The sequence below is a fragment of the Gadus morhua genome, chromosome 21, assembly GCF_902167405.1.
Source record: "Gadus morhua chromosome 21, gadMor3.0, whole genome shotgun sequence".
NCBI lineage: Eukaryota > Metazoa > Chordata > Actinopteri > Gadiformes > Gadidae > Gadus > Gadus morhua.
In genome coordinates this window covers 21619327-21879137 of record NC_044068.1, presented here as the reverse complement: position 1 = coordinate 21879137, position 259811 = coordinate 21619327, and the positions used below count along the sequence as shown (strand labels likewise).

General features: G+C 45.5%; 6 protein-coding genes and 1 non-coding gene across 13 annotated transcripts; 3 read left to right on the top strand and 4 right to left on the bottom strand.

Moving 5' to 3' along the window:
- The first annotated feature begins 26481 nt into the window (after window positions 1-26481).
- Window positions 26482-30362, top strand: LOC115534568 (12-(S)-hydroxy-5,8,10,14-eicosatetraenoic acid receptor). The gene is made up of 3 exons (XM_030345636.1): window positions 26482-26840; window positions 27427-27832; window positions 28272-30362. The coding sequence occupies exons 1-3, from the start codon at window positions 26695-26697 to the stop codon at window positions 28728-28730; spliced, it is 1011 nt and encodes a 336-aa protein (XP_030201496.1). The 5' UTR covers window positions 26482-26694; the 3' UTR covers window positions 28731-30362.
- Window positions 30363-46610: 16248 nt separating this feature from the next.
- msraa (methionine sulfoxide reductase Aa) lies at window positions 46611-59818 on the bottom strand. Its single transcript, XM_030345469.1, has 6 exons — window positions 59529-59818; window positions 51506-51574; window positions 50952-51071; window positions 49891-49989; window positions 48242-48348; window positions 46611-47382 (listed from the first exon to the last, which is right to left on the bottom strand). The coding sequence occupies exons 1-6, from the start codon at window positions 59656-59658 to the stop codon at window positions 47218-47220; spliced, it is 690 nt and encodes a 229-aa protein (XP_030201329.1). The 5' UTR covers window positions 59659-59818; the 3' UTR covers window positions 46611-47217.
- A 7765-nt stretch (window positions 59819-67583) lies between these two features.
- Window positions 67584-165867, bottom strand: ift172 (intraflagellar transport 172). 2 transcript variants are annotated; one of them, XM_030344742.1, is made up of 49 exons: window positions 165670-165867; window positions 165051-165194; window positions 164590-164702; window positions 164466-164505; window positions 164310-164375; window positions 164094-164173; window positions 163477-163555; window positions 162868-163094; window positions 162630-162753; window positions 161906-162001; window positions 148169-148330; window positions 147134-147187; window positions 146239-146342; window positions 144966-145051; window positions 140815-140927; window positions 127012-127179; window positions 125443-125579; window positions 125061-125168; window positions 123307-123391; window positions 122968-123060; window positions 122048-122125; window positions 121509-121757; window positions 114917-114995; window positions 114691-114811; window positions 114144-114288; window positions 112043-112132; window positions 111627-111724; window positions 110570-110705; window positions 109747-109863; window positions 109258-109400; window positions 108689-108782; window positions 108166-108230; window positions 107625-107805; window positions 106417-106526; window positions 103469-103598; window positions 101080-101178; window positions 100764-100873; window positions 100113-100176; window positions 99374-99460; window positions 98886-99002; window positions 96345-96449; window positions 95807-95926; window positions 95520-95615; window positions 94218-94277; window positions 93859-93957; window positions 93442-93595; window positions 91605-91696; window positions 90216-90305; window positions 67584-67602 (listed from the first exon to the last, which is right to left on the bottom strand). In XM_030344742.1, exons 1-48 carry the CDS (start codon window positions 165706-165708, stop codon window positions 90216-90218), a joined length of 5247 nt encoding a protein of 1748 aa, XP_030200602.1. In that variant the 5' UTR covers window positions 165709-165867; the 3' UTR covers window positions 67584-67602. The 2 variants fall into 2 exon arrangements, with proteins under 2 accessions (XP_030200602.1, XP_030200601.1); XM_030344741.1 differs by lacking the exon at window positions 67584-67602 and adding an exon at window positions 89498-89852.
- Window positions 165868-166041: 174 nt separating this feature from the next.
- Window positions 166042-166113, bottom strand: trnaa-ugc (transfer RNA alanine (anticodon UGC)). Its single transcript has one exon. It is a non-coding gene; the product is annotated as a tRNA-Ala (tRNA).
- A 7669-nt stretch (window positions 166114-173782) lies between these two features.
- Window positions 173783-220526, top strand: cad (carbamoyl-phosphate synthetase 2, aspartate transcarbamylase, and dihydroorotase). 2 transcript variants are annotated; one of them, XM_030345301.1, is made up of 45 exons: window positions 173784-174195; window positions 175246-175385; window positions 175571-175700; window positions 189472-189614; window positions 189696-189837; window positions 190056-190227; window positions 192756-192941; window positions 193902-194011; window positions 194455-194597; window positions 194912-195043; window positions 195178-195411; window positions 196293-196514; window positions 196695-196883; window positions 197095-197219; window positions 197302-197435; window positions 197781-197893; window positions 198333-198497; window positions 198640-198725; window positions 198870-199116; window positions 199263-199361; window positions 199463-199687; window positions 199926-200108; window positions 200661-200879; window positions 201188-201355; window positions 201663-201845; window positions 202843-202947; window positions 203041-203286; window positions 204470-204551; window positions 206596-206762; window positions 206988-207152; window positions 208095-208226; window positions 208503-208707; window positions 209017-209207; window positions 209769-209909; window positions 210003-210098; window positions 210841-210976; window positions 215680-215724; window positions 215982-216163; window positions 216519-216593; window positions 216714-216926; window positions 217051-217176; window positions 218356-218511; window positions 218831-218932; window positions 219471-219565; window positions 219711-220526. In XM_030345301.1, exons 1-45 carry the CDS (start codon window positions 174114-174116, stop codon window positions 219808-219810), a joined length of 6732 nt encoding a protein of 2243 aa, XP_030201161.1. In that variant the 5' UTR covers window positions 173784-174113; the 3' UTR covers window positions 219811-220526. The 2 variants fall into 2 exon arrangements, with proteins under 2 accessions (XP_030201162.1, XP_030201161.1); XM_030345302.1 differs by lacking the exon at window positions 215680-215724 and having other exon boundaries at window positions 173783-174195.
- Window positions 220527-221173: 647 nt separating this feature from the next.
- Window positions 221174-244577, top strand: dnajc5ga (DnaJ (Hsp40) homolog, subfamily C, member 5 gamma a). Of its 5 annotated transcripts, XM_030345481.1 has the most exons (7): window positions 221174-221422; window positions 234268-234406; window positions 234747-234960; window positions 235416-235572; window positions 237491-237654; window positions 240916-240943; window positions 241998-244577. In XM_030345481.1, the coding sequence occupies exons 2-5, from the start codon at window positions 234288-234290 to the stop codon at window positions 237649-237651; spliced, it is 651 nt and encodes a 216-aa protein (XP_030201341.1). In that variant the 5' UTR covers window positions 221174-221422; window positions 234268-234287; the 3' UTR covers window positions 237652-237654; window positions 240916-240943; window positions 241998-244577. The 5 variants fall into 5 exon arrangements, with proteins under 5 accessions (XP_030201341.1, XP_030201345.1, XP_030201342.1 ...); XM_030345485.1 differs by lacking the exon at window positions 237491-237654; XM_030345482.1 differs by lacking the exon at window positions 240916-240943.
- Window positions 244578-253180: 8603 nt separating this feature from the next.
- Window positions 253181-255774, bottom strand: uts1 (urotensin 1). The gene is made up of 2 exons (XM_030345507.1): window positions 255179-255774; window positions 253181-254817 (listed from the first exon to the last, which is right to left on the bottom strand). Exon 2 carries the CDS (start codon window positions 254801-254803, stop codon window positions 254324-254326), a length of 480 nt encoding a protein of 159 aa, XP_030201367.1. The 5' UTR covers window positions 254804-254817; window positions 255179-255774; the 3' UTR covers window positions 253181-254323.
- Between the last annotated feature and the right edge of the window lie 4037 nt (window positions 255775-259811).

The window sequence follows — 259811 nt, the reverse complement described above, 5'->3', positions numbered from 1 at the left end:
TTTTTATGTTTTTTAGTGTGGTTAATCTTAAATACTGATTGAAAATGTTGACAATAATTAATATATCTGGGTGCATTTCTCACTTTTTTAAGGTTTCAAACCTATGGTGGCGTCATACCTTCAGTGTGTCTTGAACAGCCACAAAGGTTGCACATATTATATTCATTTTATCGTGTTTGTCTAAATGCATACTTGACAGTAGATAGATTTGAGTGAAGTTACCAACACAATAGATTGCTGAGTTTTAGTAGCCCATATATTGATTTAACATAAATAACATGAATACCTTGTGCATGTGTGTATTTATTGCACCTATCTGTTCTGTTTGATGTTCATTTCATATGAAAACACATGGTTATAATTACATAAATACATCTCTGTACAGGGTGGGGATTTCAACATGCAGCCTTTCTTGATGTATATTTGTAAAGGGAAATCTTGTACCTATATTAGAACATTATTCTATTTTTCTTAGAACCTAACAATTATTCATAAGTATGTACTGTCATACCTACATCTCTGACGTTTATAACAAACCAAACCGTTTGAAAATCGGTTGGAAATTTAGCAAGTTATGGTTATTTAAAAAGTACATGAATCACTACCGACACAATGTTATGGGTGAGCAGCTTACTGTGGTAAGATGAAAGCCAGGGATGACGTTCGACTCCATTGGCCAGCACCGCAGACGAGGCATCTAGTTAATATATATTTTGTCACGCACGATCATTCAAAACCCCCATGTTATTTTCCATAGACATTTAAACATGGAACCAAGAGCCTCGGAAGCGGGACTTATTCTTCAGAGGTCTCTGAACTATAGTGATCAGTAATGCTTTGATAACACTACCTGACAGGTGAATTTGAAAGAAATACAAAGTGAATACTTTTCAGTAAGATTTAAGACTTAACTCCAAAAAGCTGTTTTAAAGCAAAATGGCCCATAGACCTTTGCTAGTCTAACAGCAGTGGTACCTACCGGCTCAGAGGTGGCCCTGTGGGGCGCTAGACCAGGGACAGACCACGGAGGGAGGGAGGGGACGTGGAGCATCCTACATGTGTAGCATAGGGGATGTAAGAAACACGGTAACCCTACCTCGTACAGTCCCCTTATTGTACGATTATCCAAGGTTTATGTTGGTAACAGGCCAAGTTATGTGATTGTTGCCTCTGCTCCTGCAGTGATGGCTAAAGACTGGAGCGCCAAATAGATGTTTTGATATGCTGAGAAAAGTAGTTCCCTTAGTTAGACTATATATATATCAGTGGAGGCTTCTCCATTGAGGAGAGGGAGGAAGATCCTCCCTAAAATTGTTGAGAATAAAAAATGTAGATTGCCCCGACTATTGTAATGAATTAATGCCCTTAAATATGACTACTTTATTGCCTTTGAATATATAATGTTCGTTTCCCTAGGTAAAGGGACATTAGCACCCCCTATCGCCTATTGACAATTACTTCAGGGAGGAACGTCCTCCCTTCGCCGCCGTCCACTCCCATTCATTTTCTCGAAAGTACTGGCGGCCGGTGGATAACATGGGTTTCAATGGGAGAGAGGAGGAAAATCCTCCTCTGAGTGGGTGGGACCTTAAGGAGTCTGATTCGCGCAAAAATCTATCCGTCTGCGCTATGAACCAATAAGCAGGATCCCTGGATGTTGAGCAGTGTTGCCAGATTGGTCCGATTTCCCACCCAATTGGGCTACTTTTAACCATGTTAGGCTGGAAAAATTATCATTGGGCGGGAAATCTGCCCAATCTGGCAACGCTGTCGATAACAAACCCGGTCTGCATTGCCGCGGTGCTCAGTCTGAGAGACGCAGAGCAAGTGAAATCTGCGATAGCGAGATCCTAAATGCACAATGGAAACATTGGAAACGGAGGACATTGTTAACGTCTTATTACAAAAACCATTCCATTCATTCAGAAAGAGGTAGACCACTTCCCAAAATCAAGGTCATCAGAAATAATGGCAACGTCAGTGTTGTGAGTGCTACATGGTTTGCTAGGTACGCATGACTTACTGGTAGCATTACAAGCAATTGTAACTGAAAATAAACACAGCTAAATAACTTCAGTCAGTGAGGGCAAAAATAGGCCCAATAATAGGCCCAGATTTTTTTATTTACTTTTACAAATCAATAGTAGGCCTGATTTGACTAATATGCTTTGCATCCTTTCCTTCTCAAATTACAGTGATGCCACTGGTGGCTTTGTATACATTTTGTTCACATAACTCCCTCCCTGCTATTTTGTAGTTCACCAAAACACCCTGAAACAACTTGAGTCTCACATTATTATGCCACCATACACCAACAGTGCAAGCAGGCCAATGGCAACCAAGCGCGCAGTCCTTCCTCCCTCACTTTAAAAACCACCAGCCGCCACTGATATATATATATATATATATACATATATTGTAGCGGGCCAGTGGGTGTGGGGTTTCCACGCCACCAAGTCAAATGATACACACAACACAGAGAGCAGTTCAATAAGGTGATATATTCAAAATAGACTAATAATTGTCACCAGGGTGGGGAAAAGGGTAATCCGTAGTCCGTAGTCCAGGGGTCGTCACCGGGAGGGTTCTCACGCAAAGCGGTCGGTACACAAATAATCCGTCAATGTTCAGGTTTCCTGCACTCTTTGGCCACACACAGTTCACAGAGGCTCACGCAGAGGCACTCCGTAGTAGGCTTCCCTCCATGTGGTTGCATGCTCCCTTTTATCCCCAAGCACTCCTGCCTAATGCACCTCAGGCTTGCATCCTTAAGGGAGGCAGTCCCTGTAAAGCTTGGGGGTGGAGCCAGCATGCTGCCACATACCTCCCCCATAGACGGATTATGACATATCGGGCCCCTGGGCACGTGGACTCCGCAGGCCCCCCCCCCCCCCTTCCAACATAAACACACGCACCCAGAATACACGCACACTTATTGGCGATAATAAGTCATTGGCCTATACCTGCAACTCAGCAGGATTTGTAGCCCAGAAAAGGCAACCTCACAATAATTATTACAAATAAATGCATCTTTATTTAACCAAAACATGATAAAAAAAATACATAATTGATGCAATTTTTGGCGATTTGAACGAATTTCGAATGCACCGCTTTCAACCACAAATAAAAACGACTTAAAACCACTCAATACGAACAGTTCCTTACATTAATTGACAGTAATGCATTTCACCTATGAAATGCATTTTTTCCGGGCTCTGTTCCGTGCAAAATCCTCCACGATATCATCAAACTCCAGTGCATTGGTAAGGTCGCTCTCAATTGCCATGAGAGAAAGTGCCTTGAGGCGTTTTTGTGACATTTTCGTCCTCAGTTCATTTTTTATCCTGGACAGAGGAGAGAATGACCGCTCCCCTTCGCAATTACTGACGGGCAGAGTCAGAAAAAGCCGTAGCGCTACATACACATTTGGAAACATAGATTGCAGTCCACAATCGAGTATAATTCGTAGCAGTCCTTTTGGGGTTGCATCATCTCCAGGCTTGTTAAATGATCTGAACTGAATAAATTCATTGCTTCAACGCTCCACTTAGAGTTCGCCGTTGCTCCATGTTTAAATGACAGTGACTTGTTTGTGAATGGTCTCAAATTCACAAACTGAAATAGTGCCCCCTATTGATCTTTTTATTAATTTATTTACTCAGTAGTAATAAGCCTACTATTGCTGTTTTCGCTTGAATTTTTGTATTTCTCTACTGATTGCTTCGACAATGCAACATTAAAAGTTACTAACGCTGGGGCCCAGGGCCCCACTGTTAGTAAGTTGTGGGGCCCTGGGCCCCACTGTTAGTAAGTTGTGGGGCCCTGGGCCCCACTGTTAGTAAGTTGTGGGGCCCTGGACCCCACTGTTAGTTACTTGTGGGGCGGCTCAGGGGGGCATGTGCCCGGTGTGCCCGTGCAGTAATCCACCCATTGACTTCCGGTTGTACATGTGGTGAGCGGACGCACGTGAGAAGGCTCCCAGTCAACTTTTTGCTATATTCGTTTTTTTACCAAGCTTTCTTCCCAGTGTTTTTGACAAACTATCAGTAGTGGGTTTATTCAAGTGTTTCCATTTGAAATGAGCAATTCGAAGCTTGTTAAATCGGATTGCAGTGCACAAACCCCAGCTACACGTGCTGCTACTAGCGCCGCAAGTAAGCTAGCACCGTTCTCAGCTAACAGCCCTCTGACAGCGACAAAAACTTCAGAACCTGGAGCAACCATGGATGCCGCTGTCATTTCTCAGGATCAACTGGGCGCAGAATTTGCGAAGCAAAGAACCACACTAAGGGAGGATGTCTCTCTCCTGATTCAAGAATCTATAAAGCCGTTACAAGCCTTGCTGGACTCACTCCAAACAACAGTGAACACATTTCAACAGCGCCTCACCTCAGTGGAGTCTGTGACCGGTGATAACTTTGAACGTGTATGCGCTGTGGAGTCTACCATTAAGACGCTCCAAACCCAAAACCAATCTCTCTTGACTCGACTCGATGACCTAGAAAACCGATCGCGGAGAGCCAATCTCCGTATATTGCACATACCAGAAGGCAGCGAGGACGGCAAGGACCCGGTTAAATTCATATCGGAGCTGCTGACGCAGGTGATGGGTCCCGAGGTCTTCACTTCGCCGCCCGAACTGGATAACGCATACTCTACTGTGTACGTGCGTCACTGCCTTTGCAACTATTCTGACATACGCCCTGGATTTTAAGGTACTGTGCTTTCACCCACGCTACGTTTGGGATAACGTGTTTAGAAGGAGGAAAAAAAAAAAAAAAAAAAGTGGCCCGGATCTTGTGTTACTGTGTGCTTACGTTCATGTTATGTATGGGCTAATATATACTTAGGGGGAACAAAATAGAAGGGGACACATAGCTTTCCCATTACATGGATGTGCATATATATATATATATATATATATATATATATATATATATATATATATATATATTTTTTTTTTAACGTCTAACTATTATTTTATAATATTTTTGTCCCCTTAGCCCTGCTTTTGCCTTCATGGCCTTTGTGTTAAGCTTGTTAATATAATATACATTACTGGGAGCCTTCTTAGCTAGAAGCAAGAAGATGTTGTTCTACCAGAAGTTTTTGGAAATAGTGTTATGCCTGCAGCTTGCCTCAGGGAGAGGAACAAGTATAGGCTTAGTGTTAGTTATGTCTATGTCTGGGGTATGGGACAGGGTTATGGGATGGTACACCACTAGATTTATTTATTATTAGGGGTCCAAGCCAACAGGTTGGATCCCTATTGTTTTTGTAAGGATTTTTTTCCTATTATACTTACCTCCCTAAAAGTGGGACCACAGCCCAAACCGTAAATGGTGCCGACACGCCAATTGCATGACTAGATCCAGATCTCTTCGGACTATGCAGACGACAAAATCCAGACACGCCGGTCACTAGGTGGCGCTATACCAAGGAATACGCGTTTGGGGCTATAACTCCCACACCGAACCTCCCACATTCAAAACCTTGTACACACAGATTCACTGGAGTCTGCTGCATCTTTTGGCATAGGCCACGCCCATTTGCGTCTAGAATTTTTTTTCGCAAAATCGCGAAAACCGCAAAACTGTTTTTTCGCTTCTCCTCCCACATTTCTCGACCAATCAACACCAAACTTTGCACACGGCATCTTCAGACGCACACGCAAAGAAACCCTCAGACAGTTTTTTGATCCGACTTTCGACGACGAAACGGTAGCGTTTTGAATATTGGTTTATTAGCTAAATTTGACGTGGAAAATCAAAAATCAAAAAAAAAAATAAATTAGACATCGGATCGAGTCCACATTTTACACACATGTCGGGGCTAGCCTTAATGTCATTCGATAAAAAATTCGGAAGATTTCGCCATTAGGGGGCGCAATAAACGAGGAAATTGTATATCTTCTACAAAATTTCGCCGCGAAAACGCGTCACTGACTTCTCGCTACTCCTACCACAGTCAAATCCTTTGTATCCACAGGTTCAGGGTAGCGTTTTGAACACATGCTTCGCGTTGTGCCGGCGAAATGCACATTTCTTGTCGCGTTGTGCCGGCGAAATGCACACTTCTTGGACCCCTGCATAACTGCTTGCAGTTCTAGTTTTTATTATTTCTTTATCCCACTCTTTCTTAGTGAGGTCATTCATGAAGCTGTACACTTTTTTGTTGCGACCATTTATTTGCTTTACAGTTACTATTGCAATTCTATCCTTTTTCTGATTAACCATGGAACAAAGAACTAATGCAAGAAAGACTGATGTAAGATTTATTAGCTGGAACGTAAAAGGCTTGAATGGACCTGTAAAAACAGCTAGAATATTCAATCACCTTAAATATTTAAAATGTGAAATTGCATTTCTTCAAGAAACTCATTTGTTGTTAAAAGATCAAATTAGACTCAGAAAAGCTTGGGTCGGACATATGTTCCACTCAAGTTTTAATTCCAAAACACGTGGGACAGCTATATTGATACATAAAAAAATTCAGTTCAGTGCTACCACTGTTATCTCTGACCCACAGGGGCGCTTTGTCATAGTTTCTGGGCTACTTTTCAAACAAACCTGTCGTTTTGGTTAATATATATGCCCCAAACCGGGATGATGATAAATTCATGGGCAAAGTTCTCTCATTAATACCAGACATAAACTCTCAACAATTAATTTTAGGGGGTGATCTGAATTGCACAATTAACCCAATATTGGACCACTCCAATCCTAAATCTACAGATGTCTTCAAAAATGTCCAAATCTTTAGCTTTTTTTATGGATGAAATAGGAGGTGTTGACCCCTGGCGCTCTCTTTTTCCACTTGGTCAATCCTTCTCCTTCTTTTCCCCAGTCCACCACTCATACAGCAGAATAGACTATTTTTTTATTGATAGAAACCTTCTTCCCTTTGTCACAAATGCAGATTATTCAACCATAGTTGAATCTGATCACGCCCCAGTTTTACTAGACCTTGTGTTTCCTCCTAACAACTGGGAACGGCCTCCTTGGAAACTAGACAAAACCTTACTGGCTGACAGTTCATTCTGTGATTTGATAAACAAAGAAATTGATAACTTTATAGAATCCAATAAAAAAGATAACATCTCCTCCTCATTGCTGTGGGAGACACTGAAGGCTGTGATCAGAGGTGTGATTATATCATACTCAGCAAGAATCAATAAGATGCGTAGACTTGAACAAGACCAGCTTATTCAATCAATAAGCACAGTAGACTCTCAGTACTCAACGTCTCCATCCCCTGAACTCTATAAAAAAAAGCTTGACCTTGCGTTGTGCCGGCGAAATGCACACTTCTTGGACCCCTGCATAACTGCTTGCAGTTCTAGTTTTTATTATTTCTTTATCCCACTCTTTCTTAGTGAGGTCATTCATGAAGCTGTACACTTTTTTGTTGCGACCATTTATTTGCTTTACAGTTACTATTGCAATTCTATCCTTTTTCTGATTAACCATGGAACAAAGAACTAATGCAAGAAAGACTGATGTAAGATTTATTAGCTGGAACGTAAAAGGCTTGAATGGACCTGTAAAAACAGCTAGAATATTCAATCACCTTAAATATTTAAAATGTGAAATTGCATTTCTTCAAGAAACTCATTTGTTGTTAAAAGATCAAATTAGACTCAGAAAAGCTTGGGTCGGACATATGTTCCACTCAAGTTTTAATTCCAAAACACGTGGGACAGCTATATTGATACATAAAAAAATTCAGTTCAGTGCTACCACTGTTATCTCTGACCCACAGGGGCGCTTTGTCATAGTTTCTGGGCTACTTTTCAAACAAACCTGTCGTTTTGGTTAATATATATGCCCCAAACCGGGATGATGATAAATTCATGGGCAAAGTTCTCTCATTAATACCAGACATAAACTCTCAACAATTAATTTTAGGGGGTGATCTGAATTGCACAATTAACCCAATATTGGACCACTCCAATCCTAAATCTACAGATGTCTTCAAAAATGTCCAAATCTTTAGCTTTTTTTATGGATGAAATAGGAGGTGTTGACCCCTGGCGCTCTCTTTTTCCACTTGGTCAATCCTTCTCCTTCTTTTCCCCAGTCCACCACTCATACAGCAGAATAGACTATTTTTTTATTGATAGAAACCTTCTTCCCTTTGTCACAAATGCAGATTATTCAACCATAGTTGAATCTGATCACGCCCCAGTTTTACTAGACCTTGTGTTTCCTCCTAACAACTGGGAACGCCCTCCTTGGAAACTAGACAAAACCTTACTGGCTGACAGTTCATTCTGTGATTTGATAAACAAAGAAATTGATAACTTTATAGAATCCAATAAAAAAGATAACATCTCCTCCTCATTGCTGTGGGAGACACTGAAGGCTGTGATCAGAGGTGTGATTATATCATACTCAGCAAGAATCAATAAGATGCGTAGACTTGAACAAGACCAGCTTATTCAATCAATAAGCACAGTAGACTCTCAGTACTCAACGTCTCCATCCCCTGAACTCTATAAAAAAAAGCTTGACCTTGCGTTGTGCCGGCGAAATGCACACTTCTTGGACCCCTGCATAACTGCTTGCAGTTCTAGTTTTTATTATTTCTTTATCCCACTCTTTCTTAGTGAGGTCATTCATGAAGCTGTACACTTTTTTGTTGCGACCATTTATTTGCTTTACAGTTACTATTGCAATTCTATCCTTTTTCTGATTAACCATGGAACAAAGAACTAATGCAAGAAAGACTGATGTAAGATTTATTAGCTGGAACGTAAAAGGCTTGAATGGACCTGTAAAAACAGCTAGAATATTCAATCACCTTAAATATTTAAAATGTGAAATTGCATTTCTTCAAGAAACTCATTTGTTGTTAAAAGATCAAATTAGACTCAGAAAAGCTTGGGTCGGACATATGTTCCACTCAAGTTTTAATTCCAAAACACGTGGGACAGCTATATTGATACATAAAAAAATTCAGTTCAGTGCTACCACTGTTATCTCTGACCCACAGGGGCGCTTTGTCATAGTTTCTGGGCTACTTTTCAAACAAACCTGTCGTTTTGGTTAATATATATGCCCCAAACCGGGATGATGATAAATTCATGGGCAAAGTTCTCTCATTAATACCAGACATAAACTCTCAACAATTAATTTTAGGGGGTGATCTGAATTGCACAATTAACCCAATATTGGACCACTCCAATCCTAAATCTACAGATGTCTTCAAAAATGTCCAAATCTTTAGCTTTTTTTATGGATGAAATAGGAGGTGTTGACCCCTGGCGCTCTCTTTTTCCACTTGGTCAATCCTTCTCCTTCTTTTCCCCAGTCCACCACTCATACAGCAGAATAGACTATTTTTTTATTGATAGAAACCTTCTTCCCTTTGTCACAAATGCAGATTATTCAACCATAGTTGAATCTGATCACGCCCCAGTTTTACTAGACCTTGTGTTTCCTCCTAACAACTGGGAACGGCCTCCTTGGAAACTAGACAAAACCTTACTGGCTGACAGTTCATTCTGTGATTTGATAAACAAAGAAATTGATAACTTTATAGAATCCAATAAAAAAGATAACATCTCCTCCTCATTGCTGTGGGAGACACTGAAGGCTGTGATCAGAGGTGTGATTATATCATACTCAGCAAGAATCAATAAGATGCGTAGACTTGAACAAGACCAGCTTATTCAATCAATAAGCACAGTAGACTCTCAGTACTCAACGTCTCCATCCCCTGAACTCTATAAAAAAAAGCTTGACCTTCAAACTCAATACAACCTGTTGTCAACCGGTAAAACAGAAAAAATGTTGTTAAAATCACGTGGATATGCCTATGAGCATGGAGAAAAAGCTGGCCGTCTTTTAGCACACCAACTTAAGTCCCAATCTGTTTCTCAACAAATCTCACAAATAAGGAAACCAAATGGTGATTTAACTATTGACCCGGGAGAAATTAATGAAACATTCACCTCATTTTATTCTAACCTGTATACATCAGAGGCGACCAGTGATAGAACTGATATGGAACATTTCTTTTGCGATCTCGAGGCTCCTTCCATAAAGGTAACGGATAAGACAAAGACCGAACTCCCATTGCAACTGTCTGAAATTATTAACGCAATAATGGCAATGCAAAGTGGTAAGACACCTGGCCCCGACGGCTATCCAATAGAATTTTTTAAGACTTTTTCTAAGAAACTATCCCCAATTCTTCTTGAAATGTTTATGGATTCTATATCCCGTGGGTCATTACCACAAACACTCACTGAGGCATCGATTATTCTCCTGCTTAAGCGAGGTAAAGAGAATACAGAATGTGGTTCATATCGACCCATCTCCCTCCTAAACAGTGACGTGAAGATCCTAGCTAAAACTCTTGCCCTACGCCTAGAAACCACAATGACTGATGTGATCTCTGCTGACCAAACCGGTTTCATTTTGGGTCGACACTCATTTACAAATATCAGACGGCTTTTGAATATTATTCACTCCCCTGCGTCCACTGAGGTACCTGAGGTGGTCATCTCGCTGGACGCAGAGAAAGCTTTTGACAGGGTTGAGTGGGAATATTTATTCACGTGTTTAAGGAAATTTGGGTATGGTCCAAATTTTATCTCATGGATTAAACTTCTTTACAGCTCACCCAAGGCCTCTGTGATTACAAACGGCAGGCAATCGCAGTACTTCACCCTGTCGAGAGCGACCCGTCAGGGATGTCCAATTAGTCCACTGTTATTTGCCTTGGCCATAGAGCCCTTATCCATCTCACTCAAATCATTGCCATCAATAAGTGGAATTTTTAGAGGAGGAGAAGAGCATAGACTAAGCTTATATGCCGATGATTTACTATTATTTGTCTCGGACCCTATTCTTAGTGTACCTCATATCCTCCATGCTCTGTTAAGATTTGGTAAATTCTCCGGGTATAAACTGAACTTTAGTAAAAGTGAATGCTACCCTGTTAACAACTTGGCTCTTCAAATTCAGGAGAATGTTCTACCGTTTAAAACATCTTGAAACGGCTTTAAATATCTGGGCATTAACATAACTAGAGATATGAAAAACCTCTATCGGGAAAATTTTGCTCCTCTACTTGATAAAGTCAAATTAGATCTAAAAAAATGGAGAACACTCCACTTGTCCTTGGCAGGTAAAGTGAATTGCATCAAGATGAGTGTGCTCCCCAAATTCCTCTACCTGTTTCAATGTATCCCACTTTACCTTCCTAGGTCTTTCTTTAAAGGTATTGATAGCGCTTTTATTTCTTTTATTTGGAATGGCAAGAACCCTAGGGTACGTTTAGAGCTTCTACAGAGGCCTAAATTACAGGGAGGCCTAGCTCTTCCTAATCTGTTCTACTACTACTGGGCTGCAAATGTTCAAAAAATAATGTTTTGGCTTCATACTCCAGATACAGACTGGTGCCACTATGAGGCTACATCATGCATCTCAACATCTCTCACGGCTCTGGTCACTTCCAGTCTCCCCGTTTCTATGTCCCAGTTCACAAACAACCCAATTGTCATCAACACTTTGAAGATCTGGTTTCAACTGAGACGGTACTTTGGTTTCAAACAAATTCTTAGCTTAAGCCCTATATGCAATAATCACCTCTTCCCCCCAGCTAAAATAGACGCTACATTCTCTTTTTGGCGAAGACAAGGCATTTCTAAATTTAAAGATATGTACATAAATTGTGTATTTGCCAGCTTTAACGACTTATCACAAAAATTTGGCCTTCCTCGATCTAGCCTATTTCGATATTTTCAAGCACGCCACTTCCTTACGAGCCATGACCCCAACTTTCCAATTCTCTCTTCAATGTCTGGCTTAGATGATATGCTAGAATCCCCGTTTAATTCAAAAAGGCTCATTTCTAGAATATATGATTGTATAGCTTCTCTTAAAACCATAACCATCGCAAAGATAAGGGCGGACTGGGCAGATGAATTGGGGGAAGACATGGAAGATGACATGTGGAACGGTGCTTTACAAAGAGTGAATGACAGCACTTCTTGTGCAAAATTAAATATAATACAATTTAAAGTTCTACACCGGACTCACTTTTCCAAAGCAAGATTAGTTAAAATATATCCTAATTCAGATGCTAGTTGTAACAGATGCCATCACACCCCTGCCAACTTAACCCATATGTTTTGGTCATGCCCTGCCCTGGTCACTTACTGGTCTATGATCTTTAAAACAATATCTGAGGCGCTCAATACTGATTTCCTACCGAATGCAGCAGTAGCTATATTTGGTATCACAGACCGAAGACACTCTATAGTAAGGAAAAGTTATAAAAACATTTTGGCCTTTGTGACTCTGCTTGCACGCAGAAGAATATTATTACATTGGAAATCAAAAAACCCTCCCAAAGCGTCTTTGTGGATGTGTGACCTGATGCACTTTATACAATTAGAGAAAATTAAATACTCACTTAGGGGGGCAAGGGACAAATTCTACTCCACCTGGGATCCGGTTTTGAAATACATAGGGAAACTCAAAACTATACCTGATACCCCATAGCAATATTTCTTGCACTAGGACCCTATAACAAGTAGCGTACAGCTTTATATATTTTTTTTTATTATTATTATTTTTTTTTTTTCTTCCTTTTTATTTATTTTTATTATTATTATTATTATTATTATTATTATTTTTTTTTTTATTTTTTTTTTTTTTGCTATTCTAGGTGTGTGTACTACATGTTCAAGTGGGTGGGGTGGGTGGGATGTTGTTTGTATGTGTATGTAAAAAAAAAAAAAAAACTATGGATATGTCTGTTAAAATGTATGCTCAGTGTACTCTGTGTTCATATACATTTCCAAATAAAAAAATTATCAGAATTGAGTAACCCATCCATGACCTCCCCTCAATCACCACCCCTCCCTGGCGTCTGCCACACACCCTCCCCCTCAGCTCCGACCGGGAGGGAGGGGCGGTCCAGCTCCCCAGAGCATCCCTCCTGGATAGGGCATCCGCATTCCCATGGGCTGCCCCTGACCTGTGAACAACGGAGAAGGCAAAAGGTTGTAATGATAGGAACCAGCGGATGACCCTGGCGTTACTGTCCTTATTCCTTGACATCCAAACCAGTGGTGCATGATCTGTGACCAGGGTGAAGTGGCGCCCCAACAGGTAGTACTTCAGGGTTTCCAGGGCCCACTTGATGGCAAGACATTCCTTCTCCACCGTGGAGTATTTTTGCAACAACTTCCGGCTGATATAAATAATCAGGTGTTCCTCACCTTCATTTATTTGTGACAACACTGCCCCCACCCCTGATTCCGACGCATCCGTCTGCACCACCATTGGCTTGGTGAAGTCCGGGGTTACCAGCACGGGTCCTGAACACTGAAAGGCTTTCTCCGTCTCCTCGGTCCATGTGACTTGGGCGGGCAGCCGGTCCCTGGTCAGATCTGTCAGGGGGCTGGCTATTGATGCAAAGTGGGGATTAAACCTCCGGTAGTAGCTGGTAAGCCCCACAAACGTGCGTACCTGTTTCTTGGTCAGGGGCCGTGGCCAGTCCTGTATCGCCTCCACCTTCTTCATCTGGGATTTCACACATCCCCTCGCCAATGGTGTAGTGCAGGTACTCCGCCTCCTGCAGACCGAGCTGGCACTTCTTTGGGTTAGCCGTTAGCCCCGCCTCCCGTAAAGCCTGCAACACTGCGCTAACATGCTTCACATGAGTGTCCCACTCACTCCCATGGATGACTATATCGTCAATATAGGCCGCCGCGTACCCCCGATGGGGACGGAGTACCCGATCTATCAACCTCTGGAAGGTGGGCGGGGCCCCATGCAATCCGAAGGGTAGCTTCCTGTAGTGGAACAGCCCGTCAGGAGTGGCAAAAGCGGTTTTCTCCCGCGCCTCGGGAGCTAAGGGTACCTGCCAATAACCTTTTGTCAGGTCGAGCGTGCTGATATACCGGGCGATCCCTAGCTGTTCTATGAGTTCATCTATTTGGGGCATGGGGTAGGCGTCAAATTTAGAAATCTCATTTTGCTTCCTAAAGTCGTTGCAGAAGCGTATGGTGCCATCGGGTTTCGGCACCAACACTATGGGGCTGCACCACTCACTGTTTGACTCCTCAATGACTCCTGCTTCCAATATAGTCTTTACCTCGGTCCTGACGGCCTCTCTCCTGGCCTCCGGTATGCAGTAGGGTCTCAATTTCACCTTTTTCCCGGGCTCAGTGATGATGTGGTGCTGTACCAGATTGGTGTGGCCCGGTTCACTGGAGAACACATCCTGGTTCTGGTCGACCAACTCCATGAGCTCCTGCCTCTGTGATGGGCTCAGCTGTTCCCCTAGGGGCACCTTGGCCGGCCCGGTTTCACTGGTAGCCTTTGGAGGAATAGAGCAGAGTACATCCCGGGCATTCCATTTCTTTAACAGGTTCACATGGTAAATTTGAGTCGGGCTCCTACGTCCCGGCTGTCGGACTCTATAATTCACCTCCCCTACCTTTTCAAGTACTTCGTATGGCCCGTTCCAACGGGCCAGAAACGTACACTCTGTTGTGGGGACAAGTACCAGCACTTTATCTCCGGGCTGGAAGTCTCGCTGTTGGGCCCCTCTGTTGTAGACCCGTGCTTGGGCAACCTGGGCCTCCTGCATGTGTTCCCGCACCAGGGGCCACAGGGTGGCCATCCGGTCCCTCATGTCTCCCACGTGTTCCACCATGGTTCGATGGGGCGACGGTTGCTTTTCCCCGGCTTCCTTCGCTTTGTCCAGCAGCCCCCGGGGTCGTCTCCCATAGAGGAGTTCAAATGGAGAGTGGCCGGTCGACGATTGGGGCACTTCTCTGATCGAGAACATGAGATAGGGAAGCAGCTGGTCCCAATTCCGTCCGTCCGCCTCCATCACCTTCTTCAGAATCTGCTTCAGGGTCCGGTTCAACCTTTCCACTAGTCCATCGGTCTGCGGGTGATATACTGAGGTGCGCAACTGTTTTATTTGCATTAATTTGCAGAGGTCTTTCATGATTCGTGGCATGAACGGGGTTCCCTGGTCTGTCAAGATCTCCTCGGGAATGCCCACCCGGGAGAACATCAGGACCAACTCACGTGCAATTCCTTTTGAGGCCATGGTGCGCAGTGGAATGGCTTCAGGGTACCTAGTAGCATAATCCAGTATCACCAGGCTGTACTGGTGCCCCCGGCTGCTTTTGGGTAGTGGTCCCAACAGGTCCATGGCAATTAATGGGCCACGGAAATGTGGTTTTGGTGCCACCTGTTGGCACTCCGGGCAACTGCGGCAGTAATCCTCCACTGCCCTCTTTACCCCCGGCCAGTGGAATCTTGCCTTGATCCGGTCCAGGGTCTTCTCCACCCCTAGATGAGCCCCAAGAAGGTGGGAGTGTGCCAGCTGCAGGACTGATTGAACAAAGGGACGGGGCACCAATAACAACTCCACACATTCATCATTCCTCTTTACGACCTGATACAACAACTTGTTCTTGATGGCAAAATGAGGGTATGTGATCAGACCTACCCCCTCGATGGCCTTCCCGTCCACCACGGTCACCTGCTGGAGAGCACTGGTCAGGTTGGGATCCTCCAGTTGGGCTGTTCCGAACCGTCCCGATAATGAGGCAGGCTCTGGCGTTGCTTCATGGTCGGGAACAGATTGTCCATACTCGCCTCCCCTGCCTCCTGTCCTGTGTCCCCTGCAGTGGCGAACTTAGCCCTTTGGGGGCTCCAGGCGAACAGTCATTTGGGGGCCCCTGCATCTACCGGTCTCAGTACCTTATATCGCATAATGAGATACTCCATACAAGGGATGAACAAAAGTCACTATCCTTCTTTCATGCAAATGTTAATTATCTATTTACAAATTGAGAATAACATACAAAACAATAAGATTAGTTATGTTGACACATTACACTGACTGTTAACCATAAGTCCTCATTTACCTGAGGGTTTCCAGTAGCTCACAGCAGCTATCTGCTTTGAGCTACTGGAAACCACTACTGGAAACCCACTGATAGCTGCGTCCAGCTATCACTATATTTCCTGTGCTCTTCAGACCTTTCATGGTTGATTAGATGCATTGCAAGGTTATTCTAGTCTTTAAATCCTTCCTCACTCAGTTGTTTTTGTTTTCCAGAAAGGCAACAACAAAAGCAAAAAACACGGTCTGCACTTTCACTGTAGACTAACCAAGACCTGTTCACCCTCTCACCATTTTTCATTACTATGTAATAGTATGCTTTTGTGAATCTGCGGCCCTTGGGCCAGAGTGCTGGGTCATCCACAAGAATATGTGTGCACCTGCCCAAGACACAGCAGCTTGGGCCAGAGTGCTGGGTCATCCACAGGAATATGTGTCTCGCAGTCATTGTTATCGTTATTGTCATAAATTTCAATAACCAAAGTGGAAGAAGGAGAGTGAGAAATATTCACTACCAGTTGTGCATCATCTCCGTCAGTTTGTTGACACACGTCATTAGCATCGCTGCTGGCTGAGCCAGAGCCACTTGGAATGAAAGGAGCAGTAACGTGACAGCAAACGACGTTGACGGCTGCTCTTGATCCGCCGATGATCCCGCTGCCACTGCGGTGGCTGTAAAACAGCTGGATAGCTTTGGCAGCTTTGAAAGAAAGTCCTGCCTTTGGTCTTTATTTTTATGTGACCCGCTTTCGTACGATCGCTTCATGTTTCACTCGATTTATGTCTCACTCGATTTCTCTCTCTCTCTCTCTTACCGCTTACTGTTTTGAATTTGACATAATTTCCGCATACGCATGATGAGCTTGATGCGCGTAACATGGAATAGTCCATGTAGTGCAGACTGAAGGGGGGTGCACACGGAAAGATCGTCAAAACATGAGTAATAATTAGACATCCCGATGCTACTATTGTGAAGAGATTTTTATAAAAATAATAAATATGGGGACAAAATATATGCATTGGGGCCCTCTTGACCAGATCAATATTGTAAATAAGAAACTGTTCTTAATGTTTTATCGGGAAAAATAAAGGTAAAAAAAAAAAAAAAAAAAATTTTTGGGGGGCCCCAAAAACCTTCTATGGGGCCCGGGGCTCCAGGCAAATGCCTGGTTTGCCTAATAGTACGGCCCGCCCCTGGTCCCCTGCGTCACTTCCCGATAGAGGTTCAGTTGACCCCTGTGGGTCCACCTTGTGTAGGCCACACATCCGGACCTCCCTCATATCGGCCCTGGCCCTTCTCCAGTGTCCTCTTTGCTTTAGGTTCCCCCGATCTCCCCCCTCTCCGGCCAAACTGGCCCACAGTTGGCTGAACAGTGGGGAGTCCCTCCCAATAAGAACCGGCACCGGCAGGTTTGGGACGACTCCCACCGGTCCTGTGTATTTCCCCTTTGTGGTCTGTAGGTGAAGGAGGGTAGTGGGGCAGTTCTTAGTCTCCCCGTGTATGCATGTTACTGCCACAGTGTCCCTCAAGCTCGGGGACCGGGCGAAGTCCAGTCGGATCAGGGTCACCATACTCCCGGAATCCAACATAGCTGTCGTGTCCCTTCCGTTGGCCTTCACCGGAGTGACTGGAGAAGGACCACTTTCCTCCCCCCAGCAAACCGTCAGCAATCTGCAGGGACGCCCGGTTGTTAACTCACCAGCTGATGCCGACGGCATCGAGACATCACGACTCGGACAGGTCCATGAGATGTGTCCCGGCTCGCCACACTCGTAGCACTTTCTGCTGTCTGGGTTCAGGAAGGGCCGTCGTCTCGGGGGGCTGGCTCTTGGCGTCTCCCTGGCCGGGATCCTGCCGTGGTCCTCCGTCCTTATCCGCTCCCGCTCCTGCTCCTTTGGGCGAGGGTTGGGTTCACCCCTCAGTGGACGTCCACTGCGTAGGACTTCCACAGCCGCCTGGTGACCTTCCACCAACTCCACCAACTGATCTGCGCTCTGCAGGTTAGCTTGGCTGGCTAACTTTTTAGCCTTGTATGGGAGGGATCGCAAGAATTTGTCCATGACAACCTTCTCTGTGGCCGTAAGCGTCAGTGGGGCAGCCGTCAGCCTGCCTTTGGCCAACCTAATTAGATTGTGCATTTGTGAGCGCGGCGACGCCGTTGCATCATAAGTCCAATCATGAAACCTCTGTGAACTACTTATCAACGTGTATCCATACCGGCGTAGTATTTCCTTCTTCAGCCCTTCGTAGTTAGACGCCTGAACGTCCGTCAGGTCCTGATACGCCTTCTGTGCTGTGCCTGACAGGAACGTTGATAGTAGGCTGGCCCATTATGCTGGATCCCAATTCTCCCAAACCGCCGTCCTCTCAAAGGTATTGAGGTATGCCTCTATATCATCAGTCTCTGTCTGCTTTAAAAGAAACCTGCTGGGGGCAGGACGGGAAGCTGTAGCGCCTGCAGCCACGCCGCCATGTCCGGCTGCTAGCGCTCCCACCAGCTCCCGGGTCGTAGCCTGATGCGCCATGCTCACTTCCACTAGCTGTTTCATCAACGCTTCCATTATTGTCCCTGTGTTGGTCTATCTATTTAACTTGGTTTTGGCTACAAGCGTGCATTCTCCACCACGTGTAGCGGGCCAGTGGGTGTGGGGTTTCCACGCCACCAAGTCAAATGATACACACAACACAGAGAGCAGTTCAATAAGGTGATTTATTCAAAATAGACGAATTATTGTCACCAGGGTGGGGAAAAGGGTAATCCAGAGTCCGTAGTACGTAGTCCGTAGTCCAAGGGTCGTAACCGGGAGGGTTCTCACGCAAAGCGGTCGGTACACAAATAATTTGTCAATGTTCAGGTTTCCTGCACTCTTTGGCCACACACAGTTCACAGAGGCTCACGCAGAGGCACTCCGTAGTAGGCTCTCCTCCATGTGGTTGCATGCTCCCTTTTATCCCCAAGCACTCCTGCCTAATGCACCTCAGGCTTGCATCGTTAAGGGAGGCAGTCCCTGTAAAGCTTGGGGGTGGAGCCAGCATGCTGCCACATACCTCCCCTCAATCACCACCCCTCCCTGGCGTCTGCCACAATATATATATATATATATATATTAGAGCTGTCAGTTAAACGCGTTATTAACGGCGTTAACGCAAACCAAATTTAACGGCGTTAAATTTTTTATCGCGCGATTAACGAAATTATTTTATAAAAAAAAAAAAAAAAAAATTTTTTTTTTTTTCTTTGGCTCAAAACAAAGAAGCAGTAGCCTGACTGCTATGTTCAAATGACATTTGTTCAAAGCAGTCGTTTAATTGCACTATAGGCTCTTTTTTTGTATCGTCCGGTTTTGATCAGTGTATATGCCAATGTTGTTATCAATAAAAAATCATTTGCACAAGGCAAGCCGATGCACTTCACCATGTTAATAAGAGAATTAAAATGAGAAGAATTATGGGACAAAAAAATCAAGGGATATTTAGCATAGAAAAAGAATTTGCGATTAATCGCGATTAATTAGAGTTAACTATGACATTAATGCGATTAATCACGATTAAATATTTTAATCGCTTGACAGCTCTAATATATATATATACAGGTGCTGGTCAAATTATTAGAATATCATGAAAAAGTTGATTTATTTCAGTAATTATATTCAGAACGTGAAACTTACATATTATATCAATTCATTACACATAGAGTGATATATTTGAAATGTTTATTTCTTTTAATTTGGATGATTAGTACTGACAATTACTGAAAATCCCAAATTCAGTATCTCAGAAAATTAGAATATTAGTTACGACTAGTACAAAAAATGATTTTTTAGAAATGTGGGCCAACTGAAAAGTATGAACATGGAAAGTTTCAGCATGTATGGCAATCAATACTTAGTTGCAGCTCCTTTTGCCTGAATTGCTGCAGCAATACGGCGTGGCATGGAGTCGACCAGTCTGTTGCACTCCTCAGGTGTTATGAGAGCCCAGGTTGCTTTAATAGTGGCCTTCAGCTCTTCAGCATTGTTGGGTCTGGCATCTCGCATCTTCCGCTTCACAATACCCCATAGGTTTTCTATGGGGTTAAGGTCAGGTGAGTTTGCAGGCCAATCAAGAAGAGGGATGCCATGGTCCTTAAACCAGGTACTGGTAGATTTGGCACTGTGTGCAGGTGCCAAGTCATGTTGGAAAATGAAATCGTCACCTCCATAAAGTTGGTCCGCGGCAGGCAGCATAAAGTGTTCTAAAACTTCCTGGTAGACTGCTGCATTGACCCTGGACCTCAGGAAACACAGTGGACCAACAGCAGCAGATGACATGGCACCCCAGACCATTACTGACTGTGGAAATTTTACACTGGACTTCAGGCAACGTGGATTCTGTGCCTCTCCTGTCTTCCTCCAGACTCTGGGACCTTGATTTCCAAAGGAGATACAAAATTTACTTTCATCTGAAAACATAACTTTGGACCACTCAGCAGCAGTCCAGTCCTTTTTGTCTTGAGCCCAGGCGAGACGCTTTTGACGTTGTCTCTTATTCAAGAGTGGCTTTACACGAGGAATGCGACAGCTGAAGCCCATATCTTGCATACGTCGGTGTGTGGTGCTTCTTGAAGCACTGACTCCAGCTACAGTCCACTCTTTGTGGATCTCCCCCACATTTTTGAATCGGTTTTGTTTGACAATCCTCTCCAGGGCGCGTTTATCCCTCTTGCTTGTACACTCTTTTCTACCACATCTTTTTCTTCCCTTCGCCTCTCTATTAATGTGCTTGGACACAGAGCTCTGGGAACATCCAACCTCTTTGGCAATGACCTTTTGTGTCTTGCCCTCCTTCTTTAAAGTATCAATGGTCATCTTTTGGACAGTTGTCAAGTCAGCAGTCTTCCCTATGATTGTGTGTCATACAGAATCAAAACGAGAGACCATTTAAAGGCTTTTCCAGGTGTTTTGAGCTGGTTAGCTAATTAGAGTGTGGCACCAGGTGTCTTCAATATCTGACCTTTTCACCATATTCTAATTTTCTGAGATGTTGAATTTAGGGTTTTCATTGGTTGTCAGCTATAATCATCTTCTTTTTGGCAAAAAACACTTATAATGTATCAGTCTGTTTGGAATGAATGTATACATTCTACAGGTTTGACTTTCTAAATGGAATTAATGAAATAAATCAACTTTTTCATGATATTCTAATAATATGACCAGCACCTGTATATATAGGCAATAGGAAATAGGGGCTGCTAATGTCCCTTTACCCAGGGGAACGAACATTACATATACAAAGGCATTAAAGTGGTCATATTTAAGGCCTATATGACCACTTTAATGCCTTTGTATATGCAATGTTCGTTCACCTGGGTAAAGGGACATTAGCAACCCCTATTGCCTATTGCCAATTACTTCAGGGAGGACGTTCCACCCTCAGCCTCCATTGCCTCCTATTCATTTCCCCGAAAGTGTTGGCGGCCGGTGAATAACAAGGGGTTCAATGGGAGAGAGGAGGAAAGTCCTCCTCTGAGTGGGTGAGACTAGCTAAGGGATCTGGATCCCGCCTACGTCTATTCACGAATAGGCTGAAGCCCTGGTTGCGCTATGAACCAATAAGCAGGAGTCCTGGCTGTGGAGCAGCCCGGAGGGAGGGGTTATCTCCTGAAGTCCAGGCTACGAGAACCAAGGAACCCGCTCAGTCTAATGCCTCGTTTCCACTGAGCAGTGCGCTACTGTTCGTTGTGGTACAGTGCTGCTCTGTTCGTTTATTTTGGAGTTTCCGACGAGCAGTGTGGTTCGGTCCGGCTCGGTTAGCTTATATTGACCACCAAAAGTTGGGCAAGGTCCCGAAATAAACGCGCTGAGCCTACATATATTTTGACACTCCTCCGTTACCAAGCCGTCTGAATGGGTGGTGAAAACGTGGAGCTACACAAGCCGTTATTCTGAAATCACTTTAAAAAATATCCTGTGTGGTATGTACAGGTCACTGATCCCTCAATCATAATTGGCTTACCAACATGACCAACATTCTGAAACACCCATTAACATCAACATTTGCTACAAAACAATGTTAGGCTTACAGCCCATGTAAATAGTTGTGAAATAATGTTCTTGTTGTTCATTTGATTGTTTTGATCCTCTGACCGTTATGTTTGATATTGCAGAAAGGATGTTGATGATTCAGAGCATGATGCATTTTAAATGGCATCACTTTTGGTCTTGTGTCTTCATTTTTCTTAATACAATTTTAGCTGAAAATAAACATAGCCAAATTACAACCAATATCTTCAGTCATTGAGGGCAAAAATAGGCCCAATGATAGGCCTTTTTTATTTAGTTTTACCAATCAAGAGTAGGCCTGATTGGACTAATTGGCATTGCATCCTTTCCATCTGCCCTTGTAGTCCAAGACATGCTGGCCACCTGCTTTCAAAGTACAATGCTGCCACTGGTGGATTGTATACATTTTATTCACATAATTATCCCTCCCTGCTATTTTGTCATGCCACCATACGCCACTAATAGTGCAAGCAGGCCAATGTCAACCAATTTCTCACAAGAATGTTAAACAATATATCGCTTTGTTACAGTAAACATGTTCATAGAACCAAGGGCAAGCACACGCGGCGGCCGGACGGCTTCGAAGGCGGCCAGACGGCAGTCCGGCGGGGGTAGCTCGGCGGCAGTCCGGCAGCTCCGCTCCGGGAGGTCAATCCCATTCTCCTCCATGTCTCCACCTCCGGACTGCCGCCGAAGCTTCGGCGGCAGTGCGGCCGAGAAAGGTATTGTACTCCCGGAGCTTAGCTGCAGGGCTAGCGCCGAGTTCCCCCCGCCGGAGCTGCTCGTCCGCCGGTCCACAAAATCTAAGCTATGCTCTGAGTGGAGGTAATTGGGGAAGTGGGAGGTAATATTCAACTGTGCTCCCTTCCTACGTAGGAGGGGGCGCCAAAACTGACTCGCTTGTTTGGTAACTGCAGGTGGGGTACTTTCAGAAATGCATATCTCACTCAAAAATTGTTCAAAGTTTGTATGCGTGTGGGAGCACCAGAGACCCAAAACCACTACCCAATTCCAGGAAAAGTGTTGTTTTCATAATATGTCCCCTTAAGGTAAACATTGCTTATACTTATTATCTAAGTGAACTGAGAAAGAGACTGATGTCATTGACTGCAGATGTCTGTCTGAGTGTTTGCCGGTCAACTCCGGACCCTCTGAGGTGTTGAATAACAACGGAACAGGGACTGGAGCCCGCCCCTCCCCCCCTGCTGTTACATTTCTCTCCACTGATATATTCCAAGGTTTGTCAGTGATGTCCTTTTAAACCTTCATTATTTTCTACCATAACTTCAAGGGGAGTGAAATAGCAACAAAGTGATGGTCAGACAGAGGGAGAGGGGTAACAGAGAGAGCAGAGGTAGGTATCGCAGGACCTTGTGAATATCAGGTCAGGTTGGTTCCCACACTCCTCTGTAGTAATCCAAGTCTTTGTAAGGGCCAGGAAGTTGTCATGAGGGATGCGTAGGCCGAGATTGAGTCTGCCTTCTTGACCGCTGATTGCCATTTCCAGAGTCCTCCCATCACTTCAAGGTCAGCGTGGCACAGATTGTACGGGGTGCTGAGGGATCTGGGCTGGCTTCTTCTCCGGGTGGATATCCTGACGATGATTGAAGTACGTCATCGTCTCCGTCCCAACTATTTCTGGGGCATCTCGAACACACCATAATTGTTTGTTCTGGAGTGTGAAATCTCCCTGTTTTCTTGCGGCATTTCACCGAGGTGCGCCCCCTTTTGGTCGAGCCACATTTTGGCAAATTGCGGGTCGAATAGGTCATGTTATAATATGACATTCATTTAATGTCTACCTTGAACTGACTAAATGTTTGTTGGTGTGATTATTTTACTGTAAAACTGAAACATATATTGTCCCAATACAAATTGTATATTGATTCAACAAACGGTTGATTTCTGTTGCAAATTAGTGATGGGAGGTTTGGATCTTTCTTCGGACTCAGATCTTCGGATCATTAATTTCCAAAGAACGAGATAAATGAACCCTTCACAGATACGGATCGAGCATACCGGACCATGGAAGTAATGCGCATTGTGTCCATAATAACTACACAGTGCAGTTGAGATTAAACCGGCCTTGAGGGGGCTGTCTTTGGCTGTCTTGTCCTCCAGGGCCTTGATTGAGGTTTCTAAGCAGACAGGGAGACAAACTGTACAAGGTATAGCCAACATTCCAGTATTCATTATCAATAATCCTAATTAGGTTTGTTTTGGCACATGGAAAAGCAAAGCACACTTTGTCTGAGGATTTACTTTCGTAAAGATATTTAAACACCAATTAAAGAATGGTTGGAATCGTGAGTCATAAATATTTGTGAGTCCCTATAAAGTGATTTGCAAAAACCAGAACGACAGGACAAAATTAACGATCCACTCGCAGATGGGAATCATATGTACCAGACTACACAAAAGGTGTTCAAAAAAGAACAAATCCAACATTAATTGCCCCTGAGACGTTGTCTCAGACACATTCATTTTACAATATCTATATGTATAATATGTACATAATGTTCACAATATAATTTTGCGTCAAAAATTGGTCATGCCAGTTTTCATCCTGACGTGGTCCAGAAGATTGAGGTTTCTAAGCAGACAACCCATTTTTACAAATGATTGTTTGGCCTTGATTTGACAATATTGGTCTAATTTATATATAAACTAGTTTGATTTATTTAACATACGGCCAAATAGGAGTTGGTCGAAAATGGTTCAAGATATGAACAATATCGATAAGACCTGGAAAGCGACCAAGGTCCCCATCCCAAACAAGGCTTCCTTTAAGACCACAGTTTCCTCTTACCTACTGAGTATATTTTCATGTTGCGGAAGAGTTGCGGAAAATAAATGGTACAAGTTACATTTTATTGTATTGACTATGGAATATCTATTTCAAGATACATGTTAAAAATATGGCAATATTAATTAATACCACCAAAGGTAATCAAACAAGCCTTCCTTTTATGGTACAGTTTCGTCGTACTTACTGAGTAGATGGTAAAAAAATCTACAAGAACGTACCCAGTATGGAATGTAACTAGTATGACACTGAGAACACACTTCCTGTGGAGGTTGATACCAGGTTAGCGTGGATGTCATTTGTCAATTTACATCGAAACAATTATAGGGTAAATCTAAAAAAACCTTTATTAATGGGGCAAGCCATGAGAATAACTATTTATGAAAAATCTGTACACAAGTACAAAATGAAATCTGAGTTCTAACCAAATTTAAATGGTTAAATGAGTAATGGGTAAAAGTGGAGGTTTTTCTTAGTATTTCAGCTGTCATTTCTCAGAATTTCCCTTATTATTTACCAGTTCAAAGAACAATATTATGTATTATAATTAACCACATGTTGACCAGGTATAAAATGCCCTATGCAGAGTTAGATACAGTGTTACATCTGCTTATACTTACTGTTGTTAAGTGACGTACTAAGTGCCTCTAAGCTCAACAAGCCTAAATGTGTGCAACAGCCAAGTCATAAATGGTGGTAACAGTTACCTATTGAGCATGAAGACACCATGTATTGTCAAACCTCTACGGTCGGATCAATGAGTATAAAGGGGATGACATATACCTCAGTCACATTTACCAAAAGTCATGGCCTAGCCCCGAATTGAGCAATATTTTTTCAATGTGTCCACAATTTAGTGATAAGCAATCTAGCTTACGATCATAGCCTGGTCCAGTCACAGCCTGGTGTTTGGGGGAATTTGTTGAAGACGTGCTGCAGGGGAAATTTGGTTATCTACACAATGGAAATTTCTTGTTTTGATCCATAGATTTGAGAATGCAAAACCCAACACATTGTAATGGTGTCTTTCTTGTGTGTGAATATCCCTGCAAATTTTCTTTTTACTTTAGTTAACAACCAAACCTACCGCTCTGCAGATTCACTTCAATGATGTCAATGATTCACTTAAAAAAGTTAGATTTAGGGGAACTTGGGTTGTGATACAAAACAAATTTTACGCATATAGTATTAAGTAGCACACAACCCCCAATCTTATGTTCTGGAAAATTCTGCATTATGTTTGAGTCAGGGTCTCAGCCAGTGCACATGTTTGTCCTAGCTAAATAGTTTATATTTCAACCATTATGATCCTCTAGTTACACATCAAGCCAGTCTCTGTGTTGTGCTCTGCAGTTATGTGAAACTGAAGGTGAATGTGAAAGCCTATTTGAAGAGGATTCATAAAATACATTTACGGCATTTGGCAGATGCACATTGGTTTGCATGCAAGAGCACAATGTTTTCTTGTAGACACTGTACATTTTTCCATGGTGATGTTGTTGATGTTGATGTTTGTTTGGACCCCACTGTTTTGATCCTACCATACGCTGTTGTCATATATGTTTTCCTGATAATCTAGTCCCCTAGTCATTCTCATCTTCGGGCATGTGTCATCTTGAGTTCTGATGTTTTTTTCTCTTCTGTAGAAACCTGAGACAAGCATTCTTCATGTTTGCGGCTTCCTACACAGATCAGCCTTCCTCTTTTAAACCACACCTCTAAACAATCTATAATCTGTTCCCCTCTGAACCAGCAGCCACACCACTAAGAGAAACACAGAGTGAGATAATACTAGGAGGGAGCATCAGCAGGACGTTATAGCACTGTTTGAAGAGGTTTCTGGATGTTTCTGTGGGTTGTGATGACCCTGCCAGTTGGAAGCCTGTGCTCTGGTGTTAGTTGGGGGACGGACCGCAGTTTTTTCTTCTGGAATTTATTTGTTGAAGACTTATTTTGACATGACCAACTATAACGGCAGCATGAATTTGGACCACTGCAACACCGTCAACGACCTCACGTACCAGGTCCTGTCCTGGCTTATGGTTGGAGTGTTTGTGTTTGGTCTGCCTCTCAACATCTCAGTCCTATACATCTTCCTTTTCAGGTAACATACACATTGACACTAATCTAGTTAACCTATTATTCATTATCATCATCATTATAGATACTATAGCACAACCGCTTACACATATTATATGAAAACATGTTCCACAGGCACAAATTATTAAAAGAGCACAAACACACATATAATGCAAGACAGATCTACTTAATTTATTCTTCTCCAGTGGTACCAATCACAAAGTGATGGTATCTTTCTTGCCAGGCATGAAATCAATGTTTTCACTCCGTGCAGTACATACCTCTTACAAATTTTATATTAGGATTGTTTGAGGTGTAACACCTGCTATTTCTCACAAAATCAACAGAAAACATAATAGTCCAAATAAGGCCTGTGTGCTGCCGTCTCAGATCTCGATCCAGGGCCACTGCCAACAAGAGTAGGCCAATCACACTTAAGAATCAGTCAACTGAACACACCCTTAATCCAACTGAACATAGCATCGTTATCTGATATTACCAATATACTTTGAAAATTGTGTTTATTCGTGAGTTCCAATGTTTTTTGGGGGATCGCCCCCGGTCAAGGCTGAGAAGCACTGCTAATACACTTCTGTACAACTCGTATCAAGGTTCAAGTTCTGGAAGACCAACAGCGTGTTCCTCTTCAACATCGTAGTGGCCGACTTCCTGCTCATGGTGTGCCTGCCAGCCAAGGCCTACAACTACCAGAACGGCCTCCGGCGCAGCAAGGATAGGCCCCTATGCCAGGTCATGCTCTTCATGCTCTTCATAAACCGCGGGGCGAGCATCGCCTTCCTCACCACACTGTCCATCGACCGCTACTTCAATGTGGTGCACCTGGGCAAGAGGAACTGCGTCAAATTCCTCCGGAAGTCACCGTTGATTTCGCTGCTCATTTGGCTCCTCCTCCTGCCGCTCACCATCCCCACCATGGTCAACAGCTTCGAGTGCTGCAACAGCTATGGGCGCGACGTCACTGACGTCTCCCACAACGTCACAGACACTTTTAGAGAGGTATTGCAAATCATATCCATTAAGGCTTAGAAATTATCGTCTTGTTTCCGCTGAGTTGAAAAACTACAGAAAGTCTTTCAAATGTAGTGTAATGACTGATGATCGACCTACCATTGCCATTTAAATAAATTAATCATTATCAAGCTACTGCCTTCCCTGAGTAAGAAATCCAATCTAGAATATAAATGTTCCACAAGAACCAAACAAATCTTTGATCGATGACTAAATTATAAAACATTACGTTATTTGATGCATGTCTTATCATAACATAAACATAAAATGGATGTCACCTCACTGTCCTGTCTGACATCACAATTGTATCAATCAACAAGACACAAGGCAGTCTTCATAATGATTTATAATTTTATTATTTCTTTATGTCAAAGAATATCAGCAATTTGTCATCTCTGAGGTAAAACATTTCCCCTTTCCTTTGAAGTTAGTCTTCTTCACCCAGATCCTCATCCCCTTCGTCATCCTGGTGTACTGCACGGTGCGCATCGTCCAGCGGCTGAGGAAGAAGACGGTGGGGGACAAGACCAAGCTGAGGAGGGCGGTGTTCCTGGTCACGTCAGTGGTCATCGTCTTCTCCGTTTGCTTCCTGCCCTGCACCTTCGCGAGGGCAGTACTGCTGGCCATACGTCTGCTGGATATGCAGAAGGTAGAACCCCAGGTGGCGCAGGTCTATGACGGTCTCATGGTCCTGTCCTACATCGACTGTCTGTTGGACCCTCTGCTCTACTGCTTCTGCTGCTCAGGCTTTAGGGACGCCTATATGGAGGCCTTCTGTCCAGCTGTGCTCATGAGGAGAATGCCCTCCTTTGGCAACAGCACGAGAACCACCACAACAACAAACTCTGTTGGGCGGATTGTCAATGTGCCGCTGGTGCAAAAGTGAGGGCATTCATTCTATTTCTATTTGGTTTTCTGTTTTAGTACTACTCGTAAACATCCATTACAACACAGTCAGGCAGTCAGTCCCAACACAGTCATTCACAACAAGGTCAGTCCCTAAACAGTCCTTATACTGTCAGTCCAAACACAGTCAGTCCTAACAGTCAGTCGTAACACAGTCAGTCGTAACACAGTCAGTCCCAACCCAGTCAGCCCAAGGGCATATTCACACCAGGAAAGACCTTTAGCTCGCTCGCTTTGGTCCGGACCAAATTACAATGTTTATCTTTTGGTTTGGTGCGGTTCCTTTTCACGTTCCAATTTTCGCAGAATTTGTCAACAAACCCGTATGTCAAGAAAAAAAAGGGGGGAAAGTAAGTAATCAATCATGGATATCCAGCGTGATATACATTGATCCGTGGACCGGTCGAACTCACACACCCTCATCCTGATGCTGAATGTGCTAAATGCATCGGCATCTTTATGTGTGTTTTCAAGTATTTTTATGTGGGCGTCTGCCCAAATATCCAATAGTCATTCCGTCTCCTCTTTGCTCCATGTTTAGCCGTGACTCATTTTCAACCAACAGTCCGAAGATGTGCTGCTAATCTTAGAGGTACCACTAATCGAACAGTAATTCCAAAGAGGAATATAATTTTTAGAACAGGATCGGACTGAGGTGCAGTCGCTTTAACGTCTCAAGCTAACCGCACCAGGGTTCGTTTGGAAGCGAACCGAGACCACCGGCTGGGTCTCGGAAAGGCTGTTTGGTCCACTCCCGAGTTAGATGGTCGGTATTCACACCAGCCCAAAAGGTCCACACCAGGGATTATTTTGCTTTAGTGCGAACCAGGTGTGAATACGCCCTAACACAGTCAGTCGTAACACAGTCAGTAAGTTCCAATACAATCAGTCGTAACACAGTCAGTCCTAACACAGGCAGTGGTAAATAAACAGTCAATCATAACATAGTCAGTCACATTACCATCAGTCACAACACATTGAGTCGTAACACAGTCAGTTCTAACCCGCTGCTCTAAAGAGACACTTTATTATGCACACATAATGATACCATAGGAAGTGCCCCAGAATGCGAGTAGAGTTGTGGGTAAGATAAGAAGTTACTTTAGATTAGATAAGTCAAAACACGAGAAAGGCACTCTCTTGTGCTACTCACTCTGTCACTCTCTTAAGCTGCAGAGCAAGATATTTTAGGGCAATATAGACCACCTTCAATTACCTTACAAATAATGTATTGTTTGTGTGTGTTTTTGTATTTGTTTTTAAATTTTGTTTCAACAGATTATAATTGATGCAAACCAGTATTGTGCAATGTGACAAAATGCACACTCTGCAATTAAGCGGGCTTTTGGAAGCTGTCATAATTTGATTGTTCTTTTTTGCTTGAATATAGATTCTATGAATATGTTTATTTGGAGGATCTGACTTGCTGATTTGCTGTGGATTGTTTGGTTGTACATTATCTATCCAAACCGGAGGAAATGCTTTTGAACTCTTTTAAAATAAATATAAGAACGGCAAGTACTCTTTTCCTCTTCATTTTCTCTGTAAGCTCTTTTAAAACGGTAACAACAATAACCCGACATTAGGGTACAATAAAGGCTTTGAAGATATATGCAATGACTTTTATTTGTTGGTACTTTATAAACTTAGTTTGTTTGTTGACTCAGATACATAGATCCAAGCCCTTCCAACAACAGTATAAGCAGAAGTAAGCTGGGCACATTGCCATTGCTCTGGATTTAACGAGCAGGAATAGTTCTAGTTCTATGCATGACAAGTTGCACACAAAAGCGCAAAATTGACCTCTGTTCACTGTTGATTCTGTAGAATGATGAAGGAATGCTTTATTTTATAATCGGTCAGCGTTTGCTTCAGTCAGAAGTCTACTTTGCTGAAGAATCATTAACACTACATTAGCCTGTAGGCCTGTTTTATTATAGCAAAGCTCTGCTCTGTGTACATCTTATGTGAGGTCACCAGACAGTGATGTCATGATGGTAAGATAAAAGCCCTGATTCAAAACTTGAATTCATCATTTATTGGACAATGTGGCCTATCTATGTCTGTTGATACAATGGTTAGTTCAAACGTTGAAATAATCAATTTAATTTGTGTTCAAGATATCTTGATTTGGGCCAATTATGGTTTGAGGCTTGTTAGGGCCAAGTGATTTGGCCGCTAAATAATAACATGTGATTGGGTTAATTTATGGTATTTGGCTAGTTTTATTCTCCACAAATTAATGATTTGAAAAGGGCGAACAACTATGGTAGGCTATATAATAAAAATAATAATGAGTAAGAAAATGTGTATGCGTTACAAAACATATTTGTATATTAGAGTATGAACATAATTTATGGAACGTTATTTGTTCTGGGAATAAAAATATATATATATTGTTAATGATAAAGGCTAGGTGTCACCGGTGGCAGGCAGGCAGGCAGGTAGGCAGGTAGGACCCAAACGCAGACAGTTCGAGTAAAAGGATAATTTATTAACTCCAAAAGGCAAGGAACACGGGTGACGCAGGTGACACAGGGAACACCGGGAACACAGGTAACACACAGGACAGAACTCACCGCAAACTAAAACGATCCGACAAGGAACAAAGGAAAGACAAGGTCTTAAATACCAAACACACACAGGGCACGCAACGAGTAACAGCTGAAACACGTTAGGGAGGGAGCAGTAATCACACAGGAGGGAAACCTGACATGGGGAGAAACAAGACCGATACAGGTAGTAAAACAGGTAACACACCAAAACAAGACAAGGAAACAAACAGACCATGACAGTACCCCCCCCCCCTCAAGGGTCGACTACCAGGCAACCAACGACATGCAAAAAAAAGAAAGTCAAATCCAAATAGGGTGGGTGGAGGGGAGCCAGGAGGAGGGAACAAAAAATATTTTCTGGAGGCCTGCAATCCTGGAGGCCTGTAACGGCGAAGACCTACAGGTGGCCGGCATCGGCGAAGACGAAGGCGAGGTAGATGGCGGGCCCCTTCTGGAAGGTCTGGAAGGTTTGGAAGGCGGCACCCCTCTGGAAGGCAAGGTAGAGGGCGGGCCCCTTCTGGAAGGTTTAGAAGGTGGCACCCCTCTGGAAGTCAAGGTAGAGGGCGGACCCCTTCTGGAAGGTTTAGAAGGCGGCACCCCTCTCGAAGTCAAGGTAGGGTTCAGGAACCGGACAGGGCTCGGGGACCGGAGTCAGCTCAGGGGCTGGAGAGAAATGTAGAACCGGATGGCACTCCACACCCCCACTCTGATGGTCCATAAGGCACCCTCCAATTCAGGCCTTGAAGCAACAGCGCTGCACATACACCCCAACACAGCCTCCAACAAAAAAACGTCCGCTGGGCCCAATGATGGTCGGATCATTCTGTCACAGGTAGCGGGTGGCAGGCAGGCAGGTAGGTAGGACCCAAACGCAGACAGTTCGAGTAAAAGGATAATTTATTAACTCCAAAAGGCAAGGAACACGGGTGACGCGGGTAACACAAGGAACACCGGGAACACAGGTTACACACAGGACAGAACTCACCACAAACTAAAATGATCCGACAAGGAACAAAGGAAAGACAAGGGCTGAATCCGAATACTCATACTTGCATACTATATAGTATGCATTTTATAGTATGCGAAAAAAATAGCGCGTCCGAATACTCAGTACGCATTCTGTAGTACGGAAGACGTTTCCGAATGCGTACTACCGCCAAAGTAAACCACGGACCTCACTACGCTATCCCACAATGCAACCGGAGTCTGGTAACAAACGAAGAAGAGATGGCTGACCCGACACCACCAACAGCGGCTTTTTATTTGTGTGTGTGTGTGTGTGTGTGTGTGTGTGTGTGTGTGTGTGTGTGTGTGTGTGTGTGTGTGTGTGTGTGTTCAATAAAAAAGGAAAAATTAACTTCAATCGTCTTTTTCAGTAACAAATAACTGTAAATGTATTATTATTCCAAAAAAATGACTTACCAAATGTCCAGATATATACATCATAACCTGCCGGTAAGTCGCTCTACAAGATGACCGACGACGACGCCTTCTAGCAGCGATTTCAAGAGCCATTCGCGTAGAAAGAGACATTTTTTATTTAATAGCAACGATAAAAAGACGGAAAACAGGTAAATTTTGCCGCCATCTGGGGGGAGATACGTCATCTCCAAACATCCGGTGGAGTTTCGGCGGTGTTCGGAAGCGTTCGGAGGCGTTCTACGCATAGCTGTAGACCGTACTACACAGTCAAGTGTAGTATGGTCAAGTAGTAGACACTGGACAGAAATAGTATGTACTAAGTATTCGGATGCAGCTGTCATGCCAAATTTGTACCGGCTGCCAAATTTGTACCGGGTGCGTCATCCATACGTAATCCATTCCAAACCTGCCTGGCAACAGATGATCGCGTCATCCGTTGCCTGGCAACGGACGATCGCGTCGAATGACGTGAAAGGTTCACGGACATTCGTGAACCTTCTATCTAGCGATCCGTTATCTGTATTGTGCTATTTCGTCCTTGACCTGCTTTAAACACTCAGTTTACTTGCTAAATTTGATTAAACAATTGAATACAATACAAAGTAAAAACAAGTGTTATCTAGCGATCCGTTTTCTGTATTATGTTATTTCGTCTTTGGCAAGATGAGCACAAATGTTTTTTGAAACCCGCTTTAAACACTCAGTTTACTAGCTAAATTTTATTAAACAATTGAATACAATACAAATATAAAGTAAAAACAAGTGTTATCTAGCGATCCGTTAACTGTATTATGTTATTTTGTCTTTGGCAACATGAGCGTGAATGTTTTTTGAAACCTGCCCGGCAACGGACGACGCGATCATCTGCTGCCAGGCAGGTTTGGAATGGATTACGTATGGATGACGCGCCCGGTATAAATTTGGCAGCCGGTACAAATTTGGCAGCCGGTACAAATTTGGCATGACACAGCCCATGACAATAAGTCAGGTCAAGTCAAGTCAAGTTTATTTATATAGCACATTTTAAAACAACAGTAGTTGACCAAAGTGCTGTACACAAATACAATTTAAAAAACAAACAAAGAACAAGAAGGCTTAATATTGCATATTAGCAACAACAATGAATAAGATAAAATAAAATCGTAATCTGTATTAAAAGCCAATGTAAAAAAGTGAGTCTTTAGTTGCGTTTTGAACTGGTCTATAGACTGGGCAGATCTCAGACTCCGGGGGGAGACTGTTCCAAAGATTAGGAGCGGCCACAGCGAAGGCTCTGTCGCCTTTTGTTTTTTGTCTGCACCTGGGTACATCCAGCAGCATCTGCTGAGCTGACCGAATTTCTCTAGATGGAGCATGGATGCAGACCAGCTCTGACATATATTTAGGTGCCAGCCCATGTAGAGATTTAAAAGTAAACAACAGAATTTTGAATTTAATTCTAAAAACCACAGGAAGCCAGTGGAGAGGCCAGGACAGGGGTAATGTGGTCATATCGCCTTTTTCCAGTGAGGAGACGTGCAGCAGCATTTTGGACCAGTTGCAGGCGACGGAGCAGACATTGGTCGACATTGGTCCAAGCAGTGGAACGAAATGTTGTGTTTTTTAAAAATGGAACCTATAGCGCAAAAAGAATTGGAGATAAAATAGAGCCTTGGGGGACCCCACAGACTAGTGGGGCTGCAGCTGAGGAGTACTGGCCTAGATGAACAGAGAAGGTTCTCTTTGACAGACTTGAACCATTTTAGGACATTTCCAGTAATACCAACACAGAGTTCCAGGCGGGATAAAAGAATCTGGTGGTCGACTGTGTCAAAGGCAGAAGTCTAAAAGCACGAGCGCAGCAGAGCTCCCCGAGTCAACAGTTAAAAGAAGATCATTAAAGATTTTTAAAAGTGCCGTTTCTGTGCTGTGGCATGATTTAAAACCAGACTGAAACTTTTCTGTTATGTCATTAAGATCCAGGTGTACCTGCAGCACTTTTTCTAACACTTTAGAGAGGAAGGGAAGCTTAGAGATAGGCCTAAAGCTGGAGAGAACAGAGGGGTCGAGGTTGTTTTTTTTTATAATTGGCTGGACGTTGCATGTTTAAAAACAGATGGAACACAGCCTGAGGAAAGGCAGGTGTTTATTAACGTTAAAATGTATGGGCCAACAGTGTTAGACACGTCTTTCAGTAATCTGGCAGGAATACTGTCTAGCGGATATTGTGAAGGTCTCAATTTTGTAACCACCTGCGATGGCTCAGAGAGCGACAGTGGGTAGAACTGCTCGAAGACAGTAGGGCATACAGGAGATGCCGCTGGATCTACGGTGGACAGAGGAGGTGAAGGCAGAGATTTTATCGATAAAGAACGCAAGAAATTGTTCACATAAAGGGAGTGTTGCGTGTGGCCATAACTCATTCAATCACTGTGCTGTGCCTAAACCCCCATGTCTTTGCTTTCCCATCAGGCTGACACACCTGCAGCAAAGTTGAGATCCCCACGCCCAATTACCAGCCTGCTGCATAAAGCCAGCAAGTCAGTTGCTTGAGGAGGACAGACCCGGCAACACCTTTGTCCCACAGTGCGAGTTGTTAAATAGCCTTTTCTTTCTGTAATCTTTGATCTAGGCCTGGGGATGGCCGGCGGTCCTACTTTTCAGTTTAGTTCTTAGATTATGATTTGGTTTTGTCAGGCAGGGAGGGGGGCCAGCCTCGACGTCCCTATAGGGGGTGGCCTGGTCCCCCCTCCATTTTGCTGAGTTTGTCCGGCATCCCCAGGTCCCTTTTGGTTTGCAGACTTCTTTATTTGGTAAAGTATTCATACTGCATTTCAGCTATGGTTTCATTTGGTTAATAAATCCCGTTAAAACATCTTATTTCATGGTGTCCTTCCTTTATGTTGGGGTCTCCAATTCGAGCCACTGGGTATCTTATTCAGTTATGTGGAGGCCGTAACAGGGATTGATGGCACAACAGCAGGAGATTTGCAGGGATTAATGAGATTTTTTAGAGTGGCAAAAATAACCTGGGGCCTATGGCTGTTTTTGGACACAAGGTTGGATATGAATTGGGTTTTCGCAGATTTAACGGCTTTCTGGTATTTTGCTAAGCTTTCTCTTAAAATCCCAAGGGAGATATAGAGTTTGTCCCTCTTCCATTTTCTCTCGGCACGCCTACATGTGCGTCTGAGAGTACGAGTGTAGTCATTGAGCCACGGCTCAGTGACAGGTTTGGGGCGTCTATCTTTAAAAGGTGCAATCAAGTCCAGAATATTAGAGAAGGTAGAATTAAAAGAACTGAGTATCTCCTCCGCAGATATATTTTCTTAGTCACTTGTGGGAGGCATAGAGTCAATAAAAGCGACGGAAAACTGTGACGCGGTCAACGGATTCAGCGCACGCAGGCGGCGCGCCAGGGCGCGCGTTGAAGCCTGAGCGCCAGGCAGAGTCAGAGTGAACATCACCGGTAAATGGTCTGAAATCGGCACATCACAAATTTCACTAATACACACATTTAAGCCATGGGACAGAACAAGGTCTAGTGTATGACCCTTTTCATGCGTCGGGCAGTAACGGCCTGTTTGAGGTTAAAAGAGTCAATGAGATTCAAGAAGTCTTTAACTAAGGGCCGGGAGTCGCAACACACATGGATATTCAAATCGCCTATGATTAATAAGCGATCTGTGTTCAAGACAATTCCCGCCACAAAGTCATAGAAATCCTGGATAAAATCCTTATTAAACTTCGGGGGACTGTAGATCACAGCACATAGAACAGGAGGTTGAACATGTATCTCGAAGAGTTGCAGTTCAAAGCTAGAGAAGCTGTTTGACGGAGTTTGGCGGCAGCGGAAGCTGGATTTAAAAACTGACGCCAGCCCTCCACCTTTCCCTGTAATTCGGGGGGTGTTAATGAAGGTACAGTCAGGCGGAAGAAGTTCAGCAAATGCTGTAAGCTCGCCAGCGCGAAGCCATGTCTCAGTTAAAAACATAAAATCTAAGTTCCTGGACGTGAAGAAATCGTTTAAGATGAAGGTTTTATTAGTTATTGATCTGGCATTGATAAGTGCCAATCGCAGGGTGGGCTCCGCGGTGGAAGATGTAGTGTGCTTGCGGGTCATTTTGAGGCGCCGCAGCAGACTAGGATCCACTCCGCATCTTCCTCCCCTCCTAGTGTGCAGGCTAGATGTGCGAGGTGGATTGCAGGCGCTGTAGGTAATAATGGTCTGTATAGGGAATGTGTCATTTGAAAACAGTCAACTATGAGGACCATTATGTGGAGCAGATTGTACGGCATGCTGTATGTTTGCAGCTAACACCGAGCTGCCCAAAGTGTTTGGGTGGATTCCATCAGTGCTATAGAGAGAAGTGCGGTTCCAGAACAGATTGAAGTTATCGATAAAAGCGAAGTTATGAATTTTGCAAGTGGACTGGAGCCATGTATTGAGATTTAGGAGTCTGCTAAACCGCTCTGGGCGTTGGGACATGATTGGCAGGGGACCACTGATAAAAACAGACTTTCCGCAGCGTTTTAAGAAAGAGAAGAGGTCGTTAAAATCCCGCTTTGTCAGCTCGGTTTGTCGACGGACCATATCATTGTAGCCTGTGTGGACTATCACTCGATGTATGGAGGACGGAAGGGAATGAATAAGCTCTGGAAGTTTGTCCAGGATGGATGTGACTTTGGCTCAAGGAAAGCAACGTGTAGTGGCATTGAAAAAACGGATATTCCTGGTGATGCTGTCACCCACTATCAAGGTGGTGGGGGAAACCAGAGGATGTGGTGAATGTAAAGGCTCATGGGTCTCCACCCGGCTGGGCATGGGATCCACACTGCGGGACCGGGCGGACGAGTGGGGAGGAGAGCCAGCAGCGTCGGGACCAGGGGGATGGGTCACCGCCAGGGCCGAAGTGGGATGTCTACCGGAGCGTCTCAGCACGGCCTCCTTTACGATCCTGCGGCGGGAGGCGGAGGTCTCCGTACGCGGTTCAGAGCGTAGAGTTGGACCCACATCTGTGTGACAGGTCTCCCCTGCACTGTTTGCCACCTGTGGCTGTAGAGTAGAGGCATCGACTGGTGTGGAAGGAGTGTCGCCTGGGAGGGCCGCGTAGTGGTTGGAGAGGCTCAGGCGAGGAGGTGAGGCCCTGACCGGGCCTCTCTTTCGCCCTCGGACGACCACTTCTGTCCATGAGGGATGATGGTCGGGAGTTGAGTAGGAGGAAGGTCGAGGATGGGCAGAGGAGTCCCAGCTAACAGTGTCCTGGTTAGCTGCATTCAAGGAAGCGATCCTCTGGTTCTGGTCGGCAGCCAAGTCAATAAAGCTGGCCAACAGAGACTCTTTGCTTATCAGCTCGGCGGAGAGCCTTCTGATGTCCGCCTTCAGGTTAGTAATCTCGTTATTTGCTATAGTAAGTCGTGAGTCTTCATCGTCTTTCATGGTGTTAAGTCAAAGGTAAGTCGTAATTCGTAATGCTAACAATGAGCTAATGCTACTGATATCGTAGGTGTGCGTAGCCTGTTGCTGGAATTAATACAAAGCCATGACATAAGCAAAAGTACACCGTTAAGGTTAGTGGTGGTTAAGGTTAGTGTTAGTTAAGGTTACCGACCTGATTCGCGTTTCTATTCCTGGGACGCCTCGCTGTTGTCGTGGAGACGGTGGTAGTGTCCGTCCGTCCGTCCGTCCGTCCGTCCGTCTGTCTGTCATGTGACCGGACGTAGCGTATAGGCTTGGCTGAATGAACGTGCACGGGCTCGGGCCGGGCTTGATTTTCTGGGCCCGATCAAAGCTCTAATTCACAGGGCTGTCCTTACAGGTGACGGGATCTGCAGATAGCCCCGCATTTATATTTGCATCTGTATTTGCAGGCAGCAAAACCTTTTTTTTCATTCATCATATTTTATGATATTAAAAAGCCATTGAACCCAAAACCACTTTTTTAAACATGATAATTTAGTATTCTAGGCCGTTACTAAAACAAGTCCCCAAATCAGAGAAAAAAGGGGTAAATCCAATGTTTTTCTCAATACACACACACACACACACGTGTGTGTGTGTTTGTTTGTTTAGCTCTGTCTGGGCAGTGGTTGACTCCCGTTTCTGCATGACTGTTGGTCTTTTCGGACACTTCATATAGCGGCATGTTTTGTGTTGGTTAAGCTGCCCGGACACCTATAGTATAACATATAGTATAACATAGCAGAACTATGTGCCATATTTCATATCCAACAGTTAACAGTTACACAACAACAGTTCTAAAGAAATACTCCCTTTTGGCTCCACCCCTTCTCCCTATTGGCTCCAACCCTACCCCCTATATCAGTCATACTCAAGTAGCGTCCCGCGGGCCTTTTGTGGCCCGCGGGGTGTCTATTAATGGCCCTCGAGCTGTTTTGAAAAGTTTTTTTAATTATTAAAAAAAAAAAAAAAAAAAATCGTGCTGGGCGCTCTTATTTTGAAACCGCGCGCCGCGATCTCAATACGAGGCTGGGGGTTGCAACGATAAACAGATAGCACTCCAGCCCACAGACCGCTCCAGCCCTCCCAAACTCGAGGCAGACAGTCCATCTCAGCAGCAGTCAAGGCCGATTTAGGGTCGTTTTAGACGCAGAGACGTAAGCACGTAATTTACACAAGGGACTTGTTTTAGACAAGTTTTGATTTACGGTTCCTGTAAGGTTCCTTAAGGATTGCGCGTGTTGCAAGGGGATTCTCCACCAGAACAGTAGGGAGAGTAACGAACGAATCTGTGGGCGTGGAAGTGGAAATCGCTGGCTTGTTTATATTTATAATTATCATAATTCGTCCTTGTGTTTTCTTCTTCTCCTTCTTCAAAATTCTTCATTCGCTTCTGTCACGGCCTTTTAAAAATGGCGCTATTATGCTGTAAAACCGGAAATGTGAGACTCCTGAAAGGATGTGGTTAGCTGGCCAATCACAGTCTTTGCGAGCTGCGTAGAGCCATAGTGTTTCAGTCGCATAGTCAGGAATTTTGGCCGACGCACTTAAGCACGTAAGGGGGGATATTTTACCGCGCAAGGGGGGGTTATGTATCTTACGTGCTTACGTGTTACGTCTAAAACAGAGCATATATCGTCCTCAGTCACACGTATACCGACCGGCCCCTTGAGTGACTGAAAACATTTTTTGTGGCCCCTCATCATTTCTACTTGAGTACCCCTGCCCTATATAATGAATGGGAGTTCATCTTAAATGCATGAATGTGTTCATAAAGTTCTAAAAGCTGATTCAGATACCGCCGGGTTCAGGAACACATGATCATCAAATGCTCACCTTGATCCAACAACACAGTGAATAATGGAAAGAAAAATAGTGACAGAGCAAACAGGCAAAGCCACCGAGATAACTTATTATGGCTCCCTCTCTCAGTCACACACACACACACACACACAGATAACTTATTATGGCTCCCTCTCTCAGTCACACACACACACACACACACACACACACACACACACACACACACACACACACACACACACACACACACAGATAACTTATTATGGCTCTCTCTCTCAGTCACACACACACACACACACACTCACAGATAACTTATTATGTCTCTCTCTGTCAATCACACACACACATACACACTATAGTCCAGGGGGCACCTGTTCCCAGGAGTGTGAGCAGCCGGCTCTGGTGGTGCAGAACTCTCTGGATCTGCACCACCTGCTGCTTAGACAACACCTCCTCTGGAACCAGACAACATGTTGAATGTTTAAATACAGAAATACATACAACTGTGTGCATATGATTTCACAACTATCTTTGTCTTTTCTATCTATATTGGAAAGAAAGTGGATAAACTAGCTAGATATGTTGATAACATTTCAGTTCAATATGCATATGAGGAAATGTAGGAGATAATGGTATATATGTAGCCATGAGTACAATATGAATGAATGAATTACAAATATTGTCGATGGATTTAAAAATAAATCAACCAGCTAATATTTACATGCAGTTGAGCCATCTGCTGGCCAGTTAGTTGTACTGCAGGGCGGAACGGAGGCTCTCGATGCCTCGTGCCCACTACCTCCGTCCGTTGACTGATCCCCATTGACTTTGAATGGGGACGGACGCGCAATGCATTGTGGATCCGTCCGTTCCGTTGGAGCCTCCCGCTACATGCCCACTGCACCGTCAGTCAACGGACGTGGGGAGGCGTGGCTGACTGATGGGGGAGTAGTCTTTGCAGAGGCATCCGTCAGCCAATCAAATCGCTCCGCCGGGTTCTTCCCGCTTCTTCCTGCTTGTTGCGAGGCAAGATTACCCGATTTCCCGCTTTCCAGTATCGTCGGAGCCCGAGTCGCGTCACAGTGCTTAAATTTGCATACGTGATCTGATTGGATGACGGATCCGTTGCTGCCGAAAAAGTTGAACATTTTTCAACTTCTTGACGGAGCCGAAGGCTCCAACGGAACGGACGGATCCACAATGCATTGCGCGTCCGTCCCCATTCAAAGTCAATGGGGATCAGTCAACGGACGGAGGTAGTGGGCACGGGGCGTTCGGCTCCGTCAAAAAGTTGAAATTTTTTTAACTTTTCGGCAGCGACGGATCCGTCATCCAATCAGATCGCGTATGCAAATGTAAGCACTGTGACGCGACTCGGGCTCTGACGATACTGGAAAGCGGGAAAGCAGGTCATCTTGCATCGCAACAAGCAGGAAGAAGCGGGAAGAACGCGGCGAAGCGATTTGATTGGCTGACGGATGCCTCTGCAAAGACTACTCCCCCATCCGTCAGCCACGCCTTCCCACGTCCGTTGACTGACGGTGCAGTTGGCATGTAAGGTAGTCCACATCTGTAATCACCTTCTGACAGCCTCGGTACTCAGGCATCGCGCCTGTTCTGACCACTTTTCCTCATTTGGAACAGGACCAGTTATTCTGTTACCAATGTTCATTTTAAGCTGACCCACGCTACAATCACTTCTAATTTCTCATTTGCGGTGAGTCCAGTCATGCAACGGTTAAATATCGCTCGAACACCACCGTCACTACGCACTGCCCACGGTTCGATGGCCCTCGGTCACCACAGTCACTACACACTGTGTTCAATGGCCCTCGGTCACCTCCGTCACCATAGGTTGCATCCGGCCCCCCTCCTCCCTAGGCTTACTGGTTGAAACATGGTTCTGATTCACTGGCTCATTAGTGTGTGTGGCGTCTGGTGTATGGTCTGGTCAAAGCCATGAGGAGGGATTACTCATCAATACGAGATTGGTTGGAAAATATGCACACCATGATGGGTATCGCACAGAAATAAATAATGTTTAATAAATTATAAATGATTAGAGAACGGGTAATAAAAACAATTATTTATTACTTTTTATGGATTGAGGAAGAAAATGTTAAATTTAACATTAAAAGTATAATTAAAGTTTGATTTACAAAAACATTAATTAAACTGCTTGCAGTAGCGACAATATAAAAACGGTTTATAAAACAATGCATTTATTGAAGGATAAACCCACCATCGGCCCATCCCCCCTAGTGTAACAGAGGGACACACACACTGAGGACACTTCTGAGGTCATACCGTCACAACGTAAGCATTATTGTGCTTTAATAGGATAGGCTATATATAGGCTTCCTAAATACAAGGCCTGCTATCCCATCATGGCATTGTTATACTCCGTTTAAGGGTGGATACAAGGCCCAGTCTCTTGCTCCTATAGGGAAAAGCGACCATGCTGCTATCTTCCTCTGGCCATCGTATTTCAACAAACTACGAAGGGAATCCCCGACGACGAGACAGGTGCGTCGGTGGACGGACCAATCAGAGGACAGCATGCGAGTAGCACTCCTCTAAGCACTTTGAGGTGCGTTCAAGAACTGCACTGTAGATATTAACACTGACATTGATGTGCTCACTGAGAATGTCGTTGATATTATCTCCACAACCACAGACATGCAGGTGCCCAAAGTGACTGTTAAAATATATGCAAATCAGAAACCATGGATAAATAAAAATACCCGGAATGCCTTGAAACAACGCACGGCTGCATATAAATCAAGATTGGAGACTGGCAATATGGATGATTACAAAGCAGCAGCATACAATGTTAGAATGGTAGTGAAGGATGCCAAGAGGGAATATGGGGAGAAGATGGAGTCCAAATTCCAGGAAGGAGACCTCAGGAGCGGAGGCTTTGTGAATCCGGCCCCTGGACACCGTGGTAAGGAAAGCCAGACTGAGACTGTTCCATCTCAGGAGGCTGAAGAAATTCAGAGCATCCAAACCAGTCCTGCAGAGCTTCTACACCTGCACCATCGAGAGCATGCTGACTGGGAACATCACCGCTTGGTATTGGAACACCACCATGCAGGACCCTAAGGCTCTGCAGAGAGTAGTGCGTTCAGCTGAGCGTACCATAGGGGGGCAACTCCCTAATCTAGGAGACATTTATATCAAGCGGTGCAAGGGCAGGAGCACCAGCATACTGAAAGACCCCAGCCATCCAGGCTACGGACTATTCTCTCTGCTCCGCTCAGGGAGCAGATACCGCTCACTGGCGGCAAAGACTGAGAGACTCAGGAAGAGTTTCTACCCCCAAGCTGTCAGGTATCTAAATGGTACTGATTAAGCCCTTTATAGAAACTGCACTTATATATATATTTATTTAAGTAACCCCCTTCTTTTTTTTATTCCTATGTGCAATAACCCTCTGACATCTTGAATGTATTTACTGTTTTGTTATGTTTGTCATGTGACTATTTAGCATGGAGCCGACTGAGAACATTTCACTGCAATGTATTGTGTATGTGACGAATAAAATCAGAATCATTGCATCTTATGGCCACCTATAAAATAAAGTGTTAAATTAAAGAATGTCAATAAAAGCCCTATACAAGACCTAAATATAATTTCATAGGCCTTAAATATGATTTCCTACTGTCAGGAGATGAAACATAATAAAGATGTAACCAATAGATGGGCTTTATTATTGTTAGTGAAATAGATCTTTGCCTCCCGCAGCATGCAGTGTGCTGACTGCCAGAACTCGGGATGAACGCAGAAGACCTGCCAGCTTGGAGCACGAAACATGATTGATTAGCCAATACCATGCTAAATAATAGTGATAAATTTAACGATGAATTACAAAAGTAGAATCAAATAAATATACAAAGGTATTGGCGCTTAATGGATTATGGAGTTGAGATCTCTAAATGTCGTTTTTTATAAATGAGAAGCCTATTAGTTCAGATAAAAATAAAACCGCACATCAAAGTGCATTCACACTTGATTTCATTATTCCCCTAAAAGGAATTATTAGCATGCACTCAAACAATGCAATCCAGGTCTTTATGAAAATATGAAACACCAGACTCTTGTTTAGCCAACAGCATTTCCACAGTGCTCTTGCTTTGTGTCTCTTTCCCCCTTCGTTTTCCTTTGATGAGTTTCAGGAATATCTCCGTAAAGACGGACTCATTGCCAAAACGCATCAAGTTTTAGAAACGCTGTAGAAAAAGAGCGCAACAAGCCTGCGCGCATACAGCCTGCGCGCTGTATACAAACAATCAGTCGAGGAGGAGATAAAACCTTTTAAATTGAGAAGAAAAACTTTTTAATGTAGTTAGAAATTACATTTACCAAGAGGCAGCCACAAAAATAATAATAAATAATACAAATAAAAAGCTCAAAAGGCGCGTTCACTCTCTGGTGACAACGAGACGGCTTGCCAGTGATGACGCTCCCGCTTACGCGTTTTCCCGACAGCGACCGTTCATGGGCACTTGGGAAACTTCCGGTAAGAAATCTAAAAGTTCTTCTGCTGGGTTTTATTATCCGATAAAAAAACGGAACTAAAGTACCGGTGTGATGTGTCCAGAGTATGTCATGATTGTGTAGGTTGTTTATTACTCACTGTGTTTCCAGTTCGGACTCATTGGAACTTGTGCAGCTCCGCAATGTCTCTGACAGGGCCGGCCCGAGGCATAAGCGATACAAGCGGGCGCTATTTTTGGCATGAGAGCAACTGAATGAGCCTTCCAGGCCCAAGAGGTCAAGGGGCACTGAAGCCCAAGCCCAAGTCACCATCTCAATAAGTCAAAAAGCAAAATGCTATGAATATGCTTAAATTTAGGTATTTCCCTTCTCCAGCTGGCCATATAAAAAATACAGGAAATCACATCTACGTAATTCAGTATTAATACAATTGATAATGTCAATTAATTCATTGTCAAATCATTGTAGTGTGACATTTTTGTCAATAATCGTAGAGCGCAAATGACTCCGCTAGGTGGGAGGGGGGGCCCCAATATCAAATTCTGCTTAGGGCCCCCGAAAGGCTTGGGCCGGCCCTGGTCTCTGATGACCATCACTTTTACCTCGGGTGAACCATTTAGTTTAATTAAGATTTTGCAATTTGCAGTCCAAGTGTTCTGAATTGTTCCCTGCTTTTTTATGTTGCGAGCCATTCTGGCAATGTCGGCGTTTTGTTTTGTCAGATGCTCGTTTAGGAACACATTGTCTGCAGGAAAGCAGCCACCTGTTGCTCCGTTGAGCTGCCATCCCTTTCACCGGGCTCCCCCCCGTTGGCATCGGTCACCGCCCGAGCGTATGACCGGGGTTTAACGTGGGGCCCGGTAACGATGACGTTGTTTATCCTCGTGTAATTGCTCCAGTTCAGACACTGCCTTCAAGGTGGATAATTTTTTTGGATTTTATCCTTTTCCTCGCTCTGCAACCGCAACACTTTGATTTCCCCAGCCAGGTCTAGGATGTCTCGTTGCTGCTTCCTCATTGCGGCAACTTCTTCAGAAAGGAAGTCGAGAGATCTTTTAATTTCCTCGGCTTCTTCGGCCGTGAAAGCCTTCTTCGGCCCCATTCTTCCCGGTGTCAAACTGTCTCCTGCAAAGCGCGAGCGAGCGAAACAGGAACGAAGGTGAAGGTGGTGAAGTTAGAAAAAGGACTGGAAACCAAACTAATCTGCAAGCTCATGTTTTTCTTTTGCTCTTGCATACGTCTGGCCCCCTCCATATCCACCTGATCTGGACCAGAACACAAAATCACTACCGTTCATCAATTCATACTTTGCATTCACGTGACTACCATGGCTACCTGGAGGGCAACAGACGCCGACAAAATGACGACGAACAACGGCCATACAGGGGAATTGCAGCCTTGCAGATTTCCAATACTACAATCAAACAACTATTCAGACCATAATTGTTCAAATTAGATATCAAGAAAAGATAAACATACTCGGAACTTGTGATCCATACACAGCTCCCGCTGATGTGTTCATTGCTTTGAGGTTGGCAACGTCTCGAGCAGACTTGGAGTTTGGAGATATTTACATTTATCGTAGGCCCTATAGAGAATCCGTCACCTTATACCGCACAAAAAATTAAAGCCTACAAAAGTATGGATAGCAAACTTTTTTTCATGACTCTACGGTTAGGAAGAGTGGAGTCGAATTCCTATTTAACAGTGCTGTCTTTTCCTATGTTCGAAAGGAAGCACCTTTTCATCTCTCCTGGACCCGATGACGTTTTCCTCAAAGGTAAAGGAAAGGAGGCATAAAGGTTAGGAGATTTGACTATTCGTAGAGGCCCTGAGACTATTTGGACAAGCTCAACCAAATGTTAATTCAACTAACATCTGTCTGTCCATACCATTTAAAGATGATTAAATATGTTATATCGTTCACAATATTGAGCATTATTTTCTTTATGCAATACAACTATAGGCATAGCATCAATCAATACGGTATGTATATTTATCAAATACCAGTTTTATGGTCTTAACTTGTGTTCGTACAAAACCTTGCTAAAAATTTCAAAGAATTTGTTGCTATTTAGAATATTGTGGGGACGACTGTTTGTAAACCTCTTCCTCACTCTTGGCATACTGAAAACCATCGGAATACAATAAGTGATTTATTCACTGTATGACAAACAATAATGGCTTACTTTTTGCTAGTGGGCGAGAACAACAATGAATGAAGATGATGTTAGTAAAAATTAAGGAAATGATTGCATTAACTTCAATGATTATATACCTCACAATGACGTGCATCTAAAAATGTATACATTATAACGCGATCTTGAACTATAACGTGATTGATGAAGTATCCTTATATGTACCCCACAATGACTTGTTTATGTTGTTTATGTCAACACTACGATTTAAGAAATGAATAGTAAACCAAACTGTGTTTGGAATCAACAACAGAAATACCCTGCAGGTTAAGATGTTGAAGTATATGTGTTGCGAATAAACTCTTTAAATATCTGGACTTATATTCACTTAAAAGGCCCCATGACATGCCACCAGGTGTGAGTGTGATTAGCCGTGACCACTTTTGATGTCATAAGAGCCAGAGTTTCAAAACGGCTCCCCATGACATACCTAGTCGTATGTCATGGGACCTTTAACACAAAAGATTTCGTGCATCTCAAAGAAATTGAATCAAGGTCCAACAACGCTGCCCCTAGTGTTCAGGGTGGCCATGGTACGCAGAGGGTTCTTCATCTCTGGGTTCCCATTGGGCAGGAGACACCAGTGCCCTTCAGGCCGCAGTACCCCCTGGGGTTCTTATGGAGGTACTGCTGGTGGTCGTCCTCTGCGTAGAAGAAGGTCTTGGCCTCCGCGATCTCTGTGGTGATCTGACCGAGACCTTCTTCATCAAGTTCCTGACAAAACAACATGAAGGACATCGTAGTTCTGAGTATCTACACACTAGACCATTTCGCAATCATGGAGCATTGTACAATTCAGAGTTCCTAGGCTATTATTATTACCAAGACTATGGCTGCCCGCCATAGTGCTTTTTTTCCCCTGCAATAGTTTAATAATGAACCACAACTATCATTACATTTTCTTTACAAACGTTTACACTTGCACGTCTGCGTTTCCAACACGGTCTAAAAGACAGGCGAAGGTAAGGCAAATTAAGGTCCTTTTATACAGGCACACGAATAAAGGACATTGTTTCAACTATTTACATGTTTGATGTTCCCTGTTTGATAGATAAAGTAGGCTCAACAATCGAATGGGCCAACAGACACAACACAATCAAAGAAAGAACGAAAGAACAAGAGAAAGACACAAAGAAAGAAAGAAAGAAAGAAAGAAAGAAAGAAAGAAAGATGACAGAGAGAGAGCTGAAGAAATACCTCAAGACAGATTAAGGAAGAGGAAAAGAGAGAGAAGAGAGCAAGAGATGACCTGAGGACAGCCAGTCGTGAAAGCAGGTATACAATGTTGTCTTGTTTCATGCCTCGATATTGGATTTGGATCTGTATGGAAATGTACATGGATGGATAGTAACATTAACCCGTTCCTCCTGTACCTGTTGACTGTGGGCCGTGCTCCAGCATGCGGTGCATTTTGGGATCAGTTCAATATAAGTTTTAGCAGCCTTAGAATGAGGGCTTAAACCATGAATCAGGATGGCTTTATGTTTTTAATATTTGTAACTGAGTACAATAAACGGACGGGTTCCATACGTGTTACTTTGGGAGCTGCCCTCTGGCTGAATAGGACCATTACCTTCTGGTACTGATCCCTGGAGGCCTGGGCCTGCTCCAGCTGCTCCGGGGAGTAGGTGTAGATCGCCGAGCGGTATGTCGTCCCCACATCGTTTCCCTGACGCATGCCTGCAGAAACACAGTCAAACCCTCGGGGAGGAGCCTAACCACCAGGGGAGGAGCCCGCCCACCAGGGGAGGAGCCCGCCCACCAGGGGAGGAGCCCGCCCACCAGGGGAGGAGCCTAACCACCAGGGGAGGAGCCTGACCACCGGGGGAGGGGTCCGCCCATCAGGGGAGGAGCCTAACCACCAGGGGAGGAGCCTGACCACCAGGGGAGCAGCCTAACCACCAGGGGAGGAGCCTAACCACCAGGGGAGGAGCCTAACCACCAGGGGAGGAGCCTAACCACCAGGTTTAGACTGCTGTACAATACCCTGACAACACAATGTGGACTGGAGGCTATATTGCATTTAATCTATGTTCAATTCCGTAATACACTGTCGGCTCAACGTTATTTTCAAGTAGTCCACCACGCTGTATCTTACAAGAGGCTCAATGACAATTGTGAATAGTAAAGGTGAAATTGGGCACCCTAACCGGGCCCAGCGTTGTAATATAATGGTATCCGGTGACCATTTATTTTAATCCAAGCTGTTGGTTTGTTATATAGTCTACGAAGGCTCTTAATACAATGTTCATGCATGCCAAATTTTTCAAGAACTGGAAAATCCAGATAATAGATGCAGGTTTACATAACAGTCATTCAATTCACATTGAACAAGGTCATAGCAGGCGAAATATGGATTCATACTCAAGCTATTTAATGCATAACAAAGCAGTCCATTATGCAGTCTTTTAAGCTGTTGTACAATCGAGGGGGCGTTGCGTTTGAACCACGAAAATAGCCACATTTATTGTAAAATAAAATACAACGCCGTAAAATGTGGCATTATTAATGAGGTGTATTGTTTACCCTTTTGGCCTTCCAGTTTATGAGCTCCAATGCAGGATGCAAATTATGTTTGTGTTCAATGTTTATAAACACCTGGTGCAATCAGACCTGTTTGTGCCGCCTCCGCATTCTGAAAGTGTTTAAAATGCCACCATTGGTCCTGAAAGGTGTTTTTAGTGAATGTCTGCAATCAGGTGTGGTAGTGACCCTTTTGCCTTCCATAGTTTATCAGAGCCACCGCACGTTCTGTAGTGGTTCTGCGTTATGAACGGTGATTACAAAAAAAAAATCATATCCAAGTGCTTCTCAACCTTTAACTTGACCATATGCAAACGTATAAAATAGATATTTTATAATAACTATTTTTAAGTAATTATTAAAATACTTATTATCATTTCATTAGCTACATTATTTGTTTTATTATTATTGTGCGCACCAAGAATAAAAATGTTGATTTAGTATTCTAGTAACAAATATGCTTCCTCGCAGTACTCGGTTTAATACTGCCTTTTCGTATCTGTTTAATCAAACAGACATGCCAATGTGCCTTACACCAACAGTAGCCAACTATTTTAGAGAGTTGCTACTTGTGCTAGGTTTATGGAACAAATAATTCATTATTTCTGATTTCCAACCCTTTAGGAATGGGTCTTAAGGTACAAGCCTCTAAGAACAGGTACAAACGGATACAACCCCGGGCGCAAGGCCACCATGTACCTTGAGTAGGGTTGTGGTTTTCCCAGAAGACCTTGAGCAGCTCGGAAAAGGAGTTTGGAGAGAAGACAACCCGCACCACCTCGGTGTGTCCCGTCCGACCTGTGGGGGAATAGCTGGGTGAACATTTCTTAAAATGTATCTAGAAGAACACTTCCAGGATTCACCACCTCCCCGCCTCCAGACATCACTACCTCCATGAGTCACTACCCCCCTGCCTCCAGACGTCACTACCTCCATACGTCACTACCTCCATGAGTCACTACCCCCCTGCCTCCAGACGTCACTACCTCCATACGTCACTACCTCCATGAGTCACTACCCCCCTGCCTCCAGACGTCACTACCTCCATACGTCACTACCTCCATGAGTCACTACCCCCCTGCCTCCAGACCTCACTACCTCCATGAGTCACTACCCCCCTGCCTCCAGACCTCACTACCTCCATGAGTCACTACCCCCCTGCCTCCAGACCTCACTACCTCCATGAGTCACTACCTCCATGAGTCACTACCCCCCTGCCTCCAGGATTCACCACCTCCCCGCCTCCAGACGTCACTACCTCCATGAGTTACTACCTCCCTGCCTCAATGAGTCACTACCTCCCCTCCTCCAGGAGTCCCTACCTCCAGGCAGGAGTAACTACCTCCCCGCCTCCATGAGTCCTTACCTACCTGCCTCACTACCTCCCCTCCTCCAGGAGTCACTACCTCCAGGCAGGAGTCCCTACCTCCAGGCAGGAGTAACTACCTCCCCGCCTCCATGAGTCCTTACCTACCTGCCTCACTACCTCCCCTCCTCCAGGAGTCCATACCTCCAGGCAGGAGTCACTACCTCCCCGCCTCCATGAGTCCTTACCTACCTACCTCACGACCTCCAGGAATCACTACCTCCTTGAGTCCTTGATATTAGCATAATTAGAGATAACAAAACAACTTGTAGATTAAATGAAATAGAAGTGACCTATAATTGGTGTGGCCAGAATTGAACCCCTTGTTTTTCTGTAAAATGGACCCAATGAATTATGTGTGCGAACATGTGTGTGGATACCAGATGTTAGCTACCTGTGCAGACTTCCTGGTAGGTGGGGTTAGCAGTGTAACCTCCAGCGTAGCCCACTTGGGTGGAGTAAACCCCTTTTTGTTTCCAGAACTTTCTCTCTGCACCCCAGAAACAGCCCATTCCTATCAACGTTACGATAACACATAGCAGAAATAAATCAATGTAAGGGGCATTGACATATTACTGTATTTTCGAAAACAAAGCAACATTTTCTATAAGCCGAAGGAGCGGTTAATGGGGATGCGTTTCAAAATACCACAAATAAGCCGCTCCGTTTTTTACCTGATATTTTGTCTTATTGCGATATGGCAAAATAGCTTTTTGCTTTGGCTTTGCATGGAATTCCGATTTGTCTTTTCACTCGTTATACAGAGTTTCATGGTGGCGAATTAAAGGGGAAAATACATGCCTTTTGTTTAAAAGGCACTCTCGACAAATTAACTATTTTTGGTCAAACTAATTTCAATTGAATGATGCCTCACATATATTATTTGGGTTTTATTTACCCTCATTTCTGAAAATGATTTTCTAAAAAAAAAATCCTTGAAAACCTTACCAAAAAGGACCATTTGGGTTCCATCAGGAAAGGGTGGAATAGTCGTGTTTCCATTAGCTTCATGTTTATCTGTGGAAGAGAATGATAGGATATTAAGCGCTGCACTTAAACACACACACACACACACACACACACACACACACACACACACACACACACACACACACACACACACACACACACACACACACACACACACACACACACACACACACACACACACACCTTTTTCCCGGCATGGACCACATGTTTACACTGACCGAGGTAATACACCGGCTTGAGTTGGCACACAAATTTATAGACGGAATGTTTGATTTGAGCGTGACCAACTTAGTGGCTGTTGGGGACAGAAGTTCCAACTGCTCAAGTAAAATAAACTCAATTGACAAAACAACATGGCCACCAGAGGCTCAAAATCGTCCAAATTTAACCTAACACCAAAAGGCGGGGGAATCATCGGTCCAAGGACTGATCGGTGTTTCGAGATATACGGCTACTCGAATTCTGAGCTACCCTGGGCGGGATTTAGCGTGAATATTCATTACGGAGGTTGTACCACACCATACAATGGGAAGTTTTCAAATGATTGCTTATCTAAATAGCCCTATGTTATTAGAAATTACTAACTTTATGCAAGGTCTACGTTCATGCAGTAGTACTCGGCGTTGACCCGGTGTTACACCGAATTCTGCGACCCACCGAAAAGTGTGACCCCAGGGGGGCGCTGTTGCATATTTTCTGCAATATGCACGAGTTTGAAGCGTAGACAGGCATGACAAAAACATAATATCTCCCCCCAACCAATTACCTTTTTATTAAAGGTGCTTAATAAATACATTTGATTGATTTCATTAGCACTTTACAGACCCATACAAGGATAGGGCGTTTAGTACGGTCCTTCACCGTTGCTTCTTTACCCATAAAAAGCCACAGTCAGTGTTAAATTACGCTGATTTACCTTTGAGCATTTCCTATTATAGGCTAGTGTAAAATGCTTTTTAGAATTAATGTTAGTATCAAGAAAGGAAGACCCACCGGTGGGGGGAGATCTTTTGTTTTATTTATAATGCACACGTGCATGTTGCAGAATATGTACAACAGCGCCCCCTGGGGTCACACTTTTTGGTGGGTCACAGAATTCGGTGTAACACCGGTCCTAAAAATGCAATATTATTTTAAATTATATCACATCAAAAAAGCGGTAGCTAAATTTAATTGAATCAAGCAAGCAAACATAGCTGTTTTTTTGCTCCAAAAAGCTTGACTTACCTCGAATTTAACATAAGATAGATCCAATTTAGGGTTGTAAGGTATGGACTAAAATGTATATCACGGTATGATTTGAGGTATAGACTGTAACGGTATAGCATGGTATGTTAATTCTATCTTCTAATTTCGATATAAATGCTTCTGAAAGGGTAAAATACTGGTTAGGCAGCAAACAAAAAAAATGCAAAATATTTTCTCAAGTTACTTTCATCTCTGAAAAACACTAATGTTTAATGGTATGGATTTCTTTCTCCACTTGCTCGCGGACCTTGCCATAGGCATAGTTTTGGAATCTCAATTTGGCTTAAGTGTGTGCAGGCAGGTAAGGCGTAAGCCCTTTCTATCGACATTTGGAAGGGAACCGTACACACATTTGGAACGTTAGCTCGTTCCAACGCTGGCATTTTGTCTTAAGGACTGGCTTTGGAAAATGGGGCCTCTATGAATAGTCAAATCTTAACCTTTATGTCTCCTTTCCTATACCTTTGTGGAAAACGTCATTGGGTCAAGGAGAGATGATACCAGGTGCTTCCTTTCGAACATAGGAAAAGACAGCACTGTTTAAAATGAATTAGACTCCACTTTTCCTAACCGACTTCATCGCGTTACGGGGAGTATTGCTGACCTTTAGCGGCTCTAGCGTGGAACTACAGTTTTCCGAAGTTGTACTACAACAAGTGCTCTTCGATCCATGCGTTATTGTCGTATTGATTACAATCAGGTTGTCGCCAATGCATCAGTGAGAATCACTTAGGTCGGAATTGGCCATCGGGAATATTTTAGGCCACTTGAATCCCATGTGAAAAAAAAGGAGCTAAATATATGTTGATGTTGGGATTAACTGCCCCCGGTAGTCTTTCTTAAATTTGAAATCGACATTTTATTTTCTTACAGTGTATATTGTGTGCTAAATAACCAGCAATAAATGAATTCATTTTGATGCAAATAATATGTTTCTGGAATTGGTTCCGTTATTATCAATTGTTTTTCTTCTCTTCCCTTCTTCTGCTTTCCCGCGTCTCTCATGCGTCTTCGCGTAGAGTCGGTGGCATATTGCTTTAAATATTGCCGCCGTAATGGCTTACGGGATACCACTATCTCCTTTCCTTTCGTTAAGGTTGCTCAGGAGTTACCTATGCTATAGGCAGCACTCGAGATGAGGGGGAATGGCATCCCCCTTTGGAATTAAGGGGGAACAGCCATCCCCCCTTCCCATCCCATTATTTTATCAATTAATGTGCAAATATTACTGCTATTTCATTATAGCGGTTTCCTTTTTCAATGCGGCGCAACGTAGGGTTGCCGCGGTGGAGCCGTTTTCACACCGAGTAATACACTTGTGTCAACACCGGTATTACAGACTACAAACGGTATAAACTTTGAAACTAGGTCAACCGACATCTTCTCCGTCAACTCTCCTCTCACACTCGGTGACAGCTTCTGGCAGCGCGCCAATTCTCGGTGACAGCGTCTTATAACGTTCTATATATAATAGTATAATATAATTGTATAATATCACAGCCAAAAGCTCTGTGCGCCTCCGGATGGCCGTAGCGCGGGGAGCTCTCGTAGGGATTGGGCTTTGCGGGGTCTGTTTACCGGCGATGATATGGTTACCGTTCTTTTGTGTTCCAAAGGTTTATTAGGTAGCCTATCTATTATTATCTATAACTATTATTATTACATTTTTATTTTCTTAATTATATTATAAATTTCTACTGAATTTTTTCTTTTATTACTGAAAAAAATAAATAAACTGTTGCCGGTGTCCTCAACACCGGTAACACCGGTAACACCGGTAATACCGCATACCACGGCAACCCTAGCGCAACGTTACTTTTCCCAGGGACAGATTTGACAGCGATACTGCATTCTCGGGCAGTATGCTATTCCGGTGTACTTGCGCAATAGTGCCTTCACGAGCTCTCATTCCACACCGTACGAGACAGACACTGGTAGCGTGAAGCTGTCTCTGCATCTCAGACATCGCCTGTGCAGGGAACTCTGTCCCCTTTTCTCCCTTTCATTCCAACCCGTGAGCAACGCTAGTCTCCATTCTCTGCCAATGCATTCTTGAAAAATAAGAATCCTTAAAGGGCAACTTCACCCATTTCACTTAAGCTTTGTATCGTTAGAAACCCACTCATATTTTTGAATGGTCGAGCATCATTCCCTTATTTTCTGGAGAGACTGGAGAGATCCGTATCAATCTCCAACACTTCCTGTTTACAATGACGCAATATGACGATTTTTGCGTACAAGAAAATAGGAAGTGTAAGAGGGGAGGATTCTCGTAAGACTACAACCACTCTAGGGGGTGGGACCCACTGACGCTACAGACCTATTCGAGCAGTGCCAGTGGGTGGGACTTCACCAGCATCCACAGCGTCTGAAGCTAAGCTAACAGTGGCTGTTGATAAAACCGAAGTACAATGGCGGAGGGTACTGGATCTGACATAGAAGATGGCACCATGCAAAAGTTCACGATTTCAATGAATGGCCTATTTTATAACTGTTTTCATATATAGGGCGCACCGGATTATAAGGCGCATAGAATAGAAGATACTGCAGTCAAACGTTTGACTGGGGTTGCATTATGCATCGACTAGATGGAGTTGTGCTAAAGGGAATGTCAACACAAAAGTCAGATAAAGTCAAACTTTATTAAGCGTTCTGACCACTCCGTTCACTCCCATGGTAACGATGTTCAAACGTTAATGTGCATATTAACAATATCTCCCAGCCTTGTTCAGTTGTAAACACGTAAAAGAAACACAGTCTGATACTGCTAATTCAAACGTTAGTGCATAACTCAACATTGTTCAGTTACGTATAACACGTAAAGCTCACTTCTTCAGTTCATTCCCCTTCCACGAATCCCTCGAATTCTTCTTCTTCAGTGACCGAGTTGAACAGTTGGGCGAGTACGGCATCCAACATGCCCGGCTCCCTCTCGTCATTATCCGAGTCAGTGTCGCTGCTGTTGCCTGGCAGTTCAGTGATATTCCTGCCTTCGTGAAAGCTTGGACCACAGTTGAGACTGTTATATCAGCACAGGCATCCACGATCCATTGGCAGATAGTGGCGTAAGTCGCCCGGCGCTGTCTCCCCGTCTTGGTGAACGTGTGTTCGCCTTCTAAGGCCCCGTCCACACGAAGCCGATTTTTTGGTGAAACCACATAACACCGGGATTCCACCGGACGCGTACGCTCCGCGGAACGGCTGCGTCCTCTGCCCTGCGTCCATTCCTACCGGGCGCGTAACGGCCACCGGTCATGACGTAATAATGTTGATGTGAAGTTACATGAGCTGAGTATTACGTTTATTTAGAAAATTGACCGGATGCTCTATGGCTTTTACTTTTCACTTCCTGCCCGGCTCGACCTGCTCTGTCGAAATTGACGCGGTTTAGCAGCGGCTCGCGGCAAAAATAGAATTGGACGGAAAGATAGCGCCGCGGCGCAGCACGCCGCTCCTGGGACGCTGCTGAAACGTTCCGCGGCGCGCCCGGTGGAAATGGTCTCATTGATTAGAGTGGAAGCGATCAGCAGCGGTGACCGCGGCGCAGCCGTCCCACGGCGCGTACGCCTCCGGTGGAATCAGGCCTTAAGTCTTGTCCATTCGGCCGACCGGCCAGACGGAGCCGGCGAATCCGGTGCCTGAAACCGCCCTCGGCGGTGGTTTCAAATCTATCCGGACCTTTGCGGTTTCGTGTTAGGATTCGTGTGGACGTCTGAAACGCTTGATGGCAGTGGCTCCCCACCAGCTGGGGGACGTCAGAGTTGCGTTTAATTTTTTATTTATTATTTTATTTGTATTCTTTTTGTAGCTTTAAATAAAGCCCCTTGATTAATGTAATTACTAACTGTACATTAAAAAGTATTTCTGCTCAATTTAAAAGGTTGAATCTCCTCGTGACTGAATGTTTGTATACAGCGTGCAGGCTTGATGCGCTCCACTTTTCTGTGGAGAACCAGCGCCTTGAATATTTACTACAGCGTTTCTACAGCTCCATGCGGTTTCGAAATGACTCCGTCTTTACGGAGTGTGCCTTATAGTCTTTACGAAGTGCGCTTTATAGTGTGGAAAATACGGTATTTCACTGAGTTCACCAATTAATGCCCCTCACTAGAAATGTTGTGTGAAATGATTTTCAAGCAGTCTTGCGGTATCAGCTTGGTAGATGGAACAGCGAGGTGTCCGATAGGCGGAGATCTAGATCAGCGGGAGTGGCCAGCGAAGCTGTGCATCGTGGTGCATGGTGGGAGTTGTTGTCTCCAATCCACAAGTGCCAAAAAGTCACTTTCTGCCTTTTCTCGGTCAAGACGGCACCAAACTAGAATTTTATTTTAATATTCGACTACATATAGGACCCAATTTCAATACATATTCATGCCTCCACCGGTGAAATGCTCCTTTAAATGTGATGCATGCCTCCGAATCGTGTGATGCGTCTGATCAGCTGTGTTTTTGGGGATAAAATAAGAGCGATGACATGACAGTAGTCATCGCTCTTATTTTATCCCCGAAAATAAATAATAATATCACAATAATAATAATAATAATAATAATAATAATAATAATAATAATGTAGCAGGTAGGACGGTTATGATGGGAAGTGCGGCTTGGCCCCGCCCACTGGCACTGAATATCTAGATCAGGTGGCACAGGTGGCGCTTCCTTTAAAAAGAGTTGTGAGCCGTGGACGGGAGAACACTATTGTGGTGTAGATTGAAGCGAGAGCCCCTCGATGTCTCAGCTGTGCAAACAGGAGAACGTGAGTCTTGTTGGGTTGGCTGGTCGTTTGCGCTGACTCTTTCTTATGGATTAGCACCTAAGGGTGCACTCACACTAGCCCTTCTGGCCGTGGCCGTTGGCCGTTTTCACACCTAACCGTGCTCAACTGGCCCCATCGTTCTCTGGCCTGCACTCACACTAGGCCATCTGGCCGTGGCCGTTGCAACTGTGGCCTGGCCACGGTAGGCTCTTGTACATACGTCATCACGTCGTAACACGTCATCATCAAGCGTCCGCTGCATGGACCATAATAAAGTCTGCCGCCGCCAGTCAGAGTTTTAACAACAATGGACAACAACACAGAGAACACAGTTCGCACTTTGCTGAGCCTGTTGCTTATCGTCTGCCCAAATGGCTAACAGACACTCGACTTCTCTATGGGACCAACGTGAACCAACAGTTGAACCGCTTGACGCCATGTTTACCGTTTAATGGGAAAGAAGGCTCGTCGCCTTTATTATGTCCATGGTCGTCGCATGGACTATACGTCATCCAGCTCAGGTTGCGTAGCCGTGCGTGTGCGCATGTCGGCTCATTAGCATCTGTACCGTGGCGGCCCGTACCGTAGCAGCACACCTCTCCCAAGTGGCCAAATTGGCTTGGCCTGGCCAGACTCACACTGGCAGATTTGATCTCGGTTAGGTGTGAAAACGGCCACGGCCAGATGGCCTAGTGTGAGTGCACCCTAACACGGTCCACTGTTTGTTTGTAGCCTCCGCTTGGTGTCTGTGTGTATGGTGACCAGTAAATGGTACACGCAAGCTACCGTTGCTTTACTTGCATAATAGTGAGTAGTCTACACGGGTCTGCAATAACGTAAGTTTATGCATTCCATTTCCATAGACAGTCTTTTCATTCAGAGATCTAATCATGTCTAAATTATCACTAGGATTCAGAAGCAGTTCAGAAGTATAATCGGCTGACTGCAGCCCTCTGAACGACTTGAGGAGGATCGTCTTCGTCTGTTTAATCTGCCACTGTTTTTCCTGAGCTTAATTAATTGTTTGTTTTTATTTACTCTGATGTACGAGTGCCTTGAATATTTGCCACAATTGTCTTTGGCTGACCTGACGTAAGCGGGTCTAGGCCGTGAAGGTCTGCTAGCCTGTTCGCCTAACTGTTTTGTCTGTGTCTTTGTCTGTTTCTTTTGGTCACTATCAGTATATCTTGGGTGGCCTATGGGCATTGTGCAATATTTCTTGTAGGAGCAGCATCCCGTTTGCAGTGTTCATTAGTGTATGTGTGTGTGAGTGATAAATAATTGTGTCCGTGTGTGTGTACGGCCTATTTGATGTGAAGTCTTTCTTTTCTGTGCATGCTAATCGTAATCATTCAACATTATTTACTGTGACTTTTGTATTGTGGGATCTCATCTGCTGCTGCCTATATATGACCTTTGCTTGCCCTGGTGGCCAGCCAACAGGCTCCTTTCCTAACCGTTTTTAGCACTTCCGGGTCATCTCGTTAGGAAAGGAAATGTCCTATGCAAAAAAGAGAATTCGTAGAGGCTCCTAGCATGGTCGTACGATGGACCTATTAAATAAGTCGTACGTACCGGCGTACCATACAAATGGATTACACCGTAACCCTTACCCCTTTCATAAGTAGAGTTACACTGCCCCACTGAACGTTTCGATTGGCTGTGAGCTGACCACTGAACGTTCCCATTGGCTGTGAGCTGACCAGCCAAAGTCGGAGCAACGTTCTACGCGTGCGCAGTAAGCCTAATGAGAGGCTCGTAAACATGTTATATATGCGGGTCACAACGCTTTTACTGCTACGATGACTGAATTCAAAGGACGCCGAATTTAGTTCTAGAGCGACTGAAACATTGTATATACGTATCGTTATTCAACGTAACCAGTATTTTAATAACGACAGTACAGCTGTAATAGTTCATTCTAAGTGCTAGAGGTAACAAGGAAGTCCTCAAAATATGGTCAGAACTAGATCTTACCCGAAATTTTCATACTCTCGCACCTGCCGGGTAGGGCCGCCTCCGCCGTGGGCATCTGGGTCTTCGAGAACATTTCTCCCATGTGTAAGCGACGACGCCAAATGAATCGCAGCCAAGTGGTGCCAACCATCGATGGAGAAGGTCTGTCTGCGGACTGAAGATAAACGTTACGCCCCCCTCTACACGTTACGCCCCGTTCTACACGTTACGCACCCTTATTTCTTATGGTTCGTTTCTGACAATGACCTATTCTGATGGTGTGTCCCGGATTCTTCGGGAGCCAACTTACCGAGTTGCACCTTTGACGTAATTTCCGGTCTCGGAGCATTTTTAGCGTTCCAGTGCAACTTTGTTATTGTGTCATGAAATTTCTCCTTTATAAAGAAGATAAATATCCATTAATAGCACAATCACACAGCTAAGTTACTGGCTTTTGCAGTGTTTACCTACCTGTGGGCTTTAACAATAAATATACTGCACTTAATGAATAAATGTTCAATTAGTCCATGTCAATATTGGCAATATTTAAACCATATAACAAGTATGCTCTTCCTGGTATGTTGTCAAAATTCTGCAGAAAAGCTCAGAAGGTGTAAAACCGAGAATAACAGATCCAAGAGAACCCTTTAGCTTCAAATTAGAGGAACAGGACTGCCAAATAACTGTAGTTCAAACAGTTTGAGTTAAAACATTAACTTGAACCAATAATTTCCTCTCTGTCCAAATCCCCTGTAGCCTTTACAGTCTGTGTAAAGACACACAATCTAATGGGAGATCCGATACAGGGTAGGTCGTCCTAAAATCTCCCCACACCTTATGACAAAACAACAGAACGGTTTATGTGTAAAACATACATTCAGGTTATTATTATTATTTATGGGAAATTTTCTTGCAGCACTTCTACCTTGAAGCCACACACACACACACATTTATTTAATTATAACCGTCAATTAAATTCATGGTGTAATGCGATTACCATTTGATATAGATGGTAATTAATGTGTGAAGAATCATAGCATGAAGGTACAACTTTGAGGCCTCTGTATTTAAATAATTCCTGGGGCCTCATTTATGAACCGTGCGTAGAAAAGGCTCTCATTCTTTCTTACAAATTAAATTTAGGATGTGCTTAAGTAAAGAAAAATCTGTATTTATCAAATGCTCGCAAGGCAATCGTACTCACAACAGCAAGTCAACTATCTTGATAAATCCCACCTGTTCCATGTACCATGCTGGTGCGAGCTCAGCCTATTGCATTCAGAAACGCTTCACTGTAAAACCTAACAGTACATCTTACTAAAAGAACTAAGTAGACGTAACTTAAATCTCAAAAATCGTTGGGGTTACTCATTCACCTGAATGAACAGAACTTAAGAATCAATAATTGATGTAATAACTCATTTGTTTTGAGTGCTGCTAAAATATGGAACATTTTAAGTCTAACTTATTTATTCAAGTGTGTTCCATTGACTTATTTAACTTAAGTGTAGCTATATCATTTTCATTAGACTATATAAGCTACACTTTGTGTAATTAGTTTTTATTGCTATCTCTATTATTTATAATTATTTCTGATGATTATGCAATGCCCAATTAAAACAAATAATTACTGTGACATAATTTCAATGATCACAGTGTAAAGATTTAAAGTTAATCACAGAATATTGGCCTAAATAAATAAGCTTATGACACACATTTTCGTTCAACGTTTTTTGATTGTGTCTCAAACAGCTTGTGTGTCTTTTAACAGGCGCTAGCTCTTTATATTTGGGAAACCCATTTATCAAAAACGGCTGAATCCGAATACTCATATTTGACTACTATATAGTAGACATTTTTCAGTACACCAAAAAATATAGCGCGTCGGAATGCTCAGTACGCATTGTGTAGTACGGAAGACGTTTCCGAATGCGTGCTACCGCCAAAGTAAACCACAGAGTTCACTACGCTATCCCACAATGCAATGCGGAGTCTGGTAACGAACGAAGAAGAGATGGATGACCCGACACCAACAGAAAGACGTCGTAGAAAGCTGCTCAAACCAAAATGGCAGGCATTGAGAAATGAGCTGAAGTAAATTATCAAAAATCTTTGTTGTTTTTTTATTGTTCCTGATAAGTAGTTCTTAAAAAAATCACAACCTTTCGGTCAAGGTTCAGAGGGACTGAAGCTTTGTGATTTTTTTCTAATTAGTGATACTTAGCAAGCGTGCAGGAAGTTTTATTGTCTGCTCGAGTCCCGCTGGCTGTACTGTTGTTGAGCCGTGTTAACATGTTTCGATGGACGGGACGGCCTTGAGTATAAAGCTGTTTTGCCTAACATTCTTCCTTTCAAGGGACTATGTGTTTAGTTTAGTGTGTTTCTTGTGTTATATTGCCATAAAGAGATGGCATGTTTAAAAATAATAATAATTAGTAAAGCTGTTTAAAGGCCCACTATGCAACTTTTTTAGCCAAAATTACATTAAGTATGCAGGTTGAGAGTTATGCTGATGGTTCTGCATCCATTTCTGGGTCGATTGGTGGGTGTGTCATTTACCCATGTCGCCTCTCCAGTGAAAAAGCGCATATGCAACTTGCTCTGTTCGGACCGACACAATCCGGATGTGACGCAACGGAAGTATCCTCGAAAATGTAGTCAGATTGTAGTTTCGAAAATGCTTTACGGCACAGACACACACCCAAACATGGCACCGGCTAGATATAAACAGCCAGTTGCGAGGCAATTGTTGCATTCATCATGGATCAATCGACTAATGGTACGGCCACACCAAACGCGTTACTCGCGTTCGATAACGCGAGTAACCTGACGCTTGATCATTGTGTGGTGGTTACTCGGTTCAACGCTTCCAACGCGTCAACGCAGCTAGATGAGTCCATGTCCATGCAAGTGAACGGAGCGTTCCCTCTTCGTCATAACTATCAAACCAAACATCCTTCACATTCACCGAGCGAGTATTATGAAAGTAAAATGCACATTTCTCGCTAAAAATGTTTCCATAAACGCATTTAATGGCGTAACTATGTTACTATTTCCACCCTGAATAAAGATAGTTGTCGGCCGTGGCTGCGCTGGAGTCCGAGGTAGGAAACACAAACGCCGCCGTGTTTGGGTGATAGAGCTTAGATCGGGTTAGATTAAATAATCTCTGATATAAATAACAATAATCGGGTTGAATAACTTCACATGGTGTGTCTGGTGTGTTTCCAGCATTCGTAGTGTTGATCAGGAGAGAAATAGTCCGCCAAGACGTTGAGGTTGCTTAGCATCCAGAGACTCTGTCCATGCAAGTGAACGGAGCGTTCCCTCTCCGTCATAACTATCAAACCAAACATCCTTCACATTCACCGAGCGAACATAATGAAAGTAAAATGCACATTTCTCGCTAAAAATGTTTCCATAAACGCATTTAATGGCGTAACTATGTTACTATTTCCACCCCCAGAATAAAGAAAGATGTCGGCCGTATGCTTCTGTGCAAGGGTCACTACTCTCTGTCGGTGATGTCGGGTCAAGCTCCACGCTGATTGGCTATCATGGCTAAGCGTCACGCGTTGGAGCGTTGAAAGTTCTGAACTCCGGGCGTTGGTGCTTTACGGCACAGACCCCCAAACGCGGAACCGGCTCGATATAAACACAAGTAACTAAGGGATTGTTATATTCATCATAGATCAGCCGACTAAAAAGAGACAGAGAAACCCAATGTCGGAGGAACAGAAGAAGAGAAAAGGGAGACTGACCGACAGAGAGGCCAGACACGAGTAAACGTTGAGCAAGCTTTTCAGGAATAGCGTGAACTGAAAGAAAAAGAAGACTGCAAATCAGACGCCGACTCGGCCGTGTTGCTTTTGAAATTGAAAGTACCTTTGGGTGATCTTTGTCTTCGTGGTATTCTTGATGTTGATAGTCTCTGTACAAATGTGTTTGCTCAACCATTTTGTTGTGAGCCCTGTAAAAATTGTTTTCTCGACCGTTTTGTTGAGCCCTGTATGTTTCTAGCTTGCTTGGTTGCAACCATATAAACACCTTTGTTTCCATGGGTGTTTTGCTGTTCGTCCGTCTCGTCCCCCAGATACAGACTGAATCCCCGAATCCAGGTTCTTGTTTATTTAGATTATGTTGGCCAAACCTCTTACACTGATTGTTCTGTTCAACCTAAGATATAACAATTATAATCTAGGATATACATTCTCCCCGTCAACTATAAAAAAGGATGGATTTATGTTTATTGCAATACAAATACACCTTTTTAAAAATGTATAACCTTGCCTACACTTTATGAACATCTACTTCGGACATGGCTCCACGCATTCGCCGGCTTCTTTGAAAACAAATGCACATGGCTCGCGTAGAAGTGCATGGGGAAGGGTCGTCAACGAGTTGTTACGACAGTGTTGTGAAATATCTACTACGAAGCTGTAGGGGGCGCTGTGTAGAGAAATGTGCGTGCCAAAATCAAGAAAACAGCCAAGAAATGCCCGAAGTTGCATAGTGGGCCTTTAAATGACTACTTGAAATGAACATGGAAATGTTATGAATGTTCAGCATTCAGCTTAATAAATAATGTGGCGACTCCTACCCCCGGGGAGTCTGGGTATTCATAATGTTTGGGGAAAAGGGGTTTTATTGTCTTTGTATAACTTGTTGTGTTATTAGGTTAAGTGGGGTTAACGGGTTTGGGTTCTTTATTGTTTGTGTGTTAATTGTGATGTGCAGTGTAATCGGGACCATTAGTGAGAGTGTTGTGTGTGTGTTCGTCAGCTGTGCCGTGTGTGTGTTTGTTTGACTAAAGGCAGCTCTCGTGGTCGTGCGGTGTACTGAGGCACGAGAGTTGCGCCGCCATTTAAACCTGGGCTCCCGTCTCGTCCTTCCCGCGCTGCTCGCCACAGTAATTTAAGTTGGATCAGAGATTGGTGAATTCATTGTGTTCATTTAACTTGATTGGTTTAAGGCAATCGGTTTCCTCAATTGAATTGAGTAGACGAAATGTAATTTTAAGTTGTCACAACTAGAATGTAATAAGTTATTTCAGTTGGAAGTCAAAGTTTATTATACTTAAGTAAGAAGATTTAGCAATACAAGAGGCACTTAAGTTAGTATTACTTAATTCACATACATTTAATGAACACATGTTATATACGTTGAATGAATTGCTGCATTTAAGTGTAAAAAGCTCATTCTTTACATTTCACTTCAGTAAATGGAATTAGTAATGCTAACTCATAATACACATGTCACAATAACTCTAGATATAAGAGTTATCTTTACTTACATAAAATAATTGCTGGTACTTAATTTATTTGAGTTAGTAAACTTAAATAGTTCAAGGCAATCGGTTTCCTCAAATAGTTTAAGTTGAACTAACTTGTCAGGTTTTACAGTGTTCCCATTAAACATATTTGCATTAAGAAACGCCTCCCATTAACTGTATTGTCACAGACTTCCCATTCCTTACAAAGGAAAGGGGAGTCAGATGGAACAGTCAGGTGCTGCAACTGCAACTGGCCCCGCCTCGTTTCCAGTCTGAATTGTAGCGCCTTCAAAGCATTAACACTTTAATGCACAACATTCCGTTTGGTTCGTATAGTAGCCTATCTCATACTGTGACAGGCATTACGTTTGCATTGATTTATCATCATTATGGAAGCATATAGGAAGAGAGGTCGTTCTGACATGTGGGAACACTTTATTCTGATCGCTCCTGATAAGATGTGCTGGCTGTTAAATATTTAGGCTAATTTAGGAAAAGTAGAGCTATAGAACTGTGACCATCAGTAGGCCTAAAGTAAAAAGTATCTATCTATCTATCTATCTATCTATCTATCTATCTATCTATCTATCTATCTATCTATCTATCTATCTATCTATAGGCCTATGATTAGTGTTGCCATTTAGGCAAGGCAAGGAAAGGCTACTTTATTTATATAGCACTTTTCATACACGAGTCAGACTCAAAGGGCTTCACATATAAACATTGTCATATAATAAAAGAAAAATAATAGATAAGGTAAAAGAAGAAAAAAATAACAAAATAGATAGAAAGTAATGGCAAAGTCAAACAAGCCTTTTAGAAAGTGCAATGTATTAAAGATCTGGGGTCTTATTTATAACCGTTGCGTACGCACAAAACGGGGCTGAAATTGGCATACGTGACTTTCCACGCCAAGGTTGTGATCTATAAAAAACCAACTTGACGGGAAAATGTGCGCAGCCCTAAGCAAACTCTGACCCATGCATACGCATGGTTTGGAGGAAAAGGGGAATTTGCGACACAGATGGTGTGGTGGTGAACTGAAGTCAGACCGAAGAATTGTAGAGTGAGAAGAACGATTATGTTTTATCATCGCCCTTCATAAATTGGTAACCCTTCCTTTTACAGTCCCCTAATTACTAGGTATTTACCCGGTACATACATGGTCAATCATAGTGTATTACTGGGTAATTACCACTGGTAATGAGAAGGTAAATACAGAGGTAGTTACCCGGTAAATACATGGTAAATCATAGTGTATTACTGGGTAATTACCACTGGTAATAAGAAGGTAAATACAGAGGAATTATCCGGTAAATTATAGTGTATTACCACTGGTAATAAGAAGGTAAATACAGAGGAATTACAGCTGAAGTACTAAGCAAAAGAAAAAAAAAAAAAAGTACTACCCATCAACTCAACTAAGTAGCGTGTAATTGAAACTGTTTTAGGTTGGTAATAACTCTGATATTGTGTACTTCCTAGGAAATTAGGCAACCAATTCATAGAAACACCTATTATCTAAGGTTTATGTTGGTAACAGCCCAAATTTAATGATGTACTATCTAGAAATTAGCATAGTACTTTCCAATAAAATACTTTTTCTTAGTTATTATTCATGGCTACACCCATTTAGAAAGGGTTTATTCGATTTACCACTAAGGAATTACTTACCTGGTACCAACCTCTGCAGGAACAGTTTTCCTCTAGTGTCATGGTAAATCTTCTTAAATACTGGGTACAAAGCTGTTTGTTACCATGGTATTACCAGGTTCTTACCATATCATTTATAAGCTAAATTCCATTGTCCATGCAGTCAACACAAACTTGTACCATGTACGTTCTGCAACGTTACCAAGTAAAACACACCAATTTACCCAGTAAGTAAGCTGAAACTGTACTGTAAAAGGAAGCCTTGTTTATTTCCATGGTATTACCAGGTTCTTGCCATATAATTTGCGATACATTATTCCCTTTTCCATGCAGTCAACACAAACTTGTACCATGTACGTTCTGCGACGTTACCAAGTAGAACACGACAATTTACCAAGTAATTAAGCTGAAACAGTACTGTAAAAGGAAGCCTTGTTTGTTTCCATGGTATTACCAGGTTCTTACCATATAATTTGTAATACATTATTCCCTTTTCCATGCAGTCAACACAAACTTGTCCCATGTACGTTCTGCGACGTTCCCATGTAAAACACGACGATTTACCCAGTAATTAAGCTGAAACTGTACTGTAAAAGGAAGCCTTGTTTGTTTCCATGGTATTACCAGGTTCTTACCATATAAGTTGTAACGGGTTATTCCCTTTTCCATGCAATGAACACAGACCATATATGTTCTGCAACATCGTTCACCAGTAGTTAAGCACTTTAATTGTTGTTATAAAACCCCAAACCACTGATGATGAAAGGCATATTAAAATTAAACAAAATCAAAGGCTTATCTTTCAAACAATGCATATCTCACAAACAGGCACTGAACACTGAAAAAAAATCAGACAAAAAAAAAGAGCCGTCCACATCAACTCAATTAAAATGTTACTGATGGTGTTTTGATAAATCACATGACAGTGTTATGGCAAGTGACCACAAGGAAGACTGCTTCAACCTCTACAATTTGAATAAGTGTTGAATACCATGCAGCAATCTGCCTATGGGAGCATCTTTGTGGTCATTCGCAAACCAATGAGTCCACTCGATGAATGAGAGATGACTCTTTAGTGTCTTCTCTGTGAGGTATCCCTGCAGTCTCCACATCTGGGATTTGAAGGCTGACCAAGACCTGACCAGGTACCTCCAATTCTCCCCTTCCATACTGTAATAAAGAATCAGAAGACAAGAAAATAAACATTAGGACTGTCAATTAATGAACATTTCTAGAACATGTAGAACTCAAAGATTATTTTGTTTATCAGTTAAGAAAGGATGCTGGTCCACTGGCCATTGTGTTTGGTCATATTGAAAAGAGAAAAAGGCATTGCCATAAATACAGTTAATAGGACGGGAGGAGACAGGCCGTTAGCTCCGGTTAGCACTTTAGCATCGAGCTAGCGGAGCTTCTGTCATTCAAACAACTCGGACATGTTGTTTAAAACCTATAACACCCAATGTATTAAAATATCCGGATTTAATCGGGCTCTCTCCCATAAGTACAGTTAATAGGACGGGAAGAGACAGGCTCTGTTACACCGGGAACCCACCGGACGCGTATGCGCCGCGGAACGGCTGCGCCGCGGAACGGCTGCGTCCTCTGCCCTGCGTCCATTCCTACCGGGCGCGTAACGGCAGCGTAGCGCTGCCTTGCGAGCCAGCCGTATTCACGCGAGATCACGAGATCACGCGATAATCCTAAACCTAATGTACTCACCTTCCACTCCCAAAACTATTGAAATTAAATGCCACGCTTTGTCCTTTCTGACATTTTCCTTATAAAAAGGATGATTTGGTACATAAATGACTTCATGTTGCTGAACTTCGACAATGAGTCTTTCGTCGTACATGTTGCCGACCCTCTGAGACCCTTTGATTGATTGACTGCTGACCTGGTGCCACCGGTCATGACGTAATAATGTTGATGTTGTAGTGCCAAGAGACGGGAGTCGGAGGCGGAGTATCCAGTACAAGGTTTTAATGAACACAATACAAAAAGACGTTCATTCGTAAAGTCAAAACCGGACTAAACTGGACGGTCGTTCCATCCGCTAAACCGGTCCGTGCTAAACACCCCCCCCACCCATAGTTCCGTGGATGAATTATGTCAACCACCACACAAGCCCCCCCAGAATTCACCCATAGTCAAAGTCCTCATGACGGAAAGGGGCGACGACCCGACCCCGTCTCGAGCAGATGACAGGGGCCGAGGAAGAGGAAGCAGCAGGCACGTCGGCGCCGTCCGCCACCCCGGAGGTCCCAGGGGTCAACAAGGTCGCTGGAGTCTCAACGGCCAGCGCAGGGCGCGGCGCAGGCGGACGTCCCCGGCGTGGGGGGTTGCGCCACCTCCACCAGTCTGGAAATGTCCACGTTAGCCGGCTTAACCCTATCCCAGGAAACGGTCTCAGGCCTACCCCCGACGTCCACCACCAGGCACTTGTCTCCATGGCTCAAAAGTAAACCCTGAAGGGGCCATTGTAAGGAGGGCGTAGGGGACCACGGTGGGCGTCGTGGCGAATGAAAACATAGTCCACCCTGCGCAGATCGGGGGGCATGCGGAAAGTGGGAGTGCCGTGTTGCGACGTGGGAACAGGCGCGAAAACCTTAGTGGTTTCCAGCAGGGAGGAACGTTGTTCGGCCGCCGACCAGGGGACCGAGGCGTCAGGAATAAGATCGCCTGGCACAAGTAGGGCCTGCCCGTTGACCAGCTCCGCCGAAGAGGACCGCAGGTCCTCCTTAGGTGCGCACCTGAGGCCGAGCATCACCCATGGCAGCCTATCCACCCAGTCGCCGTCCTTCAAGCTGGCCCGTAGGGCTGCCTTCATGGAACGGTGGAAACGTTCGCCTGGGGATGATAGGCGGTAGTGCGGTGCAGCTTGACCCCCAACCCCTCAGCCACCGCGTTCCAGAGTTCCGAGGTGAACTGCGAGCCCCGGTCCGAGGAGAGATCTGAAGGAGTTCCAAAGCGCGCGACCCAAGTGCCGATGAACGCGCGTGCCACGTCGAGGAGAGGGGAACAGCTTCAGGCCAGAGGGTCGTCCTGTCGACCATGGTGAAGAGGTAGGTGAACCCGTGAGAGGAGGGAAGCGGTCCCACCAGGTCGACGTTGACGTGGTCGAACCTCCTCTCGGGAACAGTAAACTCTCCAAGGGGGGCCTTAATATGGCGGTGCACTTTGGACCGTTGACAGTCAACGCAAGAGCTGACCCAAGCACTAACGTCCTTTCTCAGTACCTGCCATACAAACCTCTGGGAAACCAATTTCACAGACGGCTTCCTGCCGGGGTGGGAAAGGCCATGCAACGCCTCAAAAACGGGCCGGCGCCAGGACAACGGGACCAGCGGTCGAGGCTGGCCTGTGGAGACGTCGCACCATAGCCTCACGTCCGAGCCGTCAACCGCGACCTCCTCCAGGCGCAATCCCGTGTCCGAATCCCTCAGGGCCTGGACCCCATGGTCGGAGGCCTGGTCCACGCTCATGCGGACATAATCAAGGCCCAGTTGGACGGCCCGATGACCGTTCTCGAGAGGCAGTCTGCGACCACGTTAGACTTGCCAGCAATGTGTCGGATGTCCGTGGTGTACTCAGAGATGTACGCCAGCTGACGCTGCTGGCGGGCCGACGTCAGAGGCTTGTGATCCACGAAAGCCGCAAACTCCCGCCCTTCCAGGAGGAATCGGAAATGGCGGATCGCCAGCCAGAGTCCAAGTAGTTCCCTGTCGAAAGCGCTGTATTTGCGCTCCCAGGGGGTCAACTGGCGACTGAAAAAGGCGAGCGGCTGCCAGGCACCATCGACCCATTGCTTGTGCACCGCGCCGACGGCGTAGTTAGACGGGTCGGTGGTGATGGCGATGGGGGCATCATGCGACGGATGGGCCAACATGGCGGCTTCGCCCAAGGCGGCCTTCATGGCCTCGAACGCCTTCTCCCTCTCCGCCGTCCAGTCGACAGCCTGGTTAGGGGACTTGTCCTTGAGAGCCCCGTACAGTGGGCGCATGACGTGAGCCGCCTGGCGGATGAACTGGTTGTAAAACGTCACCATCCCCAGGAATTCCCGGAGCGCCCGAGCCGTGTGTGGGCGGGGGTAAGCAGAAATTGCCTCCACCTTCGACGGAAGAGGGGCGGCCCCCTCTTTGTTGACGAGATGCCCCAGGAAGTGGATGGAGGACAACCCGAACAGGCACTTCGCCGCGTTGACGATCAGCCCGTGCTGGTCGAGCCTCATGAAGAGGTCGTGTAGGTGACCCTGGTGCTCCTTTTCGGAGGAGCTGGCGACCAGGATGTCGTCCAAATACACGAAAAGTAAGGGCATCTCCCTGAGCGCCGAGTCCATTAACCGCTGAAAGGTCTGAGCCGTGTTCCTGAGCCCGAACGGCATACGCAGGAACTCGAACAACCCGAACGGCGTCACCACCGCTGTCTTGGCGATGTCCGAGGGATGCACCGGCACCTGGTGGTAACCGCGCACCAGGTCCTCCTTCGAGAAGACCCGCTTGCCCGCCAGGTGTGCTGAGAAGTCCTGGATGTGCGGGATTGGGTAGCGGTCGGGCGTGGTAGCGTCGTTCAGGCGGCGGTAATCCCCACAAGGTCGCCACCCGCCGTCTGGCTTGGGAACGATGTGGAGTGGTGAGGCCCAGGGGCTGTCCGAGCGGCGGATGATGCCCAGGCGCTCCATGTTGGCGAACTCCGACTTAGCGACTTTCAGCCTGTCGGGGTTGAGTCGTCGGGCCCTAGCATAGACGGGTGGGCCCTTGGTGTCTATATGATGCTCAACACCATGTTTCGCCGTGACCGCGGAAAAGGTAGGTCGGGTTATACCGGGGAACTCCCTGAGCAGGCGTTGATATTCGTCCCCCTCTGAGAGGGAGCTGGAGAGCCCGCCGTAAGCCGCCCGACCGCGGGCACATTCAAACGATGAGAACGTCCGTGTGTCCACCAGGCGGTTGTTTTTCACGTCTACAAGCAGATTGTGCGTACAAAGGAAATCCGCGCCGAGGAGGGGAAAGGAGATGTCGGCCGTGACAAAATCCCACCTGAATCGCTGGCCTCCAAAGCACAGGTCCGCGGCCTTTGTACCATACGTGCGGATGGGTGTGTCATTAGCGGACCTCAACTGTGGACCGTGGACGCCAGGGGCGGTGTCCTCCACCGTAGCCGGCAGGACGCTCCTCTGAGCCCCGGTGTCGCAAAGAAACTCGCGGCCGGAGAGGGCGTCCCTGATGAACAATAGCCGGGTTGACGTGCCTGCACTCACGGCTACTAAAGAGCGCAAGCCTTGGCGTTTCCCGTCGGCTTGAAGTTGCACGGGGACCGGCACCTCTTTGCCTTAGCGCCGAAACGTGCGTGGAAATAGCACATACCATTGCTGGCAATGCCATCGGCGGCTACTGGGGCTCTGTTGGTCAGCCTGTCCCAGTCCGGTGGGTAGGCACTGCGTGTTGGGGCTAGCACTTCGGGTGCGAAACACTGAGCAGCCAGGAAAAAAAGGTTGGCTTCCTCCGCCAACGCGCGTGGCTCAGTAATCCTCGTGCCCGCGAGCGCCGTCCGGACCTGTGGTGGCATGTGTTGGAGGAACAGCTCCATGAAGAGGAAGTTAGGTTCTTCAGCACCCAGTAGGTTGAGCATCATCTCCATATGTTCAGAGGGTTTGCTGTCCCCAAGGCCCCGAATAGCCAACAAGTTGTGGGGCCCGCTCTGACTGTGACAGCCCAAAAGTCTTCAATAGGAAGGCTTTGAGGTCCCTGTACTTGCCGTGGTCCGGGGGATTCGCTATGAAATTCGCTTATATTGGCTTCCTCCGCCAACGCGCGTGGCTCAGTAATCCTCGTGCCCGCGAGCGCCGTCCGGACCTGTGGTGGCATGTGTTGGAGGAACAGCTCCATGAAGAGGAAGTTAGGTTCTTCAGCACCCAGTAGGTTGAGCATCATCTCCATATGTTCAGAGGGTTTGCTGTCCCCGAGGCCCCGAATAGCCAACAAGCGTTGGGCCCGCTCTGACTGTGACAGCCCAAAAGTCTTCAATAGGAAGGCTTTGAGGTCCCTGTACTTGCCGTGGTCCGGGGGATTCGCTATGAAATTCGCCGCCCGGGTCGCAGTGGATCTCCCCAGCGCCGACACGACGTGGTAGTAGCGTGTGGTGTCGTCCGTGACGTCACGGATGGCAAACTGCGCCTCTGTCTGCGCGAACCACGCCGTCGGTGAGAACTCCCAGAACTCCGGCAACTTAATAAAAGCATTATTCGCCATGTTCGTTTTGGTCTCTGAAGCTTCAGCGAGACCTTCGTCGGGGTCACCAGTGTAGTGCCGAGAGACGGGAGTCGGAGGCGGAGTATCCAGCACAAAGTTTTAATGAACACAATACAAAAAGACGTTTATCCGTAAAGTCAAAACCGGACTAAACTGGACGGTCGTTCCGTCCGCTAAACCGGTCCGTGCTAAACACCCCCCCCACCCATAGTTCCGTGGGTGAATTATGTCAACCACCACAATGTGAAGTTACATGAGCTGAGTATTGTGTTTTATTTTGAAAATTGACCGGATGCTCGATGGCTTTTACTTTTCACTTCCTGCCCGGCTCGACCTGCTCTGTCGAAATTGACGCGGTTTAGCAGCGGCTCGCGGTAAAAATAGAAGTGGACGGAAAGATAGCGCCGCGGCGCGGCCCGCCGCACCTGGGACGCTGCTGAAACGTTCCGCGGCGCGCCCGGTGGAAATGGTCTCATTGATTAGAGTGGAAGCGATCAGCAGCGGTGATATTTGCCAGATATTCGGTTTACCACCCAATCGGATTCATCAAAATAAGTGCGATACATTACGGGCTTAGTATGTTGAGGACGGTTTAGGACACCGTATCGCGAAAAATCACAAACACATGTTGTCGCCATCGATGTCATTTACATCATTTACGTTCTGGCTGCTGCCTGTTTCAGGGACCGTCAGCAAATAACACTCACCGACTGGTGGCAGAGACGTTCGCTCCCATTCGATTAATAAAGAAAATCAAGCCCGAGCCCGTGCACGTTCTGCCCGGCCCGCCCCGACACATTAACTGTAATTATGAGCCCGAGCCCGATTTCAACCCGACATTTTTTTTTTATACATATGTAACTTTGTACACATTTGTTACTAGGTCTACTCTGCTAAATATATATGTAAGGGATAATGCATAGAATGCCGGTCATTATCGGGAAAATAAGCCCCACCAGGGCGAACAGTACACCGACGCGCAGCGAAGGTGTCTTGCTTCGCCCTGAAGGGTCCTATTTTCAATAATGACCGGCGACGTTCTATTCATTAGCCCGCTTATTACACGGCTACTTGCCAAAACGAAAAAATAACTTCACATGCTGTGTCTTTTTTACAATTTATTCGTTACCAGCATTCGTAGTGTTGATTAGCAGAGAAATAATTTGTCCGCAAAGACGGTGACGTCGCTAAGCAACGGAAGACGCTGGGGTTGACAAGTCACCGGACTAATACCCATGCAAGTGAACGGAGCGTTCAACGGCATTGAGAAGACCCATTTAATTAAGACCTATAATATGTCTGTTTATGGCATAGATTTCTCATCAGATTAGGCCAATAAACCAATGATAAAATAAAAACTAGAACTGCAAGCAGTTATGCAGGGGTCCAAGAAGTGTGCATTTTGCCGGCACAACGTGACAAGAAATGTGCATTTCGCCGGCACAACGCGAAGCATGTGTTCAAAACGCTACCCTGAACCTGTGGATACAAAGGATTTGACTGTGGTAGGAGTAGCGAGAAGTCAGTGTTGCGTTTTCGCGGCGAAATCTTGTAGAAGATATACAATTTCCTCGTTTATTGCGCCCCCTAATGGCGAAATATTCCGAAATTTTTATTGAACGTCATTAAGGTTAGCACCGACATGTCTGTACAATTTGGACTCGATCCGATGTCTAATTCTGGATTTCTTTGGATTTTTGATTTTTCACGTCTAATTTAGCTAATAAACAAACATTCAAAACGCTACCGTTTCGTCGTCGAAGGTCGGATCAAAAAAGTGTCTATCATTTCTTGGCGTGTGCGTCTGAAGATGCCGTGTGCAAAGTTTTGTGTCAATTGGTCAAGAAATGTGGGAGGAGTAGCGAAAGAACAGTTTTGCGGTTTTCGCGATTTTGCGAAAAAAAATTATGGACGCAAATGGGCGTGGCCTAGGCCAAAAGATGCAACAGACTCCAGTGAATATGTGGGTACAAGTTTCTGACTGTGGGAGGTTCGGTGTGGGAGTTATAGCCCCAAACGCGTATTCCTTGGTATAGCGCCACCTAGTGACCGGCGTGTCTGGATTTTGTCGTCTGCATAGTCCGAAGAGACCTGGATCTAGTCATGCAATTGGCGTGTCGGCACCATTTACGGTTTGGGCTGTGGGCACACTTTTAGGGAGGTAAGTATAAAAAGAAAAAGAATCCTTACAAAAACAATAGGGATCCAACCTGTTGGCTTGGACCCCTAATAAAAACGCTTGATCAAAGGCCCGGCCCGAGGATAGTGGTGGGAAATTTCGGCCCAACCCGGCCCGCGGGTCGGGTCGGGTCGGGCTCGGGCTCGGGCAGAGAATCTAAACACACCTACTTAGCAGGTGTCTGTAGGCCTATATCAGGAGTTAATACACACCCTGCAGCCAATCAGAATACGAGTATTCCCCCAGACTGTGGTATAAACAATATTATTCACGAGTTATAATCAACCCCTACACATCAATATTAATGATAACCCATTAAATATGGTATGATTTCTAGACGTCATGGCAACATCCGCTCGTGACACTGGACTTGCGAGGCATCGACGCGGACTTCCATTCACATCCAAGAACAATACAAAAGATCTATGGCTAGACCAAAAAACATCAAGACATACAATTCTAAAAAGAACAGATGAAGCAGCCACCCTTTTTCCCCTCGCGGTTTGCCTACAGAGCAGCGCACCTGCATTTAATGTATCCGTGAATTGTCACAATTTCTCAGAATCAAAGGTGAAAGTAGAAACGGGTGGCCTAAAGCTGTCATATTGTTAGTTATCACAGACAAGTTTAAGTAGAAACGGGTGGCCAAAAGCTGTCTTATTGTTAGTTATCACAGACAATTTTTAACAATAAATGTTCTGTACGGAGCTCCTTAAGGGACATTAGGGAGAACGCTCCCGGACAGAACCTTAGTTTGGAAGTCGTGCTTTGTGACACGACAAATACTTCCAATTGAAATACATGTGTTTGAAATTTGTGCTTTTTGACACGATTTTTTTTAAAATACGTGTCCCTGATCACGTTTCAATAGATTAAATAACGTCTATTGATCCCCCGGTGTCACGTATTTTCGTGAGACCGGGTTGGCTGATAACATCTCATCTGCAAAGACGTTGCTCATTGAGGAATGAGGCATTGAAGGCAAAGTCACCTCCATTGTTATTGTATGATATGTATATATACTCCAGCATGAGTTTTCCCCCTGCTCTTTAGAGACTCTCCTTTTGTTCATACTGATGTTCTGCCTGAAATCCCGCAAACCCTGTTGGCCGATGGCCAGCTAGAACACCTTGAACCCCAGTGGACAGCCGCCGCTGACCCACAGCCAGACCATCCGTCGGCCATGTCCGCCGACCGTCAGTCAGCCATCTCTCCAGACCCACAGCCAAACCTCAAGGCCCCCGTCACCAGTCCAGTGGTCGTTCCGGTCCACAAGCCTCGGCTCCTCCTTCTGGAGTGGTTTACTTTATGTAAGGGTGTTTAGAGGAGATCATATATGTTCACATGTTCATATATGTGGGCTTTATAAGTGTACTTTTTACAGTCCCAGCTCAAAACCCAGGATACGTGAATGAAGGTAAACGGATATAATTACAAAACAGGGAATAACAGGAATTTACGCTGGGCAGAAAGTTTGGCAACCAGATAAGCCTCAAATCCGATCAGTCCAAAAAACGAACAAACGGCTTGAGTTCGACCCTTAGCTGCCATCGTTCAGCCACTTATAAAGAAGCCACGGCTGGATCCCTGTACCCCAAACTATTTTAACGCCCTCAAAACTTTATCAAATGCTTTTTAAATCAAAATGCCACCCTGGAGAAATCTCAATATGTTTTTGCCTAAGCACCACAGTACCGAGAACACCTTATTAAAAGTAACCTTGATCTTCTCCAGGCTGCAGATGATGGAAACTGCTCAATTCGAATGCTGCTAGATTTGACACGGTCGATCACTACCTCTTGATTGGCCGTTTGAGAGACTGGGTGTGGCAAATCTGTTTCAGCCCTGGATCGATTCCACTCTTACATCAGAAATAGGAGTTGTGTCCAAAAGTAGCTCATCGTCCACTTACGCCAGCATACCGTCAGGCGTCCAACAAGGCTCCATCCTCTGACCCATCTGCTTCTCATTGTACATGCTATCACTGGGCAGATGATCCACAACCAGAATATCCTGTTTCATTTTAATGCTGACAACACGCAAATGTACCAACCTTTGCAAGGTTGGTCGGTATTGTAATATGGAATTGGTATGCCTTAAAAACTTTATTATTTTTATTTATTTTTTTGTTCATTTGCTTAAATGATTATAGTTTGTTCATTATGAGCCACCGGAGCCACCGTACTGTGTGGCCTCATTCAATCAGAAGGTTAGTTCCCCTTTGCTTCCGGTTTGTATCGCAGTTGATTGAAGGCTTGGATTAAATGCAGTCGTTTGATCTCGGTGTGATCCTTCACTCATACCAACCAGTAGGAACGTTCTATATGGTGTCAGAAGCGAGTACGGACTCCTCGCCAGTGTTTTCTTTTTCCTTTTTTTTTGCCGGTCGTCGTTGAACAACCTGTTGGATTTAACCGTGCTAGCGTAGCTATCACCATTTAAGAACGCTGTTTTCCTTTCCCCGACGTGATGGCGGATGGATTTCGCAGACCGGACCTCTCGTTTTTTATGAAAATATCGCCGAGAATTGGCGTATTTTTGAGCGGGAGTACGACATTTTTATTGCTGCCGCACACTCAGAAAAGTCAGCAAAGACTCAAGCTTATATCCTTCTCAACATTGCTGGCCCAGACGCCATCGAACGAGAGCGGTCTTTTGTCTACTCTGCTGAAGTGTGCGCGCCAGGAGATGATGGAGGGATCATCAACCCAGCTGAGTCTCGAGAGGACTCCGAATGTTTGAGTGGAAAGATTCGGGAAATCTGCAATCCTCAAAACAACAGGACTATGGAAAGGCACAAATGTCATACCAGAAGTCAGAAACAAGGTGAGAGCATTGAATCATTCACAAGTGATTTAAGGGTTAAGGCTAAATGCTGCCAGATAAGCTTGCTGCCATTTTGGAGACCAAAATGGCAGCAAGCTTATCTGTGGCCGCATCGTGTGCGGCGTTACCAGCGAGCTAAAACTAGCCAAAGCCATTTCTATCTGTCGAATACACGAGATGACAGAGGAAAGCAGCAAGACGTTAGCATCACAGAGCAATGCAACCAGTGTTAATGCAGTTAGGTTAGTTTCAAATAAAATGTATTGGCCAAAGCCCCAGCCCCCCGCACAGACCGTCATGAGGTGCAATAATTGTGGAGGGAGCCACGCAGCCAAGCGGGAAAGGTGTCCAGCATTCGGACAACAGTGTCACAGTTGCCAAAAGTTCAACCACTACAAAAGTTGCTGTAAGTCTAAAGCGTGCAGCAAAAATAGGCAACATCCCAGACAGAATGGCAGACATGCGGTTAACGAGCTAGAAATGGAGGAACACACATGTGACGATGGAACGTTCTATGTGGATGGAGTTGAAGTTGACAGTCATGTTGATTGTGTGAATCTAAAAGCCATTGAAACGGATGAAGGATTTGTCACAATGCACATAAAGACACCAATCAGCACCAATCAGACTTTGTATCAATCCCAAAGACCTCAACACCGCATTGAAAAGACCCCACCACCCAATGCGCATCGTGGAAGAGGTGGCAGCGCCGATGTCCGGGGCAACAGTTTTTTCTGTTCTGGATGCGAAGAACTCTTTCTGGCAGATACGTCTCAACAAGAGATCATCACTGCTGACCACATTCAGCACCCCATTTGGGCGCTACAGATTCCTTCGGATGCTCTTTGGCATTAATTCCGCCAGTGAAGTATTTCAGCGCTCCATGGAAAAACTGTTTGCGGGTTACCCCTGCTCAGTCATCGTCGATGACATCATCATAGGAGGCCGCGTAGTGGCTGAACACGATGCCAACTTGAGAAAACTGCTCGAAAACTGCTCGAAAGGGCACGGGAGATCAATCTCAAGCTAAACCCAGACAAATGTAAATTTCGCCTGGACCAAGTAGCATACTTAGGCCACATCTTCACAAGCAATGGCCTAAAAGTGGACCCGTCTAAAACTGCAGCGATCAATGACATGCCAGTCCCCACGGATGTGACCTCACTACAACGCTTCCTGGGCATGGTCAACTACCTTAGAAAGTACATTCCAAATCTCAGCGACATTGCAGCGCCCCTTAGGCAACTCACCCGCAAAGAGACAGCATGGTGCTGGTTCCAACAGCATCAGGAAGCCTTCGAGCGCCTCAAGTCATGCCTGGCCAGCCCACCAGTACTGGCGTATTACAATGTCAAAGACCCAGTTACACTGACCTGCGACGCGTCAGGTTATGGACTAGGAGCAGCATGCTTACAGAACGGCAGACCTGTAGCCTTTGCGTCGCGTGCTCTCAAAGACACTGAGACACGATACGCTCAAATAGAAAAGGAGCTTCTAGCTGTTGTGTTTGCCTGCACAAAATTCAAAGACTATGTCTACTGTGGCAGCCCGGTTCGCGGATGTTTCTGTCGCACACGGAATGCACCACACTCAGGGTCCAAGGTAAGCCGTAGTCGGCGTTTATTCAATGAAGGTACAGGGTAAAGCAGACACTATCGATCGTGGCCTCCGCGAGGCTCTCTCCTCTCGACTCGCCGGATGTCGTGTTGGATCACCGAGGTCCGCCCCGGGAGCTCGGAGAAGACGTCCTGGTGTTGCAGGACCAGGTCAGCGAGGTCTTGCTTCTGGTCTGGGCTGAGGTCCTCTCCTACCGGAACCACCGGGACCCCTCGACGAGCCACCAGCCCCAGGGGTGCCGGACCGGGCGGATTCCCCCCCTCCTTCCACTGTTTCAGAATGTTCACATGGTAGAGTTGGGTAGGCTTACGCCTCCCGGGTTGCCGCACTCGGTAGTTTACCTCCCCAACTCTCTCGACCACCTCGTATGGCCCCTGCCATTTGGCCAAGAACTTGCACTCCGCCGTCGGGACCAGGACCAGCACCAGCTCCCCAGGCCGGAAGACGCGCAGCTGGGCTCCCCGATTGTAAATCCTCGCCTGGGCCTGCTGGGCACGCCCGAGATGTTCCCGGACGATGGGCCAGACTTGGGCCATGCGGTCCCTCACCTGTTCCACGTGCTCCACCACGGTGCGGTGGGGTGACGGTTGGCTCTCCCAGGTCTCCTTGGCGAGGTCCAGGATTCCGCGAGGCCTCCTCCCGTACAGGAGCTCGAACGGGGAGAAGCCCGTAGAGGCCTGGGGTACCTCCCGCACCGCGAACAGGACATGGGGCAACAGCTGGTCCCAGTTCTTCCCGTCTGTGTCCATGGCCTTTTTCAGCATCTGTTTTAGGGTTTTGTTAAACCGTTCCACCAGGCCGTCCGTCTGGGGGTGGTACACCGACGTCCGGAGCTGTTTGACCTGGAGGAGTCTAAGCAGTTCTTTCAGGACACGAGACATAAAGCACGACCCCTGGTCCGTCAGTACTTCCCGTGCTATCCCCACCCGGCTAAACAGAAGCATAAGCTCCCTCGCTACCGCCTTAGCGGTGGCCGCGCGCAGGGGTCAGGCTTCGGGGTACCGGGTTGCATAGTCCACCAGCACCAGGATGTAGCGGTGTCCCCGGCTGGTCTTGGGGAGAGGTCCCACAATGTCCAGAGCTATCCTATCAAAGGGCGTCTCTATGATGGGCATGGGGATGAGCGGATTCCTCGCCGAGGGGCGAGGAGCTACCCGCTGGCACACCGGGCACGATTGACAGTAACGTTCAACATCCCTTTTTACCCCCGGCCAGTAAAACCGCGCCAAGACCCGATCCCGGGTTTTGTCCATGCCCAAGTGGGCTCCCAGGAGGTGCGTGTGGGCCATGTACAGCACCTTGCTGACATACGGGCGAGGGATCACTAATTGTTCGGTCACCGCCCCGTCCCGTTCCACCACCCGGTACAGCAGGGCCCCCCTGGTGCTAAAGTGTGGGTGTGGTAGGCTACTCACCGAGTCCCGGGTCTGTCCATCGTGTGCGAGGACGTGGCTCCAGGTGTGCTTGAGGGCGTCGTCCCGCAGCTGGGCGCTAGCGAACTGACCCGGCCGTGAGGTTCCTACCCCCCCCTCCGGCAGGAAGTCCGAAAACTCGGTGAGAGGGGAGCTCTCGGCGTCCTCGGGTGGGTCGTTCAGGTCTGGCGCCGTCAGGGTATCCGACGTGTCGGGTCCGGACCGCGGTGGTCCAGCAGCACAGCCTCTCGAGGAGGTTGGAGTCCCCGGTGGCGAGGGACCGTCCCCTTCCGGCCCGGTGTCCTCTGCCGATGCCTCCTCCTGGGTCGCCGGGATCCGGGTGGCCCCATACGCCGGTCGCGTCTTCCTCCCCGCTCGGGGAGGCGGCTCTCTCGTTACCCGATTTTCCCGCTCCGGATCCCAGAGTCTATGGAAAATCGGGCAATCCCTCCCGATAAGGAGGGGTACCGGTAGGTGGGGTACGATCCCTGCCCGGGCCGTGAACACCCCGTAGGGGGTCCGGATGACCACATGGCAAGACCCGTAGGTCCGGGTATCCCCGTGTACACAGGCCACCTCCATAGGCTCCCCACCCTTCCCCCCAGCTAGTTCGGGACGAAGGAGGGTCACTGCACTACCCGTGTCCAGGAGGGCCTGTGTGTCCTGGGTCATAACCCGTGCTGGGACAGTCGGGGACCCGGCTAACCCCTGTGCCCAACAGGTGGCCAGCATACAGGGCCGGTGCGTGTCTCCGTCCGCGTAGGCCGACGGCATCGACACGTCTCTGTCCCCGGGACAGTCTCGTGCCAGATGTCCCGGCTGTCCGCAGGCGTAGCACCACCTCGTGTCTCGAGCCTCCCGGGACACGACCGGCGGCTCCGGTGGTGGTGTCCGCGACGCCGTCAGGGGCCCCCTCCGGTCACGTCGGGTCTCCGTCGGTCGCAGGTTGGTCCGGGGACTGGCGCTGAGTTGCTGGGCCACTTGCCAGTTCTCTAATTGCCGGATCAGGTCGTCTACCGACTCGGGATGGTGGTGGGCTAGGACCCTCCGGGCGTCGGCTGGCAGCTGGCGGACGGTGTTGTCGATAAGCACCCGATCCAGCGAGCAGGGTCCCTCACCCGTGGCCAACCACCTCCTCACTAGCCGCCCCTGCTGGGCGATCTGGGTCCGCACCGCACCATGGATGTCGAACCGCCAGTCGTGAAATCGTTGGGCGCGGGCGGCGAGGTTGTGCCCGTAGTAGGCCATTATGGCCTGTTTGAGCACCGGATACTGGTCGGCGTCCTCGGGTGGTAGATCCTGGCTTGCCTGCTGCGCAGGTCCGGTGAGGAAGGGCGAGATGATGTGGGCCCACTGTTCGGCCGGCCAGCTCTCCCTCCGGGCGGTCCTCTCAAACACCTCCAGGTACGCCTCGACATCGTTGTCCGGCCCGAGTTTAGTGAGCCGGCTGGTCGGATCGGCTGTCGGCGCGGCTGGCGGCGTGTTGTGGACGGCATGCTGCGTGAGACGGAGCACCGCTTCGCGGAGCAGAGCGAGACTCTCCGCCGTCTCCCGCTGTGACGCGGCCGCCTGCGCCAGGATCTGTTGTTGTCTCTGAGCCACCGTGGGAGCGGCGGCGCCGTCGGGGTTCTGCATGCTGGATTGAGTGGGTACGTTACCGCGTGAGGTAGTGGCGTCGGGCTGCCTGCATTCTCCACCATATGTGGCAGCCCGGTTCGCGGATGTTTCTGTCGCACACGGAATGCACCACACTCAGGGTCCAAGGTAAGCCGTAGTCGGCGTTTATTCAATGAAGGTACAGGGTAAAGCAGACACTATCGATCGTGGCCTCCGCGAGGCTCTCTCCTCTCGACTCGTCGTTGGCTGCTCCTACTAGTTCCCCCGGTGTGCGTCCGTGACCGTCTTTTAAGCCGGCTCTCCCCTCCTCCGGCCGGGTGCGTTGCATCCCGGTGATTGCGCCGGATGCCGGCTCATGCTCTGCTGCCGACTGGTGGGTGAAGGCGGTACACCCCGTCGACCACTACCCCGCGGTTCCCCCGGGTAGGGAGCGGGTTGTCACACTACGGAAAGCCCACAATCGTAGAAACCGACCACCAGCCCTTGGTGACCATCATAAAAAAGCCCATTCATGCCGCTCCTGCCCGTCTCCAGAGAATGCTGCTTCGCCTGCAAAGTTACGACATCGACCTGATCTACAAAAAGGGCAAGCACATGTACCTGGCAGACACCCTCTCCAGAGCTCCCAGCTCACATGCACCACAGAGCTCTTTTGAAAACGGTGACTACGAAGTCATGACTGTGAGCTACATATCCTCAGCCCGCCTCGAGGAACTCCGTTAAAGTGCGTATTGGAAGTTAGATACTGCAGTGAAGAATCATATAGGAAGAAAATTCAAATACACGATTTTTTAGTTTTTATTAATAAATCTACACTACAAGTGGCATCTTGAGCCGTTTTTGTGATACAATATTACTTCCGCGTCTCAAACGCTTGTTTTCGAGCGTGACGTAGGAATTGTTAGACGGATGTTCTAATCATCATAGACTACATGGGCAACATAACAGCAATGGATAACAGTTTCGGACCACTTCCGTACAATTTTGAGCCAGCTAGCCGTGAGGGAGAACAGCAACCAACTAATAGGGGGAGACACCATGGCAATAGGAGGGAGATAGAGTTGTGGTGTCAGGAGAATTATGGTGAACCAGGAGCGGCTGAACATCAACACGGCCACGGAGAAAGAGCTCATGACCCTGCCCGGGTCAACCGACCCATGGCGCGGAGCATCGTGGAGTACCGGGACTGCATCGGGGGCTTCAAGAAGGTGGAGGACCTAGCGCTGGTGAATGGGATAGGCGCCACCAAACTGGAGATTATTAAAGTGGAGATCTGCGTGTCGAGTAGGACCAGTTCGTCGCAGCACTCCCCGTCCTCCCTGCGGAGAGACCCGGAGCATATGTCCTCCTGCAGCGGCATGAACATCAACACCGCCACCCCGCCGCAGCTCATGAGCATCCGCGGCATCACGGAGAAAATCGCCCGGAACATTGTCGCCTATCGGACCCAACACGGCCCGTTCAAGAGCATCGAGGACCTGGTTCGGGTCGATCACATAAACTGCTCCCTACCGGACAAGATCCGTTTCCAGGTGTTTGTGGAGCGCTCAAGAACTCCGTCCACCAATACCAACGGCGGGCTGACCTACACGGGTCGGTCCCATCCGAGCCCAACCTCGTTCAGCCTCCGGAGCGACGACCTCGACCTCCCGCCGGGAGGACCCACGCAGATGGTGTCCCTGCGGCCCCGCGTGGCACCGGCCCCGGGCCCGCGGGACGGCCGGGCCGCGGTGCCCCTGGCCACCTGGGACCTTCAGCGCTGCTCCAGTGAAAAGGCCAACAACCCTGGCGTCAAAGAGGTCGTGTGTATGACCCTACTGGAGAACGAGTGAGTACAACTAACGTGAGGGTTTGCGCTGAACACATTGTGTCTTCTTGGGATACGTTGTTTCCTGTGTGTAAACACGTTGGTGTCAGGGGATTTCATGTAAGATAACTAAACCGGCTAGGCAACGCAAACTAACATTCTGAGCCAAACTGAACACAGAGCCCCAGACCTGCATGTCTACCCTGGGTCTGGACCCCCAGACCTGCATGTTGGTCTAGACCCCCCCAGGCCTGCATGTCTCCCCTGGATCTAGACCCCCCCAAGACCATATGTCTCCAGCCCATCTCCAGTGAGTGCCGCCGTTTGACTTCCAGGCGACCGGCCCAGCAGCCTGTAAAGGTTGCGTGGAGGCGTGTGTGTTTGCACAGCACTAGCTTGCGATCAATCACAAGATCCCATGATGGTTGTGTTGAGAGAGGGAGACGTTCTACACGGACACGCCCACCCGTCTGCAGGCTGTCGGAGGAAGCCCAGATCCGTGCTGGCGGTGTGAAGCAGCGGGGTTATTACAGGCTATCAGCTCAGACTGGGTCCACTCATGACAATGCAAAACAAACACACGCAGAGGCAGCAGAGGAGCCGCGCAAATGAACGTGTATTTGGTGACAGAGGCGAAAAAAATGTCCTTTCTCTTCACCTGTACAAAATGCACCCAGGCTCGAAAGCCTGCTCCATCCTTTCTCCGATCGGGGAAACTGTGAAATCGGAGATGGTCGGACAGGAGGTCGGAGTTGGAACAACCCCCACAGATACAAAACCTCATCTCGTCGATTAGAAAAACCCAAAAACCACAGGGGGGGGAAATACAAGACCGCTCACCGCGGTAACTACTCACAACTACGCATAGAGCTGAGGCAGCAACAGCGACCGCGTCTACCAATTCCTACGTAATATGACGCGTTCGCCTTGCTCAAAATAGTCACTTTAAAACTGGATTTTTTGCCGATATACTTTTTTAAACTGATAAAATCCTGCATTTTAATTTCAAAGGGCAATTTTCAGAGAATGTTATGTATAAATATTAGAGCTGTCAAGCGATTAAAATATTTAATCGTGATTAATCGCATTAATGTCATAGTTAACTCTAATTAATCGCGATTAATCGCAAATTCTTTTTCTATGCTAAATATCCCTTGATTTTTTTGTCCCATAATTCTTCTCATTTTAATTCTCTTATCAACATGGTGAAGTGCATCGGCTTGCCTTGTGCAAATGATTTTTTATTGATAACAACATTGGCATATACACTGATCAAAACAGGACGATACAAAGAAAGAGCCTATAGTGCAATTAAACGACTGCTTTGAACAAATGTCATTTGAACATAGCAGTCAGGCTACTGCTTCTTAGTAATTGCGTTAATCGCGCGATAATTTTTTTAACGCCGTTAAATTTGGTTTGCGTTAACGCCGTTAATAACGCGTTTAACTGACAGCTCTTTTAAAAACATTAACTTCCAATACGCACTTTAACATACAGCGGAAGACAAGGTGCTACAGACTCTTACCACAATCATTCAACGCGGATGGCCCACCAGAGAAAGCCAACTCCAGCCTGCCATCAGCCATTTCTTTCCATACAGAGATGAGCTGATAGTGGAAGATGGCATCGTCATGAAAGGCCATAAAGCGGTCATCCCCCAATCACTGCACAGGGAGTACATCAACATTGTGCACAAAGGCCACCCAGGTATTGAGGCAACCAAACGTAGAGCTAGAGGTGTAATCTTCTGGCCTGCTATGTCTAAGAACATTACAGCAGAGGTGCTCTCATGTGCAGTGTGCAATAGCACAAAGTTGCATCAGCGAAAAGAGCCCCTCCAACTCCACCCTGTTCCAGATCTGCCATGGTCCACAGTGGCTGCAGACATTCTTGATTGGCATGGCAAACATTATCAAGTTCTCGTGGATTCATACCCCGGCTGGTTCGAACTCGACCTGCTCCGAGATTTGACCTCATCAGCCGTCATATACAAATTGAAAAGACACTTTTCGGTACACGGTACACCTCACATACTCATCACAGACAATGCTAGACAGTTCACCAGCCAGCACTTCAAGGATTTTGCTAAACAATGGGATTTTACTCATACCACAAGCAGCCCGGAGTTTCCCCAGTCAAACGGACTCGCGGAAAGAGCAGTCCGCAGTGCCAGGCAACTCATGGAGAAATCGCACAGAGAAGGATCTGATGTGTTTCTCAATATCCTGATCCTCAGAAACATTCCCCGTGACCCAACATTAGGCTCTGCTGCTGAGCGTCTTATGTCACGCCAAACTCGAGCAGCCATTCCAGTGAGCACTATACTGCTGGAGCCTGCCACGAGGAATGTCAAGCAAGTTGCCGCCCAACTTCTCAACAAAAGGCTCACCCTGAAGCGCTGCTATGACAAGTCGAGCCACCCACACTACAGTCCTACATAGTTCAAGCAGATGGGAAGAATTATAGGAGAAATCGCCACAATATGCTTCCTGTCGCAGAGCCACCATCGCCGCAGCTCGTTGATGACCCAGACCAACAGGACAACAGCCCCCCTACAGTGGACAGTTCTCCCCCACCACAAATGCAAGCATCACAAACGGTGCAACCACAACAACCATCCTCTCCCCAGCCCCAGTCCACAACACCCTCACACATTGAGAATCAAGACACACAATACACCACACGCTCAGGTCGCACCTGCAAACCAAATCCCAAATACATGTGAAAAAAAAAAGAAGAAGAAAAGAAGAAGGAACAATCCCATCTATCCAGCGAGTTTAATATTGGGACATTTGATGTACTTAAACTCTCAAAGTGTTTAGTAGGCTATGAAGAGGCCTAAACGTCAAAAGTGAAATAAGAAGTGTTCAATTAACCTTATTTGTTTGATTTAAGTTGCAATTTTTACCAGTGCTATTTTGTTGACGGTGCTAAAGACGAAAAGGAGAGGATGTAGATCATTTGCTTAAATTATTATAGTTTGTTCATTATGAGCCACCGGAGCCGCCGCTGTGTGGCCTCATCCAATCAGAATGTTTGTTCCCCTTTGCTTCCGGTTTGTATCGCAGTTGATTGAAGGCTTGGATTAAATGCAGTCGTTTAATCTCGGTGTGATCCTTGACTCATACCAACCAGTAGGAACGTTCTACACCTGAAGTTAATATATCAAAACAATCAGCAACCCTGTTTCTAAAGCATACAGTGTCAAAATTCACTGTCAAATGGACGTTGGCGAAATGATGTGTATACCGCTTTAAGTCCCAGCCTGCATTGTAGAGAGGCCACGGTTCAAAAAGGCAACTTCAATCAAATGCATCCAATTAATTTTTTTTCTAGCATGGGTATACTAGGGAATCTCCTCTTAGTAGCCTACGCGTTTTTGACGCAATGTGAGAGCCGTTTAAATATTGGAGATATTCTGTAGTGGCGAAAAACCGTGGTCGGGTTTTTCCTATAACGCCAAGTTCCAAGGTTTTTATCCTTTTGCCACACGGAGAAAGCAGCTGATGCCATTGTTTGACGCGCAGTTTGTGTCCGAGAAAATAGTGAGAGCTTGACTGTCCAAGGCCGTCATTAATTGTAAATAAAATATAACAAATAAGGATGCAAAGCAAGTATCTATATCAATGTGTTTCACAAACAGAACGTTCAATAACTGTATCTGCTCGTCCGCCTTCTCCCCGTCATGCACTCCGTCACCTATTTAAAGGGTGCACCATCAGCACCTGTCGCAGGTGTTCAGTCATCACAGGTGGGAAAGAAGGAGAAATTAGTGGGTCAATCAAAACATCAAAAACTTAAATGTGGCTCCTACATATTCAATTATATCACTTTAAAATGTATATGCCGTCTTTAGCCTTATTGCTATGAATGTAACACCATATAGTCCCACAGTCACCTGGTACATGTGTGACGAGTTTGCAATTGTTATAACTTTTGGAGCCAAAAAGTCAGTTTAAAAAGAATAATAGTAACGAATACAATGGGAATCCTACGTTTCTCGTAGGATACCTAATACTAACGATTACAATAGGGTCCCTAGGGTTTCGTAGGACCCCTAATAATACCAATGATTACAATAGGGTTCCTACGGTATAGGAACCCTAATAATACCAACGATTACCATAGGGTTCCTACATCATTCGTAGGACCCCTGATAAATTCTAAGGACATGCAGGCATCTCATGTTCTCAGAACAATACCTACTAGCAATCATTTCCTTATTAAACCAGAAGGCCCCTCAGGTCCTCAGAACAAGAACTTCTAACCATTCCAAGGGCCTGCCTGAAGTCTTTCTTCCATTTCTGCAGCAACCCTTTGAAAGAATGTGCTGGCTGCTATCGCATCCACTGAATCCTTTGGTGTTTTTAAATCAAGTTCAAATTGATTGAATGAAATGGAGCACTTGATGCATTGTTTTCATTATCATGCGCCTATGCACTCCTTTCCTTAACATGCTCCTAAATTAGACTGTTGGTTTGTGTAGTGGCTTTGCATACACTGTAAATATTCGGTACAGCACTGGTACCAACCTGGTCTGTTTTTTAAGGAGCTCTATATATATATATATATATATATATATAGAATAAACTAACTTAAACAAAGAAAAAAATATATTTTATGTATTTTCTATGGTTCTTATCGTTAACATAAAACACCACAATCTTTCCCCAAAACAAGGGAACATCTAGTGTTAGGCGTCAAGAGGTGATCGGTTGAGAGTGTGGAACGCTTTAATAGGCCTAGTGCATAATGTCACAATACATATAGCACACAAATCCCCATAAGTGCATGGGTAAATTGGCCATGGACTCATTTTGACAACAGTTCGCCAGAGCGTCCATTGCGCGATACCAATCAGCACAATGGAGAACACCTGCGACGGAGGAAAAGGAAGACCAGGTAACATTTAAAAGCTGTGCCACGTTTCTTCGGAGGGGAAGCTGGAAGCACGTGAGAACCAGGAAACCTCCAGGACCCGATTTGGACCTGTCGACGACTGGATCTAGCGGACCCTATCCCAGCAGGTCCTAGGGAGCACGCACGCCGGACGAGGTTGGCAGCCACGGAACGGAGCGCCAGACGGGAGCGACCTCCCTTTTCAGGGCCGTGACCAACCAGCCCGGAGAGACAAGAACGCTGACTCTTCCGTGGCTCAGGGAGCCATAGTATTCATTTGGTTTTCCCCGTGTTGGGCACAGACCCACGCGGTTTCCGTTGTGCAATGAATAAATGCCCCACATTGGGCTTTGAATGGACCTTGGCGTGTGGTAATTCCTGAATGATAGAGACATTCCTGGGGCCGGGTCGCCACATTAGATAAACACTTATGCCTATAATGGAAAACACTGGATACATTTTGAACACATTTTATTTCAATTTAACAAGAGAACATTAGTTAGCAGTCACCTGTCTCCTTTGTCGATATTTCAGAGTTTTGGTGAGATGCAGCCAAAATATCAATATGTTCATGATGATGTAGAGAGAAAGATTAACAATGCTCAATATAACGTGAATGTAATGTGGAGGAACACAAAGAGGCAGACACATCATTTCCAAGAGACCCTGAGAAGCCCTGGTGCCTTGTTACTCAGCTGACAAATAGCAGGACAGCAAGACAGCAATGCTGGTGGCTGGGTTAGCATTGTAGCAAGGACCTGGTCAACAGAGGCATGTAGCTCAGGGGTTAGTACGGGCCCGTTTCCTGCCTGGAAGAAGCATTACAAAATAGGGAAGCATAATCCCACACATTTTATTTGTCAGATGAATTAATTTAAAATAAAACGTAATTATGCTCAGAGAGGTAGACCAAAACAGTAAAAAAATAAAAGTAGTAAAAAGTATATTTTGCACACCGGCATAAAGAAAAGCTTTTCCTTTGGATTTCAGAAAGTCGAGCATGTGTGACACTTTATGGCTAAACTGTACAAGCAAAACCAAGCAGTCAAGATAGTAGAATGAAGTGGGCTTACAGAGCTGGACAGAAACAGGTTTGATATTTGCATTATGTAAAGCCTTTTAACGCTATGTACAGCCTGTATAACTGTGTACTTGTGGAAGTGTGTTAGTACTCAGTGGAAGGAGAAGCTGGAAGCAGGGAGGCCTCCACACCACTGGCTGATGAAGGTCAGCACATCCTGGCACTCTGGGCTGTGCGTTGTCTGCAGGGCGCGCACACACACACACACACACACACACACACACACACACACACACACACACACACACACACACACACACACACACACACACACACACACATTACAATAAACAAATGTTGTCTTTCCATCTCCGTTGTGCACGTTGCTATTATCAGGGATGTTCAAGTTACCCAAAGTCGGACAATCTAAAATTGGACCGGTGAATAAATGGTTAATAGACTCATTTTTTACAGCACTTTTCAGACCTATGGCCACTCAAAGTTCTCTACAATTCGTCGATCAAATTCATCCATTCATACACAACAACTTGCTATTCATTCAGCCATTCATACACTCATACATGCACAACGGCTTGCTTCTCATTCTGCCATTCACACATGTTCATGCACCAACGGCGGTGACCCCCATGCTAGGCAGCAGCCCCCCCTGCATGGCCACAACCAGGCATGGAAGCTCACTTAGCATCACTCACAAGTAGCAGTGGATGTCAGAGTGGAAGGGCACCCTTTTCAGGTCATTTTTACACTACAACGTTTTTATTCATTCATTTTGGAAGAGTTAATTTTAAGAGTTCTAGGAAGGATACGTAGGTACATTTGTCAGAATAAAGAAAAACAACAATAAATCGCTGTCGGTAAAGTAAGGATTTTCATTGAACCAAGTGCCAAGCACTAACAATCACTTGGTTTACCAATTCCCTATATACAACAAAGATGTTACATAAGATGCTTCACAATGCTAAGTACTAAGTGCAATGACGTACAACATACAATAAGTGTGATGTTGTATATAGCATGCTTATTTCACTGTGTGGTGTTAGTGTGCCCTCTCGCCGTCCGTTTCGCTTTGTCATCTGGTCCTGATAAGGACTAGTCTGGCTGTACCCAGACCAAGCTCAATCTACGATTGAATCTACGGACCAAGCTCAATCTATGATTGAGCTTGGTCCGGGGAGGCTGCCGTAATTTTCTTCAGCGCAAGAGGCGTGATCAACGGGCCTAGTTCAAATGACTTTGTACGCAATTGGATAGTCCTTCAACCAATCAGACCAACGATCCGGATGACGTACTATGCAGAGGGACAGAGAAACTCCAGGCAGGTGTCAACAAACGTGACCTGTATCTCAACGACCTATGCATGGTTACTTACTCACTGCCTCGTTTTGATAATTTGTCGCAAATCAAAGTTGTGTATGTTGAATGTAAATAAAGGAAGTCTGAACATACTTTAATTTAGTTTAACTAAAGTATGTTTTTACAAATGTCAATGAAGTGTGGGGGAGGAAAATGTGTGTCTCACCTTGGTGGCCATCAGGAACTTGTTCCAGTCATCCTTGTTGGAGGCCTTCCCTGGAGCTTTGAAGTCCATCTTGTTCCTCAGCACGGGGTAACCTGCAGCAGGTTAGACATCGTTCTGTACTACCAGTTATCATACATCAAACATGTTTAATGCACTGCTGCTCGAAGTTTCTATACCTGATTTAAGCAAAGAAAAAAGAAGTACAAAATAACCAAAGCCTTCAACCTATGACCTAAAATAACATTGAAGGTCATGGCATGGGAATGAAGGGCACATCAATGCACAATACGCTGGTTGACACTAAGGACGTCACCACCAGGACACATGGGGGGTGTTCCATTACTACAAGGACTGCGTGAGGCTGAGTGACTGCATAGTGACTACCTTAGTCTGAAAGATGGGAAGAAAGAAAAGGATGGAGAATTGTGGTTAAAGTAAAAGGTAGAGCCATATTCCACGTTTTACGGTTATATCATAGGGTATGTGTGTATTTGGTACCAGTGATGTCATATCATAGGGTATATGTGTATGCTACCAGTGATGTCATATCATAGTGTCTGTGTGTATGTTACCAGTGATGTAATATCATAGTGTATGTGTGTATGTGGTACCAGTGATGTCATATCATAGTGTCTGTGTGTATGTTACCAGTGATGTCATATCATAGTGTATGTGTGTATGTGATACCAGTGATGTCATATCATAGTGTCTGTGTGTATGTTACCAGTGATGTCATATCATAGTGTATGTGTGTATGTGGTACCAGTGATGTCATATCATAGTGTCTGTGTGTATGTTACCAGTGATGTCATATCATAGTGTATGTGGTACCAGTGATGTCATATCACAGTGTATGTGTGTATGTTACCAGTGATGTCATATCATAGTGCATGTGTGTATGTTACCAGTGATGTCATATCATAGTGTATGTGTGTATGTGGTACCAGTGATGTCATATCACAGTGTATGTGTGTATGTTACCAGTGATGTCATATCATAGTGTATGTGTGTATGTTACCAGTGATGTCATATCATAGTGTATGTGGTACCAGTGATGTCATATCATAGTGTCTGTGTGTATGTTACCAGTGATGTCATATCATAGTGTATGTGTGTATGTGGTACCAGTGATGTCATATCACAGTGTATGTGTGTATGTTACCAGTGATGTCATATCATAGTGTATGTGTGTGTGTATGTTACCAGTGATGTCATATCAGAGTGTATGTGTGTATGTGGTACCAGTGATGTCAAACACAGTGTATGTTTGTATGTTACCAGTGATTTCATATTATTGTGTATGTGGTACCAGTGATGTCAAACACAGTGTATGTGTGTATGTTACCAGTGATGTCATATCACAGTGTATGTGTGTATGTTGAAAGTGATGTCATAGTGTATGTGTGTATGTGGTACCAGTGATGTCATATCATAGTGTATGTGTGTATGTGGTACCAGTGATGTCATATCATTGTGTATGTGGTACCAGTGATGTCATATCATAGTGTCTGTGTGTATGTAGTACCAGTGATGTCATATCATAGTGTCTGTGTGTATGTGGTACCAGTGATGTCATATCATAGTGTCTGTGTGTATGTGGTACCAGTGATGTCATATCATAGTGTCTGTGTGTATGTGGTACCAGTGATGTCATATCATAGTGTCTGTGTGTATGTGGTACCAGTGATGTCATATCATAGTGTCTGTGTTTATATGGTACCAGTGATGTCATATCATAGTGTCTGTGTGTATGTGGTACCAGTGATGTCATATCATAGTGTCTGTGTGTATGTGGTACCAGTGATGTCATATCATAGTGTCAGTGTGTATGTGGTACCAGTGATGACGCAGGGCAGGGACCGGATGCCAGTGCTGGTGGCCAGCAGTGAAGCTTCGTAGGTGTCTCTCTCGTCCCTGGGTAGAACTTGCTCCACACGCTGGTCCATGGAGACGGCCAGGACCCAGTCCCTGATCTCCTCCCGCTGGGCCTCCTACAAACAGACACATAACAGTCAGACACACAACAGTCAGACACACAGGCAAAGGCACTTCTATCTTTAGTGTCAAGTTCTGAGTCTATCCTGATATTCACAACATCTTTAAACATCATTATTCAGACTCTATTGGATCACAACATCTTAAACATCGTTATTCAGTCTATATTGGATCAAAACATATATATTACATATATAAAGATAACTATATATTAAAGTCTGCTAGCTGGATAGAGCTGAGGATGAATTAAGGTCCTTACGCTGACATGCAGCTTGGAAGGCACTGGAACCTCGAAGGGAATGTCCGTCTCCTGGAAGTCTGAGTGGTCCAGAGTGTCCAGAGTACCCTCATCAATCCCCTGGACACACACACACACACACACACACACACACACACACACACACACACACACACACACACACACACACACACACACACACACACACACACACACACACACACACACACACAGTTGGAAAACAATCAAATCAAAGGTAACAGCAAAGTTTGCAGGTCATGCAATTCATGAATTATTCAGCACATCACTGGGCCAACACCAATGACAACCAATCAGAAACATTTGTGGCTGTGGTTTAAGTCACGCTGGGATTTGCTCACATCAGCCAGATCCAGAAAGTGGTTGAGGAAGATGAAGGCCATGTTCTCCCAGCCTACGGCCTATCAGAAAGGAACAAAGAAACCAGTTCTGAAAAGAGCATGTTATATTCCAGTTGAAGATGGTCTTTTATTTCCCTGTCATGGAGCTCCAGGTGAACATGTTGTCTTTTGCTGTCTGTACAGTAGTTAGGAACACATCTCTAATAGCACCATAACAGCTTTGTTCTGCTTGCGTCACATCTCTTAATCTCCTGAGTTGAAGTTTATTGCTGTAAACGGGTGTTTACCTTCCCTTTAATCTCTAAACTGAAGGCAGAATATTTTATGATCATTTGTGTACTTCCATATTAAAGCATGATATCTGCCGTATGGATGCAGCAGGTAGGGTCTTGTCCCAAACAAGACAGCGGAAAATATCATATAGCTTGCCTCAATAAAGAGTATCTAGTACAGGGGTCAGCAACCTTTTCAACATGCAGTGCCAGTTTGACATTTTCTCGTTAATGAGTGTGCCTTAAGCAACAATATATTAAATATGAAGCTGAATTATGATACAGCGACCAAAAACATTTCAAGAAGAACTGGAATTGTATTACTTCCATATAGTCCACTATCATGCATCAAGATTTTAAATGTTTTTTTTGTTGCTATATTTACTACATGGGCTTACAAATTATGATTACATATGTCCCATCTTAAAACACCATTTTCAGAAACTCATTCAAAAACATATTTGCACTGTGAGAAATGTAAAAAACAAAAATAGATGAGAATGTTCAAAACCATCCACATCAATATCTTTAAGACATGTACAGCTTTGCAAAAGCGATGCATACAGGCCACTTGCAGCTATATTGTAAATATTTTCTCCTCAATTGATCCCATTTCAGAACACTGCTTTCAGTAACTCATTTAATCATATTTGGACTGGGAGGAAATGTCCAAAACAGAATAAAGTGCAAAAAAAATCAGTAGTAATAATTATGCTGCCGTATTGTGCGGTGTAATTTAAATAATAATAATAAAATATAATTAATAATATTTTTTTTAGTGTGCCAATGATTCTGCTGTCCCGTGCCAGTGGTGGCACGCGTGCCTAGGGTTGCCGACCCCCGATCTAGTAGACTAAAGTTTCATTACAGTAACCTAACCTATCAATAACCTTGTGCTGCCATTCCAACAGCCACTCTCAAGTTGCCTATTCAGATCTTGTTCTGAGTCTCAGCTGTCACTCTGGATATAGGGGACTTTATTAACAATCTGGCCATGGAGCCAGCGGGTTAATGGCTCCCTGGGTCTCACCCTGCAGGCCAGACCCGCCTCATAGAAGGCCTTGTCCGCAGCCAGCAGCTCAGTGTGGCGCAGCAGAGAGATCGACAGCTTGGTGGAAATGCTCACCTGAAAACAAAATAATACAGATTCAATTTGTTAAAATAAATAGTACCCCAATATCAATACCACATTCCTGAACTTCACTACGTGCTTACAATCTGGACACATGTCTTATTGGTGTGTGTGTGTGTGTGTGTGTGTGTGTGTGTGTGTGTGTGTGTGTGTGTGCGTGTGCGTGCGTGCGTGCGTGCGTGTACCAGCTGGTCCATTCCTTTAGCAGCACATCGCGTGGCGCAGTAGTGAGCTATCAGCAGCATCGTCTCAAACTCCTCATGGCTCGGGCTGTTGGCCTCTGAAGACTTGGAGATATTCTCACACTATACACAGGTAACAGAATTATGGACCATAATTAACACACAGAAACAAGCTCAAGTAGAACATAAACAGTGTCCTCTTGGCTGGTATTGTCTTAGTTCCTTTATTTAAAATGGTAGCATTAAATAGTAGATCAGAAAGGCCAAATCGTACATCAATCTATGTCGAAGATGCACCAGTGATCATCAGTACTAGCACATAGCTCAATAGGTGTACCAAGGTTCTGAGCTAATTAAACACATTTAATTTACATTAAAGTCGTAAAAATAATCTAAAATGTAATTTCTATAAATGAAATGTAAAAAGTAATGGCTAAACCAAACCATGTCCTTTTCTGTTGTAGTTTTTGGGTACAGCTTGTCATCAACACTGCTATTCTGTCCCTATGTCGGTCCTGACCAGCTGCTCTGTTCCACTCACCAGAAGCAGCAGAAGGTTGCGGAGGTCTGCCCACATGCGGTACCCCTCCGGCCCCCCGCTCAGGTTCAGAAGGTCAAGGAACAGGCGCTTATAGATGTTGAAGTTCTAAGGGCCCAGAAGGGAGGGAGATACAGTTAACAATATACTCTCACATTTAAGGTGCAGTGTGAAGAATTTAGTGGCATCCAGTGGAAATTAATAGAAGCTATATTTTGAATATCTTATCGCCCCTTAAACCTTTAACCTTGGAATGAGCCTTTCTATCTACATTGGCAGTGTAGTGTATCTTCTTCTTTTCCAAAGGAAACCAGAATGAACTAACTAACGCGCTACAGGGTGCTGAAGAACTTAGTTCAAATCAGGGTGTAGAGCGGGAGGCAGTGCCTGTTCAATCCTTTATGGGCAAACTCCTGCAGGATACCACCAACCAACTCCACCCTGCTCCACGATCGACTCTCTCCTGGTCTCAACTACTCTGTGTTGCACTGTGTCTCATTATGTGCTGCTCACCCATTGTGCGTTCCTGTCCCACCTTTTTGTCTCTTATTCAACACAAACAACATTATATCAAAACACAAGACAAGGGCGGGGATATCAACCTCCCAATCATTACCTGCTAACATACTAAAGGTCTGTGGGGATCTGTTGTTGGATTCTAACATGAAAGAAGGGCCATTTGGGGCTAATGCCAACCCCTCAGTCACTCTTTGATCAAATCCTTAAGGACGGTAGGGGCTTAGAGACAGGGGAGGGGGACGGGAACAAGGTGAGGTGAAACATGTTTACTGTGATCAGCTGATAGTGGGGTCAGAGACAGGGGAGGGGGACGGGAACAAGGTGAGGTGAAACATGTTTACTGTGATCAGCTGATAGTGGGGTCAGAGACAGGGGAGGCAGGGAGAACAGGAACAGGATGAGGTGAACCATACCTAACTTAGGGCCCTATGAAATCCGCGATAACGAAAACGCGGACGGAATCACGGAATTGGACAATAAAAACGGAATCAACTGATAATTTTTTTTTTATTATTTCTTTTTATTTATTTTATTAAGCAGGAAAGTATTAAAAGTAACAAAGTTACAATTTAAAACGGGCCTGTCTTAGTAAAATAACTGATTTCCAGCAGGTTCCTGTTCTTCAGCACATATAACATGCAACAGGGACAAGGCACATCAGACGTCACATTTACAATATGCAGCGGAATGCAGCGGAATTCGCCATTATTTTGGTGAAATTCAGTTTCGAGGGAAAAGGGAAACAACACAGGTGACATTAACGTCACTGAATGTTTAGCAGTCACTCGCACAACAATGTTAAAAAAAAATCCCCGGTCCACCACGCAAACAATAGGTCCCGCTCCTAACAAGAAGCCGAAGAAGAAGTTGAAGCGCCCGTAATTCGGTTCTAACCCCAAATTCAGAGCCGAACAATATCCAAAACACTTCTATCACTCAGGTGTTTTGTAGAATATGTCAACATACTATCGATTGGAAACGCAAAGATACGTGCGATGACCACTTGAAGTCCAAAATCCATATGAAAAACAATGAACGCCGTAGCCAGGGCACGCCCCTTCAAACAACACTTTGAGTTTATAAAAAAATAGTTTATAAGCACTTTAATATTTATGTTATGTTTTTATTTGAAGCACTAAAAACAGTGCAATGTTGTGATGTTTTAATAAATGTAGTCTTCTATCTGATTAAATTGTATTCGTTCGCACTTATTTGACACTCGTTCTGATGATTTTAAGTGTAAAAACGGAATTAATGAAAATTAAAACGGAAAAAACGGAATTTGGAAAAAAACTAAACGGAATTTGGAAAAAAATAAAACGGATTTCATATGGCCCTACTAACTCTTTAGCCATTAATAATACATTCCTCTTCAATGGGTTTATAGTTGTAATAATAATCTATATCTTACTTGTAAGCTATGACCTTGAGTATTACAGGTATTCAATTACTAAAGACATTTTATAAATCAATCTAGAAACCTCATCAATTAACACTTGGCGATGTGATAAGAGTAATAATGTGATATATATATATATATATATATATATATATATATATATATATATATATATATATATATATACACACACACACACCGGTATATATATATATATATTCATTCTTTTTTTTTGTTTACTATGATAGCATGTTTATCAACTCTTTTTTTTTACTAAAATGCCAATACTCCCAAATCAATGTAACATGTTGGTTGATGACCTTGATGCCAACACGACTGGAGTCTAGCAGTAGTCTTTTTTTTTTCTTCCCAATTTGATTGAAGCTCTAAATTACTCTTGTATATATGATTATTGTCAGGTTTATGTTACTCGATTGTATTTACATAATTGTAAATGATATGCTTGAAGCTCAGCATTCATGTGAGAGGACTCCCATTGAGAGAATAGATTTGAATCGCAATATGCTAAGAATCGCAATAATATTGAATCGTGGCCCAAATATCGCCATACTATGGAATCGTCCCATTGTTGCCCATTCCCGGTCCTATAGTGTGGCCGGACCTACCTGGGGGTTGGGCGGGGCTCCATGGGTGACATACAGGCTCAATGCACTCTGGGCGTCGCCCTCTCTGATCAGGTGAGTGGCATACAGGGCTACATATTTATGGAGGATCTTAAAGTTCTACTCCCACACACACACACACAAACACCGGCAAGCACGCACGCACGCACGCACACGCACACACACACACACACACACACACACACACAAATGATTTTCATCCTTTGTATTACAGTGTATAAGCATTCTAAAAAGCAGATTGTGTCCTCCAGACAATATTAACTATTCTTTAAGGCAAAAATAATATTGTGCAACATTCTCTGTGTTCATGCTAACATTTGGAAAGCATGAATTGGAACGGTTGCGAGATGGCGATGCAAAGCAAATGTTGTCATAAGCCCTTCGGGTGGTACACTCCATCTAGATTGATGAGGCATCGTTTGTCCTCTGATAGAACTGTTGTCAGATGCTATGCTGTGAGCTAACCTTACCTGTTTGGAGGCTGTTTCAACACATTTCTCCCACTGGCCCCGCTCTACATACATGTCCAGTGCTGCCATCACGTCCACACCGACCAGCTACACACGCACACCCACACGCACACGCACACGCACACACACAAAAATATATGAAATTATTAGATGGTTATTGCTTACTCCTGATAAGCTTTTCTGTGGCTTCTATCCATCTATACATAAAGGACTTGGTCTAAGACACTGTTTGGTACCAGGACACACACCAATCTATGTCTAACACAATGTTCGGAACCAGGACAAAGACAAAGACTAGGTCGAGGACACTGTTTGGTACCAGTAAACAGACTCTAGGTTTACGAAACTTACTAGGACATAGACTAGGTCTAACACACTGGTACCAGGTTATTGACTAGCCTAACACACTGTTTGGTACCAGGAGATAGAGTAGGTCTAACACACTTTTTGGTACCAGGACATAGACTAGGCCTAACACACTGTTTGGTACACGCCACAGACCTAGACTAGGTCTAACACACTGCTTGGTACCAGGACATAGACTAGGTCTAACACACTGTTTGGTACCAGGACATAGACTAGGTCTAACACACTGTTTGGTACCAGGACATAGACTAGGTCTAACACACTGTTTGGTATTTGTCGAATAAAAAAAGAGAATGATAATGCTAATGCTAATTGAATACATTGAAATGGAAAAGGAGTCCATCAATGATGCAGAAGTAGAAATGGTACCCACAGAGTCCACCTTGCCATGGTTCTTCAAGTGCTCCTTGTACTTCTGGTCTACATAAGCCTCATACCTGCAAAGCACCATATTATAGCTAGATCATATTGGGATTGAGACATCATTATAAGGCAATGAAAGTAAGAAATGGAAAAACAATGTGTTGAGGAAATGGACTACACACCAGTGGCATGCAAGATTTAACACTAACTTACTAACCGACTAACAACGACAAAAAAGGTTGATGATGGCTTAGCTTATTAGTGGAGCTGAATATCCAGCGATCTCAATAGCCATGGTCAAGGATTTTGACAGAAAGAAAGCTCTACTCAAGTCTCACAGGAATTGAACATAAAAGTATTTTGTGGTTTCCTTTGTTTTCGCTAGTCACTCCTCGTCATGTTAGCTGCTCTTTTGATGCTTTGAATGATTTTACAATTTATTTGTTGGCGTTTTTGTATTAAGCGTTTTTCTTTCTTACTGCTAGGTAGGTAAGTTGGATAGGATCTTTCACTGCAGAGAAAGCTCCTGTTGCACAAAGTTCCCTGCAGCAAATTATCGACAGCTAGAGGAGTGTCAAACAATAATCTAACAATATCTCTACTTAAACTCAAGTATGTCTTTCTAGTACTCTACACGACTGTTGCCTCCATTCCCGCACACCTTGGTTCCAGCTCCTTTGCAACTCTCTTGGCCTTGTTCCACTCCTCCCCCTCCATGAAGACGTCGATGGCCTCTTTCACCAGCTCCACGTTGAGGTACAACTCTGCTGCCTGCCTCCCCCAGGAATCATCCAGACATAAGGAGAGGATCGATGGATGGAGAGGAGAGCAAGGGGTGAGGCGGATCAGTGCGGTGGAGTTCGCAAGGACGACGTGTGTGTGTGTGTGTGTGTGTGTGTGTGTGTGTGTGTGTGTGTGTGTGTGTGTGTGTGTGTGTGTGTGTGTGTGTGTGTGTGTGTGTGTGGGTGTGGACTCACAGTGCTGTATTTCCTGAGCTTGGCCAGACAGGGTCCCACATCACGGACCACCTCAGCAGCCCGCTCTCTGCTCAGGAATTTGATTGACAGCTCAGCAGCCTGGGAAGACACGTGTGTACATGATATCATCATGTCTTAGTGTTTCATCTGCAGAATTGTGTAGCTCAGTGCCACAACAATACATAGTATACCATACTAATGTAATGGTTAAACTTAAACCAGTACTCTTACTCAAGTAGCAAGTAAGGATATGTTGACGCTAAGACCAGCACTCTGATTCAAACAGGTCAGGTTACGTTAAACCCAGACCAGCACTCTGAGTCAAGCAGGTCAGGTTATGTTAAAGCTCAGTCCAGCACTTTGCCTCAAGCAGGTCAGGTTATGTTAAAGCTCAGACCAGCACTTTGCCTCAAGCAGGTCAGGTTATGTTTCCTGCCTAAAGAGAGTGCTTCCCTACAATGGCGGTTCTACACGGGGGCCTACGGGAGCCCGAGCCCCTGTAGACAGGTCCCTGGCCCCCCCCAGTGGCCCCCCGTGCTGACCAAATAAAACAATTAGGATTTTACTGATTTTACGGACCTAATGCGACGCAGCGTTCTACAGGGGTAACTAAGACATCGCACCCCAACACAGAGGTGCTGCTGCTGGGTCAGTGAGAGCTCAGCGACTGCTCTGGGAGAAAGAGCCACGGTTTCTCCAAGGTAAGATTCCAAGGTAAGCAAAAGGACTTTCGTAAGTGACTTGTACTGTGTGTTGTTCTTGCATATAACCGTGTTACTGTAGTTCCTCACACTGATGATGAAATTAAGTTTGTAAATGTCTGGTGTCTATATATTTAGAAACTTAATCATATCCAAGCAAACTCATCGAAGCAGAAGCGAGTATCCAAATGTCAATATCCTTGGCAATTTCTATGTCATTGCTTCTATTGGTTGAGCCAAGTCATTTCATTTTCACCAATATCTAGCGTTCGCCAAACCTTTTTCTTAACTTGGTGATCAAACAAACAATACGTGTATTTCCTATTTATCTATCTTTAAAAAAAGGGTAAGGGTTAGCTAAAGTTAACTATACCACTTACTGTATTGAAATACTTTGTACCTTTCAATTCCCACTACAAAACAATGTTAATATTGCTATGCAATTTATTCTGTCTAATCTAGGGTTGGTTTGTCGCAGAGCACAATAAGAAATACTATAAACCCCAACCCCAAAACCAATCGCCTCTGCCATACCGCCAGACCCCGCCGCTGGAGTATGATACCTCTAGACCCCCTGGCTCCGTACCCCTAGACCCCCTGGCTCAGTACCCCTAGACCCCCTGGCTCAGTACCCCTCAACCCCCTGGCTCAGTACCCCTAGACCCCCTGGCTCCGTACCCCTAGACCCCCTGGCTCAGTACCTCTAGACCCCCTGGCTCAGTACCCCTAGAGCCCCTGGCTCAGTACCCCTAGACCCCCTGGCTCAGTACCCCTAGACCCCCTGGCTCAGCTACAGTACCCCTAGACCCCCTGGCTCAGTACCCCTAGACCCCCTGTCCAAGCTACGGTACCGCCGCATTGGTCTTCATTTAATTTGATGTGATAGATAAGTATAAGATAAGATAATTCAGCTGTTCAGCACCCAGGCTCTGGAACTCCCTCCCCCCACACATAAAACAGACAGACACCATTACAACCTTCAAGTCACAACTCAAAACTCACCTGTTCAAACTCGCACACAACGTCTAACTGATCACTGTTTTGATTGGTTGTTTGTTTTGTTGTTTTGTTATTTTTTCCACAATGTCTTGTTTTTTTTTAAACGATTTAACTATATGCTCTGTAAGGTGACCTTGGGTGTCTTGAAAGGCGCCTCTAAATTAAATGTATTATTATTATTATTATTATAATAGTTTGTTACGAAGTTGCCTTTACAGCTGCGGGCGGAGTTCCCGTATTTGCATGTTTGGGTCACAGCATTTGTTGCCATGGTAACTTAACTGACAATAGTTTTAGCAACTTTAGCAACAGGACCCTGATCTATACGTAAATATATAAGTAATATATGTAAAACTAGTTATGATAAACCAATGATGATGGTTGCTTTTTGTTGCTTTGCATCATATCCAAGATATGGATTTAACTATTAGCCACCTGGCAATGTAAAGTCATTAATTAACATGCGTTAAAAACAAGATCTGAATAATTAAGCTAAACTCAACAATATATCCCAATGTATTACAATCTAGTGGAATGTGGGGTGAACTACACACAACAAACAAAACACAAAATGTGGTATAGTAAAAACGATCTAACTAAAGAAACAATAACCACAGACAATATATATATATATATGTACCCATTATGAGTATAAGCCATGCGCATCGAGCCCCCTGGTTCTAAATTACCTTCATCCAGCACTTCTCCGTCAGGGCCGCGTTGGAGCTTTCCTTCACCCTGAGGTAACACTCCACCGCGCGGGTGAACTCTCCAGACTGCTCCCACTTCTGAGCCTGCTCCACCAACCCCTCAGTACCTCTACACACACACACACACACACACACACACACACACACACACACACACACACACACACACACACACACACACACACACACACACACACACACACACACACACACACACACACACACACACGTGAAGTTACAGTCTTAAGATCCTGTTCAGACCCCGAATAAATCCCATTCCCCACCCTTATTGGATTTGATTAACCAATGATATCCAGTTCCATATTCACTTTTCCTATGAACTACAACACACACAGCTGAGCAAATGTTGTGAAGGAGATGAACAAGTGCCTGCGTGGCCGTTCTCAGACAGCACCCAAACCAGTAAGCAGTACCAACAGGTAACAAGCTGTTTGATACCACCTGTCTATGAAGCCTCACCAGATAACCAGCCGTTTGATACCACTGGAGGCCCTCCTACGACCCCCATTTGGCAAATCAGACCACAGCTCAGTACTGCTTCTGCCTTCCTATAGGCACAGACTCAAACTTGACAGTTACGCGGACCATTCAGCGTTGGTCCGACCAATCAGACTCTGCATTACGGGACTGTTTCAGCACTACAGAGTGGGATGTGTTTAAGGACGATAATTTAAACACACACACAGACTCTGTGTTTTGCTACATTGGCAAATGCATTGATGACGTCGTGCCGCCCTGGGTTAATGGAGAAGTTCGAGCCAAACTTAAGGCACGGACTGCCGCCTACAACTCAGGTGATTTGGAGTACAAATCAAGTACAGCAAGTCCAGGTATGCGCTCCAGAGAAATATTAACAGTGCTAAGAGACAATACAGGGACAAAATGGAGTCCAACTTTGAGGGCTCCAACTCAAGACACATGTGGTCCGGACTCAGAACAATAACAGACTGTCAAGGGACAAGGAGTGTGACTGAGGAAGTGTCTCCATCTCTCCTCCAGATGACCTTAACACAGCTTTGCATGTTTTGAGAGCTACTCTCCGGCTCAGGAAGTACAGATGGACCAGGACCCCTGCACACTAGCAATAACAAGGGCAGATGTGTGCAAATCCTTCAAAAGGATCAATCCACACAAGGCCCCTGGTCCTGATGGCACCCCTGGCCAGGCTCTCAAGGTGTGTTTACAGACATTTTCAACAAGTCACTGCTCCAGTCTGTGGTCCCCACATGTGTCAAAAAGTCCACCATCATTCCAATCCCCAAGAAGTCAAAAGCGTCCTGCCTCAACGACCACCGCCCAGTAGCACTCACCTCCATCGTCATGAAGTGCTTTGAGCGGTTAGTCAAATCATTCATCACCTCCTCCCTCCCTGACTCACTGGACCCCCTGCAGTTTGCATACAGGGCAAACAGGTACACAGACGACGCCATCGCCCTCACCCTCCACACTGAGTGCTGTTCATTGACTACAGTTCAACATTCAACCCCATTGTGCCCTCCAAGCTCACTGTGAAGCTCAGGGACCTCGGGCTCAACACCGCCCTTTGTGACTGGATCCTGAGCTTCCTGACGGGCAGACCCCAGGCAGTGCGGATAGGAAACGCCACATCATCCACCCGAACTCTGAACACCGGCGCACCCCAGGGTTGCGTGCTCAGCCCTCTCCTCTTCTCTCTGTTCACCCATGACTGCGTGGCCACACACAGCTCCAACACCATCGTCAAGTTTGCTGAGTGACGACACAACCGTCATCGGCCTGATCACCGACGGCGACAAGACGGCGTACAGAGAGGAGGTGAGAGCCCTGACATCTTGGTGCCAGGACAACAACCTCCAGCTCAATCTCAGCAAAACTAAGGAGCTGATTGAGAACTACAGGTAGCGACAGGGACCCGGGCACGCCCCCAATCACCATCAACGGGACGACAGTAGAGAGGGTTAGCAGTCTCAAGTTCCTCGGGGTCCACATCAGCGAGGACCTGACCTGGACTCACCACACCGACGCCATCACAAAGACGGCAAGACAGCGGCTCTTCTTCCTCCACAGGCTGAGGAGGTTCAACAAGGACACCAGGATACTCAACTACTACAGGTGCACCACAGAGAGTATTTTGACCGGCTGCATCACCGCCTGGTACGGCAGTTGCTCCGCCCTCAACCGTAAGCCCTTGCAGAGGGTGGTGAAAGCTGCCCAGCCCATCACCAGGACGGAGCTCCAATCCATGGAGGACCTCTACACTCAGCGCTGCAGGAAGAAGACTAACCAGATTATTAAAGATCCTCATCACCCCAGTAACAAACTGTTTCAGCTGCTCCCGTCTGGTAGATGCTACCGCAGCATCTGGTCTCGAACCCCCCAGACTCAAGGACAGTTTCATCCCACGGGCCATAAGACGGCTGAACTCCTGCGCTACTTAGCTCACCACTATGACACTTATAACTTGCCACTTTATAACTTGCCACTTTATACCAGTCGACATCTGGATAAACACGTCTGTTTATTTTTACGTTTATTTTTACATTTATTTAGTTTTGCATTTAGGTCTCTGCTCTCCTAATTGTGTTCCGCTTATACACTTACTTTTTATTATTATTATTATTATAGATTTTTTATTATTTAAGTCTCAGCTTTCCTACTTGTGTTTCTCTTATATTTTTTCTTATATTGCATTGTTGAAGGAGCCCAAGACTAAAGAATTTCATTGCCAGCGACTGCTCTGTAATTGTTGTGCATATGACAATAAAACCATCTTGAAAATCTTAAATGAGTCTGATATTATGACATAAGTATTGGTGGACTGACAATCAACTTCCTTTTGGGACATGGTGGAGGCCGGCTCCTTATGAGGTTGTAGCCTGGTTGTGTAGTGTAGTGCACCCGATCCCAACACTCCCCTGGGGTCTCACCGCGGGCCCTGCTTGGCAGCCTCTGAATCGTACTCCTCCTGCAGGAGGGCCAGCTTACTGGGCAAGTACTCCTTACACAGCCGCATGGCATCGCTCCACATCCCTGCATCCTGGGGACGACAAACACCACAGACTGGAGGAACATCCTGGGGACAACACATACCACAGACTGGAGGAACACCCTGGGGACAACACACACCACAGACTGGAGAAACACCCTGGGGACAACACACACCACAGACTGTCTGGAGGAACATCCTGGGGACAACACACCACAGACTGGAGGAACATCCTGGGGACAACACACACCACATACTGTCTGGAGGAACATCCTGGGGACAACACACACCACAGACTGGAGGAACACCCTGGGGACAACACACACCACAGACTGGAGAAACACCCTCTGGACAACACACAACAGACTGGAGGAACATCCTGGGGACAACACACACCACAGAATGGAGGAACACCCTGGGGACAACACACACCACAGACTGGAGGAACATCGACATCAAAAATGTACACAAAAAGAGTTTGTATGCATTCAAAACCTAAGGTTGTGTCCACACTTCTGTCAAGGTCTATTGTGGCAACCCAGCCGTTGCCAATTAAGGAGATTCAGAGCACCTGAGGAACAGGTGGAGAAGCAGGGCTTAAATAGCCCGCTTCTCCACTCATTCGGGGCTCTCCCACCCATGTGGCTCCTTACCGAGACCGGTCCTCGTGGGTGACGGGATTCCACCCACGATGGATGGGACCGTTGATTCCTCCCAGGTTTTTACGTTCTTTTGTAATTTGAGAGACTTTGTGTTATGTTTTGGATTAAACATGCCTTTTTGGCTTTACCCCACAAAATTGTGTCCTGTTTGGGAGGAGGTGGTTCGCTCACCGTGCCAGGTTGCCACACTATGCACCAGCAGACCAAAAATAATAATAATAATAATAATAATAATAAATAACACTGTTCAGACATGTGACATTTACATACTGTGTTGTAGTATTAAACAGCCAGATGGGGCCTTTCTACCTTGTAGTCTTAAACAGCCAGCCAGGGTCTTTCTACCTTGTAGTCTTAAACAGCCAGCCGGGGCCTTCTACCTTGTAGTATTGACAGCGGGCCGGGGTCTTTCTACCTTGTAGTATTGAACAGCGGGCGGGGGTCTTTCTACCTTGTAGTATTGAACAGCGGGCGGGGGTCTTTCTACCTTGTAGTATTGAACAGCCAGCTGGGGCCTCTGGGCCCGGAGTAGGAAGGCCTCGGCCTTCTGAAAGTCCTTCTGGTCAAAGCAGGACTTTGCCTGGCCCACCAGAACCTCTCCCACACTGTCCGGGTCATGACACTCAGCTACACGCTGCGCACCGGCCCAGTCCTGGTTGTGTTCGTACCTATAGGACGGACACACACACACACACACGAATGAATAGGAATATATATAATATGAATAAGTGTTCTGTGTTTGTGGGGTGGGACTGGAAGCACAGAATTGCAGATTAATTGCTTCAAAACGTCATAATAGCATAAAACTGTTTTTGAAAATGGCATTAGCTTTGCAGGCACATGTTGTACAAATGGTCAGATACATAGCGTGTAAGCAACACTTAGCATATTGTTAATGTGTGGTGCTGGTATTATACCTGAACTCAGCATGTTACCAATGTGTGGTGCTTCTATTATACCTGAACTTAAAATGTTGGCAATGTGTCGTTCCAGGCTTACAGCTGACAGACAATTGAATGTGGACTTACATCAGCACCGCTTCCTTGGGCTTCCCGGCCTTGATGAACTCCGACTCCGCTTCTTGAAACTTGCCCTTTAAATAAAAATATGGATAGCACGCAAGAATAGCATGAAACATTTGACTTTTAGTGGAAGGCGGGTTTCCAGAGGGTGAAAACCACGAAAATAGGTTCAGAACAGACTGAGGGATTACTACTTGACCTAGAGTTAATGGAAGGAGGTTATTCAGAGTGGGCCTGAAGTGTGAATGAAAATGATCTATAAGCATAAGTAGCCTGAGAAAGATTAGACTAAATATTCAGTAGTGGTAAATAAATGGGGGTCTCCCACAATGCTGACAAACCCAAAATGGTTAAAAATCTATTTTCATCTTTTTTGAATGAGGTTGAAATGTACATGTATTTAATCTATATTAATAAAAGGCCTATGGGTAGGCCATAGATCCTCATGATAAAGAACATCTTTATTGAATGAACGGAGTAAGAGTCTAAGGAAGGTAAGACAAAGGGGTGGTTCACTGCGGGGGTCCACCTCGTCTTCCAGATACATGGCGTGCTTCAGGTGGATCTCTGGGACCTTCTGTTTGTTCGCCAGACGGGCTAACTCAAAGGCAAAGTCGAAGGAGCTGAGGATGGGAACCATACCACCAAATGCATGACATTAGGTTAAGTCATTTATGAGCAAGTAATCAATTTCAACCGTGTGTTATTCTGAGTAGCCGTCAAGGGGACATTATTAACACGACAAAAAAGTCACAATCAATTAAAAGGAGAAGGCGCAATAAGGGGATGGACAGAAATCTGTCATTAACTTCACATTAACTTACTAATTATGTTCTGTTCTTTAAAGAGCTGACCCTGTTAGCCTGCTGTCCATGTAGCCCAGCATGTGACCAAAGAACATACACCTACATTACAGCGCAGCGGAGTGCATAAAACTATACATGACTTTGATATGTTTATTCTTATACAATCCCATGTTTTCCTGACAAGATATTCTGTATGTTTGTAGTGGTTACATCCCTCTAGCGGTATAGTAAGGTGTAGTAACCACCGCTATGTGGGCTGGTAGACCCCCAGCTGGTTCTTCCCGGTACACACCAGTTGTCTGAAGCAAAGTCGATGGCGTAGTCGGTGAGGCTGAACTTGTTGAGCAGCTTGACTGCAGCCTCTCCCCCAAGGCTCCGGGCCCACAGGTAGGCCACCTGCTTCTGGGCCCCGGGGCCCCCATGGCCCTTAGCCACCTGACCACACACAGGAACAGGTTATGAGCCAAACACACACACTGAGAAATACAGAACCACACACACACACACATCAAGAAGTATAGAGCCACACACAAATGCACACACATAGAAGTACAGACACTCTGAATGAAGATGTGCAGACCCACATACACACACACACACACACACACACACACAGAAGTACAGAGCCACATACACAGACAAAAACAAGTACAGACCCCCACACACACACAGAAGTACAGAGCCACAAACACACAGATCTGCAGACACCCCCCACACACACACACACACACACACACACACACACACACACACACACACACACACACACACACACACACACCCTGTATGCCTCCTCCCACATGTCTCCGGCGCGGTACATGTGCACTGCAGCTTTCCACTCCTCGGCCTCCAGGTAGTGGTGCTCTGCTTCCACCATCCTCGCCTCACCTTCCAGCTCCTGGAGGAGATACAGTCACCAGGCCTCAACTTCCTGGTGCACTACACTAGAGGAGATACCGTCACCAGGCCTCAACTTCCTGGTGCATTACACTAGAGGAGATACAGTCACCAGGCCTCAACATCAACCTGGTACATCAAGCTAGAGGAGATACAGTTACCAGGCCTCAACATCCTCCCGGTACATTACCCTAGAAGAGATACAGTCACCAGGCCTCAACATCAACCTGGTACATTACGCTAGAAGAGATACAGTCACCAGGCCTCAACATCAACCTGGTACATCACGCCAGAGGAAATACAGTCACCAGGCCTCAACATCCTCCTGTTACATTACGCTAGAAGAGATACATTCACCAAGCCTCAACATCAACCTGGTACATTACGCTAGAAGAGATACAGTCACCAGGCCTCAACATCAGTCTGGTGCATTACACTAGACGAGATACAGTCACCAGGCCTCAACATCATTCTGGTGCATTACACTAGAGGAGATACAGTCACCAGGCCTCAACATCCTGGTACATTAAGCTAGAGGAGATACAGTCACCAGGCCTCAACATCCTGGTGCAAGTTTGTCTGAGACCAACGACGCATACAATCACATTGGAGTAATAGTGCTGCCCAGCAGCCTAATAAAACAGTCCCAGTAGATGTCCCATATCAAAGTGCTCCCAAAAGGTTTCCCATCAGTCTTCTGACCTTACCTTGGCCAGGTGGAGGTGGGTTTCCTTCAGCAGGTCGGGATGGTGCCTGGCAACAAGGCGGATCATGTCCTCGAAAAGCCTCTTCTTCTTATACATGGTGATGGACAGGTCGGGCTGTTTCACAGCTGCAAACAGCCTGTCCAGACACACACACACACACACACACACACACACACACACACACACACACACACACACACACACACACACACACACACACACACACACACACACACACACACACACACACAGTTTTTGTCTTAATTTGTAGCTTTTACATCCCAACCATCAATAAATCAATTGCTCCAAACAAAAATAAATCTGATATCTGTGACCGCAGATAAAAATGATTGGATTTCTCACCAGCCTGTATACCTACCTACAAGGCTACCTTCATTGGGCAGGATCTCAGTCTGCACAAGGCTAGGTAGACCTATAGCTAAAGCCAGCAAGCTAGTCACCTACTATTGGGGAATGGCTATGGAGGGAGGTCTGAATGCAGGGGTGGGATTCAATTGTTGGATACTCTGAAATGCCAGCTTACTCTGGCTGGTTAGACAAAGAGCTGGTTTCACATTGAGTTTATTTGATATAGTATTGTCCTTTTGATCGGTTGGTCAACACTAATCTGTTTACACTTAATGTACAAGATATGCTACGCAAACAGAGGCAGTAAACACAGAACCTCCAAGGGCCCCATTGTGGTTCCTAAAGGGAGGATATAAAGGAAGCAGCCCTCAGTGTCCTGCGACGAAAACCTCTTCTCTAATCGGTTTGAGGGTTCATTACAGCGTTAGCAGACTCTAGCCCGTGTGGGCAGTGTTGGACACGGAGCATCCCTAGAGTCTTTATTGGGCTTGGGAAGTAAAAAGAAGAAAAAAAAGGACTGGCACAGGTGAGCCATTTAAACAGCTAACATCGCAGCTTTTGTGTTTCAATTCACAAAAGCTGCACAAAGTTACTGTTTCAGTTCAAGCTTTTAGTGAATGAATGGGCTTCAGCGTAGATTAAAACAACACTAGATCGCTACGTGCTGAACACTCAACATAAGAGTTACCTCTCTGCCTCCTTGTATTTCCCCTCTCTCTCCAGGTCCTGAGCTCGGCTCAGATACAGGGCCGACACTTGGTCAGCACTCATGCACTCCTCTGCCAGCTGTGGACACACACACACAGTCCAGTGAGCTGCAGACACCGGAAGTGTTGGGCGAAAATGGTTTGCATTTTAATGCCAGTAGATGTTACGTTACAATATCACTTTGGGTCTGAGGTCAAATATTATAACTTGTTACTTTTACGTTATTTTACGTGTGCTGTTAATACATGTTGTAAATGATAAAACAGGAATTAAAAACATTAAACACGTTCGGCTTACTTGATGATAACGCGTTACTTGACACAAGTGTAATAATAATATCAAAATTATATTCTATCATTTGACACTGACTTATTTTTCTTCTGTGTGTGCACTGACCTTATGAGCCTCCTCCCAGCGCCCGCACAACGTGTACATGTCTATAGCGTCTTTAATGTGACCTCCCTTCACAAACAGCCTCTCAGCCACCTGCAGAGGTTAACAAAACACTATGATGAAGAATAATACGTAATGATACTCATTAAAATAACCCACTATGATACATCTGATAATAACATTATCATTTACACTATGATACATCTTCTTACAACATATAATAATAAAATGCATATGATAATAATACATTATCATAAACATCCTGATGCATCTTCTACTAACACATTATAATAACACACTATGGTACATCTAATAACATATTATGAATACATTATGATACATCTGATAATAACCTTATCATTCACAATATGATACATCTTCTTATAACATATAATAATAAAATACATATGATAATAATACATTATCTTACACATCATGATGCATCTTCTACAACACATTATAATAACACACTATGATACATCTAATAACATATTATTAATACACTTTGATAAATCTGATAATAAGATATTATAATAACAAACTCTGACACAAATTCTAAGACATATTATGATACATAATCTAATAACACATGATCATACACGATGATATATCTGATAATATACATTATGATTATCTTACACTTAATTATGATATATAATATGCTAATATATAAAAATTGGAGCTGTCAGTTAAACGCGTTATTAACGGCGTTAACGCAAACCAAATTTAACAGCGTTAATTTTTTTATCGCGCGATTAACGCAATTATTTTATAAAAAAAACAAAAAAAAAACAAAGAAGCAGTAGCCTGACTGCTATGTTCAAATGACATTTGTTCAAAGCAGTCGTTTAATTGCACTATAGGCTCTTTTTTTGTATCGTCCTGCTTTGATCAGTGTATATGCCAATGTTGTTATCAATAAAAAATCATTTGCACAAGGCAAGCCGATGCACTTCACCATGTTGATAAGAGAATTAAAATGAGAAGAATTATGGGACAAAAAAATCAAGGGATATTTAGCATAGAAAAATAATTTGCGATTAATCGCGATTAATTAGAGTTAACTATGACATTAATGCGATTAATCACGATTAAATATTTTAATCGCTTGACAGCTCTAATAAAAATACATTGTTATCTAATAGATTATAAAATATAGTTAGCTTATGGAGTATAGATTATGACAATACATTGTGAAATATAATAATAATAGATTATGATAAATATTAAAATCATATAAGATGTTATACATTGTAATAATAATTTATGATATTTATGATCATAATATCTGATGATATATTTGATGTATATGTGTGTGTGCGAATGGTTTAAGTGCTGGGAGAGAGAATTGAGGATGGGCCGGTTAAAGATGCAGTTGTTCTTTATAATAACTGGGCAGTAACTGGACCGCCATTGGAAACAAACCACAGAGTGAGACCAGACAGAACGGACTGAGAGGGGAAACAAACCACAGAGTGAGACCAGACAGAACGGACTGAGAGGGGAAACAAACCACAGAGTGAGACCAGACAGAACGGACTGAGAGGGGAAACAAACCACAGAGTGAGACCAGACAGAACGGACTGAGAGGGGAAACAAACCACAGAGTGAGACCAGACAGAACGGACTGAGAGGGGAAACAAACCACAGAGTGAGACCAGACAGAACGGACTGAGAGGGGAAACAAACCACAGAGTGAGACCAGACAGAACGGACTGAGAGGGGAAACAAACCACAGAGTGAGACTAGACAGAGCAGATTGCCAGGGGAAAGCATGTTTTTATCATGTGCGAAGGGGCTCTCCCATCCTGCGATTCGTTTTTTGCACGATAGGGGTGGATTGGTTTTCTTTCATCTTTGTGTGGTTAGTAAAGCGATAACCATTTCCTGTAATTAACCAAGGTGATTGCTGTATAGTTGATCTTTAAAGAGTGGGGGAAAGTATTTCGGAAAGTAAGTACTTAGGATTTAGGATTACTGATGGACATCATTTTGCAGGTTTTACAGTATGTGCAGACCAAGGAAGGAACTGAACGCAACAAAACGTGTGGCAAGACAAAAACTAGAGCTAAGTGGAGGCACGTAGAAGCTCACTGCCCTCTACCTGATAGTCCTGTACAGAGGCGTAGTGCTGAGCGATCTTCAAGTAGTACTTCCCAAACGACTGGTCCTCCTGGAGCTCCAGCAGGTGGACAGCCTTCTTCCACTGGCGCGCTGCGATGGCTGCCTCCATGGCCTTCATGGAGGAGCTGAACAGTGGAAGGGAAACATCGGCTATCATAAGACATTCTGGAAGGAAAGCATTTGGTTTATGCATCTGATCTTTGGAGGACAGACTGTCTGTCTGTCTGTCTGTCTGTCTGTCTGTCTTCCCAAGATCAGATCCGTCTCTTTTTTGGTCTCTTTTTATTATCAATATATGTGTATGCAAATATAGTCGGGGTCATAACATTACCAATTGAACAACTAATATGTATGCTAGGAAAAGGTGTAGCATGACTCCTGAACTAAGCTAGGTGTCGTACCCAGCGATGGACATGATTCCTGAACTAAGCTAGGTGTCGTACCCAGCGATGGACATGACTCCTGAACTAGGCTAGTCGTCGTACCCAGCGATGGACATGACTCCTGAACTAGGCTAGGTGTCGTACCCTGCTTCGATGAAGTGGTTGATGGCGGCGTCCATTTGCTTCTGTTGCACCAGGTGGTCACCCCACGCCTCCTCCAGCCTCACCACCTCACTTGGGAAGGAAACACGAGACAGTTCCACCGCTGATGGGAGTGGGAGAGAGGGAGAGTGTAATGAATCTAAAAATCTCCTTTTTATATACACCCCCATTAGAAACAAGCGCCCTCTGCGGAGGTCTAGACACATACCTTTCCTGAAGGTGTTCCCTTTGCGGTAACACTCCAGAGCTCTCTGTTTATTGCCGATCATGTCATACAGGTCACCCGCCTAGAAAAAGGATTGTTCAGAGGAATTCATTTCATGAGTGCTGCATGCAGCGCTCAACTATTGTTCTTCTTAAGTTCTATTTCATGTAGGCTACGCCGTCTAGGCTTCGCCTTATGGGCTTGTCCCGTGCACCTATCAGCGTGGGCACCGCCCACATTTCCCACGGTATCGTGTATATAGCGCCATGAATACTGTCGCTCATCCTCCCTTTTCTTTCAGCACTTGTGCTTATCAGCGAGAAATTGAGAACTACTATTAAGAAGAAGATGAAGACTTAAACACGGATCTCCCGAGCCGGTGGCAGCGGCTCGGGCGAGGCCGCGGACAAACGGCCCCTTTTCAGGGCCACCTGAGAGCGCTCCTGGAGCTAGGTCCTTTTCAGGACTCCTATGCGCCTCCTGTCCCGCCTCCCTGGCACTGGGTGACGGGCACTTGGCGTGCTCTGTGTGCCTCGGCACCGACCACGCCGAGGCTGCTATGGCGGCCCCCGTCTCCTGTGTCGCCTGCCGGGAGCTGCCTGAAGAGGGGATCCTCTCCAGGCATCTCTTCTTTTCCCCTGCGGTGGACCTGACGCGATGGCATCATCGACGCCGACGACGACGCCTCCATGGACGGCGACTCGGCGTCCGGTTTTTCCCGCTCTCGGGTTACAACCGCCACCGTCGCGGGGAGATCATGGGTGAGGCGGCGGCCATCAAAGGGATTCCCATGCCGGCCCCGCCTCTCGCCCCCGTATCTGACAATATGCAGGGCGAGTGCTTTCGCACCCCGATCTGCTTCCCGGCGGGTTACCCCTTGTTCCCGCCTGTGCAGCACTGCTGCAGGTGGGGACCCTTCTACCCTGAAGGCTCCGGTAAGCGAGGGGATCCCTCGCCTGGAGCCTCCACTGGCAGCGCTTCTCTGTCCGGGCGCCGGATGGCGCCCTAACGAAAAGCCACTGCCCCCCGACCGCCTCCAGAAGCAGATTGTCGGCGGTCAACAACATCGCCCTGCTCTCCTCTGCCATGGTCTCCTTGTTGGCTGACAGGGAGGCCTACGGCCCGGAGGAAGCCGCGAGATAGCTGGCGGTTTCCCGTTTTTTCCAGCGCCATCCTCCAGCAATGCCAGCCGATAGCCGTTTCGGCCGGCCGGCATATGGCGTGGGCTACCATGATTCAAAGGGTCATATGGCTCTCCCACACTGCGGTGCAGGAACGAGAGCGGGCCAGCCTCGTCCAGGGTCCACTCGCGCCTGATGGCCTATTTGGTCCCCGGTTCTCCGAGGTGCTCGCGCACCAGCAGTCATTCCGTGAGAATCGTTCCCGGCTCGGGGCGATTCTCACTGGCTCCTCCCACCAGCAGGCTGGGAGGAGGCGGGGTCCGGGCCGGTCCCAGCGTTCCAGGGGGCCGCCTCCGACCCCAGCCCCGGTTGCGCAGCAGCCGCCGCAGACGGGTAGAGCAGCGCCACGGACCGGTAAGTTCCGGAAGCTTGCTCCTACTTTTTCTTTCCCTATTAAAGAAAAAGTAAAGACCGTTCGGTCGAACAGCGGTACATGGTACCTAAGAGCGATATTCCTCAGGCCACCTAGGTCCTACGCTTGTGGTGCGTTCCTCCATGTTGCCTCTTCCCCCCTCTCAGCCCTGTGGCTGTAGGGTGGCGACCGTCGGACGGCGTGTTCACATGGCCTCTGGTTCACCTGCTTCTAAGAAGCGGCGTCCCTTGGAGCCTCGTGGACGGATCAGAGACTCGTTGCACGAGCCCGTGGATACGGCCGCTTGTACCGGTCTCCCAGTTCCCCACATTATAGGTGAGGAGACGGGTCCGCGCGCTGTGGCTACAGCCTGCGGACAGCGCATGCGCACAGGTGCGGCGGCCGGACGGCTAGCTCCCTGTTCAGCGGGCACGAGCGCGACGTCTAGACAGCTCGTTGTTTTTACAGCGGCTGGATCTGGTACGTCTCCTACGCTCGCTGAGCCTCCTCCCGTTCATGGGAAGCCCCCCTTGGCTCACACGCAGTGTGGAGGCAGTAGGGGCAGAGGAATACGGGTTATTCCTGGACGGTCTTCCTCAGCTGTCGGCTCGCCCTCTCTCCGACCGCTATGCGTGTTGGCAAGAGCGGTGCGTTCTGCCATCGTGGTTGGACACCACGTTGAGATGGGGCCATCCCATACAGTTCAAGCGTCGTCCCCCACCCTTTATGGGGTTGGTGGAGACCACGCTACGGGACCCGGCTGCGAGCAGGGCTCTGGCAGCAGAGGTGACACGTCTCTTGGTAAAGGGGGCCATCACTGTCATTCCCCCCCACGAGTCTCACCTAGGGTTTTATTCCCGCTACTTCCTGGTTTCCAAGAAGCCAGGGGAAAAGATACCTATTCTGGATCTTTGCGTGTTCAACAGATCCGTTGCCACGAGGAAGTTCAGAATGCTCACTGTCGGATTGTTCCGGTGTGTGAGAGAGGGCGATTGGTTCACATCCCTGGATCTCAAGGATGATTACTTCCACGTCCCTGTTCGGCAGGCGCACAGGAAGTTTCTCCGCTTTGCCTTTATGGGATGGCATACGAGTACCAGTGTCTGCCGTTCGGCTATTCCCTGGCTCCGCGCACCTTCTCGAAGTGTGTGGAGACGGCGTTGGAACCGCTCAGGCGTCAGGAAAAGAGGATTCTCTTATACCTAGATGACCTGCTTATTCTGAGCAACTCAGAAGAGACCGCGAGAAGGGACACCATGTTGGTGATAAACCATCTCGCCTTCCTGGGTTTTGCCATCAACTGGGAGAAGAGCTCCCTGCTCCCCAGCTGGCAGACAGTCTACTTGGGGCTTTGCCTAGACTCAGCCACCATGACTGCGATGCTTTCGCCTCCTCGGCGAGACGCCATCCTGTCGTTTCGACGCTCTCTCGTTTTCGCGTTCGCAGAAACGTGACCGCACTGTCCACCATGCGCCTGTTAGGGCTGATGGCAGCTGCCCACCCCGTGGTCCCCCTGGTTCTGCTTTTTATGCGCAGACCCCAGCGGTGGTTTGCTCGCCAACGGTTAGACTCCAGGCGACACAAGCTCAGGGTGCTCCTCGTTTCCCGTTCGGTGTCGCCAGACCTGGAATATTGGAAAAGACCCTCCGCCCTTCTCAGGGGTGTTCCCCTGGGCAGGGCGGCGTCCTACGTAGTGGTCTTCACGGACGCCTCATTGACGGGTTGGGGAGGAACGTGCCTCTCTTACTCGGTCGGGGACGAGTGGCGCACGCCCCCTACAGCACACTTAAATGTGTTGGAGCTCGACGCTGTGAGGAAAATGCTGTTGCATTTCTTTCACCTGGTGCGCGGCCACCTCCCCTGCTCTCCACCGAAAGGCGGTCGAGCTCTGGCTTTGGGCTCATCAGTATCTCCTCAGTCTGAGAGCCCTGCATATCGTGGGCGCTCAGAACTTTGGGGCGGACCTCATGTCTCAAGGCGGTCCCCGCCGAGACGAGTGGCGGTTACATCCCGACATTGTCAGACTGATCTGGCAGAAGTTCGGGACAGCACAGGTGGACCTCTTCGCGTCCAGGGAGAACACGCACTGCAGGTGGTGGTTCTCCCTCAGCCCTCGGGATCTTCCCCCGTTGGGGGTAGATGCGTTGGCACACACACCTTGGCCGCGGGCTCTCTTGTATGCGTTTCCCCCGCTCCAGCTGATCCTTCCTCTTCTGGAACGGGTCAGACAGGAGAGTCTGTCCCTGATATTAGTGGCCCCGGAGAACCGTTCAGCTCTGTGATTTCCAGAGCTGGCCGCGCTCTCGCGGTCAGCGCCGTGGCCAGTACCGTTCAGGCGGATGCGCTCTCACAGGCCCACGAGGGATATTGTGCTCAAGGCTTTTCACCCCCCGCCTCATTCTGATGAGGCGGAGTTGCATCTCCTATGCCCGGTTCGGGCGTTGGCTATGTACGTGAATCGCTCGGCCGCGTTCCGCTCCACACAACAGTTGTTTGTGTGTTATAGCGACGCTAGCAGGGGCCGCGCTCTTTCTAAGCAGCGGTTTTCTCGCTGGGTATGTGAGGGTGTTTGCTTAGCCTACTCTCGGCAGGGCTTGGCGCCACCGTTGGGCGTTAAAGCTCACTCCACACGGAGCGTGGCCGCTTCAACGGCTCTACTCAAGGGCGTTTCGGTGGAAGACATCTGCGCGGCTGCGTCTTGGTCTTCCCCCGGCCCCTTTGTCCGTTTGTAAATGACATGTCCAGGGGCTCACTCTGCAACTCTGTGCTAGAGTCCGGGACCCCTTTTACGGCTTAAGAATATAGACATGTTCTTTAAAGCGGCGTGGTTGGATTTCCTCTCGCCGGCTGGCGAGTTGGACTTGATTACCAGTCTCACTCTCCCACCTTTTTTCAAATGAAAAACAGGCTAGGGAGGTTTTTCTATTGGCTCGCCAATTGTCAGGTGGCTTTGTTTGCCAGTGTGGCACTCCCGCCGTTTTTTTCTTCTAAAAACGGCCGAGAGAGTCCCCTTATTGGAGAGCCGGATTCTGTGGCTCCGCCCCCGGTAGTAGCGGACCTAATGGAAACCGTGTTGCTCTGGTTTTTCTTTTCCTTTTCATGGGTTCCATGAAGCACGGATTATAGCCGGAGTCTTTACAGACTCACTTCTTTCTCCCTTGATCATTGCCTTGCTTGATCTAGGAGGAATTCGTTTTTTATTAAGCTGTTGTGTTTTACACTTCCTTGGCTTTTTTGAGTCTTAATGTGTTCTGGTGACTTAGGTCGTTTTGACTGGGGTCCAGCAGGAGTACATTGATCGGGCTCCGCTCGCAGCTTCACCTTAGCCCATAAGGCGAAGCCTAGACGGCGTAGCCTACATGAAATAGAACGATAGTTATGTTATTATAACTCTAGTTCTATGATTGTAGGCGTAGCCGTCTAGTTTCCCACCTGCTGTACCCTCCAAATGCTGAAAGAAAAGCGTGGAGGATGAGCGACGGTATTCACCGCGCTATATACACGATACCGTGGGAAATGTGGGCGGTGCCCACGCTGATAGGTGCATAGTTTGAATTTTCAGGGGACAAGCCCATAAGGCGAAGCCTAGACGGCTACGCCTACAATCATAGAACTAGAGTTATAATAACATAACTATCGTTTTATTCTTTCTTTCTTTATTGTTCTCTAAAAACTTTGGGACCTATCTCCTTCCTAAATTTTTACCTAGAGATTCCAATCCATTCCAATTTTGAAATGTTCATATTAGCTTGGAATTACAATGGAAGTCAATGGGAGGACAGCGGAGCCGTCCGCCCATTCTCTGACACTTACTACTTCAGACTTTGTAACGTGGTCAATATTGTTAACCTTCGTTCAAAGGTTTAGCAAATCAACACACTTGTATCTTCAAAAATCTGAAAACAGAATTTCGATTACCTTTATCGAGGGATTATCAGTCTACCTCACTTCTACGTCACTCCCCGCTCTATGCGCATGTCATTGGCAGAAAGAGACGAGAGCGACAAGAGCCGCAATCATGTCTTGTTGTGCGGTTGGTTGCACAAACCCTTTTAATAAGACTGATTATCCCATTTATTCTACTTCTTGCTTGCCAACATAATAAAAAAATTCAAATACTTTAATAATTATGGTTATCCTTATTCGTATTGCATGCTTATTAAATGTATACTCTGTTTGACTTCATCTCCCTCAAAAAGTAGCCCCCTTTAATTACGATCGATCAAACATGTTTTCGACGCCTCGAAGGGCATTATCCCGCCTATACCATGGTCACTTGCCAAGGAAAAGAAAACAAGATAATTAATTTATATTTTCATGCGTTTAACAATCCAAATATAAAGTTTTTCACATAAATGGGACGGACCGTAGCTACGACTTGTCAACGGGAGGTATTCTAGTCCGCTGAGCTACGAGCCAGAGAACTAACGTTATCGATTGTACATATCTATAATTCGAAATTCGTTACAGCCTTTATACCACAGATACTCTAGGGTCTATAGCATATAACGGCGTTGTCTGATTACAGTATAATTCATTTTTCACAATTTACCAGCTCTCGTTTTGAAGAATAATCACCTCGCCATTCGAAATTCGTCCTAGCCTTTATACCACAGATACTATAGGGTATATAGCATCTAACCACATTTTCTCATTACAGTTTAATGTAACAGTAAGCTTACAAAATCGCTAATTAACACCGCAACTGCAAATTAACCACACAGAGATAATGTGTTGATAAACAAATAATCCCCCTATACTTTTTTCAAAATCTTTTAAATCTGTTCAATTTCCATGTCGGCTTGTTTTCAGTTGGTCTCATTGTTTACGCTGAGGTTAGAGCGTGAGGTTAGTGCATGTGTACATTGTTTACTCCATTTAGACTTTTGAACTTTTGTTCCAATGCCTTCACTGGATTTAAGCCATTTAACATTTCTTCATGTCACCCCTGCCCTGTATCTACACTACATTCTAAAAAGTCCAAAGCTAGGATGGTATCTGTTGTAACAGAAAAGGTAATGCTAAGATCACATCACATTAGGTAGCGGTCAGCAACACCTACCCTCTCAAAGAACTCCCCCTTGATGAGTGCGGCTGTGATGCGGTTCACCACGTCGCTGCTGCTCGTGATGTCCGGCTGGCTGATGGCTAGCCGGGCGGCCTTGGCTGGGAGGCCTGCCTTAAGGTACAGACTGATGGCTCCCTGGTAGTCGCCCTCCCTCTCCTTCATCTCCCCGGCCATCTCGTCCTGGGACGTCTCTGTCAGCCAGCGGTAGTAGTTCAGACGGAGAGCGTCCAGCTCTGGATGGGCCTGAGAAGTATTGGCTTGGTATTCATAGGCAGGCGTCTTTAGAACGGGGTCACTCATTTATTAAAGGGGGCTGGCGTCTTTTCATTGTGCCATTTCCCCCGATTTAAAGGCAAATTATTTTCCTATGCTAATATTTCCACCTCAGCACCAATTGCTCTCCAATGACGGTTGTAGGATGTCAGAAGGGGTCCCTACGCTTCTCTGAGAGTCCCTGCCTGTTTGAGGGCTGAGCTACTGGATGTGGCTCTACTAGATCTAGTCTCACCTTGACTAGCTTGGTGTATTATTACCTTAGCCTCAGCCACAGCAATGCACTCCTCCCACATGTGCAGCTGCTGGTACATCTCAATGGCTTCATCAGTGGCGTTCTGGAGAAAGGCACAGGGACAAGGGCTTCAAAATCAGTTATATACCTCGACCTAAATACCAATAAATCATACATTTTAATGCAACGATCAATGTCAATCAATCCAACAACTATTTAGCACTGAACTGGACGGTCACATTCAATTGTTTGAAATGTTTACCAGTGTTGTTCTTTTAAAGATGATGATTCATTTTCAAAAACTGGGTTAGGCTGAAATTTTCTTTGATGCAATGATATTCATTTAATTTGCACACACATGAACGGAAACTACAGAGCTAGGCCTACGCAATTTCAATTAAAAAACCTGTAAGTTGATTTTTCCTGCTTTCCTCCCGCATGTCTTGTTAGATATAACATCCACTAAAATATTTTAAAAAATCGTGTTTTGTAGCCTATGTATTATTGCAACTGTGTGTATTAATTGCATCAATTCAAATGGTTGAATATGCCTATACAGGTTATTCAATTGCTAAACTAGCAAAATGGCCTATAACAAAAAAATATATATGCGGCCCAAGACAGCTATCAAAACCCCATTTCTAACCAAAAATGGTTCCTTACAAAGAAAGGGTTGCCGACCTAACCAAACATGTACACAAAATAAAGCATTTTAAATATCCTTCCTTAGTGAATGGATCATGATGTGTCTGAACCTCTCTCACTACAAGAATAGCAGAATGCCAACGAATGTTGCTTTAGTAAATACAACCATCACTATTGAGTCTTAAATACAAGAATGTTGCCAGTCACCACTGTCAATTAAGCCCAGGCACATCGGAGAACATTGCTACTATTTTAAAGGGTGGTTTAAGAAGCAGGTTCCAGGTCTGACGCCACACCGACCTGTTCCAGGTAGTACATCTCAGCCAGTTTAAAGTTCTTGTCCAGCAGAGCCAGGCGGGCTTGTACCTGGTAGTGGCCGGAGCCATCCCCTCCCTGCACACAACAAAACAGAAGCTTCCTTATTAGACTATGGTAGCTGTATAAGTGTCATAATTATGGATTCTAAACGTACTTCAGCTTAAAAAGCTGGATTTGTGAGGTAATTAGTTTAATATAATGGCAGAAGAAGAAGTGGATACCACACCTTTTTGTGGGGAATTAAATGTCCTTGTGTGAAGGGATGTCTAATGTCCTGCTAGGTGTACTGTGTAAGGAAGAGGTCTGTAAGGGAATACGCACGGTATCCTGGGACACCTGGTCAGCAATGGTATTGGTTTGGTGGAGGAAGCGCACGGTGGAGACATCGCCCAAGGCAGCAAAACATCTAGGCGTGACACAGAAGGAAGGAAAATATAAAAATGAGGAAGTCAGGGAAAGGAAGAGCAAGCAAATACAGAGCAAATAGAAAAAAAATGAAAGCAAAATAAAAAGTCAAGGACAAAGCTAAACATATATATCAACTTCAAATTCATAACCTCCAATCAATCTTAAATGAGAACAAGATACACAAAAATACTATATCTTATACTTTACCAATAGCATTCATAATTGGCAAGGAATTGGACTATTGATAGGCAGACCTCTTATTATAGACCAACTTTACGTGTCGCATCATGTGCATTTTCTGAAGTAAATGTGTGTGGTTGCATGAGCCAACTCATCATTTGAGCAACATTCTGTGAGTATGCTAGCGAAACTAACGTGCTAGCACGACAATTTGGAAGTCCCTGGGCCCCTCTGAAGCAGACTAGTGATTGGTTGAATAATGGGGGTTATCATTTTCGTTTGATTGCAAGTTGTAGCCTCCTATTGCCAAAGCAGTTCTTTCTTTTTTGGAGACATGCTAACACGCTGTTTCTACACATGTAACAACTTTGACAACCCTGATTTGTTCACCTTCTGAATGGTTGAAGCCTTTATCACAGAAACTGTATCACATGGAGATTTAGCTTGACCATGGAGGAGGGGATTCACTAGCGGGGAAATATACCCTTCGACCTTGAACTGCTCCATAGGATAAATTGCCGGCGAACCGCTCCATCGGAGCCTTCTCTCGGAGGGACGCTAAAGTGTGTTGCATAGCGACCGTCGATGCATAGCGGCAGCCAGGAGGGACTACATTTTTGTATTCTTTAACAAAACGGCTACTTTGACTTTCTTTGTTTCTTTTTAAATGTAGTGTGTCTATGACTTTCGTTTCGCCATAACAGACCATTGTATAAAAGCAATAGATCACTTCAGTCAGTGGTATGTGCCCACATTATACCACTGTGAAGGGGGTCGCCGGCCCTCCGCTGCGCGTCGGGGCCGGACAACGCCCCTTAACAGTGGTATAATGAGCACATACCACAGCCTGGCGGGATCTATTGCTTAAATATAATATATAAATTCAGGGCCAAAAGCTGTGCGCGCCTCCGGATGGCCGTAGCGGGGAGAGCCTTCGTGGGGATTGAGCTCTGCAGGGTTTGTTTGAGTTTACAATTGATTACAATTAGGAGACAATGGATTGGATCACAGTGGTTAATTGGTATCATAATATTTGTGCATAACCTGGCCAAACCCGGCCTTTAAGGGGCATTTGTACCAACTTCTGGGTTTACGGGTCAAGTTTCAGGATTTTTTTTTATATTTTTCAAAATGTTCAAGGTACAGCCAAATCTATCTGCCTGACCCCATTGGTCCTTGAGGCCAAATATAACTAATGTAAAATAAGGCCTAAATACCAAGATTCAAAAATTGTTGAGGTTTGACTGCGAGTTATAGCTCTCCCTATGGTGAGAGCGCTGAAGAACCTTTGGGAGACTTCCTCACTTCCGGTTTACACATGCCTATTTAATAAAACAATAGCCAGGGGTTCAGGTTCGGAGGGGTTCATTGTAGTGTTTTTGCCCATTCAATATCAGAATTAAAAGAGAAAGATAGTAAAATGAAACTCAACTCTGCTCTATGTTCAAGATAGAAACACTTTTTTTGCTTCCCCTTTGTGTGTGTACCTCTCAGCGATGTGCAGTTGGCCTGCCTCCAGCGACAGTTTGCTCAAAGTCTTCCACATGGCCTCCGTCTCTGGCAACAAGTCTAGAGTCTCCAGGAATGCTGTAGCTCTTCACACACGCACACGCACGCACGCACGCACGCACGCACGCACGCACGCACGCACGCACGCACGCACGCACGCACGCACGCACACACACACACACACACACACACACACACACACACACACACACACACACACACACACACACACACACACACACACACACACACACACACACACACACACACACACACACACACACACACAGTAAGCTCATGCCCACTGGTCAATCATCATGCATTTAGCTAATATCCAAGAAAACCAATGTGAAGTGACACCTGTCGTAGTCCCCATCGTCCACCGCTGTGCCAAACTCTATGAGGCCCTCGTCCAGCGTGTAGCTGGACGTCCCAATGCCTTCCGATACAGTCACGTCTGTCTTACCGTCGGCTCTTACCAGGTCCACAACGTCTCCCTGTGTGCAAACAAACCATCAACGCATGTAGAATGCATGTCTAAAAAAACACCACTTTAAATAAACACCAGTAGAATGAATCTTTAGATAAACACCAATATAATTCATCTTCAGATAAACAACAATATAATTCATCTGCAGATAAACACCAAAAGAATGAATCTTTAGATAAACACCAATATAATGCATCTTCAGATAAACACTAATATAATGCATCTTTAGATAAACACCATTAGAATTAATCCAGTGTTTCCCCTAGAATTTTTTTTAGGCCCGGTGGTAAGAGCTGATAGTGTGATTTGTTATACATTTTTCACGGGATGCTAGAGTATTTGTTGGTTATTTCCATATAAAACACTTGCTTAGCCATCACAGGTTGATAATGATTCAACACTGACAAGTGTTGGGAGGAGATAATGATCTCCTCCCTCTGCCCCTCTGACTTGTTCCTCCACACCTGTCACTCGCCCTTCTTCCCCACCTGTACTCTCATTTGGCACCGTGTTTAGGAAGAACCTTGAAATACCTTTTTGTCCTTCATCCCTTTTACGTTTTTTTGGTGGTGCCATGCTAATGATGATATTACTTAATGCTGTCAGATTGTCCGTTATGATGGGGCATCATCTGCGCACGCGCAACACCGCATTTTTTTTTTATTTCTTTTTTTTTTTCTTTTTTTTTAATTTTTAAATGTTCTTTTTTTTTTTGGCCTGTTGTTGGCCTGGCGGGGGCGCTCGTTGGCCTGGCGGCCCGCCAGGCCTGAACAATGGTAGGGGAAACACTGATTAATCTTTAGATAAACACCAATATAATGCATCTTCAGATAAACACCAATATAATGCATCTTTAAATAAACACCAATAGAATTAATCTTCAGATAACACCAATATAATGCATCTTTAAATAAACACCAATAGAATGAATCTTTAGATAAACACCAATAGAATGCATCTTCAGATCAACACCAATATAATGTATCTTTAAATAAACACCAATAGAATGAATCTTTAGATAAACACCAATAGAATGCATCTTCAGATCAACACCAATAAAAAGCGTCTTCAGATAAACAGAAAAAGAATGCATCGCCAGATTAATCGCCCTAACACTATAATGCATCTCTAGATGAATCTTCAGGTAAACAACAATATAATGTATCTCCAAATGATCCATCACCAGTCAATTGTACATTGTCTATGCAAAGTTTGGTTATCTACACATGGAAAAATAAATAATTTAAGTATTCAAATTAAAAACAAGTTTCATATAATTGCGTTTGCATTTGCTTGAATATCTAAGAGGCGGTTTGTTTTTTTCCTTAAAGTAAAATAATAATAATAATAATAATAATAATAATAATAGACTGAAGATCATCATGATGAAACATGTTTGAGTTATTGATAAACCCAACATGAAGCCGCCCATCACTCACCCTGAGGGGGAACATGGTGGTGCTCTCGGGGCTGTCGATGTTGTACCAGACACAGAGGTTGGCCCGGTTCTGGGCCACCACCACGTCACTGCCTGGCACCCATTGGACGTAGGAGCAGAAAGAAAGGAGCGTGGTCTTTATGGCGCTTTCTATGTCGTACAGGTGGAGCTGGAGAAGGAAGGAGAGAAGAAAGGTGTCAGCAGAGTGGCCTTCAAGAAGCTCTCTAGGTCGTACATGGGGAGCTGGGTAGAAGAGTTTAGAGCCTTCTCTAATGGTGCTGTCACGTTAAAATTGTACCGGGGGCGAAAATTGTACCGGCCTACGTCATCGTTTGTTTACATCCTGACAACCTGACAACCTGCCCGGCAACAGACGACGCGATGCAGAAAACATGTTTCCAAACGACGAAATAACATAATAAAGATAGCGGATCGCTATCTGTATTATGATAGATAGCGATAACACTTGTTTTTACTTTATATTTGTATTGTATTTAAATGTTTAATCGAAACAATAAAAAAATGTGCCCGCAAAACGGGCGATCGCGTCAAATGACGCGTCAAATCACGTAGGAAGGTTCTTGAACATTCTAGACTATGAAACCTGCTTAAAACACTCAGTTTACTAGCTAAATTCGATTAAACAATTCAATACAATACAAATATAAAGTAAAAACAAGTGTTATCTAGCGATCCGTTATCTGTATTATGTTTCAAGAACCCTCCTACGTCATTTGACGCGATCGCCCGTTTCATGGGCAAAACATTTGTCATTTGACGCGATCACCCGTTTCGCGGGCAATTTTTTTTATTGTTTTGATTAAACAATTAAATACAATACAAATATAAAGTAAAAACAATTGTTATCGCCATCTATCATAATACAGATAGCGATCCGCTATCTGTATTATGTTATTTCGTCGTTTGGAAACATGTTTTCTGTATCGCGTCGTCTGTTGCCGGGCAGGTTGTCAGGATGTAAACAAACGATGACGTAGGCCGGTACAAATTTTGCCCCCGGTACAATTTTAACGTGACAGTGCCCTTTGCTCCCACTACCTCATCCTCATCGATAAGTAACTCCATTGGAGGATATTTGGAGATTAACATCTTACATTTGGATTGCAAATGAAACCTGAGGGTATATATGGTTTGACTTCTGCTGCAAACCTTTTTAATGAAAAATAATGGATAATTGTATTCACTTTAAAAGGAGAATACTGTACAATATTAATGAAGTCATTATTGTCCTAGTCAAAATAAACATATATATATACAAATCTACAGGTAGGGATGGGGATGTTTATTTTATTGTTATTGGTTCCATTAGACTGCTAAAGAATCCTAGTTTTTATCGATACCACTATCCATACAAGGACAGGTATTCCGGTATTTTGAATATTGAGCCCCCTTTCTGATTTGAACCCTAAACGTATGTCTTCAGAAATGTGAAACTTATAGAGTGGTTAGTGGTGTTCGTTGATGTTCCTAATCAAGTATTGTAGCGAAATACAGTTTTGGTCGTGTTTTATTTGGCATTTTGTAAATCCATTGAAACGGAAACCGGACCGGAACCAGAAACGGAGAGTTGTAGTCTTTTCGCTCGGTTTTCCGTATCAACAGTAGGGGCCTCTACGAATAGTCAAATCTCCTAACCTTTACGCCTCCTTTCCTTAACCTTTGAGGAAAACGTCATCGGGTCAAGGAGAGATGAAAAGGTGCTTCCTTTCGAACATAGGACAAGACAGCACTGTTTAAAATGAATTACCGGTAGACTCCCCTCTTGCTAACGGACGTCATTGCGCGACGGCGGGTATTGCCGACCTCTAGCGTGAAACTAAATTTTTCTGAAGATTGACTTAAACAAGCGCTCTTTGAGCCATGCGTTCTTGTCGTATTGATTTCAATCAGGTTATCGCCAACAGTGAGAATCACTTAGGTCGGACGTGGCCAACGGGAATATTTTAGGCCAATTGAATTCCAATTCACTTGTGAGAAAAAAAGAGGCTAAAATTTTGTTGATGTTGAAATTAACTGCCCCCAGTAGTCTTTCTTAAATGTGAAGTTGGCATTTTCTTTTATTTTGGTGTATTTTATGTGCTTACTAACCAGCAATAAATTAATTAGTTTATATTAAAATAATTATGTTTCTGGAATTGGTATCCATTATTATCAATTGTATTTTCTTCTCTTCTATCCTTCTGCTTTACCGCTTCTCTCATGCGTCTTCGCGTAGTGTCGGTAAACTTCGTCGGTGGCATGTTGCTTTAAAGGGACTCTCACCTTTATTGCATTTTTACACTTTTTTTGGATAAGGTTAAATTGGTATTAATAAGGTAATAACACTATAATATGCAAGACAGACCCACCAGGAGTAAAAACAAACAATTATTTTACTCTCATAATATTTAGTGAAAACTTCAACCAATAAAATTCTTCAGACCGAAGGACCTTATTGGCCGACAGACCTGTCTGTTTGCTGCATGGATATATAAGGTTTTCCGTCTGCTTCTTGTGGCGCATTCCGGCCCGCGTCATCAAGGCGCGTCCTCAACTAGAGGGTTTGTTTTGATTCCACGGCAGAGAGTAGCGAGTAGCGACCGTAGCGACCGTAGCGACTGACGATGGCAGACCAAAGTGGTCCACGGCGTACTGAAACTGCACCATTCAGTCCGATTAGGGGACTCATCTCGGACTCAGACTCACAGAGTTACCCTCCTCTGGAGCCTCAGGAAGACCTCCAGACTGTTGGCCACCAACTGCACCATTCAGTCCGATTAGGGGACTCATCTCGGACTCGGACTCACAGAGTTACCCTCCTCTGGAGCCTCAGGAAGACCTCCAGACTGTTGGCCACCAACTGCACCATTCAGTCCGATTAGGGGACTCATCTCGGACTCAGACTCACAGAGTTACCCTCCTCTGGAGCCTCAGGAAGACCTCCAGACTGTTGGCCACCAACTGCACCATTCAGTCCGACAAGGGGACCCGATTCGGCCTCAGAAGCCAAGTGGTCCCGCTCCCCTGGATGATTCTCAGGACCTCCAGACCGTTGGCAACCAACCGCCACACTCAGTCCGATTACGGGACCCATTTCGGGCTCAGACGCGACGTTGTCCCGCTAATCTGGAGCTCCAGGAAGACCTCTAGACCGTTGGCAAACAACCGCACCATTCAGTCCGATTAGGGGACCCATTTCGGCCTCAGACGCTACGTTGTCCCGCTACTCTGCTTGTAATGCTCATACACCTTTCTTATACTCAGTGGGACCACTGTCCTTCAACATGGGGCCTCAAAACGGTATCACACGAAGCCCATAAAATTACAGTGAGCCACCTGCTAAATTTCTTGTTTACTAGACCCGTGGTAGATATTATGACCCCTGGGAGTCTAAACACAACCCATAGGAGTCTAAACATAACCCATGGGAGTCTAGAACTTTTGTACTCTAAAAAATAACGCTTAGTTTTGTACGCTTAGGGGGTGGGGCATTGGAGGAAGGCGGGATGATTTGAATGTGCTGTAATTCTCAAATGCAACAAAGGTGAGAGTCCCTTTAAATATTGCCGCCGTAAAAGATGATGGGATACCACTATTTCCTTTCCTTTCGCAAAGGAAGCTCAGGAGTAACCTATGCTAAAGAAGGGTTAAAGGAAGCATCGAGGCTCCTTTCCTAAGCATTTTTAGAATTCAAACCAACCCCCCCTTTCCGTTTCCGGTTCCCATTTCAATGGATTTACAAAATGCCAAATAAAACACGACAGAAACTGTATTTCGCTATGATACTTCATTAGGAACATCAATGAACACCACTAACAGCTCGATGAGTTTCACATTTCTGAAAACGAACGTTTAGGGGTGTTCTAAGGACAGGTTTGTGAATGCCCATAGCCAGCCATTGTGAAGCAGGCAGGGGCGATTCGAAATTAGTCAAATACCAAGCCCCAACCACAGCGAGTTCTACCAGCATCTAATGCGGAATTGACAAACATTGCAGTAGCACCGGGTGGCCACTACGAGGTGGAACCAAAAGTGAGCAATTCTTCGTTGACTCACTTCGTTGTTAAACAGGCCGTTTTCACAGTCTTATTAAACCTATTTACAGCCTGGTCCAAAAAAACATTCTAGTCAGTATGTTTACTTCATATCTCCATGACAACACTGAAGGTCGTGAATCTTTTTTTTAGCAGGCTAGTTTTTATTTTATGGAGGTTAAAATGTATGAATAATTAGGGACGCGGCCTCTTGAGTGACAGCTAGCCACTGACCCTCACCTCGCCTCGGAGGCTAGTTTTGCTATCTCCATCATCTTGACCTCGACTGCGTTCATTCCTATTGTTCATTCCGGTGCCAAGATGCCTTAATCTGCGGTCAACTGTACCAACCGATCGCTTAGAAACTAATGAACTACCAGCAAATTTGGTGTACGTCACCTAGATGGGAGTATCTCCCTCCCCCCGACGTCACATCAATGCCCTTTTTTGGTTAGAGGAAATGAGGCATGAGTCAAACTATGACAAGATGGCGACGCTCATAAGCCAAGAGAATTGGATGCAGTTGGAATAACTGAGGTCTTCCCGGATGCTACATCCATTTTATATACTATCTATGCCAAATACCCGAGACAGGCCAATATTCAAAATTTCGGTGATAACCACTCTATTTCATCCTAGACAGTGGACAGTTACATTTATATTTGTCTTTAAGAAGGTTGTCTCATATCTGGCTGTAGGTCTTGAAACTAAGAACTCTAGTGTTTAGCATTACAATTGGTTGTACTAACTTTAACCCTATTGCCGCTGTGTTAGTTTTGGCTGCCATCCTTTTTTAGTTATAGGTTGTTGAGACTAGTTTCAGCCACAAGGTGACAACAATAGGCTTGATTGGTGTGCGGAGCTACGGCTGCCTGAGCTACCTTGTGCATTTAAAGGCTAGCTATTATAAGCGTCAGGACCCTGCAAACGAAGACCCGGGAAACAAAGACTAAGGGAGTCTCTCTGTGGGAGTCAAGACTCAACCCTCCCTCCCCTACACCTCCCTGCTGATGACTTTGTTACCTACCTTACCCAGAAGGTAAAGGACATTATCTCCTCTTTTATCCCTGCCTCCATCCTCCCTCCTCCCATCCCCACCACTGTCTTTACCCAATTTATCCCTCTCAACTCCGACGAAGTCAACAGAATAATAACATCTAACCTGCCCCCTTGACACTATCCCTTCCTCTCTCCTCCAGGCTGTCTCAAGCGACATCCTGCCATTTCTCACCACACTTTTCAACTCCTCCTTCACTTCAGGCATTGATCCAGCGTCTTTCAAGACTGCCAGAATAAAGCCTCTCCTCAAAAAACCAACCCTTGATACCAACGACATCCAGAACTACAGACCGGTATCTCTCCTTTCATTCCTCTCTAAAATACTGGAACGTGCCATCGCTAACCAACTGTCCTCCTATCTCTCATCTAACAACCTCCTTGACCCTCACCAGTCAGGCTTCAAGAAGGCACACTTCACTGAGACGGCTCTCCTTGCGGTGAGTGAGTCCCTCCGTGCTGCCAGAGCCTCGTCCCTCTCATCGGTTCTCATTTTCCTCGACCTGTCCGCAGCATTTGACATGGTGAACCACCAGATCCTCCTTGCCACTCTCTCTGAACTTGGCATTGCTGAATCTGCCCTTCCCTGGTTCACATTCTACCTGACGAATCGCACTTATCAGGTAACATGGAATGGCTCCTTGCACACTTGAAACTGGTGTCCCTCAAGGATTGGTACTGGGGCCTCTTCGGTTCTCCCACTATACCAGATCCCTGGGCTCTGTAATAACATCACACAGCTTTTCCTATTACTGCTATGCTGGCGACTAGGGATGTAACAATCTGACATTTTTAGTACGATACGATACAATACAATATCAAAATTAATATCATGATATCACGATACGATGTAAACTTTTTTTGGGGGTGGCTAAATTTAGATTGTGCCCAAAACACCCTAACCACACCCAAGGATGTTGGTCATCTTCAAATGCCTTCCTCATGTTGGAGGCATTATCTGTTGTGTTACGGCTGCGGATTGACGCCCCGCACTCATGGGCAAAATCCTCAGTTACAATCCTCAGTTATGCTAATGGTCATGTGTTTGCCCCGCGTGTGATTGGCTGTCAATTATGTTAATTCGAATGTGCCTTTCCCCGGACGTGATTGGCTGCCGCACCGGAGGGCCGAGGATCCGGGAGGATAAAGAACAGCCGAGCTCAACATTCAAGGCGGCTGGCCTCGGAGATGCAGCTTGCCACGTTGGGTCTTGGAACGAGCGTTGTTATATTGAGGCTCAAGTTTGCTGCACGGGAACTGGGCCAGAGTTTTGTTTAGGGGTTATCGTACACGGACTTGCAGTTATACTTTGTTATACACACTAGACGTAGGGGTGCTGTTCCACCCTTGTATTTTGTGAGCTTCTTCTTGGTTGTATTCGTTTCTTTGATTTGGACAGCACCCAACGGTCCTTTTCCTTTTGTAGTTTTGCCTCCTATGTTTGTTAAATTGATTATCACTGGCACTGGGCTAAATAAACGCTTTCAGTTAAACCAACCACATCTGGTTTTATGTTGCCACCCCCTTCCCCTAGCAGGGGGACGTAACATAAATGGGGGCTCGTCCGGGATCCCTTTAAAACGGATCCCTTAACTGAACTGAAAGTTGCACATAGCTTGGTGGTAGGACGTAAGTCAATTGGAATGTCGCTGTTCGATTTGGAGTCCTTCTTGGCCGGTCCCTCGATTGGGCAACTAGACCGCTGTCGGAAGGATGATTTGGCCCAGATAGCAGATTATTTCGGTTTGTTCTATTCTAGACAAATACTAAAAAGGGACCTAAAAGCTATCGTGATTAGCAAATTGGTGGAGTTGGCGTTGGTAGTATTGCCAGCGCAAGCGGACTCTGCTGTGCCTGAGGATGGCACCGTGGTTAAGGAGGTGGGTCGCCAAAAGGTAGAGGTTGAACTTCACGGCGGTGCTCGAGCAGACTTTGGAATCGACGTTGAGGTAGATGATCTGACCAAAACTCTGTATACTCTGCCTCGCTATGATCCCCTCTCTTCGGCTGGTACTGGATCCAGGGATGTTGCTCGGCTAAAAGTCCGCCTTGCCCGCCTCCAACTAGAAGCTCAGGAAAAGGCCGAGAATAGGCAAGCACAGTTCCAGCTGGAAATTAAGAAGCTGGAAATTGAAGCTGACAAAGCGGTCCAGTTGAGACGACTTGAGCTCGAGTCCCAGAAGGAGGTGCATGCGCTGAGGGCATCTGCCAAGGCTATCTCATCGTCACCAACTCCGGCACTCGGTAAAGCGTTTGATATCGGCAAGCATATTGTTTTAGTACCCACGTTTCGTGAAACTGAGGTCGATTCCTATTTTAGTGCATTCGAACGCATTGCTTCCGCTCTGCAGTGGCCGACTGAGGTCTGGCCCCTTCTGTTGCAATGCAAAATTCATGGGAAAGCACAGGAAGCTGTCGCTGCACTCCCCTTGGAGGACAGCCTAAAGTATGACTCTGTTAAAGCTGCCATCTTGCGAGCATATGAATTAGTACCGGAGGCGTACAGGCAAAAATTCCGGAATCACAAAAGAGCCCCGACCCAGAACTTCGTTGAGTTTGCCAGGGAGAAGGGGGTCTTGTTCGACAAATGGAGCACCACCTGTAAGGCCAATGATTTTAATTCCTTGAGGGAGTTAATATTGCTGGAGGAATTCAAGAAATGTTTGCCTGAGCGGATAGTGGTGTACCTAAGTGAACAAAAGGTTAACTCACTTTCCTCTGCTGCGGTGTTAGCCGATGAGTATGTTTTAACGCACAAGGTTATGTTGCCATCGGAGAGTGTTGAGAGGCCGCGTTATATACCGGCTTCACAACATAGTTTGCCGAAGCCGCAAAGCCCAAGGAGGGAGGACAGGGAATGCTATTACTGTCACAAACCTGGTCACGTCATAGCCAATTGTATTACCCGAAAACGTAGGGAACAACAATCGTCTTCTAGTGGGGCACAGCCTAAAGGCATTGGAGTAATTAAAACAGATCCAGGCACCAAACATGGGGTTGGTGATAGAAAACCGGTTGATGATTGTTTTAAACCCTTCGTATTCGATGGGCTAGTGTCGTTAACGGGCGACGCTGTTGATCAACGCCCGGTACAAATCTTGAGAGACACCGCATGCTCTCAGTCGGTGATTCTCGCCTCTGCGCTGCCGTTTTCCGATCTTTCTGGGTGTGGATATGGTTCTGTGTTGCGTGGCATTGAGATGGGGTATAGCCCCCGTCCAGTACACAGAGTACACATACAGACCAAACTAATAACTGGTTTCTTTCCCGTTGCTGTCTGTCACGCGTTGCCGATTGAAGGTGTTGCATTTTTAATGGGTAACGATATAGCCGGCGGTAAAGTGATTCCTGCACTGGAAGTATTGGACCTTCCGCACCGCACGGAGATTGATCTAGTACAGGCACCTTCGGGGTTGTTTCCTACTTGCGTGATAACCCGTGCAGAAGCAAGAAAAGGGTACGATGGTTCTCTGTTTGATAGTGTGCTTAAGCCGGTGTTGCTAGAAGAAGCTGGCATGGAAATAGTGACGGGAGTCTCTGCTGCGTCCCCCTGTGAGAGTGCCGCCGAGCCGGTGCGTTTCCCCAGCCCCGAAATGCCACCACCTGACGGCAAATACCTCCCGGTAACCCGAGAACGCCTTTGCGTTGCTCAGAAGGCGGATCCGACAATAACGAAATGCTTCAATAATGTGGTGGGTGCCGACGAAGCCAGGGAACAGAAGGTGTGTTATCTGCTTGATAAAGACGTTTTGGTGCGTAGGTGGTCTTCTCCTCTAGCTGTCGACGCGGAGTGGAGTGTTACACATCAGGTAGTGGTACCCTCGGTGTACCGTCAGCACGTTCTATCTGTAGCTCATGAAAGTCACTGGTCAGGACATCTAGGGGTAACGAAAACCTATCAGCTAATCCTCAAACACTTCTTTTGGCCCGGGCTTAAATCTGATGTTGCTGTGTATTGCCGATGTTGCCATGTATGCCAGATCGCGGGTAAGCCCAATCAAGTTATCTCTCCGGCGCCACTGCACCCGATACCTGCAATAGGAGAGCCGTTCGAGCGGGTAATAGTTGATTGTGTTGGTCCCTTACCCCGGACTAAAAGTGGAAACCAGTATTTACTCACCATCATGTGCGCTGCCACTCGGTACCCCGAAGCTATCCCGCTGCGGACGATTACAGCTAGTTCTGTAGTAAAGGCGTTAACAAAGTTTTTTCCCACGTTTGGCCTTCCCCGTGTGCTCCAAACTGACCAGGGCACAAATTTCCTGTCTAACCTTTTTAATCAGGTACTCAAAACCTTGAATGTAGATCATGCCGTTTCCAGCGCGTATCACCCAGAGTCTCAAGGTGCGCTAGAACGGTGGCATCAGACCCTAAAGTCAATGCTCCGCAAATACTGCCTGGAAACAGAGAAAGGTTGGGACGAGGGAATACCCTTCGTGTTGTTTGCGGCCCGTGAAGCCGTCCAGGAATCCCTAGGATTCAGTCCGGCAGAGCTCGTTTTTGGTCACACGCTCCGCGGACCTCTAAAGTCATTACAGGGGGCGTTTCTGTCGCAGGACCCCTCGCCAGAAAAGGACGTATTAGATTACGTCAGCCGTTTCCGTGAACCCGGTTAAGCGCGGGCTAATGAAGGTAGAGGCAGAGTACCTCTTAGAACATGGTTTAGCCATTCCCAGCTCCAGTCCGTGGAGTTCCCCGTGCCTTCTAGAGGCTAAATCCGATGGTTCACCTCGATTCATCACGGATTACCGTAAAGTGAACGCCGTCACCATTCTCGATTCATATCCCCTTCCGCGGATGGAGGACTGCGTGGATAACTTGGGTACAGCTAAATATGTTAGTAAGCTAGATTTACTTAAAGGCTATTGGCAAGTACCACTGACGGGTCGCGCATCCGAAATCTCGGCCTTCGTAACTCCAGATCATTTCTTGCAGTACACCATCATGGCGTTCGGCATGTGTAACGCCCCAGCAACCTTTCAGAGGTTAGTGAACTCGGTTTTGGCTGGGGTGGCTAACTGTAACGCATATCTGGATGATCTGATTGTGTACACTACCACTTGGGAGGAGCACATGCAGATCCTTGACCAGGTGTTCACACGTCTCGCCAAAGCTTCCCTCACGTTGAACTTGGCGAAATGTGAATTTGGGAAGGCCACCGTCACCTACTTGGGGAGACAGGTTGGTCAAGGCCAAGTCCGCCCGGTAGACGCAAAGGTGCAAGCAATAACTGAGTGCCCCATTCCATCAACAAGAAGAGCACTTCGTAGGTTCTTAGGTATGGCAGGTTATTACCGGAGTTTCTGCCGTAACTTCTCGACTATTACCCATCCACTAACCAGTCTGCTCAGTCCAAAGGTGGACTTCGTGTGGACCCCTGAGTGCCAACATGCTTTTGAAAGCGCCAAGGCTCTCCTAAGCAGCACTCCGGTGCTCGCCGCTCCTGATCTCACCAGACCCTTTAAGCTAGAGGTGGATGCTAGCGCCGTTGGAGCTGGTGCGGTACTGATGCAGGAAGATGCCGATGGGGTCGACCACCCGGTTTGTTATTTTTCGCGGAAGTTTAACAAGCATCAGGTCAGATATTCCACTATTGAAAAGGAAACCCTTGCTTTGCTGTTGGCACTCCAGCATTTCGAAGTGTATGTCGGGTCCAGCCCATTACCAGTCGTAATATTCACCGACCATAACCCTCTTGTTTTTCTATCTCGCATGTACAATCACAACCAGCGGCTCATGCGGTGGGCGTTGATCGTCCAAGAGTACAACTTGGTAATATGTCACAAGAAGGGATCAGAGAACGTGTTGGCAGATGCTCTGTCTAGGTTGTAGTTTGATAACTGCTGTAATTTGTAATTAATTATGTTATCAAAGCCAAATGTTTTTTGTTTTAAGGGGGGGGGGTGTTACGGCTGCGGATTGACGCCCCGCACTCATGGGCAAAATCCTCAGTTACAATCCTCAGTTATGCTAATGGTCATGTGTTTGCCCCGCGTGTGATTGGCTGTCAATTATGTTAATTCGAATGTGCCTTTCCCCGGACGTGATTGGCTGCCGCACCGGAGGGCCGAGGATCCGGGAGGATAAAGAACAGCCGAGCTCAACATTCAAGGCGGCTGGCCTCGGAGATGCAGCTTGCCACGTTGGGTCTTGGAACGAGCGTTGTTATATTGAGGCTCTAGTTTGCTGCACGGGAACTGGGCCAGAGTTTTGTTTAGGGGTTATCGTACACGGACTTGCAGTTATACTTTGTTATACACACTAGACGTAGGGGTGCTGTTCCACCCTTGTATTTTGTGAGCTTCTTCTTGGTTGTATTCGTTTCTTTGATTTGGACAGCACCCAACGGTCCTTTTCCTTTTGTAGTTTTGCCTCCTATGTTTGTTAAATTGATTATCACTGGCACTGGGCTAAATAAACGCTTTCAGTTAAACCAACCACATCTGGTTTTATGTTGCCACCCCTTCCCCTAGCAGGGGGACGTAACAGTTGTGAAACAGACAATCTTCTCTTTTGGTATTTTCCAAGCCTGGAGAATACTGTTGATCATTTCTAAAATGTGGGCGTGGGTGTGGTATTCCGGGAAATACATTGTTTCCAAGCAGTGGGACATCAGCTTCCAATCCGGGGAGATGTAGTGGATGGTTAAACTGATGTAGGGGTTCTGCTCGTCAACAGGTCTCCCTCAGACACCTTTTTCTGAACAGTCGCACGCACCTTTTCAGACATCTGGGAAATCTCTGAATCAGAAAAGTAAACCCGAGATGGCAGCTTGTAGCGTGGGGCCGTCTTCTGCATCAAATCCTTAAATCCAGACTTTTCAACCACTTGGAAAAGCATGTCCTTTGCAATAGAAAATGCCACTGCATCATCTAATTCCTTCGCCTCTTTTGATTTGGGAGCATATTTTGCTCCCTTGGCAAAGGATTATTTTATATTAGGCTGGTTGCTTGATGGCGCACTTGAAGGACTATCAAATCTTTTTTTATTGAACACAGTTTTTATCTCAATACATTCTGACTTAATTAAATAAAAAAAGAATTACAATATTTGTATTTGTTAATTATTCTCAAAATGTATGTTTTTACTGTGCACTCTTCTCACCCCTCCCTCCCTCTCACTATCGGAGGTGGGAAACGGCACCTAAGTGTGACCTAGTAATGATTCCACATTTGTGCGCAACATGCCGGTAGTACACAAGCTAACGTAAAGTTATGGTGAACATATTAAGGATCATTGGACATATTTATATCATCTGTCAAGGATGTTCGCCAACCTTACCGTGGATTTGACGATATTGGCATGGTCTTGTGGATGTTTCTCACGGAGATGATGTGCCATGTTGGACGTGTTTGCCGCTATCCTAAAGATAGCCGAAAAATTCCCTCACTGCCGACCTGGTCCGTTTTGGTGGCCTAAATAGCGGAGATGCGTCATCTCCTTCTGCAATTTCTTGTTCGCCTGGATTCATAATTACTGACCCGTGATGAACCACTTTCTGCTCCAACAGGTACGCTAGTTTCAATCGCTATTCTTTCTCTTTTTATCTGCTAGCGTTTTCTCTTCTTGGATGCTGTGTGCATAATGTTGTTGTAATGGACAGTGCAACACTGAGCTGGTTAGTGTTTACAAACAAAGGTCCACGTGAGAGGGGACCGTTGATTTTCAAGTTAGGAGTCATATTTCAGTGGTGTTGTGTCCATGCTTTATTATTTTGTGTGGTGTGGGCCGCCTGGGCATACCGTGTTAAGTTGAGCGCAACGTTTTAATGACAATGTCGCTCACCATACTCCCCACAATGACAGTGCGCATTTACCATGCAATCTCGCGGCCATACCGCGACACGGTATTACATGAAAAAATGTACGGATGACATTCGTGGCCTTTCATATCGCGATATACCGTTTTACGGTATATCATTACATCCCTACTGGCGAAACTCAGCTATTTCTCCCTTTCCCCTCATCTGACAAAGCCCTGATAGCAACACACATATCTGAATGTCTGGCAGACGTCAGCACTTGGACAACTGCCCATCACCTGAGGCTTAACCTCAACAAGACTGAGCTCCTCCTAATGCCAGGGAAAGATTGCCCACACATGGACTTACTGGTCACCGTTGAGAAAATCACTGTATCTTCTTCCAACTGCCAGAAACCTCGGTGTGGTACTGGACAATCAGTTATGCTGCACCGCAAACATCACTGCGGTGGCTCAATCCTGCAGATTTGCACTTTACAACATCCCTTGCTTTAATAGCAGTTGTGGGATGCTTACTTAAAAGACAAGGGCAGAGACTACTGCGAGGTGAAGTGAACCTGAGGGTATGTAGAGAGGGCAGCGTGGGACGTGGACTACAGAGACTGCCCAAAAACAGGATCCAACAACATTTTCTAATGAATTACGGTATCATTTTAGTTAAGTTAACAAAGTGGAATAGTTTACAATGGTCAACATCATAGAAGATATATACTCACACCTAAAAATACGATTTTGGGTTCAGTGGCTCTGGAAATAAAAATCCAAGTAAAATAAATGCACGGTCAAACTCTACTATCCATTTCAACTATCTCATGTCCTACTGCCTCTTTTCCAGTTGCTTTGAAAGTTTTGTAAATGTGCCATGTTTCCTTGCCCTTTGTGTCTCCAGATCCCCGCCTAGTTCAGGTTAATACTATATATCATTCTAGCCCCCCGGGGTCGACGTGGTTCACCTGCAGCTTCTTGTCCCGGTAGAGCAGCTTGCGGCCCGTCTCGTTCAGCTCCAGCCAGTCGATTCTAGAGTCATGGTTGAGGGTTCCAAGGTTGTATCCTCCAGATAAGTCCACTGGGAGAAAGAGAGAGACTTTTAGAGAGAATGATATCTGGGTAGCAGGGTTCGAACTCATGCTACAAAGAAGACAGATATCCATCATGCGCATTGTGGGGGGGCACAATAATTACTAGCACCCTGTTATTATTTACAATGATAAAAAACAGATTTTGCCCTGACTCGGTCCTCTCTGGACGAGGGAACTGTTACAGGCATGTTCCACTAGTAATGGTACCTGCTGCATCCATACCACCAATTTATGAACAAATCCCTTTATCAATGGCAAGGGATGAAATAAAATCAGTCAGGGCATATATGCATTTGCTGTATCCATGGAATCATTAAAGGGATTATTCACCGATTCATAACCAGAGTTCTATCATTATAAAATCGCTATTGAGATATATTAAAAAAAAAAATCCCACAGACTAACCCAGTCGTCCCTTAGCACAGCTTTCCTGATCTAAATTTCTCCTGACTTAATGTCAAATGACGCGTTTGACGTCATCTCAATAAAACTTTGCTTGCTAGAAGGGCCGAGGACTACAAAACACTGCTTCCGCAAATTTGTAAGCCAACTAATAAGGAATGAGGGGTAATAAGGTGTAAACACAATGTCCGCCATGTTTCTTCCCCGCTTAGCTCGAGAACTAGACCGACACAAACCTCTGAACATGGCAGAAGCAAATTTGCAATGGGAAACAGCCGATTGGATTTTGAAAATCTATTGCTGGATTCTGACATTCAGGGCTATTTGTACGAGCCAGAATACAGCCAGGAAGAATTGAGACGAATAGAGGAGGAGGCTAATGCGGCTGCAGCTGAACAAGCCTTGCCTGTTGCTGTGGACGAGGAGCCGGATTGCGCTGGAGTGAACTGGTGGTGTACCTGTTTGCTCTGGTCGCCTATAGACACTAACACAGAGTCCCTGTGCTGCAGCGAATTTCAGCTATGCCAGTTTCTTCTAGAATAAATGTCTGAATCTGGCGAGGACGGGGCCATGTGTGTAACCTCTCAGCCAGGCTTTCCGCCTCATCTGAACAGTTGGGTATAGGATACATATTTCCGGACCCAGAAAGTGAACTGTAAACGCCAGCCAAAGCCCGCTGTGAGAAAGAGACGTCTGAGCATAGCATAGAGTAAGTGTTAGATTTTTTTTTACTAACACATTGGGTACAATAGTTTTGAGTCCCGGGGAACGTGACAATGTAGTTATCCGAAAGTAGCAGATCTTATTGTAAAGCATAGGATACGTTACGTTAGCTTGAAGTCTGTGTAATGCTGTATAACCTACTCAAGGCATAATTTATCTTGCTTTGCTAATATTGTTCTCTTTATCTTTCTTAGACAGTATCGCCTTCCTGTGTTGTCCAGACCATCAGAGCTAATTACCAAGCACAAGATGCGCAGTACCGTGGCTACCAGGAGACAGTAGATGCTCAAGATGAGCTGTGACTATTTTGAATCTACTCGCCCTATACGATTTATTTATGTAAATAGTTCATATTTTTCATGAATAAAACTTCAAATTTATGTTAGTTGTTGTGATTTGTTTACTAACCCAAGTGCTGTTATACTAAAGTAGGCCGATTCTCCGGCCAATCTCATGCTCCATCGTACCCTCACTCGCGAACAAGACCCCAAGGTACTTGAACTCCTTCACTTGGGCTAAGGACTCATGTCCTACCCGGAGTAGGCAATCCACCGGTTCCTGATACGAGTCATGGTCTCAGATTTAGCGGTGCTGATCCTCATCCCAGCCGCCTCACACAGGTAGCCAATCCAGTGAGTGCTGAAGGTCTCAGGACGATGATGCCATCAGGACCAAATCATCTGCATAAAGCAGTGATGAGCTCCTTAGACCACCGTACTGCAACCCATCCCCACCCAAAACCCCAAGGGAACAAAACTGACTTGCTGCTGAGAACGCGGACACAGCTCTCACTTTGGGAGGACGGAGATTGTATGGCCCCGAGAAGTGATCCCCTCACCCCATACTCCCCGCAGCACCTCCCAGTTTCTCCAGGTGGACCCGGTCATACGCCTACTCCAGATCCACAAAACACATGTAGGCCGCATGGACATACTCACAGGTCAGACGAACAACCATCAACCTCGAACTCTGCCTCCATCATACATCTCCTTTCCACTGCCACGGGGCCGGGCCGGGGCCGGGTCTAACCCCAGTTCTGTGCATTCCGACTACAATACGCCAGGTGCCCTAAAGCCTAGGGGCTATGTTTGTTTTATTTACTATGATTACTCTATATAATAATATAATAATAATAAGACAATATATATTATAATGTATAATATAATAATAATACAGAATATTCAGAGTCCAAATGTTATGAGTACCAAGTCAAATAGAGCACCATCTCCACTGACTGACAATTCATGATATTGTCGGTTTTTAAATACTTGACTTTTAATACTGAGCAAACTTAATGAGTTTTATCTTAAGTAAGACTTACCAAAATAATTGTAACCAAATTGAAATTAAGTTACCGGTATTCTTTTTTTTTGGAAGTAACAGGATCTGCTGTAGCACATGGAGAGGACGAAAGAAGGGATAGATTGTTCCTTGAGCAGAACCAACAATCTTACAAATAATGGAGACCACAAGCAATTCTGGTGGGCTTCATGGGACAAATTGTGGCTGCAATTGAAAAAGAGCAATAATATGGGATAATGATAATAATAATAATAATAATAATGATGGGAGGGCCAGCCCGCCCATCAGGGGAGGATGCTGCTCCTCCGATTTCCGGCTTCCAAATAAAATAAATATTTATATGTGTGTTTGTGTTTATTCTTCTTGCGTATTGAAATAGCGCATTAATGCAGCCCTGACATCAGCTCCTTCCTGCTGGCCCCGATCAGGTAGAGCTTGTACAGGGGGTTGCAAGGTAACACGTATGTCTGCAATATCTTCGAAAAAGCGGTCACCATCTCCTCCCAAATGTTGTGTAACACACAGCACAATATCAAACGACGGCTCCTCCCCACCACGCCTCTCCAGATGTCTCCATCGTCTCCCAGCAGAACTACGGAGTCCCCTACTGGAGCCCCGTACAGGAGTCCATTCAGGGGCTCCAAGAGGCCGAGTACTCTGAACTGCTGTTCGGTGCATACACACAAACAACAGTTAGAGTTTACCCCCCCCACCACCCTTGAATATCCCCACACCCGTCCGGCGCCTCACGCCCCTGGCACCTCCGCAGAAGAACAGAGTCCAAGCCCTATCCAGGAAGACGGTCCCAGATTGTGTGTAGAGGTAAGCCCCACCAGATCTAACTGATAGCGCTCCACCTCCCTCACAAGCTCCGGTTCCTTTCATCACAGTGAGATGATGTTCCACGTCCCCAGAGCCAGCTTCTGCCGCTCGGGTCTGGTCCGTCGAGACCCCTGACCTTCACTGCCACCCATGTGCCAGCGCAGCCACCCCCAGCGGGTAACACTGCAGGTGGTGGGCCCACGGGACGGATGGGGGGGCTGCCACGTTACGTTCTTCGGGCTGTGCGCGGCCGGGCTCCGACAGGGCCCCGGGCTGCCTCCGGGCCGGGACTCTCCTCCTCTATCTTGGTTGTTCATTGGGGTCTATGTGAACCGCTCTTAGTCTGGCTCCTCACCTGAGAACACTCTGCCCTGGGTGACCCTACCAGGAAAACCAGGCTCTAGACAACACGGCCGCAGGTTCACAGGGACACACAAACCTCTCCCCACGATAGGTCACGCTCCAGGAGAGGCTGGCAGCAATCAATAAATTAAATGCTCTGACAAAAGAAATAAAAAAACATCGCCCTTGGCCTTTAAATAAATCTGACTGTCAGCCTTCTCCCTACAGATGTATACATCTGATCACTAGGTTTAATATGACTGTCAGCCTTCTCCCTACAGATGTATACATCTGATCACTAGGTTTCATTTGGAATGCATAATGGTTCTCAAATGTACAAATGTGATTTAGCATTTAGGACAGTTATCCATTGATCAATGCCATTCCAATGAAAACAAAACATTCACTGCCCAGACCAATGGCACTCTCCTTACCAATGGCAATAGTCTTCAGGTCAATCAGGTATGCAAGCTTCTTGTTATCTTCCACTCCTTTCTGCTTTCTCTCATTCAAACGGACACTGTGAATACACAGATAGACAAACAGAGAGGTAAGGAGAGAGAGAGAGAAAGAGAAAGAGAGAGAGAGAGAGAGAGAGAGAGAGAGAGAGAGAGAGAGAGAGAGAGAGAGAGAGAGAGAGATAGAGACTAGCCTAAATTAAACAGCAGCCAGTGTAGGTAAGTTAATTATGTACAAATAGTTACGTAACTTGGACTCAATTTGAGCATACCGTTTTATTTTCTCTTTACGGCTGTTAAAATTGGTTTCCTGTTTATGATGACAATAGGCATGAACCTCCATCAACAACCCTAGACTATTTGACAATAAATGGACTATATTACCACCTTACTGTATGAGTTGTATTCAATAAATGGACTATATTACTGCCTTACTGCATGAGTTGTATTCAATAAATGGACTATATTGCTGCCTTACTGTATGAGTTGTATTCAATAAATGGACTACATTATTGAGTTACAGTCTGAGTTGTATTCAATAAATGGACTATATTACTGAGTTACAGTCTCGGTTTTCTACAATAAATGACTATATTACTGAGTTAGAGCTAGTTTATAAATAATAGGACTTTAATACCATGTTAACATGTGTGTTTTCTTCAATAACAGGACCTTAATACTATGTAAACAAACATGTCAGCTTTTTTTTAATAATAGTACCGTACTTTAATACTATGTTAACATGTGGGTTTTCTTCAATGATAGTTCTTTAATACTATGTTAACATGTGGGTTTTTTTCAATAATAGGACTTTAATACTATGTAAACAAGTGTCTTCTTCAATAATAGGACCCATGTCAACATGTGGGTTTTCTTGAATAATAGGACTTCAATACTATGTTAACATGTGCGATGTCTTCAATAATAGTACAAAGCTAGCCTTATTTGTTGCTTTGAAAATAATCTCCTTTGGATATCTTGGTTGTTCGATATCTAAATTGTTCAGGAAAGTCATTCTACCGAGATGTGGTACTAGTTGATAAGCTTGTAGTTATGTAATATGTCTTTTGCCAAAATTCTTGACAGGGCTGTGTTATTATGATATGCCACATACAAATATTATTTCTCATCTTCTCCTGACATCATATGGACCAGAAGTGAACGTGTCATGATCTAGTGAATGGTGACACACTATTCTATGTTCAGGCCAAGCTGGTTTGGTGCCATGGTGTTCTCCTCCCACACCAACCTGATGAGATGAGGGTTCATGAACTCTGTCCTGACTGATCCCAGGATCTGGTTGTTTTCATACTCCACCAGGCTGAGTTCCCCTGCGTTAAATATCATGCAAACCTGAAACACAAAAACAACAGGTCAATTGAATAGAAAAACAATGATATCACACACACCTGAAAAACATGTCACTAGAGAGAGGAAAGTAAATAATTATGTTGATGTAAAGAATAAACATCAACAATATTATATTCTATCAATTGAATTCTAATTCCTTTTTAAGTATATTTCAAACACACTGGTGATATAATGCAATAGTACTGCAAGTGTGTTTCGAATGCTAGTAATCATACTTTTCACTGGTGTACTTCAGTACACTTAAAGGTTGTCAAAAGTTGTGCCATTTTAGTATACTATTTACACTTGGAGCAAATTGAAGTATATCTATAGTAGTAGTTAAGGTATACCTTAGTACATTTTGGTATAATTGAATGCGACGAAATTAATACAGAATACAGTTACAGACTAAAAGTGTACTTATTACATCCTTTCAAAAGTATAATATTGTGTGTGTGTGTTTGTGTGTTTGTGTGTGTGTGTGTTTCCGTGTGTGTGTGTGTGTTTCCGTGTGTGTGTGTGTGTTTCCGTGTGTGTGTGTGTTTCCGTGTGTATGCGTTTCCGTGTATGTGTGTCTGTGTTTCCGTGTGTGCGTGTGTGTGTGTTTGTGTGTGTCTGTCTCCTTGTTTGTTTCCGTGTATGTGTGTTTCCGTGTGTGTGTGTGTGTGTTTCTCTGTGTGTGTGTGTGTGTGTGTGTGTTTCCGTGTGTGTGCGTGTGTGTTTCTGTGTATCTGTGTGTGTGTTTCCGTGTGTGTGTGTGTGTTTCCGTGTGTGTTTCTGTGTGTTTTAGTTACCGTTTCATTTTCAAAGAAGAATTTTTCATTCCCCCCGGAGCCTGGCCATGCCACCTGAGCCAGTCAAAACATTCACATTAAATATGAGTGTTTCATATGTACACGCATGTAGGGGAAACAAATATCAGTGTTTCCCCTACATGCATTTGGATTGTAAGCGCCACTGCAAAAAAAAAGTTGGTATAGATGGGAATCACAACAAAATGTGACACTGATTTTGAAACGGCATATTGTAATTTCTGCATCTATTATCTAAATATTTATTAGTAGTAGTACACAGGGAAAAAAAATGAGAATATCACATTGGCAGGTTGATTTACGGTGTGTGCCCCTAAAATGTTCAGTTAGGGGCCACAGTGCTCCTAGTGAAAAAAGTTAAGTTGAAGTTCAAGGCACATTTGCACAATGATCTGGTCTCAGCAGATACCGTGTCTCTGTTGGTTGTTATGTCATATTTGGAGGCTCAATCTGTACATTTTCCCCCAAAAAATCTCACCAGAAGTAACCATTTAAAGGGCTATATTTCAAAATGTTCTTCCGCGGGGCATGCCCCACGGACCCTCCTAATGTTGCTAGGTTACCTACTCACAGCACCACTGCTACAAAAAAATATAGGGGAAACACTGACAGTGCATCCAAACCTTGTGGCAGATATACATGCAAAGAGACAGTTATACAGAACGCCACTTAAGATCGGTCAAAGAGGGGTATAGCAGAGTGGTAGAGGACACTGAGGGGTACAGAGTGGTAGGGGTACACTGAGGGGTACAGAGTGGTAGAAGACACTGAGGGGTACAGAGTGGTAGAGGACACTGAGGGGTACAGAGTGGTAGAGGACACTGAGGGGTACAGAGTGGTAGAGGACACTGAGGGGTACAGAGTGGTAGAGGACACTGAGGGGTACACTGAGGGGTACAGAGTGGTAGAGGACACTGAGGGGTACAGAGTGGTAGAGGACAGTGAGGGGTACACTGAGGGGTACAGAGTGGTAGAGGACACTGAGGGGTACACTGAGGGGTACACTGAGGGGCTGACCTCACTGAGCTTGTTGGTGAGCAGGTCTCCCAGCAGCAGGGTGTCTGACGTGTGAGCCACGAGGTAGCGGTCTGACCCCATGATCTTCACTTCCTCGATCTCATAGCCGTACTGAGACTTGAGAACCACCCGCGTCCCGCTGGACAGGTTCCTCACGATCACCTAGATGGTGTGGTGGGGGGGTGGGGGGGAGACATGGATCTGAATGAGCATGGAAAGTAAGAAGAAAATCTGGGATCACGACATCCTACCGTGTTAGAGCAGGGGCGTTGCTTGGATTTGAGGACATCCTGGGCTCAGCCTGGACCAGGGATTCTTTTTGACTAACAAGCTGGATTCTAAGGCTTTTTCTTCACTCTGGAATAGGGCTGAACGAATTTCAGAACTCAAACTGCAGTGCGATGTAGTAGATTGCGATTTGCAAAATAATTGCTTTTCCTTTCACAATTCAATAGTTAAATAAAGATGTTATAATATAAATTTGTGCATCAATTCATCTCAACACATAGGCCTGTCCTAAAGGAAAGAGCAGTTTATATGTTGACTGCTTCCAATGTTGTGTTGGTCATACTATAGAAGGATTAACTGCTTGTTTACTGAATAATACAGAACATAAGACTTTAAAAAAGAAAAATCGCATAATAAATCGCAATCACAACATTGGTCGAAATAATCGCAATTGGATTATTTCCCCAATCATTCAGACCTAGAGCCGATTCATTTCATATTTGTCCTGTTAACACATTGGACAATGTTTCACACATGTTTCCCTGACTGCCAAACCATGTCCTTGATATTAGGAAAAAACCTGTTGAATGACGATATCAGCGACCTAATAGTGGGAAAAATTGTTTTTAGACCAAGACTAATCTGAAAGAATTCTGACCTATTTCAACAGGCTTTTAAATTTTGCAAGAGTATATCGTCAATCTAACGTTACTGCAGTGAGCCTCAAGTGTGAATGGTAAATCTCCATCAGGCGCTTATGGAACCCAACCTACAGCATCATGATTGGTCGAAACAAATATGAGGCCAAAGAATTTGAGCTTGTCTCTAGTCTGATTTGTAAAGGTGCGAACACACCAAGCGCGTACCTCGCTTACCATGTACGCGCGTAACGCAGCTAAAATGTTGCTTGACCATTTTGTGTCAAAAATGGTCAGATACGCGCGTACACATACGCGCGTAGATGAGACCGCCCAAAACTTCCCCCCCCCAGCCTGTGGCTGCGCTGGATTTAGGAGTCCGAGGAAGGAAACCCAAACGCCGCCGTGTTTGGGTGGATGATAGAGCTTGGATCGGGTTAGATTAAATAATCTCGGATATAAATAACAATAATCGGGTTAAATAACTTCACATGGTGTGTCTGGTGTGTTTCCAGCATTCGTAGTGTTGATCAGCAGAGAAATAGTCCGCCAAGACGTTGAGGTTGCTTAGCAATCAGAGACTCTGTCCATGCAAGTGAACGGAGCGTTCACTCTTCGTCATAACTATCAAACCAAACATCAATCACATTCACCGAGCGAACATTATGAAAGTAAAATGCACATTTCTCGCTAGAAATGTTTCCATAAACGCATTTAATGGCGTAACTATGTTACTATTTCCACCCAGAATAAAGAAAGTTGCCGGCCGTGGCTGCCATGGACATGGCTGCGCTGGAGTCCGAGGTAGGAAACCCAAACGCCGCCGTGTTTGGGTGATAGAGTTTAGATCGGGTTAGATTAAATAATCTCGGATATAAATAACAATAATCGGGTTCAATAACTTCACATGGTGTGTCTGGTGTGTTTCCAGCATTCGTAGTGTTGATCAGCAGATATATAGTCCGCCAAGACGTTGAGGTTGCTTAGTAACCAGAGACTCTGTCCATGCAAGTGAACGGAGCGTTCCCTCTTCGTCATAACTATCAAACCAAACATCCTTCACATTCACCGAGCGAACATTATGAAAGTAAAATGCACATTTCTCGCTAAAAATGTTTCCATAAACGCATTTAATGGCGTAACTATGTTACTATTTCCACCCAGAATAAAGATAGTTGTCGGACGTGGCTGCGCTGGAGTCCGAGCCGAGGTAGGAAACCCAAACGCCGCCGTATTTGGGTGATAGAGTTTAGATCGGGTTAGATTAAATAATCTCTGATATAAATAACAATAATCGGGTTAAATAACTTCACATGGTGTGTCTGGTGTGTTTCCAGCATTCGTAGTGTTGATCAGCAGAGAAATAGTCCGCCAAGACGTTGAGGTTGCTTAGCATCCAGAGACTCTGTCCATGCAAGTGAACGGAGCGTTCCCTCTCCGTCATAACTATCAAAGCAAACATCCTTCACATTCACCGAGCGAACATTATGAAAGTAAAATGCACATTTCTCGCTAAAAATGTTTCCATAAACGCATTTAATGGCGTAACTATGTTACTATTGAGCCGAGGTAGGAAACCCAAACGCCGCCGTGTTTGGGTGATAGAGTTTAGATCGGGTTAGATTAAATAATCTCTTATATAAATAACAATAATCGGGTTAAATAACTTCACATGGTGTGTCTGGTGTGTTTCCAGCATTCGTAGTGTTGATCAGCAGAGAAATAGTCCGCCAAGACGTTGAGGTTGCTTAGCAACCAGAGACTCTGTCCATGCAAGTGAACGGAGCGTTCGCTCTTCGTCATAACTATCTAGGGTTGCCAACCGTCCCGTAAAATACGGAATCGTCCCTTATTTGGCAATTAAATGTTGCGTCCCGTATTGAACCAATACGGGACGCAATTTGTTCCGTATTTCCATAAATGTCCAATACACATGTCTGTCACACACACAAATACTAAATCTAACAATAATGATCAAAACAAAACACAGGGAATACTACGGTCAGCAAAATTGTCGCGGCGGGATCTACGCAAGACCCGCTCCGGTCATCTGTGTGTCTGCGCATGCGTGTGGTGGTCACGGTTGCCTAGCGACAGACACCATACACCGGCGCTGCTCACAAAACCCGCGCCTTTTAAAAATCACCCGATACTCCACCACGTCCTCAAAAGCGTAAACGCTTGCAGAAGTACGGACGTGAGTGGGAAGACGCACATCCTTGACTGGACAGCGTCAGTGGAGATGTTTACAAGGCAAGTTGTCAAATATGTCGGCGAGTGTTTTCAGTGGCGCACGGTGGGCTGTCTGACATCAGACAGCATGCAACAGGAGAGCAACACTGCAGACACGAAAGATCACAGAAGACCCAAGCGTCAGTGTCACAGTTCTTCATACCCCAATCATCTCCTGAGGTTGATACGGTATGGGACATTATGTTGTGATTGATTTCCTATCTGGTTGTGCTTTTGCCAGAACATCGCAGTGCATGGGCAGAGCCTATTTTAGTAAACTGTTGTGGTTTGATTGATTGTTTAGGATGTTGAGTTTTAAAAGTCGAATGAACGACCATTTATTTAATATACAGAAGTATATAAATATTATATATGGCCATTTAAAGAACAAATCATACTAATGGATTATCAGTTAATAAATAAATAAATACATTTGTTAAAAGAAAACCTTTATTCTTTAATATACATACATTTCCTAGATTAAAAATGTTTGTAGAGCTTTCTGTGTATTCTGTGTCACAATTTTTATATTTTTGAGGAATGCAGTTTTCAGTGATCATTACATCAATTATATTATTAGTGTGGATTAACTGTTTGGATGACCTGACTTCTTTTCGAGTGACAAGACAGGCAGCAGACAAATGTTCAATTTGATCAACAATATTGTCATGTCACGCAAAGTTTGTTAATTCTGTTGAGCCAAGTTAATACCACTCATGTCATTCACTTCCTGTTTTATTTTGTAGTTCCCTTTTCCCTCTCGTTTCAGGCACTTGACTTTCTCAACTGTGATTGCCTCCCCGGTCTCTGATTCGTCTCACCTGTGTTCCCCTCCCTCATGTATAAATAGCCCTTGTTTTCCTTTGTCTAATGTCAGTTCGTCTTGCGTCCCTAGCGTATTGTCAAGCCTCAGGATTTGTTAGTTTTTGACACTTGCAGACACTACTGTATTTAACTGTTTTGTATACTCCTAAGCGAGCACCTTTTGGTTATAGTTTTGTATCCTCCATGAGAGCGTTTTTTGTTACCTTTTTCTAGTAAAGCGTTTTGGTTTAAACATACTGCCGTCTTCTGAGTTTTGCTTCTGAGTCCTTGTCCCTGAGTCAAGTCCCGACAGAACGAACTGACCATAAATATGGACTCAGCAGACTCGGAAGTGGTGAAGCTAGCCATGCGAGCCCAGGGTGCTCGTCTACATGAGCACGAGCAACACCTGTCCTCCATTAACCAAGGACTGCGGGTTCTCACCGAGCAACAGGGGAATTTCCAGTCTTCTGTCACCGAACAAGTAAACCTCCTGACAGATCAACTCAGTTTTCTCATTGGACACGTTAAGGCTGATCCCTCAGCTTCACTCCCTGCCATGACGCCTACGCCTGCTTCCGAGAACACTCCTGCTTTGGACCATGCCCGGTTCCCGTCTACTGGACTTCGGCTGGCTGCTCCAGATAAGTTTTCCGGAGACTCAGGGGACTGTAGGCCATTTTTGGTGCTCTGTGACTTACATTTTAAACACAACCCAGCTGCATTTGTGTCCGACCAGGCTAGAATAGCTTTTGTTATGTCCCATTTGACGGGTAGAGCGGCAGCATGGGCAACGGCAGAATGGTCCAGAGACTCAATTGTTTGCCAAACACTCTCCAGGTTCACTGACACCATGAGCCGAGTTTTTGATCACTCCTTCCCAGCTAGGGAGGCGTCCAGGGTGCTAATGCAAATTAAACAGCACAATCGGCCAGTCACAGACTATGCCATTGAATTCAGGACTTTGGCTGCAGACAGTGGGTGGAACGACCCTGCCTTAATTGATGCCTTCATGAATGGACTCACAGACTCCATCAAAGACCAGTTGGCGCCCCTAGAGCTTCCCACCGATCTGGATATAATAATCTCCATGGCCACTCGCATAGACAACCGTCTTCAAGAGAGGCGCAGAGAAAGACTGCGCACTTCTGCTCCCTTTCCCAGGACGGCCTGGACGCCACAGCTCCAGCCTCAACCTTCTCCGGGGAGACCAGCGCTCACTAAGGTTCCTGAGGAGCCCATGCAGTTGGGCAGGGCTAAGGTCACACCCGAGGAGCGACAGCGTCGTAAACATGAGGGTTGCTGCTTCTACTGTGGCCAACCAGACCATCAGTGGTCATCATGCCCAGCAAAAGGGCAGGCTCGCCGGTGAGGAGGAGAGCGCTGGCGAGCCGACCCCCTGTCTTCAACTTCCCTTCTCGTCCCCTGACCCAAGTCCAGGTATCTGCTCATTACAAGACTCTCACTCGGAAGGTGCTGGTAGACTCTGGAGCGGATGTAGATCTCTTGGACTGGGGTATGGTTAAAAGGCTTAGCATTAAGACTGAGATCTTGCCTCGACCCATCACAGCCAGGGCTCTAGATGGTAAAATCTTATTCAATGTCACCCATGTCACAGAACCCATCACACTTACGTTCGCCGATAAACACACAGAAGACATAAGGTTCCATTTATTCAACTCAGCACTGTACCCACTCATATTAGGCTTCCCATGGCTGACCAGACATAACCCCCATATAGACTGGAGATCGGGCAGGGTCAAGGAGTGGGGATTAGGTTGCCGCGAGTTGTGTTTTAGAGACAATACTGGTAAGGTAGACCAGGTTCACGAGACCGACACTAGTCTAACTGTCAATCATGTCCAGACCAAGACTGAACCAATCGAGCATGATTGTGACTCTGACTTCCCAGATTTCACCAAGGTGCCGCCATGTTATCTTGATCTTAAGGAGGCGTTCAACAAGGCTAAGGCCACATCACTTCCCCCACATAGGCCCTATGACTGTGCCATAGACTTGTTCCCGGGGGCTCCCATCCCCAAGGGCAGACTGTACTCTCTTTCAGGCCCTGAGAAGGAGGCCATGACTGAATACATCAAATCCTCGGTGAAGGCTGGGTTGATTCGGCCTTCCTCCTCACCGGCGGGAGCCGGATTCTTCTTTGTAGGGAAGAAAGATGGGTCTCTCAGGCCCTGTATCGACTATGCTCCATTGAATGAAATCACTGTTAAAAACAGGTACCCCCTCCCACTCATCTCCTCTGCTTTTGAACTTTTACAGGACGCCAAAATATTCACTAAGCTAGATCTCCGTAATGCTTACCATTTGGTTCGAATCAGGGAGGGGGACGAATGGAAAACAGGTTTCAACACACCTCATGGACATTATGAGTATCTTGTGATGCCTTTCGGCTTAACTAATGCACCTGGTGTCTTCCAAGCTTTTGTAAATGATGTGCTTAGAGATTATTTGAACAGATTTGTTTTTGTATATGTGGATGACATTTTGATATTTTCCCCTGATGAAGAGGCTCATGTCCAGCACGTCCGACAGGTCCTCCAGAAGCTTCTGGAAAATCAATTGTTTGTGAAAGCTGAGAAATGTGAATTTCATGTGAACACTACCTCATTCCTAGGGTTCATCATCTCAGAGAATAAGGTCCAGATGGACCCTAGCAAGGTCAGTGCTGTGGTCAATTGGTCTACTCCAACCAGCTGCAAAAAGTTGCAACAGTTCTTAGGGTTCGCTAACTTTTACCGGAGGTTTGTTCGAAATTTCGGTGCCATTGCGTCCCCTTTGCATGCTCTCACCTCTTCCAAGGTTCCGTTTGTGTGGAATCCTCAGGCGGAGCGAGCCTTCCAACAGCTGAAGGAAAGGTTCACCACGGCTCCCATACTCACGGTTCCAGACCCGCGACGGCAGTTTGTGGTGGAGGTGGATGCCTCAAATGTCGGCATTGGAGCCATTCTGTCACAGAAGTCGGCCAAGGACAACAAACTCCACCCTTGTGCCTTCTTCTCACGTAAATTGACTCCAGCTGAGAAGAACTACGACATAGGCAACAAGGAACTTTTAGCAGTCAAAGTTGCATTAGAGGAATGGAGGCACTGGTTGGAGGGGGCGGAGCAGCCTTTTTTGGTCTGGACGGACCATAAAAATCTTGAGTACTTAAGGAATGCCAAGAGACTTAACTCTCGCCAGGCCAGGTGGTCCCTCTTTTTCAATCGCTTTAACTTCTCACTTTCTTACAGACCTGGGTCCCAAAATACCAAGCCTGACGCTCTGTCCCGTCTGTATGATCCTGAGCCTGCTGCCAAGGAACCTGAACATATCCTACCACTTAACAGTGTGGTAGGAGGAGTTACATGGCAAATAGAATCAGAGGTGAAGAGTGCTAATGGGGTGAGCCCGGCACCTAGTGGTTGTCCTCAAGACCGGTTGTTTGTCCCAGTGTCCCTCCGTCCACAGGTTATCCACTGGGCTCACACGTCGGTGCTCACCTGTCATCCAGGGGTAAGAAGAACTGTGTTTTTCATTAAGCAGAGGTTCTGGTGGCCGGCCATGGAAAGAGCAGTCAAGGAGTACGTGGGGGCTTGTCCGATCTGTGCACAAAACAAATTCTCTTCCAGAGCACCGATGGGACTGCTTCAGCCTCTCCCTGTCCCACACCGCCCCTGGTCAGATATATCCATGGACTTCGTCACCGGTCTCCCCTACTCGGAAGGTAACACCACTGTGCTGACGGTGGTAGACAGGTTTTCTAAAATGGCTCATTTCATTGCTCTACCCAAGCTCCCCTCAGCCAAAGAAACAGCAGACGTTATGATGAACAATGTTTTCAGGCTCCATGGGTTCCCCAGAGACATTGTATCGGATCGTGGACCGCAGTTTATTTCCAAGTTTTGGAAGGAGTTCTGCCATCTCCTAGGTGCCACCGTCAGTCTCACTTCCGGTTATCATCCTCAGTCTAATGGTCAGACTGAGAGGCTTAACCAGGAGCTGGAGACCTGCCTCCGCTGCTTAGTCTCACAGAACCAGGCCTCCTGGAGTAAGCACCTCACATGGGTAGAATATGCCCACAACACACTTCCTACCTCTGCTACCGGGCTCTCACCCTTTCAGTGTGCTTATGGATATCAGCCTCCGTTGTTTCAAGAGACAGAGGGTGAGGTCACAGTCCCCTCTGCCCATGCCATGGTACGTCGCTGCCACCGCATCTGGGCTGCGGCTCGCAGGGTCCTGCTGCGTAGCGCCACAAGGATGAAGAGTGTTGCAGATCGGCAACGTCGGCCTGCTCCATGCTACAGGCCAGGTCAGAAAGTCTGGCTGGCCACCAAGGACTTGCCTCTCCATGTCATGTCACGTAAGCTAGCTCCCAAGTTTATTGGTCCATTCCCAGTGTCCAATGTGGTTAATCCTGTGTCTGTGAGGTTAAAACTCCCCAGGTCTCTGAAAGTACATCCCACATTCCATGTCAGCAAGGTCAAACCACTCACCGAGAGCACCTTGGTTCCCGCCTCCAAGCCCCCACCCCCACCCCGGATTGTGGATGGCGGTCCAACATACACTGTCAAAAGGCTTTTGGCTGTCCGTAAGAGAGGTCGAGGGAGGCAGTTCCTGGTGGATTGGGAGGGTTATGGCCCAGAGGAGAGGTCTTGGATCCCATCCAGTTTCGTGGTGGATCGATCCTTAATAGAGGACTTTGACAGGCAATATCTTCAGGTGCCTGGGCCGTCAGGAGCCGTCCTTAGAAAGGGGGGTACTGTCATGTCACGCAAAGTTTGTTAATTCTGTTGAGCCAAGTTAATACCACTCATGTCATTCACTTCCTGTTTTATTTTGTAGTTCCCTTTTCCCTCTCGTTTCAGGCACTTGACTTTCTCAACTGTGATTGCCTCCCCGGTCTCTGATTCGTCTCACCTGTGTTCCCCTCCCTCATGTGTAAATAGCCCTTGTTTTCCTTTGTCTAATGTCAGTTCGTCTTGCGTCCCTAGCGTATTGTCAAGCCTCAGGATTTGTTCGTTTTTGACACTTGCAGACACTACTGTATTTAACTGTTTTGTATACTCCTAAGCGAGCACCTTTTGGTTATAGTTTTGTATCCTCCATGAGAGCGTTTTTTGTTACCTTTTTCTAGTAAAGCGTTTTGGTTTAAACATACTGCCGTCTTCTGAGTTTTGCTTCTGAGTCCTTGTCCCTGAGTCAAGTCCCGACAAATATGTCATCCCACTCCTCCTCTCTATATTACCGCAGCTGAGGTGACACAGGTGTACCACACAGTAAGACACAACCTCAGCTACAACAGTGTTGACTGTGCACATAAACTGAATCAAAAGATTCTCCTGGATTCAAAATTTTTTAAAAAAAAATGTATAGGGACAACAATGGCAGAGTCAGTGGTTAAAGATGTCCTTGCTCCAAAGGCAGTGGCTGATGTTCTCAAGGCCCTAACATCAGATAAACCCCTCCCATTTTCCATTCAGACAGATGCATCAAATAAAGGAAACAGGAAGATGTTCCCCCTTGCTGTTCAATACTTCAGTCCAGAATGCGGGGTCACCAACAAAATGCTGGATTTCATTGAAAATGCAGATGAGTCCGCTGCTGGGATTGTAGCTCTCACAGAGCAGTCGCTTGACAAATTTGGCTTATCGTTGGATCATGTGACAGCATTTAGTGCACTGCAGACAACACAAATGTGAATTATGGAATTCACAACTCTGTCTTCACCAACTTGCAGAAGTAACAAAAAGATCTGCTGCAAGGAAACTGCCATGCCCATATTTTGCACAACACAGTGAAGCATGCTCTTGACCAGCTCACTGTAGATGTGGAAAATGTTGTGCTGGAGGTCTATGCCTTCTTTTCCACATCTGCCAAACGAAGAGAATCACTCAAAGAGTTTTGTAGGTTTTATGATGTTGAGTTCCAGGAAATTCTGCAACATGTCACAACCAGGTGGCTCTCCCTTAATCCAGCCATCACCCGGCTAATGCAAACCTGGATTGCACTGAAATCGTACTTCATCAGCCTGGGGGGAGGAGTGTCCTAAACAACTTCGAGCATTGTTAAAGTTCAGTGAGGACTCAACTGAGGAAGATGGAGACATTGTGGAGGTTTACCTTCTTTTCTGCAATAATATCCTCTCTCTCTTTGAGGAAGTTGTAAAGAAGCTGGAGAGTGATGAAACCACCTGTGTTGAGTTATATTCCATCATGGAAAACTTCAAGCAAAAGCTCACACAGAGACGAGATTAACAGTTCTATGGCTACTTAACTAAATTGAAGCTGCAGCGTCTCCGTCCACTTGATGCTGACATGGCAAGGGCAGATTTTAGTGCATTCCTCAACACAGCACTCTCATATGTTGAGAAATGGTTCAACTTTTCGGAACACTACTGGTTGTTCTCACTGCAACCTCTCTCTCTGCACCATGGCACCATGACCTTTACTGACATTGAGAGGGTGACCACCAAGCTCAACCTCATCCATAAAGTCAACATGGATGAACTTTATGATGAATGCTCCACAGCAAAACCCATTCTGAAGAGGCTCAAAGAAGATGCTGAAGATGAATGGAAGTCCAAAGGTGTGGCTGCCAGGTGGGTGGCTCTCTTTCGAGTAGCTGACCTGCCAAACATGTTGTCTATCACCAGACACATCCTGAGCATCCCAGCATCCACTGGATGTGTGGAAAGGATCTTCTCCAGAATGGCCAACAAATGGAGTGACTGCAGGAACAGGTGCTCCACAGAGCTCATGAGAAATGAGCTCCTGATCACTCAACTTTGAGCAGTCCTGTTCAGAGTTTTACAACAGCGCTTTAAAAGACAAAGAGTTACTCAGTGCTGCAAGGAGTAACAAGAAGTACACCTGGAAAAAGAAGTAACAGTTTTGAGGGGAGGAGTAATGTTGAGGGAAGGAGCAATGTTTTGCACTCTTTTTTTACATAAGTTTATAAGTGTTTTTGTTGTTTATTTGTACTGGTTTTTTTTGTAAAAATGTTCAAAGAGAGTCCCTATAGTTATGCACTTAAAAAGTAACATGAAGTTCTCAGTTTATTTAGTTTATATTTTAAAAGTTCATTGCTGCACACGCCACACAAAGAGATTTCATTCAAGATTTAATTGACTGCACTTTATAAAAGAATGTTATGTGGTAATAAAGCATTTCGAGCTTTAAGTATGACTAATTCCTTTCTTGATCAACCCTTTACTAAAAACACCAGCACAAAATAAAACATACCACTGCTGCGGGCGCCCCGCCCCACAGGAGTCGGGCCCGTGGTGGCCGTCCCTTATTTTAATTTCTGAAAGTTGGCAACCCTATAACTATCAAACCAAACATCCTTCACATTCACCGAGCGAACATTATGAAAGTAAAATGCACATTTCTCGCTAAAAATGTTTCCATAAACGCATTTAATAGCGTAACTATGTTACTATTTCCACCCAGAATAAAGAAAGATGTCGGCCGTATGCTTCTGTCCAAGCTCACTACTCTCTGCCAGTGACGTCGGGTCAAGCTCCACGCTGATTGGCTATCGCGGCCAAGCGTCACGCGTTGGAGCGTTGAAAGTTCAGATTTCTGAACTCCGGGCGTTGGCACGTTGGGCGCGTTACTGCGTTTACGTGCGTAATTACGTGCGTCTGACGCGCGTAACGCCCCTAACGCGACGCTTCATCGCATGTAACGCGTCTACGCGCCTATACCAATGGTTCCCTATGCAAAAATGCTGAATTTTGACGCCCCTAACGCGAGTAAAGGCGGCTGCATGCTTCAGCGTTGGTGTTACGTTGTTGCGCAAAATTTACTCAAAGCAATTCATGCTCCCTTTTAGGTTGCGCGTGTGGCGCGTGTTGCCAAGCAATTTACCGCCAGAACAGTAGGTGGAGTAATATGTGGAGTAAAGTTTTTCGTTGAAGACGACCTCGAGAATGACGTCTTTGTCTGTGGGAGTCGTTGGTTTGTTTATGTGCCAAAGTTTGATGATCTCCTTTCGTGAGTCATCCGATATCTTCCCGACTCTCACCAAAACCGGACTTGTCAGGGAGCAGCTGGCAGATTATTTTTTGTCAGATGCTGGCGTGTTTCCCCACCAGTACAATGTACGATTGGGTATGCGCACTGACCAATAAATATATATACATTGGTCAGCATGACTTTTGATTCATTAGTTATGTTACACAAGTTACCTAATTTGGTTTACGTCAAACTCATTAATTCATATCCATATCAAATGTTTATACAACAGCTACTGCCTTGACAGATGAATGAATTATTTAAGTGTAGGCCTATAGCCAAAGGCTTTAAGCTATAGTGCATAATGTCCACATAAATTATATGGTAGGCAGCATTATTAGAGAAAAGGGGTTTATTTATCAAATACAGAAAATAGTCCCACCATACACGCACACATTTTTCATTCACTACACACTCACGCTTTCAAATTTCATTCACTCAAAGAGGCTACTGAACTTATGTTTCACACAGAACATGAACACTTAAGTTTCACATAGAACGTGAACACAAAACATGACGTAATTAATTCAAATTGGCTAACACTAAAACAAATAAGGCCAATAGGCCTAATAGAACGAATATCGGGTGACAAGATCATTAAAATGGCTCACAATCCCGCATCAGCTGTTTGATGTCGCGCATCAAAATAGCACTTTGCCCCTGTGGAAGGGTTCGCATAAAGGGTTCGCATAATTATGTGCCAGATAGGGTGGAAGGTGGCGGTATGAAAACAGGAAATGTGATACTCCAGACAGGAAGTAGTAACCAGACGAGCAGACCAATCACAGCCTTGCAGGCTGCGCGGCTCGCGTAAAAGCTTACGTAAAAAATGACGCAAGTCTAGAAAAATCGCCCGACGCACGCAAGACGTGAGAAGTCGCGCAAGGGGTGCGCAAGGGCCTCTTGCGCTTGCGCTTACGCTTACGTAACTGAGCATAAATCGGCCTTAACGCGTTTGGTGTGGCCGTACCGTAAGACTATAAGAAGCCAACAACGACTGGCCAGTTATTTCCCTTAAGAAGGCCCTTTTCATTCGTTTTTTTCTTACATTCAACAGCTTCTTCTGTTTATTTATAAATATATTTATGATAATGTTGGCATGCTGTATATCCTATGACAGTTGTGTTATATACCTCAAAGATTATGACATTGTGATGAGTCATTATGAAATGTATATCTGTAGGGTTTTTGATTTGATTTGAAAATGTTGTTTCAAATATGCAAGAAACAGGTCATCGAAAAACAGAAACCAAAACAAGGCTCTATTTTTCCTTATTTTTTTCTTAACACATTTGAAAAGGAGTGGGAAGAAGTATACACTTTTTTAATCCCATCCCCTTTCATTAAATCATACAATAATTATAAAATACTACCTGTTCCCTTTACTTAAATTAAACTTGCAATTTATACCTGAAAAACGAATTATATAATATTAAAGTTTCCCACTTGGAAGCACAAAACATATTTTCCAAAGCTAAGAAAATACAGTACATTATATGTAGTATACCTACATATACACCTATACACATATAATTACATATGCACAAATACAAATAATATCATACAGATTGTATATTATATGCATACATATAGTGTTTATATGTTCTGTATATCTGAAGTGTATACATATATATTTTATGATTATCTGTAGTGTATATATGGAATATCTGTAGTGCATATATGATGGACCATTATATCCACATTAATAAAATACACTGTAAACAACAATTCATGTTAGAAACTAAATATCTTCAACTTTGAAAACTAAGGGATTACTTTGAGAACATTTTCTAAGTCTATCCAGCTGGATGTACCTGGCTCGGACCGACGTAAGTCATCTCAAACTTGTTCTTGTAGATACTCCTCCTCAGACAGCAGTCAAACTGCTCCACGCCCCCACACAACGTTCCCTGTCACAAATACACACAAGGAAGTTTAACTTCTAATGGAAATAAAATGAAAATAAATAAACGCAGAGACGGAGAGAGATCAAGAGAGAAAACTCATCAACAGATTATTCCACTGGACTGAAAGGATCAGCATCTGTTTTTAATCATAAACTGCACTTCTGCTTAATACAATAAGTATATACGTATATACAGTATATGTACTTGTTACATTATCTACAAGCGTCTCTTTAATTGAAACGTCACGCCAATCAGGGTTTATTCAATTGATTTGAGACAGAAAGACAGAGTGCGAGAGGAGAGTGAGAGAGCAGAGTGAGAGAGGAGAGTGAGAGGAGAGTGAGAGAGCAGAGTGAGAGAGCAGAGTGAGAGAGGAGAGTGAGAGGAGAGTGAGAGAGCAGGGTGAGAGAGAAGAGTGAGAGAGCAGAGTGAGAGAGGAGAGTGAGAGAGCAGAGTGAGAGAGCAGAGTGAGAGCAGAGTGAGAGAGCAGAGTGAGAGAGGAGAGTGAGAGGAGAGTGAGAGAGCAGAGTGAGAGAGCAGAGTGAGAGAGCAGAGTGAGAGAGGAGAGTGAGAGAGCAGAGTGAGAGAGCAGAGTGAGAGAGCAGAGTGAGAGAGCAGAGTGTGTGCGTACCACACAGAGTCGGGACCCGTCCTTCTTCCAGGCCAGGGCGGTGATCGTGTACAAGTTAGGGATCTCTTTTGGCTTGGCCTCGTCCCACAGGCCACGCCGTGGTGCCCAGTTAAACACACGCAGCCTGGACAGAAAAACATTCAGAACCATTTAGAAGGCCGCTAGACAAACAAAGTGTCCAATAGCAGGATCACATGTCCCCCCCCCCCCCCGTCCCCCCCCGTCCCCCGTCACTGACCGATTGTAGCTTCCAAACACGACAGACTGTCCGCTGGGGCTGGTGGCCGCCGTGGTCAGCTCCTTCTCAGTGCGGTCGCGGCTGTAATCAAAGGTCTGCAGGACGTTGCCTTCTTTGCCATAAGCCACAATCTTCCGGTCACAGCCGCCCACCATTATGCTGTTGGCTCCCCAGGCCAAGGCATAGGGTGGAACCGGGTGCACAAACAGTTTCCCCTGTGAGTGCGTCTGTGTGCGTGTGAGAACAATAGAAATAAGTGAAAAGAGAGATAGAATAAGAGAAAGAATGGCATACCCAAACACACTAGGAAAGGGTCTAGTGGAAATAAAGTGAGAGACCGAGAGAAACAGAAAGATAGAGAGCCAGAGAGACACACACAGAGTATACAGAGTGAGCAAGAAGCCCCCTTTCTCTAGTGATTGTAGAATAGGTATAGATGTTAAAGTGCCATAGTCAAATATCTAGGATCATTTTGCCAAGTAGGCCTTTTTCATTCATCCCAATGTATGAAACTGGTCACTAACACAACCACTAATAAGGTTAGTGGGCCACAATATTAGAGCTGATTAATGAAATATCTTGAATAATAACCGACTTGTCTTTGGTTACCTGAGACTCTCCTGAACCAAAGAAGTATCGCACCACGGTTCCATCTGCATGGCCAGACAAGATGCCTTGCCCTGAAACACTAGCAGAAACAACAGCAAACTTTATAACAGTGGATAAATGAACCATGTCTAGGATGAAACAGACCGGAAATGCAAGACTGCACTCAGGATAGATTTTAGTTGGAGAGAGGTTTGAAAGGAGCATTTCCTCCTTGAGTATGAGGTGAGTATATTTTTGAATTTCCCCCTGGGGATCCATCCATCCATCCATCCATCCATCCATCCATCCATCCACATCCATCCATCCATCCATCCATCCATCCATCCATCCATCCATCCATCCATCCATCCATCCATCCATCCATCCATCCATCCATCCATCCACATCCATCCATCCATCCATCCATCCATCCATCCATATAGAATCTTAGGTATTCTTTGGATAACCAAATCAAGTCTCTGACACACTTTTCTTCATTGTTGCTTTTCTACGGTTAGTTGGAAATAAAAATACATCTCCTTTGTCTTACATTATAACTATTAGCTTGCTTAGTAAACAGACAAACAGACAGCCAACAGACAGCAGACAGGCCGACAACAGACAGACCCAGCACTTACTTGGATGCCAGTGAAACGACAGCAGACTCAGTTCCATAGATGGTAGATGACTTGTTTGTCTGAGTGTTTGCGAGGCGAACCTGTTGAGACAACAAATAGAGCTCAGTTCACTTGTGTATTCTTCAACCACTCATTCAATATTTCTTGCTCTCAATTGAAATGTTTTCTTGGATGATTGGATAGTTAACTGTGGAAGCTGCAATCTGGTATGCTCACCTTGCCTTCCACTAAACCAAAGACAATAGCATGCTCTGCTGGCCAAAGCAAGCATGTTACAGAGCTCTGAAAAAATAGAAAATGCACAACCGTTAAATAAATACATCAGTTCATTGAACAGGTAGGATTGAAATACAGAAATACATATTAACTTACAGTTTGTACAAATTTGTTGCAAATGGCTTTCTTGTCCCCCCTTGAGAAATGAGAAAAGACTCAAGTAACATGCACAGATGTTCAAAGCAAATAATTTACAAGGAGGTCATTATAAGAATATTACCATTCTTCCCCTATTCTATAGACGAAGATGATGTTGTCCGATTGGCCGATGGCAATCTTAGTAGAGTCTGGGGAGAAGGCCATGTCCTTGACCACGTAGCTCTGCTTCCCATACTGCAACAGCGGGTACTACTTAGTTACATTACAATGCCTACACCGTATTACATACAGTACGTTCTTGGTGTACATTCCTTTATGAGAAAATAACTACACGTTGACACAGTTTTCTGTAACAATTTAAAAGGATCATTTGAGAAAGTAACTGTTTCATGAGGTTATTGAGACAGGAAGATAAATGTGATGAACAAATTGGACATTTACATGTCCTTTTCCAAATGTTGACATGAACCGCATGGACAATCCCTGTCATTACTGCAACACAATATTGGACCTAAGATCATTGTCTAGGTGTACAACTTCTACATTGGTAACAATAGCACAGCCACATGTTTCCGGCCATACTTTTGCGTCAATGGGCTTTGTGGAGAACTTGTCTCTCCTCTCCCCGTGCTCGTCGTAGAGCAGCACCACTCGGTCCACGCTGCACACCGCCAGCCGGCTGCTGTTGGGCGCCCAGGCCATGCATGTCACCTTCACAGCACCCTCCTGTTGCATGGGAAAACAACCCGTCTACTTATCCGTCATACGTCATCAGATGACTGATACTACAGTATAAGTCATCTTTAGTATGTCCCTGCTCAGGACCGAGCAGGGACATACTAAAGATGACGGATACTGATTCCTTCTTTTACAATATCCGTTGCGTTACGTTTTGAACAGAATAGCGACTACCGATAGCCGTTGAGTAGAGTGGGGCTAAACAGATAGCCTACCATTCCTCTGGTTGTAGGGGACTGGTACGCTATCTCGGTCGCTGGTCGCTGGAGACCAGCGACCGAGCAGGGACATACTAAAGATGACGAATACTGCTTCGTTCTTTTACAATATCCATAGTGTTACGTTTTGAACAGAATAGCGACTACCGATAGCCTTGGAGTAGAGGGGGGCTAAACAGATAGCCTACCATTCCTCTTACCTAGGGAATTAATGCTAATATCAGATAGCCCACCAGTTCTCTTACCTGGGGAGTTAGCAGCGTCTTGAGATGCTTCAGCTGCATGTTTCAAAAGCGGGAGTCCTACCAACACGGCTGTGACTGTGGTGGTCTTAATCCTACAAGACACTAGATGTAAATATTGTCTTCTATGACCACAGCAGGATACGTTTGTGGTAAACATCGCCGTCCATAGTTACCGTTGTCAAGGCGGTTGTCAAGGCTTCCGGTTTGGTCAATACCAAACCGGAAGTAAGCGAAAACCACCTCTACTCTATGTTGTGTCGTAAAATATTGACATGTTTCACAGTAGTATTGTACACTTGACATCCATTTGATACGAGTTTGACAATACAAAAGGCCCTTTCTATTGTTGCTAAATTGTTGAAAAGGAGCACTTGGAGATGCCGGGGATTGAACCCGGGGCCTCATACATGCAAAGCATGCGCTCTACCACTGAGCTACATCCCCTCTTAGCTTCCATTGTGAAAGTTAATTATAGTTAAAAAAAAAAATTGGAGTGAAGAATCGGAATGATTAAATGTATTGCACTGCACCGCAGGAAATCTGAAAGGTCAAATGTATTGCATTGCACTGCCGATAACCCGGAATTTGAAATGTAAAACAGACTGAAGCTGAATTGCATTAAAGGGACACTGTGTAATATTTTAAGTAATTTATTACCTCAAATCAACGTATTCATTCATAAATAAGTCCTCATTGGTGTAAAATTATCTCTGCCAAAAATCTCACTTATCCTCCTGAGCGAAGAATAATTAATATGTAGTTACATAGGACGGGTAGCGATTTTTTTTTTGCAGGGTGGTAGCAGGGAAGCTCGTGAATATTCATGAGGGAACTCATCCCTGATTGGCTGGGACTTGGCGGGACTTGTTGGCTGGGACTTGGGCTCGCTGGGTCTTTGTCAGAGGGCTTGTGTGAAAATCACGAACGCAAATGAATTAAACGTTGTTATAAATCAACACGAATAATGTGACACATGATACCCACCTACTACACGGCAACTCTATAGCTAGGCTACCTTTCTGTAAGTACAAACGTTAGCTCACTCATCTAAAAGCCCCTGTGAAACTGTTAAGTGTCACAGGGGCTACTGTAGTAAATCCTTTTTGTATTTATTATATTTTAGAACGTTATGTATAGCGCATCGGCAAATGAATTAAACGTTTTTATAAATCAACACAAATCATTTTAGCAATAATGTGACACATGATACCCACCTACTACACGACAACTCTATAGCTACCTTTCTGTAAGTACAAACGTTAGCTCACTCGTCTAAAAGCCCCTGTGAAACTGTTATGTGCCACAGGGGCTACTGTAGTAAATCCTTTTTGTATTTATTATATTTTATAACGTTATGTATAGCACATCGCAGTGCTTTCGGCAGCTGGTGATTGTTTCCAAGTTTTTTTTTTCAAATTGTTTGTCCATGTCTTGATATTTCCATTAAGATTCCATTCTGTTTTGTTTCTAGAAGTAGTGAGCATAATGGCAGGATTTATTAAAGCTTGCAACATTTGCCAGACCCATGTCAACTTTGAGGAGAGATGGAGCTGCTGGAGGTTAGGTGTAGATGGATAAGAATAAACCGTATGATTTCTGATATTTGTTCATAGCGGTTCTGCCACACCCCACAACCAATTACATTATAGAAAGAAGGGCCATAAAATCTGTAGGCCTATCCATAGAATATTTTCGCGTAGGGCTACATGAATTTTAATATTGATTTTCACCTATCAATCCACCTACTACACGGCAGCTCTATAGCTACCTTTCTGTAAGTGCCAAAACAAACGTTAGCTCGTAATGCTAACTCGTCTAAAAACAACTACTGTATTACATGTGTCACACTATTGATACAATGATTTGTGTTGATTTATAACAACGTTTCATTTATTTGCGTTCGTGATTTTCACAAGCCCTCTGACAAAGTCCCAGCGAGCCAAGTCCCAGCCAATGAGGGACGAGTTCCCTAATGAATATTCACAAGCTTCCCGCTACCACCCTGCAAAAAATAAACTCGCGGACGGGTATGCTTCATGGAGGCTTCCATGTTCTTCCGGTCTATGAACTGCCGAGAGGGACGAAAAGCACTACGTGGTACAGGAAATGCAAACGCGTTTTCACTCTGAGCCAGCGTGAATGATGACTGAAATAATTCATTCATCTTGCTCGAGGAGTAATTACTCATACATCATTACTTTACACACTAATGATTCAATGCAGGTTAAAATTTGTTTGAAATAACGAACCTCATCATCACTCGAATGACTCGATGAGGTAGTATTGGATGTCATGACACAGCTTCTTGGCACATACTGCCCACTGTAGTTTTTGAACAAGCGAGCACTATTAGTTTGAATGCAATATACAATTGTACCACTAGATGGGAGTAATTTTTACACAGTGTCCCTTTAAAGGACAAATAGTACTAGCAGAGAATGTCTTGTACTGGCTAGAGACCAACCGAAACTATACAAAGCGGTTTTACTTGTAAGAAATCAACGAGCGGTTGATTCTTTACAAGTTTATATTAAAATCTGTTTAGAAATAATTGAAGCTGAAAGTGTGGCGATTTGTTAAATGTTTGTACAAACTTTAACGGAAAAAAAATTGACCAAAATGGGAAGTCTGAAGTAGTTGGAGTCACAGAATGGGCAGGCACTTTGCTATCCGCCCCTTGACTTCCATTGGTAAAAGAAAAGTGGAAAAAGATGAACTATTGAAAAATGTTGAAAAGTTTAATCCATCACGTTGTTAAAATGCTAAACATTTTGATACTTCAATGTTTTCTGTAGCTGAAAATATGCAGGAGTACAAGACTGAATGTGGTTGCTAAAATGCTAACGTCAGTGCTAAGGCAACAATGCCTGCACGTCCTCCACGATCTAACCCCAGTTTAAAGTTCCCATTGCATGAAAAATTCTCTTTATGAGGTTTTCTAACATTAATATGAGTTCCCCTAGCCTGGCTATGGCCCCCCAGTAGCTATAAATGGTGTTAGGTGTAAAACGAGCATTAGGTATCCAAAGCTCAGACTCGCCGGTTTGGAATATTCATGTTACCTCCCCTTTCTCTGCTTTACCCGCCCAGAGAATTTGGTACGCCAATGAGACAATGAGCTACGACCGTGCGAGTGCCACGTGTGTGTGAGAATACACACACTATACCGCAAGTGTTGTACAGTTGTTTGTTACTTGGATAACTGTTCTGCTGTTGGTGTTATGGCACATAAGGTTCTCTGACATCTCTGGTGTTTCCACAACGAGACTTGTATTGGGGGTTATCTCAGCCATGGGCGAGAAGGAATTGGGGGGAAAGGAACTTTGGCTTTGACCCCCTGAAGTACATGAACCACGACATGGAGGAGAAAGGGATTGTTGCCCGCGGTTGTCTCCCGGCGGAGCCCCGTTGCCCGCTGCCGAGGCACCACCACCGCCGCGGGCGGAGGTGCCGCGGCGTTGCCCGCTGCCGAAGCAGTGATGCAGCGGGCAACAGGGCTCCTGCCGTAGACAATTGCGGGCAACAATCCCTTTCTCCTCCATGTCGTGGTTGAGTCTACTTCAGATTGATGAGGACGTGGAGAACCAGAGAACCCGACGCAGTCGTTTGAGATTCATAATATCGTCTGGAGGCGCACACAGCTTGTGGCCTTGTGCCTCGCCATTGCGATACATCCACTGTAGACACGAGCGCATGGTACCGTGGCCGCGAGATGGTACCGTGGCCGCGAGCTGTCCGAGCGGCGAAGCTGCTTTGTCCCCTATTGTTTCTGTAACGTTTTTTTTCCCTCAAATTCAGTAAAAGTCTCGTGAAATTTTCATGTTTGGTTACCAGTAAGCCCAACCCAAATTTGGTTAACCCATAAACCCAAATTTGTGGCACTGCACCCAAAGGTGGCGCTATTGTAAAAAATCATGAATTAGGCTTTCTCCTCACCAGATTGACCACTCAAAATTCTTTCATAAATTAATCTCTAGAATCAGATGCATCTATAAAACCCTAAACCCTAAATTTTCTAAAAATGTTTACTTTTCCCACAATTTTATATTAAAGCTTAACATGATAAAAAAGATTCACGGGCTACAAAAATAATAAAGAACTCACCAGAATTTGTTTTATTTAGTTCCATTTGAGAAATATTGGCCAATAAAGTTGGAACAGTCCTTCTTATATGATCATTTTGTTATTGTATAAAAAAACATACAACTAGGTGGATACCAATGCCCCCCACTACCCATAAACCCAAATTGTGGTACTGCACCCAAAGCCGGCGCTATTTTATTATTATTTTATTCTCTTGTGAAATGTGTGCTTGGAGTTTTCTTGATGTTGCGTGCTTATCAATCGACATTTTCACGATCTGAATGAGGTTTCATCGTTCAGGTATGTCAGTCGCTCAACGGGATAATAATAATAATAATAAATGAAATTTATATAGCGCTTAATATGGTACTCTAAGACGCTTTACATATTACCCTATCAAAACTATGTAAGACAGACTAAGAATAAAAGAAAAACAGAGGTTAAACATGAAGAATAAGGTGGGAGTTATGTGGGGAAGGCTAGTGTGAAAAGGTATGTTTTGAGGGCAGATTTGAAAGAAGAGAGGGTTGGAGAGACTTTGATGTGGGAGGGGAGTGAATTCCAAAGGGTGGGGGCAACAACTGAGAAGGCCCGATCACCCCAAGTCCGTCGCTCAGTCCGTGGAACTTGTAGCAGGTTGGCAGAGATGGACCTGAGAAATCGGGAAGGGGCGTGGTGATGGAGGAGGTCGGCAAGGTAGGGGGGGGCTAGGCTGTTGAGGGCCTTGTAGGTGATGAGTACGATTTTGTAGTTGATTCTGTGTTTAATTGGAAGCCAATGGAGTTCACGGAGGACAGGTGTGATGTGTTCTCTGGAGCGTGTACCAGTGAGGAGGCGTGCAGCTGAGTTCTGGACACATTGAAGTTTTTTGAGGACTTTGTTGGTGGTGCCGTAGAGAAGACCATTGCAGTAGTCAAGCCTGGATGAAATGAAAGCTTGGATGAGTGTCGCAGCAGCGGTAGTTGACAGGTTGGGGCGGAGGCGGGCGATGTTTCGGAGGTGGAAAAAGGCAGTTTTGGTAATATGGTTAACATGGGGGAGGAAGGAGAGAGTGGGGTCCAGGATAACTCCAAGGTTACGGATTTTGGTGGAGGGGGTGATGGTGGAGCCGTCAATGTTAAGGGTGAAGTTGTGGAGTGAGTGAGGGTGTGTGAGTTTGAGAAAGCTGTTTTGCATCCAGGTCTCGATGTCAGTCAAACAGTTGGAGAGGGTTGAAAGGGTGGAAGGACTGATGGTTTTGGAGGGGAGGTAAAGCTGTGTGTCATCGGCGTAACAATGGAACCGGAGTCCATGGTGACGGAGGATCTGACCAAGAGGAAGCATGTACAGAATGAAGAGGAGTGGACCAAGCACAGAACCCTGGGGGACACCGTGGATGAGAGGAGTAGTGGCTGATGGACAGTTGTTGATGGTGATGAATTGATGTCTGTCGGAGAGATAGGATCCGAGCCAGGAGAGGGCGGTGCCAGTGATGCCAAGGGTGGATTGGAGACGGGAGAGGAGAATGGAGTGATTGATCGTGTCAAAGGCAGCACTGAGGTCAAGGAGGATGAGGATATTTAGGGACCCAGTGTCAGAGGATAATGCCTTGTACTGGTGATCCTTAGGTTGAGAGTTAAAATCCTGATTAAAGCATTATGAACAAGCTGAACATGACATTCTGTCATTGCCACTCATTTAAGAAACACAACATTGAACAGCACCTGAAATTCATCAGGTAATCAACATTCCGGCTCATTAGTTTCAAGAATCTGACCAAGACACAGTATGGCATTAAGGGGAACTTCTTCGTTAACCATTTTTCCTTCATAATTAACTCGGTCATACTTATATTTCTTCCGTTAGTGTTCTTGACTACAAAGGTTTAATTTCCCCAGAATCTCAAAGATTTTTCAGGTATATGCTTTTAAGAAAGCCCTTAATTCATTTGAGAAATGTGTGTGCTTGGAGGTTTCTGGATGTTGTATGCTTATCAATAGAGATTTTGACCATGTGAATGAGGCTGCAGTTCAGGTTTATCAGTGGCTCAATGGGAAAGTGCCTTGTACAGGTGATCCTCAGGTTGAGAGTTTGTATCCCGATTATAGCATTATGAACAAGCTCAACAGAAAACCTGCAAGCCGAGGCACAGTATTGCATTAAGTGGAACGTCTTCATCAACATCTTTCCTTCATAATTATATGTCATATTTATATATCTTCCATTAGTGTGTCCTTGACTTTAAATTTTAATCGGACCCCGTTAATCGCCGCTTGGGGTTACATTTATTATTATTATTATTATTATTATTATAAAGTTACATCTTTATTGCCCTCTTATGATGGCTTGTTGAAGACGTAGGAAATGTGTAGCAAAGTTAACATATTGTTTGGGTCAGGGTCAAGGGCATATGATCGTGTATAACTTTATATCATATCAATGTATATTTTATACTTTTCAAATGCATCAATATACTGACACATTACTGCACAGCGGTTAGTTTGCAGCGGTTAGTTTGCAGCGTGCTTGTATTTGTCAATACAAACCTATTAAGCTCCCCCATAGAAGAGATGTTAACTGTCCGTTGTGCCAATAGATGGTATTGATGCTCACACATGAGGTTTGCCTTGTATGTTGAGAGTGACGTGGGAACTGACATGGGAAAGATGTACATTTCGGGACACATCCTCAGTAGTGTACCTTTGAATCAGTGGGTGTTTTGGCCTTTTATTACTAGACACCCTCATCAAAGGTGGCCAGCTACAGGGTGATCAAGCCTGAGCTTGTGTCTCATGCCCAATCATGATGATTGCCTGGCTGTTGGGGCAGCCCACGGGACTATGCAAGGCAGGGGGGTCCTCTTCCCTGAGTCAGGCCTGGAGCTGACCGCTGCCTCGTTCACCCTCCTCCTGGAGGGTTCTAACCTGGGTTCTCAAGTGGCTGGTGGGTGTGGGGATAAGTGAGCATGTCATGTTGCTGTTCTATGAGCCCAGCAAGGGTCCTTCCGCTTGATCCATATCCACTGGCTGCTTCTATCGGCTGCTTCAGAGACTGATCTTATTGTCGGTTGCAGAGCCTGTCCATGGAGGTCTTTTAGCTTCTTCCACCTGATGGTGGAAGAAGAAGCCACAAAACCTCTACATCCCACTTCAACCGGATAGATTTTCGGATTTCATCCTCGTAGCTGCGCGTCTGCTGCCAGTTCTGTGTAGCGTCGTTTCTTGCGCTCATAGGCCTCTTCAGTTGAATTGTCCCATGGGACCGTGAGCTCATGATGTTGACAGACTTCAGTGAAGGGGACCAGAGTACCATGTCTGGTCCAAGGGTGGTGGCTGCAATCTCAGGTGGAAAAATTAGTTGCTGGCCAATATCGACTAGCATCTTCCAACCCCGGGCCTTGGCTAGCTGCCCAGTGTCTGGTTTGGGAGGGGGGTGGTTGGGCTTATTCTGTCCCTCTCGGATGAATGTTGGTGCTGTGATGGGATTTGTTGTTCCTCTTAACTTATTAATGCACATCTTTTTGTTGGATAATGTTTCATTTTTATTGGGAGGTGAAATGCTTACAGGAAAGGAACAGATCCTAGTTTGTGTTTGACACTGTCAGAAAATGTTTATCATCCATTTTAAAAGTGCAGCTGTGAATTAGTAATATCAAGTCCAGCCTGACTGCACAACGTTTCCATCTCTTCGGTTTCATGTTTTTAAAGGTAACCATACGTTCTCCCCGTCATGGTTTATAATTAATAGACCTGACCAAACCTGATAACACACAACCCGTGTATTTATACCCGTGCATATTACAGAAGGATCATCAATGTGGCTCTAAAATAAGTTGTTTTGCCAGAGCCCAACTTATGCAAACAAGACTAAAAATAAAATAGTACTAAAATATTATCTGTATTTAGATGTTGTATGCAAGACAAGTTCATCTTAATCCAATACAAACCAAACAAGTTTGGATGGGAGCGCTGTCTCCTCCACTACCAAGCCTCCCATTCCCTTCGACGTGGTGACGTCTTCACAAGACGCTGTATCAGTCTGGTCGGATTAGTCCACTCTGCTTTGGCGTCGGGGGATCCGTTGTACTGTCTGGTCGGATCAGTCCGCTCTGCTCTGCTGCGTGGGAACGCGTTGTACTGTCAGCGTAGGGATCTAAAGTCATTGGTTTTTACATCGTATTGGTTATTCTTGTATCCATTCTTTCGATCAACACACGTTGTGCTGAAACACGTGGTATCCCCCCCGGTGTTATTGGTGCTGTGAGCGGCCCCCGTAGAGCAGCGTGGGCTTCACGTGTGCAGACCATCAACGTGGAGAACATCCTCCAGCTACAGCCCATAAACCAGCTCGCTGTCCCGAAGCCGAACTAAGTTCATTAAAGAATGGCGTCCTTGATTCTGGAAGATGGGACCGTGTTGCGAGGTCGGCCTTTTGGGGCCGACGTGTCGGTGTCCGGAGAAGTGGGTGAGTTGGGCTAGCGTTGTAGAGGAGGTATCGGATTTATATATCTTAAATATATCTTATATTCACCATCATTCACATGTCAGTGGGCATTACACGTATAATGTTAACAGTAGAAACCCTCAAACTTTTCGTGGACCGATGACTTTCACTCAGCAACTTCCGTAGTGAGTACCCACCGGTGGAGAGTAGTGAAAGAGTAGTGAGTATCCACCGAGGGAGAGTAGTGAATGAGTAGCGAGTACCCACCTGTGGAGAGGAATGAATGAGTAGTGAGTGCCCCCCTGGTGGAGAGTAGTGAGAGAGTAGTGAGTACCCCCCCCAGTTGAGAGTATTGAGTACCCCTCCGGGTGGTGAGTAGTGGGAGAGTAGTGAGTACCCCCCCGGGTGATGAGTAGTGGGAGAGTAGTGAGTACCCCCCCGGTGTAGTGTGAGTAGTACTCACGACCCTCCACAGGAGGTACCCACTACTCTCGAGAGTAGGGAGTAGTGAGTCTCACTGAGTACCCACCAGTGTCATATCCACTTGTCTAAAGTCCTGAGCTAGTACAAGCCAAGCTGCTAACTCACACGTTGTCCTGGCTGGCTCCACGCACTGTGAGCTCCTGGCACAGGTCTGCAAGTTTGAGCAGGAACAATAACTTGATCCTCATTTATTTTTTGAGGAAAGAAATGATCAGCTGCTCTGCCTTCTGGCCATGACAGCATTGCATCTCTTAAAGGCTCCACATACAGTACACAACCAACAATACACAACAAGCATCCACGAGCAACAATTAGTTGAGTTTGATAAGTCATGTGTCAATAACGTATACAATGACGCCAGGTCTCTCACACTATACGTATCCTTCATTTATCCAATAAACATATGAAGAACTGCTAATGTTTACAAACTTTGATCTCATAATGAAAAATATGTTTTTACACAAAGTCAACCTCGGAAAAAACATCCCCAAAACCCACTCCGGTGGGTTTTTTCATGCCTATATTGCCTAAACATGGTTCAAACAAAGACGTGTGTGTGTGTGTGTGTGTGTGTGTGTGTGCTTCCAGTGTTTCAGACAGGCATGGTGGGATACCCTGAAGCTCTGACGGACCCCTCATACCGCTGTCAGATCCTGACGCTCACGTACCCCCTGGTCGGGAACTACGGGGTCCCCCACGATGAGGAGGGCAAGTTTGGACTCAGCAAGGTGAACCCACAACCGCCAATTTACTCTTTTTAATCATTGGTATCATGTATTTTAATGATCTGAAACACTTGGACCTAAGAGGTCAACATACTTAGTGTTCGAAATAGATCGTCATCTATATTGGCTGATTTTCTATGGATCTAAATCCATACTGGTGACCATGATACATCTATTGTCTTTCTCAGTGGTTTGAGTCGTCCAGGATCCATGCAGCAGCTCTGATAGTGGGGGAGCTGAGCCGGTGTCCCAGTCACTGGAATTCAGCCATGTCTCTGGACCAGTGGCTCAGAGAACAAGGCATCCCTGGGCTAGAAGGTCAGTTGGGCTGCAACAAATGCAACTAACAACTAGCTTGTAGTTCCTCTAACGGCCTATAGGGTTTCAGTGTAGAGACTAGCATGCAGTGGGGCCTACTTCAGGTCAACATTGAAGGGGTTATAAATATTTTATTCAAATGTGTAGCCTTATCACTTCTTCAAAGTCCTGCTTTCAGAATTTGGGGTAAGGAACAGTAGTTCATAAAGTATTCACATATTATTTATTATATTTATTATTTTATTTTCCAAATTGTGGTTGAGATGTATGATAATCAGGGACGGCTGGTATAAATGGGCTTACAGGGCTAAGCCCTCCCTACCTTTTACAGTAAAAATGAAAAAACATTAAAGGTCCCATGACATGCTATTTTATATATTCTTTAAAGGTCCCATGACATGAAAATCTCACTTTGGGAGGTTTTCTAACATAAATATGAGTTCCCCTAGCCTGCCTATGGTCCCCCAGTGGCTAAAACTTGCGTTTGGTGTAAAACTAGCACTAGCTGTTCTGCTCGCCTTTGAAAAAACGGAGGCTCAAGCGCGCTGATTTGGAATGTCTGTGCTCATGACGTCATCAGGAATCTCAGCTCCTCCCCTTACTCTGCCTGGCCCGCCCAGAGACGTTGGCCCGCCAATGACACTCGACCGTGCGAGCGCCACGTGTGTGTGTGTGAATACACACACTGTAACGCAAGTGTTTCTTGTCGGTTCTTTGACGTGTCTTGTATTACCACAACGAGACTGTCGTGGGGGTTATCTAAGCCATGGTTGAGAAGGAATTGGGGGAAAGGAACTTTGGTTTGACTCGCTGAAGTACATGAACTGCGACATGCCGCCGGTTGCCGCGAGGCACCATCGCCCGGCAGCGGGCAGCCGGCAGCAGGCAGCGCGCGGTTCAGTCGACTTCAGGTTGATGTGAAAGTGGAAGAACCAGAGACGTCGCAGAACCCGACAAAGTCGTTTGTGATTCATAATATCGTCTGGAGGCGCACACAATATGTTATATGATATAGATATCTATGTATTATATATTATTTAGATATAGAGCTCCAGGACTGTAACGCAAGTGTTGTACACTTCCTTGTTATTTGGATAACCGTTCTGCTGTTGGTGTGATGGCGCATAACATGTCGGACTCTCGTCTCTGGTATTTCTACAACGAGACTCGTATTGGGGGTTATCTCAGCCAAGGTTGAGAATGAATTGGGGGGAAGGAACTTTGGCTTTGACTCCCTCAAGAACATGAACCACGACAAGGAGGAGAAAGGGATCTTTGCCGGGCAGCACTTATGCACCTCCGCCTCCGGCGGTGGTCCCTCAGCAGGGCTCAAGCGGGAGACATTCGCCGCCAACAATCCCTTTCTCCTCAATGTCGTGGTTCATGTTCTTGAGGGAGTCAAAGCCAAAGTTCCTTCCCCCCAATTCATTCTCAACCTTGGCTGAGATAACCCCCAATACGAGTCTCGTTGTAGAAATACCAGATACGAGAGTCCGACGTGTTATGCGCCATCACACCAACAGCAGAACGGTTATCCAAATAACAAGGAAGTGTACAACACTTGCGTTACAGTCCTGGAGCTCTATATCTAAATAATATCATGTAATACATAGATATCTATATCATATAACATATTGTGTGCGCCTCCAGACGATATTATGAATCACAAACGACTTTGTCGGGTTCTGCGACGTCTCTGGTTCTTCCACTTTCACATCAACCTGAAGTCGACTGAACCGCGCGGTGCCTGCTGCCGGCTGCCCGCTGCCGGGCGATGGTGCCTCGCGGCAACCGGCGGCATGTCGCAGTTCATGTACTTCAGCGAGTCAAACCAAAGTTCCTTTCCCCCAATTCCTTCTCAACCATGGCTCAGATAACCCCCACGACAGTCTCGTTGTGGAAATACAAGACACGTCAAAGAACCGACAAGAAACACTTGCGTTACAGTGTGTATTCACATTGATGTGGACGTTGAAGAACCAGGAACGTCGGAGAACCCAACGCGGTCGTTTGAGATTCATAATATCGGCTCACACAGCTTTTGGCCGTGATAATATATGTTATATGATATAGATATCTGTGTAGGCTATATGATAATATTTAGATATAGAGCTCCAGGACTCCCGTGTGTTCTAGAATATTTACAGAACACGGCTAAAGGCTGTGTGCGCCTCGCCATTGCGATACATCCACTGTAAACAGAGCGCACATTGGTGGCTGCAAGCTGCTCAGGGCCACACCCCCACCCTCCTCCTTGACACGCCCACCGAAACAGCGCATTTGGGGGAAGCTCAATGTGCGACTGGCTCGGAGTGGCTGTAACTCTGCACCACGGCTGAATTTAGGGAACGTCTTTGAATACTGTGTTTGTTGCCCACTAATACCTATATTAAAGAATACTTAAAATAGCATGTCATGGGACCTTTAATATAGGTATTAGTGGGCAACTAACACAGTATTCAAAGACGTTCCCGAAATTCTGCCGTGGTGCAGAGTTACAGCCACTCCGAGCCAGCCGTACGTTGAGCTTCCCCCAAATGCGCTGTTTTGGTGTCTGTAGCTATAATGCAAATGAGGAGGAGCGAGGCGGGTCAAGGGGGAGGGTGGGGGTGTGGCCCTGAGCAGCTTGCAGCCACGGTACCATGCGCTCTGTTTACAGTGGATGTATCGCAATAGCGAGGCGCACCCAGCCTTTAGCCGTGTTCTGTAAATATTCTAGAACACACGGGAGTCCTGGAGCTCTATGTCTAAATATTATCATATAGCCTACATAGATATATCATATAATATATATTATCACGGCCAAAAGCTGTGTGAGCCGATATTATGAATCTCAAACGACCTCGTTGGGTTCTCCGACGTTCCTGGTTCTTCAACGTCCTCATCAAAGTGAAGTAGACTGAACCGCGACAAGGAGGAGAAAGGGATCGTTGCCGGTCCTAGGAACCTCCGCCTCCGGCGGTGGTCCCTCAGCGCCGGGGCTCAAGCGGGAGACATTCGCCGCCAACAATCCCTTTCTCCTCCATGTCGTGGTTCATGTGTTTGAGGGAGTCAAAGCCAAAGTTCCTTCCCCCCAATTCATTCTCAACCTTGGCTGAGATAACCCCCAATACGAGTCTCGTTGTAGAAATACCAGAGACGAGAGTCCAACGAGGAAGTGTACAGCACTTGCGTTACAGCCCTGGAGCTCTATATCTAAATAATATCATATAATACATAGAATTCTGTATCATTTAATACACATTATCACGGCCAAAAGCTGTGTGCGCCTCCAGACGATATTTTTAATCACAAACGAGTCACGACTTTGTCGGGTTCTGCGACGTCTCTCTTCCACTTTCACATCAACCTGAAGTCGACTGAACCGCGCACTGCCGGCTGCCCGCTGCCGGCCGATGGTGCCTCGCGGCAACCGGCGGCAAGTCGCAGTTCATGTACTTCAGCGAGCCAAAGTTCCTTTCCCCAATTCCTTCTCAACCATGGCTGAGATAACCCCCAATACGAGTCTCGTTGTAGAAATACCAGAGACGAGAGTCCGACGTGTTATGCGCCACATAACACCAAAAGCAGAACGGTTATCCAAGTAATAAGGAAGTGTACAACACTTGCGTTACAGTCCTGGAGCTCTATATCTAAATAATATCATATAATACATAGAAATCTATATAATTTAATACATATTATCACGGCCAAAAGCTGTGTGCGCCTCCAGACGATATTATGAATCACAAACGACTTAGTCGGGTTCTGCGACGTCTCTGGTTCTTCCACTTTCACATCAACCTGAAGTCGACAGAAGCGCGCGCTGCCTGCTGCCGGCTGCCCGCTGCCGGGCGATGGTGCCTCGCGGCAACCGGCGGCATGTCGCAGTTCATGTACTTCAGCGAGTCAAAGCCAAAGTTCCTTTCCCCCAATTCCTTCGCAACCATGGCTCAGATAACCCCCACAACAGTCTCGTTGTGGAAATACAAGAATCGTCAAAGAACCGGCAAGGAACACTTGCGTTACAGTGTGTATTCACGCACGCACGCACGCACGCACGCACGCACGCACGCACGCACGCACGCACGCACACGGCGCTCGCACGGTCGAGTCTCATTGGCGGGCCAACGTCTCTGGGCGGGCCAGGCAGAGTAAGGGGAGGAGCTGAGATTCTTGGTGACGTCATGAATACAGACATTCCAAATCAGCGCGCTTGAGCCTCTGTTTTTTCAAAGGCGAGCAGAACAGCTAGTGCTCGTTTTACACCAAACGCAAGTTTTAGCCACTGGGGGACCATAGGCAGGCTAGGGGAACTCATATTTATGTTAGAAAACCTCATAAATTGAGATTTTCGGGCCATGGGACCTTTAAAAACCTTAGAACATATTGTTTTAAATTTTGGTAGAACCTAAAGCAGCAACTGCACCAAAAAGTGACAGAAAAACCCAGGAAATATGATATATCTTGGTTTTTTTCCTGTGAATTGGCTAAATGTATTCAACCCAAGCGGAGTAGCGTAAGCTTCCATTCAATTTTGATTGACGGGTATCGTGACACGCCCCCTTCATATGATTCCCATTTGGGCTAAATTAGTTTAGCCCAAATGGGTCATTCAGGCCAAGCACAGTAGCGTAAGCGGCAATTTCATTGTGATTGACCGGTGTTGTGGCACGCCCCCATTTGGGCTAATTTCATTTAGCCCAAGCACAGTAGCGTAAGCTTCCATTGACGTTTGATTGACAGGTGCCCTGACACGCCCCCTTCATATGCTTCCCATTTGGGCTAAATTAGTTTAGCCCAAAGGCTGACCTTGGACTTACAGCTAGCACAGTAGCTACAGTACAGTGACCTCGACCAGTCACAGCACAGTAGCGCAAGTGCAGTATGGTGGGCGTTAGCATGAAAATGAACGAAGTGGATTATTTACCTTCTAATCGGTTTTCTTTAATGTCTTTGGAGGAAAAATTGGAAGTGAAGAGATTGGGGACACATCATCCAAACGATGTACATCACACTAATTAATTAAATGCTGACTCATCTATATAACATCTTATTGTTACGCTGTGCATTACGGAATGCACTGCTTTTACTGTCAGGAGTGCGGTCAGAATATGGCCGGTAATAGTGCATTTGTAAGCGGGTCAACAACGTTTCGTATCGAAACATTAACGTCACATCCATGTCCTTCATCATTGACGGCGACACAGACGTCTCTACCAAAGAGTGTGATCGGCTACAGCCGCATTTTGCGCAAAGGGAGACCGGTCAACATTTTAATTGTTTAATACTTTAAGCACAAAAAAAGTTTTATTTTGCTTAAAGGGACTCTCACCTTTGTTGCATTTGAGAATTACAGCACATTCAAATCATCCCGCCTTCCTCAAATGCCCCACCCCCTAAGCGTTAGTACAAAAATAAGCGTTCTTTTTTAGAGTACAAAAGTTCTAGACTCCCATGGGTTGTGTTTAGACTCCCATGGGTTGTGTTTAGACTCCCAGGGGTCATAATATCTACCAGGGGTCTAGTAAACAAGAAATTTAGCAGGTGGCTCACTATAATTTTATGGGCTTCGTGTGATACCGTTTTGAGGCCCCATGTTGAAGGACAGTGGTCCCACTGAGTATAAGAAAGGTGTATGAGCATTACAAACAGAGTAGCGGGACAACGTAGCGTCTGAGGCCGAAATGGGTCCCCTAATCGGACTGAATGGTGCGGTTGTTTGCCAACGGTCTGGAGGTCTTCCTGGAGCTCCAGATTAGCGGGACAACGTCGCGTCTGAGTCCGAAATGGGTCCCGTAATCGGACTGAGTGTGGCGGTTGGTTGCCAACGGTCTGGAGGTCTTCCTGGAGCTCCAGAGTAGCGGGCAACGTCGTATCTGAGTCCGAAATGGGTCCCGTAATTGGACCTTGATGACGCGGGCCCGAATGCGCCACAAGAAGCAGACGGAAAACCTTATATATCCATGCAGCAAACAGACAGGTCTGTCGGCCAATAAGGTCCTTCGGTCCGAAGAATTTTATTGGTTGAAGTTTTCACTAAATATTATGAGAGTAAAATAATTGTTTGTTTTTACTCCTGGTGGGTCTGTCTTGCATATTAGAGTGTTATTACCTTATTAATACCAATTTAACCTTATCCAAAAAAAGTGTAAAAATGCAACAAAGGTGAGAGTCCCTTCTAATGGTTTAGTTCGAAATGTTCAATTTCAGCTCAGTGAAGCACTTTAAACACCTTATTTTTCTTTTTATTTATAATTGTGCTTCAAATAAAGACACGCATTTCTCTACACATTATTCTTGTTTAAAAATCATTCACATTATATGAAAGTTATGAACAGAGATATAAAGGTGACCTCATGGCGTCTGGAGCCCTGTGAAGTATTGATAAATGTAATGCATTCGTTAGCCCACCCACCCAAAATCACCACCAGCCGTCACTGATGATAATTGATTGATGTATGAACTGTTCCATCAATTGACAAATGCATTTTACAAGTGCGTTAAGAGTGGTGGGGCGTGCACTTATTTTCCTTAATTTTCCAGAACTTATTTAGAAATGTAGAAATCATGGAAGTAACTCACCAGGTAGTACGCAAGAACGGACTTAACACTGCTCACTCGCATCGTCCAGCGGATGGGGCAAAGCGGGCGCAAATTGTTCCCACCTGCAGGCTTATGGAAAGAGTCAAACCAAGCCAGTCTTTTTGGTTACTCTCCGTTTGTTTTGATCAGCTCTTTGACTGTCTTAATTGCATCTCGGCCAGAGCCGGGCGATTAATTGATTTTAGAGCTGTCAAGCGATTAAAATATTTAATCGTGATTAATCGCATTAATGTCATAGTTAACTCTAATTAATCGCGATTAATCACAAATTATTTTTCTATGCTAAATATCCCTTGATTTTTTTGTCCCATAATTCTTCTCATTTTAATTCTCTTATCAACATGGTGAAGTGCATCGGCTTCACCAGTTATTTATTTATTTTTTTATAAAATAATTGCGTTAATCGCGCGATAAAAAATTGAACGCCGTTAAATTTGGTTTGCGTTAACGCCGTTAATAACTCGTTTAACTGACAGCTCTAATTTTTATTCGTAATTTGAATTTATGGTCAATAATCGATTGTTTAAAAAAGAATATCGATTACTGAAAGAAAAAAAAAAGTGGGTGTCTAGGGTTTGGCTAAAGTCTGTTGCAACTGGTGTTGTTTTTGGTGGCCTGTTTTTAACTTTTAGTTTCTAGTCTAGTGTTTGCGTCGAGCTGTCATTTTAGTTTTTATTAGTTGTCACGTTTAGTCACACTTTTTTCAGTCTAGTCAAGTATCAGTTTACTAAAAGTCTGAGCATTTTATTCTTATTTTAGAATTATCCATGACTGCTCTACCCCCCGTGAAAATCGACAAGATATACTATTTAGTATAACCAAACGTCCCACCAATATATATACCACTTGCTTACTCTCTATATGTCATTCATGGTTTTATATTTATAATTGTATTTTACTTTACATTTAATTCTTCATTATTCAGGCATTACAGAACTTTCATGGTCATAAATAAAAAATACGAACTGCAGTTTAATTTCTTTGTTTGTTCTTGAATTGACGTAGAATGGAGCAAAGACTCCTGGGATTGGGAAATGCGTTTATCCAATAAACAGATGGAGGTCAATTTTCGGAAATGTTGGTGGGATGTATGAGTGGCCCCACGTCGAATGGTATGACCCAAGATACGTCAGACAGCGCGCAAATTCGACGGTACTGCTTTGTCATTGGTTTACCCAGGTGCCATGGCAACACCATTGCTACCTCTCATTGACAGAATCTTTGAGAACGTTGTAGACTGGATCAATATAAGTCGCGGGGAGACAAAGCTCTGTTTGTTTGTATATTTTATTTACGTGACCATATTTTTGTTTTATGTTAAAAAAAAAGAATCAAAGAACCAGTTCTTGTTTTGGGGAACCAGTTCTTGTCGTTCACGTTCGGGATTCGTTCGTTGTGAACGAATCGGTCGCGACCGACTCATCCCTAATGGCAACACTACAAATCGTTTGGAATGTAATAGGATGGGAAGCACTGGCTGCATACAGGGGAATTTGTTGACAGAAAAGAACAGACCCTGTACTGAATTATGCCAACTACTGAACAAAAAAACGCATCAACTCTAACCTTCTGGATGTGTTCAAGACTGGTAGTCACAAACCAAAAAAAAAACCTGTCCAGTACGCATAGCTCTATGGCTGTTAACACTGTGGGTTGGACTGTGAACGTACCTGAATATAAAAGGTGGAGGAGGTTATGAAAGGTTGCTTATAAAAATGGTTGATTATGTGTGTGTTCAGGCCAGCCATCACCTCCTACTTAGGCTTGTTTACTTTGAGGAAAGCGCTTCTTTCCAAAATGGTCCTAGCCCTGTTCCTGCGGCCACAGGAGAGGCAACCAGTTACACTGAAGACCCTCTCTGTGGGTCTGAGAGGCTGGCATCGAAAGGGGCCAAGGCCAGAGGTTTAAGTTTTGGAAACTAGGGCTGGGTATCACTAGGTACCCCACGATACGATACTATCACGATATTTTACCCACGATAACGATAATATCACGATACAGCGATTCTGCGATTATCGATATATTGCAAGAAATTTCACCCACGATACATCACGATATCTGTGTCACTGAAGAAATTCAGAATTTATTACAAAAACATTTTATGCAAAGTAACAGAAAATTAGAAAACAAAATAAATGCAGAAAACATTTCATTGCTTGGTTTCATTCGCTCTGTTTACAGTGGATGTATCGCAATGGCGAGGCGCACACAGCCTTTAGCCGTGTTCTGTAAATATTCTAGAACACACGGGAGTCCTGGAGCTCTATATCAAAATATTATCATATAGCCTACATAGATATCTATATAATATATATTATATCCGCCAAAAGATGTGTGATCCGATATTATGAATCTCAAACGACCGCGTTGGGTTCTCCGACGTTCCTGGTTCTTCAACGTCCTCATCAATGTGAAGTAGACCGAACCACGACAAGGAGGAGAAAGGGATTGTTCCCGAGCAGCGCTTAGGCACCTCCGCCTCCGGCGGTGGTCCCTCAGCGGGTCTCAAGCTGGAGACATTCGCCGCCAACAATCCCTTTCTCCTCCATGTCGTAGTTCATGTTCTTGAGGGAGTCATAGCCAAAGTTCCTTCCCCCCAATTCATTCTCAACCTTGGCTGAGATATCCCCCAATACGAGTCTCGTTGTAGAAATACCAGAGACGAGAGTCCGACAGAACGGTTATCCAAATAACAAGGAAGTGTACAACACTTGCGATATATATATCTATATCTAAATAATATCATATAATCCATAGAAATCTATATCATTTAATACATATTATCACGGCCAAAAGCGGTGTGCGCCTCGAGACGATATAATGAATCACAAACGACTTTGTCGGGTTCTGCGACGTCTCTGGTTCTTCCACTTTCACATCAACCTGAAGTCGACTGAACCGCGCGCTGCCGGCTGCCGGCTGCCCGCTGCCGGGCGATGGTGCCTCGCGGCAACCGGCGGCATGACGCAGTTCATGTACTTCAGCCAGTCAAAGCCAAAGTTCCTTTCTCCCAATTCCTTCTCAACCATAGCTGAGATAACATAACCCCCACAACAGTCTCGTTGTGGAAATACAAGACACGTCAAAGAACCGACAAGAAACACTTGCGTTACAGTGTGTATATTCACACAAACACACACACATGTGGCGCTCGCACGGTCGAGTCTCATTGGCGGGCCAACGTCTCTGGGCGGGCCAGGCAGAGTAAGGGGAGGAGCTGAGATTCCTGATGACGTCAAGAATACAGACATTCCAAATCAGCGCACTTGAGCCTCCGTTTTTTCAAAGGCGAGCAGAACAGCTAGTGCTCGTTTTACACCAAACGCAAGTTTTAGCAATTGGGGGACCATAGGCAGGCTAGGGGAACTCATTTTTATGTTAGAAAACCTCATAAAGTGAGATTTTCATGTCATGGGACCTTTGAATATCGATATTTGGCGTCAGCATATCGATAATGTCCCGCAAGACGAAATATCGCGATATGTCGCAGTATCGATATTTTGGCACACCCCTATTGGAAACGCAGTGGAACAACGCTGAGTTAACCAATACTCCATACCGGATTCCTCAACCTCAGCACTTGTAGCAGTTGTCTGGTGGGACTCAGACAGCCTCAACATGTATATGAAATTAAGTCGTGACTAGTTTCATAAATGCTGAATGAATTTCTAGCATCATTTCACCCCCCCTTCCCTGCTGCTCATAGTGACCATTGGCACCGTCGTGCTCCGCCTCGGAGTCCTATTCAGAAGTTGTGGCACTTGCAACATCTGCATGTGTTTGGAATGAGGGCACCATATTGCTGCCATTGTCAGGCATTGTTGTGAGGACCTTCTCTCTGGGGATCCCCCATTCTTCCATTGACTCCTCTATAAGTGTACTACTCAACTCTGCAGTGTGAGTGTGAACCATCTCCTTCAGGTTCAGGAGTTTGTGGTGAGCCTTGTTGTCCTCAGGGTTGAAGTAACAGGTGCTTACTTCAGGAAGGATGCTGTAAACCCCTTTTTAGTCCAAATATCCAACCCTGTAGTTATTCTGCATGCTGTGGCCAGGTTTTGTTTGATATTTTCCTTCTCTTTGTACATTTTAAGTTAAAAGTTGCAAGTCTTTGTGGCACTTTTAACTTTTTGTCCATTTTCAACAATTCGTGCTGGGACTCCTGTGCGACCTATCCACTGCGCTATCCCCTCCTCTTTGGTACGTTGCTCTGGGGAGTGGTTGTTGTACATCCTTGTGGCAAAGAAATCCTGAACACTAGTTGGCTTGTCCATCTTCCTGGGCAGGACTTGCTTCACTGATACTCTTTCTGGAATCTAGCACAGGAGTATACACAATGTCAGGACAGATGCAGGCTCTGGAAAATCGAACTGTTGTAATTTTGGAAGGGTGGCCGGGTCAGAGTGTGTGTGAGCTGGAGGCAGAGCGGGAGAGATAAGCAGAGTAACGAAATAGTAGCCAGCAGGCGCGGTTCGAAACTGCTGTACATCTAAAGCTAACGTCTAAAGCTAAGTACAGTTACGTTAATGTCTTGACTTACCTCGATTTCATGATGGAATGCCTTGAGCTGTCTGTTTTTATTCGTCAACAATATTGCATTATGTATTTAATTAGTTATTGTCACATGACCAACATTTAATGACATGACATGAAACATAAATATGAGTTCCCCTAGCCTGCCTATGGTCCCCCAGTGGCTAAAACTTGCGTTCAACCAATCCAACCATTTCTGCTCTCGCTCTCGCTCTCTCTGGAAGTTTAATTGCATGTCATGAATATTCATTAATTTTTTTGTACCAAAACCGACTCGGAGGTCATTCATTGCTATTAGGGACCAACGCAAAATCAATGAAAAACGATGAACTGAAAACTTTAAGCAATATAACACGAGTGTGAGTGGGGTTGTTATTTTATTTTTATTTTATTATTGGGGGGGGGGGCGCCGCCAGAGAATCAGGGTAAGGTCAGGGCAGGGCTCCAGACTAACTTTTTCCTTGGGTGCGCCTAAGTTTTTAATTTGGGTGCACCAGCACGTATTTATGGTGCACCCAAGTTTTGAGTTGTTGATGGGGGGTGGGGCGGGCTTTAGACCGTGCCTGCCTTGCGCTGAGTTGTTGACGGGGGGGGGGGGGGGGGGGGGGGGGGGCAACCGGGCAGCTGCACCGGTTGCACCGTCGATATTTACGTCATTGATTAATAATATTTTGACCATTAAATATAAATGCCTTAAATAAATGCCGAATCTGTATCTCTCATAAAGAATATCGTCAGACAATGCCAAGGGATCGGTTCTGTGCCGAAAAACACTGTCTCCGGAGAGACGCCTGTACGATAAGTGTGCCGAGGTCCATGGGAACACCCACAAATGGTGACGCCATTATCGGAGGAGGGGCTAGGAAGCTGCGCACGCCGATATAAGTAGCCGATCTCCGGGTAGACTCGCTGAAAAGCTGCTCCCGACCAGGTTTGGTGGCGAGCGTAAGTCACCATGGTGATACAGCGACGCTTAAAGAGATCGACTTTCATGGAACAGCTAACCCAGGCTTTCAGCTCAACATACCTCACTAACCCTCTAATAGAGCTTCGTAGTAAAGGGCCCTGGATTGTGCTTCGCGGGATTGTTTACCGGCGTTGCTATTGTTACCGGTCTTGCGTGTTCCAACGGTTTATTAGGTATCTAATAAATCGCTGTCTAATCAATACTTCATTCACTGCCTCTTCCGTGGTCATTACAATATTATGAATAGACTGCTCTGTATAAAAAAAATAATTATACCATACATTTTCAGTTGCACCGGTGCGCCCAAATAAAATATTTGGTCGCACTACCCCGAATTCTAGGCGCATGTGCGCCCAAATTAGGCGCACTCTGGAGCCCTGCAGGGGGGCGTTTGCTCAAAAAAGGTTGAGAACCACTGCGATACATCCACTGTAAACGGAGCGCATGGTACCGTGGCTACAAGCTGCTCAGTGCCACACCCCCACCCTCCTCCTTGACCCGCCTCCCTCCTCCTCATTTGCATTATAGCTACAGACGCCAAAACAGCGTATTTGGGGGAAGCTCAATGTGCGACTGGCTCGGAGTGGCTGTAACTCTGCACCACGGCTGAATTTCGGTAACGTCTTTGAATACTGTTAGTTGCCCACTAATACCTATATTAAAGAATGCATAAAATAGCATGTCATGGGACCTTTAATCGATAAATCGGGTTTGGTTTGAAAAAATTAGATTTTATTTTAGGCCAAATCGCACAGCCCTAATCTCGGCATGTGTTAATTTTTCAAATGGCATCTTGAAAGGCAAGGTTCATGTTGTGGCCATTACAATTAGGGGTGGGAAAAATAATCGATTCTTCGATGCATCGCGATTCTTGCTAGAACGATTCCGTCTCGATGCAGATAAATTAATAATCGGAATAAAAAACAACAACCCTAACCCTTTTTGCCTGCTGCAACATTCTGTTCGCCAGAGAGGGATAATTTTTGTAATTTTAAAATCATTGAATTTATCTTCAGTGTATTGGCCAATCTGATTTGTCTTGACACGATTGCGATTCAGCCTACGCATAGCATGCGTGCAAACTCACAGCCAGACACAAGAACTCCTTCTAATTCAAGAGAAGCTTTTCCTTTAATGACATATAAAAGAAAGATTAGAAACCTATTTTTTACATGCTTCCATATTGTGTTATAATGCAAGCTGCATTGATTATTGCATTGTTCATAGGAAGTCATATTTGTGACATCTGTTGATGTCTTTAATGATCCTCACAAAAGTAGGAAGTGATTAGCAAACTCTGAGTAGCAAACCCAGATGTATATACCATATATATTTTTGAAAATCACGCATGGAAATGTACATAAAAAAAATTGTTGCATCGATAATCGCTTCAGAATCGAATCGCTGAGCTCATAATCGGAATCGAATCGTGAGGTGCCAAGAGATTCCCACCCCTGATTACAATGCACGTAAATTGCCCCTTCTTGTATGCTCTTGACCTTGTGGGAATATGCTGCATCACAGCTGATGTAAATCGTTTTTAAGAACTTGGATGGCTCCCCTTGCCTTCACCACTATGTAAAGGATGTCGGTTGGGTTTACTGTCCAAAACAGTCATTTCTCAAAAGGATCAGAGGTTAAATGGGTGAAAGCTGTGGCTGATCTGCGGTCATTGTTATCCCACCTCAGGAGTGGACACCCGCTGCCTGACCAAGAAGATCCGGGAGAAGGGGACCCTGCTTGGCCGGCTGGTGATGGACGGCACCGCTGAGTCCAGCGTTCCCATGGACAACCCTGACCAGAGAAACCTGGTCAGGGAGGTCTCCATGAAGGTCAGTCCCTCACTCTCTCCCTCTCACTGTCACTCTCTCTCTCTCACTCTCTTAATCATGATTTGTGTCCATGATCTCCAGGATCCTCGCGTGTTCAACGCAGAGGGTCGTCTGCGCATCACGGCGGTGGACTGCGGCATTAAGTACAACCAGATCCGCTGCCTGGCAGAGCGGGGGGCCTGCGTCACTGTGGTGCCCTGGGACCACCCTCTGGACAGTACAGGTCAGCAGGTCACAGCCGCCCAGGGCAATCCGTCAGATTGACCTGGAGATTAGTTATGTCAAAGTCAGATAAGTGAATGCGAGTGAGGTTCATTGTTTCGTGATCCCCATTGATGTCATTAAATGTGGAACAGCTCGAAGATGAACTGGTAATGACCAGTGATCATCAGCACAGTCCCCCACCCCCCACCTCACCTTCCATGTTTAAATCCATTGTAGATTTTGACGGGCTGTTCATCAGCAACGGGCCGGGCGACCCCCAGTTCTGCCAGGCCACCATAGAGAACGTGAGGAAGGTGGTGTGTGTCGAGCAGCCCAAGCCTGTGTTCGGTATCTGCCTGGGACACCAGCTGCTCTCCCTGGTCATCGGTGCCAAGACCTTCAAGATGAAGTCAGCATTCTTCTCTCACTTACACCAACACAATACAATGCAACACTATGGGCTGACATTCCACTGTTAATCAGATGACACTCAGATTTACATTCACATCAAGCCTGCCCACATATTGTCTTTATCCAACCTGGTCTGCTCCTTAAACGCCATTAATTGGATGACGAGATAAAACTGAAGCTATTCTGATTTCCACCCTTAACACTTTGAAAAATGTTAGGGGAAAAAATAGGAAATCTTAAGTTATCTATCCCCGGCTATTTCATCACCTCACATCTGGGTGTAATACTGCTCTCCACTCTCTCATTCGATTCACACATCTTAATAATCACCAAAAAGTCTTTCTTTCATCTAAAAAGCACCTTCAAACTCTGCCCCTCCGTAAACTCAACTGAAATTCTGCTGCAAGACTACTCACCCACATCTGGTCCTTGGTTCACATCACTACCATCCTCCAGCAGTTGCATTGGCTCCCTGTCCACTACCACATTCAATTCCAAATTTTTCTCCTTGTCTATAAATCACTTCATAATCTGGCCCCATCCTATCTATCAAACCTCCTTACTCCATACCGGAAATCCTGCACTCTTCGTTCTTTAGATGTCTGTTTCTTAGCAGTCCCCACATCTCGGCTTCGCTCCATGGGTGACAGGTAGTGGTGCAACGGTTCACGGGTTTCCCGTGATCCGTACGGATCAACCCTCACGGTTTGGGACGCAAGTGATCTGCAGATCGGCTGATAAAAAAAAAAAAAGTTGTGCGTTCACGTGATCAGCGCATGTTTAAAGGACAATTCCGGTATTAACAACATCAAGTATCGTAGCGAAATACAGTTTCTGTTGTGTTTTATTTGGCGTTCCGTAAATCCCATTGGAACCGGACACATTTATGTTTGGTTGTAGTCTTTTCGCTCGGTTCTCCGTATCAACAGTAGGGCTAGAACCGAGCGAAAAGTCTACAACCAACCCCCTTGCAATGAGCAGTGAGTCTTCCAACCGAAATCAATGGATTTACAAAATGACAAATAAAACACGACAGAAACTGTATTTCGCTACCATACTTGATGAAAAAAAAGAAGATGAGGATGTCTGCATTGCCTGGGGAGAGTGTAGACTCTAAACTCTCCCCAGGCAATGCAGAAGTTGTAAATCCAGGGTTAGGGATTATTTACTATCCATGTTAAAAGAAGGAATAATGCCTCAGACTGCAATTTTTTAAAAAAATTGACTATGCTTAAAAGAAGCAGGATTATTACCTAATTTGTCACTTTATTTTGTTTTGACACATTTGAAGATTTTATTTAAAGTCACATTTGTCTTATCTTTTTTGTTGTTGATCCAAAAATGATCCGACCTGTGACTCAAAAACCGTGACACAATCCGAACCGTGAGTTTTGTGATCCGTTGCACCCCTAGTGACGGGGCTTCAGTGTGGCAGGCACAATCTTGGATACCTATTGTATTTCTGAGAAATCATATTACCTATTTGTAATGGGTAATATTGACATGTCACTGCGAATCAGTGGCTGAGGCTGCATGTGGAATACCTATCAAGAGTATTATGAATTATTATCTATGCACTTTCAAACTAGATAAAGATGTAAGCCCAGAGTCAGATGGCCTGTGGAGTATTCTGCTACGTCATAACACAGGGATAACGAAGCCCTTCTCCTGAACCCTGCGCAGTAGCTATATGAATGGTTGGAATTGGCTTTGGCTAAAAGCGTATGCCAGATGACCTGAATGTAAACGTAGCAGCCCTCCTCAAATCCTCTTTCCCCCCACCTCCCAAGACACCAGAGCAATGTGCTGTGAATGTGAGCTTGTACCTCATCAGGCCGGCCCAGGGCTCGTCCTCAGAGACTACCACCTCTTGTTATGAGAACTCAGGACAGTGTTTGTGTGTGTGGCCTCCTAAAACAGTCTTGAAGAATTGTTGCTTGGACTGTAATACAACTGCAAGGTCGCAAGGTGTGTATTGTGAGAAAGCCCCCCCCCCCCCCCCCCCCCCCACCACCACCACTGCCACAATAAAACATTCACAGACATTATTGATGGGAAATAGCCCTTATCTGGAGTCGCATGACGGGAGTGCTTGGTTTGTAGAAAAAATCCCCTTAGTTTGTGAATGCTGTCATGCTGGACTAGATTGTGTGTGGGACATTTCGGCAGATGTGTGAACTTTCTCCTTCCGTTGGGATGGGATTAGACAGGGTCCTCAAGATATGAGTTGCAAAGTTTTTTGAGTGTCGATGTGATATGTTTTGTGATGTTCTCTAGTGCGACTGTTAATATTACGATATTAGGATTCAATATTGAGTGTTACGTGTGGTTTAAAGTTGGGGTTGGAGGTCTACAGATCTCGATGTCCTGTAGTATTTGAACGGGTTAATTCAGAAAGTTGATGCTGATTGACCATTAGCCAATCTGCTATATGGTCCTCTGTAGGACGGTTCCCCTGTGGTCTGTACCACTGGCTGCAGTTCCGTCGTTAACAGGTGTAATGAGCCCCGCCCCCTACGTCCTCAGGTATGGTAACAGAGGCCACAACCAGCCCTGCATCCACAAGGGCACGCAGCGCTGCTTCATCACCAGCCAGAACCACGGCTTCGCTGTGGACCCCCTGACCCTGCCCACGGACTGGGACGTCCTCTTCACCAACGCCAACGACCAGACCAGCGAGGGCATCGTGCACAACACACAGCCTCTCTTCAGGTACCGGGACTAGCACTACCCTCACAGGAAGGTACTCCAGGTACCGGGACATAGCACTACCCTCACAGGAAGGTTCTCCAGGTACCGGGACATAGCACTACCCTCACAGGAAGGTTCTCCAGGTACCGGGACATAGCACTACCCTCACAGGAAGGTTCTCTAGGTACCGGGACATAGCACTACCCTCACAGGAAGGTTCTCTAGGTACCGGGACATAGCACTACCCTCACAGGAAGGTACTCCAGGTACCGGGACATAGCACTACCCTCACAGGAAGGTTCTCCAGGTACACTGACCCAGACCAGAAGGTTCTCCAGGTACACTGACCCAGACCGGAAGGTTCTCCAGGTACACTGACCCAGACCGGAAGGTTCTCCAGGTACACTGACCCAGACCGGAAGGTTCTCCAGGTACACTGACCCAGACCAGAAGGTTCTCCAGGTACTGGGACAGACCAGAAGGTTCTCCAGGTACTGGGACAGACCAGAAGGTTCTCCAGGTACTGGGACAGTGACCCAGAAGGTTCTCCAGGTACTGGGACAGTGACCCAGAAGGTTCTCCAGGTACTGGGACAGTGACCCAGAAGGTTCTCCAGGTACTGGGACAGTGACCCAGAAGGTTCTCCAGCTACTGGGACCCTGACCCAGAAGGTTCTCCAGCTACTGGGACCCTGACCCAGAAGGTTCTCCAGGTACTGGGACAGTCACCACTAGCCTGGACCAGAGGTTATTTCCAGAGATGTTTCTTTCCTCCTTTTTCTTCACATGACCACAATGTCTGGATGTAATTCAACCTCAGAACAAACACTAATGTGTGGACAACACACAAAAACAATTCCTTAAATCCTTTTTGTGAATGTTTAAGGTAGAATTCTTCTGCCTCTACAGAGTTCTGCGTTCTTTCTATAACTTGTTTGCTGCTATGACCGATGTTCCTAGCGACCTTCTCTCTGTTTCCTAGTGTCCAGTTCCACCCGGAGCACATGGCCGGGCCCACCGACCTGGTGGGTCTGTTTGACGTCTTCATCGACACGGTCCGCGACCACAAGGAGGGACGGCCGGGGGCATCTGGTAACAACAAATTCATGTTCACATCAACAGAAATACGCACCTGGAATATTTGGTATATGAAAGTGTATTACTTTGTTTATCAAAAGTAAAATATAAATCTTTGTTATAATGATGACCAGGGAGGGTTGGACAACCTAGTGTAAAGCACAGCGCTACCAAGTCAACCCGTCCCTTGTGTAATAGAAAATATAAAGGATAGACGCAGTCACAGTAGGTGCAATTTAAGACATTATGAATCAGGCAATACAATTACATTATTTAATACGTTTGCAACCACAAAAAGTTGAAACTGTGGTTATAAGCTTCATTAAACAGCTAGTAATCCATCATTTATAATTGTCTCCAACAGTTCCCTGGCACCGATGCGTAGAGGGAAGCAATCTAGACTGTAGCGGCATGAAAGTGTTGTTGTAATGGAGTTTGAAACCCTTCTTGTGTTCCAGTAAAGCAGAGGCTGACCGACCACCTGACCTTCCCTGGGTCGCAGAAGCCAGAGGACTTTGTCCGGCCCAGGAAGGTCCTGATTCTGGGCTCTGGGGGGCTCTCCATCGGCCAGGCTGGGGAGTTTGACTACTCCGGGTCCCAGGTAATGCTCTCACCTCGCAGCTCATGCGTCTCATGACCGAAAGTTGTAGTGAATGGTAGTAACAATGAATTAAGGTTATTTACACTTGATTTTTTAAATGTCTATAAATAATCGACCCTTCTTGCATGTGCAAAATTTTATGCAGAGCTAAATGCATAGAGTTTAACCGGGCGTGCGAACGTGATTCAATTATTAACGTTTTTTGATTGAGAACAACTCCCACAATTCTATTGTTGTGGCAGAACGGTTTTGTGTTAAATGTGCATTTGTTTCAAGTGTTTCCACAAATGTTTAATGATGTTCTCCTCTTCCAGGCGATCAAGGCGTTGAAGGAGGAGAACATTCAGACTGTGCTGATCAACCCCAACATCGCCACCGTGCAGACGTCTAAAGGACTTGCCGACAAGGTCTACTTCCTACCAATCACTCCGGAGTACGTCACACAGGTGAGCCCGGCCTGTGATTGGCTGTTTGAACCGTGACATGATGGCTGCTACAACAGATTCAGAGTTTATCGCAGGCTCGGGTCCACACAGTTTAATGACAGTTTAACCCCCCCCTCCCCCCCCCCCCCCGACAGGTGATAAAGAACGAGAGGCCCGACGGCGTCCTGCTGACGTTCGGCGGGCAGACGGCGCTGAACTGCGGCTGCGAGCTCACCCGGCTAGGGGTGCTGGAGAAGTATGCGGTGCGCGTGCTGGGGACGCCCGTGGCTTCCATCGAGATGACGGAGGACCGCAAGGTGTTTGTGGAGAAGATGGAGGAGATCAGTGAGCACGTGGCCCCCAGCGAGGCGGCCCTCTCCGTGGAGCAGGTGAGGGAGACCTGGGGGTGGTGGTGTCGATTCTCCTAGAGCGGTTAGTCGGGGGCTCCTAAGCATCTGGCTGAATCAGTGCATCACTGGATACACACAAAATGATGTGCTGTTTAATTATTGTGTTGCCATATCTTTAGTAATATTGCTGTTGCAATGGCTTAATGCGCATTCCTGCTCTGTCCCTCCCCTTTCTCTCGCTCTCTCTCCCTGACTGTAAACCTGTCTCTCTCCATGGCTGTATATCTGTCTCTCTCCCTGACTGTATACCTGTCTCTCTCCCGTCTCTCTCCCTGACTGTATACCTGTCTCTCTCCCTGACTGTATATCTGTCCCTCTCCCGTCTCTCTCCCTGACTGTATACCTGTCTCTCTCCCTGAGTGTATACCTGTCTCTCTCCCTGACTGTATACCTGTCTCCCTCCTGTCTCTCTCCCTGACTGTAAACCTGTCTCTCTCCCTGACTGTGTACCTGTCTCCCTCCTGTCTCTCTCCCTGACTGTAAACCTGTCTCTCTCCCTGACTGTATATCTGTCCTTCCCTCTTTGTCCCTGTCTGTATATCCCTCTCTCCCTGTGTGTCTCTCTCCCTTTGTGTCTCTCTCCCTGTCTGTCTCTCTCTCCCGGTCTGTCTCTCTCTCTCTCCCGGTCTGTGTCTGTCTCCCTGTCCGTCTCCCTGCGTGTCTCTCCCTGTCCCTCTCTCTCTCTCTCCCTGTCTCTCTCTCCCTGTGTCTGTCTGTCTGTCTGTCTGTCTGTCTGTCTGTCTGTCTGTCTGTCTGTCTGTCTGTCTGTCTGTCTGTCTGTCTGTCTGTCTGTCTGTCTGTCTGTCTGTCTGTCTCTCTCTCCCCCTGTCTGTCTCTCTCTCTGTGTCTCCTCCTCCCAGGCGCTGGCGGCTGCAGAGCGGCTGGGTTACCCGGTGCTGGTGCGTTCAGCGTTTGCTCTCGGTGGACTGGGCTCTGGCTTCGCCAACAACGGCGAGGAGCTTATCACGCTGGTCACAGCGGCTTTCGCCCACACTACACAGGTCCTAGTGGACAAGTCGCTCAAAGGCTGGAAGGAGATAGAGTACGAGGTGGTCCGAGATGCCTACGACAACTGTATCACGGTAAGGTTTCCCTATCTTGAATACAAAACATTACACATTTCTGTAAGAGGCGGAAAAACTAGATAAAATAAATGTCATAAAATATCAATACCCATTTGTATGTTATGTTATCTCAGACCTAGGCAATGCGATGTATATAGTACATGTATTTCATATGTATGCGTTTGCTGCTGTTTGTAGGTGTGCAACATGGAGAACATCGACCCCCTGGGCATCCACACGGGAGAGTCCATCGTAGTGGCTCCAAGCCAGACGCTCAACGACTATGAGTACAACATGCTGAGGAACACGGCCATCAAGGTCATCCGACACCTGGGCATCGTGGGAGAATGCAACATCCAGTACGCCCTCAACCCAGAGTCTGAGCAGGTGGGTGGGGGCTCACAGCAGCACCTGAGCTCTGGGTACACGTGAACACGGGGGGGGGGGGGAGGGGGGAGGTTAGCCTGGAGTTCAGTTCTTTATTCTTCCCCGGGAAAAATTAGGTGTTCTAGATGATTGCAACATGTTCTATCATGCGTGAGGCCTGTATTACAGCTATGACCCGATAAATAACCACAGAACCTTTTTCCTTCTTCAGTACTACATCATTGAGGTGAATGCCCGTCTGTCTCGGAGCTCGGCGCTGGCCAGTAAGGCCACTGGCTATCCTCTGGCCTACGTGGCCGCTAAACTGGGCCTGGGGATTCCTCTCCCTCTACTGAAGTGAGTCTCTTAGCACAGGAACAAAACAAAACCATGCATCTTTCTGCATAGTGCGATCATAAACCATGTTGTTCACCTCCAGGAACTCTGTCACCAACTCCACCACGGCTAACTTTGAGCCCAGTCTGGACTACTGCGTGGTGAAGGTCCCCCGCTGGGACCTCAGCAAGTTCCTCCGGGTGTCCACCAAGATAGGCAGCTCGATGAAGAGCGTGGGTAAGAGCCCCCAGCCTGGGCCTCAAAGGCCTGGGTTTGAGGCACTTGGGTTTTGATATTTGATAGTATGTGTTGTTTGAGGAAATGCTTATGGAAGCGTCTAGTGCAGCCCTCTGTATACAAACGTATATGAACCCCCTTATGATTTGGACTCTTAATCACCACTAATGTTGACTCTTGTTGAACGATGTGAGTGGAAGCCATTTAAGTCAAGAGTGACTGGATCCATCCTAGGGCCCTGAGAGTTGGTACCGCTGCGCCACGGTCACTGGCTCTGTTCCTCGATGGGCGCCTCACACCGTGGCAGAGTGAACACTGCCACTGTCTTCTCAACCGTCTCGTCAGGTGAGGTCATGGCGATCGGCAGGCGCTTCGAGGAGGCCTTCCAGAAAGCACTGAGGATGGTGGACGAGAACTGTGTGGGCTTTGACCACACCATAAGGCCGGCTTCGGAGTCCGTAAGTAAAGGGGACAATTATGGTGCCAGATCACTTGAAATTTTGCCAAAAGCCCAAATATGGACAAGTGTCTTAAATTCGCTTTGGCTAGAAATACTATGGTGCAAACATCGGATGCCGCTTGCCTATGATTCTGTATCCGTCCCTATTCAAATAAACCTTAAATAAGAGGGAAGAAAATGTTGATCATGTATTTTGCACTATTGTAACACGTGCTGTCGCTCATGTTTCATGTTACTTATCTATTGGAACGATAAACATATCATGTATATTGCAACTGTTACTAACTTGTATTTCTGATTACATTTTGATCGTATTCTTGGTTCTATGCCTAACTTGCATGTTGCTTTAGATAAAAGCATCTGCTACATGACTTAAATAGTTGAATGAGCTAACCCCTGAGACTCATTGGACTGTGGGCGGTGCTTCAACCTGACAGGAGCTGCAGATGCCGACGGACAAGCGGATCTTTGTGTTGGCGTCAGCCCTGAAGGCCGGCTACACAGTGGACCACCTGTACGACCTGACCAAGATCGACCGCTGGTTCCTCAACAAGATGAAGAACATAGCTGACCATGAACGCCTGTTGGAGACCTACAACCAGGTAGCTCATGCCTTGGATTTTGACTTGTTTTAAAATACTTTGTAGCATTACTTGCAGTATAAATGTACAACTTTTGGTAACATTCAAGCAGTGACTGTATGCGTAAGACTTAATCACTGTTTTGTCGGCCTGTGTTTGATAGGATGAGTGCACCATACCCCAAGACGTCATGCACAAGGCCAAGCAGCTGGGATTCTCTGACAAGCAGATTGCCATGGCTGTCCAGAGGTGTGTCTCCTTCCTTCCATTTTAGTACAGAGGTTCTCTTGTTTTGCTCCATCTCAAGTAAATACCATGCCTCGAAGTTTCCACCTATTTCTGACCAATCCCGATCCCCCGTTCTGACCCATCGAGAGCTCTCTCGTCCTGCAGCACGGAACTGGCAGTGAGGAAGCTGCGTCACGATTGGTCGATACTGCCCGTGGTGAAGCAAATTGACACGGTGGCAGCCGAATGGCCCGCCCATACAAACTATCTGTACCTGACCTACAATGGCATTGAGAGCGACGTGGCCTTCCAAGAGCCTCACGTCATGGTGCTTGGCTCCGGTGTATACCGCATCGGCAGCAGCGTGGAGTTTGACTGGTGCGCAGTCGGCTGCATCACGGAGCTGCGCAAAGTGAGGCCTGCATCCAGAGTCTGACTGGTTGATCTTCAAGGGACAGTCTGGGATGAAGAATATTTTTAATCAATTTATTTGTATCCAGATGTTTTCTTAAATAACATGACATTTAAAAAAAAACGTATTTCTGTTGTGAACTGTAGATGGGCTACAAGACGATTATGGTGAACTACAATCCAGAGACTGTAAGCACGGACTACGACATGTGCGACCGCCTTTACTTTGATGAGATCTCATTTGAGGTATGTTCTACAGGGTGTCCCTCTGAAGCCATCTATAGGTAGATCTCTGTATGTGACGCGACGTGCATCATTGGTAACGCTCCTTCTCCTGCCCACCCCAGGTAGTGATGGACATCTACGAGCTGGAGAACCCAGAGGGGGTGATCCTCTCAATGGGCGGCCAGCTGCCCAACAACATCGCCATGGCGCTGCACCGCCAGCAGTGCCGAATCCTGGGCACCACGGCGGAGTTCATCGACTCGGCCGAGAACCGCTTCAAGTTCTCCCGCATGCTGGACACCATCGGCATCAGCCAACCACGCTGGAAGGAGCTCTCTGACACAGAGGTGCGTAGGTCGGGTGGCTGTATGGGGATCTGCTAGGAACCAAACCTGGATTCCCTTGACCACTCAGACACTCTTGATCAGGATTTGGTTTAATGGCGCATGGGAGACATGATCATAACAGACCCAGGTGCAAACTAGGGATATTAATTAAAACTATGCAGAGAATCCCCTCCTGTTAAGTTCCTCCTCTCCCTCCAGTCTGCCATGAGGTTCTGTTAAGTTCCTCCTCTCCCTCCAGTCTGCCATGAGGTTCTGTGAGTCGGTGGGCTACCCGTGCCTGGTGCGCCCCTCCTACGTGCTGAGTGGAGCGGCTATGAACGTGGCGCACACCGACAGTGACCTGGAGAAGTACCTGACCAGTGCCGTGGCCGTTTCCAAGGAGTACCCCGTTGTCATCTCAAAGTTCATCCAGGAGGCCAAGGTGAGCTGGAGCACGGCTGAACAGAGTTCAGGCCGTTTGTAATCTCTCTCTTTTGAAAAAGTCCCAGAGATGTGCATTGGATTAGCGCTGGCCCAAATACATCACCGGTGAAGATCACTGCTATGGAGTTGCGTTTTATCGATTGATAATTGGATCCTTTAATTTCTACAGTGTTTTTAAATAACTCAAAAAGCTTAACTGCAAAATAACTAATGATTTAATGCTGTGTGGATGTCAGTGGCTTTCCCAACCACACCTTGGTCTCACTCAGTTACAGCAAAGCTTCAATGGAGCTTTCCTGAAGGCTTGCGGTCTACATTCCGTAGTTTTTATTTAATTGCGTGGCAGTAAGGTTATAAGATAAATCAAAGGTTTGTCATTGGGGACGGAACGCTGTGCAAGGTAAACCATCAATACTTGATCCATAATATTATCCATATTGGACTGGTCCAATACGCTTGCATCATATTTAACTCTTTATAATACACTTTGTGTAGTACCTCTCATACAACCCAAAGTACTGCGAGGAAACAGAATGCTTAACTTCCACAGGAGATCGATGTAGACGCAGTGGCGTGCGACGGATTGGTGATCGCCATGGCGGTGTCGGAGCATGTAGAGAACGCGGGCGTGCACTCCGGGGACGCCACGCTGGTGACCCCACCCCAGGACATCAACCACAAGACCATGGAACGGATCAAGATGATCGTGCACGCCATCGGCCAGGAGCTGGTGGTCACAGGGCCCTTCAACCTGCAGCTCATAGCCAAGGCACGCGCACACACACACTGTCGTGGAAATATCAATCATGACTATACTATACTGTGTAACTGGTACTAGGTTTGTGCCAACGAACCGTAGCATCATATAACACAGATTTGATGAGGTAGAAAATTAGTGGATATCAATTATGGGGGTGAATGAGGGATGCTCAGAGACGGATGTTGCCTGTAGGTCTAAGCTTTTCAACAGAAAGGTTTTGTTCCCTATTGAGCTGGTGCCTTCCTCCGTCCAAAGGGGGCTTTGTGTGTCCAGTTTATTCTCCCTGGGCTGAGTGCATCTTCACCCTCTCACCTCAGGACGACCAGCTGAAGGTGATCGAGTGCAACGTCCGCGTCTCTCGCTCCTTTCCGTTTGTCTCCAAGACTCTGGGCGTGGATCTGGTTGCCCTGGCGACGCGCGTCATCATGGGGGAGGAGGTGGAGCCCATCGGCCTCATGAGGGGAAAGGGCGTCGTCGGAGTCAAGGTAACAGGGCTGGGGCAATGTCAACACCTATCTTTGTCCTAAACTAAGACTTCCTCTACAGGGTTAGGGTTAGGGCTTTCCCCTGAAGTTCCACAAATTAGACTTTAAGTCAATTACCTTAACAACCTTGGAACTGAATGCTGTGTCCTCTCTGTGTCAGTGCAGAGCTGTAGAGGTCTGCATGGGGAAACACTAGATGGGCCGGTTCATTCTGTACGGTTGCACACTTGCACAAATATCATTCGAAGCCAACAAATATCATGACTGAGCCATAGCTCTTCCTCTTTCTCTCGCTCACCCTCCCCAGGTGCCCCAGTTCTCCTTCTCCCGGCTTGCGGGGGCAGACGTGGTGCTGGGGGTGGAGATGGCCAGCACTGGAGAGGTGGCCTGCTTCGGGGAGAACCGCTATGAGGCCTACCTGAAGGCTATGCTCTCCACCGGCTTCAAGATCCCCAAGAAGAACATCCTGTTGTCCATCGGCAGCTTCAAGGTACGAGTCTTTACCTAGTACCAGGTACTGAGGCTTTACCTAGTACCAGGTACTGAGGCTTTACCTAGTACCAGGTACTGAGGCTTTACCTAGTACCAGGTACTGAGGCTTTACCTAGTACCAGGTACTGGAGGCTTTACCTAGTACCAGGTACTGAGGCTTTACCTAGTACCAGGTACTGAGGCTTTACCTAGTACCAGGTACTGAGGCTTTACCTAGTACCAGGTACTGGAGGCTTTACCTAGTACCAGGTACTGGAGGCTTTAGCTAGTACCAGGTACTGGAGGCGTTAGCTAGTACCAGGTACTGGAGGCTTTACCTAGTACCAGGTACTGGAGGCTTTACCTAGTACCAGGTACTGAGGCTTTACCTAGTACCAGGTACTGGAGGCTATAGCTAGTACCAGGTACTGAGGCTTTACCTAGTACCAGGTACTGGAGGCTTTACCTAGTACCAGTACTGGAGGCTATAGCTAGTACCAGGTACTGGAGGCTATAGCTAGTACCAGGTACTGGAGGCTTTAGCTAGTACCAGGTACTGGAGGCTTTAGCTAGTACCAGGTACTGGAGGCTTTAGCTAGTACCAGGTACTGGAGGCTTTAGCTAGTACCAGGTACTAAGTACCAGAGTCCTAACCTAGTACCAGGTACTCAGTACCGGGGGCTTTACCTAGTACCAGGTACACAGTACCAGAGTTCTAACCTAGTACCATACTCTGGAGTCCTAACCTTTGACGTCCTAAGACATGGACGTCATAAGTGCGATAATGGTGTAGATTGACGCAATATTGGCTTTGAATAATCGCCACATTTATCTGTAATAATTTAGAAACCACAAGAATACGTTACATTTAACATTATCGGCCGATGACTTGTAGTACCTGGTATTTCCTGACAGTTTTTATACTATCTTAACTATTATACTATCTCAAGTGGAACCTGCTGCACAACTGTAAGACTAACAAAAATACTGGTGTGTGTGTGTGTGTGTGTGTGTAGAATAAGAGTGAGCTGCTACCTACGGTGCAGGCGTTGGAGAGTATGGGCTATGATCTGTACGCTAGCCTGGGCACTGCAGACTTCTACAATGAACATGGAGTTAAGGTAACACTGAATGGTTGTCTGCCTTCATCAACCGATATGTTTAATAGAGTGGCAGCATGTATCAGCATGTTAACCTTTGCATGTGACCCCCAGGTGAAGGCCGTGGACTGGCCCTTCGAGGAGGAGGTCAGTGAGATCCCCAACAAAGAGAAGCAGAGGAGCATTATGAACTACCTGGAGGAGAACCACTTCGACCTGGTCATCAACCTCTCCATGAGAAACAGCGGGGGCCGACGCCTCTCCTCCTTCGTCACCAAGGGTTACCGGACCCGCCGCATGGCTATCGACTACTCCGTCCCCCTCATCATAGACATCAAGTGCACCAAGCTCTTTGTTCAGGTGACCTCGTGTCGTCAAAGCCGTCACACTTGTTATTTAATTTGCATTGGAATTTCCAAACTTCCAATCTCAACTCCTCCTTCATACTTTGTTTCAACATATACTACCTTACGGCCTAAACTGCTACTTATACCGTATTGGTCCGAATATAAGACGGCCTTTTTTCCCCTAGAAATAGGTCCAAAAAAGTCGGGTCGTCTTATATTCGGGGTCTAGTATTCAGAGCGCAGTTTCTCTTCTTCGCCTCTCCATTTAAATGTCAATACACATTCGCGGCCACATGTGGCGCCAGGAATTGGTTCCGGGAAGAAGTAGTCCAGCGTCCTTAACAACCAGACCGTTACCGGTGTTTAAAGACAGGCATTTAGAGACAAGTGGCTCAAAAGTGGGTCAGGTCAATCAACAACAGCGGTGGAGCTATGATGCCAATTTTTAAATAATGGTCGTCAATAAGGCAGAGTCAAGTAACAACTGCCAAGCTGCCAAGAAGTTCGGGGTCACGGAGTGTAACGTAAGAAGATGGCGAGCACCAAAACAACGTCTCAAAGATGCCAACAGTCAGCACAAATCCTACCGTGGTCCTCAAAGTGGTCGTTTCAGTGAGGTTAACCTTGAGAGTTTTTGAATACGTCAGAGAAAACGCGCTTTGGGAGGAGCCGCTGGAAGCGGAGCAGCTGGGGAGCGATGACAGCGAGAGCGAACACAGCGGGGCAGAGGACGTGTGTGAGGGATAGAGATACGTCACATCGGAGGAGAAATTTGGCGAATTTTTGTTAAGTTTAGTTAAATATGTGGCCTGTATTTTCTCAGTTATTTAAAAATATTCACAATGTTGCTTGATATTCATTTTGAATCATACTGTACATATTTTGCCTTGAAAGTGCCGTGGCCTTTACTGGCATTATTATTATTATTGTCATTAATATAACAAGTGTTTAATTCACTGTGTTTTTAATATTGTTATTAAGAAAAGTTCTTTGTTCTGCAAATGTGGTCTGCAAATCTTTTTTTCTAAATGTTTGTGTGGAAAAACGGGGGTCGTCTTATAATCAGGGTCGTCTTATATTCGGACAAATACGGTACTTAAGTATTTAAACTTTTAAACGTATTCCCAAATACACAAACGACTGAACCTTGTCATAGAACGCCCAGGCCTGACCTTTGACCTGCTCTGTGTCTTTAGGCCCTCCATCAGATCGGCCGCAGCCCTCCTGTGAAGACCCACATCGACTGCATGACCTCCCAGAAGCTGGTGCGGCTCCCGGGTGAGGAGCCAAAGGGCGCAGGACTCATTGTTAAAATAAGACTCACTGTTAGAATAAGACTCACTGTTAGAATAAGACTCACTGTTAGAATAAGACTCACTGTTAGTATAAGACTCACTGTTAGAATAAGACAGAGCCAGAGGGGTGCAGGACTCACTGTTAGAATAAGGTTCACCTCCTGATGCTCTGACTCTTAACCCCAGAGGGGTGCAGGACCACAACTCATTCAGTCTACTGGCTGCTGTGGTTTGATAAGAAGTTCATCATATTGATATACATATTAAGTATCATTACATCAACCTTAAGACGCATCTTATTGCAGAATACTTTTTGAATTCAATGGTTTAATGAATGTGTGCTCATATATAATTATTGTGCATAGGAATGCACAATCTTGATATCCCTTTTCCGTTATTATTCTTCCGACCAAACTTGTGCAATTAATGTGGCCAAAACTACCGAACCAATCGATTTCGATTCAACATCTGTCACAAAGGACTAGATCCATACATCTGGGCAATGTATATTTCATATTTGTAAACTTTATACTTCTTGACATTTTTATTATTCTTTACAATGGAAGTCGATTGGAGGAAAGCGGAGCTGTCAGCCCATTCTCTGACACTTAATACCATAGACTTCGTAACTTGGGTCAATTTTCTATCGTTAATCTTTTTTCAAAGGTTTAACAAATCTAGACACTTCTATCTTAAATAATCAGAAAACAGAATTTCGATGATCTTTATCCATTTTTCATAATCACAGTTTAAGTTCCATGTCGGCTTGCTTTCAGTTGGTCTCATTGATTTACTCTGACTCTACAGCGCGAGGACGTGTGGGCAGTTTTGCCAGATTGGGCAGTCTTTGGTCTTTTTTTTTTTTTTTTTTTGCATTAGGCGAGTAGATTCAATTTCGGCTGGTTTTAAAAAGAACAGGCGGGTTTATTATATTTCTTTCTACAAACATCAATCAATACATACCTTTCATTGGCATATCGTTTGTGCAGCTAGTACCACTATTACTTCAGCTACTTCAGTACTTCTACCGTACTACAGCTAGTGACACCACTACAGCTTGGAAGGTATTACAGTTTAGCTTTTTCTCTAGTATTGACTGATTTACATTTTCAAAGGCATAACTACCTCCCTGATCTTACCTATAGAAAACAGATGATTGTTCAAAGGTTGTGCAATTAAGTGAAGACGAGAGACTGAAGTGGATGGTTTCTATGTTCAGTGTCTTGATTTCTTTCCAACCATAACTCAACTCATCCACACTCAACTATCAATCTTTGCATTGGCTATACAACCCTGAATTTAACTGAAACATGGTTCTGTTTCTTAGCAGATGCCTTTATCCAAAGCGACATGAAAAAATATCAAGATCAGAGGCATTTCTATATGGGATTACATTATTATTATTTTTTTGACACAGGTACCTTCTGCCAACACGACTTTATTTGTAATCAAACATGTCCTTCAGTTCAGGTTTTACACAGCACTCACTCCCCCTTGCCATGAACGAGGGACACACACGCACAGACACACACGCACAGCGGGGGAGACACTAACATGTGCCCCCTCATCGCGGGGGAGACACTAACATGTGCCCCCTCATCGCGGGGGAGACACTAACATGTGCCCCCTCATCGCGGGGGAGACACTAACATGCGCCCCCTCATCGCGGGGGCGACGCTAACATGCGCCCCCTCACACAGCGGGGGAGACACTAACATGTGCCCCCTCATCGCAGGGGAGACGCTAACATGCGCCCCCTCACAGCGGGGTAGAGACTAACATGCGCCCCCTCATCGCGGGGGAGACGCTAACATGCGCCCCCTCATAGCGGGGGAGACGCTAACATGTGCCCCCTCATCGCGGGGGAGACGCTAACATGCGCCCCCTCATCGCGGGGGAGACGCTAACATGCGCCCCCTCATCGCGGGGGAGACGCTAACATGCGCCCCCTCATCGCGGGGGACACACTAACATGCGCCCCCTCACAGCAGGGTAGACACTAACATGCGCCCCCTCCCATCTGACAGGTCTGATAGATGTCCACGTCCACCTACGTGAGCCCGGGGCCTGCTACAAGGAGGACTTTTCGTCAGGCACGGCTGCAGCCCTGGCAGGGGGGGTGACCATGGTGTGTGCCATGCCCAACACCGCCCCGGCCATCACTGACCAAGCCACACTTGCTCTGGTGCAGAAGGTAACAAAATATATTGATGCTGTTAGGCACAATCTAAACATAATGCTACTTAAACTAACACTATCGGAAGTCCTAAGGTGGGAGAATATCTAAATTCTCCCTTTTTTCAGATAGAAGTTAGAATGTTTAAAACTTCTATGAATGTAAAAAGAAAAGTGAAGGATGTTGTCTTTAGATTCTTTGCTCAGCTTATTGTCTTGACCCAACACTCTGGTGTCTGTACAGCTGGCAAAGGCAGGCTGCCGCTGTGACTACGCTCTGTACGTAGGAGCTGCCTCCGACAACGCCGGCCTCCTGCCCGCCATCGCCAGCCAGGCGGTGGGCCTAAAGATGTACCTCAACGACACCTTCTCCACCCTCAAGATGGACAACGTGGGGCTCTGGATGGAGGTACCTGGAAATAGAAACATAGGACTTCAAAATTGCTTTAGTTTGGAAATGTTCAACCATCAATGACCCGATCCGATCCACGGCATCGGTCCGATATTGGCCCATTACGCTGGATCGGATATCGGAGGGGAGTAAGAAATACGTTCCGATCTGCACAGCGTGATAACAGCAGTTAGCCTTCAATTAGGAGCATGTGCAGGAGAGCTACTTGTTGGTAAACCATGTCAGCAGTGCGGCTGTATTTCAACCTTAAAGGAGAATAAAGAGCCTGGGCTGGGCTGTTGCACGCCTCTCCTCGGCTGTTGCTGAGGGGAGGCACCTTCACGTCACACGCACCAACCTCGGCTTCAGCGGATAACAGCTGCTGTGATAGCCACAAGCTTGCCGATCATAAAAGCTAACCCTTTCAGATGTCGCGGACGTCCAACCGATTAAAATGATTAATCAATTGGAAATATGATTATTATAAGTCAACTGTTTGTGTGTGGGACCCCCATTTATATGGTTAGAGGCTATTATTGGTTCAGAGTAAAACAAATTATCGGAAAGATATCGTTATCGGCAGCTAGCCTAAGCTATGGTATCGGTATTGAAAGTGAAAAAGTGGTATCGGGACATCCCTAATCAATTTAGTCCATCTATTCTAGACGAAGTTCGTCGTTACACGGTAGCAGGAAGATCATGAACCACAATCATAAATTATGCAAGGATTTGGCTGAAGAGTCCATCCCAAGTGGCTCAGAAAAAATGCATGTGGTGTCGTACAGAGGGGCTCATGCACCACAGCCACGTTAAGACCACTGCACTAACCCTAGCTACAGGAATAACTAAAACTAGAGCTTATTTCAATTCCATTTCTTTTGTCTCCAAGTGGCAGTGCAAGCAGCCGCAGTACAGAAGAAGTGTTCCAAGAATGACCTGTGTGTGTGTGTGTGTGTGTAGCACTTTGAGAAGTGGCCCAAGCACCTGCCCATCGTGGCGCACGCGGAGAAGCAGACGGTGGCGGCTGTCCTGATGGTGGCCCAGCTCTACCAGCGCTCAGTCCACATCTGCCACATCGCCAAGAAGGAGGAGGTGAGCTCACCAAACCTCTGGACCTGTTCTGACACGGCCTGCTGCTGCTGGCTCCATCGCTGCTGTTGTACAATCTAATGGGCAAAGGTTGATGGATTTATTGCTGTCACTCAAAGAGCTTTTCCAATGACTGGTACTCGTACACTGAACCCAGAATAAGTGCCTTCTGTTCATGGGTTGGCCATGTTCTGTACAGGTCTATATATTGACATGAGTAGATGCTCCATAAAGTGAGTTAAACACGGTGCAGTAGTGACCAACTCCTGCTCTCTGCAGATTCTGATTGTGCGTGCGGCCAAGCAGAAGGGCGTCCAGGTGACGTGTGAGGTGGCCCCCCACCACCTCTTCCTGTGTGAGGACAACATGGCCGACATCGGGGGGGAGGGCTGGGCCCAGGTGAGGCCCATGCTGGGGTCCCGGGCTGACATGGAGGCCCTCTGGGAGAACCTGGACATCATCGACTGCTTCGCCACAGACCACGGTCAGTACTCTGGAGCAGCCAGCTGTCTGTCATCCAACGTAATCGGGGGGGGGGGGGCTCCCCGGCTCCTCCTAGATGAGTGTTGCAGTGTCCCTAAGCGAGACACTTCACCCTGACTTCTCCCGATGAGCTGGAGGTCGCTCTGTATGGTTGACTCTGCCGTCGGGGTGTGAATGGGTGAATGTGAGGCCATATTGTAAGGCCTCTCCTCACTCCTTACAGTCTACTTGCCACCCGGTCTCTGTGTGGTTGTTCAGTTCCTCACTCCTTACATTCTACTTACCACCCGGTCTCTGTGTGGTTGTTCAGCTCCTCACTCCCTGGAGGAGAAGAGCGGGCAGAACCCACCCCCCGGCTACCCGGGTCTGGAGACCATGCTGCCACTGCTGCTCACCGCCGTGAGTGACGGACGCCTCACCCTCGACGACATCATCCGCCGTCTCTACGACAACCCTCGCAAGATCTTCTCCCTGCCCGTCCAGGACAACACCTATGTAGAGGTGCGTGATGCTCCAGATGCTTGTGGCCCCGCCCATATGTCCCAGCTGACCTGGCGGCTCCTCCCAGCTGAAGATGTAGATGTGAAGATGTTTAATGGTGTTTGTATTGCTCCTGTCAGAACAACGTTGGTGAGGAGTCCTCTTTGCCAATTTAATTTTTTTGCTTTATTGTGAGGCTGTTTATCATTATCCCAAACAATATTTAGTTCTTATAGACTACCAGAGTATTGGCACATATATTCATACTAGTATCAGATTTTTTTTTTTGTTTACTTGAACAGATACAATATGCTGACTCAATGGGCCCCCACCAGTCATTTAATGGGTCCCTATAGGGTTAGTTGACTTGGTAGCTGACATCGGAAGGTTTAAACGAAATCTGTGTGCGTGAACTCTGCAAGCTAGCGCAAACCAAAAACAAAGTCTGCAAAGAAAATGGTTCACAGGGCCATGTGTCGCCATCTGCTTTGAAGAGCAAAGCCGACGGCGTCCACACAGTCTTTTATCTGTTTGCCGGCAGCGGTCTAGACTACGCCTCTGAATAGCTGACTGTGTCCCCAGGTTGATCTGGAGCAGGACTGGGTCATCCCTAAGGCCATGCAGTTCACCAAGTCCAAGTGGACCCCCTTCCAGGGGATGAAGGTCCGGGGCAAGGTGCGCCGGGTGGTGCTGCGTGGAGAGGTCGCCTACATCGACGGCCAGGTGAGAACCGGTTCACTGCAGCCTTGTTGCAGCTGGCTGTCAGGCCTCCGCGTGGGTGGTTGAAGACCCCTGATGGCTCTCTTCCCCTCCCAGGTGTTGGTATCCCCTGGGTATGGAGAGGACGTGAAGACCTGGCCCACAGCCACCACTACCCAGCTCTCTCCTGAAGCCGTCAAAGAAGCCTCCCTGGTACCCACACGGACCACACGGTTTATTCTTTTTAATGATATTTATATTGTGGCGGGGTAGAGGAGGTAGAGAAATCAATAGCGTTAGGTCACTTGAGAAATCAAATGCATCTACTCCCTCCCCTCTCCCCATCACAAAGGTTGTAGTAGGACCATAAAGAGCCCATGCCTCTATTGAACAAGTTTTGGGACTCGAGTCAATAATGGCGACGCTATTGAAATTTTACCATTGTGGTCGTTTTGCACTTTGCAGACGGTCCATAAGCTTGCGGCTGAAAGCCGACAGCTCATAGAAGCCAATGCATTTCACCGTTCGCTAAAGACGGCTCGTTTGGATGAAAACAATTTTGTAGCTGGTTCTCTAGGTTAATACACTCAATTGTGTCGCAGCGATGTTTCACTGATGATCTATTGAACCGCAAACTCCGAATCTGACAATTTATTTCCAACTTTATGGAAGTTGCTTTACTCACAGGTGTGTGAATTGAACTGGATATGAAGTGTCTGTAGCGCAAAATAACATTTGTTTCTAAACGGAGCTCTCCTCTCCGTTTATATGCTTTACTCAGGTGTGTGAATTGACCTGGATATCCGTAGCGCACGGAATGTTACATTATTTTGCGTAGCGCAAAATAACGTAATATTGGTAATCTATAGAGCTGAGCTGCGGCTCTGCTCTTGTTAAGGTGCGTTCAGGGCAGCACTGGGTCGGGGTTAGTAAACTCATCCCGTGTTTGATCCAGACCCCTGAGCGCCTGAGGCCCACCCCCCCCCGCGAGGCTACGGTGCGGACCCGGGCCGCCAGCCCACGCCGTGCTGAGGGACGCTACATGCTGCCCCCCCGTGTGCACCGCTCCTCTGACCCAGGCCTGGCCCCAGGTACTACACTACCCACAATGCTTTGCCTTCGCCTCACTGTTTCAACAACTCCTTCACATTTATACCTCCCGCTTGCTGTGTGGGCAGTCTGTACTAGTGTGGTCAAAAATGTAGATATTTAGATATATATGATACTTTTTTAACCTCTTAATCGTTAAATCCCGCCGGCGGGCAAGTTTTAGTTACCCCACCCATTCCCCCCAACATGCTGGGTCAATTTTCGGCAGCATTGAGTTGAGTGAATAGTCATGTCATACACCGTTTGAAAGCTTAGAATCTCAGGAATGTTATCCAATGTCAACCATTCGGTGGAATAAATATGTTTAGCGAATATAGATCAAATATATCCTAGTGTCTTGGGTCAAAATAGCCCCCCCTCACCCTCCTCCTCCCTTGGTGCATTCTAACTTTATCGTCATTGTGGATATCCTTAGCAATGAGTTGATACTTCATGTTGGGTCTTGAAATGTTCATAAGAGTCCACAGAAATCGAATATCAATATTATTTTAGTTTAATTGCATTGTGTACATGCACAAGCCATCTTATACAAAGCAGCAGAAAAAAAGAAAATCAAAACCCTGCAATGTTTTTTTTTTTGTAGAAAGCTGTGATTTAGGGTGTGAATTCCGCTATTGTCATCTGATTCATGGTATCCACTCTATTCGCCAGGGTCTCAAGCAGGGTGTCCGCGGAGGTCTTAAAAGTCTTAAAAAGTCTTAAATTAATTTTTCTAAATTTAAGGCCTTAAAAAGTCTTAAATTCGTCAAAAATGTCATATGCTGGTCTTAAATTTATAACTCGGAGGTCTTAAATTTGTCGGGGCAGGGTTATTTAATTTTTTATTTTTCTCGCGGGACTTTTCGGGAAGGAGATGTACGAGGGGCTACTTTCTTGCTAGCTAGTCTGCAACAATGGGTAAATGCAAGTTCAACGTCAGTTGGCTGGAAGACCGTTTGGCTAGCGTCCGTTGCCAACCCAGAACAGGCCAGATGCATTCCGTGCAAAAGTAGCCTACATTCAAGCTCGGCACCATGGGGATTAAGGCTGTCGTCAGCCATATGCAGAGCCAAAAACATAAAACCTCTGCCAGGAGCCACACACAGACCCCAGCCATTTCTACATTTTGCATCTCTGCCCCGGCGCCACCGCCGCAGACGGTCCGCGCTGCTAGCACTGACCTGAGGGTAGCATTTGGTGCGACACCAACACTGAAAGCGGAGGTGTTGTGGATTCTAAACACAGTGGTCAAGCACCAGTCCTACAACTCGAATGAGGGGATAGGAGATCTCTTCGGTTTGATGTTCCCCAACTCTCAAATCGCGAGCACCTTTACTGCTGGAAGGGACAAAACGGCGTATATAACTCACTTCGGACCAGCGCCTTTCATCCGAAACGAGCGAATCTGCAGCGTCTACAAGGCTTTTGTTTTGATATTTGAGACGTTGAACCACGCCACTAAAAGCAAGCAACTTGACGTGCACGTCCGATATTGGGTCGGATACGAGTGCATTCCCGGTACTTGGGCTCGCAATTCATGGGGCCCCACATATATGGGGGTAAAAGGGATGATGATACATAATATTTTTTAGGCAATATGCAGAATCTTTTCACTTACGAATTAACACGGTCGGCTATTTTTGCCAGCACGCCACCCTAGCCATATTATGGGCAACCGTGTTCCCCTTGGCTGTGATTTGAAATTTGAATGACGCGAGAAACGCCCCTTTTATGTGAACGCGCATTGAACCTAAAGCGGAAAACCTGGTTCAACTAATTGAATCTAAAGTGAGCGTCGTGGTACCATTTAACTGTGATTGCGAGTTGCGGCTCTGTCGAGCCAGGTTTTCCCAAGAAAGCCTGGGTATGTTCAACGAGGTTCGTGGTATACCCCCCAGGTCTTACTGAAGGCATTTATTTAATGGTGAAAATATTATTAATCAGTGGCGTAAATATCGACGGTGCAACCGGTGCAGCTGCCCGGGGGCCCAGACGCTGTCACCCCCCTATCAACAACTTACAACTTGGGTGCACCATGAATACGTGCTGGTGCACCCAAATTAAAAATGTAGGCGGGCGCACCAGTGCACCCAAGGAAAAAGTTAGTCGCGAGCCCTGGAGTATCACTTTATGTTCAATAAACAGACAGAAAGTAAACTTGAATGAGTCTCATTGAGTGACGCACATGCTTGGGTTGTAATACAGCGGGATCCCCCCCACCATCGCGGGTTTAAGGTCTTAAATTTCATTCAAGGTGGTATTAAAAAGGTCTTAAAAAGTCTTAAATTTGACTTGCTGAAACCTGCAGATACCCTGTCAAGGTGACGTAGAGCCCTCACACATGTCTGTAAGACCAATACTTCTTTGTAAACCAGTCTTACAAGCCAATGAGGCGATCACTATCAAAACGGGCATGTTTATTTTGATTGACAGCTAAACCAGCAGACAGCAAGGGTCGGTGACGGGCCTTAGATATCCTAATAGCCAATGAAAAGACCTTTCTGACGATATCCAGCATGTCAAACACCTTCTCACGTGTAGGTGAGAAAACAACTGCTACAAGGGGTGTGCGTAAAGTAGCAGGCTCGTCGCCTTGATGCCAGTGTGGAGCAGGTGGTTGATTTGCACGCGTGTGTGGTTTAATTTTTATTTATTTTTGTTGTGATTTGTGTGTGATTATGCCTGTCTCATTGCATATCAGAACATATGGTATGCTATATAGATGGTTCACCAGAAAGCCCAGAGGGTAACCTTTAATTTGAGACAAAGATTATGCGTCTACATAGGTGGTAGCCATAGGTCTTTTTTGGAGTCTCCAAAAGGACCCTGACCAAAATGAAAGGACATATCATTACATAAAAGGAGCTGGAGACTTCATCTTTTTATGCTTTGTTGATCTGCTTTTACACACAGCATCACAAGACCTAGGGCTAGGGCTCAGTAGTGTTTCCAAGGGATATGGAGTTACCCAGGATACTAGAATCAGCTTGGTTTTTGAGGTGTGTGTAACCGGCTGGAAGGTAAACAATATTGTAGCCTTCCCAGCACTGTCAGTACATGAGTTATTCTGATAATGTCTTTCCAAAGAGAACAAGCACGTGATTAGAGGTCATACTATGAAGGACCAGTGCTCTCTAGAGTAGGCGCAGTGCAAAACCGAAAAAAAATCAAAAAATGGCCCGAAGTGGTTAAACTGTTTCGATAATCATTCTCTGTAGCATCGATGCTCTCTTCTCACGGACAGTGAGTTAACACACCGCTACAGCGCCAACCTAGCCCCACCTCCTTTGACTAACTCGCAGTGCGTTCTCCCGCAGTAATTCGGCACTAGTCTCAATGCTTTGTGTGACGCTGTTATCTTAAAGTTAGCTAACACTCCATAGCTAGCATGTCAAGTGTAGCCAGTTGACAGTTGACGTGCAACAAGTGTGTACGACCGGTTTTGGTAGAGAAAGAAAACGGCAGGAGAGCTATTCAGAAGTACTTTGGCTTTGAGGCAAATTACCAAGGAAAGACGCAAAAGAGATGCCCTTAAGAACAAGGTTTTGTGTTTCATAATTATGCAAATGAATAAAATAAAATAAGTCATAATTCTACCTTATAAAAAGTTTCAAAGGCATGTAGTTCTTTGATTGAATATTTCTGACCTTGCAGTGATGTTGATAGGTTTTCAATGTAGTGAGTCCCCGGGACCCACAGGTGGCGAGTTGGGTGGGTCCCTGAGAAATTCAAAAAATTTAAAAAATGTGTTTCTTTTTTATTATTATTCTATTTCTTAAATTAAATTAATAGTGTTAAACTCCTTGATGGTGGTATGATAGGGTTAGAGCTGGAGTACTCAACCGTTCATGTTTAACACTAGAAACGCCGGGCCATTTTTACTTACTCCTAGCGCCGCAAGAGGGGTCAAATGACCCCTAAGTCATTTAAATGAGAGGCTGTGCATTTGCACATAATGATCACTAGGTGGCGCCAATGAGCTATTACCGCGCGAGCGCCACATTTGTGTGTGTGTCACAAGCCTAGTCCTCACGATTTTGTCATAAATGTACATATATTCAATCAGAAGGATTGCAAAAAAATCCTGTTTGATTTGCTCATTCGACACGAATGAGCACAGCATCGAGCAGTGGAAACGTGGGTTTATTTACTATAAAGTTCGTATTTTTAATTGTTGAAATGAAATCAGCGGTGACGAGCTAGTTGTTTTGGTAGCGGCTAAATTAGCATGTCGCGATACTTTGTACAGGGGATCACGTCTGCGCCGAGTAGATGCGCAGAGGGTTGAAACAGCGCTTGTCCGATCTGCTCACAGGAAGGTTTCTTTGGCCAGTTACTGTGATTAAACACGAGTTGTTTAATGTTCACAATGTATCGTTTTTCATGGGGAAAATGAGATGCGTCCCCGGGACGCATGGATAGTGAGTTTAGTGCGTCCTTTCAGATTTTAATGCGTCAGGGACGCAGGAAGCGTACCTAGCAACATCACTGCAAAGGTTTCCCAACATTGAAACAAGAGATTATAGCCTCAAAAAAAACATCTGCGAACATGACTTTGTTCTGTTTCCGTTTTCTATCACTCCTTTACCCAGGTTCAGATCATACCAAGCTGCTCCCTTGTCCACTCCTCTTGTTTCACTCCCAGGTCAAGTTATTCTGATTAGTCTCCTAATGCCTGTCACTCTGCTCTCTCTAAACCCCTCAGCCGAAGAGACAAAGGACAGATCTCTGAGGAGGCCGATTGATGAAGGTTTGCCGAGACTTGGACTTATGGCAGTGCTTCTGCTATTAACGGCTAAATGTCCCCTCTAACCCTGCAACGCAAACGGCTTCTCAGGCTATCGTCACTGCGCAAGACATGCATGGCTGCAGAATTCGCCTAGTGCTTCATGAATACGCTGCACTTCATCAGTGTGTCAGTGTGCTGCTTTAAGGAATGGCTGCACGTGTTTTGAGCTGTGATTCATAGCATCAATAAACAATGTTTTAAATGCTTGTTATTTGCAGAGCTGATGGTTCCTGTCAGTCTGGCTGCTGGGGACAGCTACAGCCACCCCCCTCCGCTGTCACGCCTCCTCTCTCCCCAGGCCGGGCAGTCACTCCCCGTCTCCCACCTGCAGATCTCCCCTTTACTGCACCCGCTGGTGGGACAGCACATCCTGTCAGTAAGACAGTTCAGCAAGGAGCAGGTACAGAGAACACGGCTCTATAGGAGGAGTACACGGCTCTAGAGGAGGAGAACACAGCTCTATAGAACAAAGCTCTATAGGAGGAGAACACAGCTCTATAGAACACAGCTCTATAGGAGGAGAACACGGCTCTATAGAACAGCTCTATAGGAGGAGAACACCACAGAACACGGCTCTAAAGGAGAAGAACACAGCTCTATAGAACACAGCTCTATAGGAGGAGAACACCACAGAACACAGCTCTAAAGGAGAAGAACACAGCTCTATAGAACAGCTCTATAGGAGGAGAACACTGCTCTATAGGAGGAGAACACAGTATTGTTTTCCTCAGTTTACATTTGTTATGTTTTTTCAGATCTCCCACCTTTTCAATGTTGCCCACAATCTGCGTCTCCTGGTGCAGAAGGAGCGCAGCCTGGACATCATGAAGGTAGGGGTGTGTGGGGGGTGGACGGTAACATCTGCCCGGTGTGTGCTGTCAGTGCAGCTGAGTGACTCCTGATAACGGCCTTTCTAGAATCTGATTCCACTCATAATGCTGCTGTCGCAGGGCAAGGTGATGGCTTCCATGTTCTACGAGGTCAGCACGCGCACCAGCAGCTCGTTCGCTGCGGCCATGCAGCGTCTGGGCGGCTCGGTGGTACACTTCAGCGAGGCCACCTCCTCCTCCCAGAAGGGCGAGTCCCTGGCCGACTCGGTGCAGACCATGAGCGGATACGCTGACGTCCTGGTGCTCCGGCACCCCAAGCCCGGTGCTGTTGAGGTGCGTGTGTGTGTCTGTGTGTGTGTCTGAGTGTGAACCTGTTTATAGATGCAGTGGTTCACTATAATTCTCTTGTATTCTTTCTATTATATCTGGACCTGTCCCCCATTGCCATGATGACCAGATGGCCTCGCGTCACTGTCGCAGGCCAGTGATCAACGCGGGGGACGGGGTGGGCGAGCACCCCACCCAGGCCCTGCTGGACGTGTTCACCATCAGAGAGGAGCTGGGGACGGTCAACGGGATGACGGTAAGGCCGGCCTCAACCTAGTGTTGGGTCCACACGCATTCATGCTCTACTAGATAAAGGCACGGCCACACCTAACGCGTTGGGCGCATAAGAGGCGTAGAAAATCAGCATTTTTTGCGTAGAGGACCATTGATTTAGATGCGTTACACACGCTAAAGCAGCGCATTAGCCGTGTTTTTACGCACCTAACGCGCCCAACGCACCTACAAGCAGAGTTCAAAACGCTCCTACGCGTGACGCTTAGCCGCGATAGCCAATCAGCGTTGAGCTTGACCCGACGTCACTGGCAGAGTAGTCTCGCAAAGCCAGACCAAAATACAGCAAGGGCCGTCTATCCGGGGGGACACTGGGCTGGCCTGTTTTTATTTCTTTAAACCAATCACAATCATCTAGGGCGGGGCTAACCCCGGGAAGCAGCAGCAGCGTACGTACAGGGGGAGATTGGTTCAATCTGCGAGGCATGCCAACATGACGGTGGTTCAGTTCTTTTAGTTTCCGATTGACTTTACTACGTCACCTCTTTTGTCTGCAGTAACATGATGGCATTTCAAAATCAACTTGTTTGATCAGCTTTACCGATCTGCTCCAGAGGCTATGATCACACAGCACTGAAGAGACAGAAGCTTTACTATGAAGTCTGAGGGGAAGCGCTTGGCAAGACTTGTCCTGCAGTGCTGGTCCATTACGCTGCATCGTTCTTCTGCTCCATTGATCAACATGATCTTAACATCGGCATGAGAGAACCTCCTCAGTGGTGGTTTGACCTGGCCTACTTTTGAGCCACTTTGTTGATTGAACATCATTCTTCTGCTTCATTGGTCAACATGATCCTTACATTGGCATGAGAGAACCTCCTCAGTGGTGGTCTCACCTGGCCTACCTTTGAGCCACTGTGTTCCAGTCTCTCAATCTTGTTGTGGTGAGGAAGCGCTTCAGTCACATGTGTTATCAGGGGCGGAGGGTCCTTTGTAGATGTGAATTTATATTGATATTAAGGCTATACCCAGAATATGAGACGACCCCATACATTTCAAGGAAAGAAATCTCGGCTTCAATGCAGTATTTTAAAGAGATTTGTTGTTATTGTGCAACCTAAAGAACCTTGTACATTAGTTTTCCACGGTCAGGATTAATAATAAGCTGATGATGACCATCTAACGTGCGTTCTGTGACCTCCAGATCACCATGGTGGGAGACCTTAAACACGGGCGCACGGTGCACTCCCTGGCCAAGCTGCTGACCCAGTACCGCATCACGCTGCGCTACGTGGCGCCCCCAAACCTCCACATGCCCGCCCAGATCCTGGACTTCGTGGCCTCCAAAGGCATCAAGCAGGTAGGACCAGAGGGAGCGTCTCAGACGTTGGGTTGGTGTTCAGGTAATAGAAGGGGGACTCTAGTCCATCACTACTTTTACATGGACACAGGAAGACCAATTTGCATGGTGACCAGTTAACCTGTGTCCATAAACCCAAATGGTGTGCATGCTAATCCCTCATCTGAAAAACGACCAAATCTTCTAACCATCCTGGCTTTTCCTTTGCTAAAGTATAAAGTGGTTACTCTAGTTGTGTATGTGTGAGTGTGTGTGTGCATGTTGCTTGCTTATGTGCTACCTAAAGATTTAAAAACCAACTTTCTTTGTGCTTGTGCAGGAAGAGTTTGAGAGCATCGAAGAGGCCCTGCCTGAGACTGACGTCCTCTACATGACCCGCATCCAGAGGGAGAGATTTGCCACAGAGGAAGAGTACAAGGCTGTAAGCAACCTATCGTTTGATACTTATATTTTTTTGCAGAGAAACTGTGAAAATTGAGCTTTCTCTTCAATGACAAATTGTAGCCAACATGCATGTTAGGAAAGATGACCCAATATAAACTACAACCTTCCTGTGGTCCACAAGATGACCCAATATAAACTGCAACCTTCCTGTGGTCCACAAGATGACCCAATATAAACTACAACCTTCCTGTGGTCTACAAGATGACCCAATAAAAACTACAACCTTCCTGTGGTCCACAAGATGACCCAATATAAACTACAACCTTCCTGTGGTCCACAAGATGACCCAATATAAACTACAACCTTCCTGTGGTCCACAAGATGACGATTATAAGAATTCACTTCATAATTTCCTTTAAATCAGATTGTTTGGTCCACTCAAGAAAACCAGCTAACTAATCTAATGGGTGGGCTGCCAAGCTAGAACAGCCAATTTTGTGGAGATCTGAATATATTTCAGATGAGCAGGTCAAAGTATGCGCAGTAATTGTGCATGTGTGCGTTCTCTGTTTCAGTGTTTTGGCCAGTTCATCCTTACCCCACACATCATGACCGCCGCTAAACGCAGGATGGTTGTCATGCATCCTCTCCCGCGAGTCAATGAGATCAGGTTGGTCTGTCGCTGCACCACTGAAATAGTCTCAACCAACTGCCACACGAGAATACTAAGGCTTACTTGAATTTGAATCCTCTGTCAATTCCTCCAACTGAATATCTTCTGTTGAACTCTCTTTAACACTATCTTTATTCCACAGTGCAGAGGTTGACTCTGACCCACGAGCAGCCTACTTCCGGCAAGCTGAAAACGGCATGTACATCCGAATGGCACTGCTAGCTACAGTTCTTGGAAGATAGACTGGGCACGTTCTAGGACATGGGCTACAATTTGAAGAAGGCTTTTTTTTTTTGTAGGTTATAGATGAAAAATACTTATAGTTCAGAAACTTACATTCCCTGTTAAATCAGTCCTGTAGTATACTTGGTTGGAAAACAAGTTCTAGAGTATGTATAAAGGAAGTCAGGGTGTTGGGTGGAGGTCAAGCAAATGGAAAATACAAGACGTATTTTTGTTCTCTTTGTTGAACCAAATAGCTAATTTATGTATCTGAAATAAGCCCAAACACCATCTCCATGAAGACATAAGTGATTATGTTTTAAACAACGGTGGGATAGAAAAAGGGAAATGGAGAATATTTGATCATTCAGACGATGATGGGGAGGGGAGATTTTGGCCTGATCCTGGTATTGATCCTTAGGGATTAATTTGGTGCTCCTCATTTCTCATCATGACCTCAGCCCGCAAGATGGCTGATGTGCCCTTGAGTGATGGATAAGAATGTGCCACAGGAGATTAAAGCCATAGTTTTTTATCTCAATAAAAAAAAATGCTCATGTCACAGTCACCTGTTATACGACTTACTTTCTGTTTAGTCCAATTCAATCGCTGGTGTATGGATGAACTTCCACAATTGCATTGAAGATTGAATGTTATGTTATTCCTGCTCAGTGTACACGTGTCTGATTAGACATTCCTAAACCTTTCCATAAAATAAAAGTTGCCTTAAAGAATACGAGAATACGTCATTTTCTATCTCTCTGATACAGCTAATCTTTTTGGATTGATGCATTCATTTTACATTGAACCGATACACAACTATTCTGTTATGTATAAATTATTGCTTTGTGTAAGGTATATTAGCATTCACCAAAACACACTTGACAGTACTATATTTTTAAAATATAGTTTATTGAAGGCAATAAATTCGCAATGATGTATTTTTGTAAGTAAAGAAAATGAACCCATCCCCTGCTCATCCGCTCACTCTCTGACCTCTAGATGGCGACATATTATTTATACTGGTAATTATTTATATTGCCTTCCACCATTGTTGTTTCAGCTTCAATGAAACCCATTGTTTAGGTCAAATGACCAGCAGGGCAGTGTTCTGGTGTGTACCGGTACTGGTTAATTTACCGGCTTAATTCTTGTTTAGGCACAATGCTTAAAGTTAAGTAAAGTCCCAGGTGGGTTTATTATCAAGGTGCCTCTGTCGTTTCCTGGAGAGAATATATGACCAACAAACAGAGCTGACCTCCGAGGCCAGATCATCTGACCAATCAGAGGGCTGAGCTCCGCGGCCAGATCATCAGACCAATCAGAGGGCTAAGCTCCGCGGCCAGATGATCTAACCAATCAGAGGACTGAGCTCCGTCAGATAACGGTACCAGTCAGACCCCGCGACACGGCGTAAACGGAGAGAATATCTGACCAATCAGGGGGCTGAGCGCGTACACGGAGAGAATATCTGACCTATCTAAGGGGGTGAGCTCCGCCGCCAGTCACCGCGCCACGGAGCTACCGGAGCCGGCTACAGGAGGCGGCAGACTGCTCTTCATGTGGACGCGGAGGCCCGTCTGAACACCAAGACCCCGCGGAACGCAGCGTTATACCGGCTCTACTCACAAGGTGAGCTGACGACACGTTGGGATGAACATTAGATGTTTGTGTGTATAACATGAGACGAGCTAACGGCTACCGCGCTAGCTTAGCGGTGGATCTGGGTTAGTTTAGCGGTAGATCTCAGCGTCAGTGACCAGTGGTGTCGCTCCGCTCTGGACCACTTCCAACTGGGTTGCTCGGCCATGGATCTCAAAGCAAGGCGCACACATGAGTGAGCATCATGTCAGCTCCTTGAAATTCGAAATGCGGTCAAATCCGTTCTGTTCATCGGTGTCCAGACTACCGCCTCCAGACCAGTGCCTCCCAAACCAGTGGCTGCTCACCATGCCAGAATGAAACGGGGTACCATGCCCTAGGTCCGACAGTCCTTCATCCATAGCTCCTCGGGGCACATAAAACCCTTCATATAAAGTGCAATAAAGTGTGCCTGTGGGTAACGAGGGCAAAGAAAGGAATGCAATCCTCCCAGTGCAGAGATTAGGAAAGGATTACGTCTTCACAAGGACGTAGCATTGTGATGCTCAGTACTAATGAATGCTGCATTTATTTTCATTCAGAGCTGGACTTCATGCTCAAGGGTTCATCCTAAGACGCACATTTTCGTCAATCCTCAGGCGAATGGGCCCCAGAAGCAGAGAGCCACCACTCTGATCTGGTGGAGCAGAAACATGGACAACATCTCATGTCTCCTTACTGACGGCTGATGCACAATGCAGTCACTGCTCCTGTCACACAGCCATGTATTACATTGAGAGGCATTTGTTTATTTAGACTACAAAGTGTCACCCGTGTATTGCAGAAGGATCTTCCAGCCCGCGACCCTGAGAGAGGGGGGGGGGCCGGGGCCGGCATAAAGGGGCCCTTAAAAAATAATCGTTTTCAGTTTGCGCGTGATGTGTGTGTGTGTGTACTGACTAAGGTCAATTTGTCTTGTATAATCAAACATAAATTCGCTACAATAAATGTTTGCTACACGCAAAATGTATCCTACTGGGGCCTCGGCTCTCCACCGCACCCAGGCCCTGGGGCCCTTCTCCTGGCCCCCAGGCCCGCCTCGGCTCTCTGTGGCCCCCAGGCCCGCCTCGGCACTCCGTGGCCCCCAGGCCCTGGGACCCTTCTCCTGGCCCCCAGGCCCCCCTCGACTCTCCTGACCCCCAGGCCCTCCGTGGCCCTTGGGCCCGCCTTGGCTTCCTACACTCAGAGGTTCTGTGCGCCTGTACTTGTTTCTGTCCATAGTTTACATACACATATTCACATAAGTACCAGTGTTTCCCCTATATGTATTGGTTTGAGGCACAGACATTTTCGATTGTTGTAGTATTTGGGTTATGGGATTTTAATGTATAGGGTGGTTTTTGATATAAAATATTTTTTGTTAAATGTAAATAATGGTTTTAAAGATTATACTTGTAATATGTTCAATCTCTCCTTATTTCCCCTGCTCATTACTGTGCACAAATGTACTGTATGTATGTTGCCAGCAGACACATAGAAACCTCCCGGCAGGGTGCGCTTTGCGAGCACACAGAGAAATTTGCGCGCGAAAAATATAACATTTCACCTCCGCTGCTGCAACTCCATCCTAGGGGAAACACTGAGTACATACGCACAAATACACATGAATTAATCCTCACATGCACATAATACACACAGCAACATCACCACCTCACTCTATCATGGGAGTGGCATCATGCCACTGAAGCAAACGCCCCACCCCAGATGATCAGCCCCCAGATGGGGATCCCCACCCAGACAACAGGTCAAAACACAGCTTCCTCCTGTACCGCTGGAACACCATCTGTTTAAACTGGTTAATGTCTGGACATTGCTTTAACTCCACATTCAAACCGTATAGCCTCATCCCACAAATCGATATATTGAAACCTCTCATAGTTGTTCTGTTGCTGAGCCTTTTGAAATTAAATTTCCCCCTTAAATCCTAATGCCGCTCTTTTAAGTTTAACAGTTTTTGGATTATTCACTGGGAGCTTGCTACTTTTGTAAGGCCCAAACATTGCCTCCGGAACTACCCTTCATACCTCCGTCTGGTTTCAGCGTTATGGATGTTACGCAATAAATCCTCTAGAGGGCAGTGACTGTCCTTTCACAAATTAACGGCATTGACAATCGCAAACATGAGTAGAGATGATTTTAATTTGTGTCATCTGAAATAGGCAAAAAAAGTGCAAAAAGTGTAGGCTTAGGCGACGGTGGCCGCCGCCGCCTAGGTCATTTAACAACAAAATGTTGTTAAATGACCAATTACAACTCATTGCCAAAGCAGGGGAACAATAAAATAAAAAGGTCAGGTATATAGTATAATATAAGTATAAAACGTTAAATACTATATATATATATATATATATATATATATATATATATTAGGGATGGGCGTGAGGAATCGATTACTCGAGTACTCCTCGTTACAAATGAACTCGGTGGGTGGACAGACAAACTCGAGTTTGCATATACACGCAAAGTTTTCTGAAGCAAATGTATACATTTTCTGTCGGCGCCACTAACGCATGCCGTGGGCACAAAGCAAATGAAATGTATCCATTTCTGTGTGGCGCGTTCTGTGCCGTGTGCAGGCACGCCAGAATTAAAAAAGTTAAAGAGATGGTGGTTAAAGCAAAGCGCAGCGAAGAATTGAAATACTTTAAAGAAATAGGAGATCATAAGGTGAAATGTAAAATATGCCAAGCGAAATCGAGCTACCAGAAAGTACTATGCGGCAACATATGCTCCTGAAACACAACGGTGAGTTCGGGAAAGCAAACCCGCAGCAACCAGGTGTGTCGGCTATTTTCACCGCCGCAAGACGCAGCTCTAATCCCGGCCGTGTAGAGAAGATCACAACGCTGAGTATTTCCATAGTCCATTTGCTACCGTTTTATTTGCAGCTTTAAATTATTTGCAATGGATAGGCTAGTTGTTTCGTTTTTGTTTTTTTTAAACTGTTACAGGCCTTGGTTCGACGTGATTTAAATTGTGAGACGCATATTTATTTTTGTAAGGAAAATGTGTTTTGAACGTTAGCAAAAATAAATAATGAATACTCTGATAACTCTGACTGTTTTGATGGAGAATAAGTATTACATGTTTTGTTGGTAATATTGCCGTTCATCATCAGGCCTATTCCTGCTGCAGATGCATTGCATTCTAAAAATAGATTCGATTAAACGAGTACTCGATTGATCCTCGAGGAATTCCTTTGATCACTTGAGTTTGGAATTTACTACTCGTGCCCATCCCTAATATATATGCATATCAGATATTATACTACTCAATCTATTTTCACGAATGGTCTGACTTTTGATACTGCCGCCTCGTTTTCCGGTGGTATTGCTCTGTTTCTCCCGGAGCACTCCGGATTCGTAAGCTCAGAGGCAACGGACCCATTGACGGACGAAACACCTCCGGGACCGGACGAAACGGTCCGTATCCGTATTTACCGTAGGGTGTGAATGGGCCTTTAGCCGATAACCCATACGCCGATACGATTTTTTTTTTTTGCCGATATTTGGAGCCGATAATACCCTGTTAATCCAGAGTTCTCGCGAGAGTACAATTTGAATTTGCTCAGCGAATCACTCTGGGAACGCGCAATATACTTGTGTATATTCTGGGCCTCCCCTGGCTCTGAACATTAATCAATCACATCGATGTATCAATCAGGGGTGTGAACGATTACAAAAAATTGTAAATGGTTACACGACCCCTTTTTTTTTTTTTTTGTGTACACGGTTAACCGTTTTTTTTAAAACGGCCGAGCCGTTTTAAAAAAAATGCATGCGCGAGCAGAATGATCGCAAAAAGAAAATTTGTTTGACCGGTTGCCATGGTTATCTCTGTGTGATTCATTTGCAGTTGCGGTGTTAATTAGGATGTTCTCAGCTTACTGATTCACTAAACTGTAATCAGAAAACGCGGTTATATGCTATAGACCCTAAAGTATCTGGTATAAAGGCTGGGATGAATTTCGAATTGTAAATATGTAAACTTTACGTTGAAAGTATGGACCGTCGCGATTCCCATTGAAACAACGGCGCAGTGAGTTCAAAAACTGAAGCCATTCTCATTGGCACCCCACATCAGACCCGTTCATCCACCATTACCAGTATCACCTTCGCCGGCCACGACATCCACCTTTCTCCATCAGTCACCAACCTTGGTGTAATAATGGACCCCCACCTGACCTTTGAACTTCACATCAAACAGCTTTGCAAAAACTCTTTTTACCACCTAAAAAACATTGCAAAACTCCGTCCATCACTCTCTCTCCCAGATGCAGAAAAACTCGTCCATGCCTTTGTCTCCACCAGGCTGGACTACTGTAATGCTCTTCTTGCCGGGATCTCCAACAAAAACATCCAAAAACTCCAATACATTCAAAACTGTGTTGCCCGGATCCTTGCAAGGACATGAAAATTTGACCACATCACACCAATTCTCAAATCCCTCCACTGGCTCCCTGTCCCATTCAGGGTTGAATACAAGGTTTCCCTACTGACCCACCAGTGCCTCCATGGTAATGCTCCTATTTACCTGAAGGAGCTAATCACCCCTCAGCCCACTTCACGACACCTCCGCTCCGGTCAGGCAAACCTCCTGCAGATCCCAAGGACCAAACTCCGAACCATGGGAGACAGAGCTTTCTGTCACGCCGCTCCCTGTCTTTGGAATGCTCTTCCTGACCACCTGAGAGCACCACTGACCCTGGACACTTTTAAAAAAGGCCTAAAAACCTACCTTTTTAAAAAAGCCTTTCATTAGTTGTTTCCTTTGGAGAGACGTTCTCTCTCCAAATTTTAACTTTTACTTTTCTTTTCTTTTTTTTTCTTATGTAGCACTTTGAGATTGTTTGCTCAATATAAAGTGCATTACAAATAAAATTTATTATTATTATTATTTTTTTTTTTTTTTTTTTTTTTTTTTTTACGGTTTTCGTTTAGATGTTTCCTAAATGGTTATGATTTACTAACCGGTTACACGTGTACCCGTGCACACCCCTAGTATCAATATAGGCGGGCCAAAAGCGTTGCTGTATTACCGACCGGATACGGCAAGTCTTATCTATTGGTTGGCTCCACCAGTCTGGTTTAGGGCTTTGACTCCGAACTTCGTGATTCGAATATAATTCGAATATCAAAAAATAAATCAAAATTCGAACGAATATTAGGCAGCCCTTAATAATCGAACCTGTTATGGGCAGGCCAAGATGGAGAGACGTCGGAGAACCCGACGCAGTCTATTCATAATATTGTAATGACCACGGAAGAGGCAGTGAATTAAGTATTGATTAGACAGCGATTTATTAGAAACCTAATAAACCGTTGGAACACGCAAGACCGGTAACCATAGCAACGCCGGTAAACAAACATTGCAAAGCCCAATCCAGGGCTGAATCCGAATACTCATACTTATAGTATGCATTTTGTAGTACGCCACAAATATAGCGCGTCCGAATGCTCAGTACGCATTGTGTAGGACGGAAAACGTTTCTGAATGCGTACTACCGCCACAGTATACAACGGTAGGTCACTACGCTATCCCACAATGCAACCGGAGTCTGGTAACGAACGAAGAAGAGATGGCTGACCCAACACCACCAACAGCGGCTTAGAAACGTTGTAGAAAGCGGCGAAAAAAAGAGACATTAAAAAGAGTAAAAAAGTAAAATAAGTAATTAAGTAAAAAGAGACATTTTTAATAGCAACGATGACAAGACGGAAACAGGTAACTTATCAAGGTAATTTTGCCGGCATCTGAGGGGAAATACGTCATCTCCAAACATCCGGTGGAGTTTCGGCGGTGTTCGGAAGCGTTCAGAGGCGTTCTACGCATAGCTGTAGACCGTACTACACTAAGTGTAGTACGGTCAAGTAGTAGACACTGAACAGAAATAGTATGTACTAAGTATTTGGATTCAGCCCAGGTCTTACTGAAGGCATTTCATGGTCAAATATATATATATATCAAATATATATCAAATATAATTAATAAATATTCGAATATATTCGAATATTGATATTAATGAACAAACGAACTTCGAATATGATTTTTGGGCGAAAGTCAAAGCCCTAGTCTGGATACGTCACCCTTTGTATTCTTCTGATTGGTCATAGTGTTATCCCATCTGTGTTATCCAGTGATATTTTGAAATGCATGCTTTGTGCCACCCCTCGAGTTGGGCCATTTTCATTACTCGTTGCCAGACCCTACAGCTTTCTAGATGTGGGTCTGGATTTCCAGGCTAAGCCTCCCTCAATTTACATTATAAAAATGACACGATGATGATAACAAATGTTAGAATGTCTCAATTTAAAAAAAATGAACATTTATTGAACTTTCTGTAAACCCCGAAAAAAAACAAAAAAATAAAATTAAAAAAATCGTCCGATACTGAAAAGAATATCGGGCGATACCGATGCATGTAAAAAAACGCAAATATCGGCCAATATGGTGAAACTAGTGAACAGTAAAGAATGTGGAGTGAGTTGTAATCCAGAAACGGTTTTGCTTTATTTATTGCTGCAATGCTCCTTGATTATTTTTGTACATAATTATTATGTGGTTTCCAATTAATTTGATCATCAATAGACACTCCAAGGAACTTTATTTTGAGAAACTCTTTCAATACCCACCCGACAAGTTTAAGGATAATTTATTATAATCAAACCATATTTTTTATTTTATCATTTTCTTCATAATGTCATCCTGCAGTTGCTTTAAGATATTTGTATCCTCAGCAAAAATGACTAATTACAGTATCTTAGACACTTTGCATATATCATTGATATATGGAATAAACAGTTTAGGCCCCAACACTGACCCCTGAGGGACACCACAGGCAATGTCCAAACATAAAGAAGAGCAATCCCCCAACTTCACAAACTGATGCCTGCTATTTTGATAACTTTTGTCCCAGGCTAGAACCACTCCCCTGATGCCATACTTTCCAGTTTATGAATTAATATATAATGATTAATAGTATCAAATGCGTTTTTTAAATCATAAATCCCATTGCATATTGTTTATCTATGTCATTTGTGATTTCCTCTATTGATTCTATTAATGCAAGTGTTGTTGATCTGTCTGAATGAAAACCATATTGACTTTCAGCAAGTAGTTGGCGCTTTAAATATATCTAACCTTTTATTGAAGACTTTTTCTAATATTTTTGAAAATTGTGGTAGTAGAGATGGGCCTATAGTTTGTACTAGGGATGGGCACGAGTAGAAAATTCCAAACTCGAGTGATCGACGAAATTCCTCGAGGATCAATCAAGTACTCGTTTAATCGAATCTATTTTTAGAATGCAACGCATCTGCAGCAGGAATAGGCCTAATGATGAACGGCAATATTACCACCCAAACATGTAATGCTCTCCATCAAACAGTCAGAGTTGTCAGAGTAATCATTATTTATTTTTGCAAACGTTCAAAACACATTTTCCTTACAAAAATAAATATGCGTCTCACAATTTAAATCACGTCGAACCGAGGCCTGTAACGGTTTAAAAAAAACAAAAAACAAAACAAGTAGCCTGACCATTGCAAATAATTTAAAGCTGCAAATAAAACGGCAGCAAATGGACTATGGAAATACTCAGCGTTGTGATCTTCTCTACACGGCCGGGATTACACACGCGTCTTGCGGCGGTGAAAATAGCCGACACACTTGGTTGCTGCGGGTCTGCTTTCCCGAACTTACCGTTGTGTTTCAGGAGCATATGTTGCCGCATAGTACTTGTAGTACTCTGGTGGCTCGATTTCGCTTGGCATATTTTACATTTCACCTTATGATCTCCTATTTCTTTAAAGTATTTAAATTATTCGCTGCGCTTTGCTTTAACCGCCATCTAACTTTTTGAATTCTGGCGTGCCTGCACACGCCACGGAACACGCCACACAGAAATTTGATACATTTAATTTGCTTTGTGCCCACGGCATGCGTTAGTGGCGCCGCACAGAAAATTGATACATTTGCTTCAGAAAACTTTGTTTGTGTATATGCAAACTCGAGTTTGCCTGTCCCCCAACCGAGTTCATTTGTAACGAGGAGTACTTGAGTAATCGATTCCTCACGCCCATCCCTAGTTTGTTTTACTAAATATTTATTAGTAATACAGTGAAAAGAAGGAGAAAATCACATTGGCATGTTGATTTACGGGGTGTGCCCCTAAAATTTTCTGTTTGGGGCCACAGTGCTCCTAGTGAAAAAAGTAAGTCTGGAGCCCTGCTATTGCGGGTGTTACGCACCGAAGGTTGGTTTTCTCGCGTTCTCCGTTCTCCGATGTTTCAAAGCTTGTTTCAAAGCTTCCAGTTACTCGGAAGGCGTCATCCAGGAGAGCAGAATGGTAAAGGTGCCACCCAGATATTGCCTATAGACCTCTGCATCCATGATGGACAGGAAAGCATTGTCAGTGCTGGTTAGGAGCAAGTTGAATCTAGTTAGCAACTGGCAGTAGTTGAGGTGGCTGGTGAGCAATCTTGAGGGAGGGCAGTATTAGTTCACCATCTATGGACTCAATGATGAATTAGCTGCTCTCATACCTCATGTCTGTTCATGTAGGACAGGGTTCCCCAAATAGTTTTTCCAGAGGGCCAAATTTGGTCAAACATGCCATGCCAAGGGCCGAAATGTCGTTTCATTTTTCTAATTCGCCATTTTTATGTGCAAATTTAGCTTTAATTATAATTACTGTTTTAGCGATAATGCAGGAGGGCTAGATCAATTAGGTTTAAATAGCATCCAGGAATGGTGCATCGATGAGAATGCAAGGAATGAGGAGGACGAGGAGACGTAGCTTGCTTCAGACTATATTATGTTCAGCCTTGTTTATTTAAATACTCGGTAATGTCTTTCAGTTTCTATAAAACAACAGTAAAATAAAAACACCTTTAGTTCTATGAAGCATAGTAAATAAATAACTACAGGCTAAACAACATATACAGTTATATAGCAAGCCTATATAAATAAATCAAACAGAGCTGCAATCACAACAAAGAAAAAAGTCATACACAAAACATGCACTCAGATACCCAGGCGCAGTCGTGTAGAGTTTGTTTATTTTGACTGAGTATCTGAGCATACACCCCGTGCATGACTTCCCTCTGTACCATGACCACAGCTCTGCTTGATTTACCCATATAAATAAAGGAAACAAAGTAACAGGCACTTACATTGTCACAAACTTAATACCGTGAGTATTAACTAAGCTGCCTCATCTGTGGATGGCACAAGCCTTTTGGCCTCTGCAGTCCAGCCGTCAGCTGGCACAGAAAACGGCTGTCTCAAGAAGAGGAGGATGTCACCTGAGAGTTTAGGGGCACTTTCAAATCGTTCCTTGAAGTTTTCTGCCAGGGTCGACACCAGCTCCTTCATTGCTGGATCTTCCTGCATTTTGTCCTTCTCCAAATGCTCACGCAGACGTGGGAAGTGCAACTTTCTCCCTTGAATGTCTCCAGAAGGTGCAGCTTCGACTGGAGGGCTTCAATCGCCTCGTACATGTCAGCAACAGTGTGGTTCTTTCCTTGTAGCTGCAGGTTAAGGTGATTCAGATGAGACATGTCACACAAAAAATTAACATCTGCCAACACCTTGGCGTCAGTTAAAAAGCCCAGAAATTCGCGGGCTTTTGGGCTCTGCAGGCTGGATAAAAATGACACAAGTTCATCACCCAGGTCGCACACCCTCTCCAACACACGCCGTTACTCAGCCAGCGAACATAGTTGTGCAGCAACAGATCCTTGTGCTCAGCTGACATTTCCTCGGCACCTGCTTTCATAGCTCCACAACTTTTGTTTCGATTTTTTCCTCTTGATTTAAGATTTCACCAGCCATGTGAATTGCACATTGTTTAATGAACTCTGCATCAGCAAAGGGCTTCTTAGCTTTAGCAAGCGTCCAGGAAACGTGCAATGAAGCAGCTGTTGCGCTCTCTTGTGCCGATGCAGTTTTGCATATTGTTGAGATTGACCGCCTGTATGATGTCAACATGCTTGCAATCTTTTGTTTGCGTTGCTCAGATGTTTCTGGGAAACTTCCATTAAAGCTGGCAGCATGCAAACAGTTAAAGTGCCGCTTCAGGTTGTCAGATTTAATGACAGCCACGGTCTGCTTGCATATTAAGCATGTCGGCTTTGCGTTGGCATGGTCCGGTAAAGAAAAGCAATACTTATCGGTCCATTCAGTTTTAAACTGGCGGTTCTCCTGGTCGACCTTCCTTTTCTTGGCAAATGACATGTTTCTTTCATCAATTTTCATCCGTTGATTTTTGACAGTTCTAAGTCCCTGGGATGACAGACGGATAGCGGGAAAGTGACAGCATGCGGCGGCTACTCTCTGGTGTGTGACGCTAGTGAAGTTGAAAACGCACGAAGCACGTCACTACGTATGCACGCAGTAACGTCAACGGTCAAGTGGATGGTGTGGGCTGAGGGGAAAATGTATTTTTTTTACTTTTTTTTATTTGGGACAACATGTGAATGCGCTGGGTCAGTGCGGGCCGGACATTTGGCTCTCGCGGGCCGGATCTGGCCCGCAGGCCGCTTATTGGGGTTCACTGATGTATGAGAACCCCATTCCTCTTGATACTTTTTTATTTCCAGGGTGTATGGGGTGGAGCTGGTTTATCTTTAAAGTGGTTGAAGAACTGTCTTGCCAAGGGACTTTGTTTATCTAGCACCGGATATCCTCCCCTTTCCCATGCAGAATATACTTCCGCATAAAGATATATTGCCAATATTAAAAAAAGAAAGGCTTTTTACTATGACAGTGCAGCAGTGATTCAAGGATGATCATGAAGACCTGTTGTCACCATAGAGTCCTACTGATGGATGGAGATCAAATTGCATATAATTTTCTTTCCTAAGGAAAGAAATGATATTGTCAATGGAATTGACAATATAATTGTCAATGGAATTGACAATTAATTGTCAATCCACTCCATGTCACTCCCTGGTATATTTCTCCCAAATGTCCTGTTGTTCGTAGAGCTGTTTAGCCGGGTGATTAGGGCTGGCCATTGGCGCTCTGAAACAGATGACAGGTAATCTGCAAGATCATCAAAATGTAATCTTCTTTAGCCAGAGACCGGGACATCGGTATTGTGCTCCACACTCTGGAAGGGCCTTCATGTTCAGCAGTCAATACCTTGAACAATCAGTAAATCCTGGAACATCGCTTGGTGCCATAGATCAGTCATCGATCCAACTTGGGGGAGGGTATGGAATGCCATTTAAGTCAATATTAAATAAATAAATATGCTTATGAAATATGCAACGCTTAAAATATATCCTGAAATAAATAAATTCGGCAATAAATATATATGCATTTTATATTATAATTAATTTTGTATAGATTAAAGGTATACTATTGTATTGCATCTATGTGTCAATGGGATTGATTGGCCAATGAAAACAATAAAGAAAGGTAGTTTGACGTGGTTAAGTAGCGTGGGAATATGGTAGCAGTGCCATTTAAAGCTATTCTCTCAACAGCTCTGTATGGGAGTCATCGACACCATTACCATTGTCGGGGAAAATGGATTTAACGTGACTCAGAATAATGTTCACAGAGAGTGTGAACATTATAACATTGCTCCAAACTCGTCACCTCTCAGCAGACTCACTGATTTTACCACAAATAGGGAATCCACATGAATTCTGTAGATCTGCTAAATAAATCCATTGGAGGGTGGGGGGGGGGGGGTTCTAAATTTCATCCAAGTCATCGAGTACTAGCCAATGAGAGGCAGAGTAGGGCGGGTCATGACTTTGCCATCCGTCCATCCGTGCGTCTGATAGGCTGAATCATGTCGCTCGTTTGCTTATGCAAAATGCTTGCGAGACATCCGGCACCAGTAAGGTTAGCTTGTCAACTGAAAGAGCCAGTATTTCTCCTGGATTTAAAACCCATTTTCTAGATTTTTGGTTGAGAGGTTTAGGTAAAGGGGGCTTGTTAGTTTAAAGTACAGTTTTTTGTAGCTAGTGAAGTTAGCTATGGCGCTTCTCCATTGACATGGAGCTGTATAAAAAATAAATCCAAATTCCCTTAATTTCTTCCCCAAATCTGTTTTTTTCTTCAGAATTCTATGTTTCAGGATTTTTCCTAACTTTATCGTCAGAAAGAAAGTCTATTTTTGTGAATTAATAAACGTCAACAATTGAATAAGATAACGGTACATTTTTAATGAGGCACCTAACATTGCGGCATTATGAACTATGGAATGATAGTTCGCTAGATTGGGAGGCAGACTTTCACCACGGAAGCTGGTCGTTTTGGAATGGTAATAAGCATGCGGACAGGACTAATAATAATCATAACAATAATAACAAATTTATTTAGCGCCTTTTGAAGGTCCTAAAGGAGTCTTTACACATGATAGAAAAAATGATACATTCTCCAAATAACCATTTCTTCAAAGGTTAATGGGAACAAAATCATGCTGTATCAGCTGCTTGTAAATTAAGATCGTGTTTAAAATCTCCTTTTTGGAATTTGCCTTATTAACTTTGTTTATTACAAAAAATTGCCTACACATGTAATTAAATTCATGCATCATCTGGAAGATGTGTGAGGTTGGTTTTTGGAGTTAATGCTCTGGTAATCTATATCAACGCCAATGAAATCTCGTATCAATGTAGGGTTATTACATGTAAGAATATATGTAGTGCTTATAAGAATATAATGTCACTCTCTGGGGGATCTCTGCATTTATCTCAAAAATAAATGTGTCAGGCTTGGAATAGCTACAGTAAAACTTACTGTTTATACATTTCAAATAGTGCCTATTTCCTTAGTGTTTTTAGTTGTAACGTCTACTGCATGAATGGCCAACACAGGGTGAAGGCAGAGGAGAACCATGGCAGAGCCGAATGCCAGCCGTCCCCAGAGGAAGATGTCTACGGCCGGGGAGAGTCTGTACAAGGTGCTGGGCCTTGAGAAAGGAGCTTCTCTGGAGGACATCAAGAAGGCCTACAGGTAAACCTCATCTCAAGGTCTGTAATTGAAGACGTCCTCATAGCTGGGTTCCAGATTCCTTCGCTAGGTTGGATGTTCATGAGATAACATTTTGGTGAACAATGTTGCGTAGGAAAGATAACCATTCTTTGTTTGTCCTGACTTGCCACCCCAAAAATAAATCTCCCCAAGTAGTGAGTAGGTCAACATTTCAAACATTCAGAATAGTGCTTGATGTCAAGGAGACACACACACACACACACACACACACACGCACACGCACACACCCCTTGTCCTTCACAATCATACTTGTCAACACACACACCCCTTGTCCTTCACAATCATACTTGTCAACACACAGGAAGCTAGCATTGAGGTACCACCCGGACAAGAACCCGGACAACCCCGAGGCAGCAGACAAGTTCAAGGAGATCAACAACGCCAACTCCATCCTGAACGACGACACTAAGCGGAAGATCTACGATGAATACGGCTCCATGGGGCTGTACGTCTCCGAGCAGTTTGGAGAGGACAGTGTCAAGTACTACTTCCTCATGTCCAAATGGTGGTTCAAGGTCAGAACAAACTGTCTCTCTATTTCAAGGTCCGATGTTTCTTCTCTCACAAAGGTTGTGGAAGGAGACCAGATATTAGTTGATTAATTTGGCTTTGGTTGAATGTGGCTATATTGAATATTTTAAAAGTTAATGCGATTTTAATGCTTAAAATATTTGTTATTGATTTGTATTTATTTAAAAGTTATTTAATTTCACATTCAAAACGGTTGATATCCATTTATTTCTGATGAACTTTATCGACAAACCAAGATGATGGAAGGAAACTTATTATATTGGTAGAATAATTTTGGTTTTTGTGCAGGAATATATTTTGTGCAGGAATATATATGTGTGTGTGTGTGTGTGTGTGTGTGTGTGTGTGTGTGTGTGTGTGTGTGTGTGTGTGTGTGTGTGTGTGTGTGTGTGTGTGTGTGTGTGTGTGTGTGTGTGTGTGTGTGTGTGTGTGTGTTCAGAGTCTGGTGCTGTGCTGCACAGTGTTCTCGTGTTGCTGCTGCTGCTGCTGCTGTTGTTTCTGCTGTGGGAAATGCAAGCCGCCAGAAGACGACGGGAACTACCAGTATGTCGACCCCGAAGACCTTGAGGCCCAGATCAAAGCTGAGCAGGACGGAGGTACGGATGTTTGTGTGTGTGAAAGATGACATGGAGCAAACAGCAGCTGAAGTGGCTGTAGCAGTGTTCCCAGACCAGGTAGCAATGTGTCCCCCCCCTGGCGCTGGGTGGCACCGAGGGTCACGGTGCCGCTGCGGTCGGTGGGGTCGGTCATCAGGGTGTGTGCAGCGGGCAGCGTGTTAATATACACCTGTATGCTTATCTATTGTCACCTGCTGAGACCATTTTAAAGCTACAAGAAGCATTTGAAATTATTCAGCTCAATCTTAATTCTTTGAATTGCTTAAAGCGAGTTCTTTAAGCGAAGACAACTATAAAAAAAAAATGCCAGAACCCTGCCTGGTTTCATTCCTTGCCCCAACTCCATACATTACAGGGCAGGGCAGTAGAATTAGTTTGCTCATACAAATACCTGGACAATATTTTGGAGGCAAACAATAAGAATACTTAAATTGCATTGCATCAAGGAGGTAATTAAAAGCAGCCCCCAAACTATTATCCAATGAGCATATTTCCAACACTTTAGATATCATCCCATGCCGCCGCTCAAGTCCTCCTATCATCATCTATGAAAGCCAAGACAAAGACGTGAAACGCAAGCAAAAACCACCTCATCCCTGGACCAACTGCTACTGACCTGATTATAAACTTAATACAATAAATAATCATACAATAAATTATAGATAGTAATCATAAGTTAGAGTAGTTATATTATTTTTTTACTTGAAATAGCGTGCTACTGTTTAAATAATGATCACTATTATTATAGTGATTTATTCCTATTATTTGAAATAAATAATGATTAAAGTGATGTGTTACTATTAATACATGAAACTAATAATGATGGTTTAAGTGATTTATTTATAGATTACATAATTAACGATGATTAAAGGTACATTTGTAACATTGCCCCGTGTGTTTTAACCATCACTGATGGTTGCGAGATTCCTTAATCATCGGCATTGCAAAGTTGTATTTTCCCTGTTGCAAAATATCTGAGTGTTGCCGAATATTCTTTGTGAATAGGTCTTACTGAGTTAAGAGTCCTCTTGAGGGCAATTAAGCTCTCCTAGACTTATTAGTTGCTACTTTTAGGTCTAAAATACAAAGTTAAATAAATTAGGAGTCCTAAATTTAAGGCTGACACGCCCATTATTTTGAGGAGTTTCTCTTATGAGCTAACAAGCTACTTATGAGCTGATTTTATCCCTTAGATTATTTGTGAATACGTGAATACGGCCCCCGTCTTTTAAGTTTCATGTTGAGAGTTACTCACCATAATTGAGGTATTCTTTACCTGAATTGTTATACTGAACTCAAGACCTACCTCAACCTGTGTGTGTGTGTGTGTGTGTGTGTGTGTGTGTGTGTGTGTGTGTGTGTGTGTGTGTGTGTGTGTGTGTGTGTGTGTGTGTGTGTGTGTGTGTGTGTGTGTGTGTGTGTGTGTGTGAGAACGACAATGACGGGAAGAAGAGTGCTATGCTGAGATGAATGAACGGAATGATATTTATATCTTAAAATATGTAAGATTATATATTTAAAAATTGTGTGGGAAAAAAACCAACTGAATCAATTTGTGGCACTCTGTTGATTCTGTGGCGCTGCGCCAAACATTGGTCTATGTATGGAAAACACTGTGTAGGTACAATTTTAAAATGGAGAGGAGACAGATGGATGCCTTCTGGTTGCTTATTGGCCTTTTCTCTACCACGTCTATTTCACATCTCCTACGCTTCCTAGTGTAAACAGAACCCTTCTGGTAATGCAGGATCATTTCTCAAATCAATTGAGATGGAACCAAAATGACTCACGACGACGGAGAGGAAGGATTCTTGTTGTTGCCCACCAGTCATTCATGGAGAGCGCCTATGTGGGAACAAGGGTTCACTGTTTCTGGTGTTCTGACCCCCCCCAACAGGGAACACCGTAATCATAGTCCAGCCCCCGACCAGTCCAAGTTCAGAAGACCCAGACAGCCAGGCCCCCCCTGTCCATCCTCTGCCCATGCCCCCTCTCTCGTCGCCCGCCAGCCCGGCGGGGGCAGAGAACCCCAGCGAGACGCTGCCGCAGTCCAAATGACTCGTGAGAGACACCTCGTCGTTCTGTGTTTCATCTGTCTGTGCTTTCTGTTGCCGCCTAAAGACCATCTTGCATCCCGCATTACACCGCTCAGTCCTCATTCTTTTGCCTGGCCTTTCCTCGCTCCCTGTTTGGCCTTGTTGGATGTGGCATGTGAGGCACCACATTGTTCCTGTTGTACCGTTTGCAAGTTGCATCATGTGCATCTGCTTACATAATGACAATAATTTGGATCCTAGAATTTCCTTCTGCTATCGTGTTCCTATACCAAGGAAACTGTTCCTCTCCCTGACCAGACAAAAGAAGCCTATGAGACGCACAATAACGGAAACTCGTACTGTATCATACACAATGTACACTATGCTGCACAAACACAGCCTCTTACCTACTCACACTACAGTAGATCGGCAAACTGGAATGGTGGCGTGCTTTTTTGCTGAAACTACTTTTAAAGGATTACTTCTTTGAATAACCAGCCTTGAACGCTATACTGATCAAACGATCCATGTAGCCAATTTAGCAAGTACTTTTAAAAGGTAGGGATGAGGGAAGTGATCTATACATGTGTTTCACCATTCTTTGCTTCCGCAATACCTGTTTTTTGTTCAGCCAGAAGAGCCAGGGTTGTCTTTGTGCTAGGGTCCGCCCTACAGAGGCAGCTGTATGTATTCTGCTCTGTCTGTCCACATCCGGTGGAGGACACTTGAACCCCAAACCATAACATGCTGGCCCACATTTAGTTTTATCTCGTGTTGCAATATTGAGGGAGTTGCAATGCGGTACTTTCCCTAGGTACTAGTAACCTGTGGAGGAACTTGTGTCAATGTCTTAATCAAGTTCCGGGGACATTATTTTACCCCCAAAAATCATTTTACCTCCCTGCTTCTGGTAGCAAATTTCCAAAGTACAGGAAATTTGAGAGTGGGGTTTACAAAGATGGACATTTTTGATTAGTCAGGTTCTTTTTTTTTTGTTCACTTCAATATGCAGTAAATCACTCACAGTACTTATTGCATCCATAGTAGTAAACTACATTCATATAACTATTATTATTGGCCAGGCTGAAGGAACCCTTTATCCCCCTTTTCCTCCGACAGTACCAGCGCAACTCGCCACGACTTGGTTTGGTTCCAGGCACATCGTGTTTCCATCTAGAAAGTACCTCTTCAACGTGGGCGGGTCGGACTCTTCATAGCACACATGCGCGAAACTGCGACACATATACAGACAGGGTCACAGCGTCTCCACCTTTGTTACAGTCCACGGCGTGTTCTTGCGCGCTGATCCTGCCATATTCAGTTATCAATCACTGTTGACTGAACGCTGATGCTAGTGTTTAAAGATGCCGGGTGTCGGGCTCGGACGTCGCGTTCATCATTATTCGTCCAGTGGCGTCACTTTGCCCAATCAGTGGCCAGCGGCCTTTTAATGTCACACAAAGTATCATATCAGCTCTTTTGGAACCTCGACGGAGTTGAGACTAAAAAAGGTACCTAATTTTGGCGATCGAAATGCAAAAAAAGCCGGGGCGAGTTGAGCTGGTACTGTTGTAGGCAAAGGGGCATTAGTTCTTTGAAAAGTAGTTCCAGGTACTTTAAGAAGAAGCGTGGCAGTGAATGTAGCAGAGAGAGGATTAGGTCAGGGCCATATTGGTGGAAGAAGCGCAGGGAACCTGGTAGTGTTGACATGCAGCCTGGTGGAGGAGGTGCAGGTAGCCTGGGAGTGATGACATGCAGCCTGCTTGCTCTGTGGTCCACTGGCCGCTGCCAACCATCTGTTCTGCCATTTGTCAACTGGTCTTTCGTGCCACTCTGACTGCCATGCGATGGAATTCATCCCATCCCTGTCCTATCTCAGCGATTGTGATTCCATGCTGATCTTTGTTGCTTTGCAATTCAAGCGTTTATGAAAGAAAACTGTAATGCTTGTATCACCGAAATCCCTTATTGCTCCATAAAATAAATGTATGTCCTTGGATTGAGTTCAAAAATAGGTGTAATTCAATTTAGAAGAAACCATTCTTTAAAACGTACTCTTGATAGAAAAATAGATAATCGTTAAGACTTTAAAACGAGGAAAGGTTACATGTTGCGACCAGACAGGGTGAAAGAGCCATCCCTTACTAATTGGAGTTACAGTGGCTCACATTTTGACTTAATTTCGAAATTGCTTAAGTCAAATTTTTATAGCAGATTTCAATCGGATGAACTGGCAGTTTGTTCAACCATGTTGCCGCGTAGTCGAGGAATAGCTTTGAGGTTATTATCTGTTGTTATGAGGGGCTGATTTGGTTTGTGTTTAAAATCATTTGTGATGTCCATCTCACATAAGTCCATCAAGTGGCTTTAAAACGATTAATAAAATCATAAAGAATCCACAGCTGTTGATGGAGTGAAACAATACACATAGTTTTCCCCAAACTAGAGCTTTGAAGGTGAATAATAACCCATTTCTTTCTGGGTCAAACCGCAAGATATCTGTTTGATGTCACTCATTCATCAGCGTTTTTGTTAAGCAGCTAGATTATAGCTAAAGTACCGTACAGCCCCAGAGTCCTAGGCCACCGTACAGCCCCAGAGTCCTAGGCCACCGTACAGCCCCAGAGTCCTAGACCACCGTACAGCCCCAGAGTCCTAGACCACCGTACAGCCCCAGAGTCCTAGACCACCGTACAGCCCCAGAGTCCTAGACCCCCCCTGTGTCCTAGACCCCCCCGGTGTTAGGCTAGTGTTAGGTTAGCTAGGCTTGGCTCAGTACTAGCTGAGCCAAGCCTAGCTGTGTTGTTGGCTATTTTCATTGCGCTCAACACAAGGCTTTTTTCTTTGGTTTAATTATTCCAAATGTGTACAGTAGCACTCAAATTGATGCTGCATTACTTTCTATTCTGCACCCGTTTCAGAGCCATTTGCCTTGTTGCTCCAACCTTGCATGTGGATGTAAAGTATGTGAGCCATTAAGTGGGGACAAGAACTGGGACATTGGAGTTGCAAAGCATCCGTACTGTTATTGGTCCCACTGATGACGAGTACTGGTCTCGCATCATTATTTCTTTTGAAAAATGATGAGACATCAATATAGTAATCTTCAACCCAAGATGCTATCGTACGTTGCTCAGTAAATTAGGTATTGGATCAGTATTCTGCCTTGTACTGATGGTGAACGGCAGGGATAAAGCTGTATCAGTGCATGCCCAGCTGGAGCTGAATGTGCTCACAGTCCTGTGTTTGTGTGTCTTTTTGATACCGCTCTCCCTCCGGCCAACAGGAAGATGAGCGCCTGCTGGCCAGGGCAGGTAGGCTTCTGTGGTTCTTCATTATCCATAGTGCACAAATGTTTGCCACCTTATACTCATATTACATCATATTTTCATTATGTTTAGCTTCTTCCATTTCCTTATTGTTGCCAATTAAATTGTAGTCATCAATATGCATTTTTACACTGCCAAGCCGGTACGGTCGTGGCATGGCACAACATGCAATTTCAATGTCTTGCCTGTGTAAAACCGAGGGGGTAAAATCCCCCGTTGTCACGGAGCCGGCTCTCTTGGTTCATTGGAGTAGGCTTAAGAATAATTTGCATACTCCAAATGTTTTTATATATTTTTTATTCAAGCCACTACATGCATGATTGAGTAGACGACATCTCAGTGTAGGCTACTATTTACAATTGCAAAAACGGCAACATATTTATTTTGCTGACCACATGTTTTTTATCCCGACAAAAGCCTTGTAAGGAAAGATCCTCTGTGTCTTTCTCGTAGATAACATTATCCTTCAACATCTTCTTTAAATGCAATTGCATCACCTTCTCTCCCATTATGGTCAGAGTCTGGTGAATTTCACCGTCCTTCCAGATAGAACTACTCCTGTTGAGATCGCTGCGTTGTCTCTGTTGTAGAGACAGCGTAGCAACACCTCTACCAAAGTCCCACCCCTGGAACCGCGAAGCTGCATTGGCATGAAAATGAAACCGCCAATGTGTGTAGGGTCCAAGAGGGTAAATTGGGGTGCGAAATCAAGCTGGTGTATTACCCCGGTCAGTCTAAACGCACGGACCTTGCCATATCTGGTGGTGTAAAAACATTTAATATTGATGATTCTGCTCAAAAGGTTTAGGACGTCATTACTTCTAGATGGGTTCTCAATGATGGCTCCCGTCTCCTCTGGAGAGACGTTGCTGGGCACAACACTGGCACTGGGGCTGCCCACACTAAACTAAAAATGTTCCTCATCCATGTTTGAACCCATGAGATATTACTTTGAGGTGTGTTCTGAAGAACTGGTTGATCCACCCCTGTTTCTAAATCCATGCGTCTCCTTCTCATCGGCTCTTCTCCCTGCCCTCAGGTGCGCGAGCCCCCATCGTGATCCAGCCGCCTCCCACCACCCAAAGAGGCGGCGAGCCCCCCAGGCCCAACGCCAGCCACCCTGCTGCCACCACACCCAAGACCTGATCCCTGAGCCCCGGCTGCAGAACCCCCTCGGTTGAGCTCGTCCTCGGGGTGCTTAGCCATTCCTTCTTTTAGTTTTGATAAACAGTCTACTGTCGATATCCCCGTTGTTTCTTTAGGTTGGCTGAGACCAGACGAGTTGATGTTTTGATGGGTCTGAGCGGATTATTCTTTTTTTAAGAAGTCTTGAGCCAACTGCTTGAGTTCAGTTCCCTAGCCTAGCAGCATGAGATGAGATGAGACACGGATCCAGCTGGGGTTACTCAGAGGCCATCTATCTTCACCCCCCCCCCCCCTCCCACCTGTACCTTGGTCCTTCCTGGTTACCCCACGGGCTCAACAGCAGGACGGTGTAAGGCTGCGGGGGACCACACCGTCTACCAGGGGGCTTTCCAGTGTGTGCACTGTGTGTGACGCCCAATCATTGTCCAAACTCTGAGCCAGAAGGGGACACGAGGAGAGGAGGCCCACCTATTTGTGCATGTGTGACTTCCCTAAATGCATGCCACCTGAAAGCATGGGACTCTTTTCATGATCCCTACTCACATACACATGCATACAAGGTATTACCTCTCCCCAAGAACCACACTGCAACAAACATTAACACCAGCCCCAAAATGTCTAACCTGTGCCATCTTTCAGTAAAGAAAATACTCAAAATATACCCGAGAAACGGCCTCAACTCTTCCAGTAATTATCTTCAGTACTAATGAAACCTGTGGGTACACAAAACAAAACATATGAATATAAAGATTCTGTACACACTTTACACTAGGGTTTTAACAGGATCAGTGCATGTTTGATTTTAAACCTTTACTCCTCTAATAATGACCCTGTAAATGTCTTTCCCTCCAACCAAAGCCTCTGCCCTGCGATGCTCCCTGGAGGAAGTAGATCTCCATGATGCTACTTGCAGGATTTTTGATTTATTTTTTAGGCTATCAGGTCTATGCACTTAGGTCAACTGAGATGCGGTTATAATTTCTTGTCTTAATGATATAATTTTTGGCCACAGGAGGATTGGTAGTGTTGTAAACTGTTATTCTTCCATGTCTAGGTCTTCTTTTTTAGTGTAGCTTGTCTGTGTTGCAGGTTAAGATGACCAACGGTTGAAATGTAAGGCATTATTTATCTGTCACACCTCTGAGAAATAGAGATTTGAAGCTCTGGAAGAGGGACTTTGTGGCCATCATATGTCCCACAATGACATACACTAATTGAAATCAATAATGGTACTAATTGTAAGATGAACTCTGAAGGCCACTCAGAGTATGGTGTATGTGGTCCCTCTATTTTTCCCTTAACTTTCATCAGTAATGACTAGTGGCTAGTCCTTCTCCATAATGTACTGATGTTGCCTCGTCCATCAGTTTTAGCCTAGCTGCTGCAGAACCTTTCTTCAGTGTGTGTTGGGGCCAGGTGTTCGGCTATAGGTGTCCTTTTATAATGCAACGTCCGTCTGTTGGGATTTTATTTGACACCTAATTCATTCCCATGGTTTGGTCACCCATAAACACAGTCACCAAAGCTTAGAGACGTATACAACACATCACACTCAGAGGGCTAGGAGCCAGCTGAGTGTGATGTTTGTCCTGCTGTAGCAGATGGATTTAAGCATAATTTGCATATGGGAAGCTTGTTCAATGAGCATACACACAATACAGCCCACTAAGTTGATCCATTGATGTAGTTCTTCTTCCTACCCCCTGTTTCCCTGTGGTGAATCAGCCAGTGCTGTATGCGATCTAATTTCATGTCTACATTAGCCTAATTGGTCAACAAAGAATTCAAATGAGCTACAAGAATTTCCCATCAAAAGCTAAACTTTCAAGTCTACTGTAATGACCTCATCACCTCATCATCCACAGACGTTGACATGATATAGTCGGTATTGTTTAGTTTTTTGATAATGAAATCAAAGTAAAGAATTAATTATGTTTCATTCACATGAAATATGACTATATTGCTAAACTTCTGTCATGATTTTTTTATAATTGTTTGATAATTGTAAATAGTTTAAGAGTGCATAGATGTATTAAAACAAGATCTTTCCAAATCCTTGTCAATAGAGGTGGTGTTGATGTTTTCTTCTCGTGTATTTATGTCCAATGAAGATAAACGGGGGTTGGGGGGGGATTTATCATCTCTCCAAGATCAATCACTTTCATACCCCTTTGCCAATGAAAAGCATGAAAATAACGATATAAATTGTCTGAATTCTCAATTTATATAATTTTTTGGTCGTTTTTTTTTTGAGTTTGTTGAATGAGTGAATGTGCAAGGAAGTAGGGAGACGCACTTCAATGGTGTGGAGGAATATAGTGTTGGGAACCAAGAGGTCAACGGCTCGACCACACTGAGACCGTCTGGTCGTTCTGTTTCTTGCTTTGGTCAGTACAGCTCCTGGTGGACATTATGTCAATGTATTTATATCATGAAAACCGGTCAAATAAAAGGGAGATTTTCTAAGGAAATGTCCATGCTTTGTTTTTGATTACGTGCATGTCGTCTTGTTTGCGTGTCAGTGCATAGTTCAGAGTTAACAGTATTGGAAGAAATACTTTAAAGTAAAAGTACAACTACCCTGACACAGAATTTCTCTGAATGTACAACTTGCATTTGTGCTTGAATGACCTTATGTCACAATGCTTGTACTACGTTTTCAGGGTCTCATCAGAGATTAAGCATGTAGGCCTACATTGAAAGGTTATCAGAGATGAAGGTACAATATGTCACACTTGTACTGTACTAAATCATCGAAATTATTCAGTACCTTTCTATGATTGTATTAAATCATTACATCACAGTTCATTTCTGGGAGCCGATCCAGTGAGTGCTGAAGGTCACAGGCAGATGATTTCAACAGGACCATATCATCTGCAAAAAGCAGTGATGAGACGCCCAGACCACCGTACTGCAACCCATCCCTACAGCACGACTACATCTCGATATCCTGTCCATTAATATAACAGGATTGGTGACAAAGCGCGGAGGCCTACACCCAACGGAAATTAAACTGACTGGCTGCTGAGAACGCAGACTCTTCACATCCATATGGAAGGGGAAAAGGATACAAAACGATTGGTCAAAGTTTCTAATCTTAAAGATCCCCAAGAAAGGTTCCCTAAAAACTGTGACAACTGGCACAGTTGTCAATTCCAAGCGAAATACTAGCAAAAACATAATTTTAGATTCAATAGACAAGCAGCTCAGAAGAGAACAAGCAGGGTTTAGGAAAGGAAGAGAGTGTGCCGACCAGATTATCACTCTGCGCAACATCATAGAGCAGTGCACAGAATGGCAAAGACAACTATATATCAATTTTTTTGACTTTGAGAAAGCATTTAACAGCATCCACAGGGATAGTTTATGGCACATTCTACGTTTGTATGGGATTCCATAAGAAATCATCCTCATCATAAAAGGGTTTTCACACCAACTTCACATGCCAAGTAGGAATCAGCAACCACACTTTTGAAGCCAAGACTGGAGTGAGGCAAGGATGGGTGAAGTGCGCATTACTCTTTGTTAAGATGTGAATGGCATCTTCACTGTTTTTAAACATGTTTTAAAAGATTCACATGCTCCTGTCTGGCTGGTTAGCCGTGATAGTCCGCAGCTGTGGCTCATAGGCTAATAATAGGCACTGCCACACCCATTCTCGTGCTCTTTAAGAGGGCCAGAGTTTTAGACTGGAGGAGCTGGAGTTGTGCAAGTGACTCGGCAGATGTGCTGTGTTTTAAGTAAAGAGATGCTTTTTAACAACAACAATGTGCGTGAAGAAAGCTCTTTCTCACACTCTTCAATACCGTCATAGACTGGGTGATGCGAAGAACAACCGTAGATCAACCTTGAGGCATCAGATGGACACTATTTACAACACTTGAAGACAGACTTTGCAGCAGCTTGTCACTGGTTTCCCACACCAACCAACATAAGCGAGAAAAAACATCGTGCCGTGGTCGCAGACTTTCTCTCCAGAACAGTCGGAGCCGTCCAACTGGGCCTGGATTACATCTGTATGAGCGCGGACCAGGCCTCCGATCACGGAGTCCAGATCATAAGGAATACGAATACGGGTTTGCGCCTGGCGGAGTTTGCGGTTGGTAGCTCAGACGTGAGGCTATGGTGCGTCGTCTCCACAGGCCAGCCTCGGCCGCTGGTCCCGGTGACCTGGCGCCGGCCTGTTTTTGAGGCGTTGCATGGCCTTTCCCACCCCGGCAGGAAGCCGTCGGTAAAATTGGTTTCCCAGAAGTTTGTGTGGCAGGGGCTTGGAAGGGACGTTGGTGCTTTGGTCAGCTCATGCGTTGACTGTCAACGGTCCAAGGTGCACCGCCATATTAAGGCCCCCTTTGGAGAGTTTACTGTTTACAGGTTCGACCACGTCAACGTCGACCTGGTGGGACCGCTTCCCTCCTCTCACGGGTTTACCTACCTCTTCACCATGGTCGACAGGACGACCTGCTGGCCTGAAGCTGTTCCCCTCTCCTCGAGGTCGGCTTCTGACGTGGCGCGCGCGTTCATCTGCACGTGGGTCGCATGCTTTGGGACTCCTTCAGACCTCTCCTCGGACCGGGGCTCGCAGTTCACCTCGGAACTTTGGAACGCGGTGGCTGAGGGGTTGGGGGTTTTCACCGTTCCATGAAGGCGGCCCTACGAGCCAGCTTGAAGGACGGCGACTGGGTGGATAGGCTGCCATGGGTAATGCTCGGCCTCAGGTGCGCCCCTGAGGAGAACCTGCAGTCCTCATCTACGGGCAGTCCCTACGAGTGCCGGGGGATTTTATTCCTAACACCTTGGTTCCCTGGTCGGCGGCCAGACAACGTTCCTCCCTCCCGGGAACCGCCAAGGTTTTCGCGCCCGTTCCCACGTCGCAACACGGCACCCCCGCTTTCCACATGCTCCCCGATCTGCGCGCAGTGGACTATGTTTTCATTTGCGACGACGCCCACCGTGGTACCATACGCCCTCCTATAATTGGTATCATATGTATTTGATACCAATATGTATTTCATATGTATGTATATTCTGAGAACTTGCACGTATAGTAGCATACATCAGACGGGGTAATCATTATTTTATTAGTTGAATGCCCTCAATCATATAAACATTGTCAATATGAGTACAACGGACCAAACTATAACTAAAAACCATAATGGGTGGCCTGGCAGTCACCCGTGGGCCACGATAGCTTGGCCTGGGACATATACACACACACTAAGGTTACCGTTAGTGATACCGTTAGTTATACCATTCTGAATGTGTACAGTTAGCTTGTTGAATAGACCCTGGATTAGACATTGCATACGCCTCGTTTCTGAGAACGCTACATTGGTGTCAGAAGTCAACAAAAATTTAAAAAGAGCATCTCGCCGGTTAGCCAGCTGCGGTGTCATGGAAGACTACGGTGGGCGAGAGTGAAGAGGGAGCCGACAGACGGAGGGGAAGAAGGAGCATACAGGTGGTCAGAAGACATGGCCAGGGAGTTCATGAGGACTTAGCGAGAGGCAAAGCGTCGTCTGACGGAGTCTGCTGTGAGGATGGCTGCCGACGCCGGCATAACTCCCTCATTTCGACCACTGCAGGACGTACGTCGCTGTTCGAGGCTCGAGATGTAAACAAATATGGTGGCGCCAATCACCCTCATGTAAACAAACATGGCGGCGCCCATCACCGTCATGTAAACAAACATGGTGTCACCCCCAACCTGTCACAGTGGTAAAAACGACTAAGTTCTCCGGCAGGTCGGACTTTGAGGCTTTCCACGCCCAATTTGAACTATTACCCCAGCCCATGGTCGATGGAGGCTAAGCGCTGCAGCTGGCTTTGTGCCTAACGGACGATGCCCTGTCCTGCCTTCTACTGCCTAGCCCGGAGGGTAGACATATCTATAGGGCTTTAGTGGGGGCTCTTTAGAGGGGGTTTGGACAGTGTTGACAGCCTGGGCTTCTGCGAAATTAACTGAGCAAACGGTGTTGGAAGCCTGGGGAGTGTTGCTTTCATTGGCCAAGGACATGGAGAGCCTGACTCGGCGGGCGTATGCTCACATGGACCAAGGTGTGCAGAGCGAGCTGGCACGGGACCAGTTCATTAGAGCCTTATCCCCCACTGAACTACGTGTCCAGGTACAGCTGCAGCATCCACAGACTTTGCAGGCGGCCTTTGAGGTGGCGGTAGAGAGGGAGATAGTGTGGGGTGGGGTTACTTAGGTCCCCCAAAAGGAGAGCTCAGCTGCTGTAAGGGCTTCGGTGGGGGTGCCCTTAGAGCCGGAGAAGCCGGCATGGGTGGCTGAAGTGACCGTACTGCTAAGGGCTGTGTCACTGCAGACAGCCCACAAGCCCACGCCCGGGTCCCAGGGTCCGCGGGGGGTGTGGTCACCCAGGGCTCAGGGAAACGGCTCAGGGACCGCACAGAGGGGGCCGTGCAGACCCCAGCTCCACCTCCAACCCCATCCCTCACCCCAATGCTACTTCCTCAAGCTGCCCTATTGACAGGAGGGGCCCACCAGCACAGATGGGAAAGCCAGGCTCCACTGCCCCAAGAAGCAGAAGACAACACATGTCTGGGGCCTGTTGTCGTGGTGGGGCGTACCTTTGTTGGGGACTCGTGTTGTGTCCCTGTCAAAGTGGATGGGGTGCTGAGCTCTTTTGTGTGTGACTTTGGTGAGAACAGATGTGGTGCCAGGCTGGACTCAGTTTGAGCCCACCATTGTGCAGCTGTGCACAGTCACGGGCGAGCTGGCACCCCTGAAAAGCAAAGGCATGTTAGCTGTGACTGGGAGAGAGGTCTCTGTGTCATCCGGTGTGGATAGCTGCTGTACAGGACCTGTGTATCCTGGGGTTGGACTTTGTGAAGGCTACGGGCTATCAGCTGGATCTGGAGAAGGGCACGGTGAGCTACCAGGGGGTCACTATGGCCCCCAGTTGAAACCCCCGCCATGCCTCCAGTCCGTCTTATCCCTCCAAAAGTACGTACCGCAGAGACTGCTTTCAGCAATACCCCCTCCTTGTTCCTCCCCCTGTGACCTTTTCCTTGCCACCTCCAGCACCGGTCCCTTCACCATCAAGGGCCACTCAACCCCGGCCCTGCTATCCCAGACGGGGGATGAGGGGCTCTGTCTGCAGTGAGGGAGGTATGGAGGAAGAACTGTGACAGTCTGGACCCCCAGCAGCAGGGACAGCTGTGGCACATGCTGCTGTAGTTCCAAGGCAGTTTTGCCATGAGTGAGGAGGAGATGGGGAGGACCCATCTAGTGCAGCATGACATTGACACAGGGAACGCACGGCCCATCAAGTGTTGTCCTCGCCGCCTCCCTCTGGCCCGTCAACAGGCATGTGGCCGAGCTCTGTGGAACATGCTGCAGGCAGATATCATCAAGCCCTCCGACAGCCCCTGGGCATCAGCAGTCGTCATTGGTCCCCAAGAAAACCGGTGGCTGGCGGCTTTGCTCAGACTAGAGGCCGGGGAATGGGGTCACCAGGAAAGATTCCTATCCCCTGCCATGCATCGACATGTCCCTGGACTTGGTCTCGGGGTCCTCCTGGTTCTCCTCCTTGGATCTTCCCTGTGGATGTTATCAGGTACCTCTTTCCCCAGAGGCAAGACCCAAGACAGCCTTCTGCACCAGACAGGGGCTGTGGCAGTTCAAGGTACTAAGTTTTGGACTTTGCAATGCCCCTGCCATATTTGCGAGGTTAATGGACAAGGTACTTTCTAGTATTCCCCGAGAGCAGTGCCTGGTGTACCTCGATGACATCCTGCTGCATGGCAGCTCCTTCGAGGCTGCCTTTGGGTCCCTGTGGCAGGTGCTGGAGAAGCTGCAGGCCTGAAGCTTCACCCCAAGAAATGCCATTAATGCAGAGGGAAGTATCCTTCTTGGGGCATAGGGTGGGGGCCGAGGGCATCGGCACCATGGAGGAGATGGTGCGGGCTGTCACAGACTGGCCCACCCCCAGCGACCAGAAGCAGCTGAAGAGCTTCCTAGGCTTGGCCTCGTACTACAGGAGGTTTGTACAGGGTTTCTCTGGCACGGCTACCCCTCTGTATCAACTGCTACAGAAAGATCGGGACTTTGTGTGGACTGGGTAGTGTCAGGGGGCTTTCAGTAGTCTTCAGCGTGCCCTGAGTGAGGCCCCGGTGCTCTCCTCAGCCGACCCTACCTTGCCCTTCATCCTTGACATAGACGCTAGCTGTGTTGGTGTGGGAGGGGTGCTTTTCCAGGTGGGGCGGCAGGGTGAGAGAGTGTTGGCCTACTTCAGTCGGGGGTTAGACAGGGTTGAGCGTCGCTACTGTGTCACCCGCAGGGAGCTCCTGGCAGTGGTGCTGCCAATAAGGCACTTCAAGTTCTACCTGTGTGGCTTGCCCTTCACCTGAGGACTGACCAATCTGCTCTTCAATGACTCATGAAGAGCAGACTTTCAGGGAACCAGAGTGGCAGGTCGCCAGGTGGTTGGAGGAGCTCAAGGCTTCCCAATTCGAGGTGGAGCACAGGGCTTGGGCACGCCACAGCAATGCAGACGCCCTCTCATGCCGCCCATGTGCCACCAACGGGTGCTGTTACTGTGAGTGGAGGGAGACCCGTGAGCGAGAGCTGCTTGAAGAGGAGAAGGAGGAGGACTGTGATGCAGTGCGACAGGTAGAGGTGTTCCTCTGCCAGGAGCTGCAGGCAGTGGATGTGGCGGAGTGGAGACAGCAGCAGGAGCAGAAAACCGACTTACAGCCTGTACTGCTGTGGGTGGAGGTACAGCAGCAACCACCGTTGGAAGAGGTGGCCGTGCTTTCAACGACGATCAAGAGGCTGTGGTCTAAGTTTGGGGCCCTATGTCTGCATGAGGGTGTGCTGCAGCAGGCGTTGAAGGAGCCAGCCACTGACGGCTGAGGGGCGTGGCAGGTAGTGGTCCCCAAGGGCCTGCAGGAGGCGCTGCTTCAGGCCGTGCATGGAGCAGCAGGGTCTGGGCATTTTGGAGTCACTAAGACACTCCTCCGCCAGAGATTCTACTGGGGTCAGTTCAGGAGGGACATTGTGGACTTTTGCCGCCTCTGCAATCCCTGTATAGCACGTAAGGGTCCCCCTCTTCGTTCACATGCTCGGCTTCAACAGTTTCCAGTTGGGGCACCAATTGAAAAAGTGGCGGTGGATGTAGTGGTTCCGTTGCCTCTCTCAGACAGTGGTAACCCCTAAGTCCTCTCCGCTATGGACTATTTCACAAAATGGCCAGAGGCGTACACAATCCCAGACAGACAATCCCAGGAGGCAGAGACCATAGTAGATGCCCTGGTAGAGGGAATGTTCAGCCGCTTGGGAGTGCCAGAGAGCACACACAGTGACCAGAAGAGGAACTTTCGCCGTTGCAGATTCCGTTGCACCTTGGGCAAGCAGCTGGCCATCCTCACCTCTCGGCACCAGCGAGTCTGGGACAACCATATACCCATGGTGCTCCTGGTGTGTTGCTCTGCGTTCCAGGAGTCCACAGCATGCACGCCTGCCCTTCTCATGCTGGGGAGAGAACTCCGCAACCCAGCAGAGTTGACGTTTGGTCGGCCGCCTGATTCCCTTGCCATTCCCCCGGGTTCTGAGTACGCCAGGAGGCTTCAGGACCGCCTCGAGTCAGCCCACGCTCCGGTCGCAGGGCCTGGCGCTGAGCTCGACCGTCAGTGGCTGGGTCCCTGCAGAGCACTGGAGGGGTTAGGGGAGGTGGTTTACAGGGTGCAGAGGCCTCCCCGGTGAAAGAAGGCGGCGCTACATAGAGACAGACTAGCTCCTAACAGAGGGGTCTCTTCCCCACATCCACCGAGGACGCCGTTATCACCTCCCCAACCCTCCTACTCACGCCCTGCCCTCTCCCCTGTTCCCCGTGGTGACAGCTTCCTGCCAGAGACCTATTTCCCCGTCCCCTTGTTTTCTTCCCCTCCTCCAGTGGCTGAATCCCCTCCCTCTGTTCCCTCGTCCACAGTACTCCAGGAAACTCAGCCGCGGAGGCAGAGAAGGCCTCCAGGTCGCTTCAGAGACTTTGTTTGTTCCCTTTGGGACAAGGAACTTTCTGGTGGGGGGGTAGGAGGGGGGTGTGTGTGTGTGTGTGTGTGTGGGGGGGGGGGGGGGTGGTGTGGGGGGGACCAGCAGATGTATGCCGTGATATTTGCCATACCTATAAAGTTATTAATGGTCACTACGCCTCGAGTATTCTTCCTTTGCAACCCGGCCGCCCGCCTGTATTGGGCAGAAGTTACCACAGTTTGGGTCTCGCAGAGTGAGATACATTGTTCGCTTTTTGAGGTTACCATTTGGAGTGTCAGTTAGTTGTACCGTTAGTTATACCATTTTGAATGTGTACATGTCGTGTTCTTTCAGAAAAGGGTCGTTGAATCAGGATTGCTTTTAACTCACTTCATTTGGTAAAGTTTCGGTATGGTTACTATGAAAGTAAAGGAGGGGAATTGTGTAGCATATGCACGCTAGGTAGTATGCTTAGCTGGTCACCTAGGGCAGCGGTCCCCCAACCCCCGGTCCGCGGACCGGTACCGGTCTGTGGGTAATTTGGTACCGGTCCGCAGAGAAAGATTTATTTATTTTAATAATCTTTTTTTTTTTAATTCATGCAAAATGCATGCACACTTAATAAACTCAATTTACTTCGCAATACTGTCACTCTTTTACATGCCATAAGTCTATATGCAGTGGTTAGATTGCATATAACATGTTTGCATTTTTGGCAACCTCTGCGCATCATTATTATAAAATGAATGGCAGCCATGTTTGATTTATAGCAAAAGCAGTGTCCATAGAAACCACCATAGCAATGATAAAAAACTTAGGATAATAAACTAATTCTAGCAAGACCGAAAATAATTTTCGTAATAACTTACAAACTAAACATCATATACAATCACTGAACGATTATTATGAAGATAAAATACAAATTACACGCTACAAATGATATCAAAACCCATTTTAATGCCAAATCTATATTAATATGTTCAATTTACAGAAACACCTTTAATATATTTTAGTATACTCATACATTATGCATTCTATGAATACCATATTGATAATCTATAGGCCTATTCATTAAGTAGCCTATGCATTCTGTATTTGCTTAAGGACAAGGACACAACATTTTACCATGTTAGTGTTTTATTACAAAAAATAACAGGTGAGAGCTTGTTGAGGTCAACTGCTAAAGTTACGTTGCGTCCAACAATACGATAGATGATCAAAAACATGCCTTTTTGTTGTGTTTTTCTTGAAAGCCACGCATGCTGCAGAAGGAACAGGCTACAGACAATAGTGAGCTCTTTAAAACCAATAATCAATTAAAGGTGGAAAAATAAAGACAAGGAAAATATGAAATAAAATAGTAGCCTGCATCCTTTCACTTCCTTCCAACTTTTCCCTTAAAAACAATGTCCCAGTTGCAACCAACAGAAAACTAGTGGTCCAAGTTGATAATCAGAATAACACATTGGGTCTGAAACAACATCCGTCATGATTTTGATGTTCAAATTAACATCTAAACAGCGTTAGGGTCATTTTCGGCAGACTTAAGACTGTTCAAACTAGTTTAACAAGCCTCCTTGAACAATTCATGTTTCAATAAATCCTACAAATCACCACATACAAACCACTTCATGCATTCTCAACAACCTATCTGCAACACTGTGGTGAATTTAAGCAGGTTAGAACATGTATGACCAGTAGAGTACTGACAATATACACTCCCTCAAAAGGTCTTTATTTGAAGCATATCTTGATCAAATAAAACATGTTTTTTAATCGTAATATTTTAATATTGAAGTGCTGGAGAAGTTCTTTTTAAAATATTCAGTGAGATTTAATCCTTTTCAAATCTTTACTTATTGTCATTCTTAAATCTAAATATTTTTTCAAGGATGAACTTGTCCCAGAACACTACGTATATTATCCTCCTCATGATCCGTTAGACTTCGTGAGTCTTCAGCTGAGTTTGAAAAGGACACTGGAACCAGTAAGGAGTTATTCTGAGCACTAGCAGGAGCTGAGGGGCGCTCAATGGTGAGTCTGCGCTGTTCGTTTGCATGCAGCTAAAACCATTTTCCAAACATAGTTTGTAAAACCGACACTGCTTATGCGTGAATGCAGGCTGAAGGCAGATATAGGCCTACTCAACGATGGCAAAATAAATAAAAAATAACTTGAAAGAACATATTGATAGTATAGCTTGTTTCTCCCCATGTTCACCGGGTCTGTCACTTCCCCACCTCATCTAAGAAGTGTCGGTTCATCTCCGCCTGCTCCTTCTCCCTCTCCACCCTCGCCATGTGGATCATGTGTCTGAGCATGTGAAAGGTGAGGTCGATGGAGATCGGCGGCTCCTCGCTCCTCTTGGACAGCCCCCCCAGGTCGTCCACACGGTTCTTCTCGGGCTCACCCTCCATCCCGGGCGCGCGCAGCTCTGTCTCCAAGGTCGCCACAGCACGCGCCAGGTGAAAGAGGGCTGTAGCGTCCATCTGCGCTGCTATCGAGAGCTCCTCGTTGTCGGACCCAAGGGAAAGACTGACCCCCGGACTGGTCCTCTGGATGAGGCGCAGCAGCGTGTCGCCGAGGAGGTCCGAGATGGCGCTGAGGAGCGCCTCGTCCCGGGCAGGGAGCGTCCGGACGGCGGAGGGGCGGCCGTGGGAGGCCAGCAGGACAGATGCGAGGAGCAGGATGAACGGGACGGGCTTCATGGTGACCAGACGTCCTGAAACGCACCGGTTAACATCATATATCTCAGTTTGATGTGCACATTTAATATGTACAAACAAACCCATGCTCCATGAGGCGCGATGGAGCGCCGGACATGTCGTGGTCTGACATGATTTACGAAATAGTTACAAGTCTGAAAAATCATTTCCTCAAGGAACCAGATCGCTCCGATCATGGAGTCGTTTGTTTTATTATGTTTTTTAAGCGCGCAAAGTGAAGCGTGAGGTGAACGTGAATCTCATTGCAGCCTCATGAAGAACCGGTCACCTGCTATTCTCTGTAAAAGAAATACGTACAATTAAATACACTGAGGAATACGCCAAAGTGAAAAATAAAGCGGTCTGTAGCCTATATACCTTGCACAGTAAGCCCCAGTAATCCGCTCTGTGGCCCCTGGTGAAGCAGCCCGTCCGGAGTCCCTCGAGTGACGGTGGGTGGACCCCATAGACCTTATATATGTCCAGCACTGGTCTGTTGACGTCAGTAAAGGGCTGAGGGGCAACAGACAGACAGAAATCTGAAAGGCCATGTGTGTTCAGGGAAGGCTGAGGACAACGCATTTACAATGATGATTAGTTGAGTGCTGCATGCAGCGCTCAACTATTGTTCTTCTTAGGCTTTATTCTTTCTTTATTCTTCTCTGCAAACTTTGGGACCCTACCCATTCCACAATTGTTCACCTAGACTAATACTCCATTCCAATTTTTAAATGTTCAGATTATCTTGGAAAGAAAATCGTATTTCTTAAATAGCCTATTCTGCACGATTATTTAGGCCCATTCGCCGACCATTATGGGGTGTTCCAGATGCCTCGCACACCACCCGAACGAGTTGCAAGTGGGGAAATCTCCCAGCTTTCTTGCGGGATTCCACGGAGGAACGACCCCTTTTTTGTCGGTCCAACACGGAATTCTGAGAGCATACCAAGTTCAGTGACACCGGGATTCCACCGGACGCGTACGCGCCGCGGAACGGCTGCGCCTTGGAAAGGCTGCGTCCTCTGCCCTGCGTCCATTCCTACCGGGCGCGTAACGGCAGCGTAGCGCTGCCTTGCGAGCCAGCCGTATTCACGCGAGATCACGAGATCACGCGATAATCCTAAACCTAATGTACTCACCTTCCACTCCCAAAACTATTGCAATTAAACGCCACGCTTTATCCTTTCTGAAATTTTCCTTATAAAAAGGATGATTTGGTACATAAATGACTTCATGTTGCTGAACTTCGACAATGACTCTCTCGTCGTCCATGTTGCCGACCCTCTGAGACCCTTTGATTGATTGACTGCTGACCTGGGGCCACCCAGGTGCTGTCATGCTAAATTTGTACCGGCTGCCAAATTTGTACCGGGCGCGACATCCATGCGTAATCCATTCCAAACCTGCCTGTCAGCAGATGATCGCGTCGTCCGTTTCCGGGCAGGTTTCAAAAAACATTCGCGCTCATGTTGCCAAAGACGAAATAACATAATACAGTTAACGGATCGCTAGATAACACTTGTTTTTACTTTATATTTGTATTGCATTTAATTGTTTAATCAAATTTAGCTAGTAAACTGAGTGTTTAAAGTGGGTTTCAAAAAACATTCGCGCTCATGTTGCCAAAGACGAAATAACATAATACAGGTAACGGATCGCTAGATAACACTTGTTTTTACTTTATATTTGTATTGTATTTAATTGTTTAATCAAATTTAGCAAGTAAACTGAGTGTTTAAAGCAGGTCAAGGACGAAATAGAACAATACAGATAACGGATCGCTAGAAGGTTCGCGAATGTTCGTGAACCTTTCACAAGCGATCATCTGTTGCCAGGCAGATTTGGAGTGGATTACGTATGGATGACGCGCCCGGTACAAATTTGGCAGCCGGTACAAATTTAGCATGACAGTGCCAACGGTCATGACGTAATAATGTTCATGTGAAGTTACATGAGCTGAGAATTGTGTTTTATTTTGAAAATTGACCGGATGCTCTATGGCTTTTACTTTTCACTTCCTGCCCGGCTCGACCTGCTCTGTCGAAATTGACGCGGTTTAGCAGCGGCTCGCGGCAGGGCGGAAAGATAGCGCCGCGGCGCAGCACGCCGCTCCTGGGACACTGCTGAAACATTCCGCGGCGCGCCCGGTGGAAATGGTCTCATTGATTAGAGTGGAAGCGATCAGCAGCGGTGACCACGGTGCAGCCGTCCCGCGGCGCGTACGCCTCCGGTGGAAACGAGCCTTGAGGCTGACGTAGGCCTACGACTCGACAACAAAGCTGCACCAAGAAAGAGATTTATTTTCTTGTATTGTATTTGTACCACGGTTGTCATTTTATGTCGATTTTTTTTTTTACCATCGTGCTGTGCGTGGAATACAATGCTAGGTTGTGTTGTTTGTTTTTGAGCTGGATTGCTAAAGAGGCAAATGTAGCTAACATTACAATGACTTGCAATGACATGACACAATCACAAAGAAATCAATACACATCCTCAATGACAGATTATTGATATAATTTATAGTTCTATCAGAATCAGTTTAACAGTTTTATTTCATACCGGCATCGTATATTTTCAGTTGTCACATTGACTTCCGTTCAGGCTAGAGCGTGAGGACGCTCTAGAGATGACGCTCTAGCCCAAGGTGGAAAAAATCACAAATGCTAACCATTGCAGACGTGGCAGGGACACAATGTCAAGCTTAAACAGTTACGTTATTCCTTGTTACACTGGCGCTAAAAAGAGTAATCGATTGGAAGTATGATTTTTTTATATCGGGTGTTTGTGTGTGTGTGGACCCTCATTTATATGGCTAGAGGCTAGGTGCTTGATACGTATGCGGTTTACACCCGGTAGAAGCTAAATGCTAATAACAATGCTTAAACAATCCATTTAACGTCATGCTATCTACAAAAACGATATACCATATGAAAGCTGAGACTCAAAGTAGGGCTGGATATGGACCAAAAGTCATATCTCGATATTTTCAAGCAGAATGTCGATATAGATATATATTTGTTGTTGACGCAATAATGGTGCGTTTCCACCGGAGGTTGCGGGTCGGTTCAGTCCGCAAAGGTTCGGCACAGGTTGCGTTTCCACCGCGAAAAGTGGACGTGATCCGGACTGAGCCGTATTACTCCTCCGTTGGGGTACTGGCGCCTGAAAGGTTGCCGGCAAGTTCGAGCTAACACGCCGTCCATTGATTGGTTAACAGAATCGCCCTTCCGTGCGACAGGGGGATAATAACAAACCAACACATTATCCGCAAGGTATTTCTGGACAATGGCGAAAGCTTTGTTTATTGAAGAAAATGTCCCGCAAAAGTTTTCCGTCCTTCTTGGACGTCCTACATTATTGATCTTTGTTTATTGTGTCGCGTACTTCTTTTTCCTTGGACTTATTAGCAGGCTACACTGTAGGGCTGCTACGAGGTCAGGATGCTAACGTAACCGGTTTAAACCCTAGCATAAGGGTACTGTCGGCGGTGGAAACGCGAGCCGTAACTGGGCTGCGCCGAACCGCCATTCACTACCCCGCCAAGCCGCACCCACCGGTGGAAATGGGCCAATAGTTGTCGTTGCCGCGCTCCAACTCGTCATTCTACATCGGGGCGCCGCTGTGCTTTCATTTCCCGCTGCTTGCGTTGCTGTGCTCGTTAACCTGCCTTGCTGGTTGAAAACTCAATCCTAAATTTGGGTGTAGGCCAGGGACGGCCAAGGTAGCTAACCATTTTAAAATCACAGTCAAAAACAGTCGGAGCAAGATGTGGCAAATGCGTTTGGAGAGTTAAGCAGAGCAGAGCCTGCACCGGTGTTATTCTGCAAACCCGCAACCGCCCGTAGGCCTACTCACAAGTTTCTCAACTTTTTGACGTAGGCCCTGGAGCCGAATGGACGGACGGACTCACAATGCATTCGCTTGTTCACACTACATGCGTCCGTCGACGGATGACCAAGGGCGTGTCTGACATATGGGGACAAGTTTTTGTGTACGCATGCTGCAGCCAATCAAATTGCTTCCCGCTACAAAGCTGATGTGTGGATATAAATACAAAAGATGACACAAACAGGTGAATAATAACAATCTGGCTGGATTTTTCCTACTTCTTCCTGCTTGTTATTGAAAAATGGATCCAGTAGACGAGTGGAGTGTATTTGCATGAGGCCTGAGCATGGATGGATTATTGATACATAAAAATATTGATACATCTCAAATATCGATATACCGCCCAGCCCTAACTCAAAGGAGACACACTGTATAAGCCTCGTCATTCTACTAGATGTGAAGGACAATAATATACTTTTCCAAGTTACACACACAAACAAACACACAGAACAGCTCAGCTATTCTATATTTTATCTCAAATGTGTTCAAACTTGATCACATGTTTGTTCGTCTTCACTTTGTGTGCAATGGTGTGCATGTTTTCTCCATTTACTTCAAATCCCTACACTTGATTTAAGCCATTTTACATTTCTTTGCGTATTAAACTAAGTGTCTTTAATATAACATATTTTGCACTCACATTTTCTCCAGGAAATGCATTTTCTAGTTGATATCAAGTTTTCCTAATTACATAACCTGCTTATGTTTGAGAGATTAACGAGTCAGGCAATGGCAGATGAATGTGTAATTTAAGCAGTTGAATTCTATCAACACACTAGTTATCATGAAAGATTGTAGTCTGCAAATTAATTTATTCTATGCCTTATTTAGACCGCATGATATCCAAGCAAACATCAGAACCTCATTAGACCACACATTTGAAGCGCTCACACCCCTCCTGAATAGCGTCTTCTTCTACAGAGTGGTCAACACAACAGCAGTTTTATTGGTTTGAGATAAGTCGGACCCTACGAGCATGGCCTCGGCCAAGACAGACTGAGGTTTACCTGGGTCAATTAGAACCTGTTAGCGTGGCTGATGTACCACTCTGTCCATTACCAATATAATCAGAATATTTACCTGTTGTTCATGACCACCTGCAGAGTGCCAGCTCCTGACCTCT

Coding starts and splice junctions, on each gene's coding strand:
- LOC115534568 (XM_030345636.1), top strand. CDS start 26,695: ATGACCAACTATAACGGCAGCATGAATTTGGACCACTGCAACACCGTC. Junction 26,841..27,426: donor CTATACATCTTCCTTTTCAG/GTAACATACACA, acceptor ACTCGTATCAAG/GTTCAAGTTCTGGAAGACCA. Junction 27,833..28,271: donor TCACAGACACTTTTAGAGAG/GTATTGCAAATC, acceptor TTTCCTTTGAAG/TTAGTCTTCTTCACCCAGAT.
- msraa (XM_030345469.1), bottom strand. CDS start 59,658: ATGGTTGGCACCACTTGGCTGCGATTCATTTGGCGTCGTCGCTTACAC. Junction 49,990..50,951: donor CTACCAGGAAGTCTGCACAG/GTAGCTAACATC, acceptor ATTCCCCCACAG/GTCGGACGGGACACACCGAG. Junction 48,349..49,890: donor AAACCACAACCCTACTCAAG/GTACATGGTGGC, acceptor GTGTTTCTGCAG/GCATGCGTCAGGGAAACGAT.
- ift172 (XM_030344742.1), bottom strand. CDS start 165,708: ATGCAGCTGAAGCATCTCAAGACGCTGCTAACTCCCCAG. Junction 163,095..163,476: donor TTGGTTCAGGAGAGTCTCAG/GTAACCAAAGAC, acceptor ACACGCACACAG/ACGCACTCACAGGGGAAACT. Junction 93,596..93,858: donor CTTCCAAGCTGCATGTCAGC/GTAAGGACCTTA, acceptor GTCTGTTTGTAG/GAGGCCCAGCGGGAGGAGAT.
- cad (XM_030345301.1), top strand. CDS start 174,114: ATGGCGTCCTTGATTCTGGAAGATGGGACCGTGTTGCGAGGTCGGCCT. Junction 196,884..197,094: donor TCAACCCAGAGTCTGAGCAG/GTGGGTGGGGGC, acceptor TTCCTTCTTCAG/TACTACATCATTGAGGTGAA. Junction 199,117..199,262: donor GCATCACGGAGCTGCGCAAA/GTGAGGCCTGCA, acceptor TGTGAACTGTAG/ATGGGCTACAAGACGATTAT.
- dnajc5ga (XM_030345482.1), top strand. CDS start 234,288: ATGGCAGAGCCGAATGCCAGCCGTCCCCAGAGGAAGATGTCTACGGCC. Junction 234,407..234,746: donor GACATCAAGAAGGCCTACAG/GTAAACCTCATC, acceptor GTCAACACACAG/GAAGCTAGCATTGAGGTACC. Junction 234,961..235,415: donor TGTCCAAATGGTGGTTCAAG/GTCAGAACAAAC, acceptor GTGTGTGTTCAG/AGTCTGGTGCTGTGCTGCAC.
- uts1 (XM_030345507.1), bottom strand. CDS start 254,803: ATGAAGCCCGTCCCGTTCATCCTGCTCCTCGCATCTGTCCTGCTGGCC.